Below are 288,358 nucleotides of genomic sequence, written 5' to 3' on the forward strand. Positions count from 1 at the left end.
CGTAAAGCTTGGAATTAGGTGCATTGTGGTCTAGCTGATTACAAATTTGATTCATATATATCCCACAATGCACCTCATTCAACAGTCTGCGCTTGCGCATTGGTATTTGCGATAAGGTCTATACTTGTAACAGCATTATCAAATAACTTATGTCGGGAAAAGTTTAAGCGCGCAATGTTGTGCGACTTGCCTGTTTTTTGTCCACCTTTTTGTGACCCTTGTTTTAGACCTCACAATTACTTCTGTATATACACACACACACTCAAAGAACATTTTGTTTAATGGGAGACTTTTTGAAAGCTCTGCCACTAGAGGGCAGCAGACCTACCAGGTAAGGGTGCACAACTCCTACAGCAAACAATGGTAAATGCTAAAAATTAAAAAATACTCAAAAAATATTTAGAAGTCTCTCAGCCTCTTGAAAATTAAATCAGATACATTGTCAGACAACTAAACTTCAGATTTCTTCTCAAGTTTTGGTAGGTCAGCATTTTGGAGTTTTTGCTAATTACCCTAGAACTAAGTCTAAGATTAAGAAGAAACACTCCCCAAAACTCATGCACACCGCTTGTTATCCTTGGGGAACTCGTGTCCAGTACGTCCTGTTCCAGAACAGTTTGGTTTATGCTGGCAATGTGTTATGAAAAACAAAATACAGTTTGGCTAAATCTAAAATACAAAATCAAAAACACCCAAAACACAAGGTATTTGCTGTCAGTGACCATCACTCATGCTTCTCCTATTCCTAAGTTGTTGACATTACCTGGTGAACAGCGCCCTCTCTTGGTGATTGGCAGATAGTCTAAAGTTTCCCATTGCATGTTCTCCTAAAATACGATAATACAGAATGCCATTAATACAGACTTCAACTAAAAGGACAACAAGATATTTTAGCTGAATTTCATTTTAACCGTTTTAAGTCGTGTGTTCGGCGGATAGGATATTGTACAATGGTCAGAGGGGCTTCCGTATTTTGTTTTAAACAAAAGGCATGTTAGCCTATTATGTAAGCAATTGCCTTCTCTGTATCATGTGGTGGATAATATTCCGCAGGAAAGCGTTTCAAAACCGTTAAAATAAAAGGTTAAACATTTTATCTGTACGACGTCTTCACAGCTGAGAAGCAAGGCACACAACCCATGCCAGTGGGCACATGACGACTTTAAGACCGTCGTCTTATAGACGTAAATTATGTTAATTTGACGTCAATTTACGTCTATAAGTCGTCTTAAAGTCGCCGTGTGCCCACTGGGAATGATAATACACGCTAACCGCGACACTATTTAGAAAGCTTATGTAAACGATGTGACGTCATAGACGCATGGCCAATCAGAACGCAATATGCTAAAGAGCGGACACTTGTTACCAGCGGGCACTTTTTGTCATGACACCAGGTGTTGCTCTATGATATAAATAATGGGCCATTTAATTTTGATAGTTTATACTTTTTGAAGCGCCCCTGACGTTCTGATTTGTATTTCCCACTCTTTGTGCCTCAGTCTAAAATTGGCCATACCTTATAATAATGGGGAGGTTTAGCTGCATGTTACGCGAGCAAACACGTGAACATTAACGTAAAAGAAATGTGTTGTTTCCAATAGGTGACGTCACTACTCGCGTAAAACAGATTTTACTGTAGGTATTCCTTATGCTTATAGACCAATCCGCCGACGAAACAAAATTGATAGCGCCCTAAAATTAACAACTGCGGTGTACTTTTGTGCATAAACTGGGCACTGAAGACACCGCAGCAATGGTGCGCAGTGCACAACACTTGCGTATGGGACCAAAGGTTTTCGACCCATCCGAAGGACGAAGCAATGGTCAAGTGTCTTGCTTATAGTCGTTCTTTGAAGTAACAGATGTAAAATTCAAAGTCATTAGTCTGACACTTCACGCGTATCCATGTCACGTTTTAGTACTCTGGCAGTTGAAGGCGGCCATCTTGGTTCAAACCGAAGCACTTCACTGGTATGCGAGATTCGTAGAGTACTGGCTGTTGAGTTGGCATTTTACAGATCGTTATAGGGCGTGAGTTGGTTGTATTGCACGGTCTGTTCCACCATGTGCTAAGCTTGTAAATTGCCCCACAGTCACCGTAAGGTCGATAGGGGTAACCCTTCATCCAATTTCCATACAGATGACTTCCGCTACGTTCTTTGTGGCACGCCCAAATGTCCCCCAGTGTGCTGGAGTTGCAATCGAGCCAGGCGTAGTTCCTTTTAACCCGAGCTAGCTCCGCCGTGATGAACGCGTTTTCTTCGGGCGACTCGATGGTGAGGAGAGAGCTGTTAAGCCCGTTACAGTAAACCCTCGCTTCGGGGAAAACTACCGGTTCGTTAGGAAAGGTAGCATAGCAAGATGTACCGTTGGCCGACCAAGTCAGTGGGCATTGGGCATTTATTTTTAAATATAGTCCACCCGTACACAAGACGAGGCAAATTAAAGAAGTTAGAGTCAAGCGAGCCTCTACATGCATTACCATTTTGAACAAGTTTGAGATTGGTTTATCGAAACCGAAATTGATAGTTTTCAATCTTAAAGCTTATTGATCATAGGGAATGCATCCGTCCTTTGGAGGAACTAGCGTTTGAAGACCTCCGTCGTCAGTCCGATTTGGACGTCGTGCACAAAGTTCCTTTTGCGAAAAATTTTCTTTTTTCTCTCAACTTCAATACGACTGTTATTCACTGGTGACGAATATCAAACAATTCCTTGGAAGAGCAGCAGTCATACAGTCAAGGCTTGTCAGATGTACGAAGCAACCGTCTGTCAATCTTCAAACGGCAACTCAAAGCACACCTCTTCAAACAAATATCTTAAACTGGACTCTGGACGTTTATTGTGATGCCAATGTGAGAAAATCGGCAATTGACGTAACGTGGTTATACTCCTGTCCGCAAGTCCAAAGTTGAATTCGAACCTGTAATCACATGAACTAGCAGGTAGAGCTCAGCTTCTAGGTAACTGATAGTAGTGACGATTGAAACACTCCTTAAAAAAAGAAGTCATGGAGTCGAGGCTTATATCAGCAACTTCAAGCAACCGTTTGTTCTACTACCTGATGTGGGGCTACCTTGAAGTGACACGGTTATACTCTTGTCCAAAGTTGAGTTCGAATATATGTAACCAATGATGTGAATGACATGTAGAACTCATAGGTAACGGTTAGTGGTGACGAATCAAACACTCCTTGATAAGAAGTCGAGGAGTTGAGGCTTATCAGCAATCTGAAGAAACCGTTTGTTCTGCTACCTGATGTGGGGCTACCTTGAAGTGACACGGTGGTACTCCTGTCCAAAGTTGAGTTCGAATCTGTAACTACTCATGTGAATGACATGTAGAGCTCATATGTAACTGTTAGTGGTGACGAATCAAATAAAGCTCCTTGAATATAAGTCGAGGCTTATCAGCAACCCGAAACAACCACTTGTTCTGATGATGTTGGGGGAAACACGGTTGAACTCTTATCCGCAAGTCCAACGTTGAATTCGAACCGGTAACCACAGACGGCAGGGGGAGCTCAGCTTATGGGTAACTCTGATACGCTCCTCCGTATAGAATATAGAGTTATAATGCTCATTTCAGTTTTACATCTCCTATCGTTTATACAGACGCAAGATAGGCTACCAGATTCGTTTCCTAAAGACGGCTCGAGTAATACCGATCGAATCATCGATGTCAATTTTGTTTCTCTCCGCCAGTTTTGTTTTTCTAAACCACCAAGTTACAAGTCAGTGCAAGGATTTTTACATCAGTGTCTGCCACTGCACACGGTGTCAACAGTACATCGATGCAAGTGGTTGTGCCGCGTCAAAACAGTAATCACGTATCGCTGCTGGTAATGAGGTGTGGCTGTTGTTGTCTAAATACAGTAGGAATTACACAGTTACGTGAAGCCAATCTGCCCCAACTTCAACGGCACCAGAGCTTAATGAAGCTGAAATTGGTAACCATGGAGTTTGATTAGTTTATTGCGTGCATCAGCAAAAAGCCATATATTCACATCAGTCTCCTGATGAGTTTTCTGAGTCAATAATTAATGACGTGGTGGTGTCTGAATCACAAGTGACCCTGGCAAACAGTACAGAGAAGATTGTGTCATTTTTTGTCTTTCTTTTTTCTTCTTTTGATTGGTCAAGTAATCATACCAGAGCGTAATTATACGTTCTTTGCTTTAAGAATCCTTAAAGGCAGTGGACGCTATTGGTAATTACAAAAAAATAAAAAAATGAAAAAATAAAAAAAATAGCATAAAACCTCTCTTGGTAACGAGTAACGGGGAGATGTTGACAGTATAAAACATTGTGAAGTAACGTAGTTTTCGAGAAAGAAGTATTTTCCACGAATTTGATTTCGAGATCTCAGATTGATGATTTGAGCTCTCGGAATCAAGCATTAGGAAGCACACAACTTCGTGTGAAAAGAATGTTTTTTTTTTTCAATATTATTCGCAACTTGGACGACCGAATGAGCTCAAATTTTCACAAGATTGTTATTTTGTGCCAAAATGTTGAGGTACACCGAGCGAGAAGATTAGTCTTTGACAATAACCAATAGTGTCCAGTGTCTTTAAACCTATCTTAACAAAATTTGGAGGCAATTAAAATCGACTGATATTTCCCACCTTGGCATTTCCATTATCACTGTGCACATGTATGGAATCATTCAATAACAGATCAATAACACAAGGTCCTTGCAGAGAAGGGTGTGTGTATTGTGTTGATGGGTTTTCGCCATAGAATTATATATAAGAACTAGAGCGCGCACTGGCCTATAAACGCGCCTCGGTATGCGAGAGCAGGCGGCCATTTTCTAAGTTGACAAAACAGCTATCTAACAGAGTGTGTTTGTGCGGCCATTTTGTAAGTTGAACAAACAGCATCGCGTGAGCGTTCAATAAATAAAACCTCAAACGTGTATTTCATGTTCAACGCGCGTGCAGAATGACGCGCTTGTCATCTTGCGGTCCCGTGGCGTTTGTGCACGAAGCATCACTCGTGCGCCCTCTAGTTCTATAACTCTATGGAGAACTCTTACCGAGAACAATAGACATTATCGCAAATACCAATGCGCAAGCGCAGACTGTTGAATGAGGTGCATTGTGGGATATATATGAATCAAATTTGTAATCAGCTAGACCACAACGCACCTAATTCCAAGCTTTACGCGCGCGCCCCAGTATTTGCGAAAAGGTCTATGGATTTTACCTGGTAAGTCTGCTGCCACCAAGCGTCCCGAAAGTCCCCTATTGATCGTCGAACTAGCGGCGAGAGAATAATGGAAGAAAAAATCACATTTGTCGCACAAGTTGCGTGCTTTCAGATGCTTGATTTCGAGACCTCAGCTTATGAGGTCTCAAATTCACATCAAATATTTCAGTGAGCAATAACTTCTTTCTCAAAAACTTGTTCAGAGGGAGCCATTCCTCACAATGTTTTATACTACCAACAGCTCTCAGCTCCATTGCTTGTTAACGATACATTTTTCATGCTATCAATTATTTTGAGTATTTACCAAAAGAGCCCATTGCCTTTAAAGACACTGGACACTACTGTCACAAGTGATCTAGTATTGTAAATAACCATATGTATTTTTTATGTTTCCCTCATTTATTTTATTGGTCAAGAGTTTAGAGATCCAATGAATATTCATTTAGTTCTGTGATGCAGTCAGTGAACTACAGTTGAGTGAACAAGTCCTTATTTGGGAAGACATGAGTGGGCTGATGTAGGGTGTATGTGTGTGCATTGAGAGGTGACTATTGTTCTGTAGAATGGGTGCCATGGTTGGGTGAGTTTAAGAATTCCTTGCAGCCTTAGTTTAGGGTGTGGTTAGTCATTCCAAGATCTGCTATCAGGGAGGTCAGACATATTGCAGGACCTTCATGCAGAATTTTGTTTGATGAATTGTATCATTGCGACCAACTGAAGATTTTGCTGTTTCAACAGAAATCTATAACAGGCAGACACCGTTTAAGTTTTAAAGGGAACTCCTAACCATGGCACTGGTTCCGGGTTAAACAGTTTGCGACAGACATTAATCTGGATACTCCATTTTCCTACCACCCTACACTGGATGAACCATGATTGAGCTAACCATTTGAACTGTGGAATTTCGTCAAGAATGAAGACTGGGTATAGCTTCAAGCTTTTTATCCTCTGAACGGATTCCGTCGAAAGAACAGCTAGCCCGCTAATTTTGGAACACTGGTTCTGTATATACAAAAAAACTCTATGCTTGTATATATATATTTATCATCGGAAGATGGGAACAATTTATTAAGTAATTTTTGTCTTCCATGAGAGTAAAGACACTTTTTGTAGATAGTCAGTAAAAGCTAGGTTGGATTGCAATTTTGTATTTGCTGACATTATACATTTAACATTTGGGAGAATAATTTTCTTCTTCCATAGCCATCAATTTTGGTGAAGACATTTTTGATTTTGAGATTAAGGGAGTTGTTTTATTCTCCAGTTGTGAAAAAGAAGTTGGAAAGAAATTTTGCTATTTGAGAAAAGGGAGTTGTTTTTTTCTCCAGTTGTGAAAAAGAAGTTGGGAAGAAACTTTGCTATTTGAGATTAAGGGAGTTGTTTTATTCTTCAGTTGTGAAAAGAAGTTGGAAAGAAACTTTGCTATTTGAGATTAAGGGAGTTGTTTTATTCTTCAGTTGTGAAAAGAAGTTGGAAAGAAATAATTGTTATTTGAGATTAAGGGAGTTGTTTTACACTACAGTTGTGAGCAGAAGTTGGGATAAGAAGTTTTTCTAAGACGTAATTTAGATTTGAAGTGAAGTAGAGGGTTTCTACTAGCCCAAGTTATTATATTGACATTTGAAGAAGTTTGTGGAGTTTGAGAACAGAGTATAGTTTTTCTTTATTGATTTTCATTGAAGATAGTAAGTTGAAGTGAAGTTCAGAACGTTTTGAGATTTGAAGTTTCAATTAGGTGAAGTAAGGATAGATACATTATTTTGGTTTAATTTTGGAGGAGATTTTTTTTGAATCAAGGAATTGTAATTAGAGCCAAAGAATATTGGACATACATTTTGATTGATAGAGTTCGATGAGGACTTTCATAATTAAATATTGATGTATATAGTAAATTAGAAGTGTTTCTTTCACTGTTCATTTATTTCATGAGTGCATGGATTGTTCGTCTTTCTTACATTTGTTGTTTGGAGCCACCTCCCGTGGTTATGTGACAACTAATGGTAATTGTCGAAGACCAGTCTTCTCACTTGGTGTTCCTCAATATATGCATGAAATAACAAACCTGTGAAAGTTTGAGCTCAATATTGGTCGTCGAAGTTGCGAGATAACAATGAAAGAAAAAACGCCCTTGTCACACGAAGGTGTGTGCTTTTAGAAGCTTGATTTCTCGACGTTACTTCATAGGGAGCCGTTTCTCACAATGTTTTATACTATCAACCTCTCCCCATTACTCGTTACCAAGTACGGTTTTATGCTAATAATTATTTTAAGCATATCACCAATAGTGTCCACTGCCTTTGAAGGCAAATGTTACCTTTGGTTTTTGGAACCAGTCGGTTGTTTAAATCCCATATACATATCATCTATGTACACAATAAACATTTCATCTGAAACTTTAATTTGAAAACCGGATGGTCACGTTTTGGGTGCGATTCCCAGTGGTCCAGCTTACAAATGACGTCTTTAGTGCAGCAATAACAATATTAGCAGTTGCTTGAGGTCACTTTAAATTACCAAGTGTAGGCATTTATACAAATTTTGTAAAGGCATTGTTAAAGAACACGAATATGAAACTCTTACTTTTTTATTTATGTATTCACATGATACGTTGGTGTTTTATTAAAACAAAAACTTGTTGGTCATTAACACTTTTTCATAGTTTATAAAGCCCATTAAAGGAACACGTTGCCTTGGATCGGTCGAGTTGGTCTTTGAAAAGCGTTCGCAACCATTGTTATTCAATGCATATGGGTGGAAAGATGTTGTAAAAGTAGAATACAATAATCCACACAAACATGCCTCGAAATTGCACGGTTTTCCTTTAACCTCGTCGACTATCACGGTCGGCCATTTATGAGAGTCAAATTTTTTAGTAGCAGTGGATACTACTGGTAATTACTCAAATAATTATTATCATAAAACCTTAATTTCATGATTACCAGAAATGGGGAGAGGTTGATAGTAAAAAAAAAAAAACTTTGTGAGAAACGGCTCCCTCTGAAGTGACGTAGTTTTCGAGAAAGAAGTAATTTTCCTCAAATTTGATTTCGAGACCTCAGATTTAGAACTTGAGGTCTCGAAATCAAGCATCTGAAAGCACACAACTTCGTGTGACCATGGTGCGACAAGGGTGTTTTTTCTTTCATTAATGTCTCGCAACTTCGACGACCGATTGAGATTTTCACAGGTTTGTTACTTTATGCATATGTTGAGATACACCAACTGTGAAGACTAGTCTTTGACAATTACCAATAGTGTCCAGTGTCTTCAAATCATAATAATTTTAATCTGACAAAGACTTCAGGCCCGAAGCCTTTTTGGGGCTATCTGAAAGCACAAAATAATTTGTGCAACAAGTTGTTTTTCTGTCTTTTTAGTATTTTTGTTTTTGCAACTGCGATGACCAGTTGAGCCCAGATTATTCAATGTTTATAATCTAATGCAAATGTTGGGATATTTCAAAAGGGTGGGGAGATTTGAGTTAGAAAGCTTCAAAATAATCATGTTTCCGCCCCAAACGTATGCCCTCGTATCTGAGGCCTCTTCACACTAAAGACAAAATCCATGTAAATTTTATTAAAAGTAAAATTCTATCCAACTATTTTTCAACGGTTACTATAGTCTTCAATATTCCATTAATAAACTTCTTTTATTAAGTTTCCCACGAATTTGATTTTGAGACCTCAGATTTTTAATTTTGAGGTCTCGAAATCAACCATCTAAACGCACCCAACTTTGTGTGACAAGGGTGTTTTTGTTTTGCATTATTATCTCGCAACTTCGACGACCAAGTGAGCTTAAATTTTCACAGGTTTGTTATTGTATGCATAATGTTGAGATATACCAAGTGAGAAGACTGGTCTTTGACAATTACCAACAGTGTCCAGTGTCTTTAATTGAGAATTGGAGGGATATGTGACCGTTGAACTCTGTTGAAACCAGTACATATTACTTTGAAGAAAAAAAAGTTCATCATCGTCACTGCTATACGCTCGACCCTGATTGGTCAAGTTGATGATGACGCGCGCCCTCAGATCACGTGTGTATAACCACCCGTATAATAATCATCACTGACTACAAGATCACGGGTTACACGACACGCATGAACGACCTTAAACAAACTATATACCAGTTAATGTACACTTAACTTTGTAGCCATTTGTCGTTACATAATTTTATTTGCTCTGAAGTAGACTTGTTGACAAGTCGTTAAATCTTTTCGAGTGCATGCTCAATTGCTGTCGCCTTGTTAAAGGCCGGACGTTGCAAACATGTGATGGGTAGCCTAACTGTGGGCGTGAACTGCCTTGACTTGTTTTATTTAATTGTGACTTAGTCTACACTATTAAAGCCATTGGACCCTTTCGGTACAGAAAAAAAAAAAAGTTCACAGATTTACAAATAATTTACAGGGTTTACAGAAGGTAATGGTGAAAGACTTCTCTTGAAATATTAGTCCAAGCATGAAATGCTTTACTTTTTGAGAAAACGGTAAAAAAATATAAATTCTCGTTAACGAGAATTACGGATTTGTAATAAACACATGTCATGACACGGCGAAACGCGCGAAAACAGGAGTGGGTTTTCCCGTTATTTTCTCCCGACTCCGATGTCCGATTGAGCCTAAATTTCCACATGATTGTTATTTTATATATAACTTGTGATACACGAAGTGTGGGACTTGGACAATACTGTTTACCGGAAGTGTATAATGGCTTTAACTGTGGACGTGAACTGCCTTGTCCAGTTTGATTTAATTGTACCAGTTTGATTTAATCATACCAGAGCGTAATTATACGTTCTTTGCTTTAAGAATCCTTAAAGGCAGTGGACGCTATTGGTAATTACAACAAATAAAAAAATGAAAAAAAAATTAAAAATAGCATAAAACCTCTCTTGGTAACGAGTAACGGGGAGATGTTGACAGTATAAAACATTGTGAAGTAACGTAGTTTTCGAGAAAGAAGTATTTTTCCACGAATTTGATTTCGAGATCTCAGATTGATGATTTGAGCTCTCGGAATCAAGCATTAGGAAGCACACAACTTCGTGTGAAAAGAATGTTTTTTTTTTTTTTTTCAATATTATTCGCAACTTGGACGACCAAATGAGCTCAAATTTTCACAAGATTGTTATTTTGTGCCAAAATGTTGAGGTACTACGAGCGAGAAGACTAGTCTTTGACAATTACCAATAGTGTCCAGTGTCTTTAAACCTATCTTAACAAAATTTGGAGGCAATTAAAATCGACTGATATTTCCCACCTTGGCATTTCCATTATCACTGTGCACATGTATGGAATCATTCAATAACAGATCAATAACACAAGGTAGGTCCTTGCAGAGAAGGGTGTGTGTATAGACTGTGCAAGTCTCGCGCGCACCGGAGCGAGAAAACACGACAACTGAAGAACTTAATTTTTTTATGAATCAAATCTTTGCTTTAATCTTTTTTTAATGCCGAATCTGAACAACAAAAATATTCATAAGAGCTTGTTTAAATTAGTTTAGCTTTTTAACCAAGTACACAATTATCGGTTAAAGTCTATGTATAGACAAAAGTAAAACTCTGGGACAAGGATGTTTGTTTGATCTGAAATGTTTTGAAGCCCCTTTTGTAAATCTACGCCCGAAGGTGAAACTACTCAAAGCTGGTTTATACGCGGACACACGATGGTCGCAATGGCGTTAGATAAACGCGTGACGCATTTTAAAGAGGAAGCCGACGCCTATGCGACCAATGAAAAGGCTTTTCACCCGGCGCGGCCAAAACAAGCGTCTGCGTAAGTTTCGTGATCGGAGATGGGCACAAATTCTTAATTTTTACCAAGTAACCTGACCTGAGGTCAAGTTTAAATATCGATTTTTCATCGTTATTATGTTGACTTTATTTTTACTTTTATGTATGATGTTAATTAGTATTACAGTTTTAACAACACATGTCATTTTTATGGTCATAAACTACATTAAACTAAAGTAATGGACGAAACAAAATCTCCCCAACGTAAATCTCCATTAGGTTGGGACCACAATGGTCCCGGAAGTTCAAATCCGCGCGAGACTTGCACAGTCTATTGTGTTGATGGGTTTTCGCCATAGAATTATATATAAGAACTAGAGCGCGCACTGGCCTATAAACGCGCCCCGGTATGCGAGAGCAGGCGGCCATTTTCTAAGTTGACAAAACAGCTATCTCATAGAGTGTGTTTGTGCGGCCATTTTGTAAGTTGAACAAACAGCATCGCGTGAGCGTTCAATAAATAAAACCTCAAACGTGTATTTCATGTTCAACGCGCGTGCAGAATGACGCGCTTGTCATCTTGCGGTCCCGTGGCGTTTGTGCACGAAGCATCACTCGTGCGCCCTCTAGTTCTATAACTCTATGGAGAACTCTTACCGAGAACAATAGACCTTTTCGCAAATACTGGGGCGCGCGCGTAAAGCTTGGAATTAGGTGCATTGTGGTCTAGCTGATTACAAATTTGATTCATATATATCCCACAATGCACCTCATTCAACAGTCTGCGCTTGCGCATTGGTATTTGCGATAAGGTCTATGGATTTTACCTGGTAAGTCTGCTGCCACCAAGCGTCCCGAAAGTCCCCTATTGATCGTCGAACTAGCGGCGAGAGAATAATGGAAGAAAAAATCACATTTGTCGCACAAGTTGCGTGCTTTCAGATGCTTGATTTCGAGACCTCAGCTTATGAGGTCTCAAATTCACATCAAATATTTTAGTGAGCAATAACTTCTTTCTCAAAAACTTGTTCAGAGGGAGCCATTCCTCACAATGTTTTATATTACCAACAGCTCTCAGCTCCATTGCTTGTTAACGATACATTTTTCATGCTATCAATTATTTTGAGTATTTACCAAAAGAGCCCATTGCCTTTAAAGATTGTCACAAGTGATCTAGTATTGTAAATAACCCGTATGTATTTTTTTATATTTCCCTCATTTATTTTATTGGTCAAGAGTTTAGAGATCCAATGAATATTCATTTAGTTCTGTGATGCAGTCAGTGAACTACAGTTGAGTGAACAAGTCCTTATTTGGGAAGACATGAGTGGGCTGATGTAGGGTGTATGTGTGTGCATTGAGAGGTGACTATTGTTCTGTAGAGTGGGTGCCATGGTTGGGTGAGTAAGAATTCCTTGCAGCCTTAGTTTAGGGTGTGGTTAGTCATTCCAAGATCTGCTATCAGGGAGGTCAGACATATTGCAGGACCTTCATGCAGAATTTTGTTTGATGAATTGTATCATTGCGACAAATTGAAGATTTTGCTGTTTCAACAGAAATCTATAACAGGCAGACACCGTTTAAGTTTTAAAGGGAACTCCTAACCATGGCACTGGTTCCGGGTTAAACAGTTTGCGACAGACATTAATCTGGATACTCCATTTTCCTACCACCCTACACTGGATGAACCATGATTGAGCTAACCATTTGAACTGTGGAATTTCGTCAAGAATGAAGACTGGGTATAGCTTCAAGCTTTTTATCCTCTGAACGGATTCCGTCGAAAGAACAGCTAGCCCGCTAATTTTGGAACACTGGTTCTGTATATACAATAAAACTCTATGCTTGTATATATATATATTTATCATCGGAAGATGGGAGCAATTTATTAAGTAATTTTTGTCTTCCATGAGAGTAAAGACACTTTTTGTAGATAGTCAGTAAAAGCTAGGTTGGATTGCAATTTTGTATTTGCTGACGCTATACATTTAACATTTGGGAGAATAATTTTCTTCTTCCATAGCCATAAATTTTGGTGAAGACATTTTTGATTTTGAGATTAAGGGAGTTGTTTTATTCTCCAGTTGTGAAAAAGAAGTTGGGAAGAAACTTTGCTATTTGAGATTAAGGGAGTTGTTTTATTCTCCAGTTGTGAAAAAGAAGTTGGAAAGAAATTTTGCTATTTGAGAAAAGGGAGTTGTTTTATTCTCCAGTTGTGAAAAAGAAGTTGGAAAGAAATTTTGCTATTTGAGAAAAGGGAGTTGTTTTATTCTCCAGTTGTGAAAAAGAAGTTGGGAAGAAACTTTGCTATTTGAGATTAAGGGAGTTGTTTTATTCTTCAGTTGTGAAAAGAAGTTGGAAAGAAATAATTGTTATTTGAAATTAAGGGAGTTGTTTTACACTACAGTTGTGAGCAGAAGTTGGGATAAGAAGTTTTTCTAAGACGTAATTTAGATTTGAAGTGAAGTAGAGGGTTTCTACTAGCCCAAGTTATTATATTGACATTTGAAGAAGTTTGTGGAGTTTGATAACAGAGTATAGTTTTTCTTTATTGATTTTCATTGAAGATAGTAAGTTGAAGTGAAGTTCAGAACGTTTTGAGATTTGAAGTTTCAATTAGGTGAAGTAAGGATAGATACATTATTTTGGTTTAATTTTGGAGGAGATTTTTTTTGAATCAAGGAATTGTAATTAGAGCCAAAGAATATTGGACATACATTTTGATTGATAGAGTTCGATGAGGACTTTCATAATTAAATATTGATGTATATAGTAAATTAGAAGTGTTTCTTTCACTGTTCATTTATTTCATGAGTGCATGGCTTGTTCGTCTTTCTTACTTTTGTTGTTTGGAGCCACCTCCCGTGGTTATGTGACAGCTAATGGTAATTGTCGAAGACCAGTCTTTTCACTTGGTGTTCCTCAATATATGCATGAAATAACAAACCTGTGAAAGTTTGAGCTCAATATTGGTCGTCGAAGTTGCGAGATAACACTGAAAGAAAAAACGCCCTTGTCACACGAAGGTGTGTGCTTTTAGAAGCTTGATTTCTCGACGTTACTTCATAGGGAGCCGTTTCTCACAATGTTTTATACTATCAACCTCTCCCCATTACTCGTTACCAAGTACGGTTTTATGCTAATAATTATTTTTAGCATATCACCAATAGTGTCCACTGCCTTTGAAGGCAAATGTTACCTTTGGTTTTTGGAACCAGTCGGTTGTTTAAATCCCATATACATATCATTTATGTACACAATAAACATTTCATCTGAAACTTTAATTTGAAAACCGGATGGTCACGTTTTGGGTGCGATTCCCAGTCGTCCAGCTTACAAATGACGTCTTTAGTGCAGCAATAACAATTTTAGCAGTTGCTTCAAACTTGAGGTCACTTTAAATTACCAAGTGTAGGCATTTATACAAATTTTGTAAAGGCATTGTTAAAGAACACGAATATGAAAATCTTACTTTTTTATTTATGCATTCACATGATACGTTGGTGTTTTATTAAAACAAAAACTTGTTGGTCATTAACACTTTTTCATAGTTTATAAAGCCCATTAAAGGAACACGTTGCCTTGGATCGGTCGAGTTGGTCTTTGAAAAGCGTTCGCAACCATTGTTATTCAATGCATATGGGTGGAAAGATGTTGTAAAAGTAGAATACAATAATCCACACAAACATGCCTCGAAATTGCACGGTTTTCCTTTAACCTCGTCGACTATCACGGTCGGCCATTTATGAGAGTCAAATTTTTTAGTAGCAGTGGATACTACTGGTAATTACTCAAATAATTATTATCATGAAACCTTAATTTCATGATTACCAGAAATGGGGAGAGGTTGATAGTAAAAAAAAAAAAAACTTTGTGAGAAACGGCTCCCTCTGAAGTGACGTAGTTTTCGAGAAAGAAGTAATTTTCCTCAAATTTGATTTCGAGACCTCAGATTTAGAACTTGAGGTCTCGAAATCAAGCATCTGAAAGCACACAACTTCGTGTGACCATGGTGCGACAAGGGTGTTTTTTCTTTCATTAATGTCTCGCAACTTCGACGACCGATTGAGATTTTCACAGGTTTGTTACTTTATGCATATGTTGAGATACACCAACTGTGAAGACTAGTCTTTGACAATTACCAATAGTGTCCAGTGTCTTCAAATCATAATAATTTTAATCTGACAAAGACTTCAGGCCCGAAGCCTTTTTGGGGCTATCTGAAAGCACAAAATAATTTGTGCAACAAGTTGTTTTTCTGTCTTTTTAGTATTTTTGTTTTTGCAACTGCGATGACCAGTTGAGCCCAGATTATTCAATGTTTATAATCTAATGCAAATGTTGGGATATTTCAAAAGGGTGGGGAGATTTGAGTTAGAAAGCTTCAAAATAATCATGTTTCCGCCCCAAACGTATGCCCTCGTATCTGAGGCCTCTTCACACTAAAGACAAAATCCATGTAAATTTTATTAAAAGTAAAATTCTATCCAACTATTTTTCAACGGTTACTATAGTCTTCAATATTCCATTAATAAACTTCTTTTATTAAGTTTCCCACGAATTTGATTTTGAGACCTCAGATTTATAATTTTGAGGTTTCGAAATCAACCATCTAAACGCACCCAACTTTGTGTGACAAGGGTGTTTTTGTTTTGCATTATTATCTCGCAACTTCGACGACCAAGTGAGCTTAAATTTTCACAGGTTTGTTATTGTATGCATAATGTTGAGATATACCAAGTGAGAAGACTGGTCTTTGACAATACCAATAGTGTCCAGTATCTTTAATTGAGAATTGGAGGGATATGTGACCGCTGAACTCTGTTGAAACCAGTACATATTACTTTGAAGAAAAAAAAGTTCATCATCGTCACTGCTATACGCTCGACCCTGATTGGTCTAGTTGATGATGACGCGCGCCCTCAGATCACGTGTGTATAACCACCCGTATAATAATCATCACTGACTACAAGATCACGGGTTACACGACACGCATGAACGACCTTAAACAAACTATATACCAGTTAATGTACACTTAACTTTGTAGCCAATTGTCGTTAAATAATTTTATTTGCTCTGAAGTAGACTTGTTGACAAGTCGTTAAATCTTTTCGAGTGCATGCTCAATTGCTGTCGCCTTGTTAAAGGCCGGACGTTGCAAACATGTGATGGGTAGCCTAACTGTGGGCGTGAACTGCCTTGACTTGTTTTATTTAATTGTGACTTAGTCTACACTATTAAAGCCATTGGACCCTTTCGGTACAGAAAAAAAAAAAAGTTCACAGATTTACAAATAATTTACAGGGTTTACAGAAGGTAATGGTGAAAGACTTCTCTTGAAATATTAGTCCAAGCATGAAATGCTTTACTTTTTGAGAAAACGGTAAAAAAATATAAATTCTCGTTAACGAGAATTACGGATTTGTAATAAACACATGTCATGACACGGCGAAACGCGCGAAAACAGGAGTGGGTTTTCCCGTTATTTTCTCCCGACTCCGATGTCCGATTGAGCCTAAATTTCCACATGATTGTTATTTTATATATAACTTGTGATACACGAAGTGTGGGACTTGGACAATACTGTTTACCGGAAGTGTATAATGGCTTTAACTGTGGACGTGAACTGCCTTGTCCAGTTTGATTTAATTGTACCAGTTTGATTTAATCATACCAGAGCGTAATTATACGTTCTTTGCTTTAAGAATCCTTAAAGGCAGTGGACGCTATTGGTAATTACAACAAATAAAAAAATGAAAAAAAAATAAAAAATAGCATAAAACCTCTCTTGGTAACGAGTAACGGGGAGATGTTGACAGTATAAAACATTGTGAAGTAACGTAGTTTTCGAGAAAGAAGTATTTTTCCACGAATTTGATTTCGAGATCTCAGATTGATGATTTGAGCTCTCGGAATCAAGCATTAGGAAGCACACAACTTCGTGTGAAAAGAATGTTTTTTTTTTTTTTTTTCAATATTATTCGCAACTTGGACGACCAAATGAGCTCAAATTTTCACAAGATTGTTATTTTGTGCCAAAATGTTGAGGTACTACGAGCGAGAAGACTAGTCTTTGACAATAACCAATAGTGTCCAGTGTCTTTAAACCTATCTTAACCAAATTTGGAGGCAATTAAAATCGACTGATATTTCCAACCTTGGCATTTCCATTATCACTGTGCACATGTATGGAATCATTCAATAACAGATCAATAACACAAGGTAGGTCCTTGCAGAGAAGGGTGTGTGTATAGACTGTGCAAGTCTCGCGCGCACCGGAGCGAGAAAACACGACAACTGAAGAACTTAATTTTTGTATGAATCAAATCTTTGCTTTAATTTTTTTTAATGCCGAATCTGAACAACAAAAATATTCATAAGAGCTTGTTTAAATTAGTTTAGCTTTTTAACCAAGTACACAATTATCGGTTAAAGTCTATGTATAGACAAAAGTAAAACTCTGGGACAAGGATGTTTGTTTGATCTGAAATGTTTTGAAGCCCCTTTTGTAAATCTACGCCCGAATGTGAAACTACTGAAAGCTGGTTCATACACGGACGCACGATGGTCGCAAGGGCGTTAGATAAACGCGTGACGCATTTTAAAGAGGAAGCCGACGCCTAAGCGACCAATGAAAAGGCTTTTCACCCGGCGCGGCCAAAACAAGCGTCTGCGTAAGTTTCGTGATCGGAGATGGGCACAAATTCTTAATTTTTACCAAGTAACCTGACCTGAGGTCAAGTTTAAATATCGGTTTTTCATCGTTATTATGTTGACTTTATTTTTACTTTTATGTATGATGTTAATTAGTATTACATTTTTAACAACATATGTCATTTTTATGGTCATAAACTACATTAAACTAAAGTAATGGACGAAACAAAATCTCCCCAACGTAAACCTCCAATAGGTTGGGACCACAATGGTCCCGGAAGTTCAAATCCGCGCGAGACTTGCACAGTCTATTGTGTTGATGGGTTTTCGCCATAGAATTATATATAAGAACTAGAGCGCGCACTGGCCTATAAACGCGCCCCGGTATGCGAGAGCAGGCGGCCATTTTCTAAGTTGACAAAACAGCTATCTCACAGAGTGTGTTTGTGCGGCCATTTTGTAAGTTGAACAAACAGCATCGCGTGAGCGTTCAATAAATAAAACCTCAAACGTGTATTTCATGTTCAACGCGCGTGCAGAATGACGCGCTTGTCATCTTGCGGTCCCGTGGCGTTTGTGCACGAAGCATCACTCGTGCGCCCTCTAGTTCTATAAGGCCGTGTCCGAAACGGCGACTTCGGCTACAGCTACGGCTAGATCGCGCGCGTCTGCCTATTCTTCAACACTGGTAGACGCGCTGATCTAGACGTAGCTGTAGCCGAAGTCGTCGTTTCGGACACGGCCTAACTCTATGGAGAACTCTTACCGAGAACAATGGATTTTACCTGGTAAGTCTGCTGCCACCAAGCGTCCCGAAAGTCCCCTATTGGTCGTCGAACTAGCGGCGAGAGAATAATGGAAGAAAAAATCACATTTGTCGCACAAGTTGTGTGCTTTCAGATGCTTGATTTCGAGACCTCAGCTTATGAGGTCTCAAATTCACATCAAATATTTTAGTGAGCAATAACTTCTTTCTCAAAAACTTGTTCAGAGGGAGCCATTCCTCACAATGTTTTATACTACAAACAGCTCTCAGCTCCATTGCTTGTTAACGATACATTTTTCATGCTATCAATTATTTTGAGTATTTACCAAAAGAGCCCATTGCCTTTAAAGACACTGGACACTACTGTCACAAGTGATCTAGTATTGTAAATAACCATATGTATTTTTTATATTTCCCTCATTTATTTTATTGGTCAAGAGTTTAGAGATCCAATGAATATTCATTTAGTTCTGTGATGCAGTCAGTGAACTACAGTTGAGTGAACAAGTCCTTATTTGGGAAGACATGAGTGGGCTGATGTAGGGTGTATGTGTGTGCATTGAGAGGTGACTATTGTTCTGTAGAGTGGGTGCCATGGTTGGGTGAGTTTAAGAATTCCTTGCAGCCTTAGTTTAGGGTCTGGTTAGTCATTCCAAGATCTGCTATCAGGGAGGTCAGACATATTGCAGGACCTTCATGCAGAATTTTGTTTGATGAATTGTATCATTGCGACAAACTGAAGACTTTGCTGTTTCAACAGAAATCTATAACAGGCAGACACCGTTTAAGTTTTAAAGGGAACTCCTAACCATGGCACTGGTTCCGGGTTAAACAGTTTGCGACAGACATTAATCTGGATACTCCATTTTCCTACCACCCTACACTGGATGAACCATGATTGAGCTAACCATTTGAACTGTGGAATTTCGTCAAGAATGAAGACTGGGTATAGCTTCAAGCTTTTTATCCTCTGAACGGATTCCGTCGAAAGAACAGCTAGCCCGCTAATTTTGGAACACTGGTTCTGTATATACAAAAAAACTCTATGCTTGTATATATATTTATCATCGGAAGATGGGAACAATTTATTAAGTAATTTTTGTCTTCCATGAGAGTAAAGACACTTTTTGTAGGTAGTCAGTAAAAGCTAGGTTGGATTGCAATTTTGTATTTGCTGACATTACACATTTAACATTTGGGAGAATAATTTTCTTCTTCCATAGCCATCAATTTTGGTGAAGACATTTTTGATTTTGAGATTAAGGGAGTTGTTTTATTCTCCAGTTATGAAAAAGAAGTTGGAAAGAAATTTTGCTATTTGAGAAAAGGGAGTTGTTTTATTCTCCAGTTGTGAAAAAGAAGTTGGAAAGAAATTTTGCTATTTGAGAAAAGGGAGTTGTTTTATTCTCCAGTTATGAAAAAGAAGTTGGAAAGAAATTTTGCTATTTGAGAAAAGGGAGTTGTTTTATTCTCCAGTTGTGAAAAAGAAGTTGGAATGAAATTTTGCTATTTGAGAAAAGGGAGTTGTTTTATTCTCCAGTTGTGAAAAAGAAGTTGGGAAGAAACTTTGCTATTTGAGATTAAGGGAGTTGTTTTATTCTTCAGTTGTGAAAAGAAGTTGGAAAGAAATAATTGTTATTTGAAATTAAGGGAGTTGTTTTACACTACAGTTGTGAGCAGAAGTTGGGATAAGAAGTTTTTCTAAGACGTAATTTAGATTTGAAGTGAAGTGGAGGGTTTCTACTAGCCCAAGTTATTATATTGACATTTGAAGAAGTTTGTGGAGTTTGAGAACAGAGTATAGTTTTTCTTTATTGATTTTCATTGAAGATAGTAAGTTGAAGTGAAGTTCAGAACGTTTTGAGATTTGAAGTTTCAATTAGGTGAAGTAAGGATAGATACATTATTTTGGTTTAATTTTGGAGGAGATTTTTTTTGAATCAAGGAATTGTAATTAGAGCCAAAGAATATTGGACATACATTTTGATTGATAGAGTTCGATGAGGACTTTCATAATTAAATATTGATGTATATAGTAAATTAGAAGTGTTTCTTTCACTGTTCATTTATTTCATGAGTGCATGGCTTGTTCGTCTTTCTTACATTTGTTGTTTGGAGCCACCTCCCGTGGTTATGTGACAACTAATGGTAATTGTCGAAGACCAGTCTTCTCACTTGGTGTTCCTCAATATATGCATGAAATAACAAACCTGTGAAAGTTTGAGCTCAATATTGGTCGTCGAAGTTGCGAGATAACAATGAAAGAAAAAACGCCCTTGTCACACGAAGGTGTGTGCTTTTAGAAGCTTGATTTCTCGACGTTACTTCATAGGGAGCCGTTTCTCACAATGTTTTATACTATCAACCTCTCCCTATTACTCGTTACCAAGTACGGTTTTATGCTAATAATTATTTTAAGCATATCACCAATAGTGTCCACTGCCTTTGAAGGCAAATGTTACCTTTGGTTTTTGGAACCAGTCGGTTGTTTAAATCCCATATACATATCATTTATGTACACAATAAACATTTCATCTGAAACTTTAATTTGAAAACCGGATGGTCACGTTTTGGGTGCGATTCCCAGTGGTCCAGCTTACAAATGACGTCTTTAGTGCAGCAATAACAATTTTAGCAGTTGCTTCAAACTTGAGGTCACTTTAAATTACCAAGTGTAGGCATTTATACAAATTTTGTAAAGGCATTGTTAAAGAACACGAATATGAAACTCTTACTTTTTTATTTATGTATTCACATGATACGTTGGTGTTTTATTAAAACAAAAACTTGTTGGTCATTAACACTTTTTCATAGTTTATAAAGCCCATTAAAGGAACACGTTGCCTTGGATCGGTCGAGTTGGTCTTTGAAAAGCGTTCGCAACCATTGTTATTCAATGCATATGGGTGGAAAGATGTAAAAGTAGAATACAATAATCCACACAAACATGCCTCGAAATTGCACGGTTTTCCTTTAACCTCGTCGACTATCACGGTCGGCCATTTATGAGAGTCAAATTTTTTAGTAGCAGTGGATACTACTGGTAATTACTCAAATAATTATTATCATAAAACCTTAATTTCATGATTACCAGAAATGGGGAGAGGTTGATAGTAAAAAAAAAAAAAAACTTTGTGAGAAACGGCTCCCTCTGAAGTGACGTAGTTTTCGAGAAAGAAGTAATTTTCCTCAAATTTGATTTCGAGACCTCAGATTTAGAACTTGAGGTCTCGAAATCAAGCATCTGAAAGCACACAACTTCGTGTGACCATGGTGCGACAAGGGTGTTTTTTCTTTCATTAATGTCTCGCAACTTCGACGACCGATTGAGATTTTCACAGGTTTGTTACTTTATGCATATGTTGAGATACACCAACTGTGAAGACTAGTCTTTGACAATTACCAATAGTGTCCAGTGTCTTCAAATCATAATAATTTTAATCTGACAAAGACTTCAGGCCCGAAGCCTTTTTGGGGCTATCTGAAAGCACAAAATAATTTGTGCAACAAGTTGTTTTTCTGTCTTTTTAGTATTTTTTTTTTGCAACTGCGATGACCAGTTGAGCCCAGATTATTCAATGTTTATAATCTAATGCAAATGTTGGGATATTTCAAAAGGGTGGGGAGATTTGAGTTAGAAAGCTTCAAAATAATCATGTTTCCGCCCCAAACGTATGCCCTCGTATCTGAGGCCTCTTCACACTAAAGACAAAATCCATGTAAATTTTATTAAAAGTAAAATTCTATCCAACTATTTTTCAACGGTTACTATAGTCTTCAATATTCCATTAATAAACTTCTTTTATTAAGTTTCCCACGAATTTGATTTTGAGACCTCAGATTTTTAATTTTGAGGTCTCGAAATCAACCATCTAAACGCACCCAACTTTGTGTGACAAGGGTGTTTTTGTTTTGCATTATTATCTCGCAACTTCGACGACCAAGTGAGCTTAAATTTTCACAGGTTTGTTATTGTATGCATAATGTTGAGATATACCAAGTGAGAAGACTGGTCTTTGACAATACCAATAGTGTCCAGTATCTTTAATTGAGAATTGGAGGGATATGTGACCGCTGAACTCTGTTGAAACCAGTACATATTACTTTGAAGAAAAAAAAGTTCATCATCGTCACTGCTATACGCTCGACCCTGATTGGTCAAGTTGATGATGACGCGCGCCCTCAGATCACGTGTGTATAACCACCCGTATAATAATCATCACTGACTACAAGATCACGGGTTACACGACACGCATGAACGACCTTAAACAAACTATATACCAGTTAATGTACACTTAACTTTGTAGCCATTTGTCGTTAAATAATTTTATTTGCTCTGAAGTAGACTTGTTGACAAGTCGTTAAATCTTTTCGAGTGCATGCTCAATTGCTGTCGCCTTGTTAAAGGCCGGACGTTGCAAACATGTGATGGGTAGCCTAACTGTGGGCGTGAACTGCCTTGACTTGTTTTATTTAACTGTGACTTAGTCTACACTATTAAAGCCATTGGACCCTTTCGGTACAGAAAAAAAAAAAAAAGTTCACAGATTTACAAATAATTTACAGGGTTTACAGAAGGTAATGGTGAAAGACTTCTCTTGAAATATTAGTCCAAGCATGAAATGCTTTACTTTTTGAGAAAACGGTAAAAAAATATAAATTCTCGTTAACGAGAATTACGGATTTGTAATAAACACATGTCATGACACGGCGAAACGCGCGAAAACAGGAGTGGGTTTTCCCGTTATTTTCTCCCGACTCCGATGTCCGATTGAGCCTAAATTTCCACATGATTGTTATTTTATATATAACTTGTGATACACGAAGTGTGGGACTTGGACAATACTGTTTACCGGAAGTGTATAATGGCTTTAACTGTGGACGTGAACTGCCTTGTCCAGTTTGATTTAATTGTACCAGTTTGATTTAATCATACCAGAGCGTAATTATACGTTCTTTGCTTTAAGAATCCTTAAAGGCAGTGGACGCTATTGGTAATTACAACAAATAAAAAAATGAAAAAAAAATAAAAAATAGCATAAAACCTCTCTTGGTAACGAGTAACGGGGAGATGTTGACAGTATAAAACATTGTGAAGTAACGTAGTTTTCGAGAAAGAAGTATTTTTCCACGAATTTGATTTCGAGATCTCAGATTGATGATTTGAGCTCTCGGAATCAAGCATTAGGAAGCACACAACTTCGTGTGAAAAGAATGTTTTTTTTTTTTTTTTTCAATATTATTCGCAACTTGGACGACCAAATGAGCTCAAATTTTCACAAGATTGTTATTTTGTGCCAAAATGTTGAGGTACTACGAGCGAGAAGACTAGTCTTTGACAATAACCAATAGTGTCCAGTGTCTTTAAACCTATCTTAACCAAATTTGGAGGCAATTAAAATCGACTGATATTTCCAACCTTGGCATTTCCATTATCACTGTGCACATGTATGGAATCATTCAATAACAGATCAATAACACAAGGTAGGTCCTTGCAGAGAAGGGTGTGTGTATAGACTGTGCAAGTCTCGCGCGCACCGGAGCGAGAAAACACGACAACTGAAGAACTTAATTTTTGTATGAATCAAATCTTTGCTTTAATTTTTTTTAATGCCGAATCTGAACAACAAAAATATTCATAAGAGCTTGTTTAAATTAGTTTAGCTTTTTAACCAAGTACACAATTATCGGTTAAAGTCTATGTATAGACAAAAGTAAAACTCTGGGACAAGGATGTTTGTTTGATCTGAAATGTTTTGAAGCCCCTTTTGTAAATCTACGCCCGAATGTGAAACTACTGAAAGCTGGTTCATACACGGACGCACGATGGTCGCAAGGGCGTTAGATAAACGCGTGACGCATTTTAAAGAGGAAGCCGACGCCTAAGCGACCAATGAAAAGGCTTTTCACCCGGCGCGGCCAAAACAAGCGTCTGCGTAAGTTTCGTGATCGGAGATGGGCACAAATTCTTAATTTTTACCAAGTAACCTGACCTGAGGTCAAGTTTAAATATCGGTTTTTCATCGTTATTATGTTGACTTTATTTTTACTTTTATGTATGATGTTAATTAGTATTACATTTTTAACAACATATGTCATTTTTATGGTCATAAACTACATTAAACTAAAGTAATGGACGAAACAAAATCTCCCCAACGTAAACCTCCAATAGGTTGGGACCACAATGGTCCCGGAAGTTCAAATCCGCGCGAGACTTGCACAGTCTATTGTGTTGATGGGTTTTCGCCATAGAATTATATATAAGAACTAGAGCGCGCACTGGCCTATAAACGCGCCCCGGTATGCGAGAGCAGGCGGCCATTTTCTAAGTTGACAAAACAGCTATCTCACAGAGTGTGTTTGTGCGGCCATTTTGTAAGTTGAACAAACAGCATCGCGTGAGCGTTCAATAAATAAAACCTCAAACGTGTATTTCATGTTCAACGCGCGTGCAGAATGACGCGCTTGTCATCTTGCGGTCCCGTGGCGTTTGTGCACGAAGCATCACTCGTGCGCCCTCTAGTTCTATAAGGCCGTGTCCGAAACGGCGACTTCGGCTACAGCTACGGCTAGATCGCGCGCGTCTGCCTATTCTTCAACACTGGTAGACGCGCTGATCTAGACGTAGCTGTAGCCGAAGTCGTCGTTTCGGACACGGCCTAACTCTATGGAGAACTCTTACCGAGAACAATGGATTTTACCTGGTAAGTCTGCTGCCACCAAGCGTCCCGAAAGTCCCCTATTGGTCGTCGAACTAGCGGCGAGAGAATAATGGAAGAAAAAATCACATTTGTCGCACAAGTTGTGTGCTTTCAGATGCTTGATTTCGAGACCTCAGCTTATGAGGTCTCAAATTCACATCAAATATTTTAGTGAGCAATAACTTCTTTCTCAAAAACTTGTTCAGAGGGAGCCATTCCTCACAATGTTTTATACTACAAACAGCTCTCAGCTCCATTGCTTGTTAACGATACATTTTTCATGCTATCAATTATTTTGAGTATTTACCAAAAGAGCCCATTGCCTTTAAAGACACTGGACACTACTGTCACAAGTGATCTAGTATTGTAAATAACCATATGTATTTTTTATATTTCCCTCATTTATTTTATTGGTCAAGAGTTTAGAGATCCAATGAATATTCATTTAGTTCTGTGATGCAGTCAGTGAACTACAGTTGAGTGAACAAGTCCTTATTTGGGAAGACATGAGTGGGCTGATGTAGGGTGTATGTGTGTGCATTGAGAGGTGACTATTGTTCTGTAGAGTGGGTGCCATGGTTGGGTGAGTTTAAGAATTCCTTGCAGCCTTAGTTTAGGGTCTGGTTAGTCATTCCAAGATCTGCTATCAGGGAGGTCAGACATATTGCAGGACCTTCATGCAGAATTTTGTTTGATGAATTGTATCATTGCGACAAACTGAAGACTTTGCTGTTTCAACAGAAATCTATAACAGGCAGACACCGTTTAAGTTTTAAAGGGAACTCCTAACCATGGCACTGGTTCCGGGTTAAACAGTTTGCGACAGACATTAATCTGGATACTCCATTTTCCTACCACCCTACACTGGATGAACCATGATTGAGCTAACCATTTGAACTGTGGAATTTCGTCAAGAATGAAGACTGGGTATAGCTTCAAGCTTTTTATCCTCTGAACGGATTCCGTCGAAAGAACAGCTAGCCCGCTAATTTTGGAACACTGGTTCTGTATATACAAAAAAACTCTATGCTTGTATATATATTTATCATCGGAAGATGGGAACAATTTATTAAGTAATTTTTGTCTTCCATGAGAGTAAAGACACTTTTTGTAGGTAGTCAGTAAAAGCTAGGTTGGATTGCAATTTTGTATTTGCTGACATTACACATTTAACATTTGGGAGAATAATTTTCTTCTTCCATAGCCATCAATTTTGGTGAAGACATTTTTGATTTTGAGATTAAGGGAGTTGTTTTATTCTCCAGTTATGAAAAAGAAGTTGGAAAGAAATTTTGCTATTTGAGAAAAGGGAGTTGTTTTATTCTCCAGTTGTGAAAAAGAAGTTGGAAAGAAATTTTGCTATTTGAGAAAAGGGAGTTGTTTTATTCTCCAGTTATGAAAAAGAAGTTGGAAAGAAATTTTGCTATTTGAGAAAAGGGAGTTGTTTTATTCTCCAGTTGTGAAAAAGAAGTTGGAATGAAATTTTGCTATTTGAGAAAAGGGAGTTGTTTTATTCTCCAGTTGTGAAAAAGAAGTTGGGAAGAAACTTTGCTATTTGAGATTAAGGGAGTTGTTTTATTCTTCAGTTGTGAAAAGAAGTTGGAAAGAAATAATTGTTATTTGAAATTAAGGGAGTTGTTTTACACTACAGTTGTGAGCAGAAGTTGGGATAAGAAGTTTTTCTAAGACGTAATTTAGATTTGAAGTGAAGTGGAGGGTTTCTACTAGCCCAAGTTATTATATTGACATTTGAAGAAGTTTGTGGAGTTTGAGAACAGAGTATAGTTTTTCTTTATTGATTTTCATTGAAGATAGTAAGTTGAAGTGAAGTTCAGAACGTTTTGAGATTTGAAGTTTCAATTAGGTGAAGTAAGGATAGATACATTATTTTGGTTTAATTTTGGAGGAGATTTTTTTTGAATCAAGGAATTGTAATTAGAGCCAAAGAATATTGGACATACATTTTGATTGATAGAGTTCGATGAGGACTTTCATAATTAAATATTGATGTATATAGTAAATTAGAAGTGTTTCTTTCACTGTTCATTTATTTCATGAGTGCATGGCTTGTTCGTCTTTCTTACATTTGTTGTTTGGAGCCACCTCCCGTGGTTATGTGACAACTAATGGTAATTGTCGAAGACCAGTCTTCTCACTTGGTGTTCCTCAATATATGCATGAAATAACAAACCTGTGAAAGTTTGAGCTCAATATTGGTCGTCGAAGTTGCGAGATAACAATGAAAGAAAAAACGCCCTTGTCACACGAAGGTGTGTGCTTTTAGAAGCTTGATTTCTCGACGTTACTTCATAGGGAGCCGTTTCTCACAATGTTTTATACTATCAACCTCTCCCTATTACTCGTTACCAAGTACGGTTTTATGCTAATAATTATTTTAAGCATATCACCAATAGTGTCCACTGCCTTTGAAGGCAAATGTTACCTTTGGTTTTTGGAACCAGTCGGTTGTTTAAATCCCATATACATATCATTTATGTACACAATAAACATTTCATCTGAAACTTTAATTTGAAAACCGGATGGTCACGTTTTGGGTGCGATTCCCAGTGGTCCAGCTTACAAATGACGTCTTTAGTGCAGCAATAACAATTTTAGCAGTTGCTTCAAACTTGAGGTCACTTTAAATTACCAAGTGTAGGCATTTATACAAATTTTGTAAAGGCATTGTTAAAGAACACGAATATGAAACTCTTACTTTTTTATTTATGTATTCACATGATACGTTGGTGTTTTATTAAAACAAAAACTTGTTGGTCATTAACACTTTTTCATAGTTTATAAAGCCCATTAAAGGAACACGTTGCCTTGGATCGGTCGAGTTGGTCTTTGAAAAGCGTTCGCAACCATTGTTATTCAATGCATATGGGTGGAAAGATGTAAAAGTAGAATACAATAATCCACACAAACATGCCTCGAAATTGCACGGTTTTCCTTTAACCTCGTCGACTATCACGGTCGGCCATTTATGAGAGTCAAATTTTTTAGTAGCAGTGGATACTACTGGTAATTACTCAAATAATTATTATCATAAAACCTTAATTTCATGATTACCAGAAATGGGGAGAGGTTGATAGTAAAAAAAAAAAAAAACTTTGTGAGAAACGGCTCCCTCTGAAGTGACGTAGTTTTCGAGAAAGAAGTAATTTTCCTCAAATTTGATTTCGAGACCTCAGATTTAGAACTTGAGGTCTCGAAATCAAGCATCTGAAAGCACACAACTTCGTGTGACCATGGTGCGACAAGGGTGTTTTTTCTTTCATTAATGTCTCGCAACTTCGACGACCGATTGAGATTTTCACAGGTTTGTTACTTTATGCATATGTTGAGATACACCAACTGTGAAGACTAGTCTTTGACAATTACCAATAGTGTCCAGTGTCTTCAAATCATAATAATTTTAATCTGACAAAGACTTCAGGCCCGAAGCCTTTTTGGGGCTATCTGAAAGCACAAAATAATTTGTGCAACAAGTTGTTTTTCTGTCTTTTTAGTATTTTTTTTTTGCAACTGCGATGACCAGTTGAGCCCAGATTATTCAATGTTTATAATCTAATGCAAATGTTGGGATATTTCAAAAGGGTGGGGAGATTTGAGTTAGAAAGCTTCAAAATAATCATGTTTCCGCCCCAAACGTATGCCCTCGTATCTGAGGCCTCTTCACACTAAAGACAAAATCCATGTAAATTTTATTAAAAGTAAAATTCTATCCAACTATTTTTCAACGGTTACTATAGTCTTCAATATTCCATTAATAAACTTCTTTTATTAAGTTTCCCACGAATTTGATTTTGAGACCTCAGATTTTTAATTTTGAGGTCTCGAAATCAACCATCTAAACGCACCCAACTTTGTGTGACAAGGGTGTTTTTGTTTTGCATTATTATCTCGCAACTTCGACGACCAAGTGAGCTTAAATTTTCACAGGTTTGTTATTGTATGCATAATGTTGAGATATACCAAGTGAGAAGACTGGTCTTTGACAATACCAATAGTGTCCAGTATCTTTAATTGAGAATTGGAGGGATATGTGACCGCTGAACTCTGTTGAAACCAGTACATATTACTTTGAAGAAAAAAAAGTTCATCATCGTCACTGCTATACGCTCGACCCTGATTGGTCAAGTTGATGATGACGCGCGCCCTCAGATCACGTGTGTATAACCACCCGTATAATAATCATCACTGACTACAAGATCACGGGTTACACGACACGCATGAACGACCTTAAACAAACTATATACCAGTTAATGTACACTTAACTTTGTAGCCATTTGTCGTTAAATAATTTTATTTGCTCTGAAGTAGACTTGTTGACAAGTCGTTAAATCTTTTCGAGTGCATGCTCAATTGCTGTCGCCTTGTTAAAGGCCGGACGTTGCAAACATGTGATGGGTAGCCTAACTGTGGGCGTGAACTGCCTTGACTTGTTTTATTTAACTGTGACTTAGTCTACACTATTAAAGCCATTGGACCCTTTCGGTACAGAAAAAAAAAAAAAAGTTCACAGATTTACAAATAATTTACAGGGTTTACAGAAGGTAATGGTGAAAGACTTCTCTTGAAATATTAGTCCAAGCATGAAATGCTTTACTTTTTGAGAAAACGGTAAAAAAATATAAATTCTCGTTAACGAGAATTACGGATTTGTAATAAACACATGTCATGACACGGCGAAACGCGCGAAAACAGGAGTGGGTTTTCCCGTTATTTTCTCCCGACTCCGATGTCCGATTGAGCCTAAATTTCCACATGATTGTTATTTTATATATAACTTGTGATACACGAAGTGTGGGACTTGGACAATACTGTTTACCGGAAGTGTATAATGGCTTTAACTGTGGACGTGAACTGCCTAGTCCAGTTTGATTTAATTGTGACTTAACTTGACTTGAGCAAACTTGCGACTTGACTTGAGCAAAGATGACTTGTGACTTGACTTGACTTGAGCAAAGATGACTTGTGACTTGACTTGATTTGAGCAAAGATGACTTTACGACTTGAGCAAAGATGCCTTGTGACTTGGCTCGACTTGAGCAAAGATGCCTTGTGACTTGGCTCGACTTGAGCAAGGATGACTTTGTAGCCATTTGTCGTTAAATAATTTTATTTGCTCTGAAGTAGACTTGTTGACAAGTCGTTAAATCTTTTCGAGTGCATGCTCAATTGCTGTCGCCTTGTTAAAGGCCGGACGTTGCAAACATGTGATGGGTAGCCTAACTGTGGGCGTGAACTGCCTTGACTTGTTTTATTTAATTGTGACTTAGTCTACACTATTAAAGCCATTGGACCCTTTCGGTACAGAAAAAAAAAAAAAGTTCACAGATTTACAAATAATTTACAGGGTTTACAGAAGGTAATGGTGAAAGACTTCTCTTGAAATATTAGTCCAAGCATGAAATGCTTTACTTTTTGAGAAAACGGTAAAAAAATATAAATTCTCGTTAACGAGAATTACGGATTTGTAATAAACACATGTCATGACACGGCGAAACGCGCGAAAACAGGAGTGGGTTTTCCCGTTATTTTCTCCCGACTCCGATGTCCGATTGAGCCTAAATTTCCACATGATTGTTATTTTATATATAACTTGTGATACACGAAGTGTGGGACTTGGACAATACTGTTTACCGGAAGTGTATAATGGCTTTAACTGTGGACGTGAACTGCCTTGTCCAGTTTGATTTAATTGTGACTTAACTTGACTTGAGCAAACTTGCGACTTGACTTGAGCAAAGATGACTTGTGACTTGACTTGACTTGAGCAAAGATGACTTGTGACTTGACTTGATTTGAGCAAAGATGACTTTACGACTTGAGCAAAGATGCCTTGTGACTTGGCTCGACTTGAGCAAAGATGCCTTGTGACTTGGCTCGACTTGAGCAAGGATGACTTGTGACTTGCCTTGACTTGAGCAAAGATGGCTTGCGACTTGGCTCGACTTGAGCAAGGATGACTTGTGACTCGCCCTGACTTGAGCAAAGATGGCTCGCGACTTGACTCGACTTGAGCAAAGATGACTTGTAACTTGGCTCGACTTGAGTAAAGATGACTTGTGACTTGACCTGATGAGCAATGATGAGCTTGACGTGCGCAAAAAATCTGAGACATGACTTTACTTGAGCAAAAGTGACATTCCATGTTAATGTTTTGATTTGTCCTCATTATGTTCGTTAGCTGCGCGCTTTCGGTCGTGATCGTCTGCATGCAACGTGAAGCTGATAGTATTTTATTTGTACGTGCATTGCGGGTACGTTTGTTTTTATACGGTAAAGCCCTTTTCACTCTACAGAGCCATTTCCCGTGCAATAAACTCCACGGGAAACTCCCGGGAGTTTTTAACCCCGACGCCATCCAAGCAACCGTTCTCACTATCCCAATTTGGTAACTCCCGGGAGTACTTTTTCTCAGGAATAATTATGCGCAGTCGTTTCACACTTACTTTTAACCCCCAGGAAATGTGGTAAAACATGCGGGCGTCTCAACACAGTGGACTCAAAAGTTGGGTTAAGTTAAACCCGCTTGTGTTCACACTAGCTTCTTTTTCACAGGAACAACGTGTTACCCCCGGGTTAACTCAGGGATTTAACCCTACCCCTGAGCAACCCCTGTTGATAAGTATAAAACATTGTGAGAAACGGCTCCCTCTAAAGTAACGTAGTTTTTGAGAAAGAAGTAATTTTCCACGAATTTGATTTCGAGACCTCAGATTTTAAATTTTAAGGTTTCGAAATCTAGCATCTGAAACATACAACTTCGTGTGACAAGGGTGTTTTTGCTGTCATATTTTATATCGCAACTTCAATCACCGGTTGAGCTCAAATTTTTCACAGGTTTGTTATTTTAATGCATATGTTGAGATATGTTGAGATACGACAAGTGAGAAGACTGGTCTTTGACAATTACCAAAGGATTCCGGTGTCTTTAAGGTGGAAAAAGGGGGGGGGAGGGAGAAGACAAAAAAGTGGCTATGAACTCAACGTACCAGCAGTTATGGCGTTGAGCACGCATCAGACCTTGGTTGCCCGCATTTTTCCCCCGAAACCATACTGTTACAAGTGGTGGGAAAAAGACAGGGTCCAATTTTATGGCTCTGCTTACCGTAAACAAAGAGTCGGAAGCAGATATATACGTCATGCGTATACTTCATGGGTTAGCGGGGTATTTGGCTTACTTTAAAGCCAATGGACACTTTCGGTAAACAGTATTGTCAAAGGCTCACACTTCGTGTATCACAACTTCTATATAAAATAACAAACCTGTGAAGATTTAGGCTCAATCGGTCATGAGTCAGGAGAAAATAACGGGAAACCACACCCTTGTTTCCGCACGTTTCGCTGTGTCATGACATGTGTTTAAAATAAATCCGTAATTCTCGATATCGAGAATTGATATTTTAATGTTTTCTCAAAAAGTAAAGCTTTTCATGGAATAATATTTCAAGAGAAGTCTTTCACCATTACCTTCTGTATTAACCCTGTAAGTTATTTGTAAATCTGTGAACCTTTTTTTCTGTACCGAAAGTGTCAATGGCTTTAGGTGTGACCCTGTACATTCTTTGAGTATTCTGGCAGGCACAATACTACAGAGGTCCTATGGGAAAGTTGACATTTTGTGTCATAATTTCCACATAAATCCAAGAATTATGAAAGTAAAAAGCTGGACAAGTTTTGAGATGTGCCCTCTTTCATCATATCAAAAGTTGATAAGAATTAGACAGTGCAATCTCCATAAAATATAAGATTTTATGATTTATTTCATTAGGCTGTGTACAAATCGTGCATGCATGAACTCCGGGCTCTTTTGTAAACATGTGACGTCACAGGTCACATCGTCTATACTCCACGTTGTACCCCTTCTATGATTACACATCCGTTTCTGATCAGCAGAGTGTGGGTTCGAGTCCCAGTCGTGAAACTTAACCATTGCTTCGTCTTTCGGATGGGACGTAAAGCCGTTGGCCCCGTGAGTTGTGTAAAGAACGTTAACAAAAAAGTGCACTTTTAGAAAAGAGAATGGGTTCATCACCCCGGTGTATCTTGCTGTGGCTGCTGAATGCGCCGTAGCACCTTGTAACCCTTATAAGGTGCTACATATAAATTGGGTCTCAGAATTCACAACTTGAATAACATATTTCCGTATATATATTGAGTAGGGTAAATGGCCTAGCTAGCTTTCGATCCAAACCGGACCTTCTTCACGGGCAAAAACAAGTACAAACAAATACATATCTATTTAAAGGGTATATGTACTTTTTGTACTAACAAAAAAACACAATGTCCACAGATTTAAATTAAACTTACACAGTTTGAAGATTATGATAGTAGAAAGCTTCCCTTGAAATTTTACTTACTTAGGTGCTGTAGTTTTTGAGAAATGAGTAAAAGTAATAATTTTCGTCTCAGTTTTAGCATGCAAAAACGTATTAACCAGTTATGCTATGGTTTTGGTATAATATCATAACTGGTTAAGGAGATTTTACATGCTAAAATCATTTTGGTCTCATGAGACCAAAATGATTTTGTGGTTTGTTTTACTCATTTTTCAAAAACTACACAACCTTAGTTAGTAATATTCGAAGGGAAGCTTTCCACTATCATCTTCTTCATCTCCAAACCCTGTAAGTTTAATGTAAATCTGTGGACATTTTGAAAAAGTACCCGAATCCTTTAAAGAAGAAGAACAAAAGAGGGAAAATGGATTAATGGAAGGATCAAGAAAAAAACTATTGAATTTGTTTTGTATAGCCAATCAAAGTTTCTGTGTCAGAAACAATTGAAAGGATGAACGGATGGACTACTGGGTTATAAAAATGTTAATTTGTTCGGAAACAATGCAGGGAAATAAGAAAAGATAAGAAAAGAGAGCAAACTGCATCATGATGCAAACTTCCGTATAAATATATACTAAACGCCTTGATTACCTTTATTGGTAGATGCTTAAGCTGTTATAAGACTTCGGTATTAAAGGCAGTTGACATTAATGGTACTCTCTAAGTGCAAAAGAGTGAAAAGGCACTCTTTTAAAAGCCATATGAAGACGACTCTTTTTCGAGTGTTCTTCCGCTCTTTTAGAATGCGGTATGGCATCTTTTGGGGTGATTTTTCACTCTGTCCTGGAGTAGGACCCCTTTAACAGAGTTAAATAATCACCACTGTTTTTAAAAAGCCATATGACGGACAACTCGAAATGTAAAGAGTGTGTTTTGTTGCTCTTAATTTAGTAAGTAAAAAAATACTTAAATGAATTATTAGCATAAACCTTGGTAGCGAGTAATGGGGAGAGATTGTTAGTAAAAAACATTGTGAGAAACGGATCCATATGAAGTGACGTATAGTTTTCGAGAAGGAAGTAATTTTACCACAAAACTTGATTTCGAGACCTCGGAATTAGATTTTGAGGTCTCGAAATCAAAGCACACAACTTCGTGTGACAAGGGTGTTTTTTCTTTGATAGTTATCTCGCAACTTCGGCCATCAATTGAACTCAAATTTTCACAGGTTTGTTATTTTGTGCCTGTGTTGAGATACACAATGTGAGAAGACTGGTCTTTGACAATTACCAGTAGTGTCCAGTGTCTTTAAGACTTCGATATTATCATAGTAATATCAAGAGTCTTGCGTAGAAATTTGTCGCTTGCCGTTCAAGCTGAGAATGGTGACCGTAAGCACAGAATTCGGCAGGGAGCCATGAAATTGGGCCATGACGACTTTCAGCAAAATCAAATAAAAAGCTGTCATTACAATAACAACCCCTGGATCATTTTTTTTTTAATGAGAAACAATGAATAAAATATCAACATGTTCGGGCAATAAAACATGAATAAGATCCGGCTATGAAATCAGATGCGGGTTATGGTTTATGTATTTTATTGTATATTATAAAATGCCCTTAAACAAAACAAAACAAAACAAAACAAAACAATAAATCAAACCACTTTCCACCACTTAGCTGCCTCTAAATTAAAAAAAAAAAAAAAAAAAAAAAAAAAAAAAAAAACACATAAGAACAAACCAAATACCAGGAAGTTACCAAGCAAACCCATACCCTCACCCTCGATACATCAAGCCTTTATAAAGTGCACCGTCCACGCTGACAAATCATACACCAACTTGACCAAAGTGGTTTTTGAAATCAGTTTTCGAGTTCTACCTTCGATTCAGAAGATTCCTATCCCATCATGATGAGTGGGTTCTTGAAGTTTGCCTTCGTGCTGGGCATGTGTGCCGTCGCTGTGACTGCCAAGTCCGTACAGGTTTGTCATTTTGTTTTCATTTTATTTAGGGCCTAATATTGTTTCAGACATGTGCCAAATTATTTGGCCCCTATTCTACTCGGTGTGAATATTCTTCCTTTGGTTTTTGAACTATTTGATTGTTGCATACGAATGTACACACAAACAAACTTACCTGTGACAGAAAATTTGCTAAATGATTAAGCCCTGAGACTCTTTGCTTTACCCCCCCCCCCTCCCCCATTTTGTCCTAAGGGCTGTGGGTTGGATTCACAAAGAGTTAAGACTTTCCTTATCTCGAGTTAGGACGAGTTACTCGTCCTAACCTAAGACTAGCCATACGTTTTAATATCTCTTTCTAACTCTTTGTTAAATCGACCCATGGACACAATTGGTAATTACTCAAAATAATTAACAATTTAAACACTGACTCGGTTAACGAACAATGGAGAGCTGTTGATAGTATAAAACATTATGAGAAACGGTTCCCTCTGAAGAATCATTTCCACTAAACCCAAAATGTTTGAATTTTATTTCGAGACCTCAGAATTAAATTTTGAAGCCCAGAAATCAAGCATCTGAAAGCACGTAACTTCGCGTGACAACGGTATTTTTTCTTCCATTATTATCTTGCATCTTCGACGACCAATAATTGAGTTCAAATGTTCACAGTTTTGTCATTTATGCATCTAATTATGTTGAGACTCACTAAGTGAGAAGACTGTTTACCAAAGGCGTCTTAAAGGAAACAAGTGTCACGTCTGGGGAATTGTTAATGATGAGGATGACTTTGACTGTTTGTAGATCAAAGACATCGGAAGGGTGGAGATGACTGCCGAGGAAAAGGAGTTCTTCTTGAAGATGGTGTCGGTTGCGAAGAAGGCCAGCATGTACGGTTTGAGCTCGGATGCTGCTTTGTGTAAGTGACGTCTTTGGTGTATATTTCTTTCTTTCTGTCTTTAAAGGCAGTGGACACTATTGGTAATTACTCAAAATAATTATTAGCATAAAACCTTACTTGGTGACGAGTAATGGGGAGAGGTTGATGGTATAAAACATTATGAGAAACGGCTCCGTCTGAAGTGCCGTAGTTTTCGAGAAAGAAGTAATTTTCCATGAATTTGATTTCGAGACCTCAGATTTAGAACTTGAGGTCTCGAAATCAACCATCTAAACGCACACAACTTCGCGTGACAAGGGTGTTTTTTCTTTCATTATTATCTCGCAACTTGGATGACCGATTGAGCTCAAATTTTCACAGGTTAGTTTTTGTATGCATATGTTGAGATACACCAACTGTGGAGTTTAGTCTTTGAGAATTACCAATAGTGTCCAATGCCTTTAAAGACCTACTTGAACGAAAAATGGCAAGTCGTGAGCTTTGCTGAATTTCATTTTGTTTCTCCATTGTTTGAAAAGTTGCTCTCTGTACCAGTTCAGTTTGGGTGTTTGATGGTTTTTAGTCCATTCTATGGTTGTTGTTTTTAACTTGCTGTCCCTTTCTCCTATTAATACGGTGTTTCATTGTTCTTCAATAATCTGGATTTGCTTGTGTTTAAAGGAACACGTTGCCTTGGATCGGACGAGTTGGTCAAAACGGAAGCGTTTGTAACCGTTTTTTATAAAATGCATATGGTTGGAAAGATGTTTTAAAAGTAGAATACAATGATCCAAATTGCAAATTGCGTGGTTTTCCTTCTACTGTGCGAACTAACATGGTCGGCCATTTATGGGAGTCAAAATTTTGACCCCCATAAATGGCCGACGTATTAGTCGACGAGGTAAAAGGAAAACCACGCAATTTCGAGGCAAATTTGTGTAGATCATTGTATTCTACTTTTATAACATCTTTCTACCCATATGCATTTTATAAAAAACGGTTACAAACGCTTTTCAAAGACCAACTCGACCGATCCAAGGCAACGTGTTCCTTTAAATGTTTTCTTTTGGGTGATTTTGAAATGTTTCAGTGCAATCTCCTTTTTGAATTGTATAACAATTTTGTATCTTTGGCAACATCGCAAAGTAACTCATTTTTTTTTTTACCGTAAAGCATGTAATGATCTCCGAAGTTTCCAGAAAAACTGGAATCGAAGTATAAAGACAACTGCATAATTCTGTAGTTCATAATCTACTTTAATTAACTACTGTTTTGTATTTTTTTTTACTGTCGTGTTGATGTTTGTTCTCAATTTTAATTGTTGTTTTAAATTGTGATTAGTTTATTATGTTTAGCCAATCAAGTCCCAAATTGAAAATTTGTCCTATACCTAAATTATTTATTTTTGGTTTATTCACTGCATTTGTCTTTTGATGTTTGTACTCAATTCGAACTGTTGTTTTAACTTGTAAAGAGTTAATTTTGTTTAGACAATCAAGTCCCAATTAAACAGTCTCTCTGTTCCTATTTACTTATTTATTTCGTTTAGGAACGTTGCAGAATTGCTAAGAAGCAACAATCTAATAATGATGATAGACCTAATATTTGAAAATATCCTGTGAAATATATATCCGTCTGAAATGTCATAATTATGAGAAATAAATAATCTAATCTCGCGTTTGGATTTTATCTCTCAGTGAGCTTGTGATTTGTTGTTTTTGCGTCAATCGTTTTTTTTTTTACTATATTTTTCTAATGACCCAGATGGCCGATCGATCGCAAACTTCTACAGGTTTGCCAGTTTAAGTACTCGACCGATCCAAGACATTTAAAGGAACATTACAGAATTGGTTTTGCTGACAAAACACTTGCTATTGTAACGCTTTATGTAATCCACCAAATCATATATAAATATTTTGAAATCGATCGGCCATCTGGGTCCCGAGAAAATAGTGAAAAGCCGATTCCTATTTTTGCATGACGACGATGCAAAAAGAAAAATGAATACAACGCTCGCTGAGCGATAGACTCGAAAACACGAAATAAGATTAGTTATTTCTCAACAGATATGACATTTAAGACAATAATATTTCATGGGATGTTTTTCTACTATAATCATCATTAGACCATGTAAGTTTTTATGTTAATCTGTGATCTTCACGATTTGTGTTTCTTACCAATTCTGTAACGTGGAAGTGTCGTGGACGAACGGTTTTAAAAGAGCACCGAATGCAAACTCTTGTGTTTCTGATCAGCAGAGTGTGGGTGCGAATCCCCAGCCGTGACACATTGCTTCGTCCTTCGGATGGGACGTTAAGCCGTTGGTCCCATGTGTTATGTCACGAATGTAAAATTACCCAGTGCACTTATCGAAAAGAGAAGGAGTTCGCCCGGTGTTCCTTGTCCGATCGGCACCAATTGCGCCACAGCACCTTGTAAAAGTATTACATGGCGCTATCAGAGTTAGGTCTCATAATTCAAACGTAGTCCCACATCTTGCAGGAAATACTGATCAGCGCCAGCCGTCGATTTCACAAAGAGTTAGGACTCGTCTTATCTCGAGTTAGGACGAGTAACTCGTCCTAACTTAGGATTAATCTTAAGGTCTGCATGTTACAGTGCAGGGTTGGAACTCGTCTTAAGTCCTAAGATTAGTCTTAAGTTATGAAGAGTTTTGTGAAATCGACGGCAGGAGCGTCACTGAGTGACGTACATGTGCGCTATATAAGAAGCCACAACTATGATTAGTACTAATTAGTATTATTGTTCCTTTAATATTTATTTGTGTCTATTCTGCAAATCCAGATAAGCCAGCAGTCTCTGCCGACGGACAGTGTTCAGTGACGGGAGATGTCGGGACCTGCACAGGATCCATTTCCGTTCCAATAGACCTAGGGTTTTGGTCAAAGACTTTCGATGTCAACGGTAATAGTCTGCTGATTTCTTTTAATTGTATTTATTAGTAATTGTACATGCCCCTTAATATGGTTTGTTATGCAGTGCAGCACTCAGATCGATGCCATTGAGATAGAGTGAATGAAAAAAAAACTTGATTCAAATTATACTGATTGATTATAGGCATGCGGATACTATTGGTAATGACTCACAATACTTTTTAGCAGCAAAACTAACTTGGTAACGAGCAGTGAACAGCTGTTGATAGTACAAAACATTGTGAGAAACGGCTCCCTCTGAAGTAACGTAGTTTTCAGATAGAGGTAATTGCCATTCAAATAATAAAGACTTCAGCTGAAGCATGATCAGGAAGGAAGAACAAGTCTGAAACAATGGTTGCGTTCGTTTAGCTTCCCTGAGTCGACCCCGGTGTGTGGCGAGTTTGTTTCCCAGGACGAGTGTGTGCAGATAATTACCCACGTTCATCCTGGTAACAAAAAAACGCCACGCACCGGGGTCGACCCAGGGGAGCTAAACGAACGCACCCAAAGATGCGTTCTAAAGACACTATAGTTGTATCACGGAACCAAACCCCGTCAATGATTCTCAAGTCTGCAAGTCGCACCTTTTTTCATGATTGCTCTCCAGACCATGGAATGCTCCCAAAAACTTCACCAGAGTCTGACTTGATATGCAAATTCAAGAAGTTTGTCAGCAATTAGTTATACCCAAATCTAATTACTGCGCTCAATGATACATTGGCGCTCCATATCACGCCATGTGTGCTAAGTTGACCATTGGGTATTATCGAAATGCTGGGAGTCAGTGAAGGAGGGGCGCGTTTTTGTGGCTGAGATGCAGAAGAATAACCGCGATCTAAGACTTGAATCAAGTCTATAGAGGGGAGGGTGACAAACACCAACACCGTTTAATTTTTGTATTTTCAGTAAAGTATTATACACAAAATGAATGTTTATGAGTGCAATGGTGCGAATACGTTCATGGGTTGAAAGATGGAATATTTCAATTCAACTAGGCGGAGCCGAGTTGAATGGAATATTCAAGCTTTCAACGAATGAACATATTTGCACCATTGCACGAATGAAAAACATTCGTTATTTGTTTTAAATAACATCAAAGTAGATCTTTGTCATTTTGATTGGAAGATTCTACAAATTTTAATTGTGAAATTACACCCGTTTCTCTTTAGGTCGGCCTGTTGGATTCAACAGTCACAATGCGCGTTCTGTACAGCTATTTTGAGACACGCAGAAGCCGAGTGGTAGTAATTTTTTTTTGCTGCCTTGCAGTAACACTACTGCGTTACCAAAGACACGCGCACGCCACGCACGCAGTGATGTTTTTATTCAGCTTTTTCGGATGGAACGAAAAAGCATGGTGAGTGATTCAGCGTGCAGTGGTACTTTATTTGCTATCACGTGATGGACATTCCTCCAATCAAATGGCAAGGATCTGCTTGGATGTTAAATAAAATTTGCTAATAATATTATCTTTTTTTTTCAGCTGAGCTGATTGTGGACTACCTCCCAGAGAACTACGGCGTTCATATCACCCTGAAAGTCAACGGGGACACCATCGTCGATCAGGAGGTGTCGGGTAAGCCAAGAATCTTGTCTTGTTTGCCCCATTATTGACCCTTAATAAAAAAAAAAATCAAATCTGGCATCTATCCTTCTATCCTACACAAACACGCCTCGAAATTGTACGATTTTCCTTTTACCTCATCAACTAACACGGTCGGCCGGTTGGACTCGCATCAAATGGCCGACTGTGTTAGTTCGCAAAGTAAAAGGAAAACCACGCAATTTCGAGGCGTGTTTGTGGGGATAGTTATCTATTACAACACCTTCCTACCCATAATAACGCATTTTATAACAAACGGTTGCAAACGCTTTTTATAGACCAACTCGTCCGACCCAAGACAACGTGTCCCTTTAATACATCGTGCTCTGTAATGTGCGCATACCCAGACCTACGTAAACAATTGAATTTCACCCTCCAGCTTTCTAAAGTCCCCCATTGAGTTTACACGTTATTTTCCTTTCCAATGAGACTTTTTGGGACACTAGGTGGCAGCAGACTTACCATTATTCTCGGTAATATGCGCATGCTCAAAACTGCGTATGTGACCTTGCGCTCGATTAGCTTACACGTGATACTCGTGTCTCTCCCGATGTCAGTCACCACATGAGTGCGTTTTGACGACCCCAACCAGAAACATTGGTCATCGGCATAGATATGGTCATCGGTTGAGCGTTTTCGCGTCTCGGTTGAGACGCGGTGACGATGCTGTTCAGCAGACCAACCGGTAACCGACTTGTTGACTCGGTTGGGATTTGGTTGGGGTCGAAACTGCACTCCAGACCTAGCCTGACCTATGACGTCACACTTCGAGGCTCGTGAGAGTGGCCTCTAGCCTATAGGTCAATCCTCGTCCATCTTCACCTTTCACCTACATTCATGCAGACGACTGTCAGTGCAGCTGTCAAACGTCACACCTCCGACCAATAAAAACACAGACACAGGGTGCGTTCGTTTAGCTTCCCTGGGTCGACCCAGGTCTGCCCCGGTACGTTCGAATAGCTTTGACGGGGCTCACCCGGGTCAGCCCCCACGCCCTGCTTGTGGAGTGGGTCACTTGGGGGTGACCTGAGATACATACCGTCACCACGAGAGGGCGAGTGTGATCGTTCGATTAGCTTTTGTCAGGGGCTCACCTGAGTGAGCACTGCGGGGTCGACCCAGGGAAGCTTAACGAACGCACCCAGTGAATGCTTACGTGACTGCACGTTCGTCCAATTAATTGTGTCACACAAAATTGCTGGTTTTGAAAAGCAAGTATCAGTCTTGGGACCAGTGTACCACAGACCCAGCTCAGGAGCGTAGTACACTATCCAATATGGAGCACTTACGTATTGGGCCAAGACTACCACATACCCAGCTCACGAGCGGGGTCTCTGTGGCTATCACGAGTGTAAACCCCGGTATACTGGGGGAAGCTAATCGCACGCGTTATAGGGAATTCACCCAGTGTTTTAAATTAATTTTGTTTCCCTTTTTGTTTTACTCTACTAGCTGTGAATCCGCCATATATATGCCTCGGTGTTGCGAGGTTCCTGACCGTATGTCTGAAAATTTCAGACATCAACATAAGTGGTAGCAACTTTCACGCATGCTTCGGTATTGTAGGCAGGGTCGCGTTTATCGACGTTGCGAACTTGAACCTTGGATGCGTCGACATCTAAACATAATAAAAACAATTATTATACTAATAATAACATTAATAAAAATAATAATAATAACCAGTGTTTTTCCCTCACGACGGATGACGTTTTAATTATCACTAGCTATCGAAAGAATACGTACAGGCCTATATTACACTCTGAAAACAGATTGTCAACATATTTGTATAAGCGTAAAAGCAGTGAACACTGTTGGCAATTACTCAAAATAATTGTTAGCATAAAAACTTACTTGGTTACGAGCAATGGAGAGCAGCTGTTGGTCATGGTATAAAACAATTGTGAGAACCGGCTCCCTCTGAAGTCACGTAGTTTTTGAGAAAGAGGTTGAATTGATTCGAATTCGAGATCTCGGCTGAGGTCTCAAATTCAGGCATTTGAAAGCACACAACCTTTGCGACAATATTGTGCTTTTTTCTTTCTTCGTCTTCTCACAACTTGAAGGACCAATTGAGCTTAAATTTTCAAAGGTTTGTTATTAATTTAGAGAATACTGGTCTTCGACAATTACTAACAAGGTGTCCTTTGCTGAAGTTTTGTACCCATTGGTTTATATTCTTGTATGTGTTTGTACAAACCATTTTGGGCAGGTGTCAAAATCATGATAAACACGTTCATTTAAAAAGTTAGTACGACATTATGTGTTTAAACTCTTTAAAATGAGTGTAATGTTATGTGCACCATCTTACAGTTTAAATTGATACAAATATAAAGTACTAAGCATAACACCCCCACACCCGTGAACAATCCACCAAAACCGCGGATCTTGATCTAGTGATAATTAACTCTAAACGTGTATACTTTGGACAAGATATTGCTTACAATTATTATTGTATCTCGATTAAGTAATTAAATTAAGCAATGGTGGTGACCATTATGGGTTCTTTAATTTCTCTTCCACGAATAAATATTACAATTATTTTAAAAATATCTAAACCCTCCTCTGCACACAGTAGTGGAATTGAGCCACAAGCACACAGACTTGACCAGCCTGAAATCCAGGTCCCTTTAAGTCATAAATTCGGGTCAGTTTTACCCGTAGTTTGTATCAAAGTGACCCAGAAATGGGTCAAACTGACCCAGAATCTGAGGAAAAATCCTCTGTCAGTTCTGATCTAGGCCCACTTTCATAAAGCCTTTCATAAAGCCTGCATTTTGCTTGTTGACTGACATTCAGCTGTTTGCTTGTCATGAAAATCACGTGGAAATTTGGTTGGTAATCCTGGGACCTGAAAAAAGAGTATAGTGATTCATCAGACAAGTATCATGTGTTTTAAATCGATTATTCTTCGCATTCGGTTGATTTGATTATAACAATAATCATAACTAAAAGACGCTTACCTAGTTATAATTGTAGAACACTCGAGCTAAGCGGTTTAAAAAGACAAATCCTCCGCATGCTTATAGTAATTTTGTCTTCCACAGCTTCTAAACTGTTTTGTTCAAGATTTAAGTAGTGCCTAACTTTACAAGGTTCAAAAGATTTCACAACTTTGATTTTTTTCTTTAAAAAAAGTGATACTGAAGGATAAACCAAAGTGGACTGAATCTTTTTAAAACTTTGTAGAGTTTTCTTATGTGTACTTTACATCGTCTCAGTAACAAAGTAGCCTAAATAAAAATGAGCAATGAAAAAAAAAACGCTTTAATTTGTTGTTATTACTGTCTTTCTGGTGTGAGGAAGCAAAACTTTCGGTCCCAATTTTTAGGTCAGATTATTTAAGTTTCAAAAAGTCGCATCCCCTTAAAGGCAGTGGACACTATTGTAATTACTCAAAATAGTTATTAGCATAAAACCTTACTTGGTGACGAGTAATGGGGAGAGGTTGATAGTATTAAGTATTGTGAGAAACGGCTCCCTCTAAAGTAACGTAGTTTTTGAGAAAGAAGTAATTTCTCACTAGTTATTTGAATTGAATTCGAGACCTCGTCTGAGGTCTCGAATTCAAGCATCTGAAAGCACTCATCTTGTGCGACAAGGTTTTTTCTTTTTCCATTATTACTCATTTGCAATTCCGACGATCAAAACATGTTCACAGGTTTATGACTTTATGCATACTGTTTGAGATACACTATGTGAGGAGATTGGTCTTTGCCAATAACCTAAGGTGTCCAGTGCCTTTAAAAACATAAACACAGTATGCTTCTGTAAAATTTAAGTCGTTTATTATTACAGACTACCTATAAAGCCTGCCCAAGTGCTTATAAATGTTTTATATGCTGCTAGAGTATCAATTTATCCTTCAACAGTAGATACGTGCCTTCGTATTGCATTAGTAGCCTAGCGACGGCCTTTACTAATCATAACCGCTATATTTTGCTTAAATAACTTATGAAAAGTAAAAGGCAAATTAAGGTATTTTAAGGGGACTAAGTATACAGTGTTCCGGAAATGCCATCCACCTTTTTGAACCACATGTTAGTTGATGGAGAAGACTGCACATTGCAAAAACTGGGGTGTTGAAGTTGACACCATGGACGTTGTCCATATACCCGAAAGAATAATTTAAATTAAGGGTGTTACGTTAACTCCAATCCGTAAAGACCTGAGACAGTTTCTAAATTTTGATTGGATGGGAGGACCTGTGCACCTGTGCTTATAAGACAGCTGCTTCATTCCTATTGGTCGAAAGCAACGGCTGGAACAGTTGTGCCACATCACGGGATACGCGCGACGCCCACAGCAATCTCCTTATAAGGAGTTTTCACCATCAGAAGACCTTACCATTTCATAGCTGGAGGGGTGTTTTGTTGACATAATTCATTGAACAACAATTATTTTTTCATCTTTTTTACTTTGTTCATCTTTTAAAATTTGTTGATTTGTTTGTTTAACGCAAAGGTATTTTTCGGTAATTATCGGGTAATTATCACATCCAGACTGCAACACCGGCCAAGCACATATTAATTCCCTTATTTATTCATTTTTAATAGTTTGTTTTTGTAGAAAGTTAGTGAAGCAATTTAATACCCTGATGTAAGTGGTATCTAGAATGGTATATATGTGAAACTTTTAACAACCAGTTTTTGCAGTGCATCTTAAAGACACTGGACACTATTGGTTATTGTCAAAGACCCTTCTTACATTTAGTGTATCTCAACATATGCATAAATAACACACCTGTGAAAATTTGACCTCAATTGGTCGTCGAAGTTGCAAGATAATGAAAGAAAAAAACACCCTTGTTACATGAAGTGTTGTGCTTTCAGATGCTTGATTTCGAGACCGTAAAACCTAATTCTGACGTCTCAAAATCAAATTCGATGAAAATAACTTCTTTCACGAAAACTACGTTACTGCAGAGGGAGCCGTTTCTCACAATGTTTTATAATATCAATAGCTCACAATTACTCATTACCAAGTACGGTTTTATGCTAAGAGTTACTTTGAGTAGTTACCAATAGTGTCCACTGCCTTTAACATCATGTCACTCAGTCCGTGCCCACCGTTCGGAAAAGTCCTTTCTTTCATTTGCGGCGTATGCAAGACAGTCGCAGTTTTGCATATATAATGAGATTGGAGGGCACATTTTCAAAAAATCATATCGTGAAAACCCAGCCATATAAAAATATAACAACGTGACAGTATGCACGAGGAATGCTTAATGTAATGACAAAAACCATAGGTGAATTTTTAATTGTTCAGAAATAAGAAATTTCGGACTATAAAAATGACCAACGTTGTACAAAAATAACGGTCTCCGAAAAAGTCCCTTTTGTAGCATTTAACGAAATCGTGCAGACAAATCTTAATCATGTGTGTTCAGGTACATTACTCATCTACTCAACCGCTACTGTCGGTGTTTCTGAATCCACTCGAAACAGTCGGGGGCACCCTAAGTATCCGTCGCCGTCAGCGCGAACTTTCTCGGTAAAAAAAGCTGCCATTACTTAATGGTATATTGTGAGCCCGAACGTGATTGGTCAGAATGTGCATTAAGCGTGCCAACCGACTAATCAGCTTCTACGTAACAAAACGCAAGGCACCTTTGGATTGGCACGATTCCTTGCTCATGTCATGCAATCACGGGGGCTTGTTTCGACAACAAAGCGGTGCCCGACTATTATTCGTTATTATGGCGTTTGGCCGGGTTTAGCTTACAGTTATTATCTGATCTGTATCTTCACCTCTACGAAACCAAAACTGGCATAAACGCAACGGATAATTAAATTGCTATTCTGTGCCAAAATATGATGGCCTTCCAATCCAATCCTATGAATCCAAGTATATTTGAGTTTTAAAAAGAAATCCTTCTTTGTATTATATTTATTAAACTAAAATTAAAAAGTCTTTCAAAACTAATTTGTTGTTTTCTTTTAACCAATGAAATGTTCAATTCCTGATCCTGGCCTTCTCCCTATTTATTAACTGTGAAATCTCAACTAAAAACTAGAAAGTTTGGTAAATATTTTCAAAATACAACACATAATAATAAACCAGATGACAAATCTTCTTTTAACTTTGTTAATTTTACAAAACATTTATTTTATAGACCCTTTCAGCTGCTTACATAAAATAACAACGACATTATATTGCGTTTCTGCACACACGACAAGTTGAAAAAAACTTGAGTGACCACTGCAAAATACAAATTAAAAATTACTGGGGAAAGTACCTTGGTATATTAAAATAAAATAAACAGAAATGTCAGTTTTGTTCAGTTTACAAAAATATCTTGTGAGGGAGTCTCCTCGGCGACTAGTCGGGCCTCGGAGTCGCAACTTTTACACTAGTTTGCGATGCCCAAGCTCCGAGACTCGACTAGTCGGGCCTCCGGAGTCGCAACTTTTACTCTTGTTTTCGATGCCCAAGATGCCTTACGGCATATTGTTTGGCACAGCCGCAATATATTAAAGTTAACGCTGAATGGATTGAAAAATTGTGTAACTGGTGAAAAACAATCAGATTGTGTTTCGTAAAGTAAATTGAGACCCTTTTCAAAATCGCGGCTTCGGCATTGGATTTGGCTTCAGTGTCTGACACCCCACGGGCATATGCAAAGCATGCGCAACCACGGGGCCAAGCTAGCCTTAGCCGAATCCAAAGTCGAAGCCGTGGTCTCGCAAAGGGCCTTTCGCTGTTGTGAATGGTCGCAAGCGATACAATAGCACTCAGCACTTATGACATCACTTTTGCTTAAAATACCCCGCTGTCAGACAAACATTCCACTAATTTAGCAATCACGCCAAACGTGCCATATGGCACCTGTATATTGTAGTACTGCGAGTAATCATAATGTGGACAAGTACGTGTGCATATGTTGTTAGTAAAATTTAGTGCGGAGTGCTATTGGTTTACAAGCAGGTACATGTAGTTACGACTATGCGGTGGCACGATAACCTAGTAGTTGAAAAATGTTAGTTGCAACTTGACTAAGCAATCAACAGTCCCGACTTCAACAGTAGTCGCCCTATATAGTCGTCTAAGCTTGAGTCTCCCCGTCACTTTATACCGTGGAAGATTTTCATAGAGCTGGGACTGTAAAAGGAATACAAAGAAAGCAGGTAGAGTTAAAAACATGCCCAAGAAGACCAAAATGTTTCAGAAACACTTTACACAGAGCAGAAAACTGACATAGACTACAGTTATTACCAATAAATTGCAATCCCCATGTGAAATATTTTTGCTGTGTGAAATTAAAGTTAGACATGTTTGACTATTCCCTTTTTGATTAAGAGTTAACCAAGACTGTCTTAAATCAATATGATTTAACCCAGTATGAAATAGCAAAAGGTATTGACTACCTGATCAAATTGAAACTCAATCGTTAATTATTGTATTATTTATTTTCTCAATAAGTGTCAACAAATATTGAATATACTTTCAGGTAATTAAAAAAAATATTATATTTTGAATTATTAGTAATATACATGTAAAATAGAACTTAGATTCGAATCATAGAAATAGAAGACCTACTCTTACTCTACACATTACACAGAGTCTCAACAATACAGTACCACCACGAAGAAAACCCATAACAATTCCATATTCCAATCCTGCATCAAACTACCATGTTTTGATATTATTCATTTTTTTGTTCATGATTCTTTTTTATTTATTCATTATTTAATTTTGTTTTATTTTTTCACAACGATCGTCAAAAAAAGATCGTCGTACGAACAGTACACAACACAAGGCCTTTTTCTTACATGATGACGTCACGTAAGCTAAAACGCAGCGGCACAAACAGTGATTTTTGCACATTTTTGGCACTGAAAAAAATATCAAGGGCCAAACCTGCAGAAGTTTATGTGGTACCAAAAGAAAGAACGATCCTTCGTCTATCAGAATATCGACTCCGTTTGTCTCAATCGTGCTCGAAACAGTCGGGGGCACCCTAAGTGTAAGGCTTATAAACAAAGAGTGTAAAACTTTAACCACATTTCAGACAAAGATTCACATGTATTTGGCCTCGAAAATCCGGTAAAAATGGGTTTGTTTTACGAGGAAAATGTTCAAGAACTTACCACTCCATGCTTGACCCAACACTGCCCTCTTGCTGGGACCTATAGCCAATTTTGCACATCGTCTCCGAGTTCTCGCGCTTTCACGCGAAATCTCGAAGGGTCCGAGTGCGCCGCGCGGCTGCAAATGAAACCTGGAAAATATGCTAATTATCTCGCACTCTGCGCACGGACTGCACTATCTTGCCGTGGGATTTCAACTTATTGTAGACATGTGTCACACGATGATATGTATGTGATTATAATTATTACTTATATATAACAGTTAATTAGATTTAGTCATAATTTTTAGCAACACTTATATGATATATAATATCTAATTATGACTTAGCACAAGCCATAATTATATTGTTTACAAATTGTTAATAAAATACAAGTCGTAAAATGACTTGATACTGCGTCATAATTAGGATGAAGATGGATGGCACTTCAGGTGCTCCGTATATTCAGCTCCCTTTGTGCTCTTTGTTGAGGTAGGTGACCGTGAGACAGGGTGCTAATCGATCGTCTGTGAGGTTGTTGTATCCGTTTTTTCCCATCAATTTCAAGCATTATAGAATTGACTGCATGCAATCAGTTTGAAAGTAAATGAGTGCGTGTGTAGGCGGTGTCTGCCATTTTTATAGACAACACTGATGTTGGGGACACCGAACATTAATTTGGATGTGTTTGACGCAGTAATGACTAAACATTTTCGCAATTCGTCATCATAAAGAAAGGAGGTTTTTACTTGTTTATAGCAAGAGCCTGTAGGTGTCGCAAATTTCTTTGCTGCCATTTTAGTGACACAATTGGTGTTTGAGTTGGCGACACAACGCATGTTATTCGGGTGTGTTAAACCCCGTTATGATTGAACACTGTTTTCAATCCGTCATCATCAAGAAAGGAGGCATAAACTTCTTACTTTTACAAAGTGAATGAACGTGTTGGCGTTTCAGTTTTCTTTGCTGCCATTTTATTTAGTGATAACACTTTGTTTGGGAGACACAACGCATGGTATTTGGATGACGTTTTACGCCGTAATGACTGAAACTTTCGCGAGCCGTCAACACAAAGAACTGAAGTACCTTCTTATTAATTTGGTTTGCGGTAACACCATGTTTGTATTAACAATTGACACGTAGATGTTGTACTGTAGAGAACTTGCTTGCTACATCTTCTACTCTATCGTGGAGTAGATTTTGGATTTCGGGAGACTTCTCAGTTCTGAAAAGAACTATATTGCTTTTTAACTTCTACCCGGACGGAAGTTAGAAGTCGGCTGGGACTACTAACGTCTCTTTTTTTAGTGGATCGTTTTAACTTCATTACCGCGGAGTGAGTTCTTAATCGTTCTCAGCGTTTCGACAAGCTTGCTCTCACCACTTATCAGAGTCAATTAATACATTTTGTTGAGATCTACAAAAACTCTGCGATTTTGTCCAAGATGGCTGTTCAACAAAAACGATTGTGTAATCATCTCCCTCAAACTCTCATTGCCATTGTACTTCACATACATCTATGTATTGCTAACAATAACTGGATTACGTTTGGAACATCCAAGTATCTTTTCACCGCTAACCAGGACGTGTGGGTTAACTCAAGATCACACTGCGCCTCAATGAATGCAGAACTTCTTGTGATTGATTCGCCTGAAGAGAATGAATTCATCGCTGATGAATTGGCATCTAAGGGCAACTTAAAGGCTTGGCTGGGCTACACCTGTGCTGCCACACGCACATGGGATGTATGCGATGGTGAAACAGCATACACTAACTGGGTATGGCAAGAACCCACGAACGACGGCGATTGCGCGGCCGTACACGAATCAGATGGAGTTTGGTACATCTTGGAGTGCGATGAGGACTTTAACATTCCTAACACTGTATGCGAGATTTCAGACACATCTGCTATCGTGGACCCGCCCACATCTGCCATCCCGGACCCGCCGACATCTGCTATCTCGGATCCGCCCACATCTACTACCGCGGACCCGCCCATATCTGCTATCCCGGACCCTCCCACATCTACTACCGCGGACCCGCCCATATCTACCCACGCTACTACAACTACATCTTATACTCCCAAAGAGCAGACAAATCCAAAATCCCAGTTGAAAAAATGCTTCGTCCTCGGAACCGATGGTCGCTTTCCTACCCTCTAAAAAAACGACGATAGTATTTTGAAGCATGTCCACATTGTAACCACCATTAATATTCCACAACTACTACAGTATTCAAGCTTGGTGTGTGATATTTTAAAAGAAAACAGTGCATAACTTGTGGATTGTTGGGAATTTGGGCTGTAGGATCTTACTTAAACTCATGTCAGTGGAGTGTGGAGAGTGAGGCAGTTGGGTTCCTGCATAAACTCATATTGGTTGATTTTGGTGGATTGAGGCAGTAAGGATCCTACATCAACTCATAGCAGTGGTCTGTGGAGGATTGAGGCACTAGGGATCCTATATAAATTGGTATATTGGTTGATTTTGGGGATTAAAGGCAGTAGGGATCCTACATAAACCATGAGCAGTGGAGTGTGGAGAGTTGAGTCAGATAGGGATCCTATATAAACTCATATTGGTTGATTTTGGGGGATTAAAGGCAGTAGGGATCCTACATAAACCATGAGCAGTGGAGTGTGGAGAGTTGAGGCAGTAGGGATCCTATATAAACTCATATCAGTGGATTGTGGAGGATTGAGGCAGAAGGGTTCCTACATAAACTCATAGCAGTGGATTGTGGAGCATTGAGGCAGTAGGGTTCCTACATAAACTCATAGCAGTGGATTGTGGAGGATTGAGGCAGTAGGGATCCTACATAAACTCATAGCAGTGGATTGTGGAGGATTGAGGCAGTAGGGATCCTACATAAACTCATAGCAGTAGAGTGTGGAGTATTGAGGCAGTAGGGATCCCACATAAACTCATAGCAGTGGATTGTGTAGGATTGAGGCAGTAGGGATCCTACATAAACTCATATCAGTGGATTGTGGAGTATTGAGGCAGTAGGGATCCTATATAAACTCATATTGGTTGATTTTGGGGGATTAAAGGCAGTAGGGATCCTACATAAACCATGAGCAGTGTAGTGTGGAGAGTTGAGGCAGTAGGGATCCCACATAATCTCATAGCAGTGGATTGTGGAGGATTGAGGCAGTAGGGATCCTACATAAACTCATAGCAGTGGATAGTGGAGGATTGAGGCAGTAGGGATCCTACATAAACCCATAGCAGTAGAGTGTGGAGGATTGAGGCAGTAGGGATCCTACATAAACCCATAGCAGTAGAGTGTGGAGGATTGAGGCAGTAGGGATCCTACATAAACCCATAGCAGTGGATTGTGGAGGATTGAGGCAGTAGGGATCCTACATAAACTCATAGCAGTGGATTGTGGAGGATTGAGGCAGTAGTGATCCCACATAAACTCATAGCAGTGGATTGTGGAGGATTGAGGCAGTAGGGATCCTACATAAACTCATATCAGTGGATTGTGGAGTATTGAGGCAGTAGGGATCCTATATAAACTCATATTGGTTGATTTTGGGGGATTAAAGGCAGTAGGGATCCTACATAAACCATGAGCAGTGGAGTGTGGAGAGTTGAGGCAGTAGGGATCCTACATAAACTCATAGCAGTGGATTGTGGAGGATTGAGGCAGTAGGGTTCCTACATAAACTCATATCAGTGGATTGTGGAGTATTCAGGCAGTAGGGATCCTACTTAAACTCATAGCAGTGGATTGTGGAGTATTGAGGCAGTAGGGATCCTACATAAACTCGAAGCAGTGGATTGTGGAGGATTGAGGCAGTAGGGATCCTACATAAACTCGAAGCAGTGGATTGTGGAGGATTGAGGCAGTAGGGATCCTACATAAACTCATAGCAGTGGATTGTGGAGGATTGAGACAGTAGGGATCCTACATAAACTCATAGCAGTGGATTTTGGAGGTTTGAGGCAGTAGGGATCCTACATAAACTCATAGCAGTGGATTGTGGAGGATTGAGGCAGTAGGGATCCTACATAAACTCATAGCAGTGGATTGTGGAGTATTGAGGCAGTAGGGATCCTACATAAACTCATAGCAGTGGATTGTGGAGGATTGAGGCAGTAGGGATCCTACATAAACTCATAGCAGTGGATTGTGGAGAATTGAGGCAGTAGGGATCCTACATAAACCCATAGCAGTGGATTGTGGAGTATTGATGCAGAAGGGATCCTACATAAACTCATAGCAGTGGATTGCGGAGGATTGAGGCAGTAGGGATCCAACATAAACTCATAGCAGTGGATTGTGGAGTATTGAGGCAGTAGGGATTCAACAAATAATCATAGCAGTGGATTGTGGAGTATTGAGGCAGTAGGGATCCTACATAAACTCATAGCAGTGGATTGCGGAGGATTAAGGCAGTAGGGATCCCACATAAACTCATAGCAGTGGATTGTGGAGGATTGAGGCAGTAGGGATCCAACATAAACTCATAGCAGTGGAGTGTGGAGGATTGAGGCAGTAGGAATCCTACATAAACTCATAGCAGTAGAGTGTGGAGGATTGAGGCAGTAGGGATCCAACATAAACTCATATCAGTGGATTGTGGAGGATTGAGGCAGTAGGGATCCTATATAAACTCATAGCAGTGGATTGTGGAGCATTGAGGCAGTAGGGATCCTATATAAACTCATAGCAGTGGACATAGCGCGAACACCTCGAGCCGTCCTGCTTCGAATCCGGGATACACCACACATTAGACATGACGAGAAAGGTTATTCTAAAACAAAACGCCATCCAAACAACTTTTCCAGGATGAGAAAAAAAAAAAGGTATACCTGAAAGACGTGACGAACGTAGAAGAGCGTATGCCAAATCGAAAAAGTCGGGTAAGTTTGGGGCGATTCACCGTTCCGGGTAATCCGAATGGACCGTCGGCATGCACAGCAGCCGTAGTGCGTGCAGTCTGCTCCGTGACCGTAGTTCTGTACGTAGGCATCATACCGACCAGGTACCCAGACTAGTGTACGGAGCCAGAGAACACATTATATTATTTCTCTTCAAATATCGCGCCTCGACTGACGTCACGAACAGCGCCCTCTCGGGTCGGGGTCTACTCTTAAATTTGTAAATAAAATGAGAACTAATTTTTTAGAACCTCAGTTAACTGTTTATTCACATTCCACTCATCAAAACTGATCGTGACAAAAGCTTTATTTTGAAAACTTACCACGTCCAGTGACTTTAAAGTCACCTGGAAATAGAATTTTGTTTTTCTTCAAACATTAGAGTATTTTGTTTTTAAACAATAAAATAACTTTTTGAGTAATTGTTTTTAACGGTTTATATGTTTAAAAGAATAAATAAAGTTGTGTGGGGTGACTCCGCCTACCCCTTTGTGACGTCAATTATGGCAGACTTTGCCTCGATCGAACATCGAACACACGTACGTGCAAGTTTATTCCAGTTCAAGTCGTGAGTTTGTGGTTTCGAAAAGAAAACAATATCTTGCATTTTTCCGGCAACGTCAACCAGGTGTATTACTGCTGGATGCAGCAAAACAACTAAAGATGGGGTCAGTTTGCAAGTCTTTTCCAGCGCTTTGCAGCAAACACTTCGAGCCGTCGTGCTTCGAGAATCCGGAATGCACTACACATTTTGACATGAAGAGAAAAGTTCTTTTCTAAAACATGACGCCATCCCAACCATTTTTTTTTCCAGCTAGTGGGGAAGTCGAAGAAGGTACCTAAAAGACGTAACGAACCTTAAGGAGCATTTGCATAACGTGAACAAAATCAGGTATTGTTTCAATTTTGAGGGCATGTTTTTAGCTTGCGCCAAGCATCACTATCTTGTGTTGGCACTGCATGCGATTCATCGCGCCTCGATTGACGTCACGAACAGCGCCCTCTCGGGTCGGGCTTATTTTTCAACTTTGTAAATAACATGGAAACGAATTTCTTTAAAACTTAGTTATTTGTTTATTCATATTCCACTCACGAAAACATATTTTAGTGACAAAAGCATTATTTTGACAAATTACCACTTCCAGGTGACTTTAATAGTTTATTGTAACTTGTAAAATATATTATACCGTGATTAAGGCAGTAGGGATCCTATACATAAAGTCATATCTCCGAAGTGGGTGTTGGCCCAACAAAATACAAGTTGATGTCCTCTCCCTTGTCAATTTTTAGGCTGCATCAATTATTTTTAATTTTTCGATTTTACTATTTGTTGTCATAAAGACAACATATTTTGTTTGTGCATTTCTCATTAATCTTACTGTCTTTTAAGAACGTGTAGCTACATAAAGTAGGTAATGACTTTAAACTGAGCTATCGGTGGGCAGTTTGAATTGAAATACTTGGCGGTCACCTTTAAAAGAAATAACAAAACTAACAAATACAGAGGCCCTCGACCTCCTTTTTTTTTTTTACGCGGACGACCAACCTTGTTTTTTTTTTATCTTGGCCTAACACAACTCCAGGGCCAGGTTATAATAATAGCCTGAACACCTGACGTCACACGCCGATGCTCATCAAAGACGGGGGCCCAGAGGGCCAATAATGCTTGTAAAGAAAATCAACCCAAAAGTATTACACATTACTACGGTGGCTGATCTCCGCCAACAAATAAACACCCTTTAGTAGGGCGTTATAACGCCCTAAATTAGGGCGTTATAACGCCCTAATTTTACGGCGTTATAACGCCCTATTATGCCCTAAATTACGGCGTTATAATGCCCTAATTGAAGGGCGTTATAACGCCCTACTGAAAAGGTGTTTATTTGTTGGCGGAGATCAGCCACCGTACATTACACATACATTAAAAATGAACGATATTGTGTGACTGCAAATGCAATTGCTATACATTACAATACCTTAAAGGAACACGTTGCCTTGGGTCGGTCGAGTTGGTCTGTGAAAAACGTTTGTAACTGTTTGTTATAAAATGCATATGATTAGAAAGATATGTTAAAAGTAGAATAATAATGATCCACACAAGTTTCACTCGAAATTGCGTGGTTTTCCTTTTACCTCGTCGACAAACACGGCCGGCCATTTAGGGGAGTCAAGTTTTTGACTCCCATAAATGGTCGACCGTGTTAGTTCGCAAAGTAAAAGGAAAACCATGATCGAGGCAAATGTGTGTGGATCATTGTATTTTACTTTAAAACACCTTTCTAACCATATTTATGCATTTTATAACACACGGTTACAAACGCTTTTCAAAGACCCACTCGACCGATCAAAGGCAACGTGTTCTTCTAACTGCACCCTCGCTTCGATGCACATTGGTTTGCATAGAGCTATATGTATGATGCCAAATGCTCCCTGCGCGCTATAATACTCCTTTATGCATACTTTACAAAGAGTTAGTCATTCTCTTCCTAATGCATGCCAAAGAGAGTTGATAAATTACAAGGTAGATTAGTTTGGCTCTGGTTGTTCGAGATGGAGGTTTTGGGAATGGATGTGTCGGTGACTTGGGTGTTAGTTATCGGACTGATAACTCTGACTGCTTGGTGAGTGGTACTGCTCATATACGTATTATGTTTAAAGACACTGACCACTCTTCTCATTTGGTGTATCTCAACATATGCATACAATAACAAACCTGTGAAAATTTGAGCTCAATTGGTGGTCGAAGTTTCGAGATATTAATGAAAGAAAAAACACCCTTGTCACACGAAGTTGTGGGCTTTCAGATAGTTGATTTCGAGACCTCAAAATACTAAGCTTGAGGTCTCGAAATCAAATTCGTGGAAACTGCCTCTTTCTCGAAAACTACGTCACATCAGAGGGAGCCGTTTCTCACAATGTTTTATACTATCAACCTGTCCCCATTACTCGTAATACCAAGTAAGGTTGTATGCCAATAATTAATTTGAGTAATTACCAATAGTGTTCACTGCCTTTAAAGGCATCGGTATATTCGAACGTACGGGGGAAGATTAGGGTCTACCCGTGGAGGCTAATCGAATACACCCTATGATGGTGGGGCCTCAATAAGGGTTATGCAGCTCTATTGATAGACACTTTGTTGATATCTGTTTATGGGTTCTTTATTCGCTATACAGTTTTGTTAACTTAATTGGATTGGAATTAAAGTGAATTGTTCCATTAACATGACTGCATTTGCTTGTAATTTGCTTGTAAAAAATACTATCCTTTTTTTATTCACTACCCTATGTGTTCAATAGGCCATTTTGAGATGATAGCAGTGTTCTGTTAACTTGATTTGATAATTAAGTTATTTGAACTGGGTTACCCATGAAACAGGGAGCACACTGTTCCGTGTGTACATGACTAGGGTCATGCAGCTCCAGTATAGCCTTTTTGAGGTATGGCGGACACATTGGGTGCGGTACGTTCGAATAGCTTTGACGTCAATCTAGGGGCTCACCCGGTCCAGCCCCAGGTGCCCTGCGTGTATGGTGACCCGAGGTGCATGATTTCACCACGAGAGGGCGAGTGTGATCCCTCGAGTAGCTCTTGTCATCCAGGGGCTCACCCGAGTGAGCACTGCGAGGTCGACCCAGGGAATCTTATCGAACGCACTCTATATGAGTGCATTGTTTGGTTTGGGTGTCTACACAAATTAACCAAATAAAACCAAAGTGCCGTTAAAATGTGTCCACCTTATCTCAGAAGGCTTATTGGCTTGAATTAGCCTTTTAGAGATGAGTGCACTGTATGGTTTGGGTATATACAGACAAGTTTACTCTAAACCAAGTTTTGTGTTATACTAATGGGTGCGTTCTTTTAGCTTCACTGGGTCATCCTCAGTCTGCCCCGGTGCGTTCAAATAGCCTTTAACGTCATTCCAGGGGCTCACCCAGGTCAGCGCTCAGTGACCTGCTTGTGGAGTGGGTCACTTGGGGGCTGGCCCCACAGGTAAACGACGTCACTACGAGAGCGGTGAGTGGTTGTTCGTTTAGCTCTTTATAGAAAGGTTTGTGGTAACACCATGCAATGACTATCTCTAATGAGTTGGGGTGGTTCTGAAAAGAACCGTTGGTTTCAACTCGACGTTTCCGTCAGTATGCTCTGATCGTCTTCTGGAGATAACCTTTCTATATCGTATTTCCACCATGCAAAGTTTCAAATCCTACTTTTAGCTCTTGTCAGGGGCTCACCCGAGTGAGCACCGCGGGGTAGACCCAGGGAAGCTAAACAAACGCACCCAATGTGTCCACTACCATCTCAAAATGGCCTATTGATTTCCTTACTGAGTTTATGAAAACTGAAGGACTCTTGTAGATTGTACAGTGGACAAATGGTGGCCCAGTCAATATGGCAAGAAAATCGATCATAAATACCTCAGACCGTTTCGCTATTCCTATTGGTGGAGAGCGCGTCACGTGGGTGTGTATAAACCTTTGTTTATGACCGGTAAAAGTGTTAATTCATTGGCGTGACACGCGACCTTGCACCTGTTGATATTAGACAGTTTCTTCATTCCTATTGGTCGAAAGCAACAGCTGAAACACTTGTGCCACGATACGCGCCACGCGCACAGCATTCCCTTATAAGGAGTTGTTTACAAGAGGGCGGCGGAGGGCTTTACCATTTCATAGCTGGAGGGGTGTTGTGTTGAAAGAAATCATTTAACAATTTTAATTTTTGCATTTATTTTACTTTTTGACCAAAAAGTGATGATGTTTTTGACCGAAAAGGTATTTATGAATGGGAATCAAAGTGTGTTGAATCGGTTTCCAACTAGGGGTATAAACCCGCCGAGGCCTGGTTCTTTAAGAACCAGGGGCCAATTTCATAGAGCTGCTTAAGCAAAAGCACGAAAATAGCTCGCTTATTTTACACATGTTACTGGCCCGCATAAAGTATGTGGCTCCATTGAAGAAGGCACTGCCAACACTTGATAACCACAAGATATACAACAGTATCTCAGTTTGCATAACCCCTGTATGAAAACAAGAAGAAACCATACAAGCACTCTTCTTATAGCATGTGCACATTTACGAGTAGGGCCTACTTTGGGTTTTAACCTAAAGGCACAGGATAGGCATTCATATGGTTATTGTCAAACAACATATAATTATTCTGATTTTGGGTAAAATCTGTGAAAAAGAAACTATCGTTTTAATAGTCATCGAAGTTGCAAGAGATGAAAGAAAAAAGTTGTTTGAAATAAGCGTGTGTACTTTCAGATGCCTAAAAAGGCTTCAGGCCTGAAATTTTAAGAGGTTAGTTATTTTATGCATCTATGTTGGGATACACTAGGTGAAAAGAGCTGGTCTTTGACAATTACCAAAGGTGGCCATGACAGTGTCTTTACTTCACACAGATTGTGCATTCAATCAAATGGGAACCCCTCCATTTGGAATCCCAAACGATCCGTATGCATTTTTTTTCTGTACATCAAAATTACCACTTTTCATTGAAGCATTTAACTGTGTTTCCATTATCGATTCCAAAAGGGAATCCTTAAAGCCAGTGGACACTATTGGTATTTACTCAAAATAATTATTAGCATAAAACCTTTATTGGTGATGAGTAATGGGTAGAGGTTGGTGGTATAAAACATTGTGAGAAACAGCTCCCTCTGAAGTGCCATAGTTTTGGAGAAAGAAGTAATTTTCCACGAGTTTGATTTCGAGACCTCAAGTTTAGAACATGAGGTCTCGAAATCAACCATCTAAACGCACACAACTTCATGTGACAAGGGTGTTTTCTTTTTTCTTCTTCATTATTATCTCGCAACTTTGATGACAGATTGAGCTAACATTTTCACAGGTTTGTTATTCTATGCATATGTTGAGATACACTAACTATGAAGGCTAGTCTATGACAATTAACAATAGTGTCCACTGCCTTTAAACAAAAATCATGAACTTTTTTTAGAATGGCAATTCTAGAATACGGGGGGGGGGGGGGGGGGTTGCGTCCCGTATACACATTTCCTTTGCACAGAGCTGCTGAAAGTGCTGAACAAATTTCTGCTATACTAGCAGGACACCAGTCATAGACTGCACATGAGGAGTGGCATTATTTTGGGGGCTGGTTACCATACTGGTAAGCGTAATTTGGTTGTGCTTGCCCATGGTTTGTGCTAAAATAACCAGCTTTATTTGAAATAGGGCCTTGGTGTTGCAAACTCTTTTTATTTTCGATTCTACGTGTGACTAAAACAAACTTTTTCGTTGAGTACTTTTTGAAACAACACAAACCATTTACATAGTATGCAATTATTATTATTTGCATTAAAATTTTTGTTTCTTCTAGGTACGATTGGTGGAGTCATCACTACTTCCAGCGACTGGGTATTCCCGTTGCTGACTATATCCCCATCTTTGGGAATTTACTCCAATGGCGATATGTACGTTTCTTTTTAACCTATACCCCTGCTAAATTATTATCCCTTTCAAATGACGTCACTAGCTTAAAGGCAGTGGACATTGCAGGTAATTACTCAAAATATTTATTAGCATAACATTTTACTTGGTAACGAGTAATGGGGAGAGGTTGATAGTGAGAGAAAACGGCTCCCTCTGAAGTAACGTAGTTTCGAGAAAGAAGTAATTTTCCACGAATTTGATTTCGAGACCTCGGAATTAGATGAGGTCTCGAATCAACTTGCATCTGAAGGCACACAACTTCGTGTGACAAGGTTGTTGTTTTCTTCCGTTATTATCTCGCAACTTCGACGACCAATTGCGCTCAAATTTTCACATATTACCAATAGTGCCCACTGTCTTCAACAAGTAAAGGCACAGTGTCTTTAAACAGTGCCCCCGACTGAGGTCAAATGAAGACCCACCAATAACTGATGAAAGATCTGAGTGGCGTTTTGCACGTTTCCATTGTTTTTACCTCTGCATTTGTTTTCTGCAAGGTATTGGTTTATGTATACACATTTACATCCGATTTAACTGCGAATCTTAAAATGGCAATGTGAGGTCTGGAATATAATGCAAGAAAAAACCACCCTTGTTGCACTTTGTCTGAAGTCTCTTTATCAGATTCAAATATTTTCGTGAGAAATTATCTATTTTTCAAAAACTATTTACACGTTACTCCCGGAGAGTTGTGTCGCACAATGTTGTACAATACTATCATCATTTCTCATTAATACCAAGTACGTTTTTGTGCCAACTTATATTTTGTAGTAATTACCAAATGTGTTCAGTGGCGTTGCTTTGGTGCTTTTTAACTATATCTGTGAATAAGAGTCAACATTACTTGAATAGACCTTTATAATGGTGTCGCCATAATATTGTTTTTACTCCATACAAATCGGTGTGACCAAATTGAGGTTCGAGGGGGGGGGGGGGGGGGGGCAGTCTGAGGGCCCTTTGTACCGAAAATAGATTTTGAACTATGATTGCCGTCTTGTATTCAGGGAACATCACAAAGATTGCAGCAAGGTGATAAAGTTTTATGAATCTTGAACCAATTCCCATGTAAACCATCAAAGACTCTTAACTAAGTATTTTGTGTTTTGGATCAACAGGGGTTTCATCAAACTTTTGCCGATTTTGCGAAGAAGTACGGCAAAGTTTTTGGGTAAGACATCAACGAATCGTAATTTGGTTTGTCTATTAATGTGTGACAATATTAACTAAAGGTTAAACTTACTCATACTCCAAAACATGTTTCTATGAATTCTTATTACATTTTGCTTTTTTAAAACAAATCATAAAAGAATTGAATGACCTTTTTACATTTATCATTATATTTAAAAGTAGGTTTTTATTGAACCTTGGCATAACTTTAAAAAAAAAATATATATATATATATATAAATAATATATAAGATCATGCAACTCCGGCAGGTTTACTGAGAACGAAAACTTCAATGAAAGACTTACTTTCTCTTTTCTTTTCAGAATGTATGAATTTAGGAAACCAGTTTTGATAGTAACCGATCCTGAGATCATCAGGAAAATGTGCATCAAGAATTTCTCCAGTTTCACCAATCGTAAGGTAGGCTTGCTGTTTGTATATGCCTATTGCGTACATATTGTTTCAATCGTCGGTTCTTCAATTGCTATTTTCTGCACATTTTGAAATAATGTTCATGTGAAGGTTGGAATTGTCATGGAGTTTGAGTGAGACTGATTGAAGCAAATGGTCAGTTATCAATCTCGTTCATGTAGCCAGGGTCCCTTGCTACAAAATTTACGAGCGTGGATTGTTTATTAAGTTATCACCATGCGTGACTCTGATTTTGTGAGTTAAAAAACTAACAACCCATGTGCGACATGAGAGTAATATGACGCGTTAATCCTGATCATCTTAGTTGGACAAGACAGCACCCACAATAGGATGCGCTGTGTGGTCGTTCAATAAACAAGGGTTCCTTTCACACTATGTTGTAGCCCACGTCCTTGCTCAAAACTTCCGCTGGTGTAAGATTTTGTCGTAGGTCCGGACCTCCGACAAAATGTAGTAATGTTTTTGGACAAGGTTTGACAAGGGACCCTACAGACTCCAAAAATTATTGTCCTTTCACACGAGGTGCATTTTGTAAAATAAGTAGGATTTGAAACTTTGCATGGTGGAGATAAGATATAGAAGAGTTTGCGGTAACACCATGTAATAACAATATAACGGTAATAACAATATAACCCAACGGTTCTTTTCAGAACCACCCCAACTCATTTAGAGATTGTTATTACATGGTGTTACCGCAAACTCTTCTATATTTTGTAAAATGTTACAACCATGCTACAATTTAGCAAGGGACCCGTACTAAGTTGCTCTCGTGTGAAAGGTGTTTCAAGTTTTAGACCATGTTTTGAATCCCTACATACTGTAAATGGAGATGTTTGTATTTCAATTAACATGTAGAAGTTTCAGCTTCATTACCGGTGTTTTTCAAGTTACTCTCGAAATCGAATTCGTGGAAAAATAATTCTTTCTCGAAAATTACGTTACTTCAGAGGGAGCCGTTTCTCACAATGTTTTCTAATATCAACCGCTCCCCATTACTCATTACCAAGTAAGGTTTTTTGCTAATAATTATTTTGAGTAATTACCAATAGTGTCCAATTCCTTTAAATGACTTGTTATCATTCCCTTGCAGACTTTACCATTGTGTCAGCAACCGAGAGACAAGGGTTTGACTCGACTCAAGGGCCAAGAATGGAAGGAAGTTCGTAACGTCGTCATGCCGTCTTTTAGTGCCTCTAAAATGCGTCTTGTAAGAATACAGCTTATAAGAAACATTACAAGATCAATATCTCATAGATCCATGTTCTGCAGTAGTGCTAGTGACAATTTACAAACAAAACGTAAAGGGTTTGGTCCTTTTTTTTGTAACACTGTGTCCACAGATTTACATTAAACTTAAGAAGATAATGATGGTAGAAAGTTCCCCTACAAATATTTTGCTGAGGTGATGTTGTTTTTGAGAAATTGGTAAAAACTTTCACAATTATTTTTCTTAAATACCCCCACGTGATGCGCTCTCCACCAATAGGAATAGCGAAACTGTCTGAGGTATAATATGAATGAATGTTTAATCTCCCCCAGATGTCTCCACTGATTAATGGTTGCGGCGATAGCTTGGTTGCAAATATCAACAAAGCACAGACTGGGGGGAAATCTGTCGACTGCAGAGAGTAAGTCCGATTGTGTTGTTTGCTGCCGTTTTCTTGTAAATGTATTTGTCTGTTGATTCTAACAGTATGAGGTATAATATTAATAAGAGAGTTTAAATTTGCATCGGTGATAAAAAATATTAATTGTTGTTTTTTACCCATTCACCGATGTGTGTTAGCACTGTATACTCGGTACTTTCCCGAGTTCTTCGAAAAAATAAAAATCACAGGTATGTTACTCGGGTGGGATTCGAATCCACGACCCTTGCAATTCTAGAGCAGTGTCTTACCAACTAGACTAACGAGGTTGCCCGGTAGCTAGAGGCAGTTCGAATTCTTTGTTTTGGCAGCGGGTATAAATTGTTGGCTCACCTACATGTGTTCGTCTGTCTTTGTTGTCCCTTGTCTTTGTCTCTGTGAGTCTTATATCCAGTGTCAATAGGTTGTAGTACAAAAGCCATGGCTTCACCCAATCCGAAGTTTTACCCCTTTGTCTTGTTAATAATGTTGGCTACTGTAACTGTCACTGTTAATTATTATGAAACACCAATATTATGTAACTTTTTTTATTTGAGGACAATACTGAAAAAAAAAATGTTTATTGAATTTAATTGATTTGAATTGTTGTTGCTTTGGTTCTTCTTTTTTTTTGCAAGTCGCCAGACACCTGGATGCCTGAAGGCCACTACAAACCAATTTTTTCCGTTGGGGCCGTTGCCACCCACTTCTGGTGCCGTTGCCACCCACTCTTGTGGCATGGCTGAAACAGGGTTGCCCCTTTTCAGTCCAAATTTTATGGTTGTAGGCTTGGTTGTCATTCCTCATAATACCAAATATGAATCACTCAAACTTTTATTTCGATTATAAATATGTGTGTTTGTACCAATCTATAGGATATTTGGTAGTTTCGCTATGGATGCAAGCGCATTGTGTGGATTCGGATTGGAAGTTGACTCCCAGAAAAACAAAGATGATCCTCTGGTTGAGCATGCAAGGAAGGCCGTCGATTTCTTCTTGTACAATCCAGCCAGGTTGATTTGTGGTAAGTATTGACAATGCGGGACTTTTGGTGTGCTTGGTGTTAATAGACTTGATTAAGTCCCATTCTCGTGTGAGAGGTCCCTAGGCATAATACTCCAACTTACTATAAAGAACACACGTAGCATACACACAGTACAGAGCGTGCTTGCCGTCAAAATGCAGAACAGGTTTTGGAACGCAGAGCATCACAAAACGGTAAAGTTGATGGTTACTTCTTTCTCGAAATCTACGTCACTTCAGAGGGAGCAGTGTCTAACAACATTTTATACATTCTCTTACCTTTTGTTATACTATCAACCTCTCCCCGTTACTCGTTACCAAGTAACAGGTTTTATGGTAATAATTATTTTGAGTAATATTACTAATAGTGTCCACTGCCTTTAATTAGCCTTCGAGAAAGAATCTGCTAAGGGGTCGAAACATTATGCCATTAACTATTTCTTATCTAACTTTTCAATTCACATTATTGTCGTTTCATTTGTACTGCTGATTAGGTATTTTCCCGATTCTTCGACCTATCTTCGACTACTTCGACTTTGGTGTTTTTGACAGCAAAGCTGTCGACTTCTTCACTGCATTAACGAACGACACTTGTAAACTTCGCAGACAAGAAGGAAAGTCCGCCTCCCAAGTAAGAAAGTGTCAAATAAATAACACAATCTTAAAAGGGTTTGGGTACTTTTTGTATGACACAAAACACAATGTCCATAGACTGACTTGGTAACGAGCATTGGAGAGCTGTTGATAGTATAAAACATTGTGGGAAACAACTGAAGTAACGTAGTTTTTGAGAAAGAGGTAATTTCTCACAAAAATAATAAAAGACTTCAAGCTAGAAGTCTATTAATCTATCTGAAAGTACACAAATTCGTCCAACAAGGGTGTTTTTTCTTTCATCATTTTCTCGCAACTTATGCTTATGATGGGATACACCAAGTGAGAACACTGGTCTTTGACAATTACCAAACGTGTACAGTGCCTTTAAACTTACACGTTTTACACGCATGGTCTTGGTCTTTGATGTGGTATTTGTCATGCTGGTCTTGGTCTTGCTATCGGGTGTCTCCGTCTTGACTATAACACTCGATCACCACAGGGCCAATTTCATTGAGCTCAAGCATAAATTATTGCTTTAGCAATTTTCTACTAAATGGACATGATACCAGTCACTGGTCTTGGTATCGGGTGTACCGTCTTGACTAAAACACTGGTCACCACAGGGCCCAATTTCATTGAGCTTAAGCATACATTATTGCTTAGCAATTTTCTACTTTTAGTAGAAATGGACAGGATACCAGTCACAAATTATACATGGGACATGGTAATTTAGCGGCTGGTAACCTTTTTCTGATCAGCAAAAATGTTGTTGTACTAAACTGTTTTGTTGTTAATGCTGAAGCGGCTCTATGAAATTGAGCTCAGAAATAATTATTGTGTTTACTTGTAAAAATTCACAATTATTTATCTTTTGTTCTTGTACAGCGGATTGATATACTTCAGTTGATGCTTAATGCTCATGGTGAAACAGGGGACGAGCGGACAGTTCCTGCCAAAGAGGGCGCTTCGACACGTAGGGCTCTAACAGCTGATGAGATTTTAGCTCAGGTGACTTTTAGCATAGATTTAAATATCTGTCTTTAAAGGAACTGGGACACCATGGGTTATTGTCAAAGATCAATATTCTTAATTACAAAGTTATTGTAACTTTTCAGTAAAATATTTGAATTGATTTCGAGACCTCATGCGTGAGGTCTCGAAATCAAGTATCTGAAAGCACACAACCGGTGAAAGGGTGTTTTTTCTTTCATTATTATCTCGCAACTTTGACGACCAATTGAGTTCAAGTTTTCACAGATTTGTACTCAAAATGTTGAAATACCCTTGTCTTTGACAGGTTAGCAAAGGTGTCCAGTGTCTTTAACAAAAGTGAAATTTGGTACGCTGTACATAAAAAGAACAGAATTATGATATACCTGGCAAAGCAGTGAATGAAAAGAAAACTATTTTACAAAGTAAGAGATATTTACTTTTGAAAGAGCCTTAAAATATATGGTTCAATTATTTGTTTTTTCCCGCCTTTTGTTTTTAAGAGCATCATATTTTTCTTTGCTGGATACGAAACCGTAAGCGCTCTTCTGATCTTCGTTACCTACGCGATGGCTACAAACCCAGACATCCAAGTAAAACTCCATGCAGAAATTGACGAGAGCGCCCCCACGCGGGACAGCCTGAACTATGACATCATCTTCAAGATGGAGTACCTTGATAAGGTGGTCAGTGAAACTCTTCGCATGTATCCTCCAGGAGCTGTGTAAGAACATGTATTTTAAAGACGAATTTACCCTTGAACGTCTTAAACAAATTGTTAAGTATTACTATTATTATAACTATTGTGGTTTTTTTTCAAGCTCTAGCTTTTTTGTAAAGATTCTTTGTGAGCTTTAAAAATTAAATCGACATTAAAATGTAGTTTTTCTTCTCCAGATTTGATCGCTTTTGTAACGAAACCGTTACCTATAAAGGTCTCACAATAGAAAAGGGAGTTACCATCATGGTAAGCGTCTGGACAATTCATCACAACGAGGAGTACTGGCCAAACCCATTCAAGTTCGATCCCGAAAGGTACACAGTAATCCAGTGCTTCCCTTCCTTTCAACCACGTCCGCATTTGAATGCTCACAAGATATTCCAATTATAACAACTGTTACATTTTCGAAACTGCGTCTTGACCTTGTGGTCTTTCCTCCCGATTGAGCCCCGTAGTAAAGCACACTTCTTCATTTATAGAGCCGGAAGCCATAGCCTTATCCGTGGTTTCGGAAAGGGCCAACTTTAAAAAGTTGAATTAACTAGTGAGCGTTCAAATGCGGACGTGTTTGAAAAGATTGAAATCAGGTAGTATATAAACTGATCCACGTTTTGACCATGTTACTGTACATTACACCACGATTTATTCGGTCCACACTTGACAGAACTCGTCAAAAAGCTTGCAGGTAAGCTGGGCCTTTGATTCATGAATGTCATTATAACAAAATCTGTTGCATTATCTGCATATCATTTCGTATATTTCTACGGCCGTGATTGAATAGACTGATGATTGTATATTTTTTTTTTCGTTTTTACTGTCCAACTCAAATCTTATTGTACTGTTTATCAACCAAACAGGTTTAGTCCGGAGAACAAAGAGTCCATACAACCGTGTACTTACATACCGTTTGGTGTTGGACCTCGAAACTGTGCGGGAATGAGGTACGCCTTACTGGTTACCAAAATGGCGTTGCTTCGTGTCATGCAAAACTTCCGGTTTGAGGTCAGTCCGGAAACTCAAGTAAGTGGTTTTGGTTTTGGGTAATTGATACTATCAGCATTCATTATTGTTATGCGATGCGAGGATCATGACCAAGATGGAGGCCGCATAATGATGGTCTATTATAATGTGTGTACAACTTTCCGGGTCATCCTGACCCAGAATGAGTCAGGCCCCTGGAACCTAGACCTGACTCAAGTCCAAATTCCGTGCCATCGGTCTGCATTCCCCAACCTGTTCCACAGTTTGGTGGCGAGCGCGCACTGCTAAACGGATTATTTGGTTACAGTAGTGTGATTGGCGCGATATGCTAATTACAGACCTCTCACACGAGAACAGGACTTGAATCAACTCTATCAGGAATCCGGGTCAATTCTGACCAGCTGGAGTTCAAGGCAGGATAAAGCAGCTGTTCCATTTACCGATAAAATGTTAAACTTATTGCATGTCGGCACATGTCAGCTACTGCCAGTAGAGGTTAATAATAAAAGAATTGTCTTCCAATGTTTCAATCATGTTTTAAAATAAACTGTATACATGAATTGATGTAAATGCCTTTACCCGTTTATTTATAATCTCTATTCTCATAACTATGTTTTTTGTTTTTGTATTTGATGAATGTCGTCTGTTTGTGCTTAATTTATACTTTCTCAAAAATGCGTTTGTGTTTGTGTAGGCCTAGTGAGTTAGCCCGGTTTTTTTTCGGGTTTTTTTTAAATTAAAAACCATTAACAGTAATAAATATATATCCACTCTGTATTCCAGATCCCTCTTCCACTGGGCAGAGTTGGTTTGGCACCAAAGAATCTGTTTGTGCGAATGGTTCCACGAAAGAAGTAACTACACCAATTATAGTCAGCGAGGGAAATGTTTGCGTTTCTTAAGGCCGGTTTATAGTCTGTCGCGCGATGGTCGCGCGACGGAAATCTTGCGCGTAATCCTAAGACTGAGCACCTAAAAACCGTGTCTTTTTATGATCGCGCGTCTAGATTTCCGACGCCCGACCATCGCGCGACCGACTATAACTCGGTCTTAATGCAAGGAGTGGTCTATACGCTAATCGAACGGTCACTCACTCTCTCGTGGTGACGTCATGCACCTCGGCCCAGCCCCAAGTGACCCGTTCAACAAGCAGGCACTTGGGGTTGACCTGGGTGAGCCCCTGGAATGACGTCAAATATAACAATTATTATGGGAGGTATTCAGTACATAGAAATGTATAACATCAAAAGCGCATAATGTATACAACATTAATTTAATGTTAAAGACACTGGACACTATTGGTAAATGTCAAAGACGTGTCTTCACAGTTGATGTATCTCAACATATGCATACAATAACAAACCTGTGAAAATTTGAGCTCAATCGGTCGTCGAAGTTGCGAGGTAATAATGTAAGAATAAACACCCTTGTCACACGAAGGTGGGTGATTTCAGATGCTTGACTTCAAGACCTCAAATTCTAAATCTGAGGTCTCGAAATCAAATCCGTGGAAAATTACCTCTTTCTCGTTACCAAGTAAGGTTTCATGCTAATAATTATTTTGAGTCGTTACCACTGCCTTTAAAGAAATCACATCAACTGTCAAATTAATCTTCACGCCATTATTGACATTTTGAATGTTTTCACACTACCGAATGCTTGTTATTTATTAACTACGTTATCGTATTATGATCCAACAGGGATTATTCTCGATTTTGAGAACAAGTATGGCAAAGTTTACGGGTAAGTCAAACTAAAACATAGTTATGAAAGAATCTAATGCTGACTAATGTGTTGCATATTTCTTGAACCTCCCACTATGTTTTGTAATGAAAATTAAATCCCAAATTTCCAATTCTACTTCTAAAAGATTTAAAGGTTTTTGTTCCGTTTTCTTCGTCAACGTGCATCTAATTTGCCTTCAATAGATCGAATCATAGAGCATCTACAATGCAGTTTTCCCCTTGCCCTTAGGTGAGTCCCAGACCCCATTTCGTAATTCGTATCACATTTGCGTTCGCAGGAAGTATGAAGGCTTCGCGCTCTTTCGGTCGCAGAATTCATCTTGTGCGAATTTTGCCCATCTGGGTCACGAGAGAATAGTGAAAAACCGATTACAAATTTTGCATTTTATCTATGCCAAAATAAAAATGAATAAAACGCTCACTGATAAACTCCAAACGCGAAGTTAGATTACTTTATTTCTCATCATGTATGACATTTCAGACAGAAATATTTCAAGGGATGTTTTCAACTATCATCATCATTTAATGATTTACAAAAAACTACACCGTGTAAGTTTTATGTAAATCTGTGAGCTTCACGATGTTTGTTTCTTACCAATTCTGTAACGTTCCTTTAAAACATTGTAAAGAACTAGCCTGGCGAATATGCACAGAAAGACTATTCTAAAGGATTTGTTGTGACATAAAAAAAAATAACAAGTTGAAAAAGTAGTTGAAAGCAATGACTTTTGAGATGATCGCAAAGTCCGAGTAGGTAATTAAAGTTGAGCAAGTTTAGATAAATTAGCAGGAGATTGACACGTTTGAACTTTGAAAGTAAATTTAATAGACTGTACGAACTTATGTCAGGGTGTGTTTTGTAGTGAGGGCCATCAAATAGTTGTGTGTGCACTTAAAGGCGGTGGTAATTGCTCCAAATAATTATTAGCACAAAACCTTACTTGGTGACGAGTAATGGGGAGAGGTTGATGGTATAAATTATTGTTGGAAACAGCTCCCTTTGAAGTGACATAGTTTTCGAGAATGAAGTGATTTTCTACGAGTTTGATTTCGAGACTCTAGAATTATTTTGAGGTCTCGAAATCAACCATCTAAATGCACACAACTTCGTGTGACAAGGGTGTTTTTTCTTTTATTTATCTCGCAACTTCGACGACCAATTAAGCTCAAATTTTCACAGGTTTGTTATTTTATGCATAATGTTGAGGTACACTAAGTGAGAAGACTGGTCTTTGACAATTAGTGTTCAGCGTCTTTAACATTGTTGATTAACTTACCTTTTGTTTATCAATAAACTTGTTTATCAATAAACACGAGTTGAGACATGTTTAAGAGGGGATTAATTTCAAGTGCCTATGCGATTAAGTACATCATCTCGCCTATACGTCTATATAGAATACAAAAGATAATTTATCTGAGACTCAAAGTCGATATTTGAACACGAAAATATTTATTTAAACTGTTACCTGCGTGAGAAATATTGTGTCACTGCGTGTGTACATAAGTGTGAATTGTTTTGTTGTTGAGCTCACCCATTACAAACTGTACACTATAAACATACAGACAACTAGACTGGATTCAAGTACCGTTCTCGTGAGAGAGGCTACAATCCCAGCCAAAGTGCTTTGGCCACCCATTCCTAACGTCATATGAAATAATTCCCTGTCCATTTCCCCTTCCCATTGAGAATAAAAAGATTGTCACCCGCCCCGCGCATTGTTGACTGTAACGCAGAAGACGATTGGCAATTGGAACCAACATTAAAGGCAGTGGACACTATTGGTAATCACTCAAAATAATTATAAGCATTAAACCTCATTAATTTTAGTAACGAGTAATGGGGAGAGGTTGATAGTATAAAACATTGTGAGAAACGGCTCCCTCTGAAGTAACATAGTTTTCGAGAAAGAAGTAATTTTCCACGAATTTGATTTCGAGACCTCAAGTTTAGAACTTGAGGTCTCGAAAATCAAGCATCTGAAAGCACACAACTTCGTGTGACAAGGGTGTTTTTTTCTTTCATAGTTATCTCGCAACTTTGGCGACCAATCGAGCTGAAATTTTCACAGGTTTGTTATTTTATGCATATGGTGAGATACAAGTGAGAAGACTGGTCTTTGACAATTACCAAGAGTGTCCACTGTCTTCAAAACGGGGCAGGGGGCCCAACGAGATATGGCCGGCAGTTATAGGTCCCTACCCTAGGCATTATCGCGCCAACTATAGCAAACACGCCGACAGTGCGCGCTCACCGTCAAAATGTAGTCCCGTGCGGATCAGGTTTGGGGGGGGGGAGCGGAGAATCACAAAACAATTGTTTTCTGGTGATGGCACGGGATTGGGACTTGAGTCAAGTCTAACAGACACTGCGAGCCAGGTGCAATATTTATGAGGATGTACCACTCGGCAAACTGTACTTATTGGTATACAAGATTAAAGATAACAGCCTGTTTTTAAAAAACTCAACGAACACAAAACCAAGCGAACATTTTACGACCACTCCTTGTTAAACCTACAATATGTCAGCCATTTTTTGGCTGAATAAAGGTGTTTACTTTTGAGGAGAACAAAATATACATTCCAATTTACAGTCCTCACCTGCTAACGAAATAAGTTTATGTTGGCGTTTTAATACCATTTCGTACAAAAAGAATCCATAAACTCGTTTGTGGCAGCCGAAAACAAAATAGTAGTCAATGTGTTCAAAAGTAAACATGTTAGGTGACGCAAATATTCTTAAACTGTACTTCTAACTGAGAGTGTAACTATTGTTACTAATCTAAAAGTATTTCAAATTATTTGAATAGTACAAACAATAGGTAAATGTATAATCTATAAAATTTTGAAACTTAAAAACGTGAATATAACTTGTGGTACATTTTTTTCAGTATGTAAACTAACCTCATTTTTGTAATTGTTCGAAAATTGTAATCCTCAGTGTGTGGATGTATAAAATAAAACTATCATGTGAAAGCCATGTTAAACAGCCAATAAGAATGATCTCAAATAATATAGAAATAACAGTTTTCTAACAGCTGAAGTCCATCCAGGAAACATTAAACAAAATAACGAGTCTCTTACCTCACGTTAAAACATGGTAAAACGAATCAATTTAATTAGAAATGCCGAGCATCCCGTTTTTGTAAGTCTTTTGGATTCTGCGCGGCAAAGCCTTTTGCGTCAAGAAACTAACTTTCGGAATGTACTTTTAGTGCGTGTTTAAAGGCAGTGGACACTATTGGTAATTACTCAAAATAATGATTAGCATAAAACCTTACTTGGTAACAAGTAATGGGGGAGAGGTTGGTAGTATAAAACATTGTGAGAAACGGCTCCCTCTAAAGTGGAGTAGTTTTCGAGAAAGAAGTAATTTGCTACGAATTTGATTTTGAGACCTCAGATTTAGAATTTGAGGTCTCGAAATCAAGCATCTGGAAGCACACAACTCCGTGTGACAAGGGTGTTTTTCCTTCATTATTATCTCGCAACTTCGATAATCGATTGAGCTCAAATTTTCACAGGTTGGTTATGTTGTGCATGTGTTGAGACACAGCAGATGAGAAGACTGGTCTTTGACAATTACCAATAGTGTCCACGGCCTTTAATTATCGAGCGCAAAAAAGACTACGTTTCCATATATCGCCGACACTCCGAAGCAAAGTATGTCCTCGCGCTGGAAGAACATTCACAAACATTCTTAGAAGCAATACTGACAGTATCGCTTCTCAGACTGAACATATTGGGGCACAACCATCTTAATTTGTTTAACCTCCTTCGAAGTGAGGCATGCACAATCTATAAGAAGCATAGCTGACAGTATCGCTTCTCAGACTTAAATGTTGGGGCACAACCATCTTAATTTGTTTAACCTCATTCGAAGTGAGGAATGCACAATCTAAGAAGCATTGATGGCAGTAACGCCTCTCGGATTCAAACGTTGTGATACACAACATTGTATTTTGTAACCTCTAATAAAATAAAGTGAAATGTTTTCCAAACTGCTTTATACTATCGAAAGCAACTGTAGGCTTCTAAAAGTAGTCTGTTTTCTTAAACGTAAACTGTTACTTAAACGTAAACATTCCCTTTAAAGACACTGGACACCTTTGGTAATTACTCAAAATAATTATAAGCATAAAACCTTACTTGCTAATAATTAAAGGGGAGAGGTTGATAGTATCAAACAATGTGAGAAACGGCTCCCTCTGAAGTCACGTAGTTTTCGAGATTTCCATGAAATGATTTCGAGACCTCAGAATTAGATTTTTAGGTCTCGAAATCAAGCATCTGAAAGCACACAACTTCGTGTGACAAGGGCGTTTTTTCACAGGTTTATTATTTTCTGCATAATATGTTGAGATACACCATGTGAGAAGACTGATCTTTGTGACAATTACCAATAGGGTCCACTGCCTTTAAAACATCTAATCTACTTAGAGAAACTCCTAGTAAAATGGTTGTGTGATAGTGCTTTACCGTTTCGTCTCCGTCAGCACTACGGGGAAGCATTAAAGTCACCTGGAAGTTGTATTTTGTCAAAATAAAGCTTTTGTCACTAAAGTATGTGTTTTGATGAGTGGAATATGAATAAACAACTAACTAAGGTTTACATAAATTAGTTTCCATGTTATTTACAAATTGGAAAAAAACCCGACCCGAGAGGGCGCTGTTCGTGACGTCAATCGAGGCGCGATGAATCGCATGCAGTGCCAACACAGCATATAGTGACGCTTGGCGCAAGCTAAAAACATGCCCTCAAAGTTGAAACAATACTTGATTTTTTTCACGTTAGGCAAATGCTCCTTTAGGTTCGTTACGTCTTTCAGGTACCTTCTTCGACTTCCCCACTAGCTGGAAAAATTATTGGGATGGTGTTATGTTTTAGAAAAGAACTTTAGAAAAGAACTTTTCTCTTCATGTCAAAATGTGTAGTGTATTCCGGATTCTCGAAGCACGACGGCTCGAAGTGTTTGCCGCACAGCGCTGGAAAAGACGTCGGACCGGACAACTTGGCAATCTGACACCATCTTTAGTTGTTTTGCTGCATCCAGCAGCAATACATCTGGTTGACATTGCCGGAAAAATGAAGAAAAACAATTTTTCAAACGTACAAACTCACGTCAAGGACTTGAATGTACTTGCACGTACGTGTGTTCGATGTTCGATCGAGGCAAAGTCTTCCTCGGTTGACGTCACAAAAGGGGTAGGCGGAGTCACCCCCACGAAACTTTATTTAATTTGTTAAACATATAACTCGTCAAAAACAATTACTCAAATAATTATTTTATTGTTCAGGAACATATACTCTAATGTTTGAAGGAAAACAAAAATCTATTTCCAGGTGCCTTTAATCATATCTGACTAGATGAAAAGATACACCAACCCAAGAACCACTACAAAGAAACTATGAGAGCTACAATGAACTAAAGTTGCTGAACTTGCTTCCGGAACCTCACACCCTAAACCACCTCCCTCATAAAAAGGACATTCTTCGTCATTCTGCATACAGTCGAGAATCTTAAGCCCTTCCCGCTTACCCGAGTCTAACCCCCCTTCAACATAGCTGTAGTACATCGATGAAGTCGCTTCTCCTCCGAAGAAAACGCGGTCAACTCGACTTTCGAGCGCGTCGGTGCATTGCCTGGAAAGTTCGGTGGGCCAAGCGGAGTATGAACCCATGGTGAGTGGATTACTCGTCCAGCCTGAGATTAAGATATCCTCGATGTCTGGAATGCTATCCCCGTACATGTTGCGAAGAACTTGTTCTATTTCAGCCTTGGTTTGAGATACTGGCTGGGCGTCCACTCGTCTTGACTCGTCACCTTTTTTAGGAGAAACATAAAAACAAGTGTGAAAGCGAAGCCCAGTCTAGTTTAAAGGCAGTGGACACTATTGGTAATTACTCAAAATATTTGTTAACATAAAACCTTACTTGGTAACAAGTAATGGGGAGAGGTTGGTAATATAAAACATTGTGAGAAACGGCTCCCTCTGAAGTAACGAATTTCGTGAAAAAAGGGTAATTTTCCACGAATTTGATTTCGAAACGTCAGATTTAGAGTTTAAGGTCTCGAAATCAAGCATCTGAACGCACACAACTTCGTGTGTCAAGGGTGTTTTTTCTTTGTTATTTTATGCATATGTTGAGACACAGCAAGTGAAAAGACTGGTCTTTCACAACTACGAATAGAGTCCAGTGTCTTTAAAGGAACACGTTGCCTTGAATCGGACGAGTTGGTCTTTGAAAAGCGTTTAAAACCTTTTGTTATGAAATGCATATATGATTAGATAGATAATTCAAAAGTAGAATACAATGATCTACACAAATTTGCCTCGGAATTGCGTGGTTTTCCTTTTACTTTGCGAACTAACACGGTCGGTCACTTATGGGAGTCACAAAGTTGACTCCCATAATGGCCGCTCGTGTTAGTCGACCGTGAGGTAAAAGGAAAACCACGCAATTTCGAGGCATACTTGTGTAGATCATTGTATTCTACTTATAAAACATCTTTCTAGCCATGTACATTTGATATCAAACGGTGACAAGCACTTTTTATAGACCAACCCATCTGATCCAAGGCAACGTGTTCCTTTAAGGGAACGACTGCAACTAGTCCATGTGTTGCCTGAATGGCATTTTTACTGGTAGCTTGGGAGGCATCCAATTGCAAAGCTTGCATTAACATGACCACCTTTGTAGCACAAGATACGTTTTCTAACATTGTTTTCCGATCCATGGGAGATTTCGTGACCATTTAATTATAAATGGCTTTCATCTTTTATGATTGCCTGGAAAGCCTGTAACTAGTAACCCTTTTTATACAAGATAATTAAACTACATATCTGTGTGTTCAAAAGTCAAGTCATCTTTTACGAGAAAGAAGACTCTATTCACAATGATCTAATCGGTTTTTTTTCCCCGTTTTTTGTTGGTTCAATATTGTCCTTTGTCCGTTGTTGGTTTTTTTTAGTGTTTTTTACATTTATTTTGTGATTTTTTGTAAACTGCTAATTTGCCTCTTAATAACGTTGTACTGCGATAAAGTGTAGTTTGGTTATAGGCAACTGTTGGGTGAGTGCTTTTAGTGGTTTGGTGTCTTATTGCTTCAACAACAGTTGAACTGGCTTGTTGCTTACCAGTTAAAGTCGCCAGCAATGTAGGCGTGCCGTCTGGATCATACCCCTCAGCCTGGAAGTTGAAGAAAGCTGGGAAGTAGCCCTGTCTCGGGCTAGCATGCATGATCCACTGCGTGTCGTCCCAGAACTTAGATGGAAAGCTCAGGTAGATGTGCGTGTAGGCAGCTATGAGAGACTTCTTGATGACAACATCTTTCCATTCTGGTAGAGGTGGGATGAACTCAACTAAGTCATTCTGTAAGACACCGAGACTGAAGGTAACCAAAACTTGATCAGCTGTGAACACTGTGCCGTCCTCGCAGGTGACAACCACCGAGGCAGGATCGCTCTGATCGATGGAGACTACTCGCTGATTTAAACGGGTGTGGTTGATGAACTCGGGCTCCTTTAAGAAACCAGCAACGACGTCAAAGATTGATATGAATCCTCTCGGATCCCTTAAGAAGTAGGTCTCACCAAAATCTTCTGCCTCCTGCGTAGACAATACCTCCGTAGACTCAGCGTACTCGAAGTCCATCTCGAACCACTCGATAAGTTTCTCTGTGTCGCTTCTCGGGCTCCAACCTCCGAGACGTAACGCTGACCGCTGCGACATGTCAGGGTTGCTTTTCTTGCTCTGTATTCTCGCCTTCAGAGAAAATAACTTTTCCATGGCCGGGTCAAGTTTGTCGTAGTCGCCAAACGCCTGATCTGTGACGTTGTTGCCGGTATCATTACGGACTGTCATGCTCTCGTAATCACTTGCTTTACGGTCGAGGTTGAGCTCTTCGGCAAGTTGATAAGTCAAAGGCCTCACCGAACCGTAAGTCCATCCTGCTCCGATTTCAATGCTGCGATTAGCAAACGTAGTGGATCGAATACGGCCCCCAATCTGATCTGCTCCTTCTATAATGATAAAATCATCCATGCCTGCGTCATGGAGGATCCGCGAAGCCTGTAGACCCGACGCACCAGCACCCAAGACAAGAACTTTAGCGTGATTATCCGAAGAAGACTCCGCCCGACGATCGCGCCGACTTGCCCCGTGAACAGGCTGGGAAATCACGGTAAGGAAAACAACTGCGAGAATTGCAATCAAAGTTAAATTAATTGTAAATTCCATTTTGCCTGCTTGGTATCACTGCGAAATACTCCCGCACTGTATCACTTCTAGGTCGAGTTGTGATATGGGTACAAGCCCTGCGTGTGGGACTTGGTTGTTTATGCCTGCCCAAGTAAATAAAGCACGACTATACTTTTTGTTTGAGCTTAGATCGTTGGTACAAAGACAGTCCTGAACTTTGAACCACTGGGGAACACTTGTTCCACTTGTTTTACTAGTTGACGAGCACGATCTGACAGTTCGTTGTTTGTTTTGGTCTGGGTTTTCTTCTTTGAAGCCGGTCATCTCGCCTCAAAACAAGCTCATCATCACCCCAACCAAGTCGCCCAATTAAAGTCGCCAAAAACAAGCTCGCCCAGGGTGTTTACAATCTCGCCACAGCAAAGTCGTCCCAAAGTTAAGGCTACCCGAACAAGATCGTCCGGGGTGTTTACAATCTCGCCCCTGACAAAAAGTTGCCCTCAGTCAAGTCGTCCCCGGACAATGTCGCTTCCAAACAGGCTCACCCCAAAAACTCGTCGTTGTAATTTATTATCGTTTGGTTGCCGCGCCCGTCCCTGAATGTGGCAAAAGACGAAGCTAAAGGGTGAATTTGCTTGGGGCGACATTGTTGCAGGGGGACTCTGTGGGGCTACATTGTTTTGGGATGATTGCTGGAGCGACTCTGTCAGGGGTGAGATTGTAAACACTAAGGGATAGCTTGATTTGGGCCGACTTTGCTGGGGACGAGATGACCAACATCCGTCTACATAAAATAAAACAGACAATATGATAGAAAAAGTGACCTCGGCAGCATTCGATTGTAAGGCCACGGTGGCCCCCTTTTCAAGGCCGTCGTGCCTTTGACATCTTCGGTAGAGCCGCTATCCCAATAGTGACTGGTTGGGGAGAACACGCGCACCGCTTGGTCGTGGCTTTGCCACTCGACTCGCAGTTGTGGTCTCCCCTTCAAGTCGCTTTGGGTCGCTGCTAGCCAGGAAGCTGTCCAAGCCACAGGCCTTGTCAAAATGCAACGTCCACGGCGGAGATACTACACTGGTCATTGAGTATCCACTATTAATTTGCCTACAATCCGCGCTCATTCGGTCCCACCATTTGGCAAACTGTGGGTGCGTTCGTTTAGCTTCCCTGGGTCGACCCCGGTCTGCCCCGGTGCGTTCGAATAGCTTTGACGTCATTCTAGGGGTTCACCCGGGTCAGCCCTCAGTGCCCTGCTTGAGGAGAGGGTCACTTGGGGTGACCCGAGGTGCATGACGTTACCACGAGAGGGCGAGTGTGATCGTTCGATTAGTTCTTGTCAGGGGCTCACCCAAGTGAACACCCTGTGTAAAAAACCTCTTCTGATGGCGCCCTTTTTTAGGCGGACAGAATTCCCAGGGACGATCGGGACTTCCCTGGATTTTCCAGGGCATACTTTATGACATAAGAGGAGATGTATGGTCGTGTACATTGGAAAAGCTAAGAACTTCGCCAATTTGAACCATAGGTCGTTGGCTCAACCCCAAATTGAATGAACTGACATTGTTTAGATCCCATGACTTTTAGACATATGCCTAGCTTTATTATGCTCGTACGACACTAACTCAAAATAGTGTCAAACGTGAAGGGCCTTAGCCTTGCTCAAGGCAGTCGAATTATTCACTCCGAAAAAAGACCGCCGCTGTATAAAAACCCACCCGTATTCACTGTGCGTAAAACCCACCCGTATTCACTGTGCGTAACATCGCACGACACGATGCCCCCGTACACTATCCGCATGCGGAGGCCGTCAGGCCGACAGCCTTGTAGGATCTGTGTTGAAGCCACTGACCTCATTACTATAGTAAGCGAAGAGTTCCCACGGTCAGCTCATTACCATAATGCCCGCGAAAGACGAGACATGTTTACCTCACACACCACCACCACGGACGCATGATAGGGTCCAAAGGTCGTGATAAGGGAAGTGCGTGATTGGACGTCAAAATGAATAATTCATTTGCCTCACATCCTGTGTTGTCTGATAGGTCTGACGAACGATATACATATTCATGAGCTGCATACTAGCATATCCTCGAGCCCCCCCAATTTCGTCCACTATTGGAATTTTTTCAATACAACACATTAAAACGGGAAGATACAGATCCGACAAGGCTGTCGGCCTGACGGCCTCCGCATGCGGTTAGTGGTGTACGAGTGCGATGACTTGTGTGAACAGTATTCGTGCGATGTGACAGTGTGTATACGGGTGGGTCATTCGGTGTGATCGCACACACCATGCACAGGGTATACGGCGGGTGGGTTTACAGCTGCGTCTTTTCAGAGCGAATAATGCGACTGCCTTGAGCAAGGCTAGAAGGGCCTAAGCTTTGGAATTCCTTGGATACCCCCCTTTGAAAAAAAAAATACAGATTTTATTCTTATTCAAGCGGAAACTAAAAACTCAATTAATCAGCAAATATTTATAAGCAGACTTTCTCTATTCCAACCTCAAGTTTACTTTATATAATAGCGATGCCAATATTTAAGTTGTAATTAAGTTGTAAAAGTGTTTTCATATTGTTGTTTTGTTCTTTGTTCTGTTATTATATGAGTGGGGTCTCTACTCGACAAGCTGATGCTTCTTGGAGACATCCATCCTTACACAAAATCCTATTGTACTTATGTCTTCCTTAATCATTATAATATAATGTAATGTAAATTATATCACTTTTCCTTGTGTGTGGTAAAAATAAAAGAAATGAATGAATGAATTGTGGCGGGGGCAATTGACTTGGATCTGGATAAGTATTCTCAATGCTCTAATAAGAGCCAAACGAGAGGAAAAGACGATGAAGAAATTTCAGTTTTAAAGGCAGTGGACACTATTGGTAATTACTTAAAATAATTACCAGTATTAAACCTCACTTGGTAACGAGTAATGGATAGAGGTTGATATTATAAAACATTGTGAGAAACAGCTCCCTCTGACGTAGTTTTCGAGAAAGAAGTGATTTTCCACGAATTTGATTTCGAGACCTCAAGTTTAGAACTTGAGGTCGAAATCGAAATCAACTCGAAATCAACCATCTAAACGCACACAACTTCGTGTGACAAGGGTGTTTTTTCTTTCATTCTTATCTCGCAACTTCGACGACCAATTGAGCTCAAATTTTAACAGGTTTGTTATTCATGCATATGTTGAGATACACTAAGTGAGATAACTGGTCTTTGACAATTACCAATAGTGTCCAATGTCTTTAAATGTGAGACGCAAACCCCGAAGAATAATATTATTCCAGGGAAAACCCACACAGTTAAAAAGTAAAGAGACTCAAAACCAAATCCACATACTGCTCCCCCCATGGATGGATTCGAACCAGGGTCACAGCGGTGGACGGTGAGGCAAGACACCACTACTGGCCGCCCGAAAGGGTGGCTCTGGGCCCGGAGGAGATGAAACTCCCCGTGAGGAATATCAACGGCACAGAAACAACTATGTTTGGGTCCTCACCCACATAATTTTATTTTATTTATTTAATTGTGTTTACGTAATCTTTAATGAGGGTAAACTCCGATCAGCGCCCAGCACTGCTTTGCATGTAAGGCCCTCAATAAAACAATTGTTAATTAGAAGAAAACAAAACATACACATACACCATCCAAATTATTCAAAAGGAAAAAACACCATGTCGCCTGGTTAAATAGCAAATCTTTACACAGATTTGTAGATTGAAAGACACATAACGAAAATAGCAATCAAATGGAAGCAGGACATGTTGAAGAAAAGTTGCTACAATCACAAATTACTAATTTGAGCTTGGAATGTGCTCCTTAGTTGGCACACACAAGTAAAACTTAGTCCTAGCCGTTGCAAAGTCGTCCGTGGCCAACCTTTTGATTACCAATAACAACAGTGATGTCAATAACCTGATCAATTCAAAGGAGAAAAGAACTATCTCCCTTAGTAAACGCGTTGTACGATGTGAGGAAGAATTACCACTTTCAGGCACCGGGGTTAAGCTATTATTAAGAAAGAAAGCCACATGGCCCAGCCCCCCCCCCCCCCCCCCCCCACTCGGCTGTCAATTGAATTTGAATAGCAAAGTTCTCCACTGTAGACGCCCATACATCTCTTACGTCATAAGGTATGACCATCCTTTATGTGGCCTTGACAATAGGGCTGTGGGCGTGCACACATCAACCAGTTTGAGGGGTTAAGCAATGCTCCTGGTGGGTGACCAATCAAATTTCAGGTTACATGTCCAAACGTCCAGACACGTCCATTTTAGGTTAACGTCCGTCCCTTATGTTCACTATAATTGGACAGACATTATACAACCTATTCTCACAGGCATTCGACCTTGAAGTGTTACGAAGGTGTGGGGGTATTTCGCAATGATACAAGACGGACAACATGGAATTTACACGACATTCTAAACGTACATGAGTTGTTTAAGTGGGCAACGGTGGTTCAAAGATCAGGGATTGTCTTTATACTCGCGATCGAAGATCAAACAAAAAGTATAGTCGTGTATTACCTGGGCAGGCATATCGATGTACAACCACAGGCAGGGCTTGTACTCATCCTATTTATCACAACTCGACCTAGAAGTACAGTGTGGGAGTACATCGCAGTTGATACCAAGCAGGCAACATGGAATTTACCCTTAAACTTTTAACTTTCTCTGCATATCTTGCAGTTGTTTTCTTTACCGTGATTTGCCAGTCTGTTCATGGGGCAAGTCGGCGCGATCGTCGGGCTGAGTCTTCTTCGGATAATCACGCTAAAGTTCTTATCTTGGGTGCTGGTGCGTCGGGTCTACAGGCTTCGCGGATCCTCCATGACGCAGGCATGGATGATTTTATCATTATAGAAGGAGCAGATCAGATTGGGGGCCGTGTCCGATCCACTACGTTTGCTAATCGCAGCATTGAAATCGGAGCAGGATGGACTTACGGACCGGTAAGGCCTATGGTCTATAAACTTGTCAATGATCTCAACCTCGAACGTAGAGCAAGTAACTACGAAAGCCTTATATTCCGTAATAGTACCGGCGACAACGTCACTGATCGGGCATTTGGCGACTACGACAAACTCGAACCGGCCATGGAAAAATTATTTTCTCTGAAGGCGAGGATACAGAGCAAGAAAAGCAACCCTGACATGTCGCAGCGGTCAGCGTTACGTCTTGGAGGTTGGAACCCGAAAAGCGACACAGAGAAACTGATCGAGTGGTTTGACATTGACTTTGAGTTCGCTGCATCAACGGATGTATTATCCGCACAGGAGGCAGAGGAATTTGGTGATACCTACTTTTTAAGGGATCCGAGAGGATTCACTACAATCTTTGACGTCGTTGCTGGTTTCTTAAAGGAGCCCGAGTTCATCAACCACACCCGTTTAAATCAGAGAGTAGTCTCCATCGATCAGAGCGATCCTGCCTCGGTGGTTGTCACCTGCGAGGACGGCACAGTGTACACAGCTGATCAAGTCCTGGTCACCTTCAGTCTCGGTGTCTTACAGAATGACTTAGTTGAGTTCATCCCACCTCTACCAGAATGGAAGGATGTTGTCATCAAGAAATCTCTCATAGCTGCCTACTCGCACATCTACCTGAGCTTTCCATCTAAGTTCTGGGACGACACGGAGTGGATCCTGCATGCTAGCCCGAGAAAAGGCTACTTCCCAGCTTTCCTCAACTTCCAGGCTGAGGGGTATGATCCAGACGGCACGCCTACATTGCTGGCGACCTTAACTGGTAAGAAAGCAAGTCATTTTTAGTTTGTTGTTGCTTATAACGAAAAACAGTAAGCCACGAAAGCAGGCACAAAGCAGCTGACAAAAAACCTGCTGAAATAATGTTTGTCGAAATTAAAAGCTTCGTCCGCCGTGTAACGGTAATTCCGCTATTAAGCCACCTGAATAATATAACTCCAATGAACTAGTGCTTCGCTTTCAAACTTATTATTTCGTTTCTCTTAAAAGGTGACGAGTCAAGACGAGTGGAGGCCCAGCCAGTATCTCAAACCAAGGCTGAAATAGAACAAGTTCTTCGCAACATGTACGGGGATACCATTCCAGACATCGAGGATATCTTAATCTCAGGCTGGACGAGTAATCCACTCACCATGGGTTCATACTCCGCTTGGCCCACCGAACTCTCAAGGCAATGCACAGACGCGCTCGAAGGTCGAGTTGACCGCGTTTTCTTCGGTGGGGAAGCGACTTCACCAGTACATTACGGCTACGTTGAAGGGGGGTTAGACTCGGGCAAGCGGGAAGGGCTTAAGATTCTCGACTGTATGAATAATTTCGAAGAATGTCCTTCGTATGAGGGAGGTGGTTTAGGGTGTGAGCTTCCCGAAGCAAATTCAGCAACTTTAGTTCACTGTAGCTCTTATAATTTCTTTGTACTTGTTACTGGGTTGGTATACTTGTTGATCTAAAAAGTTGTAGTAATTGAATGCTTCCCCACTTGGCTAATATGCCGAAGGGGAGTGAACGTAAGATCGTAATAATAGTGTACTCGGAGGAACAAAATGACAAGTAACAGTTTCTCTAATAGTATAGTTCAGATGTTTTAAAGTCATTGGACACTTTCGGTACAGATATTTTTTTTTAAGTTCACACATTTACAAATAACTTACAGGGTTTACAGAAGGTAATGGTGAAAGACGAACTTTATGATTAAGTTATTTTTGCCGAAGCCAAGTAACAGTATGTTAATTGCATGATTAAACATTACCGTTTGGTTTTTAGAACATCCTTCATCTTTCTACTTAGAGCAGTGTCTTACAGTCGTAGGTGTATGGGTCAAAATCAAAATTAATTCTCTTATCGTTGCAGTCCACACCGCCAAAACATAGAATTCGAACTGCATCTAGCTACTGGGTTATCTTGGTAGTCTAGTTGGTAAGACACTGCTCTAATTTGCAAAGGTTCGTGGCTCTAGAATTGCAAGGGTCGTGGGTTTGAATCCAACCCGCGAAATATGCCTGTGATATTTTTTTTCACAGGACTCCGGAAAGTACTGAGTATACAGTGTTTACACACATCGGTGTATAGGTAAAAACCAAAATTAATATTGATGCTTTGAGTTGAAGTGGCCATAGTCAACAGCAAAATACAATCAATCAAAAGTTTAAAATGTCAAACATGATAAAAGGAACTTGTTTGATTGGTCCTTTGTAGTTTTGAACTAATTTACATTATATACTTTGAAATGGTGGTAGTAAATCAAACAGAGAGTTTTCAGTTTGTTCCAGTGAGCTTTGAACATAAGACATCTTTATGCAAATCACTTGGAATTGGCCGAGTCTATTCACAGTCGGTGCTTACAGAAGAATGTGCTAGAATTGGATGTCCTGATCGTATAAGAAATATTCAAGGTGATGGAAATTGTTTTTTTCAGGGCTTTTGAGTTATGTAACGATTATACACTGTATTGAACAAGTAGAGGATGATACTGGTATGGATAAACAAGAGATAACACCAAAGAAAAAGAAACGAAAACATGTAAGTGTGGCATTAAAAAGAAAGATGGACAAAGAAAGGAAGAGAAAGAAACGTTTTGTAGAAGATCATCAAAAATCTAAACTTGTTGCAAATACTGGGAAAGATTTACCTAATGAAAACAAGAAAGAAATAAAAGATATAAGTGGACAGCATTATAAACAAATGAAATATAATGTTAATGTAGAGCACAGTCAAGAACAAATTTCTGCTGTGAAGAAAAGGTAAACATGGAATTCAGTTAGTAAATAAAAGAAGAAGAATGCATGCAGAAAGAAGTATGAAAGAAATAAGGAAAAGGTGAAAAATGCCAGAAGGGAAACTTACAATTTTGAAAGCAATTGTGAAATAATTTGTTTCTAAATAGACACATTCACTAACCTTTTATAAAAACTTATCGTACATGTTTAGTCATGTTTAATACCAAATTTTACAATACATTTTGAGTCACTGCTAATTCTTACAAGATTTATAAATACAGAACGACATAGGTAACCAAACTGAAACTTTGCATGTATTCAAGTTGGGATATGTTACATCCACAAAATTTGTTCACACCACGATGTAAGCATTGTTGTGAAAAAAATCGTACACGATTTTTTCTATATTAAAACAACTTAATGGAACCAGCCGATCATATCAAGAAACATACTTCCATCCAATGGCCGTCCAAAAACCAATTAAGTAATCATAACTTGCAATTCAAAAGTCAACTCTAGCGGGCGCAACAGACATTTTGGGATTAGTGAATTAATGTAAACTCGGGACATATAGCAGGTCATTGTGGTGCTTCTTCTGTGCGTGATAGGTATTTCAATATAATAATAATAGTTGTGGCTTCTTATAGACGATGTGACCTATATTTAGATTCATACCGCCCTCTGTTGACAAAACACTATATACGTCACGTTTCGCCGGGTACTGAGTTGCGTAGTCATAGTAAGATTGCGTACACTTTCTAGCTGGCTGCCAAAACACAAAGGTTTTGCCCGGCGGTATGCGCGCGAACCATGTTATGGTTTTCGTGTGACGTCATTACGTCAAAGGTCACATCGTCTATATAGCGCACATGTCCGTCACCCAGAGACGCTCTTGGCGCTGTAACATACAGTAATACATTAAGTCCACGGGAAAAGGGAAACTTTTTCGGGTTCAAACTATGGAAAAAAGTAACTCTTGTGAAAGGAGTTGTGGATAATTTGTTTCTGAATAGACTCATTCACCAACTTTCGATTAAAAAAAAAAAATCAATGACCTTTGAGCCACCGCTGGTTCAAACAAGATCTATAAGTACAAAACGACTTTGGTAACCAAGCTGAAACTTTGCATGTAGGCCTATCCATATTGAGATATGTAACATCAAAAAAAATTGTTCACACGACGATGACGCCATCAATTGTGATAAGACGTCACCTTAAAGTTGCAGGTCATGATCTGTATACTGAGTTATGAAAGTTCAAAAGTTTATTATTTCAAAAAATCATAACTCTTGATCTACATGATGGATTCTTACAATCAATACATCATCAGAATTGTCCTTGAAAACTCCGTAAACGCCTCACAGACATGATCCCATTTTGATCTTGTCTTCCGGCTCAAAAGAGATGTTGAAAATTAAAAAAAATTCATGTCTAAAGAACTACGTAAATCCCCCATTGGTATGGCATACACATTAAACAAGTAAGCCCACACCATGTGTATTGAACTAGCCGGGCAGCAGAGCCACGCTCCAGTGATCACCCATAGAGCCCGAAAAAGCTTCGCGTACAAATGTTCAAGGCGTTTAAAACGTATACGTGTCCCCTGTTTGTTAGTCTCTTCTACGGTCGTCAATATTTCATAAGTTCATATTTCCTCAACCACATAAGCTATTTTGACAATCTATACATTATATGAAAGTGCTTTACAAACTTCACAACAATGGATATGTTGGTGACCTTTTCTTGACCTTTAGATCTGTCTAAACCGGAAGTGACTGTAAAAACGCTTTGAAAAGGCGTTATTTAAAGCCATTAGGTTGAAATGTACACCTTTTGATGGTTTACAATCACTTCATACAAGTTTGGCAAAGGTCTGGTTTAAAAAAAAATAATACCGATGACGTCACCAAAAATTAGTGCGCCCTCTAGCGGCAGATTTAAATAATCTAAAAACACACTTTTACTAGATGTTTGTGTCAGAGTTTATGACAATTGTTTCAAAATTGGTAAACATAATCTCCTTCATATTAGCAACATATCTGTGGAGTCTACCTTAGCTTCATGGCGTCATCATGTGTCACGTGGTTTTGCTTTAAAGGTGCACTTTTCAAAGCTGTGTCTGCCAAACCAAAAGTTCAACCGAGGTGAAACTTGGTGTATTGTTAGTCAAGGACATTAACTTCTTGAATTCGAAATGACGTCATGATGACGTCGCCAATGTTTGCAGTTTTGATCATTTATAACAAATCTTGAGAACAAAGCAAGGTGCAACAATTGTTTTTTTACACCAGGCTTTTACTTCCGGAAATCGAACACCTTGGGTTTGTTCTCAAACTCTCAATGTCTTGTCCATTGATAAGTTTTGACTGGCAAAAGGTCACCTACGGAGCTCCAGGAGTGCCATCCGACATATCGATTTACCGACATACGTTATCTCATCAAGAAGACTTATTTCGTCGAATCAGTTACTTACCGACATATTATTTTGCTAAGTCGACTTATTCAAAACAAGTTGACTTAACAACATAATTTATCTCCCCTAGTCGACTTAGATAAAATGGTTAGTCGACTTACTGACATGATTTATCTCACCAAGTCGACTTACAGTAACTAATTAAGAAGTTTACTTAGCCTAAGCCTGCACACGTTGCAACGTGTGTGTATTGAGATTGCGAGTTCGCTAATTATTGTGGGGGCGTTTTTCGTGCCTGGGATGCAAAAGAATAACCACAATCTAAGACTTGAATCAAGTCTACACCTCGTCCAACTCCGATTGTATTAGTCAATTCAGGCATCCTCTTCAATTTTTTTATGTAACAAGCAAAATTATTAATTTACTGATTTTATTTTAAAAAAGGTTAATGGCTGTTAGCAAACTGCGTCCAACTAACATTACATGGTGTACATGAACTTGCAAAATAGTGTTACTGGCCTCACGTTTTGACCATACCAAAATAGCTACGTGAGAAGAGTGAGACAATAAATCATGAATTCAGTTCAAAAGGATAAAAGTTTGTTTTCGTCATATTATTCATCAAACTATAAGCCTTACACAATTAAAATCTTCACAACAAAATGTATGTATGGAAGGTACCAGACAGCACGTAACGGAGCCGAGTTGAAAAGTGACAATACCAAAGTGCAACCATCAGCCGTTGAAGTTACATTATATATGATGGTTGTCAAAAGGATAAAAAGGTTGTTGTCGCCACAACCAACCCCCTTATATTCAACGAACCATGTGAATCTATTCAAACAAACAAAACCTTCTAAAGAATATCCATGCATAGATTTGTCAGGTGCATAAAATTATGTCCCAGCCAGCACTGTGATTTATGTGTGTTTTACTAGTTTCCTCACTCCCCAACCAAAGTGACTACAATACGTCTCTATTGAATAACAATGGTATATTTCGACATGGTTTTTATTTTCAGCTTTTCCATAGATCCTGTTTTTTATGCCTCCCAAAAATGGCCGACCGTGTTAGTTCGCAAAGTAAAAGGAAAACCACGCAATTTCGAGGCAAATTTGTGTGGATCATTTTGTTCTACTTTTACAACATCTTTCCAACCATTATGTATTTTATAACAAACGGTTACAAACGCTTTTTATAGACCAACTCGTCCGATCCAAGGCAACGTGTTCCTTTAACGCATGTAATGTTATTTACATAAATAAGAAAATACTGGAACCCACGATCGGGCTAAGCATACTAATTATGTATCGTTTGGAACCTCCTTAACATCTCCTGCCCTAGTGGTGCCCGATCCAAGGCGTCAAACATGACTTAAAGCCATTGGACCCTTTCGGTTAACAGTATTGCCCAAGGCCCACACTTCGTGTATCACAACTACTTCTATAACAAACCTGTGAAAATTTAGGCTCAATCGGTTATCGGAGTCGGGAGAAAATAACGGGAAAACCCACCCTCGTATCCGCGCGTTTCGCCGTGTCATGACATGTGTTTAAAATAAATCCGTAATTCTTTTGACCCAGAGGTGCTCGGTCCAAGTTGTCAAACATAATGATAATGAAGTAAATTTAATCACAAACAATGGAACCCCCATGAGCGGGCTAAGCACGGGCTAATCTTACTAATATTCTGGTAGCACCATGTAATGCTTTACAAGGTGCTGTGGCGCAATTTTGCTGCCGATCGGACCGGGAACACCGGGGCGAAATCCTTCTCTTTTCGATAAGTACACTGGTTTTTTTTTATATGCGTTACATAACACATTGGACCAACGGCTTTACGTCCCATCCGAAGGACGAAGCAATGGTTAAGTGACATCATAATTTTGTAAAGTTAAGAAAACTCCTTAACATCTTTTGACCCAGAGGTGCTCGGTCCAAGTTGTCAAACATAATGACAATGAAGTAAACTTAATCACAAACAATGGAACCCCCATGAGCGGGCTAAGCACGGGCTAATCATACTAATATTTTGTAACCGTTGGAACCTACTTTATATCTTTGCCTGGTCAAACATCATTTAAAGGGGCATTACAGTATTACATTTAGTTTTAGCCCGCAAACGTAAAGTTAAAAAGCAATATAAAGACTAGGAAATAGAGTGCTCTCATAGTGGTGCACAAGGTTTGATACACACATCTCAACGCGTGTTCAGGCTGTTAAGTCAACTTCTTAGTTTCTGTAAGTCGACTTGGTGAGATAAATTATGTCAGTTAGTCGACTGATCATTTTATCCAAGTCGACTTGGTGAGATGGGTTATGTCAGTAAGTCGATTTTCCATTTTATATAAGTCGACTTGGTGAGATAAATTATGTTGTTAAGTCAACTGATTGTTTTGAATAAGTCGACTTAGCAAGATAAAATATGTCGGTACGTCAACTTATTCCACGAAATAAGTCGTCTTGATGAGATAAATTATATGGGATGGCACTCCTGGAGATCCGTAGTCACCGTACTTACAACGTAGAGCAATGGCGTACAGTACTAACATAGATCTGAACTTGGCTTATACTCGGCGTGTACTTGTTTCCCTACTAGTCCTCCTCATTGCTGAATGATCAACATGGAATTAAAGGCGAAGTTTCGCTGACATGGCCACCTTCTTCAGTGATTCATATGACTTTTAATTAGGTGAGAAAATAGAAGCAGATAAAGACGAACATTGGTTTTGTTTTGATCAAACACCGAGAAGTATAGGCTATTTGAGGGTGCTCGGACGGCGTCCCGGACGGCACAGTAGGTTTTAACCAACCATGATAAAACGGTAAGCGTTGTGTGAAAATCATTCCTTTTCAAAATAAGTATTTATTTATTGTACAACTATGTTATAAACTTTATACATCATAAGTAGGTTTTAAGTTGATCATTTCAAAAGCAGTAACTTGTGCAATTTCCTTACATTGAATCGTTTCAATGACTACCCCCTCGTCTTTGAACAGGCTGGTCCTGAAGAGGGTGCAATATAAATTCAATACAGTATTAATAATTGATAAACAAAATAATAAGCCTTCACATTTGTTTAATTGATTTTCCTTTAATCAAACTTTGTTAAATTTTCTTGTTCTTTTTGCTTCTTTAGAATACAGCAAATTCTGAAACATTCACCGAATGGTCGTGGATCCAGTAAAAGATTTCCACTCGCTGTGTTGTATTCCTTATTTCCTCGATACAGCCTACAGGTAGAATTAATTTTGTACTAAACTCATTATGTTTTAGTCAACATTTGCGAGGGGCTTGGGTTCGTTTTGCAGTTCCACCGACTTGCCTTTGTTTTATATTAGATTTAAAGCAGTCTAAAAATTAACAGCCCGCTCTGTACGAAAATCATTATCTTAAAATAAAGCAAGCCTTTCATAAAATGCACACACTATTCTTGACGCTTAACAATTATCATAACGTATATACATTTACTTTGATGTTAATAAGCATCAATGTTTCTTGCTCCCCGATAAGTAGGCCTATCCAAAGTATTTCAGGAATATAACTTGATAATGTAAACATAAATCATGGCTAGTATGAAGTTGTGAACTATCAAAGTAACAAATAATCAAATCGCATTGAAAATTTCAAAGTTTATTTATACTGGATATACAATATTCTTGTGAGTAACTCTTAGGGCAGTTTCGAGATCTGCAGCGAAGATGATAGAAAGGAAGTCAACAATAATAGCTAGTGTATGATTTATGACAATATCCTAAACAAGTTAAACAAATCGTTCCTACGCCTCATTTCTTTTTTATAAAGCTTCAATTTTATTCCCTTTTCAAGGCGTTTTCAACAAATCTTGAGAACAAAGCAATGTGCAATATTTGTTTTTTACACCAGGCTTTTACTCCCGGAAACCGAACACCTTGAGTTTGTTTACAAACTCTCAATGTCTAGTTGATACTTCTTCTTCTTCTTCTTCTTCTGAATCTCCCATGTCCGCTAACAAAAATACCTTTCCCAAATGAACTTGAAACTTCGCACATAGTTAGATATTCATTAGGAGAAGAAAAATGTGTATTTACGTCATAATGACGTCATCCATTCTTGAGTTATGAAAATTCAAAGTTTATTATTTCAAAAAATCGTAACTTTTGATCTACATTATGGATTCTTACAATCGATACATCATCGGAAAGGTCGTTAAAAACTCCGTAAACGCCTCGCAGACATGACCCCATTTTGATCTTGTCTTCCGGTTCAAAATCGAGGTTGAAAGTTCAAAAATTCATGTATAAAGAACTACGAAATTCCCCTATTGGTCGTATGTATAAAGATTGTACACACACAACATGTGTAATGTACACGTACGTGTAGTGTATGCATGTGTTCATCCAGCCCCATAAGCGCGTGGTGTAGTTTCTGTACATCATGAAATGGGTATGTTTGTGACCATGTAGGCCAAAGCGATTGTTTGCTTTGATTGGTGCTTTTTTATTGTGACTAGTAAAGTGAACATACTTTCACACATCCGAACACCTAGAGTTTGTTTTACAAATTCTAAATTTCTAGTTTCTATGTTAAATTCGCTGATCGCCTTTGAGATATCGACGAAAATGCAGAGAATTACCGACAGTAACGCTGCTTAGATTTAAAATTTAGGACATAGAAACTTACTCCGAATTGAAAGGTTTTCAAAACTGCCTATTTAATACTGTAGGCATCTTGTTTGCTAAAGTTTGCCATTAAAACAATTGTTACTAAACGTATACGGTCAACATAAAGAAACTGTTATAATGTTCCGGAAGTACAATGTTAATCAGCCTACCATTCAGTCTCCATCTGCATAGACCGTCCGTATGGTGAGGCATTCTCCAAATCGAGGAAACCTTACTAGATCAGTAAATACACCAATCCAAAAACAAATAAGTTACAAAGGAAATTATAAGAACTACAGTGAACTAAAGTTGCTGAACTTGCTTCCGGAACCTCACAACCTAAACCACCTCCTTCATACAAAGGACATTCTTCGAAATTCTCCATACAGTCGAGAATCTTTAGCCCTTCCCGCTTGCCCGAATCTAACCCCCCTTCAACGTAGCCGTATTGTACTGCTGAGGTCGCTTCCCCTCCGAAGAAAACGCGGTCAACTCGACCTTCGAGCGCGTCAGTGCATTGCCTGGAGAGTTCGGTGGGCCAAGTTGAGTATGAACCCATGGTGAGTGGATTGCTCGTCCAGCCTGAGATTAAGATATCCTCGATGTCTGGAATGCTATCCCCGTACATGTTGCGAAGAACTTGTTCTATTTCAGCTTTGGTTTGAGATACTGGCTCGGCCTCAACTCGTCTTGACTCGTCACCTTTTAAGAGAAACGAAAAAAAAAACAAGTGTGACTAGAGATGGATAGTTCTAGAAGCCAATACAAGGTGTCCTGCCTAGTCTCTGCCTTTTATACCTGCAGCTCTTCTACTATTTCTGGCCCGCGAGATGACTGTCTGAAATTTCTGTCTACCACGTTGTGTTTCAGAAAGTGGGTTTACCTACAATTTGGCCGATCGGAGTCACAATAAAACAATTATATCCAAATGTCGAATTCAGGGATTTTGGCGAGTAGAAAAATCAAATGGACTATTGAAAACAAATATTTTTAATACACTTTCTTACCGGTTAAAGTCGCCAGCAATGTAGGCGTGCCGTCTGGATCATACCTGGTAAAAAAAAACGCCACGCACCGGGGTCGACCCAGGGGAGCTAAACGAACGCACCCATTATAATGGTATATAGGGTGCGTTCGTTTAGCTTCCCTGGGTCAACCCCGGTGTGTGGCGGTTTTTTTTCCAGGACGAACGTGGGTAATGTTCTGCACACGTTTGTTCTGGAAAAAAACCCACGCCACACACCGGGGTCGACCCAGGGGAGCTAAACGAACGCACCCATAGTTACCAACGGACTCGCACTCGTGTTCGCTCTTGGTTGTGGCTTTTGCCACTCGACAAGCGCGCGTGGTCTCCCCTTCAAGTCACTTGGGATCGCGGCTCGACAAATCTGTCCAAGCCACAATTGGCCTTGACAAAAGGCTAACCGTTCACAACGGAGATACTACACTGATCATAAGTGAGTTAGTCTTGTGACTGAGGAGACTGGACCCCTGTCTTTATTATTCACGAGCCTCGAAGTGTGATGCAGATGATCAGGCTAGGGATCGAGTTAGTCTTGATTGGGGAAATAGTTGTTGTGTTATTTATCGATAGAGGGCGCAAGGCTATATGAGACTGGATAAGTTTCAACTCCTTTTAAATAGGTTGGGTAAAGGTTACCCAGATTCCGCCTATACAAAAGAAAAACACTTGCCCTCAAAGTTTGAGTTTAGTAAGCCTGTTTTATTATACACAAACCCTTTCTTTAAATCTTTCCAACCGCTAGTTGTTTAACCTATAATTATGTCGGACATTTCGTCTAATAATTATTTTTTATGTAAGAAACCAGACAACACATTCAAACTTAAAATCCTTCCCATAACCTCCCTAATGAAACACTTAATTTTTGTGCTGCAATAACCCTTAGTACATAGAAGGAAAAAAATATGCCTCAAAGCGGCACCCAAAACAAAATGATGGTAAATATTTACAGCAGTAAAAAAAAAAAACATACATTTTTAGGTGACCGTTTTTAAACCACTGAACGCTCGCAAAAATATTAATTACTGTTGTTTGAATTTTTAGTGGGGGTAAACTGCTACAACTGTTTTACTAATGCTTGTACGAGTACAAAAGTAATGTAATGACCCACACGAAGTTGAAAACGTGAGTTTAACTGTAGTATATTCGTATAGGTATTAAACAAACTCTAAAGGCAAACTATCATAAGATGAAAATTATTTTAGCATGTAAAAACGTATTTTCATTACATAGTTTTACTCATTTCTCAAAAATTAGGGCACCTCAGCATCTGATATTTTAAGGTAAGCTTTCTATTATTATTATCTTTAAACGGTGTAAGTTTAATGTAAATCTGTGGACATTGTGTTTTGTGTTACTAAAAGTACCCAAATCCTTTAAAGGCAACATTTTCCTCTTTTTTGGGGGGGGGGGGGGGCTGTTTGGTCATTTTAATCCTTTACAAAAAATGAAGATACGTGTTTTGAAATTCAAAGGTGTGGTTGCGTTCTTAAGTAGTGCCGAAAATCTGGGGCAATCTTTTTGTCTTTTTGATTGCATGGCCCTGTCCCCAGATTCGGCTCAGGCTAGCTTGGTCCGCGAGGTTTAGCTGCACACTACGCGAGCAAATACGTGAACGTGAACGTCGGACAATAATATTGTGTTGTTTTGGGTGACGTCGCAACTTTGGGCCTATCGCATGCTCACGTATGACGTCTGCGCGCACGTACGTACCTGATGTGAAAAATTGTAACTTCAGTATTCTAAAAATGTAAGATTTTACCGATACAATATTTTCTGGCGTTCGCGTTCAACGTTCATGTTCACGCGAAATGTGCAGCTAAACCACCCGTACGCGCTTAGGGCTTAGACGAGATTAGCTGCCGGACGAAGCCGAATAGAAAGCCGAAGCCGTGGTTTCGAAAATGGCAAATGTCCACACGAACTATGTCCACGCACGACGAATGTCATAGGATTGGACAATCTGAGAAGCATTACTACTGTAACGCTTCTCAGATTCAAATGTTTGGACACAACCATGTTAATTTTTAACCTAAAATCCTTCGAAGTGATTTGTTTTCCAAGCTCCTTTTCTACTATCGAAAGCTACTGTAAACTTCTAACCATAAGTTATGCCAATAACGCTTGTAATTATTACTAACTATACACATACCTCCTCTTTAAAATGTCTAATCTATTTGAGAAACTGTTACTTATACAAACTGTTCCTCTACTCAAGATAAAATTGGTTATGTGGAACCGTTTACCGTTTAGATTCCACCGGCTTAAGCCCTACCTCTGTATTGGAACTTTATTAAATCAAAAAGTATACCAACCCAGTAACAAGTACAAAGAAATTATAAGAGCTACAGTGAACTAAAGTTGCTGAACTTGCTTCCGGAAGCTCACAACCTAAACCACCTCCTTCATACAAAGGACATTCTTCGAAATTCTCCATACAGTCGAGAATCTTAAGCCCTTGCCGCTTGCCCGAATCTAACCCCCCTTCAACATAGCTGTAGTAAACCGGTGAAGTCGCTTCCCCTTTCGAAGAAAACGCGGTCAACTCGACCTTCGAGCGCGTCGGTGCATTGCCTTGAGAGTTCGGTGGGCCAAGCGGAGTATGAACCCATGGTGAGTGGATTACTCGTCCAGCCTGAGACTAAGATATCCTCGATGTCTGGAATGTTATCCCCGTACATGTTGCGAAGAACTTGTTCTATTTCAGCTTTGGTTTGAGATACTGGCTGGGCGTCCACTCGTCTTGACTCGTCACCTTTTAAGAGAAACGTAAAAACAAAATGTGAAAGCGAAGCCCTAATTAAAGAAAAAGAAGGGGAAAAAACACGTTAAACAGACGCTTGAAAGGTCAGAGTCAGTGGTTAATCAACGTTGGTAAAACGATAACGTGCTAATATCAGGAAAGTCGTGCAGTGTAAAATGTTGCTTACAACGTTAGTAACGTAGTAAGAATACGGGTAACCTAGCGTCCGCTAAGCCTTGGGAATTGTTGGGCAGTAAAAAAGGCTGATTTCCAACGTTGGCACAACGTAGTATGCCGACGTTGGGACGTCGGCCCGACAAAGTCCGACGTCTTGGTAGAGTTGGGTCAACGTTGGCCCAACATTTTTGACGTTAGATTGATGTAAAAACAAAGTAACCGCAACGTCACTACCAACCGTCAACAAAAAATGTGTACATTTGCCAACGTTGGGCCGACGTCATGTTAGCTGCAAAGATTTGCTTACCGGTTAAAGTCGCCAGCAGTGTGGGCGTGCCATTTGGATCATACCCCTCGGACTGGAAGTTGAAGAAAGCTGGGTAGTAGCCTTTTCTCTGGCTAGCATGCAGGATCCACTCCTTGTTGTCCCAGAACTTCGTTGGAAAGCTCAGGTAGATGTGCGTGTAGGCAGCTAGGAGTGACTTCTTGATGACAACATCCTTCCATTCTGGTAGAGGTGGGATGAACTCAACTAAGTCATTCTGTAAGACACCGAGACTGAAGGTGACCAGGACTTGATCGGCGGTGTACACTGTGCCATCTTCGCAGGTGACAACCACCGAGGCAGGATCGCTCTGATCGATGGAGACTACTCTCTGATTCAAACGGGTGTGGTTGATGAACTCGGGCTCCTTTAAGAAACCAGCAACGACGTCAAAGATTGCAATGAATCCTCTCGGATCCTTTAAGAAGTAGGTCTCACCAAAATCTTCCGCCTCATGCGTGGACAATAGCTCAGAGGGTTCAGCGTACTCAAAGTCAATCTCGAACCACTCGATGAGTTTCTCTGTGTCACTTTTCGGGCTCCAACCTCCGAGACGTAACGCTGACCGTTGCGACATGTCAGGGTTGCTTTTCTTGCTCTGTATCCTCGCCTTCAGAGAAAATAACTTTTCAAAGGCCGGTTCAAGTTTGTCGTAATCGTTATCTGCCTGATCTGTGACGTCGCTGCCGGTAGCATTCCGAACTATATAGCTCTCATAGTCACTTGCTCTACGGTCGAGGTTTAGATCCATGGATAGTTGATAAGTCTCAGGCCTTACCGGCCCGTAGGTCCATCCTGCTCCGAGTTCTATGGTACGATTAGCAAACGTAGTGGATCGGACACGGCCCCCAATCTGATCCGCTCCTTCTATAATGATAAAGTCATCCATGCCTGCGTCATGGAGGATCCGCGAAGCCTGTAGACCCGACGCACCGGCACCTAAGATAAGAACTTTAGCGTGATTATCCGAAGAAGACTCAGCCCGACGATCGCGCCTACTTGCCCCATGCACAGGCTGGGAAATCACGGTAAAGAAAACAACTGCGAGAATGGAAGAAAATAGTACAAGTTTCAGTGTAAACTCCATTTTTCCTGCCTGGTATCACTGCGAAATACTGCCACACCTTTGTAACATTTCTAGGTCGAGTTGGGATTTAGCAAGTCAATACGATATATCACAGTGCTCTGCCTATTGGAAACTTGGTCATAACATGGAGGTCATATATGGACAGAGATGGTTGTTATGCATGCCAGCCCATCACTATTGCAAGGCTATACCACTTTGTGTTTGGACTTAGACCGTGACTATAAAGAATGAAAACGAACCTTGAATCGACCCACTAAATCACTTTTGCACGACCGGATATATAGATGAGCACCCTGTTGGTTTTAGACCGTGGGATGATGCTCCAAATTCTGCTTTTCAGTGGTCTACCCTACACAACTACTTACATTTGGTCTCAAAATTTGAAGAAAATTCAACTTACCACCCAAAAAAAGTAGTCAAGCACAAAACTAACGCAGTATGGATTTATTCGCGAAATGAAGCACAATAATACAGCGAGAATAAATGGCTGAACGTGCAAGAAAAAAATAGATGACTTATAAGCTCGGCCAATCATAGCGCATATGACATGCATGTGGATGTGTGGACCAATGAAAGAACTTGTTTCGAAGTCCTGTGGTTTTGTGACCCTTTTCGAAACGACGGCGTCTGCGTTGGATTCAGCTTCACAAACAATGGAACCCCTATGAGCGGGCTAAGCACAGGCTAATCATACTAATATTCTGGTAGCACCATGTAATGCTTTACAAGGTGCTGTGGCGCAATTTTGCTGCCGATCGGACCGGGAACACCGGGGCGAAATCCTTCTCTTTTCGATAAGTACACTGGGTTTCTTTTATATGCGTTACATAACACATTGGACCAACGGCTTTACGTCCCATCCGAAGGACGAAGCAATGGTTAAGTGACATCATAATTTTGTAAAGTTAAGAAAACTCCTTAACATCTTTTGACCCAGAGGTGCTCGGTCCAAGTTGTCAAACATAATGACAATGAAGTAAACTTAATCACAAACAATGGAACCCTATGAGCGGGCTAAGCACGGGCTAATCATACTAATATTTTGTAACCGTTGGAACCTACTTTATATCTTTGCCTGGTCAAACATAATTTAAAGGGGCATTACAGTATTACATTTAGTTTTAGCCCGCAAACGTTAAGTTAAAAAAGCAAATAAAGACTAGGATAAAAAAGTGCTCTCATAGAGGTGCACAAGGTTTGATACACACGTCTCAACGCGTGTTCAGGCTGTTAAGTCAACTTCTTAGTTTCTGTAAGTCGACTTGGTGAGATAAATTATGTCAGTTAGTCGACTGATCATTTTATCCAAGTCGACTTGGTGAGATGGATTATGTCAGTAAGTCGATTTTCCATTTTATATAAGTCGACTTGGTGAGATAAATTATGTTGTTAAGTCAACTGATTGTTTTGAATAAGTCGACTTAGCAAGATAAAATATGTCGGTAAGTCAACTTATTCCACGAAATAAGTCGTCTTGATGAGATAAATTATATGGGATGGCACTCCTGGAGATCCGTAGTCACCGTACTTACAACGTAGAGCAATGGCGTACAGTACTAACATAGATCTGAATTTGGCTTATACTCGGCGTGTACTTGTTTCCCTACTAGTCCTCCTCATTGCTGAATGATCAACATGGAATTAAAGGCGAAGTTTCGCTGAGATGGCCACCTTCTTCAGTGATTCATATGACTTTTAATTAGTTGAGAAAATAGAAGCAGATAAAGACGAACACTGGTTATGTTTTGATCAAACACCGAGAAGTATAGGCTATTTGAGGGTGCTCGGACGGCGTCCCGGACGGCACAGTAGGTTTTAACCAACCATGATAAAACGGTAAGCGTTGTGTGAAAATCATTCCTTTTCAAAATAAGTATTTATTTATTGTACAACTATGTTATAAACTTTATACATCATAAGTAGGTTTTAAGTTGATCATTTCAAAAGCAGTAACTTGTGCAATTTCCTTACATTGAATCGTTTCAATGACTACCCCCTCGTCTTTGAACAGGCTGGTCCTGAAGAGGGTGCAATATAAATTCAATACAGTATTAATAATTGATAAACAAAATAATAAGCCTTCACATTTGTTTAATTGATTTTCCTTTCATCAAACTTTGTGTAATTTTCTTGTTATGTTTCAAATTCTGAAACATTCACCGAATGGTCGTGGATCCAGTAAAAGATTTCCACTCGCTGTGTTGTATTCCTTATTTCCTCGATACAGCCTACAGGTAGAATTAATTTTGTACTAAACTCTGTACTAGTCAACATTTGCGAGGGGCTTGGGTTCGTTTTGCAGTTCCACCGATTTGCCTTTGTTTTATATTAGATTTAAAGCAGTCTAAAAATTAACGAAAATCATTATCTTAAAATAAAGCAAGCCTTTCATAAAATGCACACACTATTCTTGACGCTTAACAATTATCATAACGTATATACATTTACTTTGATGTTAATAAGCATCAATGTTTCTTGCTCCCCGATAAGTAGGCCTATCCAAAGTCTTTCAGGAATATAACTTGATAATGTAAACATAAATCATGGCTAGTATGAAGTTGTGAATTATCAAAGTAACAAATAATCAAATCGCATTGAAAATTTCAAAGTTTATTTATACTGGATATACAATATTCTTGTGAGTAACTCTTAGGGCAGTTTCGAGATCTGCAGCGAAGATGATAGAAAGGAAGTCAACAATAATAATTAGTGTATGATTTATGACAATATCCTAAACAAGTTAAACAAATCGTTCCTACGCTTCATTTCTTTTTTATAAAGCTTCAATTTTATTCCATTTTCAGGGCGTTTTCAACAAATCTTGAGAACAAAGCAATGTGCAATATTTGTTTTTTACACCAGGCTTTTACTCCCGGAAACCGAACACCTTGAGTTTGTTCACAAACTCTCAATGTCTAGTTGATACTACTTCTTCTTCTTCTTCTTCTGAATCTCCCATGTCCGCTAATAAAAATGCCTTTCCAAAATGAACTTGAAACTTCGCACATAGTTAGATATTCATTAGGAGAAGAAAAATGTGTATTTACGTCATAATGACGTCATCCATTCTTGAGTTATGAAAATTCAAAGTTTATTATTTCAAAAAATCGTAACTTTTGATCTACATTATGGATTCTTACAATCGATACATCATCGGAAAGGTCGTTAAAAACTCCGTAAACGCCTCGCAGACATGACCCCATTTTGATCTTGTCTTCCGGTTCAAAATTGAGGTTGAAAGTTCAAAAATTCATGTATAAAGAACTACGAAATTCCCCTATTGGTCGTATGTATAAAGATTGTACACACACAACATGTGTAATGTACACGTACGTGTAGTGTATGCATGTGTTCATCCAGCCCCATAAGCGCGTGGTGTAGTTTCTGTACATCATGAAATGGGTAGGTTTGTGACCATGTAGGCCAAAGCGATTGTTTGCTTTGATTGGTGCTTTTTTATTGTGACTAGTAAAGTGAACATACTTGTAAAAAAAAAACTTTCACACATCCGAACACCTAGAGTTTGTTTTACAAATTCTAAATTTCTAGTTTCTATGTTAAATTCGCTGATCGCCTTTGAGATATCGACGAAAATGCAGAGAATTACCGACAGTAACGCTGCTTAGATTTAAAATTTAGGACATAGAAACTTACTCCGAATTGAAAGGTTTTCAAAACTGCCTATTTAATAAAGGAATTGGGTATTTTTTGGTACACAAAACACAATGTCCACAGATTTACATTTGACTTACACCGTTTGAAGATAATGATTGTAGAGAATTCACCTTTAGTTTTAGTTTATGAGGTGCTATAGTTTTTGAGAAATGTGTAAAACAATGTCATGCATGGAAATACGTTTTTACATGCTAAAATAATTTCCGTCATATAATCATTGAGACTAAAATTATTTTCATTACATTGTTTTACTCATTTCTCAAAAACCAACAGCACCTCAGCAAGTAATATTTTCAGGGAAGCTTTCTACAATCTTTATCTTCAAAGCTACTGTAGGCATCTTGTTTGCTAAAGTTTGCCATTAAAACAATTGTTACTAAACGTATACGGTCAACATAAAGAAACTGTTATAATGTTCCGGAAGTACAATGTTAATCAGTCTACCATTCAGTCTCCATCTGCATAGACCGTCCGTATGGTGAGGCATTCTCCAAATCGAGGAAACCTTACTAGATCAGTAAATACACCAATCCAAAAACAAATAAGTTACAAAGGAAATTATAAGAACTACAGTGAACTAAAGTTGCTGAACTTGCTTCCGGAACCTCACAACCTAAACCACCTCCTTCATACAAAGGACATTCTTCGAAATTCTCCATACAGTCGAGAATCTTTAGCCCTTCCCGCTTGCCCGAATCTAACCCCCCTTCAACGTAGCCGTATTGTACTGCTGAGGTCGCTTCCCCTCCGAAGAAAACGCGGTCAACTCGACCTTCGAGCGCGTCAGTGCATTGCCTGGAGAGTTCGGTGGGCCAAGTTGAGTATGAACCCATGGTGAGTGGATTGCTCGTCCAGCCTGAGATTAAGATATCCTCGATGTCTGGAATGCTATCCCCGTACATGTTGCGAAGAACTTGTTCTATTTCAGCTTTGGTTTGAGATACTGGCTCGGCCTCAACTCGTCTTGACTCGTCACCTTTTAAGAGAAACGAAAAAAAAACAAGTGTGACTAGAGATGGATAGTTCTAGAAGCCAATACAAGGTGTCCTGCCTAGTCTCTGCCTTTTATACCTGCAGCTCTTCTACTATTTCTGGCCCGCGAGATGACTGTCTGAAATTTCTGTCTACCACGTTGTGTTTCAGAAAGTGGGTTTACCTACAATTTGGCCGATCGGAGTCACAATAAAACAATTATATCCAAATGTCGAATTCAGGGGTAGAAAAATCAAATGGACTATTGAAAACAAATATTTTTAATACACTTTCTTACCGGTTAAAGTCGCCAGCAATGTAGGCGTGCCGTCTGGATCATACCCCTCAGCCTGGAAGTTGAAAAAAGCTGGGAAGTAGCCTTTTCTCGGGCTAGCATGCAGGATCCACTCCGTGTCGTCCCAGAACTTAGATGGAAAGCTCAGGTAGATGTGTGAGTAGGCAGCTATGAGAGACTTCTTGATGAGAACATCCTTCCATTCTGGTAGAGGTGGGATGAACTCAACTAAGTCATTCTGTAAGACACCGAGACTGAAGGTAACCAAAACTTGATCAGCTGTGAACACTGTGCCGTCCTCGCAGGTGACAACCACCGAGGCAGGATCGCTCTGATCGATGGAGACTACTCTCTGATTCAAACGGGTATGGTTGATGAACTCGGGCTCCTTTAAGAAACCAGCAACGACGTCAAAGATTACTTTGAATCCTCTCGGATCCTTTAAGAATTGGGTATCACCAAAATCCCTTGCCTCACTTGCAGACAATACCTCCGTAGCTTCAGCAAACTCAAAGTCTATGTCGAACCACTCGATGAGTTTCTGTGTGTCACTTTTCGGGCTCCAACCTCCGAGACGTAACGCTGACCGCTGCGACATGTCAGGGTTGCTTTTCTTGTTCTGTATCCTCGCCTTCAGAGAAAATAACTTTTCCATGGCCGGTTCGAATTTGTCGTAGTCGCCAAATGCCTGATCGGTGACGTTGTTACCGGTGTCATTACGGATTGTAATGCTGTCGTAGTCATTTGTTCTTCGGTCGAGGTTGACGCTTTGACAAGTTGGTGGACTGTAGGCCTTACCGGCCCGTATGTCTATCCTGCTCCGAGTTCTATGGTACGATTAGCAAACGTAGTGGATCGGACACGGCCCCCAATCTGATCTGCTCCTTCTACAATGATAAAATCATCCATGCCTGCGTCATGGAGGATCCGCGAAGCCTGTAGACCCGACGCACCGGCACCCAAGATAAGAATTTTAGCGTGATTATCAGAAGAAGACTCTGCCCGACGATTGCGCCGACTTGCCCCATACACAGGCTGGGAAATCACGGTAAGGAAAACAACTGCGAGAATAGGAGACAAAGTTGAAAGTTTAAGTTTAAATTCCATTTTGCCTGCCTGGTACACCTAACTTCTTCTTTTTTGTAGGTCAGTTGTGTACAAGCCCTGCCTAGTGGGGGACTTGGTTGAATAATATGCCTGCCCTCGAAAATAATGCTTGGCTTATATTTGTGTTTAACCTTGCACCATGGCTATAAAGTCATTGATAAACTTTAGAACCGTGACAATTTAAACTACTTTTTTTCTACGGGTCGATGAGCACCCTGCTGATTTTGTTTGTTCGTTGTTTTTTGGTTGGTCGTTTTTATTTATTTTTCGTCTACAAAATAGAAAGTAATTCATTGTTCGTTTACAAATGACCTGGTGTGGCATTCGATTCAGCGTCCACTGTAGCCTTTTGTCATGAACAGCTTCATTGAGCCCCGATCTCAAGCGACTGATGGGGTGAGACCATGCATAGATTTCTACTCATCGGGAAGCCAGCAGTTCGCGCGAGAGCAATGATCTCTGGGGAGCACCGCCACAACTCGACTAATTCACCGCGTTGGACCGATTTAACGACTTGTCCACAAGTCTAGACCATGCACCGCTTGGATAAAGTTAGCTTTAAATCAAGGCGCACGCGGCGGCGGCGGCACCCCCATGATTATCACGCACGACCAGCGCGATGGTCTTTTTTCGTGCGTGATTTTGGGGTCGTGCTTGACATCTGGGGGTGCCGCGTGCGCCTTGGGAAAAGGCTAGGAGAAAGTTCAAATGGGCACATTAGTCAATCGGTAATTCACTACACACTGCATGTACTGACCGGTGTGGCGGTTTCAACTTTCCGCCGTGTTCAGTTTTCCGAATGACCAAATACGGTAACATATCGTCATGCGACGCCTGCGCACAGCAAGCAAAATAAGTCAATTGTTATATGCTTTACTGAGTCCCGGAAAACTGAACACGGCGTAAGACTGAAACCGCCACACCGGCAACATGCAGTGACGCACTCACCTGAACGACTCAATTGGAAGTCAAGGCAACCTCCCACCTTTTCGTCATTGTGTCACTGGTTCCTCTCTGCGTTGTACACGATGTTAGAAGGTGCATGCTGGAGTGGGACCAGTGAAGGAACCCTGGGCTAGAGGCTGGTTCCAAAATCGTCGACCACAGTAGTCAACCAATGGTCGACCTGCCCGGGTTCGAGTCCAGGTGCGTTCGTTTAGCTTCCCTGGGTCGACCCCGGTGTATGGCGGGTTTTTTCCCAGGACGAGCGTGTGCAGATAGTTACCCACGTTCGTCCTGGTAAAAAAAAACCGCCACGCACCGGGGTCGATCCAGGGGAGCTAAACGAACGCACCCATTATAATGGTATATAGGGTGCGTTCGTTTAGCTTCCCTGGGTCAACCCCGGTGTGTGGCGGGTTTTTTTCCAGGACGAACGTGGGTAATGTTCTGCACACGTTTGTTCTGGAAAAAAACCCACGCCACACACCGGGGTCGACCCAGGGGAGCTAAACGAACGCACCCATAGTTACCAACGGACTCGCACTCGTGTTCGCTCTTGGTTGTGGCTTTTGCCACTCGACAAGCGCGCGTGGTCTCCCCTTCAAGTCACTTGGGATCGCGGCTCGACAAATCTGTCCAAGCCACAATTGGCCTTGACAAAAGGCTAACCGTTCACAACGGAGATACTACACTGATCATAAGTGAGTTAGTCTTGTGACTGAGGAGACTGGACCCCTGTCTTTATTATTCACGAGCCTCGAAGTGTGATGCAGATGATCAGGCTAGGGATCGAGTTAGTCTTGATTGGGGAAATAGTTGTTGTGTTATTTATCGATAGAGTGCGCAAGGCTATATGAGACTGGATAAGTTTCAACTCCTTTTAAATAGGTTGGGTAAAGGTTACCCAGATTCCGCCTATACAAAAGAAAAACACTTGCCCTCAAAGTTTGAGTTTAGTAAGCCTGTTTTATTATACACAAACCCTTTCTTTAAATCTTTCCAACCGCTAGTTGTTTAACCTATAATTATGTCGGACATTTCGTCTAATAATTATTTTTTATGTAAGAAACCAGACAACACATTCAAACTTAAAATCCTTCCCATAACCTCCCTAATGAAACACTTAATTTTTGTGCTGCAATAACCCTTAGTACAGAGAAGGAAAAAAATATGCCTCAAAGCGGCACCCAAAACAAAATGATGGTAAATATTTACAGCAGTAAAAAAAAAAAACATACATTTTTAGGTGACCGTTTTTAAACCACTGAACGCTCGCAAAAATATTAATTACTGTTGTTTGAATTTTTAGTGGGGTAAACTGCTACAACTGTTTTACTAATGCTTGTACGAGTACAAAAGTAATGTAATGACCCACACGAAGTTGAAAACGTGAGTTTAACTGTAGTATATTCGTATAGGTTTTAAACAAACTCTAAAGGCAAACTACCATAAGATGAAAATCATTTTAGCATGTAAAAACGTATTTTCATGACATAGTTTTACTCATTTCTCAAAAATTTGGGCACCTCAGCATCTGATATTTTAAGGTAAGCTTTCTATTATTATTATCTTTAAACGGTGTAAGTTTAAGGTAAATCTGTGGACATTGTGTTTTGTGTTACTAAAAGTACCCAAATCCTTTAAAGGCAACATTTCCCTCTTTTTTTTGGGGGGGGGGGGGGCTGTTTGGTCATTTTAATCCTTTACAAAAAATGAAGATACGTGTTTTGAAATTCAAAGGTGTGGTTGCGTTCTTAAGTAGCGCCGAAAATCTGGGGCAATTTTTTTGTCTTTTTGATTGCATGGCCCTGTCCCCAGATTCGGCTCAGGCTAGCTTGGTCCGCGAGGTTTAGCTGCACACTACGCGAGCAAATACGTGAACGTGAACGTCGGACAATAATATTGTGTTGTTTTGGGGTGACGTCGCAACTTTGGGCCTATCGCATGCTCACGTATGACCTCTGCGCGCACGTACGTACCTGATGTGAAAAGTTGTAACTTCAGTATTCTAAAAAATGTGAGATTTTACCGATACAATATTTTCTGGCGTTCGCGTTCAACGTTCATGTTCACGCGAAATGTGCAGCTAAACCACCCGTACGCGATTAGGGCTTAGACGAGATTAGCTGCCGGACAAAGCCGAATAGAAAGCCGAAGCCGTGGTTTCGAAAATGGCAAATGTCCACACGAACTATGTCCACGCACGAAGAATGTCATAGGATTGGACAATCTGAGAAGCATTACTACTGTAACGCTTCTCAGATTCAAATGTTTGGACACAACCGTGTTAATTTTGAACCTAAGATCCTTCGTAGTGATTTGTTTTCCAGGCTCCTTTTATACTATCGAAAGCTACTGTAAACTTCTAACCATAAGTTATGCAAATAACGCTTGTAATTATTACTAACTATACACATACCTCCTCTTTAAAATGTCTAATCTATTTGCGAAACTGTTACTTATACAAACTGTTCCTCTACTCAAGATAAAATTGGTTATGTGGAACCGTTTACCGTTTAGATTCCACCGGCTTAAGCCCTACCTCTGTATTGGAACTTTATTAAATCAAAAAGTATACCAACCCAATAACAAGTACAAAGAAATTATAAGAGCTACAGTGAACTAAAGTTGCTGAACTTGCTTCCGGAAGCTCACAACCTAAACCACCTCCTTCATACAAAGGACATTCTTCGAAATTCTCCATACAGTCGAGAATCTTAAGCCCTTGCCGCTTGCCCGAATCTAACCCCCCTTCAACATAGCTGTAGTAAACCGGTGAAGTCGCTTCCCCTCCGAAGAAAACGCGGTCAACTCGACCTTCGAGCGCGTCGGTGCATTGCCTTGAGAGTTCGGTGGGCCAAGCGGAGTATGAACCCATGGTGAGTGGATTACTCGTCCAGCCTGAGACTAAGATATCCTCGATGTCTGGAATGTTATCCCCGTACATGTTGCGAAGAACTTGTTCTATTTCAGCTTTGGTTTGAGATACTGGCTGGGCGTCCACTCGTCTTGACTCGTCACCTTTTAAGAGAAACGTAAAAACAAAATGTGAAAGCGAAGCCCTAATTAAAGAAAAAGAAGGGGAAACAACACGTTAAACAGACGCTTGAAAGGTCAGAGTCAGTGGTTAATCAACGTTGGTAAAACAATGACGTGCTAATATCAGGAAAGTCGTGCAGTGTAAAATGTTGCTTACAACGTTAGTAACGTAGTAAGAATACGGGTAACCTAGCGTCCGCTAAACCTTGGGAATTGTTGGGCAGTAAAAAAGGTTGATTTCCAACGTTGGCACAACGTAGTATGCCGACGTTGGGACGTCGGCCCGACAAAGTCCGACGTCTTGGTAGAGTTGGGTCAACGTTGGCCCAACATTTTTGACGTTAGATTGATGTAAAAACAAAGTAACCGCAACGTCACTACCAACCGTCAACAAAAAATGTGTACATTTGCCAACGTTGGGCCGACGTCTGTTAGCTGAAAAGATTTGCTTACCGGTTAAAGTCGCCAGCAGTGTGGGCGTGCCATTTGGATCATACCCCTCCGACTGGAAGTTGAAGAAAGCTGGGTAGTAGCCTTTTCTCGGGCTAGCATGCAGGATCCACTCCTTGTCGTCCCAGAACTTCGTTGGAAAGCTCAGGTAGATGTGCGTGTAGGCAGCTAGGAGTGACTTCTTGATGACAACATCCTTCCATTCTGGTAGAGGTGGGATGAACTCAACTAAGTCATTCTGTAAGACACCGAGACTGAAGGTGACCAGGACTTGATCGGCGGTGTACACTGTGCCATCTTCGCAGGTGACAACCACCGAGGCAGGATCGCTCTGATCGATGGAGACTACTCTCTGATTCAAACGGGTGTGGTTGATGAACTCGGGCTCCTTTAGGAAACCAGCAACGACGTCAAAGATTGCAATGAATCCTCTCGGATCCTTTAAGAAGTAGGTCTCACCAAAATCTTCCGCCTCATGCGTGGACAATAGCTCAGAGGGTTCAGCGTACTCAAAGTCAATCTCGAACCACTCGATGAGTTTCTCTGTGTCACTTTTCGGGCTCCAACCTCCGAGACGTAACGCTGACCGCTGCGACATGTCAGGGTTGCTTTTCTTGCCCTGTATCCTCGCCTTCAGAGAAAATAACTTTTCAAAGGCCGGTTCAAGTTTGTCGTAATCGTTATCTGCCTGATCTGTGACGTCGCTGCCGGTAGCATTCCGAACTATATAGCTCTCATAGTCACTTGCTCTACGGTCGAGGTTTAGATCCATGGATAGTTGGTAAGTCTCAGGCCTTACCGGCCCGTAGGTCCATCCTGCTCCGAGTTCTATGGTACGATTAGCAAACGTAGTGGATCGGACACGGCCCCCAATCTGATCCGCTCCTTCTATAATGATAAAGTCATCCATGCCTGCGTCATGGAGGATCCGCGAAGCCTGTAGACCCGACGCACCGGCACCTAAGATAAGAACTTTAGCGTGATTATCCGAAGAAGACTCAGCCCGACGATCGCGCCTACTTGCCCCATGCACAGGCTGGGAAATCACGGTAAAGAAAACAACTGCGAGAATGGAAGAAAATAGTACAAGTTTCAGTGTAAACTCCATTTTGCCTGCCTGGTACCACTGCGAAATACTGCCACACCTTTGTAACATTTCTAGGTCGAGTTGGGATTTAGCAAGTCAATACGATATATCACAGTGCTCTGCCTATTGGAAACTTGGTCATAACATGGAGGTCATATATGGACAGAGATGGTTGTTATGCATGCCAGCTCATCACTATTGCAAGGCTATACCACTTTGTGTTTGGACTTAGACCGTGACTATAAAGAATGAAAACGAACCTTGAATCGACCCACTAAATCACTTTTGCACGACCGGATATATAGATCAGCACCCTGTTGGTTTTAAACCGTGGGATGATGCTCCAAATTCTGCTTTTCAGTGGTCTACCCTACACAACTACTTACATTTGGTCTCAAAATTTGAAGAAAATTCAACTTACCACCCAAAAAAAGTCGTCAAGCACAAAACTTACGCAGTATGGATTTATTCGCGAAATGAAGCACAATAATACAGCGAGAATAAATGGCTGAACGTGCAAGAAAAAAATAGATGACTTATAAGCTCGGCCATCATAGCGCATATGACATGCATGTGGATGTGTGGACCAATGAAAGAGCTTGTTTCGAAGTCCTGTGGTTTTGTGACCCTTTTCGAAACGACGGCGTCTGCGTTGGATTCAGCTTCACAAACAATGGAACCCCTATGAGCGGGCTAAGCACAGGCTAATCATACTAATATTCTGGTAGCACCATGTAATGCTTTACAAGGTGCTGTGGCGCAATTTTGCTGCCGATCGGACCGGGAACACCGGGGCGAAATCCTTCTCTTTTCGATAAGTACACTGGGTTTCTTTTATATGCGTTACATAACACATTGGACCAACGGCTTTACGTCCCATCCGAAGGACGAAGCAATGGTTAAGTGACATCATAATTTTGTAAAGTTAAGAAAACTCCTTAACATCTTTTGACCCAGAGGTGCTCGGTCCAAGTTGTCAAACATAATGACAATGAAGTAAACTTAATCACAAACAATGGAACCCCATGAGCGGGCTAAGCACGGGCTAATCATACTAATATTTTGTAACCAATGGAACCTACTTTATATCTTTGCCTGGTCAAACATAATTTAAAGGGGCATTACAGTATTACATTTAGTTTTAGCCCGCAAACGTTAAGTTAAAAAAGCAAATAAAGACTAGGAAATAGAGTGCTCTCATAGTGGTGCACAAGGTTTGATACACACATCTCAACGCGTGTTCAGGCTGTTAAGTCAACTTCTTAGTTTCTGTAGGTCGACTTGGTGAGATAAATTATGTCAGTTAGTCGACTGATCATTTTCTCCAAGTCGACTTGGTGAGATGGATTATGTCAGTAAGTCGATTTTCCATTTTATATAAGTCGACTTGGTGAGATAAATTATGTTGTTAAGTCAACTGATTGTTTTGAATAAGTCGACTTAGCAAGATAAAATATGTCGGTAAGTCAACTTATTCCACGAAATAACTCGTCTTGATGAGATAAATTATATGGGATGGCACTCCTGGAGATCCGTAGTCACCGTACTTACAACGTAGAGCAATGGCGTACAGTACTAACATAGATCTGAATTTAGCTTATACTCGGCGTGTACTTGTTTCCCTACTAGTCCTCCTCATTGCTGAATGATCAACATGGAATTAAAGGCGAAGTTTCGCTGAGATGGCCACCTTCTTCAGTGATTCATATGACTTTTAATTAGGTGAGAAAATAGAAGCAGATAAAGACGAACATTGGTTTTGTTTTGATCAAACACCGAGAAGTATAGGCTATTTGAGGGTGCTCGGACGGCGTCCCGGACGGCACAGTAGGTTTTAACCAACCATGATAAAACGGTAAGCGTTGTGTGAAAATCATTCCTTTTCAAAATAAGTATTTATTTATTGTACAACTATGTTATAAACTTTATACATCATAAGTAGGTTTTAAGTTGATCATTTCAAAAGCAGTAACTTGTGCAATTTCCTTACATTGAATCGTTTCAATGACTACCCCCTCGTCTTTGAACAGGCTGGTCCTGAAGAGGGTGCAATATAAATTCAATACAGTATTAATAATTTATAAACAAAATAATAAGCCTTCACATTTGTTTAATAGATTTTCCTTTAATCAAACTTTGTTAAATTTTCTTGTTCTTTTTGCTTCTTTAGAATACAGCAAATTCTGAAACATTCACCGAATGGTCGTGGATCCAGTAAAAGATTTCCACTCGCTGTGTTGTATTCCTTATTTCCTCGATACAGCCTACAGGTAGAATTAATTTTGTACTAAACTCATTATGTTTTAGTCAACATTTGCGAGGGGCTTGGGTTCGTTTTGCAGTTCCACCGATTTGCCTTTGTTTTATATTAGATTTAAAGCAGTCTAAAAATTAACAGCCCGCTCTGTACGAAAATCATTATCTTAAAATAAAGCAAGCCTTTCATAAAATGCACACACTATTCTTGACGCTTAACAATTATCATAACGTATATACATTTACTTTGATGTTAATAAGCATCAATGTTTCTTGCTCCCCGATAAGTAGGCCTATCCAAAGTCTTTCAGGAATATAACTTGATAATGTAAACATAAATCATGGCTAGTATGAAGTTGTGAATTATCAAAGTAACAAATAATCAAATCGCATTGAAAATTTCAAAGTTTATTTATACTGGATATACAATATTCTTGTGAGTAACTCTTAGGGCAGTTTCGAGATCTGCAGCGAAGATGATAGAAAGGAAGTCAACAATAATAATTAGTGTATGATTTATGACAATATCCTAAACAAGTTAAACAAATCGTTCCTACGCTTCATTTCTTTTTTATAAAGCTTCAATTTTATTCCTTTTCAAGGCGTTTTCAACAAATCTTGAGAACAAAGCAATGTGCAATATTTGTTTTTTACACCAGGCTTTTACTCCCAGAAACCGAACACCTTGAGTTTGTTCACAAACTCTCAATGTCTAGTTGATACTTCTTCTTCTTCTTCTTCTTCTGAATCTCCCATGTCCGCTAATAAAAATACCTTTCCCAAATGAACTTGAAACTTCGCACATAGTTAGATATTCATTAGGAGAAGAAAAATGTATATTTACGTCATAATGACGTCATCCATTCTTGAGTTATGAAAATTTTATTTAAAAGTTTATTATTAAAAAAATCATAACTTTTGATCTACATTATGGATTCTTACAATAGATACATCATCGGAAAGGTCGTTAAAAACTCCGTAAACGCCTCGCAGACATGACCCCATTTTGATCTTGTCTTCCGGTTCAAAATTGAGGTTGAAAGTTAAAAAATTCATGTATAAAGAACTACGAAATTCCCCTATTGGTCGTATGTATAAAGATTGTACACACACAACATGTGTAATGTACACATACGTGTAGTGTATGCATTTGTGTTCATCCAGCCCCATAAGCGCGTGGTGTAGTTTCTGTACATCATGAAATGGGTATGTTTGTGACCATGTAGGCCAAAGTGATTGTTTGCTTTGATTGGTGCTTTTTTTATTGTGACTAGTAAAGTGGACATACTTGTAAAAAAAAAAATTTCACACATCCGAACACCTAGAGTTTGTTTTACAAACTCTAAATTTCTAGTTTCTATGTTAAATTCGCTGATCGCCTTTGAGATATCGACGAAAATGCAGAGAATTACCGACAGTAACGCTGCTTAGATTTAAAATTTAGGACATAGAAACTTACTCCGAATTGAAAGGTTTTCAAAACTGCCTATTTAATAAAGGAATTGGGTATTTTTTGGTACACAAAACACAATGTCCACAGATTTACATTTAACTTACACCGTTTGAAGATAATGATTGTAGAGAATTCACCTTTAGTTTTAGTTTATGAGGTGCTATAGTTTTTGAGAAATGTGTAAAACAATGTCATGCATGGAAATACGTTTTTACATGCTAAAATAATTTCCTTCATATAATCATTGAGACTAAAATTATTTTCATTACATTGTTTTACTCATTTCTCAAAAACCAACAGCACCTCGGCAAGTAATATTTTCAGGGAAGCTTTCTACAATCATTATCTTCAAAGCTACTGTAGGCATCTTGTTTGCTAAAGTTTGCCATTAAAACAATTGTTACTAAACGTATACGGTCAACATAAAGAAACTGTTATAATGTTCCGGAAGTACAATGTTAATCAGTCTACCATTCAGTCTCCATCTGCATAGGCCGTATGGTGAGGCATTCTCCAAATCGAGGAAACCTTACTAGATCAGTAAATACACCAATCCAAAAACAAATAATTTACAAAGGAAATTATAAGAACTGCAGTGAACTAAAGTTGCTGAACTTGCTTCCGGAACCTCACAACCTAAACCACCTCCTTCATACAAAGGACATTCTTCGAAATTCTCCATACAGTCGAGAATCTTTAGCCCTTCCCGCTTGCCCGAGTCTAACCCCCCTTCAACGTAGCCGTAATGTACTGCTGAGGTCGCTTCCCCTCCGAAGAAAACGCGGTCAACTCGACCTTCGAGCGCGTCGGTGCATTGCCTGGAAAGTTCGGTGGGCCAAGTTGAGTATGAACCCATGGTGAGTGGATTACTCGTCCAGCCTGAGATTAAGATATCCTCGATGTCTGGAATGCTATCCCCGTACATGTTGCGAAGAACTTGTTCTATTTCAGCTTTGGTTTGAGATACTGGCTCGGCCTCAACTCGTCTTGACTCGTCACCTTTTAAGAGAAACGAAAAAAAAAAGTGTGACTAGAGATGGATAGTTCTAGAAGCCAATACAAGGTGTCCTGCCTAGTCTCTGCCTTTTATACCTGCAGCTCTTCTACTATTTCTGGCCCGCGAGATTTCTGTCTACCACGTTGTGTTTCAGAAAGTGGGTTTACCTACAATTTGGCCGATCGGAGTCACAATAAAACAATTATATCCAAATGTCGAATTCAGGGATTTTGGCGAGTAGAAAAATCAAATGGACTATTGAAAACAAATATTTTTAATACACTTTCTTACCGGTTAAAGTCGCCAGCAATGAAGGCATGCCGTCTGGATCAAACCCCTCAGCCTGGAAGTTGAGGAAAGCTGGGAAGTAGCCCTGTCTCGGGCTAGCATGCAGGATCCACTCCGTGTCGTCCCAGAACTTAGTTGGAAAGCTCAGGTAGATGTGTGAGTAGGCAGCTATGAGAGACTTCTTGATGACAACATCCTTCCATTCTGGTAGAGGTGGGATGAACTCAACTAAGTCATTCTGTAAGACACCGAGACTGAAGGTAACCAAAACTTGATCAGCTGTGAACACTGTGCCGTCCTCGCAGGTGACAACCACCGAGGCAGGATCGCTCTGATCGATGGAGACTACTCGCTGATTTAAACGGGTATGGTTGATGAACTCGGGCTCCTTTAAGAAACCAGCAACGACGTCAAAGATTGCTTTGAATCCTCTCGGATCCTTTAAGAATTGGGTATCACCAAAATCCCTTGCCTCACTTGCAGACAATACCTCCGTAGCTTCAGCAAACTCAAAGTCTATGTCGAACCACTCGATGAGTTTCTGTGTGTCACTTTTCGGGCTCCAACCTCCGAGACGTAACGCTGACCGCTGCGACATGTCAGGGTTGCTTTTCTTGCTCTGTATCCTCGCCTTCAGAGAAAATAACTTTTCCATGGCCGGTTCGAATTTGTCGTAGTCGCCAAATGCCTGATCGGTGACGTTGTTACCGGTGTCATTACGGATTGTAATGCTGTCGTAGTCATTTGTTCTTCGGTCGAGGTTGATGTCTTTGACAAGTTGGTGGACTGTAGGCCTTACCGGCCCGTATGTCCATCCTGCTCCGAGTTCTATGGTACGATTAGCAAACGTAGTGGATCGGACACGGCCCCCAATCTGATCTGCTCCTTCTATAATGATAAAATCATCCATGCCTGCGTCATGGAGGATCCGCGAAGCCTGTAGACCCGACGCACCGGCACCTAAGATAAGAACTTTAGCGTGATTATCAGAAGAAGACTCTGCCCGACGATTGCACCGACTTGCCCCATGCACAGGCTGGGAAATCACGGTAAGGAAAACAACTGCGAGAATAGGAGACAAAGTTGAAAGTTTAAGTGTAAATTCCATTTTGCCTGCCTGGTACACCTAACTCTTTCATAGGTCAGTTGATTACGAGCCCTACCTAGTGGGGGACTTGGTTGAATAATATGCCAGCCCTCGGAAATAATGCATGGCTTATATTTTTTGTGTGTAACCTTGCACCATGGCTTTAAAGTCATTGATAACCGTGACAATTTAAACTACTTTTTTCTACGGGTCGATGAGCACCCTGCTGATTTTGTTTGTTCGTTGCTTTTTGGTTGGTCGTTTTTATTTACTTTTCGTCTACAAAATAGATAGTAATTCATTGTTCGTTTACAAATGACCTGGCATGGCATTCGATTCAGCGTCCACTGTAGTCTTTTGTCATGAACAGCTTCATTGAGCCCCGATCTCAAGCGACTGATGGGGTGAGACCATGCATAGATTTCTACTCATCGGGAAGCCAGCAATTCGCGCAAGAGCAATGATCACGCGAGAGCACCGCCACAACTCAACTAACTCACCGCGTTGGACCGATTTAACGACTTGTCCACAAGTCTAGACCATGCACCGTTGGATAAAGTTAGCTTTAAATCAAGGCGAACGCGGCGGCGGCGGCACCCCCATGATTATCACGCACGACCAGCGCGATGGTCTTTTTTTCGTGCGTGATTTTGGAGTCGTGCTTGACATCTGGGGGTGCCGCGTGCGCCTTGGGACAAGGCTAGGAGAAAGTTCAAATGGGCACATTAGTCAATCGGTAATTCACTACACACTGCATGTACTGACCGGTGTGGCGGTTTCAACTTTCTGTCGAGTTCAGTTTTCCGAATGACCAAATACGGTAACATTACGTCATGCGACGCCTGCGCACAGCAAGCAAAATAAGTCAATTGTTATATGCTTTATACTGAGTCCCGGAAAACTGAACACGGCGTAAGACTGAAACCGCCACACTGGCAACATGCAGTGACGCACTCACCTGAACGACTCAATTGGAAGTCAAGGCAACCTCCCACCTTTTCGTCATTGTGTCACTGGTTCCTCTCTGCGTTGTACACGATGTTAGAGGGTGCATGCTGGAGTGGGACCAGTGAAGGAACCCTGGGCTAGAGGCTGGTTCCAAAATCGTCGACCACAGTAGTCAACCAATGGTCGACCTGCCCGGGTTCGAGTCCGGGTGCGTTCGTTTAGCTTCCCTGGGTCGACCCCGGTGTGTGGCGGGTTTTTTCCCAGGACGAGCGTGTGCAGATAGTTACCCACGTTCGTCCTGGTAAAAAAAAACCGCCACGCACCGGGGTCGACCCAGGGGAGCTAAACGAACGCACCCATTATAATGGTATATAGGGTGCGTTCGTTTAGCTTCCCTGGGTCAACCCCGGTGTGTGGCGGGTTTTTTTCCAGGACGAACGTGGGTAATGTTCTGCACACGTTTGTCCTGGAAAAAAACCCACGCCACACACCGGGGTCGACCCAGGGGAGCTAAACGAACGCACCCATAGTTACCAACGGACTCGCACTCGTGTTCGCTCTTGGTTGTGGCTTTTGCCACTCGACAAGCGCGCGTGGTCTCCCCTTCAAGTCACTTGGGATCGCGGCTCGACAAATCTGTCCAAGCCACAATTGGCCTTGACAAAAGGCTATCCGTTCACAACGGATATACTACACTGATCATAAGTGAGTTAGTCTTGTGACTGAGTAGACTGGACCCCTGTCTTTATTATTCACGAGCCTCGAAGTGTGATGCAGATGATCAGGCTAGGGATCGAGTTAGTCTTGATTGGGGAAATAGTTGTTGTGTTATTTATCGATAGAGTGCGCAAGGCTATATGAGACTGGATAAGTTTCAACTCCTTTTAAATAGGTTGGGTAAAGGTTACCCAGATTCCGCCTATACAAAAGAAAAACACTTGCCCTCAAAGTTTGAGTTTAGTAAGCCTGTTTTATTATACACAAACCCTTTCTTTAAATCTTTCCAACCGCTAGTTGTTTAACCTATAATTATGTCGGACATTTCGTCTAATAATTATTTTTTATGTAAGAAACCAGACAACACATTCAAACTTAAAATCCTTCCCATAACCTCCCTAATGAAACACTTAATTTTTGTGCTGCAATAACCCTTAGTACAGAGAAGGAAAAAAATATGCCTCAAAGCGGCACCCAAAACAAAATGATGGTAAATATTTACAGCAGTAAAAAAAAAAAACATACATTTTTAGGTGACCGTTTTTAAACCACTGAACGCTCGCAAAAATATTAATTACTGTTGTTTGAATTTTTAGTGGGGGTAAACTGCTACAACTGTTTTACTAATGCTTGTACGAGTACAAAAGTAATGTAATGACCCACACGAAGTTGAAAACGTGAGTTTAACTGTAGTATATTCGTATAGGTTTTAAACAAACTCTAAAGGCAAACTACCATAAGATGAAAATCATTTTAGCATGTAAAAACGTATTTTCATGACATAGTTTTACTCATTTCTCAAAAATTTGGGCACCTCAGCATCTGATATTTTAAGGTAAGCTTTCTATTATTATTATCTTTAAACGGTGTAAGTTTAAGGTAAATCTGTGGACATTGTGTTTTGTGTTACTAAAAGTACCCAAATCCTTTAAAGGCAACATTTCCCTCTTTTTTTTTTGGGGGGGGGGGGCTGTTTGGTCATTTTAATCCTTTACAAAAAATGAAGATACGTGTTTTGAAATTCAAAGGTGTGGTTGCGTTCTTAAGTAGCGCCGAAAATCTGGGGCAATTTTTTTGTCTTTTTGATTGCATGGCCCTGTCCCCAGATTCGGCTCAGGCTAGCTTGGTCCGCGAGGTTTAGCTGCACACTACGCAAGCAAATACGTGAACGTGAACGTCGGACAATAATATTGTGTTGTTTTGGGGTGACGTCGCAACTTTGGGCCTATCGCATGCTCACGTATGACCTCTGCGCGCACGTACGTACCTGATGTGAAAAGTTGTAACTTCAGTATTCTAAAAAGTGTGAGATTTTACCGATACAATATTTTCTGGCGTTCGCGTTCAACGTTCATGTTCACGCGAAATGTGCAGCTAAACCACCCGTACGCGATTAGGGCTTAGACGAGATTAGCTGCCGGACGAAGCCGAATAGAAAGCCGAAGCCGTGGTTTCGAAAATGGCAAATGTCCACACGAACTATGTCCACGCACGAAGAATGTCATAGGATTGGACAATCTGAGAAGCATTACTACTGTAACGCTTCTCAGATTCAAATGTTTGGACACAACCGTGTTAATTTTGAACCTAAGATCCTTCGTAGTGATTTGTTTTCCAGGCTCCTTTTATACTATCGAAAGCTACTGTAAACTTCTAACCATAAGTTATGCCAATAACGCTTGTAATTATTACTAACTATACACATACCTCCTCTTTAAAATGTCTAATCTATTTGCGAAACTGTTACTTATACAAACTGTTCCTCTACTCAAGATAAAATTGGTTATGTGGAACCGTTTACCGTTTAGATTCCACCGGCTTAAGCCCTACCTCTGTATTGGAACTTTATTAAATCAAAAAGTATACCAACCCAATAACAAGTACAAAGAAATTATAAGAGCTACAGTGAACTAAAGTTGCTGAACTTGCTTCCGGAAGCTCACAACCTAAACCACCTCCTTCATACAAAGGACATTCTTCGAAATTCTCCATACAGTCGAGAATCTTAAGCCCTTGCCGCTTGCCCGAATCTAACCCCCCTTCAACATAGCTGTAGTAAACCGGTGAAGTCGCTTCCCCTCCGAAGAAAACGTGGTCAACTCGACCTTCGAGCGCGTCGGTGCATTGCCTTGAGAGTTCGGTGGGCCAAGCGGAGTATGAACCCATGGTGAGTGGATTACTCGTCCAGCCTGAGACTAAGATATCCTCGATGTCTGGAATGTTATCCCCGTACATGTTGCGAAGAACTTGTTCTATTTCAGCTTTGGTTTGAGATACTGGCTGGGCGTCCACTCGTCTTGACTCGTCACCTTTTAAGAGAAACGTAAAAACAAAATGTGAAAGCGAATCCCTAATTAAAGAAAAAGAAGGGGAAAAAACACGTTAAACAGACGCTTGAAAGGTCAGAGTCAGTGGTTAATCAACGTTGGTAAAACAATGACGTGCTAATATCAGGAAAGTCGTGCAGTGTAAAATGTTGCTTACAACGTTAGTAACGTAGTAAGAATACGGGTAACCTAGCGTCCGCTAAACCTTGGGAATTGTTGGGCAGTAAAAAAGGTTGATTTCCAACGTTGGCACAACGTAGTATGCCGACGTTGGGACGTCGGCCCGACAAAGTCCGACGTCTTGGTAGAGTTGGGTCAACGTTGGCCCAACATTTTTGACGTTAGATTGATGTAAAAACAAAGTAACCGCAACGTCACTACCAACCGTCAACAAAAAATGTGTACATTTGCCAACGTTGGGCCGACGTCTGTTAGCTGAAAAGATTTGCTTACCGGTTAAAGTCGCCAGCAGTGTGGGCGTGCCATTTGGATCATACCCCTCCGACTGGAAGTTGAAGAAAGCTGGGTAGTAGCCTTTTCTCGGGCTAGCATGCAGGATCCACTCCTTGTCGTCCCAGAACTTCGTTGGAAAGCTCAGGTAGATGTGCGTGTAGGCAGCTAGGAGTGACTTCTTGATGACAACATCCTTCCATTCTGGTAGAGGTGGGATGAACTCAACTAAGTCATTCTGTAAGACACCGAGACTGAAGGTGACCAGGACTTGATCGGCGGTGTACACTGTGCCATCTTCGCAGGTGACAACCACCGAGGCAGGATCGCTCTGATCGATGGAGACTACTCTCTGATTCAAACGGGTGTGGTTGATGAACTCGGGCTCCTTTAGGAAACCAGCAACGACGTCAAAGATTGCAATGAATCCTCTCGGATCCTTTAAGAAGTAGGTCTCACCAAAATCTTCCGCCTCATGCGTGGACAATAGCTCAGAGGGTTCAGCGTACTCAAAGTCAATCTCGAACCACTCGATGAGTTTCTCTGTGTCACTTTTCGGGCTCCAACCTCCGAGACGTAACGCTGACCGCTGCGACATGTCAGGGTTGCTTTTCTTGCCCTGTATCCTCGCCTTCAGAGAAAATAACTTTTCAAAGGCCGGTTCAAGTTTGTCGTAATCGTTATCTGCCTGATCTGTGACGTCGCTGCCGGTAGCATTCCGAACTATATAGCTCTCATAGTCACTTGCTCTACGGTCGAGGTTTAGATCCATGGATAGTTGGTAAGTCTCAGGCCTTACCGGCCCGTAGGTCCATCCTGCTCCGAGTTCTATGGTACGATTAGCAAACGTAGTGGATCGGACACGGCCCCCAATCTGATCCGCTCCTTCTATAATGATAAAGTCATCCATGCCTGCGTCATGGAGGATCCGCGAAGCCTGTAGACCCGACGCACCGGCACCTAAGATAAGAACTTTAGCGTGATTATCCGAAGAAGACTCAGCCCGACGATCGCGCCTACTTGCCCCATGCACAGGCTGGGAAATCACGGTAAAGAAAACAACTGCGAGAATGGAAGAAAATAGTACAAGTTTCAGTGTAAACTCCATTTTGCCTGCCTGGTATCACTGCGAAATACTGCCACACCTTTGTAACATTTCTAGGTCGAGTTGGGATTTAGCAAGTCAATACGATATATCACAGTGCTCTGCCTATTGGAAACTTGGTCATAACATGGAGGTCATATATGGACAGAGATGGTTGTTATGCATGCCAGCTCATCACTATTGCAAGGCTATACCACTTTGTGTTTGGACTTAGACCGTGACTATAAAGAATGAAAACGAACCTTGAATCGACCCACTAAATCACTTTTGCACGACCGGATATATAGATGAGCACCCTGTTGGTTTTAGACCGTGGGATGATGCTCCAAATTCTGCTTTTCAGTGGTCTACCCTACACAACTACTTACATTTGGTCTCAAAATTTGAAGAAAATTCAACTTACCACCCAAAAAAAGTCGTCAAGCACAAAACTTACGCAGTATGGATTTATTCGCGAAATGAAGCACAATAATACAGCGAGAATAAATGGCTGAACGTGCAAGAAAAAAATAGATGACTTATAAGCTCGGCCATCATAGCGCATATGACATGCATGTGGATGTGTGGACCAATGAAAGAGCTTGTTTCGAAGTCCTGTGGTTTTGTGACCCTTTTCGAAACGACGGCGTCTGCGTTGGATTCAGCTTCACAAACAATGGAACCCCTATGAGCGGGCTAAGCACAGGCTAATCATACTAATATTCTGGTAGCACCATGTAATGCTTTACAAGGTGCTGTGGCGCAATTTTGCTGCCGATCGGACCGGGAACACCGGGGCAAAATCCTTCTCTTTTCGATAAGTACACTGGGTTTCTTTTATATGCGTTACATAACACATTGGACCAACGGCTTTACGTCCCATCCGAAGGACGAAGCAATGGTTAAGTGACATCATAATTTTGTAAAGTTAAGAAAACTCCTTAACATCTTTTGACCCAGAGGTGCTCGGTCCAAGTTGTCAAACATAATGACAATGAAGTAAACTTAATCACAAACAATGGAACCCTATGAGCGGGCTAAGCACGGGCTAATCATACTAATATTTTGTAACCGTTGGAACCTACTTTATATCTTTGCCTGGTCAAACATAATTTAAAGGGGCATTACAGTATTACATTTAGTTTTAGCCCACAAACGTTAAGTTAAAAAAGCAAATAAAGACTAGGAAATAGAGTGCTCTCATAGTGGTGCACAAGGTTTGATACACACATCTCAACGCGTGTTCAGGCTGTTAAGTCAACTTCTTAGTTTCTGTAGGTCGACTTGGTGAGATAAATTATGTCAGTTAGTCGACTGATCATTTTCTCCAAGTCGACTTGGTGAGATGGATTATGTCAGTAAGTCGATTTTCCATTTTATATAAGTCGACTTGGTGAGATAAATTATGTTGTTAAGTCAACTGATTGTTTTGAATAAGTCGACTTAGCAAGATAAAATATGTCGGTAAGTCAACTTATTCCACGAAATAACTCGTCTTGATGAGATAAATTATATGGGATGGCACTCCTGGAGATCCGTAGTCACCGTACTTACAACGTAGAGCAATGGCGTACAGTACTAACATAGATCTGAATTTAGCTTATACTCGGCGTGAACTTGTTTCCCTACTAGTCCTCCTCATTGCTGAATGATCAACATGGAATTAAAGGCGAAGTTTCGCTGAGATGGCCACCTTCTTCAGTGATTCATATGACTTTTAATTAGGTGAGAAAATAGAAGCAGATAAAGACGAACATTGGTTTTGTTTTGATCAAACACCGAGAACTATAGGCTATTTGAGGGTGCTCGGACGGCGTCCCGGACGGCACAGTAGGTTTTAACCAACCATGATAAAACGGTAAGCGTTGTGTGAAAATCATTCCTTTTCAAAATAAGTATTTATTTATTGTACAACTATGTTATAAACTTTATACATCATAAGTAGGTTTTAAGTTGATCATTTCAAAAGCAGTAACTTGTGCAATTTCCTTACATTGAATCGTTTCAATGACTACCCCCTCGTCTTTGAACAGGCTGGTCCTGAAGAGGGTGCAATATAAATTCAATACAGTATTAATAATTGATAAACAAAATAATAAGCCTTCACATTTGTTTAATTGATTTTCCTTTAATCAAACTTTGTTAAATTTTCTTGTTCTTTTTGCTTCTTTAGAATACAGCAAATTCTGAAACATTCACCGAATGGTCGTGGATCCAGTAAAAGATTTCCACTCGCTGTGTTGTATTCCTTATTTCCTCGATACAGCCTACAGGTAGAATTAATTTTGTACTAAACTCATTATGTTTTAGTCAACATTTGCGAGGGGCTTGGGTTCGTTTTGCAGTTCCACCGACTTGCCTTTGTTTTATATTAGATTTAAAGCAGTCTAAAAATTAACAGCCCGCTCTGTACGAAAATCATTATCTTAAAATAAAGCAAGCCTTTCATAAAATGCACACACTATTCTTGACGCTTAACAATTATCATAACGTATATACATTTACTTTGATGTTAATAAGCATCAATGTTTCTTGCTCCCCGATAAGTAGGCCTATCCAAAGTATTTCAGGAATATAACTTGATAATGTAAACATAAATCATGGCTAGTATGAAGTTGTGAACTATCAAAGTAACAAATAATCAAATCGCATTGAAAATTTCAAAGTTTATTTATACTGGATATACAATATTCTTGTGAGTAACTCTTAGGGCAGTTTCGAGATCTGCAGCGAAGATGATAGAAAGGAAGTCAACAATAATAGCTAGTGTATGATTTATGACAATATCCTAAACAAGTTAAACAAATCGTTCCTACGCCTCATTTCTTTTTTATAAAGCTTCAATTTTATTCCCTTTTCAAGGCGTTTTCAACAAATCTTGAGAACAAAGCAATGTGCAATATTTGTTTTTTACACCAGGCTTTTACTCCCGGAAACCGAACACCTTGAGTTTGTTTACAAACTCTCAATGTCTAGTTGATACTTCTTCTTCTTCTTCTTCTTCTGAATCTCCCATGTCCGCTAACAAAAATACCTTTCCCAAATGAACTTGAAACTTCGCACATAGTTAGATATTCATTAGGAGAAGAAAAATGTGTATTTACGTCATAATGACGTCATCCATTCTTGAGTTATGAAAATTCAAAGTTTATTATTTCAAAAAATCGTAACTTTTGATCTACATTATGGATTCTTACAATCGATACATCATCGGAAAGGTCGTTAAAAACTCCGTAAACGCCTCGCAGACATGACCCCATTTTGATCTTGTCTTCCGGTTCAAAATCGAGGTTGAAAGTTCAAAAATTCATGTACAAAGAACTACGAAATTCCCCTATTGGTCGTATGTATAAAGATTGTACACACACAACATGTGTAATGTACACGTACGTGTAGTGTATGCATGTGTTCATCCAGCCCCATAAGCGCGTGGTGTAGTTTCTGTACATCATGAAATGGGTATGTTTGTGACCATGTAGGCCAAAGCGATTGTTTGCTTTGATTGGTGCTTTTTTATTGTGACTAGTAAAGTGAACATACTTTCACACATCCGAAAACCTAGAGTTTGTTTTACAAATTCTAAATTTCTAGTTTCTATGTTAAATTCGCTGATCGCCTTTGAGATATCGACGAAAATGCAGAGAATTACCGACAGTAACGCTGCTTAGATTTAAAATTTAGGACATAGAAACTTACTCCGAATTGAAAGGTTTTCAAAACTGCCTATTTAATACTGTAGGCATCTTGTTTGCTAAAGTTTGCCATTAAAACAATTGTTACTAAACGTATACGGTCAACATAAAGAAACTGTTATAATGTTCCGGAAGTACAATGTTAATCAGCCTACCATTCAGTCTCCATCTGCATAGACCGTCCGTATGGTGAGGCATTCTCCAAATCGAGGAAACCTTACTAGATCAGTAAATACACCAATCCAAAAACAAATAAGTTACAAAGGAAATTATAAGAACTACAGTGAACTAAAGTTGCTGAACTTGCTTCCGGAACCTCACAACCTAAACCACCTCCTTCATACAAAGGACATTCTTCGAAATTCTCCATACAGTCGAGAATCTTTAGCCCTTCCCGCTTGCCCGAATCTAACCCCCCTTCAACGTAGCCGTATTGTACTGCTGAGGTCGCTTCCCCTCCGAAGAAAACGCGGTCAACTCGACCTTCGAGCGCGTCAGTGCATTGCCTGGAGAGTTCGGTGGGCCAAGTTGAGTATGAACCCATGGTGAGTGGATTGCTCGTCCAGCCTGAGATTAAGATATCCTCGATGTCTGGAATGCTATCCCCGTACATGTTGCGAAGAACTTATTCTATTTCAGCTTTGGTTTGAGATACTGGCTCGGCCTCAACTCGTCTTGACTCGTCACCTTTTAAGAGAAACGAAAAAAAAACAAGTGTGACTAGAGATGGATAGTTCTAGAAGCCAATACAAGGTGTCCTGCCTAGTCTCTGCCTTTTATACCTGCAGCTCTTCTACTATTTCTGGCCCGCGAGATGACTGTCTGAAATTTCTGTCTACCACGTTGTGTTTCAGAAAGTGGGTTTACCTACAATTTGGCCGATCGGAGTCACAATAAAACAATTATATCCAAATGTCGAATTCAGGGATTTTGGCGAGTAGAAAAATCAAATGGACTATTGAAAACAAATATTTTTAATACACTTTCTTACCGGTTAAAGTCGCCAGCAATGTAGGCGTGCCGTCTGGATCATACCCCTCAGCCTGGAAGTTGAAAAAAGCTGGGAAGTAGCCTTTTCTCGGGCTAGCATGCAGGATCCACTCCGTGTCGTCCCAGAACTTAGATGGAAAGCTCAGGTAGATGTGTGAGTAGGCAGCTATGAGAGACTTCTTGATGACAACATCCTTCCATTCTGGTAGAGGTGGGATGAACTCAACTAAGTCATTCTGTAAGACACCGAGACTGAAGCTAACCAAAATTTGATCAGCTGTGAACACTGTGCCGTCCTCGCACGTGACAACCACCGAGGCAGGATAGCTCTGATCGATGGAGACTACTCGCTGATTCAAACGGGTATGGTTGATGAACTCGGGCTCCTTTAAGAAACCAGCAACGACGTCAAAGATTGCTTTGAATCCTCTCGGATCCTTTAAGAATTGGGTATCACCAAAATCCCTTGCCTCACTTGCAGACAATACCTCCGTAGCTTCAGCAAACTCAAAGTCTATGTCGAACCACTCGATGAGTTTCTGTGTGTCACTTTTCGGGCTCCAACCTCCGAGACGTAACGCCGACCGCTGCGACATGTCAGGGTTGCTTTTCTTGCTCTGAATCCTCGCCTTCAGAGAAAATAACTTTTCCATGGCCGGTTCGAATTTGTCGTAGTCGCCAAATGCCTGATCGGTGACGTTGTTACCGGTGTCATTACGGATTGTAATGCTGTCGTAGTCATTTGTTCTTCGGTCGAGGTTGATGTCTTTGACAAGTTGGTGGACTGTAGGCCTTACCGGCCCGTATGTCCATCCTGCTCCGAGTTCTATGGTGCGATTAGCAAATGTAGTGGATTGAACACGGCCCCCAATCCGATCTGCTCCTTCTATAATGATAAAATCATCCATGCCTGCGTCATGGAGGATCCGCGAAGCCTGTAGACCCGACGCACCAGCACCCAAGATAAGAACTTTAGCGTGATTATCAGAAGAAGACTCTGCCCGACGATTGCGCCGACTTGCCCCATGCACAGGCTGGGAAATCGCGGTAAGGAAAACAACTGCGAGAATTGCAGACAAAGTTGAAAGTTTAAGTGTAAATTCCATTTTGCCTGCCTGGTACACCTAACTTCTTTTTTGTAGGTCAGTTGTGTACAAGCCCTGCCTAGTGGGGGACTTGGTTGAATAATATGCCTGCCCTCGAAAATAATGCTTGGCTTATATTTGTGTTTAACCTTGCACCATGGCTATAAAGTCATTGATAAACTTTAGAACCGTGACAATTTAAACTACTTTTTTTCTACGGGTCGATGAGCACCCTGCTGATTTTGTTTGTTCGTTGTTTTTTGGTTGGTCGTTTTTATTTATTTTTCGTCTACAAAATAGAAAGTAATTCATTGTTCGTTTACAAATGACCTGGTGTGGCATTCGATTCAGCGTCCACTGTAGCCTTTTGTCATGAACAGCTTCATTGAGCCCTGATCTAAAGCGACTGATGGGGTGAGACCATGCATAGATTTCTACTCATCGGGAAGCCAGCAGTTCGCGCGAGAGCAATGATCTCGGGGGAGCACCGCCACAACTCGACTAATTCACCGCGTTGGACCGATTTAACGACTTGTCCACAAGTCTAGACCATGCACCGCTTGGATAAAGTTAGCTTTAAATCAAGGCGCACGCGGCGGCGGCGGCACCCCCATGATTATCACGCACGACCAGCGCGATGGTCTTTTTTCGTGCGTGATTTTGGGGTCGTGCTTGACATCTGGGGTTGCCGCGTGCGCCTTGGGAAAAGGCTAGGAGAAAGTTCAAATGGGCACATTAGTCAATCGGTAATTCACTACACACTGCATGTACTGACCGGTGTGGCGGTTTTAACTTTTCGCCGTGTTAAGTTTTCCGAATGACCAAATACGGTAACATAACGTCATGCGACGCCTGCGCACAGCAAGCAAAATAAGTCAATTGTTATATACTTTACTGAGTCCCGGAAAACTGAACACGGCGTAAGACTGAAACCGCCACACCGGCAACATGCAGTGACGCACTCACCTGAACGACTCAATTGGAAGTCAAGGCAACCTCCCACCTTTTCGTCATTGTGTCACTGGTTCCTCTCTGCGTTGTACACGATGTTAGAAGGTGCATGCTGGAGTGGGACCAGTGAAGGAACCCTGGGCTAGAGGCTGGTTCCAAAATCGTCGACCACAGTAGTCAACCAATGGTCGACCTGCCCGGGTTCGAGTCCGGGTGCGTTCGTTTAGCTTCCCTGGGTCGACCCCGGTGTGTGGCGGGTTTTTTTCCCAGGACGAGCGTGTGCAGATAGTTACCCACGTTCGTCCTGGTAAAAAAGAAAACGCCACGCACCGGGGTCGACCCAGGGGAGCTAAACGAACGCACCCATTATAATGGTATATAGGGTGCGTTCGTTTAGCTTCCCTGGGTCAACCCCGGTGTGTGGCGGTTTTTTTTCCAGGACGAACGTGGGTAATGTTCTGCACACGTTTGTTCTGGAAAAAACCCACGCCACACACCGGGGTCGACCCAGGGGAGCTAAACGAACGCACCCATAGTTACCAACGGACTCGCACTCGTGTTCGCTCTTGGTTGTGGCTTTTGCCACTCGACAAGCGCGCGTGGTCTCCCCTTCAAGTCACTTGGGATCGCGGCTCGACAAATCTGTCCAAGCCACAATTGGCCTTGACAAAAGGCTAACCGTTCACAACGGAGATACTACACTGATCATAAGTGAGTTAGTCTTGTGACTGAGGAGACTGGACCCCTGTCTTTATTATTCACGAGCCTCGAAGTGTGATGCAGATGATCAGGCTAGGGATCGAGTTAGTCTTGATTGGGGAAATAGTTGTTGTGTTATTTATCGATAGAGGGCGCAAGGCTATATGAGACTGGATAAGTTTCAACTCCTTTTAAATAGGTTGGGTAAAGGTTACCCAGATTCCGCCTATACAAAAGAAAAAACACTTGCCCTCAAAGTTTGAGTTTAGTAAGCCTGTTTTATTATACACAAACCCTTTCTTTAAATCTTTCCAACCGCTAGTTGTTTAACCTATAATTATGTCGGACATTTCGTCTAATAATTATTTTTTATGTAAGAAACCAGACAACACATTCAAACTTAAAATCCTTCCCATAACCTCCCTAATGAAACACTTAATTTTTGTGCTGCAATAACCCTTAGTACCAAGAAGGAAAAAAATATGCCTCAAAGCGGCACCCAAAACAAAATGATGGTAAATATTTACAGCAGTAAAAAAAAAAAACATACATTTTTAGGTGACCGTTTTTAAACCACTGAACGCTCGCAAAAATATTAATTACTGTTGTTTGAATTTTTAGTGGGGGTAAACTGCTACAACTGTTTTACTAATGCTTGTACGAGTACAAAAGTAATGTAATGACCCACACGAAGTTGAAAACGTGAGTTTAACTGTAGTATATTCGTATAGGTATTAAACAAACTCTAAAGGCAAACTATCATAAGATGAAAATTATTTTAGCATGTAAAAACGTATTTTCATTACATAGTTTTACTCATTTCTCAAAAATTAGGGCACCTCAGCATCTGATATTTTAAGGTAAGCTTTCTATTATTATTATCTTCAAACGGTGTGAGTTTAATGTAAATCTGTGGACATTGTGTTTTGTGTTACTAAAAGTACCCAAATCCTTTAAAGGCAACATTTTCCTCTTTTTTTTTTTGGGGGGGGGGGGCTGTTTGGTAATTTTAATCCTTTACAAAAAATGAAGATACGTGCTTTGAAATTCAAAGGTGTGGTTGCGTTCTTAATTAGCGCCGAAAATCTGGGGCAATTTATTGGTCTTTTTGAATGCATTGCCCTGGCCCCAGATTCGGCTCAGGCTAGCTTGGTCCGCGAGGTTTAGCTGCACACTACGCGAGCAAATACGTGAACGTGAACGTCGGACAACAATATTGTGTTGTTTTGGGTGACGTCGCAACTTTGGGCCTATCGCATGCTCACGTATGACGTCTGCGCGCACGTACGTACCTGATGTGAAAAATTGTAACTTCAGTATTCTAAAAATGTAAGATTTTACCGATACAATATTTTCTGGCGTTCGCGTTCAACGTTCATGTTCACGCGAAATGTGCAGCTAAACCACCCGTACGCGCTTAGGGCTTAGACGAGATTAGCTGCCGGACGAAGCCGAATAGAAAGCCGAAGCCGTGGTTTCGAAAATGGCAAATGTCCACACGAACTATGTCCACGCACGAAGAATGTCATAGGATTGGACAATCTGAGAAGCATTACTACTGTAACGCTTCTCAGATTCAAATGTTTGGACACAACCGTGTTAATTTTGAACCTATAAGATCCTTCGTAGTGATTTGTTTTCCAGGCTCCTTTTACACTATCGAAAGCTACTGGTAAACTTCTAACCATAAGTTATGCCAATAACGCTTGTAATTATTACTTACTATACACACACCTCCTCTTTAAAATGTCTAATCTATTTGAAAAACTGTTACTTATACGAATTGTTCCTCTACTCAGGATGAAAATGGTTATGTGGAACCGTTTACCGTTCAGACTCCACCGGCTTAAGCCCTACCTCTGTATTGGAACTTTATTCGATCAAAAAGTATACCAACCCAGTAACAAGTATAAAGAAACTATACGAACTACAGTGAACTAAAGTTGCTGAACTTGCTTCCGGAACCTCACACCCTAAACCACCTCCCTCATACAAAGGACATTCTTCGAAATTCTCCATACAGTCGAGAATCTTAAGCCCTTGACGCTTGCCCGAATCTAAACCCCCTTCAACATAGCTGTAGTGAACCGGTGAAGTCGCTTCCCCTCCGAAGAAAACGCGGTCAACTCGACCTTCGAGCGCGTCGGTGCATTGCCTTGAGAGTTCGGTGGGCCAAGCGGAGTATGAACCCATGGTGAGTGGATTACTCGTCCAGCCTGAGACTAAGATATCCTCGATGTCTGGAATGCTATCCCCGTACATGTTGCGAAGAACTTGCTCTATTTCAGCTTTGGTTTGAGATACTGGCTGGGCGTCCACTCGTCTTGACTCGTCACCTTTTTTTAAGAGAAACATAAAAACAAATGTGAAAGCGAAGCCCTAATTAAAGAAAAAGAAGGGGAAAAAACACGTTACACAGACGCTTGAAAGGTCAGAGTCGGTGGTTAATCAACGTTGGTAAAACGATGACGTGCTAATATCAGGAAAGTCGTACAGTGTAAAATGTTGCTTACAACGTTAGTAACGTAGTAAGAATACGGGTAACCTAGCGTCCGCATGTTATTAACCTTGGGAATTGTTGGGCAGTAAAAAAGGTTGATTTCCAACGTTGGCACAACGTAGTATGCCGACGTTGGGACGTCGGCCCGACAAAGTCCGACGTCTTGGTGGTGTTGGGTCAACGTTGATCCAACATTTTTGACGTTAGATTGATGTAAAAACAAAGTAACCGCAACGTCACTACCAACCGTCAACAAAAAATGTGTACATTTGGCAACGTTGGGCCGACGTCATGTTAGCTGAAAAGATTTGCTTACCGGTTAAAGTCGCCAGCAGTGTGGGTGTGCCATTTGGATCATACCCCTCGGACTGGAAGTTGAAGAAAGCTGGGTAGTAGCCTTTTCTCGGGCTAGCATGCAGGATCCACTCCTTGTCGTCCCAGAACTTCGTTGGAAAGCTCAGGTAGATGTGCGTGTAGGCAGCTAGGAGTAACTTCTTGATGACAACATCCTTCCATTCTGGTAGAGGTGGGATGAACTCAACTAAGTCATTCTGTAAGACACCGAGACTGAAGGTGACCAGGACTTGATCGGCGGTGTACACTGTGCCGTCATCGCAGGTGACAACCACCGAGGCAGGATCGCTCTGATCGATGGAGACTACTCTCTGATTCAAACGGGTGTGGTTGATGAACTCGGGCTCCTTTAAGAAACCAGCAACGACGTCAAAGATTGCAATGAATCCTCTCGGATCCTTTAAGAAGTAGGTCTCACCAAAATCTTCCGCCTCATCCGTGGACAGAAGCTCAGAGGGTTCAGCGTACTCAAAGTCAATCTCGAACCACTCGATAAGTTTCTGTGTGTCACTTTTCGGGCTCCAACCTCCGAGACGTAACGCTGACCGCTGCGACATGTCAGGGTTGCTTTTCTTGCTCTGTATCCTCGCCTTCAGAGAAAATAACTTTTCCATGGCCGGTTCGAGTTTGTCGTAATCGTTATCTGCCTGATATGTGACGTCGCTGCCGGTAGCATTCCGGACTATATAGCTCTCATAGTCACTTGCTCTACGGTCGAGGTTTAGATCCATGGATAGTTGGTAAGTCTCAGGCCTTACCGGCCCGTAGGTCCATCCTGCTCCGAGTTCTATGGTACGATTAGCAAACGTAGTGGATCGGACACGGCCCCCAATCTGATCCGCTCCTTCTATAATGATAAAGTCATCCATGCCTGCGTCATGGAGGATCCGCGAAGCCTGTAGACCCGACGCACCGGCACCTAAGATAAGAACTTTAGCGTGATTATCCGAAGAAGACTCAGCCCGACGATCGCGCCGACTTGCCCCATGCACAGGCTGGGAAATCACGGTAAAGAAAACAACTGCGAGAATGGAAGAAAATAGTACAAGTTTCAGTGAAAACTCCATTTTGCCTGCCTGGTATCACTGCGAAATACTGCCACACCTTTGTAAAATTTCTAGGTCGAGTTGGGATTTAGCAAGTCAATACGATAATATCACAGTGCTCTGCCTAATGGAAACTTAAGGGAGCGTCTCAAAAGTCGGGCACGTTCCTAGCGCAAAAGAACGTTCCTGCGGGCATATGCCCGCAGGATCGCAACATCATGAAAAAGTATACGCGGAGCGTTCCAAAAGACCGGTCCTGTGGAACGGACTAAAGCGGCGGGGATACTCTTGCGATCCAAAAAGAACGTTCCTACCGTTCCGACTTTTGAGACGCTCCCTAATGGTCATAACATGGAGGTCATATATGACAGAGATGGTTGTTATGCATGCCAGCCCGTCACTATTGCAAGGCTTTACCACTTTGTGTTTGAACTTAGACCGTGACCGACTTGGTTGAATCGTAGAGTAGGAACAGATTATGGTGGCATGCCACCCATCACTATATTACAAGGCTAGACCGTGACTATAAATAATGCTTATGAATCTTGAACCGACCCACTTTAAATCACTTCCGCACGAATGAGCACACACTGTTGGTTTGTTTTTATGCTGCATGCATGGTCGGGTTGTTTTTTTGTTGCCTTCGGCTCGGGCATTCATCACACGGCAATAGACTGTGCAAGTCTCGCGAGAAATTGAACTTCCGGGACCATTGTGGTCCCAACCTAATGGAGTTTTACGTTGGGGAGATTTTGTTCTGTCAATAATTTTAGTTTAACATAAGTTATGACTCTAAAAAGTGAATATGTTCTTGGGAATGTAAAAATAAGTGATTAAAAACAGAAAAGTAAAATCAATTCAACAAATTAACGAAGAAAACTAAAGAAAAAAACTTGACCTCCAGTTTCCGGTTTACTCTAAACAATTCAGAATATTACCCAATTGACGTTCCCATTATCGCTGAACGCTGAACCTATGTGATAATCGCACCAATTGGACGTGATTCACAAACGGGGTTTGTTAGAAAAACCATCCAGGTCGATGTCGAACAGCAATCCTCGTCCCGATAAATCTATAATATTTACGTTAATTTAAACAAAACAATTATTATGTACACGAATTAAAATAATAATTATACAAAAAGTACGTTAAAAATAACAATTTGGTTTTTTACAAAAATATACTTTTTTTCGAATTAAGTTCTCGTTTTCGCTACGTGCGAGACTTGCACAGTCTATTCGACCTTGCCTGTTTTAAACGACCGTGAAAGAACTGAAAGCTACCCATTCATAAATGCCTTTTTGATTATAAGGCGTTAAAAATACAATTTCAGACACTTAACAATTGAAAACTCGAGATTTTAAATATTTTTTTCTTCAAACAATCTGTTCGATGCGCGTGGGTTGTGTGTACGCGCGCGCGCTTAGATTACGCGCTGTTACCATTGAATTGCGTTCCGCGTGAAAAGTCTTGCGCGCCCGACACGCGGAAGCCAGCTTGTTATAAACACTGGTCTTTATCAAAGGTTTATACACCCCCACGTGAAGTGCTCTCCACCAACAGGAATAGCGAAACTGTCTGAGGTATATAAATCAAGTGTTATGCCACGATGCCTTAGATCGGGGCGAGTTCGTCCATGAAAAGCTTTTGAAACCGTTTCTCATCAAATGCATGTGAGATGTTGTAAGAGTAGAAATAATCCACACAAAATTATTGTGCCTCGAAGATGCCTGGCTTTCAAGTTATCCTACGTCTTGAACTAGAACGGCACGCCGTAATTGTGGATTCAAGTTGTTGACTCCATGAAAAATGGCCAGACCCGTGTTCGAAAAGGAAAACCACGCAATTTCGAGGCATATTTTGTGTTATATTTTACTTTTAAAATCTTTCTTACTATGAATTTTATAATAAACGGTTTCAAACGCTTTTCATGGACACACTCGACCGATCTAAGGCAACGTGTCCCCTTTAAAGACACTGAACTCAACGGTGACTGCTCTATATTCCGACACCCCTATGTTCCGACACCCCTATATGTTCCGACAACTCAACCTATATTCCGACACCCATGTTCCGACACCTCTATATAGACTGTGCAAGTCTCGCGCGGATTTGAACTTTATGGTCCCAACCTTATGGAGTTTTACGTTGGGGAGATTTTGTTTCGTCCATTACTTTAGTTTAATATATTTTATGACCATAAAAATGACGTATGTTGTTAAAAATTTAATACTAATTAACAACATATATGAAAGTAAAAATAAAGTCAACATAATAACGAAGAAAAACCGATATTTAAACTTGACCTCAGGTCAGGTTATTAGTAAAAAAAATTAAGAATTTGTGCCCATCTCCGATCACGAAACTTACGCAGACGCTTGTTTTGGCCGCGCGGGGTGGAAAGCCTTTTCATTGGTCGCTTAGGCGTCGGCTTCCTCTTTAAAATGTGTCACGCGTTTATCTAACGCCCTTGCGGACCACCGTGCGTCCGTGTATGAACCAGCTTTCAGTAGTTTCACATTCGGGCGTAGATTTACAAAAGGGGTTTCAAAACATTTAAGATCAAACAAACATCCTTGTCCCAGAGTTTTACTTTTGTCTATATATAGACTTTAACCGATAATGTGTATTAGTTTAAAAAGCTAAAACTAATTTAAACAAGCTCGTATGGGTATTTTTGTTGTTCAGATTTGGCATTAAGAAAAAATTAAAGCAAAGATTTGATTCATAAAAAAATTAAGTTCTTCAGTTGTCGTGTTTTCTCGCTCCGGTGCGCGCGAGACTTGCACAGTCTATTCCGACACCCCTATGTTCCGACACCCTTATATTCCAACGACCCAAACACCCCTATGTTCCGACACCCCTATGTTCCGACAACCTGTACCAATAGTTTGTGTTAGCCATTTTTTTAAAGAAAAACGGTGTGACTTGAAAAAAACTACGCATGTTTGCAATTTAGTTCATGAACGTACCGGTAACCTATCTTTATGTAGTCCCACAAAGGAGTTTAATTTGTATAACAAGATTCTGCTATTACAAATATTCGGTTTTTTTAGAAGAGGACTGAGTAATGGATGGGTGGTGAGACTGAATTATTTATTTTTATTCATTGTTAACAAATTATTATGACTATTATTTTTATTATTAAAACCAAAATTGTGGTGGGGGCAAAGGAAAGAAATTACACATCGGCGCAATAAACGCAGGAAAGGGTTGGAATTTTTATTAATTGAAGGCTCATGAAATTTTATCAACACGGACACGCACCTAACAATAGTAAAGTACCGAGTATTTTATTGCCAGCTACCTCGGTGAGCCATACTCATGTGTATAACCACACAAAAAAAAATAAATGCATGCGTGATTCCATCACTTTTTAAAATAGTACAAATTCATTTTATGAATGTTAAAACCTAATCCCGGTCGAAAATTACTGGGAAACCTTGCGTAATACAATTTGTGTTTTTGTTATTGATCAACTGAGTAATAATGTGCGGGAACAACTTGTCGGAATATAGGGGTGTCGGAACATAGGGGTGTCGGAATATAGGGGTGTCGGAACATAGGGGTGTCGGAATATGGTGTCGGAATATAAGGATGTCGGAACATAGGGGTGTCGGAATATAGGCTGAGTTGTCGGGACATAGGAGTGTCGGAACATAGGGGTGTCGGGATATAGGTGTGTAACCGAACTCAACACTATTGGTAATTGCCAAAGACCTTTCTTCGTATGTCAACATTTGCACAAAACAAATTTGTGAAAATTTGAGCTCATTATTATTGGTCGTCGAAGTTGCGAGAAAATAATGAAAGAAAAAACACACAAATCAAATTGAGGTCTCGAATTAAACTCGTAGAAAAATCCGGAGCGGTTAAAAAAAGTTACAGCCTAGCTGTTGAGTGCTCATATAAACAGCGTATGGTGGAAAAAGAGAAATAATATTCCTGATCCCCGATGGAAAGCATCTTTGCCTGGACTTTTTCACTGGTTAGGTGGGGGTAATTGTGATATGTAGGGGGGGGAGGTGCACCTTTTCATTTCGTTTTCCAAATGACATGGGACATTGAAAGTTCGAAGCTTACACTCCCCATCCCCATTGTCCACTCCCCCACCCACCCCCCCTTGAAAAATTCATAATAATTCTTCTCCAGCAGACCCCATCTCTTTCCACACCCCACTTTTCAATGGGGAAAAAAATCTACATAACAAAAGGTTGGGCATTGCCCCATGATGCATGACGATGCCAGCGTGGTCACGTGTTGTCCGGGGGCGCGCAAGCGCAGAACGTGGTTTGTCGCCACACCGTAAAAATTCATTGCGGATACGGAGCGTTGACGGTGAGTATATACTACCACTGGTACTACATTTTTCAATAAATAATCATGAAATAATACTCTTAGGACGTTGAAATCTTCTTTAAAGGACTCTTTACTGCCTGTAGATAATATGTGGCTAACAACTGCGTTATTAAAATTAGCTTTAATGTGTGATATATCGGCCCAAATAGCTCGGTTTTTGATGATTGATTGATGACGACTCTGCGCAATGCTTAGCGTTGTTGCCCGGTTTCCGGACAAGTGTGCCATTTTTTGCAATGTTGATTTTATCTCGCTGCAGAATCCGGGATTCTTTTAAATAATGAATAGCCACAATATCGTATGTTACCTTATGAAACGATAATCTAAATCATTGCAAGCAATGTGATTATACTTTTTTTTTTTTTTTCAGTGTTTTTGGTCGTTCTTTCTTATTTTATTTTTATTCTTTTGTTCGAATTTGTGAACATCATGAATGATGGTGAAGTTGCTTCCTGTGAACTAGCTCCTTTGTTTAATTGTAGACTTATAGGTTAGGATAAAAACAGAAGTACAACTGGAATTTGATCAACGCTGAATCATGGAGGCTAGCCTTTGAACTTGTGATGTAGATCTCTGTGGTTTTTATAGGATGTCGGACACTTTAAAGCCATTGCATTGGACCCTTTTGGTACAGAAAAGAAAAAAAAGTTCACAGATTTACAAATAACTTAACAGGGTTTACAGAAGGTAGTAAGTGGGAAAAGACTTCACATGAAATATTTTTCCATGAAATGCTTTAATTTTTGAGAAAACAGTAAAACAATATCAAATCTCGTTAGCCGAGAGTTACGGATTTATTTTAAACACATGTCATGACACGGCGAAACGCGCAGATACACAGGTGGGTTTTCCCGTTATTTTCTCCAAACTCTGATGACCGATTGAGCCTAAATTTTCACAGGTTTGTTATTTGATATAGAAGTTGTGACACACGATGTGTGGGCCTTGGACAGCAGTGTTTACTGAAAGTGTCAATGGCTTTAAACCTTTGCCACGTGCATCACACTTCATGCCTTCGGGACACTTCGTACCGTAACCAAATTGGTCATTTTGTACTGTGGGCAGGGTATGAAGTGACTATAGTATCAGCCGAGTCACTTGGTACCTTCATTAAAATGTGTATTCCTCAATAATTTAGTTGAGATGAAAATTAATAATACATTATTAATTATAATTTTTTGTTTGAACATGAATGTAATTTTAAATGTGAAATTAATATTTTGTATAAGTTACTTACCACCGCCAAGGACAACATTCTTCCGCCAATATTTTTTTTACAAGTATTTACAAGTCGAACAATCACACAATCTTCAAAATGGCTCCTTGGTCCCAACATATATTAACAGTTGGTTTTATTTTATAATCATCCGATCACAAAGCACAAAATAATCATAAATGAAGCAGAAATCCCGAATTGGTACGAAGGTTGGAAGTGTATTGTGAGAAGGTACGAAGTGACTCGTGAGAAGGTAGGAAGTGTCTTGTAAGAAGGTACAACGTGTCCAAGGTACGAAGTGTCCAAAGTCACTTCGGACCTTGAGGATGTACAAAGTGTCCAGTAGTGCTGGGCGAATAGTGAAATTTTGTTATTCGGATACTGTTGGCCAACTATCCGAATCTAACCGGATATTTGTATAGTTTTTTGCCGCTAGAGGTCGCTATTTAAAAAAATATGATTATTATTACTTTTTTGCAGCTAGACGGCGCTTTTTGTTTGTGAATGAGATCTTATGGGCGGATTGATATTAGCTTTATACAGTGTCACTCGGTTCATTCATAAAAATGACCGGATCTAATTTAAAGATGGCGATTTGCTTTTTCTTTTGATCTTGAATCTTGATCGACTCTCTGTGAAGGAAAACTTTTGTAATCTTTAAACAAATTACATCAGAAATGTCATTGTTTTAACTCTTCACGGAGGTGAGCATAGTTAAATACTTAATATATGTTGTTTTATGCTGTCTTAATAGAAGTTTCATAAGGATTCAGAGAAAACATTCATATCAGTTGTCGCTAGACATTCACCATTAAAGGAACACGTTGCCTTGGATCGGACGAGTTGGTCAAAACAAAAGCGTTTGTAACCGTTTTGTATAATGCATATGGTTGGAAAGATGTTTTAAAAGTAGAATACAATGATCCACACAAGTTTGCCTCGAAAGTGCGTGGTTTTCCTTCTACTGTGCGAACTAACACGGTCGGCCATTTATGGGAGTCAAAATTTTGAACCCCATAAATGGCCGACGTGTTAGTCGACGAGGTAAAAGGAAAACCACACAATTTCGAGGCTTGTTTGTGTGGATCATTGTATTCTACTTTTACAACATCTTTCTAACCATATGCATTTTATAAAAAACGGTTACAAACGCTTTTCAAAGACCAACTCGACCGATCCAAGGCAACGTGTTCCTTTAATGGGATATTTGAATAATTGGCCCAGGCCTAGTGTCCAAGTGGAAGTGGCAAAGGTACGAAGTGTCCTGACTGACACCGTTTTTCTAAAATCTTACTAGGCCTAAATATTAAAATACCTCCTTTTATTTTCTATTTTCAGTTCATGAGACACAAATAAAACTAAATTGAATGAAGGTGTATTACTTTCACCTAGCCCCACTTGTGTGGCCAAGGATAGCTGAATCCTTAGCCACACATGCGTCCACATGTAGCTAAGGAATACAAACATTCCGGTGCCTTATCTACGAGCCAACCGGCAGTATAAACCGGCTGGATGTGTTCACCTAACTCTTAGCTTGCTTTGTGTGTATTGATAAGTGAAACAAATAAAACAAATTAAAGAAATTTTTTAAGATATCTTTGCGACCTTTCGCCGACTCTAATTTCATCGAATCAGCATGACATCATTGGCCTGCCGAGCTTTGGACTGTGAGGGCACGAATACAAATAAACGGCTGTTTAATGTGAATTAAGCTTGTGTACTTTTTGCGCGCACATGCTACGTAGTTCTCTAAAAAAATAATTAATAAAAAAGTAATTTCACGTGCGTAGATTTACAAAAGGGGTTTAAACAAATTTAAGATCAAACAAACATCCTTGTCCCAGAGTTTTACTTTTGTCTATACATAGACTTTAACCAATAACTAATTTAAAAAGCTCTATAGAGTATTTTTGTTGTCCAGATTCGGCAATAAGAATAAATTAAAGCAAAGTTCTTCAGTTGTCGTGTTTTATCTCTCCGTTGTGCACGAAACTTGCACAGTCTATTGCAGCATTTCAAGGTTACCAGATGCACGTAGCCTTTTAGAAGGATCAGGCTATTAATGCTTCATCAATTTGTTATCACTAATTTATAATCTGTTTTTCTTTAGGTTAGAGAAAGAACACGATGTCTCGCTATTCTAACTACTCCCGAGGTGATCTCGCCTGTAAGGTCTACGTCGGTAACCTTGGATCATCGGCAGGTCGTCGGGAGATTGAAGATGAATTCAGCAAATACGGACCTCTGAAGAACGTCTGGGTGGCCAGGAACCCTCCAGGTTTTGCCTTTGTGGAGTATGAGGATTCTCGGGATGCTGAGGATTCGGTCAAGGGTCTCGATGGAGCGTAGGTTACACATTTTCAGTCAATAAGGCCGAGTAAAAAAAGAAACATATTTAGCGCCTGGGTTTCTCAACAAAAAGGAAGGAGTCGCTTTTAATTTTTTATTTCAAGATGGCCGCCATTCTTATAAAAAATGTCAAGTATCCGTTGTTTTTTTCTACTGCTCAAACACACTACAAAAATGAAACATTTTATTTTGGTTAAGACATTCAGACAAGGCAATCGGCTTGTTTTAACTGAGATCATTTAAAATAACCCTTTTTTCATATGAAAATAACATTAAAAAAAGAAGAAAGAGGCGGCCTCTAAAAAGAAAGCCGCCGGGAACGTTAAACAGTTTTATTTTTTTACTCGACCTAAACAATTTTCCTCTTTCTATTTTACCAATAAATTTCATCACCTTTATTTTTTAGTAAGGTGATTAAAGAGAACTGTAGGGTTTATTTATAGGTCCTTCACCACACTGCCCTGCAAAGGTTTAAATTGTCCTTTTATTGAAAGGGTTGAAGTACTTTTTGTATGGCCAGGCAAACCTTTTTGCATGGCCAGAAAAACACGAATATCCACAGATTTTTGTTCAACTGCATGATTTATTGATAAAAGACGGTAGAAAGCTTTCCTTAATTATTTTTACTTGCTGGTGCGATGTAGTCTTTGAGAAAGGAGTACAAAATAATTTCATACAAATTGTTTTCGCAAACACTGCTTTGTGATGCTCACTTTTTTTTTTTTTAATGAAAAACTTGGCCTCTAATGAAGGTGTAACTTTTACAGCATGTAAATTTTAGTACAAACTTTGTGACGCGAGTTCACAGTGAGTAGAGATCAGGTTCATGTCGGGGGGGGGGGGGGGGGGAGGTAAAAACTTGATCTACAAGAGGTGTAAAAACCTGAATTGATAGGCACAAGTATACCTGTTTAGAACGAGCTTTGCACTACATTGGTTTAGTGAGTTATCAATTAATCCCTCACCCCGATTCACTCCACAGATACATTTGCGGACATCGGGCACAGGTAGAAATGTCCTCCGGAGAGAAACGTAGCCGAGGCCGAGGCGGAAGACAACCACGCACAGCCAGCTCCGACGATAAATGCTACAATTGCCATGAGCGAGGGCACTTTGCCCGCGACTGCCGGAGTGGCAAAGGTGGAGGCGGCGGTGGACGTTATGGTGGTTACGGTGGCAGCGGTGGTGGTCAAAGCCGAAGATACAGTCGTAGATCCAGGTACGACCCTAAATATAAAGAATCTAAAATTTCTTGTACTTGACTCTATGATCCAGTTCTTTTAACAATTTTGGCCTGTAACCACATGATCAATTCCTTAAAGTGGCGGATGCAGAAAAAAACATCCAGCACTAAGAAATCCCCAACCACCACTTCTAGGATTTCCTCGGTTTCCGACCACTTTTTAAAGTTGCAATGATATGTAAAAATGGGTATTTACTAGTAAAAACCATGGGTGGGTATTTACTAGTAAAAATGGTATCCGTAGCCATTTATTTTTAGCACTTCTTTGTTCGAGTCTTTTTATATGATCTACCATGTAACTGATCCATCTTGCAATGGTTTCCAGGGAAACCTTTTAAGTAAGTATCAAAAATTATTTTTTTTTTTGTAAAGCTCAGTTAAAAAAAAAAAGAAGACATTTGAAAGGGTGAATAATTTTGGATAATAATGTAACTTTATACAATGGGCAGGCATTGTTTTTTATGAGCAAGTGCATTTTTTTTCTTCTCCTTGGTAAAGCGCACCCTATTAGGAATTTGAAAAATACTCTACTTTTTTAAAGGCACTAAGGCAATAAATGGGTGGCATGGAGGCAATCATTGCCTCTGTGAAGTATCGGGCCTGAAGGGGTAAGCATGCAAGAGTTGAGATTTCAAGATTTTTGTGAACCACTTTGATTATTTTGTATTTACACTCGAACCCCTCTTTACAGGCTGTCCCCAATCGCCATTAACATGGCATTTGATCGTCACGTGTGACCCCATGTCATCGTCATTGTGATCAACACTTGATCATCACGTGTAGCAAATGTGATCTGCCTATACGTCTGTCAGATCGCCTTGCGGCCCTTTGAGTCAGTCAGTCATCTCACACACACACACAGTCAGTCGACCATACTCAGCACTGCACTCTAAAATCGGCTCGTCCGAAAGACGGCTTCCTATATAAATATTCTAGATAAGAAATCGCCTCCTCAAAGATACCGTCTCTCCTCGACACTGCAAAAAGATCTAAAATATGGTCGCTAGCAACTTGAGGTGGCATCAGAGTTCAACTCTTTCATGTCAGCTTTCAAAGGCCAACCCGACCCCCTTGGCGTTCGGCACACCTCCTTCAACGAAGCAAATTTTTATTTTGAAAATTGTGCGATACTACAGTGGCTTGAGAGTTTCGGCATTAGCGCCCATTTGAGCTCTCCGGTCTAAGATCAACTGTTAAGAGGTTGTGGTACCGTTTGTTTTCTTGTATTTTGTTTTTTTATCAAACAGTTGTTGTGGTAATAAGTTGCAGCCATGTTTGATGATATTCTCTCCCAGATTTAGCGTTTGTATTTAATTTTGAAACTAGATGATTTCTTAAAAAAAGACTGCTTAAAAAAAGGGATTGTATACCATTTTGTAATTACTCAAAATGAAATGACTATAACAACTTACTTGGTAAGAGAATCTATTCCCTTCTAAAGAATGTGATTCCAGAGGAGGGGATTCACAAAGAAAAATTTAAGAAATGAGACCTTCTCAGATTGCCCATTTCAATCACAGATTATTTTTCCTGGATTTTTTGCATAATCCCCTAAATGCGAATACCTTTTGCTCTACAAATGTCAGCAATTAGTTTGATTGTATAAATCTACATCATTTTGTTGGTTACAAAAACATAAGGTATGCTTGGCTTTTAACTTTCAAAATGCTACATTTTTAAAATTTAAATTTTTGTTTAAGTCCACCAGTTAAAAAATAAAGAAAGACGTATTCCATGTGTATGTAATGTATTGTAATATATTACAAAGTGTCATTTGCGTTTACAAATGTTTAATCAACGATTGTTTTCTTATTGTTTTGTCAGGTCCCGATCCAGAGATCGCAGCCCATCCAGAGGAAGATATGATCACAGCAGGTCTCGAACCCGATCCAAGAGGTATTTATTTCTAAGCTTCAAATTTTTTGAAAAACATTTAATTCCCTGTTTGAGTTTGAAAAAAAGTTGTGTGTTTTCAGATGCTTGAATTTGAGACCTCAAAATCTAATTTTGAGGTCTCGAAATCAAATTCAAATATTTAAATTTGCTCATTTCCAATTTAGTTTTTATGCTGACACGTATTTGATTAATTTCCGATGGTGCCTTTAAACTCAACGGGAAACTTCTGTGTCTGCGTGTAATTTAAGGCCTGCACAAATCTGGTAGCAGGTCTTTGTGTTCATGTAACATGATGTCCTTGTTTATCAAGATTTTTCAACAAACCTTTTGGCGTAAAATTATCCTCAAAGATATGTTTTGAATCAGTCAGGAAAGTCATTAAAGCGCTAAGCAGAAAATAATATAGTATATACAGCAAAATGATAAACTGCCAGTCATATCAAATTCAACTGGATGGAATTTTAATTGGTAATGAGCCAATTATCAAGGACCTGCTCAACAAAATAAATATCATTGGACAGAATAAGGTTACAAGCTAAAATACAATGCCAAAATGTACAATTTGTGACTGGTATCATGCTATTTGCCTTGCAGGATGTTAAAGCATGATTTACTAAGTAGTACTGAAGCAGCTCTATGAATTTGAGCTGCCAATTTTCCCTGATTTGCAGAAAGTTCCCTGAAAAAAAGACCAATATTTCCATGTTCTGATGAACAAACTTAAAAATCTTCCCGATGGTGAAAACCCTGATTATGCTTAACAAACCATTTGTGCTAATAATTTTTTTTATTTTAGGAATTCAGGTTTTATTTTTATTTTGCTCTGTTACAGTTGATCATTTTTTAGCTCTTTGAAATTGGACCCTGATTCTGCTAAGCAAACCGTTTGCGCTAAGCCAATCTGAGTTTGGCTCAAGGGAGAACAGGAGATGACCCCCCCCCCCCCCTCCAAAAAAAAATAATATTATGAGACTAAATATTTGTTCCTATTTTGTCCTCTATTATAGTCGATCATACTCGCCTCGAGCCCATCATCACCATCGCAGCAGGAGCTCATCTGACCGTGATTAGAGGCTTGGGTCAAAGGTCTTGACCGTGATTAGAGGCTTGGGTCATAGGTCATGACCTTACATTTTTAAATCAGCGCAGTACAAACCCCTTGTATAAAAACGAGTCGACCACCTTTATGCCCTGAAGGAAAAAAGTGGACTTTAATCGATGGTTTTAGTTATGGTGATAAGTGAACCGGAAAAAGCGTAACCACGCTAGAGATCTTGTTATGGCTGCCCTTTCATGCAGTAACATTTCTCCTGATGATACTTTACATGTACAGTCAATACTTTTAAAAGCAACTTTTCTGAAGTATGTCATTCATACGTTAATGAATGAGTATGTTCAAAACTAAACTATTTTAGTAAAATATCCTCCTATCTTTTTTTTTAGTCAATAGCTTGATATTTTTTAAACCATATTCAAGATTATTAGTTTACTTTTCATTATTCTACCAATTTGTGATTGCAATCTCTTACTTCCCCCCCCCCCAGAATATTTCCTTTCAAGAATTGTTGTAAATAAGTGTAAGAAGTTTGTTTTTCTTCTCTTTTTTGAGGGGAGTGATATACATGTAACTTGTTGTGATGTGTGGAAAAATAACTTTACCAAATGTCTGTCACCAATGATGGTCTACTTTTTAACAAAGCAACCTGATTCGGGCCGGCATGGAATAGTGCCCAAAATCATGTTCCCATCGACTATAAGATTTTTCAATGGCGGTACCGTTTGCAGAATCAAATTGGTCTGCCCTCTCAAAAGGTGAATTTCCAGGCCGGTACGTTGCTCTTTCAAGATCATTTTGTTGAGAAGTTTGTCCTGACCAAAATCATTATTAGGTTTTTTGAGATACGGTGGACAGTATAGGAGTACACTTGGTTTTTATGTACATGTATACAGAAAAATGTACCCAAACCTAATGGTATTGTATCCACAAGGGGTCATATATAGTGATGCTTTTCGGGTAGAAACTGTAAGTGCTAACTACATGTACATGAATACTAAAGACCTTTGTTGATGCTAATTTAACAGTTAAGCAAGAAAGTTTGGCGACCAGCGTTTGCGCTCACTTCAGATTTGCATTGTTACGCCATTCACTTAAAATCACAAGATGGTTAGGTGCCTTGTCATGTGTTTACAGTTGGCAATGCTACAAAACAATTAAAACTTGCGCAGTATGCACTAAAATGGTCGTTGAGCAACTCGATGAAATGTCTCGTGGAATATCATTCCTTAACCATTGTAACAGATGCCACACATGTATATATAAAGAATCATCGTTTTTATCATCATTGTTTAGATGTAATAATTACTTTCATTGTCTTGGTATTAGTATTAAAATACTCTTACACTAGTGATAAATCTTGTAAAAAACTTTGAACCAACTGCAATCTTTTGAACCAACTGCATGTACATGTACAACCAACATGTTTCGGATTATTTAGTTGGTGATGTGGCTAGGTTTTTTACTGATAGTTTTCCTCTGCCCAACACAGCACTAACAAGAACAACCTGTGTACCCATTTATCTGTATAATGCATTCAAAGTCATTTTCTTTGAGTTCTCTTGAAGTCCAAGCGTTTTTTGCTCGCTCAGTTGAAATACAAATTATATTTGAAAAATACTGCCATTTCATAAGAGTAAGACATCATGTAAACTGATCAGAAGCAGAAAAAATGGGTACACTGTACATTTTGTTACATTTTCAAAGTCAGATTCCATGTCCCCTTTTGTTTCAACTGATGTTAAAATTGCATTTAGGGATGAACAAATGATTTTTGGCTCGACTGTGTTATCACTATGGACCCTTTTTCCGATTCTTGAAGAAAAACGGTTCATTGTGTTGACTTCTAGAAATATTTTGTGAAAGTTATTTACTTTGAAAACACCAACTATTTACACAGAGCATTAAAACTATAACTTGTTCCTTTACTTTTTGTCATTGTTGATTGTAGTGAGTGATTTTAATTAAAGTGTTATGATTGGAGTAGAGAAATAGTTTTGTTCGTTTGAGATTATTTTGTTTTATTTATAAAGTAACTGCTTTAATTACCCCCTGCCAACCTTACTAAGTCGGTACCTCCTCGCAATTTAAATAAACATAGTACATGTATACACAATTGTTTAGTGTACAACTGGTTTTTTATAGCCTACCCTGTCCTCTCGTCTTGTACCCGAAACGTTCCTGAATTTTTGGGGCGGTTGACCCTCACTTCTGTTTCTATGCCTAAGATGACAACCTGCCAATAGCAAACTCAGAAACGGAGCCCAATTTCACATTAACTTGCTCAGCACAGATAAACAGGAAACTAGCAAATGTTGAGACCGACGCCCCACGATATCTGGTTAGCAAAGACATTTTTGTTTTTGACGTTTCTGAGTCGGGGGGGGGGCATTCGTGGAAGTTGTGGAAAAGGCATCTGGTATTTTTTTGACACGGCGCTTGTCTTCAAATCAAAGGCTGGGAGAACTGGATGGCCCGGGGAAAATAGTTACTTCTGGAAGGTATATATGCTACCACTTTGGGGTTTGGGAGCTTGTGTGAGATCATAATAACAGGAAGTTATTTATGCTTTGGATGTGTTCGTGTGTACACAATTTTCAATAACAATCTGAAAACCGGGCCAACAAAGCATGCCCCAAATTTGCATGTCATTAATGCATGTGACAAGTCCAACGTGCGTGCGAAATCAGGGCGTGGCTCTAAAGTCTGATACCTGGACGAAGCTTTAGCAACAAAGTTCTATCAGAGGAGCACAGACTACTTCAGCTGACCAAAGTCACGTGGGAAGGTTTGGACGCGCACGCCGCTTGTACAACATCTACGCATGTGCAGTACATGTACAAATCACACACGCTATATATAAATTATTTTTATCAGCATCGTGCAACGCGAGATGTGTTTGTGAGGAAGGGTAAGAATTTCAACGTCTAATAATTCCTTTAAAATAACCTAAAAGTGTACAAGTTTCTCCTTTTTAAATCTTCAGTTATAGAAAGATGTTATCATGATGTATGATGGTGTGTAAGAAAATAAACATAAAGTTAGAGTTGGTGACCGTAGGGATGGCAAAATATTTGTCCTGTCGCCCGTTTTTTGTTTTCATTTATTCTCTCGTGTGTATTCTTAACCTGCTGTATTGTTTGTGTGGAGTTGCATTGTATAAAAAAGGATTTGAGTCAACTCGTACGCAGACGAATTCGTTTTCTTTTTCGACCAACTCATTCTCCAACCAACTCGTACATTAGTATTCTATGCATAGAGCAAGGATATATGTTTCAAGAAGTTTTCAATGAAGTAATTTTGATTCACTTCCAGGTTTTCTTTATCGAAATTCCTGTTCCAAAAATGGGGAGAAACAAAAATACAACTGCTCCACACACACACACACGCACGCATGACCGCATTGACGTCACTCCCTGTCTATTGTTTATTCATTGATTGTTGTACTTGTTAGTCACGTGTCTACAGAATTTGAATAAACATGAGAACTGGATGGAACTGAATTCTCATTTCTTTCCAAATTGTGCCATTGTCATTGAGTGTGAAACATTTATTGAATGAAGTAACTAAATGTAAATTGGGCAATAAACAAAGATTGATTGAAAATAAATTCTTAAAAATATTTCTCAAGAATGTTATATAGTTCAAATTAGCAGACTGTGATTATTTTTTTTTACAATTTCAGCCAAGTGCCCCTCTCAAAATGAAAACGGCCTTGCCCACGAGAAAAACAATTTCAGAGCTCTGGCTACCTGTAAACAAAAATCTATTCTCGTTTAGTGCCCCCCCCCTTTCCTTTAACGTTACATAATAAAACAAGTTAAAATTCAATTTATTTCAGCAATACATCTCTAACCTACAACAAATAGTCTGCTACGATGTCTCGCTACCAGAGCTCAGACCGTGGGGGTGGTGGTGGTGGAGGTGGAGGCGGGGGTAGTCGAAGTGGAGACCCAGATTGCAAAGTTTACGTCGGTAACCTTGGCTCGTCAGCAGGAAGGAGGGAGCTTGAGAGTGCATTCAATGGCTACGGGTCGTTGAGGAACGTCTGGGTGGCCAGAAACCCTCCAGGTTTTGCCTTCATCGAGTTTGACGATCCGCGTGATGCTCAGGATGCAGTGAAAGGAATGTACAGAAAGTAAGATTTTACGAGGGGGGTCTTGTCATTTGACACTTTTTTTGTAAAAGCTTAATATTTGTTTGCCTTTCGCAAACGCTAAGGCCTAATGTTAGTAGCAAATCTTGTATTTAGTTTTATTTTCTTTATTGAAGAATTTGTTTATGCATGCTTCAGACGTGAATGGCATCACGTCACATGATGCCAGGTTTCCAAACTTCATGTTGAAAAGCCAGTCAATAAGTTGAATGGCTTTTTGACTGCTTTTTCTTACATTTTATACTCTTTAGGGTTAGCATTAGCTGTTCATGATATTGGGCCATACAATGAATTGAATGGCCTTTTGACTGTGTTCATTCTCTGTGACATTTCTCAGATCAATGCACTGTGGGCAATATTTTTATTTATTCTAGGGGAAATATGTGCCGGGCGACACAGTGTGTTTCTAGCTCAGAGTGCTTGGCATCAATTTTGAGTCCTGGGCCGCCCTGTGTGCTACGTTTTTGAAAGGGCAAGGGCACTAAGGCAGTTTCTTCTTATGGAGTAATTCAAAGGGCACCAAGGCAATGACCAGAAGGCGTGCCTAAGTTGCCTCTGTGAAGTACCAGGCCTGCTGGGTAATCCTGCCTAGCACAGCCCACTGTGGCTTCAACATGGCCCCTGAGTAAAAAGGTAATTGCTGACGCCTCGCTTGTTTGATTGTTTTACAGGAGAATATGCGGAAGAGATGTAACAGTCGAGATGTCCAACGGAGAGAAACGCCAGAGGCGAAGCTTCGGCGGTGGTGGCGGTGGCAGACCGCCCCCACGACGGGCCAGCCGAAATGACAAATGCTACTCTTGCAGCGACTACGGCCACTTTGCCCGCGACTGCCCCAATAGAGGGAGTGGGGGCGGGGATGGCGGGTACGGAGGGCGTCGCTACGGAGGTGGAGGTGGTGGTTGGGGCGGTTCTCGCGACCGCGATAATCGCAGATCAAGGTGAGTGTAGGTCGTAGGATAACGAAGTTTGCGCCTTGAGCATCAGTGTTATTATTATTGTTATCAAATGATAACTGGAATATTGTCTAGTTCGCGGTAACACCATGTCTGTGTCTACTTGCCAGGTAGATTTCGTTAGAGATTGCTATAGCAAGCCAGTCAAACTTTGAGACCAAATGAGAACTCACTCCATGGTAGTGAAGTTTATAATAATCCACTATTTATAAGTTTAAGTAGCAGTTAAAAAGCTGGACAGTTCTTTTCAGAACTTGGAAGTCTCCTGGATTTTGAAAATCTACTTCGCAGTGGTAGAATATCAAGCAAGTAGATACACACATGGTCTAACCACAGCCACCGCTGACTGGCACTTGATTCCTGTTTGTGTTTGTTTGTTTGTTTGTTTGTTTGTTTGTTTGTTTGTTTGTTTGTTTGTTTCAATAAAATTTTGCAAAGAAAGATCAACACAGTCTTGTGATCCTGGTCTAGAATTTCATCTTTGAGAGGGCAAGGGCAATTACATTTTGTTAACAACATTTTCATTGGAAAAGCTTAAAATCAGTGGAAACTTTTGAAGGGGCATGACCAGGGCATCGATTGTTGCCCAGAGACGAAGACCCCCATTAAATTTCAGGCCTGGATCCTTATGCTCTGCTGTTGGGAATGTGTGTTTCTGATTTGAATAGTTACATATCTGTTTTTACCAGGAGTGCTTATTTTCTGTTTTTTTCTACCATGGGTGCTTATTTTTGCACTTGTGTTAAATGTTTTAAAATAGAAAGAAATTTCACATGAACAATTTTTCAATGCTTTCCTTTTGAATTTCATGACAGTATAGAATGTTGAAAAGGTTTGCCAAAATAAATAACGGAACCACATTGCTATAAAGCTGTCTGTTGGAAATACAAATTTAATTGTACGGTGCCTTTTTGAGACCATCCCAATTTCAACAAAATCCATCTTTTAAAGCGCTTAAACCTTTTCCAACTCTTGAATCTTAAGACAGTTTTTTAAGGACCTTGCATTTTGTCGTCGTAAGATTTTTATGAAAATGGGATGGTCACAGCAAAAGGCAAATTAGGGGATACATGTTAGTTAGTAAGAACAGCTTTTACAATTAAACATGTTAAAAGATAATCCCCTTTTATTGATCATAGAAGTTTCTAGTTTACGATAACTGTTTTTGTTTGCACTCAAACTTTTTACAGGGTGTCTTTACTCAGTCGCACTTCTGCCATTCATGTGCTTTGCATGTGATGATCATGTGATCAGTTTCTCAGTTTGGCTCCTCTTCCAACGTCTAGTTTAAAAGACACGGCCGTCCTTCTCTCGCCTGCCCCCCCCTCCTCCCACACCTCATCCGGGGGGGTTGCTCAAATTTTCACGCCCTCCCTCTGCGACCCAACGAAAAAGATTTCACCGTCGTTTTTGACATAGGAGTATTCAAAGAGAGAGATAAATCATATGCCACACTCCAGAGAAAACTTCTCTTCTTTCGGGTTTGGAAGCGTCCGATTCAATTGCGTCAATTTGCCTCAAAGATTGAGAGCGTCTTTTACGAGAGAGATATTTGTTGCTTCTCTATGTCAGAGCTGTTCCTCCAGTCTCTCAGTTGAGATAATCGCCATTTTGTTGCGCACATTTCTTCTCAATGGCTAAGTAAGAGGGGTCTGTTTTATCAATATTTTTTTGTTTTCTTTTTTTCTATTTTTTTTTTTTTTCATATAAACATGGAATTTACTTTTTTTTAGAGTGGAGTGATAATCATCGGAAGCAGTTGACGGAAAGTGGGATTTATTTAAAAAACAATCTAGCTTTGATCAGTATTTACTTCGGAAATTCCACTTACGATTTATTTTAATGTATGACGTAAGTCATATCTGTTTACTGTGCTAATGTGTGCCAAATGAAATGGTAAACAAACAAATTGTATAACATTCACAAGTAAAAAAATATCATGCATTCAGTGGATTTCAGCCAAACTTCATGGCACTGCTTAGCACAGAATTCTGCGCTTACAGCTACTAACTTTAAAATCACTGAATTCTATAGTGCAGAATGATGCATTAAGCCCGGTTTATACTTCCCTGCAAATGCCAAGCACACTTTGTTGAAGCAAAAATCAGTAAGCGCTCCCTTTCCAATTTTGACTAAAGGAAATTCGCTTTGTACGAAGCGTTCCCAGGATGTATGAATCGGGCAAATAAAATAAAGCCATGGATTGAAGATGGACCTAGATCTGTGGTATTTTTTTCTTCTTTTCTATAGTTCAGTGGAAATTTGTTCGCATCTTTTGTAAAAGCAGATGGCAATATTTGAGAAGAAATTATTATAATATGGGGGATTATGCACCTGTAAATATGAATGATCAAAGCTAGATTCAACGTAGAGACACTTTCTAAGTTCATTTAATAGATTTAATATAATATACAGATTGTGGTCAGTCTTTGGTTAAAGAGTTTGGGTACTTTTTGTATGATACAAAACACAACGTCCACAGCTAGACATTAAACTTACATGGTTTAAGGATAATGATGGTAGAAAACTTCTTTTAATTTAAAATGTTACTTGCTGAGGTGAGAGGAGAGGAAAATTATTTTAGCATGTACAGCATTACGAAACTTCCTTGAAAACATTACTCTGTGATTTTCACTTTTTCCTCTTCAAAATTTGATAACTAATGAAGCTGAAAACTAAGGAGGTAACTTGCATTGCATACTTCTTCATTCACAGTGCGTAGGGATTTATGTCATGGCCAAAATCTTGATCTACAAAAGGTACCAAAACCCTTAAACTAGCCTCGTACAAAACCTGACCAGGTAGTTGGATTTTATTAAAGGCAGTGGACACTATTGGTAATTACTCAAAATAATTATAAGCATCAAACCTTACTTGGTACTAATGGGGAGAGGTTGGTTATATAAAACATTGTGAGAAACCGCTTTCTCTGAAGTGGAGTAGTTTTTGAGAAGTCCACGAATTTGATTTCAAGACCTCATATTTAGAATTTGAGGTCTGGAAATCAGGCATCTGAAAGCACACAACTTCGTGTGACAAGGGTGTTTTTTCTTTCATTATTGTCTCGCAACTTGGATGACCAATTGAGCTCAAATTTTCACAGGTTGTTTTATTTTATGCATATGTTGAGATACACCAAGTGAGAAGGCTGGTCTTTGAAATTTACCATTAGTGTCTACTGCCTTTAAAGTTTCTCTAAAGATTTGTTGGATTTCATTGACATTACCGGCATCAGAGAAAAAAAATTCATATTTTCAAGTTTGATAATTTTTTGTTACAGCAACCCGATACTGTAATTGGAATGTTATTCAAAGGTGTTTTCTTTTAAAGGGAAGATACACGTTTGGTAATTACTCAAAACAAATATTAACTTAAAAACTGACTTGCTAACGTAACGGGCATTGGAGAGCTGTTGGTATTACAAAACATTGTGGGAAACGACTCCCTCTGAAATAGCGTAGTTTTTGAGAAAGAGGTAATTTCTCACTAAAATAATAAAAGACTTCTATCTGGAAGTCTTTCATTACTATCTGAAAGACACAAATTCGTCCAACAAGGGTGCTTTTTCTGTCATCATTTTCTCGCAACTTTGATGACCGATTGAGCCCAAATTTCCACATGTCTGTTATTTTATGCTTATGATGGGATACACCAAGTGAGAACACTGGTCTTTGACAATTACCAAACGTGTACAGTGCCCAATGTTGAAACAAATATTGATTACAAAGAATTGGTTTGTTGCTCATGTTATGGTTCTGGTTTTGTTTTCTGATTAAATAGGAGTAACTCCAGGAGTCGCAGCCGTGGGCGTAGTCGCAGCCGTAGCCGCGGACGAAGCCGCAGTCGCAGCCATAGAAGCCGCAGTCGCAGCCATAGCCGTGGACACAGCCGTAGTGTCTCTCCACCACGTAGACACAAGAGCCACAGCAAGTCTCGTAGCCGCAGCCGAAGGTAAAAAATATCTCCAACTAACTCTAACCTAGACAATAGTTTACATGGGATCAGGCATACCACCATAATCAGCGTCCAACAGTTTGGGTGTTGAGTTATCATGTGGTGTTGGGCTGAGGACTTTTGAGTAGTAAACTGACAATAGTTTACATGGGATCAGGCATACCACCATAATCGGTGTCCAACAGTTTGGGTGTTGAGTTATCATGTGGTGTTGGGCTGAGGACTTTTGAGTAGTAAACTGACAATAGTTTACACGGGATCAGGCATACCACCATAATCGGTGTCCAACAGTTTGGGTGTTGAGTTATCGTGTGGTGTTGGGCTGAGGACTGCACTAGTAAACTGATAATGCCTTAAATCAGATTAAAAAGTTAAGCTTTGAGTGTGGAAGGAAATTAAAAGCAATTCCCTTTTAGAAAAAAAGAACATACAGTTTGCAAGAATAAGAAGTACCTTACGGGATACAACAATGTGCTAAAAATTGCTTTTGTGGAAAGGTTGACTCTGAAAAGAGCTGACGTCGAGACCACACCTGCTCTTTTCAGAGCCAACACTCCTACAACATGTACAATAGAGAATTGATACATGGTTGTACTTGCCTTTTATTATTTTTTAGTTCCTAATTTTCACACCAAGCAAAGCTTCAAACACCTTATAAAAAGAGTAGACAAATATTTGAGAAAGAGTCTGCTAGGGTTGAAACGGTAGGTCATTAACTTTTTTTTTTGCATTTATACCAGATGTCCTTTTGTTGGGTAAGATATTTTCTCAGAATATTCTTTTCATAACCTTTCTAAATTCAATGTTTTCCTTTTTTTTTCAATTTCACAGCCATTCTCGTTCTCATCACCGAAGGAGTTCCTCCAACGAGAAGGAATAGTTTCATCATTTTACCCAAAATGCCCTTCAGTCCAGCTGTACAGACTGTCAGAGAAATACATGCTATTTGTGAAGAAAAACAAATTTAAAAAAAAGAAAAAAAATTGAAAAAAAAATGTAAAGCATATCACTTCATGTTAGAAGCGGCAGTCTAACTTAATCTTTAAGAATAAAATGGTCAAGGGACCAATTCTTGTGATCTGCTAAGCATGTTTGACAGACTACCAGGTGAATGTATGCGTTTCATATTCTTTGGCTGGTTACCATTGTAAGTTTGGGATTCGCTAAGCATAACTGACAATCTACCAACTTATTGCATGAATTTTTGTATTGTTAAAAAAAAATTGTCAAAATATCGTCAGAAGAATCCACGATTTAAGCAAGAGTTGTTCAGTGTTCACTTGTGTATTTGTCATAGTTCTTGTTACAACCTAAGCGTTCTTGGCTTACACATCTTACATATAAATTGGGGTAGTTTCATAAAAGCTGTTAAGCAGAAAATGAGTAAATATCTTCGCTAAGCTGAACAGAATTAGGGCGGCACCAGTGGTAACAAATATTAACTTTATAGAATGTTAGCTGGTAGCCTGTTTCTGCTTAGCAGTATTTACTGATGCTTATGAACATTTTGCGCTTAGGCTTTATGAAACTTGGCCCAGGGCTGAGCCTGTAAGCGCTCTGGAGGATGTTACAGAAAAGCAGAGTCATAAAGCTAACGTCTGAAATTATTACACCACCCTGCCCTTTTTCCATTGTAATTAGGCATGATATTTTTCGTATGGTAATCTGAATTGTTTGTTTATACGCGTTGCTATTTTTACCATGTTTCATTATGGTTTGACACTCAAAGTCTCAACATGGTTATTTTTTAGATGTGCACTCTGCAGAAAACATCTCAGCAGCGAAATAAGAGGTTTGAAAAAATAACCCGTTAGTGTTAAAAAAACGGATTATCCAAAAAGAGAGGGGCCTCCTTCCTTTTTGTAGAAAGAGAGGACGCATAGCATTCTGTATCCCATATCCAACATGGCATCCTAAACCAACATAGCGTTCTATATCGAGCTTGGTGTCCCATCCAAAAAGGCGTCACATATCCAACATTGTGACCCATATCCAAAATAATGGTGTCCAATTTCAACATGATGTGTTATATACATACACTGTATATCCACATGGTGCGATAAGGACCATGCAATAGGGTCTCATATCGCACTGCTGCTGTTATGGATCCACCAATCGGGGCTCACTTTTAAAGAGCTGCTTAAGCTGAGTATACTAGTGCTTACAAATTTACTGCTTAGCAACAAAAGAAGCCGGAAACCAGTCGAAGAATAAACATGTGACATGCTATTTTGGCTGGTAACCTTATTCTGATAGCACAATTTACGCATTTACAGTGTAATGTAAGCAACTTGTTTGCACTAAAAGAAGCGCTTGTAATTTTCGGTCCCAAAACTTGGATGAAAGTTTGGTTCAAGTTTGCTTGAATATATCAAAGATGCATGTTGGTTGAACTAAACAGGATACATGAAGGTTTCAACTGTTCCTTAAATTTCAGTATCATGTCTGTGTAATAAAGTAGCTTAGAGTTATCGCATCTTGGGTGTGTTTCGAGTTGTCCACAAGTTCCATTTGACAGTAGCAAAAGAATGTTATAACATGTAAAGGTTTTATAACCAAAAGCCCAGAATTTAATGTCAAAGTTTACCATTGATTTCATTTTTACTAAGAAGCTAAATTTACCACTGGTTTACCTGTGATGCGCTCTTAAAAGTAGCCACTGAAAAGAAATGAAAATAAAATTATTAAATGTATTGAGCATTTTTAAGTGAAAACATGTGTACAGTTCAAAGCACTCCTTTTTATTGGTTCAGATGTAATGCTTTTTCTTTTCTGCGGAGAAATTAATTTTGGGTATTTTTGCTCCACGTTTTTAAAAAGTAACATGGTCAGTGATTTTGGATATAGGAGGGGCCTAATGATTGCTTGTTTCTTCAGTCACATTTCTTGACGAATTGGATGTAAATTAATTTTGGTGTTAGCACTGTATACTCGGTACTTTCCCGGCATGTTACTCGGGTGGATTGGATGTAGTACGTTTTCAGTCGCAGGCATTGCCTGTATAAATTGCAGACTGCCAAATTGTATTGAGCTGAGTAAGCACATGTATTTGCTAAGCATAACAAAAATTAAGGTTACCAGCCAAAGAACTTTCATTTACGCTCTGTATGTGACTGGTATCCTGCTAATAATTGCCTAGCAGCAAAATGTAAACCAAAATTATTTTGAAATTGAGGCTTGATGATCGATCACACTTAATTTACAATCGTCCAAAAAGCAAAAAAAATTATGTCCAACAGCGAGAGGTGAAAAGAAGGTTTCTCATTGGCCCATCACGTTCATTTTCCATTTTTTTCTTCGTCGTTTTTACCTTTAAGATTACAGGGTGATAATGATGTCACTGATTAAAGCCGGTTCATACTTACTGCGGATGCGTAGCGAATTTTGGTGACATAATAATCTGTATGCGCTCCCCTCCAAACTGTGACGCAAGTTAATTCATTTTGCACCAAGCATTTGCAAGCAGCATGAACCAGAGTTAAGTTCTAAATGTGTTTCACTCAACCCAGAGAAAGTTCGAATCAGTACCTACAAGTACATGTACCCCAGATTTTTTTCAAGGTAGGAATACAAAATATAAAAAACAAACACAAATGATTATTTTTTTTTTAAGCAGAGTTCTCACACAATTTTGTTTTAGGAAAATGGTTTAGGTATTTTTGTTTTTTGTTTTAATCGTGTGATATGTTAACTTTTCTTTGCGTACACTGTGCTTTATAACTGTTTCTACCTTATGCTCTATACGTGTTAAGTATGTGCATTATTTTTAAAAATTTTGTGACGTTACATTACTGTTAAAAAAATAAATGATTAGTTTTTGTGACGGGTTACAGATGTGTCTTGTGTTCAACACCGATTTGTAATTGAAGCAATATCTAGGTTGGTTTTTGCATTTAATTTTTTCACAAAAATGGGACAAACTCCCCAGGAAGATGACATTGTAGCATGTCACACACTTACATGTTTGTTCGGATAAGAGATGCAACTCCTCGCGATGAATTACTCATTTAAAGCCATTGGACACTTTCTGGACAGAACAGAAATTAACTTACAGGGTTTACAGAAGGTAATGGTGAAAGACTTCCCTTGAAATATGATTCCATGAAATGCTTTACTTTTTGAGAAAACATTAAAACAATTATCAATTCTCGATATAGAGAATATCGGAACACATGTCATGACACGCCGAAACGTGCAGAAACAAGGGTGGGTTTTCCCGTTATTTTCTCCCGATGACCGATTGAGCCTAAATTTTCACAGGTTTGTTATTTTACATATAATGTGATACACAATGTGTGGGCCTTTGCACAATACTGTTAACCGATGTCAATTGCTTTAATTAGCAATTGGCTTTGAGAGATTTCCCATTCAGAGCTAAAAATCATGTTTGCATTTCAATTTATTTAAAGACACTTGACACCTTTGGTATAATTGTCAAAGACCAGTTTTCAACATATGCACAAAATGACAAACCAGTGAAAATTTGAACTCAATTGTTCGTCAAAAATGCGAGATAATAATGGAATAAAAAACGCCCTTGTCACACGGAGTTGTGTGCTTGATTTTGAGACCCCGCGTGAGGTCTCAAAATCAGTTCAAATATTTTACTGAGAAAAACAGTGTTTATACTATCAACAGCTCCATTCCTTGTTACTGGATAGCTTTTTATGCTAACAATTAATTTCAGTAATTACCAAGCAGGTCTAGGTGAGGCCCTCCCTCTTCCCCCTCCCCTTCCCCCCTCCCCCGGGCCTTGAATATTATGTCTGTGATAGTTGGAAACTCGATTGGAGTAGCCTCCATCCTAGGTCTGCCCCTCTAAGTTTCCTTCCCTGGGTGACCCTTACTTAAAATCCAAACATTTGTAGAACCACCCCCTCCCCCCTCAAACATAAAGTGATACTATTGACTAATCCTACCTCCATGGTGATAAGACTTTGAAACTAAAGTAAGACTAGCTGCAACAGCCAATAAACAAGTCACACAATTTTGTAATTTTCAAGTTACCTTTTAATCACTTAATCTCTCTTTGATATAGAATTTGTTGCTACTGCATGTACACACCTATAATTAAACAACACCAGCTAAAATTTCAAAACAACTGTTCATTAGTAATGAATAAAATAACATTTATGGTGTACTGATTTTAAAAAATAACTCCATACTCTTTCATTTAATATATATAATAAGTAATACTCTTCCAAAATAATCATGTACAATTCAGACAAATCTAAAGGATTTTTTACAAATAATTCCAGCTTTCTAGACCACAGCTAATCCACACCCAAATTTCAATGGGAGACTAAGGAACACTAGGTGGCAGCAGACTTAAGCCCAATTCCTGCAAAGGCGTCACAAATTCGCAACGAATAATTCGCAGCAATTGAGCTGTGTTCAACTCTCTTGCGAATATTGCAGCGTAAACAGAGTTGTGACGTCAAATTTGCTTCGCATGAAGTATGAACCTGGCTTTACCAGGTATGTCTCCATGTTTACTAGTTCTGAGCATGCGCTTTACCTATGGATTTACAATTAACCCACAGCCACCTAGTGTCCTAAACGTCCCCCATTCAAAGCTGAAGATAATGCTTTTAATGTACCTCTCTTCTCTCTGAAAAAAAAACCCATGCAAATGCTTTGCTGAATTTCAAGACATCTCCAGCAATAAGCCATTTGTGAGTTAGATTTGAATAATGTCTGGTACAATGACTTGCTTAGCAAAGTTACCACTACATTTGAATACCTCAGACTATGGAGACAGTTACCATGTCACATGATTGGGGGCGAGCCTTTTTTATGGCTACCTCAAGATTGTGCCGTATACATCAATTAAGAATAAGCCACTTTGGAGTTCCAGCTGCGCATGTCTGTTACTGCTGACAACGCATGTTGTCTATCTCCAATAACCTTTTGACAATACCAGCGCGTATTGTCAAAAGGTTACGGGAGATAGACAAAATCCGTTGTCAGCAGTAACAGACATGCGCCACTGACATTCCGAAGTGGCTTTTTGTGTAGGATGGGTTTCACCATCTCTTACGTATCTACGCAAAAGCTTGCCCGAATCATGTGACATAGCAACTGTACAACTCTATAGTCTGAGGAATTCTAAAGAGGTGACTTTCAAGCACTTCATTGTACCAGACAACATATAAATCTGACACGCAAATGGCTTATTATACATGCTAATATGACACACTTTATGTTCTACATATTCATAGTTTTTAATTTATTCATAATGATTAATACCTTATAAACTGATCCATTACACTCCGACCACCATAGTAACTGTTACCATAGCAACTGCCTCCCAAAAGTACAATTCAGTAAAAGAAGCGCATGGAATTGTCGTGGAGCGCCAAATTCAAACTCTGTGTTTCTGATCAGCAGATAGTGGGTTCGAGTCCCATTCATGACACTTGTGTCCCCAATTGCAAGCAAGACACTTAACCATTGCCTCGCCCTTCAGATGCGACATAAACGATTGGTCCCTAGTGTTGTGTAACGCATTAACCTATCTTTCTGAAAGTTTGTATATACCTTGTTTGGTATGGTAGATACGTGCGCTATAATAAGACTTCGTTATTATTATTTTGATCGAAAAGAGAAGGGGCTCGCCCAGTGTTCCTGGTTTGATTGGCTGCATATTGCGCCACAGCACCTTGTAAACCTTACATGGAGTTGTGTAAAAGGAGTACATGTAGGTCTCATAAATCAAATGTAGGAAATACTGTATGTTGAAGCGCTTTGAGCATCACTGAGTCCCAGATATGCACACTATATAAGAACCCACTATTATTGTTGTATTAACAAATGCCCGGTTTTATACATGGAGGTTTGCACCGCATTGCGTCAAAATCAGCACGCCATCATGATTACCAATGTTGCTTAGACTCGAATGCAACTCGAACCCTTTGCGTGCTGATCATGCTCTTGGGGACAGGCATGGTTGTTGGTTATTCGGGTTCGGAGCTTACTGGATACACTAAGTCTGAAGTGTCGTGGCCGAGCGGTTAAGAGCACCGAATTCAAACTCTGGTGTTTCTGATCAGCAGAGTGTGGGTTCGAATCCCCAGCCGTGACACTTGTGTCCTTAAGCAAGACACTTCACCATTGCTTCATCCTTCGGATGGGACGTTAAGCAGTTGGTCCCATGTGTTATGTAACACATGTAAAAGAACCCAGTGCACTTATCGAAAAGAGAAGGGGTTCGCCCCGGTGTTCCTGGTCCGATCGGCAGCAAATTGCACCACAGCACCTTGTCAAACATTACATGGTGCTATCAGAATTAGGTGTAATAATTCAAAACGCAGTCCCACATCTTGCAGGAAATACTGTATGTTACAGCGCCAGGAGCGTCACTGAGTGACGGGCGTGTGCGCTATATAAGAAGCCACAATTGTTATTATTATTATTATTATTATTATTATTATTATTATTATTTCTAGCACACACCATTCCAAATGTTCTTAAACTTGCATTTTGAAATCTAGAAAGAGTTCAACAGAACTTTGAAAGAGCACTTATACTATTACTTTACAAGTAAAATTTCAACCAGGATTTAATTTCATCCAGTAACACAAAGTTGGACATTTTAGGTTCAAACTGCAAATCAAAGCAGTCACTGAAGAGGTAATGATTTGAGGTAGGTACATTAAGTCCAGGATTCAAACACTTTCTATAATTGATATTTTTCTTACACTGGTGTTTAAACTTAAGTACATGTAGGAAATCAAGTACTGAACAATTCAGCAACTTTGAAGTTGATTTAAAATGATGAAACTAAGGTGAGGCGATAATTTTCTGTTAAGAATCATTTGTACAGTAACCATTTAAAAATTGTTACCTATTATGCATAACTAGGTTAGGCTGTTTCTGAATTGGCGGCTACAGCATGGTTTTTGCTGTTGCTAAGTGTGTGTCTAAGGGCATCCTATACTTCAACACACGATGACATGGAAATCTAGCCGTAGCCGTAGCATGTAGCCGCTGATTCAGACACCGCCTTATTCTTTGAAGTTTACCCACAACCTGTAAAATTTATTTTAGTTTTTAAGTTTAAATCAAAGTAATGCACACTCGAGTTTAATGTACGAAGGAATATGGGAGAAACTATTTCTTTATTATTACTGTATGTTAAGGAAAAACTGCAGCAGTTAAATTAAAAATTAGCTGAAATTTTTTCTTAAATTAGTGTTTAAATTAAAATAATAAGTGCTTTATACTATTATATTTATTACTGTTTAATTTTAAGAAAGCATGTTAAAATAAGGTTGGTTCAGATAAAAGAACAATGTTTAAAAAGGTGGGACTATTAAAATACTTCTTGGCTGGCATCTTTCAACTTTTACTACATAAAAAATTGTAGGATAGCATGGGGTTGGTCCCCTTTACTAATAATGGGTTAACATAACCTAGGAAGAATGACCACAATTTATTGTGATGTGATAAAACAAAATCCTTTGTTGTTCGACCCAGGTAATTTTTACATTTGTTTTTACATTTGAAAAGAGCGTTCATTGCTTAAGTACTGTTAAAACCTCCATGCTGATACGGTTGTTTCAAAACTTGTGAAAGTGGAAACACCAGGGGGTCTATTCACATAGATAGTCCTAACTTAGGACTAGTCCTAGGACTCTTAAGGAGTTATTAAAATCTTCGAAGGCTATTCCTAAGTTAGAGATAAGACGAGTCTTAACTTTTTTTTTAATCCACCCCAGAGACGCAAATAGTAAAACTGAGTTGTTTATTGAAAACACATTGGGTGCGTTCGTTTAGCTTCCCTGGGTCGACCCCGGTCTGCGCCCGGTGCGTTTCCAATAGCTTTGACATCATTACAGGGGCTCACCCAGGTCAGCCCCAAGTGCCCTGCTTGTGGAGTGGGTCACTTTGGGGCTGGCACCAGGTGCATGACGTCACCACAAGAGGGTGAGTGATCGTTCGATTAGCTCTTGTCAGGGGCTCACCCGACGAAGCACAGCGGGGTCGACACAGGGAAGCTAATCGAACACACCCATTGGCACATTCTCTTTAAATGCCATTGTTAACCCTTTTCGGAGATTATTTATCAGGATGGAAAGTGCCAATTATTGTTGCATATTGTTGCGTTTAAATTTACACAACAAATATTTTGAAAGTTTTCACCCCTGTTGACCTGTTTCACCATACTGATATTTTCAACAAAATACTCATTTAGCTTGATCACATCACAGTTATTTCTCAGATGCACTGTAAATTTGTTAAATTTAATATTTCAGCATTTATTCTAAGGCATGAAAACCATTTTTCTGACTTGTAAGCGGACTTACTAAAAAAAATACAAGGTTTCTAAGCTTACAAACCGGCGATATCTTTGGTTTTATTTTATTATTCTCCGCATTATAGGCCTACTGGTCTAACTATCGTTATTAGAGTTTTATTTCATTTATTTATCCTTCGAGAAAGAATCTGCTAGGGTCGAAATGACAGACTATTAAATATTTTTTGCATTCAATTATTTTTGCGAGAGCCAAGGATTCTCAGAAAAGCGAACTTACTCACTATACAAGCCTAGAGAAGATAAGGAAGTTTATAGTTTTTGGAGGAAAATCCCAGGGAATAATTCCAGGGAAAACTCACACCATATGGTGCCCTCGGTGGGATTCAAACCGGAATCCCAGAGGTGAAAGGGGAGGAAGGCACTTTGCATACCTGACTGCCAGTTTGAAATAGAACTTACAAATGGCACTCAGAGGCACTGGGCACATTTTGGTAATTACTAAAGAAATATTTATTACCACAAAACCTTACTTGATGACGAGCGGCGGAGAGTTGTTGATAGTGTACAACATTGTGAGAAACAAATCCCACTGAAGTAACATAGTTTTTGAGAAAGAGAGGTAATTTCTCACTAAAATAATTGAATCTGAGGAAGACTTCAGTTCTAAAGCGTTGCTCATGCATCTGAAAGCACACACATTTAAATTGAGGGGGTCTCTTTTTTCATTTTTTTTTTGCAATTTCGATGAGCCCAAAATTAAAAAAGGTTTGTTATTTTATGCATAAGTTGGGATGCACCAAGTGAGAATACTGATATTTGACAATTACCAATAGTGTCCAGTGTCTTTAAAGGCACTTATGGAAACCTTTGGTAATTGTATAATAACAAAATAAAAGAAAAAAATACCCGTTGCAAAAATTGGTGTGCTTCCAGATGCTTTAAAAAAAAAGGATTCTGACATCTTTTAGTATTTGAGTGAGAAAAACCTCTTTCTCAAAAACTATGTAACTTTATAGAGGGAGCTGTTTCTTGCAATTTTTTATTTTATTCTATCAACAGCTCTCCATTGCTTGTTACCAAGTGAGTTGTACACTGACAACTATTCTGAGTAATTATCAAACGTGTCCAGTGCCTTTAAAGATGATGGATTCATGCAAAGGTCTTGATACTTATTTATTTTTCGTCTTCATCATCGTCTTCTTCTTCTTCTGTAGATGTGACAGGGGTTGATGCTCGGGAGCTGTTGGGAGAGGGCGGGGCTGAGGCTGGTCTTGGGTATCTCATCGTCTGAAAGATAAACAATTACTCAACATTTGACTTTCATATACATATAAACCAAAAAGGAAACTTTTTTTTAATACTGGGTAAATATTAAACGCTCAGTTGGAAGAGCACCGGTACGTTTATCCGGAGGTCAGTGGTTCGATCCCCACTCTTGTAAATTTTATTTGTTCAACCCAAAATCACTTGCAATATACCCAGTCAGTTTCACTTGTGGTTTAACATTATTTGGTATATGAAACAAAAGTTGCATCCCCTTAAGGGTGATCCCCTGGCTGCTGCTTCCCAGGTTGTATCCTAATTTGAGTGTGATCCCTGGCTACACGGCAGTTAACAGTTGTATGGCTTTTGACTGGCACCCCTGAATAAACATTTTCGATTTTTAGGGCTAGATAGCTCAGTTGTTAGAGCCCCGGTACGTTAAACCGAAGGTCTATGGTTCGAGTCCCACTCTAGTCAATGTTTTTTTTCAACCCAAATCAAATTTGACATTGTTAAACTTTTGATGTCTTGGAATTAAACTGCTTATACCGGTGTTGGGTTCCCTACACTTCCAGTAACAACAATTACCCCAAAACTGGATACACCCATAACAGGTGCCCTGCCCTTTTAAACTGATATGACTGCTTACCATTTGATCTCCATTGTTCCCGTATAGGCTTTCAAATACTTCAGGATGGGTTTTGTGGAGAGCCAAGTAGCGAGCTTTCCTGTAATACTGAAAAAGACAAACAGGGAAGAAGAAAATTACTGATTTATCATCAAATTCTCAAGAGTGATTTACTTGAAACATTCCTTTGTTCTAACTTAATTTATTCCTTTAAAGCCATTGGACCCTTTCGGTAAACAGTATTGTCCAAGGCCCACACTTCGTGTATCACAACTTCGTGTCATGACATGTGTTTAAAATAAATCTGTAATTCTCGTTAACGAGAATTGATATTGTTTTACTGTTTTCTCAAAAAGTAAAACAACTTAAAAATATGGAATATGGAATAATATTTCAAGAGAAGTATTTCACCACTACCTTCTGTAAACCCTGTAAGTTGTTTGTAAATCTGTGAACTTTCTTTTGTTCCTGTACCGAAAGGGTCCAATGGCTTTAAACCATCTCAGCTCCCTAAAGAGTAAACAGCATGTGCAACAAATATGCTCTACTCGATCAGCTAAATCAATCACAAGAACCATCTCTGCCCTCACATTAACCCTTGAGTTGGATGAGAGTAGCAATTATAGTTAAAGGCAATAGACACTATTGGTAATTGTCAAAGACTAGCCTTCACAGTTGGTGTATCTCAACATATGCATAAAATAACAAACATGTGAAAATTTGAGCTCAATCGGTCATCGAAGTTGCGAGATAATAATGAAAGAAAATAACCCTTAGTCACACGAAGTTCTGTGCGTTTAGATGGTTGATTTTGAGACCTCAAGTTCTAAACTTGAGGTCTCGAAATCAAATTCAGGGAAAATTATTGGGAAAACTATGGCACTTCAGAGGGAGTCGTTTCTCACAATGTTTTATACCATCAACCTCTCCCCATTACTTGTCACCAAAAAAGGTTTTATGGCAATAATTAATTTGAGTAATTACCAATAGTGTCCACTGCCTTTAAGTGTCTTGCTCAGGGACACAAGTGTCATGACCGGGATTTGAACCCACACTCTGCTGAAAAGAAGCATCACAGCTTCAGTTTGATTAGTATAGTTAAGTGTCTTGCTCGGGGACTCGGACCCACCCTCTGCGGAATAGAAACACAAGAGCTTGAGTTCAGAGCTCTTAACTGCTCCGCCACGCCACTTGTGAAATATAATTGATTTGTAACCTTCAGAACTTAAAGAGTAGTTACTTACAATTCCTAAGCTCTTCCAGTCGAGTAACTCACTAAGACGCTCAGTTCTGTTCCGCTGGAGGATTCTTTGCCGTCTTGAAAGCTGACAGAACTCATACAAGAACTACAAACAAGAAAACAACTTAAAAATATCAGTCTTTGACCAAAAGTGGAAATAAAATAAAACAACAGTTACAAAGTTAGTACAAAATGGAGTCTCACTTGTCACTTTAGGGCCTTTTTCATAGCTCTGCCTACTGCGCCTTGGAACACCCAGCAGGGTGGATACGTGCGCATGACAAGTATTATTACCATTATTATTATTATCATGTAAGAAAAGAATTGGCGTTTATGGAAGCTTGTGCACATGTGCTCTCTGCACTTCTAGGCATTCTTTCCTTACACACAGAAATTTGGCGCTTGCACAGTAAGCGGAGAATGGTGATCCTAAGCGCAGAGTTCGGCGGTGAGCAGAGCCAGGAACTAGGTAGGGCCCTGTTCACACATTTATTCATGGGCCATGTTCTCCCACATCTTCTCATCCCTTCACTGTATCTGTTTCAAAGACCAGTACTGTGAGATATTCTATATTTTCTTTTCTTCCCCCTTCCCCCTCCCCCCCCTTCTATTGGTGCACAGCAAAAAGCAGACTGCCAGCTTAAGTTGCATGTCATATTTAACTGGTTCCCTGCTTTATTTTGATGAACAACTGAACAACTTTTTTCTTCTTTGCACATTTGAACATCCGCAGATGGAGAGTGTGCGCAATAGACACACAAGCTTTTATATTTGACGTACCCTTGCCAATTGGTTGATAGATTCATTGGGCGCTTTGAACTTTCTGTCGACGATGTAGATACCGTATGAAGTAGGATCGGCGACGTGTTGCTCCATGAAACAACCAAAACCAGAGAGGTTCGTTGAGACACTCGGAATACCCATCACAGTGCACTCGGCTGTCACAAATGAGAATAAATTATAAATAATAGTAAACTTGCAGGTACAACCATGTAATAATTCTCTTTTGAGGAAGCTAACAACCCTGGCCTAGAGATTGTTATGAGTGTGAAGTTTTGCTTAAAAGTCAAGAGTTGAACGATTTTGATTTACCTGGTGTATACCCCCATGGTTCATAGTAGGATGGAAACACACCCAGATGACATCCTCGGACGAACTCCTCGTAGTCACAAGCAAAGAGTGGGTTAGTAGCCGTCAAGAACTCTGGATGAAATATGATCTGTTAAAGGAAAGGTAGACTTGGCAATCACTCTCAGAATTAATAGCAATAACACTTAATAGAATATCGCGATACTAATTTGGAAACGATATGGATATCGGATCGATTTGGTTTTAATCGAAATATTGATATATCGCGATATATCGCGATATATCGCGACTAAGTATCGCAATATCGCGATGTATTTCCTAGCTGAGACATCCTGCACCCCATAGGTTTGGAGTAAAACCAGAAGAATAGCTCATTAGAACACCTCTCTTATGCTATGACTGTCTCTTCTACAACTTTCACTGGGAGTTTGAAGACTGATGATGTAAAATTTAATTAATCGCGATTATATCAAATATCGCGATACAGTGTATATTGTCGGCGATATATCGTGAATAAAATAAATCGATATCGCCCAAGCTTAGGTGTGTGTTGACTTCCTCAAAGTACCATACCCTCTAACAGGTCTAGGCTTACATTTGGTGCATGGTTGTCTTCTGTTTGTAATGCTGGTATCACAAGGGTTGCTTTGTTCAAGTTGTGTTTGTTTAGATCAGGAAAAACCTTTGTTACCAAAATGTTGCTTAACATCTCGTTGTTCAAGATGTGTTTGTTTCATCTGGAAGACCTTCGTTACCGAAAGTTGCCTAACATTTCCTTTTTCTTTTGTAGAGATAAATAAATAAAAAAACAACAAAAATAAAATTTGTTTTACTTTTCTTAAATTTCATTCAGATCAAATTAATAAAACAATGAAGATACAACCATATAGATTGCCCTAGATTGCACAGTGGGTTTTTAAAACCAAAGATGAATGCATGTACGCAGGGTTCGTGCTCGCAAGCTTTCAGGCTCTCTCGAGCTTTCATGTTTTTAGCTCACAGTTACGGTTGTTTTTTAAAGGGAAGGTACATGCTTGGTAGTAACTCCAAACATATATTAACTTAAAAACTGACTTGGTAACAAGCGTTGGAGAGCTGTTGGTAATATAAAACATTGTGGGGAACGAATCCCTCTGAAGTAACGTAGTTTTTGAGAAAGAGGTAATTTCTCACTAAAATAATAAAAGACTGCTGGCTAGAAGTCTTTTATTCTTATCTGAAAGCCCACAAATTCGTCCAACAAGGGTGTTTTTTCTTTCATAATTTTCTCGCAACTTCGATGACCAATTGAGCCCAAATTTTCACAGGCTTGTTATTTTATGCATATGTTGAGATACACCAAGTGAGAAGACTTGTCTTTGACAATTACCAAACGTGTACCCTCCCTTTAAGCAGCCTATCACATCCCTGCAATAAGCCTCATGTTGTTTTTATTACAAACCTTGACTCTGTCGTGACTGCTGTTAAACAGACCGATTCTCCGAATATGGTTTAAGATCGGGTCGTTGGCGTCATTGTTGACGTTGTGCGTACAGACAGGAGGTAGACCAGGTCTTTGAGCTGCATAGATACATCGCTTGAGCTGCACCACATCGGACCGTTCCAGTAACTTCTCAGGATCTGGCATATCACCTCTGAATTAAAAAAATTTAAAAATCAGGAAACTCATTATAACCTTTCCAAAGGTGATACAAACAAAACAAACATCATCCTGTAAAAATAAATACAACTAGTTATTGTATTCTTTATCCCCGATGCAAATTTAACATCTATTATATCGTTGAGGGACCCGCTGCCAAAACATAGGATTCGAACTGCCTGTCTAGCTACCGGGCAACCTCGGTAGTCTAGTTGGTAAGACACTGCTCTAGAATTGCAAGGGTCGTGGGTTCAAATCCCACCTGAGTAACATGCCTGTGATATTTGTTCACAGGACTCGGGAAAGTACTGAGTATACAGTGCTAACACACATGTATGTATGGGTAAAAACCAAAATTAATATTCTTTATCCCCGATGCAAATTTAACATATATTATAGTTCTTATATAGCGCATTTCACAATAACCGTACCAATGCGCTATTACAGTAGTGCCCTGGTCATTTGGCCAAATATCTGCCTCATCTGCTCATTAGCTCCCTGGGGAGTATACAGCCCAGGGCTGCCCATTTATACTCCAGGGTGAAGTGCAGCAATTATATTAAAAAGCATCTTGCTCAAGGACACAAGTGCCCTGACCGGGACCCGAACCCACACTCCAATCACTTGTATAACCACCAGAACTTGAATTTAATGCTCTAAACCACTCAGTTTGTATAGAAATGTTAGCTTTCCAGTCTTTGATTTTAGTTTTTGTTTTCAAGGAACAAGACACAACATGGCCAACTCGTGAAAAAAGCATAAGGATTAAACAGGCCTTGAATTTCGTTCTTGAAGAGGGCACAGCAATTGCCTCTGGTAATGGGCACTTCTATGAGAAAAATTTAAATTGGTACTGGAACGTCGACAAGGGCACCACAGCAAAAGCACAGGAAATTGCTGTGGGTGTTGCGGGTTATAAAATCATGGCGTAGATAGCGATAAAGTCCAAAAACTAACCTCAAAATTGATTCAAATATCTTCTTTCCAATCTTGTCTTTTATTTTGGCAACGGTTTCTTTGAAGTGTTGGCTGATGGCTTGGCCTTGAAGCGACTCCACGTTGAAGTTATTGGTCTTAGTTGGGAAGATTAGAAACGCAACCACTGTAACGTCACTCTTACTGACCTAAAAAGAAAAACATAAAAACTTTCAAAATGATCTTTGAGAAAGTGTTATATATATCTTAATTTGAAAAGAATTTGATGCCAGCCAGAAGCAAAGGGAAGTTGGGTTGGCAAAGTGGTGATTTCACTTGCCTTCCACCTCTGGAACCCTGATTCAAATCCCACTAGGGTCACTAATTGGATTGGGTTTTCAGTCCCTACTTGACTGTGTTGGTAGTCCCTGGAATAATGCTCGGACAGTGTTTTCCTCCCACATTTGCTTTCATTGTCTTCTCTTCATGGGATTCCTGGCTCGTATAGTGATTAAGTTTGCTTCGCTGAGAATGCTTGGCTCACAACAAGAAAAAATAGTTTATAACAAAATAAGAATAAAAATTCTCAGACGATTGTTCGACGGGATAGTTGTACCTGTAAGAGGTTGTTGAGTTTGACGAGTGACTCCAAGAACATATCTGCGCCTTTGTTGTGATATTCGTATCTTCCTGCTGTGAAGAAGTACAACGTCTTGTCCAAATCAAAGTCGTAGTGTCTGATTGGAGAAAAGACAATAAAACCAAAGATGAAATATCTCGCATGAGTACAATTTTATAGTTTGAAGCTTTGCATGGTTTTTTAAAGGCAGTGGACACTATTGGTAATTACTCAAAATAATTATCAGCATAAAACCTCAAGTGGTAACGAGTAATGGGGAGAGGTTGATAGTATAAAACATTGTGAGAAACGGCTCCCTCTGAAGTGACGTAGTTTTCGAGAAAGAAGTAATTTTCCACGAGTTTGCTTTCGAGACCTCAAGTTTAGAATTTGAGGTCTTGAAATCAAGCATCAGAAAGCACACAACTTCGTTTGACAAGAGTGTTTTTTCTTTCATTCATATCTCGCAACTTCGACGACCAATTGAGCTCATATTTTCACAGGTTTGTTATTTTATGCATATGTTTAGATACACCAAGTGAGAAGACTGGTCTTTGACAACTACCAATAGTGTCCAGTGTCTTTAAACAAGAAATAACAAATTAAATTGGTGGTACACAAGCATATTTAAATCTCTTTTGAAGTAGTTTTGGTACCGAAAAGAGCCAGTGTGTGGTCTTGACATTTCGAACAGTCCCACTCTGCTATTTTCAGAGCCAAAATGCACATAAACAATCTAAGGGGGTTGGTACATATCTGTTTTTTTATTTATTATTTTTTTCTAACCGAAGGCATCCTCAACTTACCCATGAAAATGGCCCCTCAAGAAGTCGTGAATTTTCTCTTTGGACTTTGCGTGAAGATTTTGAAACTCGTGCATAGCTTGAAACTTAACAACGTTGAGGCCATTGGGGAGAACAAGATCTGCGAACAGAAAGAAAGAAAAAATCATCAATGATATGAAATAAGAAAAGGATGGCATACTCATAGGTAAAGTTGGTCCCTTGTGTTGATAAAATAACCCGGGGCACTTATCAAAAAGAGAAGGGGTTAGCCCCAGAGTTTCTAGTTTGATTGGCAGCATATTGCGCCACAGCACCTTGTTAAAGGAACACGTTGCCTTGGATCGGTCGAGTTGTCTTTGATAATCGTTCTGTAACCGTTTGTTGTAAAATGTATATGGTTAGAAAGATATTGTAAAAGTAGAATACAATGATCTACACAAATATGCCTCGAAATTGCGTGGTTTTCTTTTTACCCTGTCGACTAACACGGTCGGCCATTTATGGGAGTCAACATTTTGACTCCCATAAATGGCTGACCGTGATAGTTCGCGACGTAAAAGGAAAACCGTGCAGTTTCGAGTGATACTTGTGTGGATCACTATATTCTACTTTTAAAACATCTTTCTAACCATACGCATTTCATAACAAACGGTTTCAAAAGCTTTTAGTAGACCAACTCGTCCGATCCAAGGCAACGTGTTCCTTTAACCATTACATGATGCTTTGTGAAGTAATTGGTCCAATTCTTCAGCTCCATAATACCTTAAAGAAAAATACTGAATGCTAAAGCCCCTTGAGCGTCACTGAGTGACGAATATGAGTGCAATATAAGAATACAATACAATACAAAAAATAGTTTTATATACCGCCATTTCATCAAGACCACAGTGGTTTGTGATGAAACAGAGAAACAAATAAACGATGAGACAAAATGCAAGTTAAAATCAAACAGCCAAATAATCATTGTGGGAACAGGTGTGATTTCAGATGCTTCTTGAAAATATGAAGTGAATCAGCAGAGCGCAGAGATGGGGGGGAGACTATTCCAAAGTTTAGGAGCGGCAAAAGAGAAGGATTTTGTCAGCAGCTGAAGCAAGAGATCTGTGGTTTATTTTGTTTTCAACAAGAGGGGTAGTGTTGTTTGATGACCGCAAGCCGACCAAAAACTGTTTCGGTTGTTGGTCGTTGGTTCTGCTGTTCAGACTGAACGATAACCGAGTTGTGAGCTCGGTTACCGGTTTTGGTTATGACGTCAGAAACAGTTTTTGGTTGGGGTCGCCAAAACGCACTCCTGGGGTGTACAAAACCAAGCACAATTTTAAATATGCTGGGCCCAGATCATCGAGGCATTTGTAAACGAAGCACAGGGTTTTAAGAAGCCACTATTACTAAGTCTTCAAGTGCAACCAAGTATCTTTCCTGTTATATAAATTTTATTTCCTTATGATGGACTGAAGTCATCACGCTAAATTACCAGGCTCTCTCTTGAGTAGATGACGACTTTCTTCAGCTGTAATGTTTGAGACAGTTGTAAAGACGTGAGCCATACTTGCCGCGGCTCGCTCCATACAGTAACGATGGTAGATCCCTCGATCACCGGCCTCCTTGTCAAGGTTGAACTATAAACATAGAGATAGTAAAATGTGGCGTTATTAGTGCAACAAAGGTCAAACTTTTAAATGATGGTATTAAAGACACTGGACACTATTGATAATTGTCAAAGACCAGTCTTCTCACTTGGTGTATCAAAAAAACTGTGAAAAATTGACGTCTCAAAATCTGAGGTCTCAAATCAAACTCGTGAAAAATTACTTCTTTCTTTCTCCAAAACTATGTTACTTCAGAGGGAGCTGTTTCTCACAATGTTTTTATACTATCAACATCTCCCCATTACTTGTTACCAAGTAAGGTTTTATGCTCATAATTATTTTGAGTAATTACCAATAGTGTCCACTGCCTTATACATGTTTCTTTCTCGGAAAGGTTGGCTCTAAACATGGCACCAGGGCCCAATTTCATAGAGCTGCTTATAAAGGCGCTGGACACTTTGATAATTGTCAAAGTCCAGTATTCTCACATGGTGTATCCCAAAATTTTGTATAAAATAACAAATCTGTGAAATTTTAATTGGTCATCGAAGTTGCAAGAGAATAATGGCAAAAAACACGCTTGTCACATGAAGTTGTGTGCTTTCAGATGCTTGATTTCGAGACCTCAAAATGTAATTCTGAGGTCTCGAAATCAAGTTTGTAGAAAATTAATTCTTTCTTGAAAACTACATTACTTCAGAGGGAGCCGTTTCACAAAGTGTTTTGTACTATCAACATCTCCGCATTGCTTGTTACCAAGTAAGTTTTTGTGCTCAAAATTATTTGGAGTAATTACCAATAGTGTCCACCCTAGATCTGACAGAAATTCCTTTTAAATCTTACATGGCTGAGGTTGTTGTAGAAATCAGCGTTTCCAGCACACAGATATCTCCCCAGGAGAGTGGCATGTGTTGTGAAGATTGTTGAGCAATCGATGTGTTTGAGACGACACAGCATCAGACCGACGCCCGACAACCACTCATGGAAATGAGTAATGATCAATGGGCTTTCGGTCGGTTCAAACTGCTTCCGGAACTGACATGGAAGAATTATAGAAAATTCAGATGTTAAAGCAGGCCAGATACTTCATGGAGGCAACGAAGGCGATTGCCTCTATGCCCCCTGGCACCCTTGAAATGCTCCAGTAGAAATTTACAATTTCCTCATAGGGTACCCTTCCTTTACCAAGGAGAAAATGCCTTGGTGCCCTTGCCCTTTCAAAAGCAAAACGTACAGGCCTGTTAAGGATATTTGAAGTATGCCTGGGGTCGATTTCACAAAGAACTAAGATTGATAGAAGCAAAGTGTGATGTTACAACAGGCTTGGAATTTCATCTTTGAAAGGGCAAGGCCATTTTCAGTTCGCAGAGGGCACTTTTCTGTTGGTTCAACCTGCCTCGGCAACTGACATCAAAGAATTGTAGACCCACAGTATGTTTTAAAAGGATTTTGGAAGTACGCCTAGGGTCGATTTGACAAAGAAATTAGATTGATCGGTTGTTATACAACAGGCCAGGAATTTTATCTTAGAGAGAGCAAGGCCATTTTTTCATTTTCATTCACAGTATGGGTCTTGGTGCCCCTTAGAAATATTCATAAAATAAATTTTTGAAGTGCCCTTCGAGAGCTGAGCATGTCCCTGGGGAATAAGGCAACCTTTTTCACAATATTATCGCTTTACCCCCAGTCTGCCATCGCAAATGGGCATGCATGTACCCCAGGAAATAGCCACCCCTGTTCCAGAGTAGGGTAAGCGTTAAAACCCTCAGGTATTTTTAAAACAAGCAACCGGAACCCTGTGGAAAAGGGGCACAGTGTCACAGTGCGCCACAGTAATTATGGGGTTAAAAGTTTTGGAACTTACATCAGCGATGAACCAAGAACAGAGGTTTCCAAAGATGACTGCATCATTTGACTCCTTGTCCGTCCAAGGAATCCCAATGCGGCTTAGGTCGAACAGATCCTTCTTCCAGTGGTCCACATACTGCGCCCCCGAGCCGATGTCAAAGAGAACTACGCTTGGGTAGCCATCTATCAACCAGCGGCCATAAAAGACCTGTGAAGGAAGCAGACAAAACAGATACAGTACCTTCGTCTGTCGGTCAAATTTAAGCACAAAATATTGATCACTCAGTGCCAGTTGGGTCATTATAGCGCCCTCTTATAACATCTTCTAAACTTTGCAAAAAATAGTTAATGGCCTGATGTTTCGCCCCTAGCAGAGTCTTTCCTGAAGGCTACAGAAACACTCTGCTAGAGTTGAAACATCAGATTCAGACCATTTACTGTTTATTTTGGCCTTAAAACATTGGTCATTTTGGTTGACGAAGTAAACAAAGTATAAAATACACCACAAGAGGGCAGTTTAACTGGTGCAGAAAAGTTTTCGAGTAAAGCTGTGTCTGAAACCAAACGGCGACTCCGGCTACAGCTATGGCTAGATCGCGCACTTCTGCCTATTCTTCAACACTGGCAGACACACTGAGTTAGCCGTAGCTGTAGCCGAAGTCCCCATTTAACAACAAAACAGATCTCAGCAATTATTCTTACTTTAATTCCCTTCTTCCTCATGCCTTCCATTGCTCCTTTAATCAGCACATTCTCAGGTTCCATCAGCTCAACTTCCATCTTGACAGTGGACTCGTTGTATGGTCCGAGCATGATCAGCTGGTCCCCTAGTTCCTCCATTGTTACTGCAGCCTTTGTGCGGATTACCGTGTAGATGCCACCAACTGCAAGAAAGTAATGGATAGCGTTACTGTGGAGTTAATGTAAATGGCACAAATCGTTACAATAATTAATATTCAGAAAATAGAATTAGCCGATTGCAAACTGCTTACAAACTAAAAAGGACCTAAGTATTGTTCGATATAAATGTACAAAAAATAGTTAATGCCCAGGGCCCAATTTCATAGAGCTGCTTAAGCAAAATTTTTTGCTTAAGCAAAATATTCCTTGCTTAGTAAAGTCAGATTATCGGCCAAGACCCCACTCAATTGTTATGCTAAGTAAACAACAGCTAAATACCAGTCTCAAGCAATGTACATGGCATGAAATTTTGGCCAGTAACATGTGTAAAATAAGCAAGCTATTTTCGTGCTTAAGCAGATTTTTTTGCTTAAGCAGCTCTATGAAATTGGCCCCTGACCTTTCGACCCTAGCACTTGTAGCAGAGTCTTTCTCGAAGGCTAAAAGTCAGGCGATTAACTATTTTTTTGCAACAATAATGTCATGGAACATTCAATCAAAGTTAGGAAAGATCTGAGAAAGACCTTTAGAAAATGATAATTTAGATGCAAGTTTGGAGCTGAAACTTGAAAGTAAGTTACGCTTCATGATTTGTATCTTGGTTATTGGGTTGTTTTATATATTTATATATCACGGTTTTGAATTAATTAAATAGGAGAGAAAGTTATTCAATCAAAATCTAAGGAGTACAAGTGTAAAATCAAATGGATATTTATTTAAACAAGAAGGTCTAATCTTAACAAATAATCATGATAATAACTTTTCGAATATAAAAAAGAAGGTTATTTTCAATACTTATTATTTTTTATGAGGAAAAAAGAACTAGCTGCCTTATCAATATTGACAATCAAACTGCTAACCAACCAAAAAGGGCTTTGCCTTAAATGCGAACAATAGTTAAGATTAAGTAATGGCTGGAGTGACACAACAACTTGAAGAATTGAACAGCAATATGAACAGGTAAAAAACATTTGTGATTATTTTGTTATTAATATTATTTTGACTTGTTGTCAGTATTTTGTAAAGTTTTGTGGGCGGGGATTTCTAATCTAATCTGATTCACTTTCAAAGTTTCATGTAGATTTCTATGAAAGAATCTGACCTTTATTAGCGACTTCCCAAGCGATCTCAAACACCCATCGATTCTCTTGCGCTGCCGTCTGTCCCCGGTCCATTTCCATCCCCATGATTTCATCCAACTGCTGGTCCAAGCCTCCCAGAGTCCGCTGTATCTTCGACGAGGAGACGGGTCGAGGCATCGTCGGCTGGTAGGTCCGAAAAGCAGACTTACTCCCGGGCGGGGAGGCCATGTTTTTTTTGGATGAATGTCGCTTATAAACAGTGAGAGCTTGCTGAGTTAAGTGATGAAGTTTGACAATGCGAAACAAAGTTAACCAACATTTATTGTTGTTTATAAATTTAGTCTACTCATTCTCTCGAATGCCGGCCCGAGACGGATTACGTGTGTTTTTGATGCAGACTGGTTTTTTTTCGATATTAAGGGTTCAAAGGTCAGATACACCCGCTCGCGCGCGCGTGTGCAAGAAAGTTGACTCCTCGGTTTATTCATTTTTTAGGTTAGGCCACTTAGCTTACTCATATTTTAACTTTATTTTTTCATTAAATAAAACGTGAACAGTTTTTAGAATTTGTGACATTTTGCTTAGAATGTTTCTTCTACTATTATTGTTTGTATTAATTTTTATTTTTTATTGCTGCACAAGTGGAGTTTTTATGGGTTTGCGTGAAATTTGATGTTCTGGATCACGTGATACGGCCTTTCCATAAAATCAGCCATCATGGGTCGCATGCACGCACCAGGGTTCGTAGAATTTCCTTGTAATTTCTTACTGTTTCATATACAAAATTTCTAAATATAATCAAATTTACTAATTTATAAGTATTGCAGTGTAACATTGTAAAGATTTGGATGAATTTGAGTTGCGGAAAGGTTATTAATTGTACATTTAACTTTCGGGTTTGAGTCTGTGTGTGTTCATTTTCTGCACACATGCCATGTAAATCTGTGAACTTGACTAAAGAGGGCGCTATTCACACCCATTTCTTTTTAACAAAACCAGAGCAAAATGTAAGATTTTGACCATTTAAGTGGGAATTATCTTTGCTACTACTTGTAAATGATGTTTTGCTGGAAAAGTTTCCGTATGGCGCCACCACTTTTTCATTCGATATGAAATAATATAGTATCTAATTCTAATTTACCTCAATGAGATATCCCTTTTTGTAAAAATTAGTGAAAAAGTGGTGGCGCCATACGGAAAGTTATCCGTTTTGCTTACCAAATTACATGAATTACTATCTTTTATCAATTATTTAAAGGTCCTAATTTGTTTTGGGCCACGAAAATGATTGAAAAAGTTGTTACTGGATTCCGTTTCTGCATTTTTTTGGGAGGAAAAAAATAGGTTTAAAAAAAAATCAGAATTTTCAGGCAAGGATGCTGAAAGTGAACACAATCAGCATTCTCCGAGGGTATGCGAAGCAGATATTGACGTCACAGGGTAGCGAATGACGAATCTTTCGAAGGAGTTGAGCACAAATCAACTGATACAAATTGGTAGTTGCAAATTTGTGATGTAAACATTCGCATTCGCAGTTGAAGTATGAACCAAGCTTCACGGTGGTCGACTGATCAAAACTGCAAAAGGCTAGGTAAAAACTTTTGTTAGGTCTTTCCAAGTGGTCCGGGCTGGCCACTTTTAGTGTTGGAAAGCATCCCCAGACCTGCCAACCTGTACGCATTTTGCGTACCATGTACGCATTTTCACCTCTGAGTACGATGGTACAAGATATTATGCAGAAAATACGCAAACGGATAAATTTATATTGCGGTGTTTTGAAACTGCAGCACAAACGGACAACTGTTATTCGTTTTTGCAATAAAAACCCAGATCAAAGACACCCCACATCTGAGTGATCATTATGCGCTAAGATAAAACATAAAAATATATGTGGATTATGCCGCCGTGCACTGGGCGATCTGGTTATGCCGCTGCGCTAATGTGGTGCTAACAAAAAAATAGCAAGGTTGGCAGGTCTGCATTCCTGTTTATTATTAAATATGGATTATTGGGGTTGATCAAAACAAATCAATGAGAGCAGAATTTGAACCTGCTACATGTACCTCCAGAAATGTGGCTGAGATCCACCAACTGAGCTATCTCGCCCTAAATATCTTTGATCTGGATAAAATAAAGATGTTTAGTTAAAAATCTGGTGGTCTAGCTAGTCTGGCCTTGAACTTCATCCTTGTTAGGGAAAGACTATTTTCATTTTGCAAAGGGCAGTTCCATTTGAAAATCTTAAAGTCGATGAGAAACTTTTGAAGGGGCACCAAGGCCAAGACTAGGGGCATGGAGGCCATGGCCTGCATGTAATTCCAGACCTGTCTAATTAAAGCCATTGGACCCTCTTTCGGTAAACAGTATTGTCCAAGGCCCACTCTTCGTGTATCACAACTTCTATGTAAAATAACAAACCTGTGAAAATTTAGGCACAATCGGTCATTGGAGTCTGGAGAAAATAACAGGAAAACCCACCCGTGTATCCGCACGTTTTGCCGTGTCATGACATGTTTTTAAAATAAATATGTTATTCTCGATATTGAGAGTTGATATTGTTTTACTGTTTTCTCAAAAAGTAAAGCATTTCATGGAATAATATTTCAAGAGAAGTCTTTCACCACTACCTTCTGTAAACCCTGTAAGTTATTTGTAAATCTGTGATTTTTTATTTTATTTTTTTCTGTATCGAAAGGGTCCAATGGCTTTTAATAGCAAGCTAGTTGGTCCCGCCAGCTAGTCACTTTAAAAGGATTAAGGCAAATCTGAAAAATTTCTTGACAAGATTGCTCGTAGTGAAAACTTTGAACCCATTTGTTTATGATTTGTTTATTTTGCTTTCATTGCAGCAAGGGTATCTCCTCTTCGGCCTTACCTTACCGTCGAAGTGTACCAACAGTAAGTAACAGTTAGTTGTCAACTCAAATCTTTGAAAGTACTTTGCCCAATTTCATGAAAGCTGCTTATGCAGACAATGGGTGCGTTCGTTTAGCTCTCCTGGGTCATCCCCGGTCTGCCCCGGTGCGTCATTCCAGGGGCTCACCCGGGTCAGCCCCCAGTGCCCTGCTTGTGGAGTGGGTCACTTGGGGGGCTGGCCCCAGGTAGGTGACGTCACTACGAGAGCGGTGAGTGGTCGTTCGTTTAGCTCTTGTCAGGGACTCGCCCGAGTGAGCACCGCGGGGTAGACCCAGGGAACCAAAACGAATGCACCCATTATTTTTTATACTGCAAAAACTTGTCACCTCCAGCAGAAACATGTCACTGTTTTGTTATGCTCATATAAACACTTGACATGCAGTGAAGTTGTTAAAGTGAATATGAAATGGAAAAAATGATTTCCAATATTTAAAAACTTGTCACCTCCAGCAGTAACATGTCACTGTTTTGTTATGCTCATACCAACACTTGACATGCAGTGAAGTTGTTAAAGTGAAGATGAAATGGAAAAAATGATTTCCAACATATTTAGAAACAAACTTTAAATGAATTTGTGGGTACAACCGTGTGTAAAGCTCTTTTTCGGGAGTGTTGGCTCTGAAAAGAGCCGGTACGATCTTGGACTGAACGTTTCGAACCGTATACTCAGCTCGTGAATACTAGAGTACTCACAAGCAGAGTATACTGTTCGAAACGTCGAGACCACACCAGCTCTTTTCAAGCCAATACTCCATCAAAAGAGATTTACACACAGTTGTACCTGCAAGGTAACTAATTATTTTTATAATACACCTCTTGCTTTTTCTGTATTCTGGTTGGCTGGAACACGGTCCCGTGGGATGAACTTATATAGTCTAGTGATCGCGCGTTTCGCGGAAACTAGTACCGAACGGGCACTAGTCTTTGAAAGTAGTGCCCGGTTACAGCGCCCTCTCTTGACTTGAATCGTGAACTGCAACTACAAAACTTTCTATCTTTTCCAGATTTCTGTCTTATTTGACATTTAAGACCGAGCTGTGTTATAAAACACATATTGACTGGCATAATTCGGTAACTAGTGTGCGTCTATTCCCCCTCGGGCCTGTGAGTGACCAGAAGAGGGGTCTATTTCCTTCGGCCTTGGGAAATAGGTCCCTATTCTGGTCACTCAAAGTCCCTCGGGGGAATAGACGTACAATAGCTACCTCATTGCCAGTCTATAAGTGTGTAATAGTTTCTTCCTATTTATCCTTACCATGCAAAGCTTCTAGCAACACTTCCAACATATTGTTAATGGGTTTTTTTTCGTGTTTTTTTTTTCAGTGGTTGAAGCTATCATCAGATGATGTCAAAGAACAGATTTACAAGCTGTCAAAGAAGGGTCTCTCCCCGTCACAGATCGGTGAGCCATATTGCCTAGAAAGAAAACAATATTTACATCTGGTGGGGCCGAGTGGTCAATAAGCTTGGGCGATATCTGAATATTATCGAAAATCGCGATTCCATTTCTTAAACGATCAATTACCATATCGTCTAGATTTTTTGTTAATCGAATTATCAGCAAATCGTGGTTTTGATGAAGTGTCACGATGTATTCCCTAATTGAGACGTCTTGCAACCACAAAGGGCTGTTTCAAAAAATAAAGTCCCAGAACCAACCGCAAGATTCCCCAATTGATCCCGAAATGACAGGGTTTCTTTGAAAAAAACAATGTCAAAGTCTTAAGCGCCCAGGCGGTCTCACACAGACACTACATGAGTGATACATACATTTGTATCATTTTCCCCCTGTGTGTGTAGCCGCCCAGTGGTCTCACACAGACACTATAGAAGCAATACAATTGTATCATTTTCCCCCTGTGTGTGGAGCCGGCCGTGTGCCGCAAAATAAAAACCACATTGGGATCATAACACCAGGCCTGGAATTACAATTTTTTTAGGGCAAGGCCACTTTGGCCTTGGAGCAGGCCAAATTTTGAAGGGCACCAAGGCCAGTAGAAAGGGCACCAAGGCCAAAACAGTGAAAGTAAAAAAGACATCAAGGCCAAAAAAAAATTGACCAGGGGGACCCCTACGGGTGGTAAACCCAATTAAACAGTTCACATGAATAAGGATATTGATAATCAAATCTCAATAAGGATATTGATAAATCATATCTTATTTATGAGCAAACAGTACCATTTTAATTTTAAAACAATATTTGTATTATTTAAAAATATAAAAATACTAACCCCCCCCCCCCAAAAAAAAAAAAAAAAAACGAACGCTTCAGAACGCTTCAAACGCTCTTTTCGCGGCATTATTCTATTATGAAGTTTTATCGTTGACCTGAAAAGTTTTTGCAAGCGATAGTAACTAAAAAGGTTTTTTCAGATCACGCGGCGGTGTAACAATGCCACCAGCAGAGGGCGGTCGAAAAACAACAGCGCCCGCTGTCGTTCAATGATTCATGAAATAGACGGGTCCCCTGTGAAAATGGGACGTCAGATGTTCGGGCCAATCGCATGTACATGTGTACGTGTTTGCAACGGATGTCACGATGGGCGACTCGTTGTTTGTACGATGATGACTCTTGACCTGATTGCGTTGGATTACATTGTTTACACTTCACAAGCGAAGTTTTGTTGGACGAAGATTAAAAACGTAAATATTTGGGGTTTTTTAATGAAAATAAAGGCACTACGGCCCTTTTTTTAAAGAAGAAAAAAAAGGGTACGACGGCCAAAAGGAAAAAAGGGCACGGCAATTATGGCCGTGAAAAGCGGAAATTTTTGAAGGGCATCACGGCCAGTTGGAAGGGCATCGACGGCCATGGCCGTCGTGGCCGCCGTGTAATTCCAGGCCTGTAACACAAACCACAACCCATCAGAGGTCACCACATGTGCATTATGGATGCTTACTGGTTAGCTAGAATGAAATGGGCGGGAACAGTCATGCGCAGTAGACACTTTAAAAGACACTTTATGTCAGTTTGTGTGTGTAACTGAAAGGCCCAGGTTTTCACACCATGGGAAGACAGTACACCCGACAGATGTATACCTCGATTTATTATCTTTATAGAGTATTAAAATTTGGCAGCGTTAGATATCAGAATTTTAGAGTTCAAATATGAATCACGATATAATTGTATATCGTGATATTTTTTTGACGATACATCATGGGTTATAAAAAGCAATATCGCCCAAGCTTAGTGGTCAAACACACTGGACGTGATCTGTGGTGTTTCTGATCAGTTGAGTGTGGGGTTAATGTGTGTGAGTAATTAACAATAGTGTCCAATGCCTTTAAGTGATAAATTCCTGCTTAAAGGCACTGGACACTATCGGTCATTACTCAAAATAAATGTTTGCATAAAAACTGCTTTTATAACCAGCATTGTGAGAAACAGCTCCCTCTGAAGTATCATAGTTTTTAAGAAAGTGGTAATTTCTCACTCAAATATTTAAAGACTTTAGGCCGGAAGCCTTTTATTTTGTGTCTAATAAAAAGTTGTGCAACACCTGTGTTTTTCTTCTTTCATTATTTCCAGTGCCCTTTTTAGCAGCTCTATGAAATTGGGCTCTGTAAACTTATAGTTCTGATCTTCCTGTTTAACTATATTATTTTTCTATAGGTGTGATCTTGCGTGACTCCCATGGTGTTGCCCAAGTCCGTTTCGTCACCGGCAACAAGATCTTGAGGATCCTGAAGGCTAAAGGTCTGGCACCCAACCTCCCCGAGGATCTCTACTGTCTTATCAAGAAGGCTGTGGCTGTCCGCAAACATCTGGAGAGAAATCGCAAGGTACCTAGCTTAATACGGGATTTGAGGCATCAAAGTATACTTGGGGCCTTTCTCAAAGCTCGGCTTGGGCTCCGGCTCAGGCTCCGCGTGCTGATATCCGTGCAATACGCGCTGCTCCATAATGCAGGTTAAATGCAAGCTGCATACACAGAACGCGGAGCCTAAGCCTGAGCCGGAGCCCAAGCCGTGGTTTGAGAAAGGCCCCTGGTTTGCGGTACTTCAAGGCTCAAAATTAACACTGACAAAATTGACTCGTCAGTGTCAATTGTAGTGAAATTTTAAGCCTTGAAGTAATGCAAACCATTGTACGGACTTGGGCAATATGTATTGACTGGTTAGGACATCCCAGGTGCATTTGGACACGTTTGGACACGTTTGATGCTTAACGGCGTGGCACACTCTTGGGGGGGTTTACAAGTAAAAACATGCAAGCGCGGGGGACTTGTTTTGCACGCTGAAGACGTAAACACACGCCGTCTCCATTGCATCCAAGCAGACTCCTTGATCGATGTAACTTGAAAACAACTTCTGGTCTCCATTTCGGGAATGTTTGCCAGTACAAATACTTTCATTACACAATGAACTGTGATTTCCCCTGGCCAGTGTTTTTAGTGTTGGGCTAGTATAGTTAACTCATGACTGAACAAGTCCGGCTTTCTTTTTTTTTTTTTTTTCTTTTTTCATACTTTGAGTCTCACAAACATCTTTCAATTCTGGAAGTTTCATTTTGAGAGGGCAAGGCAATATTTATTATGCAATGAGCACTTCCATTGGAAAATCTTAAAGTTAACGGGAAGGTACATGATTGGTAATTCTCTAAGGCCAGTGTTCTCACTTGGTGTATCCCAACATAAGCATAAAATAACAAACCTGTGAAAATTTGAGCTAAATTGGTCATCAAAGTTGCGAAAAAATGATGAGAGAAAAAACACCCTTTGTGGATGAGTTTGTGTGCTTTCAGATAGGAATAAAAGACTTCTGGCTAGAAGTCTTTTTTATTTTAGTGAGACATTACCTCTTTCTCAAAATCTATGCTACATCAGAGGGACCCGTTTTATACTGTCAACAGCTCTCCAATGCTCTTTACCAAGTCAGTTTTTAAGTTCAAATTTGTTTTGAGTAATTACCAAACGTGTACCTTCCCTTTAATTTGAAACTTTTGAAAGGGCGCCAAGGCCAGGACCAAAGCCTCCATGGCCTGCTTGTAATTCCAGGCCTTGATACACCCACCTTAAAAACAAATGAGTTATTTTTGTTCACTTTTATAACTAAAAACAGTTTACAGGCAAAACTCAGTGGAATTTTTTGATTTTACATGTTATCTTGTAAAAAGAATTTATTGTTTTGTAAAAACGTTGAGCTATACAATAATTGTATTTATAACGCGCATTTTTCCCAAAGGTTACAAAGCGCCAATTGTTTTTACTGTAAGGTGACAGGGACAAAGATTTTGAAATTATGACACCTAATTCTTAGCCAGGAACACCGGGGTGAACCCCAACTCTTTTTTTGGATTAGTGCATGCACTGGGTTCTTTTACATGCAATACATAACACATGGGACCAACGGCTTTACATCCCATCCGAAGGACGAAGCAATGATTACAAAGCTCTGCGTTCTTGTGATTTTCCCCCTAAATTCAAGCCCTGTTCTCACATAACATCCTTGTTCTTTTGTTGTTGCGTTTTTTCAGGATAGAGACTCCAAGTTCCGCCTGATTCTCATCGAGAGCAGAATCCACAGACTGGCACGATACTACAAGACCAAGAGAGTCCTAGCTCCAACCTGGAAATAGTGAGTTTATGTAATAATAATAATTTGGGGGTTAATCATCCTTACTCGCAGCTAAGAGCTGAATTGCGAAGGACGCGACTCCAGCGTGTTTCGAGAAGCAGGCATGCAAGGGCGCCTCTGGCTGCCAGCCACATCAACCCATTATGACCACGGAGCACAGCCAAGATTGAAAGTGTTTGATTTTTCCCGAGGGAGGAACCCTGATGGTCTGGAAAACCCTCGTGGTACAGCAGAGAACCAATGCACAACTCAACTCACATATTTTTCAAAGTGTACCTGGTAATCAAGAGGCTGTATTTTTCTCCAAGTTTAATGAGTCTGGCTCTTTGATGTTAGAGAGGTTTTGCAAGTCTACAGATACACATACAGATACCGATATGTTAACGCTTTGTGTGTTCACATGATGCGTATCCGCAACTATCGTATTTCGCACACAAGTTTGCAACTATTGTATTTCGCACACAAGTTTGCAACATATACAGGAGCTCATAGGCATCATAGAAAAAATGGATACTGTTTTCCAGACTTTTAGTTGTCTTTTTTTCCCAGATCAAAAACATTTCACTTTTGCTTTCACTGGTATCATGCTCGATATAGATACAAATATTGTTAGTCATTTTGCAAGCAAAACGGTGAGAAAATGCAATGTATAAAACATGGGGTCTCTATCGGTCATGCTTGTCGGTAAAACACTCATGGTGAATGCGAGCGCCCTCAAGTGACACATACCTATATTTTTCGAAACAAAATCCAACACGCGGCTGACGTGAACGGATACGGTTATCATATCCTCAGCAGTATCTGTATCCTCATATGCTTGCGAAACCTCTCTACTGTTCCCACAGTCTCTAGGGGTGATAAAAAGCCGGAATTTCTGTCATTTCAATGTACTTCCAGAGATATGGATCTCGGGTCCAGATTTGTTATCAGTTATGACTCTCATCCAGTGTTGTAGCTAGACAAATTTTAGTGGTGGGCTCTAAATCCACTTTAGTCCACCAAGGGCAAGCGGCTCAACAAAATTAATCATGTTATTCTAGATATGGGGCCATCATTACTGAAGTGCAAACTGGGGAAATCTGTGATCGGCAACATGTTGTATTTTGCTCAAGAGTGCTGGGCGAAATTTGTTAGTTCTGGGCAGGCCCTTCCAGCACCGCCCACTGTGCCTACAACACTGCACATGGTGCATTCTTGATGCCTTTACCAGAATAATAAAATATGACCCCTGACCCCTATTCAAATTCCTTCATATCCATCTTTGTACCCCTACTGTCCACCTTCACACTATAGCTCCCCTTCACACTGAGTTGAACTGTTTGCTTCCCCCTCCCTCTCCAGTATCCTGTTGACCTGGGCATCCTTAGACCGATTACCAGAATTATAAAATATGACCCCTGACCCCTACTAATTTCCTTCATATCCATCTTTGTACCCCTAACTGTCCACCTTCGCACTACAGCTCCCCTTCACACTGAGTTGAACTGTTTGCTTCCCCCTCCCTCTCCAGTATCCTGTTGACCTGGGCATCCTTAGACCGATTACCAGAATTATAAAATATGACCCCTGACCCCTACTAATTTCCTTCATATCCATCTTTGTACCCCTAACTGTCCACCTTCGCACTACAGCTCCCCTTCACACTGAGTTGAACTGTTTGCTTCCCCCTCCCTCTCCAGTATCCTGTTGACCTGGGCATCCTTAGACCGATTACCAGAATTATAAAATATGACCCCTGACCCCTACTAATTTCCTTCATATCCATCTTTGTACCCCTAACTGTCCACCTTCGCACTACAGCTCCCCTTCACACTGAGTTGAACTGTTTGCTTCCCCCTCCCTCTCCAGTATCCTGTTGACCTGGGCATCCTTAGACCGATTACCAGAATTATAAAATATGACCCCTGACCCCTACTAATTTCCTTCATATCCATCTTTGTACCCCTAACTGTCCACCTTCGCACTACAGCTCCCCTTCACACTGAGTTGAACTGTTTGCTTCCCCCTCCCTCTCCAGTATCCTGTTGACCTCAGCATCCTTAGACCGATTACCAGAATTATAAAATATGACCCCTGACCCCTACTAATTTCCTTCATATCCATCTTAGTCTGTTAGTACCCTCTCCTTTCCACCTTCGCACAAGCTCCCCTTCACACTGATTTAAACTGTTTGCTTCCCCTCCCTCTCCAGTATCCTGTTGACCTCCCTGTTCCCCAGTTCAATTTCCTGTCCTCTTGTCTTACCCTCTACCCCCGCTATCTATCTGCTCTTAAAGGGGTCGTACATTACTTATTAGGGTCTGTAATAGAAAAAGCTACATTAGTCTGATAGATAAAAAACAAGGAAGATAGTGGTATCACTTTAAAAAAAACTAATAACAACAAAAAGTATTCCCACTTGGTGTTTCCCAACATATGCATACAATAACACTGTTAAAATTTGGAATCGAAGTTGCAAGAAACTATTGAAAGAAAAGCAAACTTTATCCTTGAGGCAAATTTCACATCTATTAAATTTAACATCTTTTGTAAAAACACCCTTGTTGCACCAATTTGTGTGCTTTCAGATGTTTCTGAAGTCTTTCTCAGATTCAAATATTTTAGTGAGAAATAACCTCTTTTCTGAAAAGCTGCGTCACTTCAGAGGGAGCCTCTACTTACAATGTTTTGTTCTATCAACAGCTCTCTGTGTTGCTCGTTACGTAGGAAGTTTTTATGCTGACATATATTTTGAGTAATTGCCAAAAAAGTGTCCAGCCGCTGATTTCAACAAACTTTTCCTAACTTAGTTGGATGAATTTTAGGATTTAGGACGAGTCAAGTTTCGTATCCATTGACGTTGGGACGCATTAAGCCCGTCCTAGGTTAGGACGGGTTACTCGTCCTAACTCGAGGTAGGATTAATTGTAGGGTTTTGTGAAATTGGCTGCCTTTAATGTCTTCCTGAGTCTGTAACCCCCACGCTAAGAAGTTCTTATTTTTTCTTTATCCCACCCACAGTGAGTCAGCCACCGCCTCTGCCCTGGTAGCGTAGGAGGGGATGACATGTGTTTCCTGGCTAAGAACGATGGAGGTACGAGAGAAATCACAAAGTGCGTCATTTTTATGCAGTACGACCGGTTAAATTCACACAAAGATGGAAACAAAATTTAGGTATTGACATTCGTTTTATTTGAGGAAAAACACAAAATAAAAGGGGGAGACAAACTGTTATCCTTGACTGTGAAAAGCTTTGTTGTCATTGAGAAGTTATTTTGTGTGATGTTTGTTTTATTAAAATGCAGGGCCCAGTTTTATAGAGCTGCTTAACGTCCGATTTTGTGCTTACTGTGTAATTTCCATTTTATAGCGCTGCTAACTTTAAGAGCACATGAAAAGGCATGCTAACAACTTTGCCCAATTTCATGGCTCTCCGCTGAATTCTGCGCTTACGATCACGATTCCCCGCTTATTACCAAGCGCCGAATTTCTGCGCTGGCCTTGTAAGCCTAGAATGCCTAGTAATGGGAAGTACGCACGCACAGAAGCCCAAATTCGCCGCTAACCCGTGAAATGCGCTTGCCGTAAGCACAGAATTCCCTGCTTTCGTAAGCGCCGATTCTGTACTTACGGTATGCAGAGCCATGAAATTGGGCACTGGTGCTTAATATATACAAATGATTGACGTATTTAATGTGAATCGGTGGTGAATGCGCTATATGGCCGCCTTATTTTCTTGCTCACCTGTGAAATACGTTTAAGCTAAGGCGATTTTTCTGCTACAGTTAGCACACAAATCTGCTTTTAAAACCGTTGAGCAGCGCCATGAAATTGGGCCATGGTGATTATAATGTTCGACAGTCTGAGATCCTTTTAAGTGTCCGGGTACTTTTTTAACACAAAACACAATGTCCACAGATTTACATTAAAGTCACCTGGAAATAGATTTTTTTTTTCTTTCAAACATAAGAGTATATGCTTACGAACAATAAAACAATTTTTTTTAGTAATTGTTTGTCACGATTTATATGATTAAAACATTAAGTTGTTTGGGGGGCTGACTCTGCCTACCCCTTTTGTGACGTCAATCGAGGCAGACTTTGCCTGCAATGCGTTTAGTAAACACAGGTGCAAAGTACATGTACGTCCAAGTCGTGAGTTGGTACATTTCAAAAAGTGTTTTTCTGCATTTCCGGAAAAAAACAAAAAAATTTTTTTTGAAACATACAAACTCACGACTTGGTCCGTACATGTACTTTGCAATTGTGTTTACTCTCTGATTACACAGGCAAAGTCTGCCTCGATTGACGTCACGAACAGCGCCCTCTCGGGTCAGGGTCTAATTTGTAAATAACATAAGAACTGATTTTTTAAAACCTTAGTTAACTGATTATTCACATTCCACTCATCAAAACACATATATAAGTGACAAAAGCTTTATTTTGAAAAAATACCACTTCCAGGTGACTTTAAACTTAGTAGTTTGAAGATAATGATAGTAGAAAGCTTCCCTTAAAATTTTGCATGCTGAGGTGCTGAAGTTTTTTTAAATGGTCTCAGCCTGCCTGTGAGACCAAAATTATTTTGCATGAAAAAACGTATTGACCCGATATGGAATGTTATGGTAAAACACCATAACTGGGTAATACATTTTTACATGCTAAAACTGAGACATTGTTTTACTAATTTCTCAAAAACTACAGCACCTCATCAAGTAATATTTTAAGGGAAGCATTCTACCAACATTATTTTCAAACTGTGTAAGTTTAATGTAAATCTGTGGACATTGTGTTTTTTTGTCCTACAAAAAGTACATTCTTTAAAGGCAGTGGACACTATTGGTAATTTCTGAATATAATTATTATCATAAAACCTTTCTTGATTACAAGTAATGGGGAGAGGTTGATAGTATAAAACATTGTGAGAAACGGCTCCCTCTGAAGTGGCATAGTTTTCGAGAAAGATGTAATTTTCCACGAATTTGATTTCCAGACCTTAAATTTAGAACTTGAGGTCTCGAAATCAACCATTTAAACGCACACAACTTCGTGTGAGAAGGGTTATTTTTCTTTCATTATTATCTCGCAACTTCAATGACCGATTGAGCTCAAATTTTCACAGGTTTGTTATTTTATGCATATGTTGAGATACACCAGCTGTGAAGGCTAGTCTTTGACAATAACCACTAGTGTCCACTGCCTTTAAGAAAGGTAAGCTTTCTTCTATCATTATCTTCAAACGATAAGTTTAATGTAAATCTGTGGACATTGTGTAAAAAATACCCAGACCCTTTAAAAGAAGGGATACAAATATTAATCTTGGGCAAGTTAGTCTATGATAAGTATTTGATACTAAAGACGTTTTAAGAGTAGAATATAATAATTCACACAAACATGCATTGAAATTGCATGTTATTTTTTTATACATTCTTTTAGCAAAACTAACTCGTTCTGATAGGTATAAGGAAAACTGCATTTTTTAGGCATATTTGTGTGTATCGTTGTATTCTTCTTTTAAAGGAACACGTTGCCTTAGATCGGTCGAGTTGGTCTTTGAAAAGCGTTTGTAACCGTTTTTTATAAAATGCATATGGGTAGAAAGATGTTGTAAAAGTAGAATACAATGATCCACACAAACATGCCTCGAAATTGCGTGGTTTTCCTTTTACCTTGTCGACTAACACGTCGGCCATTTATGGGGGTCAAAATTTTGACTCCCATAAATGGCCGACGATGTTAGTTCGCACAGTAGAAGGAAAATCACGCAATTTCGAGGCAAACTTGTGTGGATCATTATATTCTACTTTTAAAACATCTTTCCAACCATATGCATTTTATAAAAAACGGTTACAAACGCTTTTGTTTTGACCAACTCGTCCGATCCAAGGCAACGTGTTCCTTTAAAGCATCAGGGGTGAATTTCACAAAGGTAGTCCTAACTTAGGACTAGTCCTAGGCAATGCTAAGAGATAGGACCAGTCCTAAGTTAGGACCACTAACTCATCCTAACTTAGGACTGGTCCTATCTCTTAGCATTGCCTAGGACTAGTCCTAAGTTAGGACTACCTTTGTGAAATCCACCCCTGTAACCATAATGACATTCATAACAAACGGTTACAAACGCTTTTCATAGACCAATCTGCCTTATCCAAGGCACTTTGTCCCTTTAAGAATGATTTAAAGGCAGGCAAGGCAGGCCTGAAACTTCACTTAGCAAAGGGGATTGCACGTCATTGCCTTGGTGCCCCTGAAATACTCCAGAGTAGAAATTAACAATTTCCTCATAGGGTGCTTTTTTACCAAGAAGAAAATGCCTTGGTGCCCTTGCTCTTTCAAAAGAAATCAAGCACACAGGCTTGCTATGGGTTTGGGTTCGTGACCCTTTTCTGTTTTGTTTGCTAGTAACCTGTTAGCGCTTAGCTAATTTGAGAGATGACATCGCTGACGTGAAGATACAGGTCATGGAAGAGTCTTAAAGGAAGTTGCTTATTAGCACAAGCAAGGAAAGCCACAAAGTGGTTAGCGTAGAACCATGAGTTTCAGTATATTACAAAATGCCTTCACAATTTCAGGCTGTGGTTACCTGGTACAGTTGTGAACATGTACCTTGTGCTTGTAAGGGCAAAGTAGTTTTACCTTTATTGATTTTGGTTTAAACCCAATATACACCGTTGTGTGTTAGCACTGCATGTTTGCACGTACAGTGCAACGATAAGTTTGAACTTATTGCGTACGTACAGGATAAGTTATGACTTCTTAGGACTAATCATGTACAAACACAAACGTAACTTTATTGTCCTCAAAAAGTTCTTAATTTGTTTCGGTTGAATGAATGTTATTTTCACAAAAACATTTCAAATCGAAACCAAGTGTTAACTGTACGACTTTGACCTTTGGAAACTTGGCCCCTAAGTTTAAAATAAGTTGCCTTGGAAATAGGGGAAGTGGGCTCGGATGGACGTTCTGCATAGTCAGTGATATCATCGTTTGTCCCGAATACCCTGTTGTGACGACAGGGGCTCAACAACCAGCATAGTGATGACATTTTGTGAATGAGATCTTTCAAAGTTCGTTGTCTTTGATAAAGTCTTGGCTATTTCATGGTCTATGTTTCGGGAATGTTGTGGTGTTGATATTCACATAATTTGGGGAGGGGGGGGGGGGGTTGGTATCTAACTCAAGAGGTATGTAGGCAGGGGACTGGTCCGTCTTAATAGGCCGTATCGGAGAGAACAAAACTTGGTCTGCGTGCTTAAGGCGTGGAATGCGATGCACAGGCCTGTATGCACCAAGGCATATTCTCTTTGGTGAAGGGCACCTCATGAGAAAATTTAATTTATACTGGAGCATTTCAAGGGCACCAAGGCAATGACCTGGGGGCATGGAGGCAATTACCTTTGTTGCCATCGTTTACAGTTTTTATGCCCCGGTTTTTAAAAAATAAATAAATATATAGATAAAATGCAAATAAACAACCACAAGAAACAAACACACAAAAAAATCAAGACTTTAAGATTGTTTTCTAATAAAAGTTCCCTCTGCAAAACCAGAATGGCCTTGCCCTCTCAAAGTTCAAACTCAAGGCCTTCGGTTGACATAAAGTCACATAATAGTTATTCACTGCGCCCTGAGCGCCAGTTATTTCACTCATGAAACAGCCGTTACATCGTCCAGCCGATCCCGTCAGAGCCACATCAGAGGAAGCTATAATGACATTGAGTTTAAGGTCGGGAGCTATCTGGCATTACAGGGTTTTAGTTGATGGATGAGTCAGTATCCGCCCTGTAGTCAAAACCATATACACTTAAAGCTCATCTGTAAATTGGAGTAATGGGTTGTTATTACTCGATGCAGGGACAATATTCGTAGTAGCATTAATTAACAAAATGCGTATTCGTAGCAACAACTCGACTCCCGCATCAGTTGGTACGAAAGGTCATGCATTTTTGAAGTTCTACTTGTAGCTTTCTTGTTTTAGTTTTCAGACTAACACTGCTTGTGTCGCGAAAGAACTATACAAGCTCTGAATACATTACTGTATATAGTCCCAGCCTATTTTCTATACCATCCACCCTGGTAATAGGCAAAAAGTTAAAAAGTTTAAAACAGTTAAAAAGCAGGCAGTTCTTTTCGGAACAGAAGTCTTCCAAACACCCGATAATCTACTCCGCGGTAGTAGAATAAAGAAAGACAGTTATCCAAGAATACCTGGCAAGTTTTACACACATGGTGTTACCGCAAACCAAATAATATGTAGGACAGTAATGTAAATCAATTTGACAACCAATAGGATGGGGCAAATTCAAGTGAAATATTATTGACGACCTTTTCGTCGTCTCGGTTTTGCCCTAATGAAGAGGGTTTCCTCTTTCGATAATCAATTTGCCCTTTATGTTTTATGAAAACTACAAGCGTATTCACTTGTTGTGTTTTCAATAGTGACACAAAAATGAAAACAATTGGTAATATTGCGGAAGCCATCGCTTCAAAAAAGACTCAGATGTAGGGTCGATCGAAACATCAGGCCATTGACTATTTTTTACGAGCTGCTAAGCACGAAAATTTGCTTAGCATGGCATTTCTTCCTTGATAACAACAGGATTACCAACCAAATTTCCATGTGATTTTCAGGATAAGCAAACAACAGCTAATTTAACTAGTAACAAGCAATATGCAACAAATATACATATTTGTTGGTAATCCTGTTTTTATCAAGAAAGAAATTTCATGCTAAGCAAATTTTTGTGCTTAGCAGCTCTATGAAGATGGGCCCTGGGGCCAATTTCATAGAGCTGCTTAAGCCAAAAATTTGCTTAAGCACGAAAATGGCTCGCTTATTTTACGCACGTTACTGGCCAAAATTTCCTGCTATATACATTGCTTATGACTAGTATTAAGCTGTTGTTTACTTAGCATTACAATTGAGTGGAGTCTTGGCCGGTAATCTGATTTTACTAAGCAATGAATTTTTTGCTTAAGCAAAAATTTTTGCTTAAGCAGCTCTATGAAATTGGGCCCTGGTGTGCGTGAGAGTGAGATTGCTGGTGCGTGTCGTACGTGCATTAAAGGCTCTGGGGTGGATTTCACAAAGAGTTAGGACTAGTCTTATCTCGAGTTAGGACCAGGTACTCGTCCTAACTTAGGACACTCCATGCAATCTGTATATCTCCTAGGACTAGTCCTAAGTTAGGACTAGTCCTAACTCTTTGTGAAATCGACCCCTGGATACCTTTGTTTGACCATGGAGGAATAATCTAGTTTATTCCTCCATGGTTTGACAACGGCCAGTATTCACACGTGGTGTTTCCCAACCTACAATTTATTTGTGAATATTTTTGACTCAAATGGTAATCGCAGTTGCAAGAGAATAATGACAGAAAAAACGCTCTTCTTGCTTAAAGGAGTACGTTGCCTTGGATCGGTCGAGTTGGTCTTTGAAAAACGTTTGTAACCGTTTTTTATAAAACGCATATGGGTAGAAAGATGTTGTAAAAGTAGAATACAATGATCCACACAAACATGCCTCGAAATTGCACGGTCTCCTTTTACCTCGTCGACTAACACGTCGGCCATTTATGGGGGTCAAAATTTTGACTCCCATAAATGGCCGACGGTGATAGTTCGCACAGTAAAAGGAAAACCACGCAATTTCGAGGCAAACTTGTGTGGATCATTGTATGCTACTTTTAAAACATCTTTTCAACCATATGCATTATATAAAAAACGGTTAAAAACGCTTTTGTTTTGACCAACTCGTCCGATCCAAGGCAACGTGTTCCTTTAAAGGGTCTATGTAACTTTTGTAGAACAAAAAACACAATGTCCACAGATTTATACTAAACTTGCACAGTTTGAAGATAATGATAGTAGAAAGCTTCCCTGAAATATTACGTACTGAGGTGCTGTAGTTTTTGGGAAATCAGTAAAACAATGTCATGAAAATAAGTTTCGTCTCACGAGACGAAAATTATTTTAATCATTTACAAACGTATTTTCATTACATTTTTTTATTCATTTCTCAAAAACTACAGCAACTCAGTAAGTAATATTTGAAGGGAAGCTTTCCACTATCATTATCTTCAAACCCTGTAAGTTTAATGTAAATCTACGGACATTTTGAAAAAGTACCCAAATTTAAGTGTGCTTTCAGATGCCTTATAAAAGACATCAGGCCTAAAATCCATTTGAGTGACAAATTACCTCTTTCTCAAAAATCGAATTTACTTCTCCAGAGGGATTTGTTTCGCACAATGTTTTATACTATCAACAGCTCTCCAATTATTCGATAGCAATTTTATTTTTTGCTAACAATATTATTTGAATTAATTACCAATGGTGCCAAGTGTATTTAACCACGTGGGGTATCCGCAATTTGTAGCCTTTCTTTGTTAATAGGAAGAAAAAAAAAAATTAGCCTATGAACGAGCAAAACCTATTACATTGCTCCGAGCTTTTCTATAAATAGATATGTTTTGTAGGTCCGGTATGAATCGAAGGCTAAGGCTATCTACCATACTGTACTGAGGTAGAATTACTATAGCATCCACGATCCATGATCCTACTCATTTAAAGGCAGTGGACACTATTGGTAATTACTCAAATCAATTATTAGCATGAAACCTTTCTTGGTGACAAGTAATAGGGAGAGGTTGATGGTAAAAAACATTGTGAGAAACGGCACCCTCTGAAGTGACGTAGTTTTCGAGAAAGAAGTAATTTTCCACGAATTTGATTTCGAGACCTCAGATTTAGAACTTGAGGTCTCGAAATCAACCATCTAAACGCACACAACTTTGTGTGACAGGGGTGTTTTTTTTTCTTTCATTCATATCTCGCAAGTTCGATGACCGATTGAGCTCAAATTTTCACAGGTTCGTTATTTTATGCATATGTTGAGATATACCTTCTGTGAAGGCTAGTCTTTGGCAACTACCAATGGTGTCCACTGCCTTTAATATACCTTCTTAGTTTATGTTTAACTGGAGGAAGGCAAATAATGGGAATGTATTACAAGTCTTTACAAAACAAGGAAGATAGCCCGGAAGTTCCTTTGTCGATATTTCCCGCTGTCAACAATATTTATGCACTTTTTTCCCGCGTCAACACTGGTTTTCAGCTACCTGAATGTAAATTCCCAATACATGTTCATCTACATGTTCTATAACAATAGGCCCCCTCATCGCACAATAGGTAGCCTTTGAAGTATCACCAACAACCAAGCCTTGCGTAGCCCTCAGCACGACGGTATGCGCATGACGTCATAATCTATTCACACAGCGCACGTAGTAGATAGCAAACACTTTTACTACGTAGAGTAGCGTCACTTACCACGCCCTCAAAGCCAAAACACTCACAAGATTTTTAAACCAGTGGCGTGTATTCAATCCGCGGTCACTACTTTGCGTTGGATCAACAAGCTCACAACACCTATTGGACATTTTTTCTATCGAAGAACTACTTTGAGGTAAGTGTTTGTCTTTAAAGCCATTGGACCCTTTCTGTAAACAGTATTGTCCAAGGCCCACCCTTCGTGTATCACAACTTCTATATCAAATAACAAACCTGTGAAAATTTGGGCTTAATCGGTCATCGGAGTCGGGAGAAAATTACGGGAAAACCCACCCTTGTATCCGCGCGTTTCGCCGTGTCATGACATGTGTTTAAAATAAATCCGTAATTCTCGTTAACGAGAATTTATAGTGTTTCAATGTTTTCTCAAAAAGTAAAGCACTTCATAGAATAATATTTCAAGAGAAGTGTTTCACCACTACCTTCTGTAAACCCTGTAAGTTATTTGTAAATCTGTGAACTTTTTTGTTTCTGTACCGAAGGGGTCCAATGGCTTTAAGAATGTCCTAATTGTTCGTGTGAAATCATCAGGGACACAATTTAAGCATAATGATTCGATCATCTGTTCTTACTCTATGATTTGATCAATCTGTAGCATGAATTGGCCTCATTTTTGAAACGCACAGCAATACAAGGATACTAGTTTCTGTGAACACGCTTGAACCATCCATGCTTGAACATCTTGAACAGGTAGCCCTGCTGTTGCGTATAGCATTGTATCGATTTTTGTCTGTAACTCTAAGACTACGGTTTTTGTCAAAAGAATAATGGGTGAAGACTTCTTAAGAGGTCAGCGCACTTTGATTCAAAAGGTGGTATTCAAATTTAGTTTCGGCTTCTATGGAACTGCATGTGCTGATGGATCTTTTTTTTATGGAACTGAAATGCAGATTTTGTTTTTGTGCCGACAGCCGGGCAGTACAAGTATTTGCGCTTTTGACTAATTAAGTACCTTTGACAATTGTCGTCTGTTTGTCTTTCCCATGTCGTAAATATTGTGGTTATTCACCATGTGGATTGTTTTATCCTAACCGTATTTTTGTTTGAAGTAACGTAGGTTTTGAGACAATTGTATTTGCTCACCCAAATATAATAAAAACCTCTGCTGAAGCACTTTATTAGGCAGGTGAAGGCACAATTACTATGTATTATTTTGTGGAACCAGTGTGTTTTTTATTGCATTATTCGCTTGCAACTTTCATGACCATTGAGTGTCCAAAATTACACAGTTTGGTATTTTAAGCATACGTTGGGATACGCCTGACAACAGTGTCTTACTTCCTCCAAAAGTGAACACATTTCTAACAACAGAATTCGGAATTGATGTATTTCCTTGATGGGCGGCACATTAATGAGTTATGATGCCTAGTTCTGTATTAAAAAAAAACCATCATGGTCTCCGGGTTTGCCATTCAAGAAAATCAATCGGCTTCCGTGTATATACAATCCTCCATTATCTTGCTTCGTAGCTAGAAGTCTTTATTTGTAAAAGGATCTTCGATACAAAAGGACATAGTCATGGTGACAGGACGTCATGGGTAATGATCCCTGTGAGTCACTGCCCCGTGGTACCGTCAGATGGGACTATTGCACCGGGGGAGATCAGCGGAAATCCCCCGGTGATCACACACGGGCTGAACGCGCCTGTAGCCAGGGACTTGGTTTGGGCGTTGGCTGGGCTGTGTTTACTCAGTCAATCGTACTCGGAGACTGTCTTACCTTTGTCTTTAGAAAGACAACAAGATAAACGTCGTATACTATAAGTAACATTACTGAAGCTGAGCACCAAATGGGCATAAAGTCTTCCTATGATTATGGTACCCAAGTTTACAGTGAGTTAACATTCTTTAAAAGAGACAATAATCTATGTTTATTTAATACCCTTACTGAAGCTGCAGGTTTTAATGATTTTCTTTTTCAAGAATACCAATAGTTTTTCTATGCTTTTGGTACCTTTTTACATCGAATTTACAACCGTTTGAAATTGTGAACATTCCACCACTTTATTCTTGGACAAAAAGGCAAGCCATCAAAAGCAATTTTTTTCTACTGTTTTTACTGTTGTAGGCCTATATCATAAGCATAAATAATTAAATATATATGCCAAAGGCAGGCTTTAATGTGATTTAAAACAACAAACGATAATATCGAATAGCCAGATAGTAGGAGGGTTGACTGTGAACAGTATTAGTTTGTCTATCATTCAAAACCATGGTGAGTTGACTGCTGCACGTAGGCCTATATACACTCACAGCGTGAGTTTTTGCTCGATGTCATCCAACCATGGAGGAAGAAAATACCAATAATCGATGGTCGGACAGAAAAAGGGTTGGCCATGAACTGTGCATAAGTTTGATCAGGCCAACTAGCAATGAAAAGCCTGAACAAAATTCACAAGGATGTTATTAAGCAAGCTATAGTTCACGTGCTTGCACTTTTTCTGTTCAATAATTGCGCCGTCCTGTTCAATGGTAGATAAGCAAAAGCAACTACACAGATCAATCTAACATCCGGTTTCCCTGACACGAGACGACCTCAAGAAGGCCGTGACATGAGTGAACTTCCGGTTTGGCTGATCTACTGTCAAGGCAACCCCACGGGACAGCAGATATGTTTTTTTCTACCATCGAGCAAGGTTCCTTGTTCTATGGTTCGATTCTGTTCGTGTTCCTGAACAACGACAACATTATGCAGCCGATTTCACGAAACGCTTGGATTAATTAATTCATCTTATCTCGAGTTATGGACGACTAACTCGCCCTAAGTTAGGATGGGTGCAGTGTGTCCTAAGATTGATCCTTAGTTAGGAAGAATTTGGTGAAATCGGCGGCTCAATTCAATAATACGTTTATTCCATACTCTTGTTGAAAAAAAAAAAAAAAAAAAATGTGAGAATTAAACAGTACATAGAAATTTAACAAATCTAAAGTGTATTAAATTATACAGAAAAACAATAAAATCTAAACGCAATTAATAAATTAATAACTAGGAATTAACTATGTACAAGACAGGAGCGAGAGCATGAGGCTGTTAGATAAGCCAAGGACCAGGATAATGCAAGGACCAGTGTTCCCACTTGGTGGTTCTCAACATACTTATGCATACAATACAAATCAATGAACACTCGGACTCAATTGGTCATCGAAGTCAACAGGGAACTGTTGTCTTGTCGCCCACATACATTGAATGCGTATAAACAGAGCTCAAAACTTCACAGAGGGTATCAAGGGAAATTGCCGAATTTTGGCATGAATTTAATTTTGTTTTCTTCTTCTTTTTGTAGATTCTTTAAAGTCTGGTGTAATTATCAATTAACACATAGTTTAACCTTGGAATAAATGTAGAGCAACACAGAAATTACACTTAAGGATCAGGTGGGCCTGGATTTTGACGCGAACACAAAAAACAATTCATTTTGCTATGAATTATGGTTTCAGTTCCCTTTTATATCAATGCCTTTATGGAAAAAGACAATGACAAACAGATCTTTATAAATGTCGATAGTCTATTGTTGTGAGTACAATACGGACCAAAAGCTTTTACCACTTCAAATTTAAGCATCAAAATTGCCTCAGGGGACCCGTGTCCCTCAACCATATAATTATTGCAGTTCTAGATTGATCGGGTGAAAATTCACTGTGACATATTATTATTATGGTAAAGTCTACTGAACATTGCAGGCCTCATACTTCACCGATGCAACGATTGCCTTGTCATAATAATGATAATGGCTTCTAATAAATATGGCGCTCAAACATTATTACCCTGGTCACTGGGCCTTAAATCATTCCTTAAACCATCTCAGCTCCCTGGGGAGTATTATGCCTTGTGCAACAAATGCGCTACTCGGCTAAATCAATCACAAGAACCATCTCTGCCCTCACGTACCCATTTACCACTGGGTGGATATAGAAGCAATTATAGCGAAGTGTCTTGCTCAGGGTCACAAGTGTCACGACCGGGATTCGAACCCACACTCTGCTGAGCTGCTCTTATCAGCTCGGCTACGACACCCCGTCATCGTAGTCATTGTCGCGGTGCCCTTAAATATAATGGTACAGTAGAAATTTGCAATTTCTTCATTGGGTGCCCTTAACCAAGGAAAATGCCTTGGTGCCCTTGCCCTTTCAAAAACGAAGCACATTGCCTGAACATTGTATATCGAACGATCTCATACCATCCCGCGTATTTCATGTTAAGTAGAACAATATTGTTCAACAAATTCTGCTTAGCGAAAAAGAGCAGTTTACCAGTCACGAATTATGTGACATCGTATAATTTGGTTGGCCAGTACTAGCCTAAACCTTGTTCTGGTTAGCAAATTTGTTTGTGTGCTTTAGTTACTGTTAATTGCAGTTGTATGAAAATGGGCCCAAATCTGGTTATTGGTGTGTAATTATGATCCAGAATATTGGGTGGCCAATCAGTGTCAAAACATTAATAAAGCCAGTATGCAAAAACAATTTGCTAAGCACATACAACCATTGTTTAGCAGAAACAGATTACAAGCCAACATAACACTCAGTTTATATTGAGGTGACTGGTGCTCGACTACATTTAAAAATGTCATCCGTATTTTCTGCTTAACAGCTTTTCTGCATTTGAGCCCAGATCACCAGGAATTGATGTGTTAGTGACTTTAATCGAATGGTATTTCAGATAAGCAGTCGACGTAACACACACAAAATAACTTAATAATTGACTGGGTATTTGGGGGGTTTTGAAAAGGAAACGAAGGAAATTGATTTACAACCTTGCGTTTTACTTTGATTGTTTTAACAAAAATAGTTATTATTTTGTTATTCGTTCTTGCGAAATATAAGGAAATGCTAGAATGAGTTAACCCAATGTACTCTCTTAAAGGAACACGTTGCCTTGGATCGGACGAGTTGGTCTATTGAAAGCGCTTAAACCGATGAAATGCATATGGTTAGAAAGATGTTTTAAAAGTAGAATATAATGATCCACACAAGTATCACTCAAAATTGCACGGTTTTCCTTTTACGTCGCGAACTATCACGGTCGGCCATATGGGAGTCAAAATTTTGTTCCAAAGTTCATTCCAGTTTCACTCAAAACGAGTGACACAGAAACTGACACCACTCGGACAAGAGAGTGAAATTATTGCCCTTTTACATTAAGAGAGTAGGCTGTCCCCATTATACGAGTCGCTATATTCCCCTCCCAATTCTCTTGTTTTGTCCTCAGACTGATGATATGGCTAGGCTTGAGGACAAGTCGTTAACTTTGCTTTTTGCTTGTAGACAAGTCTTTAAAAATCTCTCCCGGATTACCCTGCAAAATTCACAGACACAATAATAATACTATACACAGGGCCTTTCTTCATATAGCCTGTGAGCACAATACATGATTACCAGTCAAAGTTACTTTAAAGTTAGCAAAGTTGTGAACGGTAGGTACCCAAGCCACCATAATTTTGTTTAGAAGAAAAAAAATCTCAAGCAATATCGGCTAATTGAGCCTTGATATAGCCTGCTTTTTTTTCGTCGTTTTGTGTGATGTTGGTACATGTATAATACGCAAGGTTGGCAAACCGAGAATGAATGCCCATTGAGTGCTATTGAGGCTCATGTACTTGTATTTTCTACTTTGAATGGTTTGTCCACAGGGAGTGGAATATATTCAAGGTGATTTAAACAGCTATAGCCTTGCCATGAAAGGCACTTCTTCAGTGGCTTTGTTGACACACCTACATTGAACGATTTGCTGTCAGGCAAACCGATTGAAGCGTGACACAAACATTGGATTATTTTGAGTCATTAGTAGAGTGTGGTTGTACATGTAAGCGCAGTACGTGCAGTTTGTGTTCAGCTAGCAAAGAGCTTGCGGTTGTTCGAATTTGAAAGATTTTTATAAGCATGTTTCGGCAGCAGATACCCACTCGAATGTACGTGTTTGTATACTTCCTTATACCGGTAGGCAATTCGCTTACAAGTTTTGTGTCATCAAAATTTGTTTTGTATAAAAATTACAATTAAACATAATAATAATCCTAATGATCGGTTTATATATAGCGCTTTATACACCAGAAGGGCGCCTTAAAGCGCTTCCACAATAAATCCACTTGGCATTTCAGCCTATATCCCAATTAATATGTTGCACACTAAGCTATCAATCACTAGAGCCATCTCTGCACTCGTATGTAGCCATTTACCCCTTGGTGCAGAGAAGCTTGTGGTTCGGGTTGTGGTTCGGGTTGTGGTTCGACCGGGATTCAAACCCACACTCTGCTGAACAGAAACACCACAGCTTTAGTGCGGTGCTCTTATACGCTCAGCCTTGACACCCCATGCTTCTTTTCAATCAGTAATTTTTCTTTCGTTACTTGGTATCGAATCGTTTGGACCAAACAACCACCGGTCCTTCGCCGAAAATGTGGGCGTTATGTTTCAAAGCAAGGCTTTTAATCAAGTTATACTGAAGACAGCCATGGCATACTGATCGAAACGTCAAATTATTACACACTAAGTATTGCTTGCAGCTTTGACTGGTTTGAATTAGGAAGAAACTTTAAACAGTAAACTTGCGCGGGTATCTACATGTGGTTTACCATGTTGGAGTGTTGGCTCTGGAAAGAGCTATTGTGGTCTCGACGTTTCAAACAGTATACTCTAGTCGTCTTCGAAAAAAGGGAACAATTAATATTCATATTAGGGGGCCAACAACTCTGTTGTTTACAGAGCAGCTCTTAATCTTGGAAATGGGTTTTGGTTGCGGAAAGATGGGGGCGTTTACAAACTACCTTTTATGGGCTTAATATCATGAGACCGAATTCCCTAGATCTGGTGACATCAGGGTAAAGCTATAACTCCTGCCAGATACACCATTTCCCGTTGTAAGATGCACAGCTTTCTTTCTTAGAAATGACTCATTTTGTTTTTAGTAGGAGTCGAGGAGCCAAGACAAACTTGTGTTTCACAAAGATTAGGTTTGGCAGTCGAAGACAGATGTGTTAGACGTGTTTCAGGTTTATTTTAAGCTCGGACAAAATGCTGCATCATTGGTGAAGCTTCGGAGCGTCTTGTGTGGCTTTTAGTTGAGGTCTACAATCGAATGCTATAGATATAACTAAAATCCATGCGAAGGATCTGTAGTCAATAGTTTTTAAAAGTAATTTCATAGATTATGGCCCTATTATGGGGCACATACCAAGGAATCGATGCGGTTTGGAAGTTTTGAAAGTGGAACTCGCTGATTCACACAAACATCCTTCTTTTGTGGTTTTCTCTGTAAACTAGCACGGTCCGCCATTTTGAAGGATTCTCAGTTTTTCCTCGACAAAATGGCGGCCCCGTTGGTAAACAAAAAAATAAGAAAGACCACAAAATTTCAAGGGAATGTTTAGATAATTATACGTGTACTTTTAAAACATTATTTTCAATCAGTCATTTCATAACGAAATATTTCCAACGAAGTTTATACCCCCTAGGGCAACTCGTCACTTAATAACGCTGCAAGTTGATATATAGCTTTTTGTATAAGATCCTTTTTTTGTGACAGTTTCCAAATGAGAACGCTGCGCAGTCAACTGTGAACACGCTGTACTTTCTACCTCCATGGTTAATGGTGGTCACGCTAGAGAAAACATCAAATCAATAGTTCATGGTTTTAGCATACAGCAAGGACCTCGCTCTATGGTTTTAGGGACTGTCTACGTTCATAGGGGTACAGTTCATGGGTCGTACTTGCTAGTCTCCGAAAACGATTGCTGTCACAGTAATTGCTGTTATCATGTACGTAGGCATACACAATAACTTAGTGTATTACGTTCACAATACTACATCCAACTTGTCAGGTGTGGCAGTTTCGGTCTTCCGCCGTGTTCAGGGTGCGTACGTGTAGCTCCCCTGGGTCGACCCCGGTGTGTGGCGGTTTGACGTGGATAATTATCTGCACACGTTCGTCCTGTGGGAAAAAAACGCCACACAACGGGGTCGACCCAGGGAAGCTAAACGAACGCACCCTCAGTTTTCCGGGACTCAGTACGGCACCAGAAACTGACTACTTTCGCTTGCTGAGCGCGCGTTTCATGACGTAATGTCACCGTACTTGGTCATTGGAAAACTGAACACGGCGGAAAGTTGAAACCACCGCACCGGCAATACGCTTCCGTATCAACTCGTAAAAATATCGGAAATACTTCTGCCAGGATCGTCATGTAGTTTGACTTTCCAAATTAAAATAAAGGAACCAATGTTGTTTTTTAATATTAAAGAGCCAATAAAGGATGATCTCAATATGTCAACTATTACCTTTTTATGGCCAAATAAACATCGCAGATACTGGTTGATAACCATTTTACTCTCAAAATGTGCATTTAGTAATAAATATCTCGAGTAAAAAATGTACCCGGCCGCGCGGCTTTTTCAGCCGAGAGTCAAAAACGGCTTATCTATTATAATGACCCTGGACGCCAGTGACGAATTTCCCCTATTGGTTTTGAACACAGTTCTCCAGCTTTGGCATTTCCACACCAAATAGCCGCCACTGACGTCACGATTCCTTTGTCGCGCGGGTTTGTTTGACCCCACGTTTTTCAGAAATTTGGCTTGGAGCGTTCTGGAGAAAACCCATTTTTACCATGTAACGTGAGGTAAGAGACTCGTTATATTTTGTGTGTTTCCTGGATGGACTGCAGCTGTTAGAAAACTGTAATATCTATATATTATTTGAAATCATCCTTTATTGGCTGTTTAACATCACTCTTGTATTTTGCTCCCACTACCCCTTTTGTTAGACAATTATTATATGTATTTCCTTCACCATAACATGACTATTCTTTGTATAACAATTGTCAAACCCCTCTTTTTGATTTTCGCCCCACCCACCCTCTGTGACGATGCTGCCCCATTTGTGACATGGCAACGATGGTTTCCATGACAGCACTCGTCGAAACCTTAATTGCTTTTAAATACTCAAACTAATGATGTTGTCTGTCGTAGCCTTGTCGTCAAGAATTGTCTCAATTGAACCCTTATGCATCAACGGGTGTACAATTCCTCATGCAGCGCTTGTAAGTAGGGCCTACCCTCTTGAAACTAGACTACAAAATACCAAGGACATCTGCATTGAGAAGATTAACAAGTAAATGCTATGAAATGGAACGACAATTAAAAGTCATGAGAGCCCATGTCGACGGCTATTTCCGGTGATAGTTCAATTTGGCTGTACTTGCTGTTACCTCTTTATATGGTTTTCAGTCGTGCGTGGGTGATTCCAATTACTATGAGATGAGTTGTTGTTTATGGGTTTTCAAATTTGCAAAAACAAATAGTTGATGGCCTGACGTTTCGACCATATTAAAGGCAGTGGACACTATTGGTAATTACTCAAAATAATTATTAGCATAAAAACTTACTTGGTGATGAGTAATGGGGAGAGGTTGATGGTATAAAACATTGTGAGAAACGGCTCCCTCTGAAGTGGCATAGTTTTCGAGAAAGGAGTAATTTTCCACGAATTTGATTTCGAGACCTCAAGTTTAGAATTTGAGGTCTCGAAATCAAGCATCTATAAACGCACACAACTTCATGTGACAATTTTTTTTTCTTTCATTAATATCTCGCAACTTCGACGACCGATTGAGTTCAAATTTTCACAGGTTTGTTATTTTATGCATATGTTGAGATACACCAAGTGAAAAGACTGGTCTTTGACAATTACCAATAGTGTCCACTGTCTTTAAGCATATAGTCTTCCTCGAAGGGATTAATTTGGTAAAGGTCGTTGTTCTATTTTTGTATCGATAGATTACCAGAAGAACGGGTTTTGTCTGAATACAATTTATTTTCACTACGTCGCTAATTGACTCAATGGGTGTGGTGTCCCCAGCAAATCGAAGAGTTGATGTTTATTACTTGTTATTGTCATGCGTTTAGGCTCAACTGTTGCTACAACACAAAACAACTGATATGGATGACGGTTTAACTTCAGGCCATGGTCGCAGTTCAAACTTGCCCATGCGGGAAGGTCACGCTGTGGTGCTGGAGTACACTCATAGTCAATTATTCCAGGAAATTTACGAATCAATTGAAAGTATACTTATTCCCCCCTTAAATATATTTGTATAAATTTATTGCACTTGATAATTTACAATATAATTATGAAAATTAACTCAGCTGTTGCAAACTGCTTCCCAAGTAAAAATACCTAGAAATTAAAAACACAGTAAAAAAAAATGATCTAACGTTTCGTCGACCATTAGAGTCTATTTTGAAAGGGGAAAATAATTCCCCAAACCTTGTTTTGTTTGCTGTTCCCACGGGAACTATGAAGTGCCGTGTAAACCATGCCCCAATATCAACCATAGCCTCCAGTCGGAAAACACCCAGTAACGACAGGCGTATGTCATTCAGTCATTATTGTCGTTGAACATTGTGACCATTATTCTTGTCGTCGTACATTGTGACCAATGTGACACTTTCCATACTTGTCTTTCGCTTCCAGGGTATTCATTATTTTTGTTTGTATCAACCATAGCCGCCAGTCGGAAAACACTCGGTAAAGACAGGTGTATGTCAATCAGTCATTCTTGTCTTTGAGCATTTTAGCCATTGTGACACTTTCCATTCTTGTCTTCGCATTCAGTGTATTCAATACCTTGGCCATTGGTATGCGTCAATTGCACTGCAATTTCTAAATCTAGGCCTAAAATAAAAACAAAGTATCGCGTCAAATCAAGTTAACTTTTTAAACACAACATGTGAGTGAAGTGGATTTAGCCTGAGCAATTTTTGAAAAAACCGATGATTAAAATGCACATCATTCGCCTGCCGCCTTTGGGCAAAAATCAATGTTATCCAAAAACTCTGTTATTTCGGAGGCATGAGTTATTCCTATAAACTCAACCAATGAAAAAAGAAGAAACAAAAATCACTTTTATTGAAGTTTCCCTCGCAAAAATCTTGTTTGTCAAAACCAAAAAATCGAATTAAATTTTGACCTTCACCGGAAATAGTTGTGGTGGTTCCAGTCAATGATTTTTTGAAGTTGGAATTTGCCCCACTTATTTATGTATTGTTGTTTTCTGTGCATGGTTGTTGTCTTGTGTGCCGTTGTTTCTGTTTTTCTAAAAGCGTGGGCTTACTATCAGCGGAAGTGATGTATTACCTACGTCAAAATTGTTTTTGATTTCAGAATAATTGTAAATAACGACCTTACATACCGCACAGTCAGTCAATAAGAACGCTGAATTTGAACTATTTTACAACCACTCGTGGGTTTTAGGCGGTTGTAAATCGTGCATTATTAGTTTAGAATTTTTTTGTTTAGCAAATATTGATTCAGTTATAGCTCGCAAGAATGCATGAACGAAACGGTTCAATACATCAAATAAAAAACCCGTTGTCTCGCTTGCCACGCCCCCCTCCAACAATTCACAAGTGCTTTGTTCACCTCTGACTTTCAGAAAGACTTAAATATTAGTTGGTAGAGACGATTTATTGTAAACTGAACTCAGCGGTTAGTGGCACAAAACTCATAGTATTTATTTTGTACGTATTTTTGTTTCATACGTAGATAATCCAAATCTAAGATGGCGAAATTAGAAGGTTGCGCTAACTGCGCCAAGATCCTGCTGATTGTCTTCAACATCGTCTTCTTCGTAAGTATAATAATATAATATTAGGCATAGCGCTCTTACACAATGGTACCACAGCGCTTTACAAGAAACTAAACAATAAGCAAATAAATAATGGCACTGATAATGGGAAAACAGTCAAAGCAATCAGTCATTGAACAGGAAAGTTTTAAGATGTTTCTTGAAAACTGCAAGTGACTCCGCGGAACGACTGTGATGAGGGAAACGGTTCCAAAGGCGCGGACCATGTGCGCAAAAAGTACGACCACAAGCAACGGTATGCACTTTGGAACTGTCAAGAGTGTACTGCCTGAACCAGATCAAAGGATGTGCACAGTGTTCTGTTATAGAGCAATTTTTGTATCTCTATTCAAGTTTTTACTTGGATCACACACCTAAAGCAACAGCACAATTAACGGATGGGTATTTTAGAAGCATGAAGAAATGTTCAGTTTTAGATTTGTGAGGAAAACCCTAAGGGGGGGGGGGCAACCCTGGCCCACCTTGTTGGGCTTTTAATGTCTCTCTTTTAACATTTGTCTCATCATCACAGTCGCCATTACACAGTGATGAGACTGATGTTAAAGGCAGTGGACACTATTGGTAATTACTCAAAATAGTTATTACCATTAAACCTTTCTTGGTGACGAGTAATGTGGAGAGGTTGATGATAAAAAACATTGCGAGAAACGGCTACCTCTGAAGTGCCATAGTTTTTGAGAAAGAAGTCATTTTCCACGAATTTGATTTCGAGACCTCAGATTTAGAATTTGAGGTCTCGAAATCAACCATCTAAACGCACACAAGTTCGTATGACAAGGGTGTTTTTTTCTTTCATTATTATCTCGCAAGTTCGATGACCGATTGAGCTCAAATTTTCACAGGTTAGTTATTTTATGCATATGTTGAGATACACTAACTGTGAAGGCTAGTCTTTGACAATTACCAATAGTGTTCACTGCCTTTAAAAGAGAGCCATTAACAGCTCAACAAGGTGGGCTAGTGGGCAACCCACGCAATTATAAAAAGGAGCGAAATCCATGCCACGTGCGATGCTCAAACTGTAAAGGTGAAAGGCATGGACAGAAACACTGAGCCATCCAATTACATCATTGTTTCGAGTATAGTATTACCTTAACTCATTTCCTATTTAGATCATGGCAATCGAAAATACCATCTGTTATCTGTGTCTGCAAAGTACAGTGTCTTTAAAGACACTGGACACTATTGGTAATTGTCAAAGACCAGTCTTCTCGCTTGCTGTATCTCAACATACATACAAATAAAAAACGTGTGAAAATTTGAACTCAATCGGTCATCGAAGTATCGAGATAATAATGAAAGAAAGAAAAACACCCTTGTCATATAAAGTTGTGTGCTTTCAGATGAATGATTTCGTGACCTCAAATTCTAAATCTGAGGTCTCGAAACCCCCCTCCCCCCCAAAAAAAAAAATGTAGAAAAATACTTCATCCTCGAAAACTATACTTCAGAGGGAGCCGTTTCTCACAATGGTTTATACTATAAATCAACAGCTCCCCATTACTCGTTTACCAAGTACGGTTTTATGCTAATAACTATTTTGAGTAATTACCAATAGTGTCCACTGCTTTTAACCTCCGAATTACCGTAGTGCAGACTTTACTATTTATCGGGAGGGCTGTTCAACAACGTGACAATCAAACATTTCAAAAAGAAATATTTTTTCTTTGTTTTTCTTTATCCTTACTATAGCTTGTTGGCATCATCCTTTTGGCTGTTGGAATATGGGTAGTGACAAGCCCGTACAAGCTTGATGTATTGGCCATCTTGGACAACCCCGTCATCTCGGGTGGGGCGTACTTCATCATCGCATTAGGGGCGTTCATCTTTGTAGTGGCGTTCCTCGGATGCTGTGGAGCATGGATGGAGAACAGGCTTATGCTCGTCATCGTGAGTACTGCTCCTGTTGATGTTGTTGTTGTTGTTTGATGTTGTCATTAATGTTATTACTGTCTGTTATGAATGTTGTTAATGTTGTTGTTGTTCTTGTTTATAATGTGGTCTTGTTGTTGTTCATGTTGTTGTTGTTGTTGTTCTTCTTCTCTTGTTGTTCGTGTTTATGTTGTTGTTGTTGTCGTCGTCGTCGTCGTCGTCGTCGCCGCCGTCGCCGTCGTCGTCGTCGTCGTCGTCGTCGTCGTCGTTGTTGTTGTGGTTCTTCTTCTTGTATTGTTGCTGCTGATGCTTGTTGTTGTTCCTCTTCTTGTTGTTGTTCATGTTGTTGTTGTTGTTGTTCTCTTCTTTTTCTCTTGTTTTTCTTGTATATGTTGTTGTTGTTGTGGTGGTTCTTCTTCTTGTTTTGCAATTCTCCGTGGGACCTAAATCTATTGTTTTGTTTTTCTCGAATTTGCAGTATTTCATCATCGTTCTTGGAATCTTCATTGCCCAGTTTATTGGATGCGCTGTTATCATTGCATACAAGGACAAGGTAAGAAAATCAAGGTTTTTGACTTCTTTCAGATCTTAAATGTGACTTCCCAGATAAACTCGACCTATTGATAAAGAATGCAAAAAAAAAAAACACACGATATTTTTGTTTGTTATTAGTCGGCAGTTGAATTCGAACAAGGCATGAAAGTCACCACACTTGCAAGATCAACTTGGGGGCTATTTATGTATATAATGCCCGATATGTGACAGAGGGTGTTCTACCATTATGTTCCCAAACTTAAGCATTTTACTTTTGTACCCAGTTATCCTTCTGTCAAGGCCATCACCACACACGGGCGTGTTCTCCCATTGCAGTCGCTTGGGATCGTGGTTTTCGACGCCGCGAATGCCTTGACAAAAGGCCAACGAAGTCCTGTATAGAGTGTACAGGCCAAATGTAAAATTAAGTTGCTCCCATCCTAACTATATTTTCCCGCTCCTATTTTTCCCTTTAGGTTGATGACTTTGTCACCAATTCGCTTCAAGACACGATGAACAAGTACAACGGTGAAACTGCCAGTGATAAATATAGCCAGGGATGGAACTCACTCCAAGTTCTGGTATGTAACTAACACTTCGTGTCAAAGACGAGCCAACTCGATGCAATGAACTTCACCTGATTATGAAATACCCGTCAGAAAATACAAACTAACTTGTAATCCTTTTAGGGCGAAACAAGCAGAAGATATTTATTCTCATCAAAATGATTACTTAAAAATCGTAGATTTTTGTTTCTGCCGTTGGTGGGGGATTTGATGTGAGAATTACGTTGCGAAGTCTTTCAATTCAATATTTTTATGAAGTTTATTTCATACTCTTATTTTGCAAAAACATAATAATTCTCTGAGTTCACACGTGGCCCGAAATAACTCATTTCAAGTGGTATTTTTATATTTCAGTTGGAGTGCTGTGGTACCAACAACTACACAGACTGGGCCGATACATACTGGGGCGGAAACCAGACGATCATGACGATTGGAGGCCAAAATCTTATCCCAAAGTTCCCTATAACATGCTGCAAGGTCAGTATGCCACCAAGAGGTCAACTCAAGTCTCTCATAATAAACATTAAGATCGTAAAGCTGTCATATTCTTAAATCCATTGTCTTGTTGATATTACTCCCTCTCGATAAGGAAAAAAAACATGTTAGGCGTCCATTTTTTTTTTTTTTTTTTTTTCTAAGCAGGAACAAAATTATACATTATTTTTATCGATCTCAGATGAAAACAAATAATGATTTTGTGGGATAGCGCCACCGGTTGTCCTGAAAAAAGTGTCGGGTGGCCGTTTTGAAAGAAAATGCCTGTTTTTGTTTTAAAAGGCAGGACGCTGAACATGTTTGTTTTCTTCTTAATACACTGTGGCGTTGAAACAATTGAATTTGACACCGTATAATATATTTTCTGTGTGCCCCTCATTCCGTTTGGTCCTGATTGGTTGTGGACACCCTTAGTTATGATAACAATCTTGCCAACTTTAAGTGGTTCCTACTACAAGTAGACTACAAGTTCCACCAGTGACGTAATGCAAAGATACATCTTTTGACTCCCTAGGTTGACAACACTCTAGACATCGTGTCTGGTAAATACCCTACACCATTGAACTATACGCAATGTTACGGCGTGGGTACCACCTACCCCAACGAAATGTACCTGAATACCAATGGCTGCTACGACTCGTTCCAAGATTGGGTTAAGAGCCACGCACTGTACATTGGTGGTGTTGGTCTGGGATTGGCTTTCCTTGAGGTGAGTTCATAACCATTGAATATTTAGACGTGTTTCTGTGCGGCCGTAACTCATGCTGACGCTACGGCCACTCAAGGACACGACACAGAAAGAGAAACAACGACTTGAATTCAGGTCAAATTTAATTGTTGATCCGATATTGTGGGTGCGTTCGATTAGCTTCCCCGTGTCGACCCCGGTCAGCCCCATGTGCCCTGCTTGTTGAACGGGTGACTCGGGGCTGGGCCGAGGTGCATGACGTCACGAGAGGGCGAGTGATCGTTCGATTAGCTCTTGTCATCTCCCCCGAATGAGCACCGCAGGGTCGATCCGGGAAGCTAATCGAACACACCCATATAATTATACTCCTTGCATAGGCAGATTTCGCTGAGATCAAACATGGAAACTTGCAAGATCAAACGAGCAAGCACCACATTTAGCCAGTGCTAGGCCTTCCTTGAACATTAACAAGAGAGGGCGCTGTGTTAATTACTTGTTGGCGCGTCTTTTCAGTTAATATTGACGTATTACAAATTAATTAAAAAGAATGTATTACAACAATTGTGCCATTTATTGAATGTTAACCCAAATATTGCAGATAATGGGCCTGGTTCTCTCCATGTGTATGTACCACATACTAAAGAAACAGTAAAAACATTGGAGTAGGAAATGGTGAGGATTGTGGGGGAATCCACTTCAGCCTGCAGGAGGAATGATTCGTTATTTGTTTGCATTGGTACTAACGTAAAAAAAAATGTACTTCGTGTATAAAAAACTAACACCACCAGTTATTACCAGTTGCCGTGCGTTTCGGCATGTGTCTATAGCTGTGTTTATTTTCTACCTATTAGAGACTGAGGACAAGACGAAGAGGGGCTTAAAAGGTCTCTATGGGCATTGTAAAGATCTTTGTCCAAGATTATTATAAGAAATTGTGTTAAAGTCTGTTGCGAGATGCTTAGTGGGCCTACAGGGACAATAACACAAGAATGACAGAAGTGTCACAATCACAGGATGTGACTTTAGAAGTGGTGCCCGTATTAGGTACGATGTGTGTTTCGACTTGTGCATGACGTCAAACTGTTTCTAATTATTTACGGATTCTCACTTCCGCAATAAAGTAATTTCCGTTTACCAAATCTGAATGACGAATACCATAAAAATGTGCCCAAGCATGCAAACAGAAGTTAGTCATGTCGCCCCTAATTATGTCAACAGTTGGTTGCCTCGCAAGTTAAGAAGAAAACAAATTGAAAAGAGCTGTAATTTTTCCCGCCATGAAATCAAAACAGGTCATGGGATTGATTTTCTCCATCTGCGAGTGTCAGGCTCTAGGATCACGGCGCCGTTAATTAGTTAAAACTGACGGTGAGGGCAGCGTTTGGTTCATACATAATGGGGGATTTTTAAACGCTAGGTGGCAGCAGACTTACTGACTTATGACAAAGTGTGTCAGGTGCCACCTACCCTGTTGAAGTCTCCCACCCCACTGCATGGTTTGAACGAAAGCATGAAAAGTATTCCTTTTTGCGACTTGGCTATAAATAGGGCATTATGTGTTGTTGAAACAATTTGCTTGCACATTTCGTAAAACGAAAAGACATGTTTTCAAATCCTTATTAACAAAATACACAAGCAACAAAAACAAGTTGCTTATTTCTCTATGCTGCAAGCTTGCACGAAATTGAAGAAGAATGAAACATGGCTTATGGCGGAGTTAAGTCCACAGCACCAAAAACGGATTATGACATTTTATGGTTAGATATCAGTATTAAGCAAACAAAGTTCATCAACAAAAATTGCATGTTATATCAATTTCATGTGAAGCATGAGAAATTCAGTCGAAATGAATTTGAAAACTCAAAGCGAGGAAAGTACTGTGAAAACAAAATAATATGCACGACAAATAAATGCATGATTGAGTTGTTATTCGGTGCATGTTGTGTTGAAGTTATGAAAAAAGATGGGAACTGTTTTGAAAGTCACATAATCGCAAAGTTCGGTCGAGGCTTCTTTAAAGACACCAGACACTGTTTTGGTTTTCACTGAAAGGACACGTATGACAAGGGTATTTTTTCTTTCATTTTTATCTCACAACTTCGACGACCAATTGTGTGCTCAAAAATATGTTGAGATACACTTAGTGAGAAGACGGGTCTTTGACAATCTTTTGGATAAAATGCATAAAAAAACAAACCAGTGAAAATTTGAGCTCAATTGGTCGTCGAAGTTGTGAGATAAAAATGAAAGAAAAAAATACCCTTGTCACACGAAGTTATGTGCTTTCAGTTTCGAGACCTCGAATCTAGTTCCGAGGTTTCGAATTCAAATTCGTGGAAAATTACTTCTTTCTCGAAAACTACGTTAAGTTAGAGGGAGTCAAAGGCACCAAGGCAATGCCGGGGGGGGGGGGGGGGCATCATGGAGGCAATCACATTCGGTGCCTCCGTAATCAGGCCTGAAGTGTCGATCCGTTTCATCGAGAGTTAGAGCACTTTAGCGACTAGCCTTTTTTAACAGTCGTGACGTAAACATTGGATCAACTGGAACGGGAGTTGAGTGGCCTATAGACTTTTATTACGCTGTCACCATCTTGGTCATGTTCCCTGTTTCCAATAACAGTAATGAATGTTAACATTCATTGCGCATGGCACCAGACTATTATTTCGTTCAACCTCAGTTTGGTTACAATGAGTTGGAATGGAGTAAAATCAAGATGACTTTACCGTGATACAGTTATAAAGGCTTCGCCAGTCGCTGTTCGTGGCGGCTCGACTCCAAGCCACGAAGGCATTGGCGAAATGCTATTGAGGGACTTGTTATCAACTCCACTAATTGATAATTATATTTCCTGTTTTTTTTTTTTTTTTTTTTTCGACAGGTTTTCGCCATGGTATTTGCTATGTGTGTCTGCAGAGGTATTGGTAAAGCTGAGGAATAAACACATGTTAGTCACGCAATACTATTTTGGAGATGTCGTCTTAATGAGACTATGGTGTTCATTTAAAGTTTATTTTACTGGATAGTGTAGTAATTATAGAACATTAAATGTTTGAATTGTGACGGTAATGGTGTCCGTGAAACACAAATAAAGTATTATTTAATGGTTTCCATGGAAGTTCTGCTCACATGTTTTAATTTAATTTGAGAACGACACATAATTCGTAAAAAAGCAAACATTTATACTCTGTAGGCCTACGGCCGATCAATCACTGTTCAATCAATCACTGTAATAAAACATCATATTTTGAGCTGGCACGAGAACTGTTGGTTAAACTGCTAAGCAGAGCAGCTGTGCTTACCCGCTATTACAAACAACAATAATAATTTTCAAAGTTTGCAAGTCTGTCGTAGATTATTTTTGTATTGATGTAAAATATAACGGTTTAAATAAGCTTATAAGCATGGGGATATAGTGAGCTTTGTAAAATAGCATTTTTTTACGGCACCTCTTTAAAATCCACTCATTTCTGTATGATCGTCACACTGATAATAAGCCAGTATTGATGATTTTTGTACTCAATTTTTCAGTAAAATTATCCCTATTAATTACCCAGTAGTAATTCTGACGCGTTGTTTTTGTTTTACAAATAATGTAAATTGTATGCCCCGCCCGTACGTCAACATGGGATAATTCGGGGGAAAATTCAAATCTACTTGGGTTTTTAGAATTCTTTTACTTGAATAAGGTTAAAATTGGGTATGCTGAAATAAAGCTTGTAGGCCTATAACTCAAAGATAAGTATTGCTTCACAATCAAGAAAGAATGAACATTCTATTGAAAACCTTGCAATTTGTACACCTACAGAATCAATTCAAACAGTAAGAGGAAATAATAATTATTATTATTAAAAGTTCGCTGTAACTTCAAACCTCATAAAACAAAACAAAAAACATCGACAACAACATGCATTCTTTGTACTTTATATTTTAAACCGGAATTGATTTAGGCCCGGTAATATTTGTTGTGCTATTATGCATGCGTGACATTATTATTATGTAATACATAACGTGACATTATTGTAATGTAATACACGACGTAACAATGCGTTACATTAATTTGAACGTGTAAAGTCATGGCGCTGTGGTAATAATAATAATTTCAAACCTTTTTGGTTATTTCTTATAATTATCATAAAATGAACTTGAAAACAGTGATACATTGATTTGAACGAACCTTCGACGTTCTGCTGGGTGATGCTCAAACTGATGAAGAACTTCAATGAATGTTCATCTTTAATTGAGAATAATAATTATGCAGATTTATGCAGATTCATGCAGATTTCCAAGGGGTGATTTGAGGAGTGTCCTGTTTCCTAGTATTCCTTATAAAAGTTAAACATAAGAATTCGTTATACTCGAAATAAACCCGAAGTTATATAACAAAAAAACAACGTTTCTAAAGTTAGTGTTTTATGTGAGAAACATTATTCCTTAATTTGCACAGCGCCCTCCAACAACAACAGCTTGAACAAACAGACCCGTCTTTAATCTTCAATAAGAGAGATTCCAGAAAAGTTTTAACCAAGCGCTTAGCAAGTCTGCTGCCACCTAGCGTCACAAAGAAAACTAGAAATTAACCCCCTTTTCAATCGTCCACTAGAACGCTGAAATAATGAAAGCAAGTTGAACAAAAAGTAAAATTTATGCCATTGTATTACCATTATTAGTTATAATAAAGTGACAAAGAGAGAAACAATGTCCAATTTAGGTTTTCCAAACTCGTTACTTATTTTGCATGAAGATCAAGGTGACGTAATTATTATATGCCGTTGTGGCAGGAGATTCTGTGTCCCCCCCCCCCCCTAGCGGAGATTCGGTGCCCCCCCCCCCCCCCGTATGGCGATCTGTGTGCAAGCAACTTCTCTGAAAGCTCCCTCTTCTGACTCGTCTTCCACAGCCCCCGTTAAATCCCTTCTAGGGTACCGAATCTCCGGCTGACAGAATTCACCGGGACCCGTATCTTATCCCTTTGTGTAAATAATCGTTTGAATGCCTGTTATTATGAAGGACAAGTGGGTTTTCCTTTTCTTTTTTTGGGGGTCGGTTTTCTTAAAAGTGTAATAACGAAGTATTTTTTAATGGACCATGAACAGAGCAATAAATATTAATCACAATACAATCCCTTTTTCCTTTAGTGAATTAATAATTGTTGTCTTCCTTTTGCTTTGGTCTGTTTATTATTTTCTACCGTTGTTTTAAATTGATAAAAAAAAAGTTTTATTATTAATGTTTATTGAGGTGAGTTAACAAAAACGTTTTAGTACCTGATATAGTAGTTTTTGGCATAAACAGCGCCCTCTTATTATAATATCGGCTGTTGTGCTTTGGTGTGCATGTAGGTAGACATATTTCTACTACCTACGGGGTGGGTCTGTGTGTGTGTGTGTTCTTTTTTTTGGGGGGGGATTGGCTGGGATCCCGGTCTCAATACCAATTAAAGGCAGTGGACACTATTGGTAATTGTCAAAGACTAGCCTTCACAGTTGGTGTATCTCAACATACACATAAAATAACAAACCTGTGAAAATTTGAGCTCAATCGGTCATCGAACTTGCGAGATAATAATGGAAGAAAAAACACCCTTGTCTCAAGAAGTTGTGTGCGTTTAGATGGTTGATTTCGAGACCTCAAATTCTAAACTTGAGGTCTCGAAATCAAATTCGTAGAAAATTACTTCTTTCTCGAAAACTATGTCACTTTAGAGGGAGCCGTTTCTAACAATGTTTTATACCATCAGGATCTCCCCATTACTTGTCACCAAGTAAGGTTTTATGCTAATAATTATTTTGAGTAATAACCATTAGTGTCCACTGCCTTCAACATCGGATAACTTTATTGATACTAGCGGGAAACCCGCGCTACGCGCGGGTCCCGCTAGATTTCCGCGTTTTTTTCAATTTCACAAAGCACTAAGATTGATCTTAACTTTGTATCAATCTTAATTGCTAAGCAAAAAGTGACGTCACAATACCAATTACCCTGTCCTTGGTTGTACTCTGTTTATTTTTTCCCGTACAGTTTATTTTTGTTCCTATCTCGTATCATTTATTAGTCCATTTTCTGTTTTCTTTTCCCGTATTATTTCCCCAGCCCCGTAATTTTGTTTTCGTCCTGCGTCCTGATCATTATTTTTATCGTCCTGTTTTTCCCGTTTTGTGTTATTTGTCAGTCGAATTAATTTTGTTAACCAAAGCTTAAAAATAGTTTGTCAAATCCAATGAATGTCCAAAATGCGTAAACTTTTAAGGTTTGTTTTACTAACCAAAAAAGTCGTGTGTTTGTGGAGGGGGAGGGTAACAATAGAGGTATGCAGATGTTTAATTAATGTCCCCATGTGTAAACTTTTAATGTAAGGCGTGTTCTATTCAGTTTGCCTGAGGACGGATGCATGTGTCCTGAAAAAATGGAGCTGCGTGATAGGTGCCGTTCCCCCGTCCCCCTGCCTCTCCCATATCACACGTGCTCTAAAGCCCGCCTCCGATCTCCATGATCCCGTCCCGTAGCAAAAGTTTAATAAAAGGTGACGTTCCCCCGTCCCCTTCCCTCTCCCCGTCCCGCGTGCTCTAGCCTGCCTCCGTTCTCCATGATCCCGTCCCACAGTTAAATAAAAGCAGCCGTGCCTCCGTCCCACTGCCCCTCCCTCTCCCCGTCCCACGTGCTATTTAAAAGGTGCCGTTCCCCCTTCCCCTGGCCTATCCCCGTCCCACGTGCTCTAATGAAAGAAATAGATTCTCCATAATCCCGTCACACAAGTATTTGCAATCAATCAAAACATCAAGAGTGATCTACCGTAATTTCTTACTTATTTTAAACTGACCAATCTTGGTAATTGAACACTTTCTTAGAATTTGTATTTGTTTTATATGTTTGCATAACGTTTTTGTTTATTCTTTTTTTCTTTTTGGTGAAATGAATGATAGAAACACTGACAATATCAATTTAAAAACTGGGACACATGTCAAAGGCAAATTTTTATTGATCTTTGGAAAAATTCAGTAACGAAAGACAGTGCAACTATCATGCTATATTTCCACAGGGAAACCCAAGTATGTATGGAAACATAAATACCTGGAGGTAAATAAATAAGGAGAAAATAAGCAAAATTACTAAACCGGCTCGATAAGTAAAAAGGAAAGACATGAATGGTCCAGTTATTGAACCTACGGTACAGGTGTAGACAGCAAGGGTAACGTACTCGTTATTTAGCTTAACTGTTTTAAAGTGATGATATGGGAGACGATTTTCCAACTTTGGAGCACAAAACATTGTTTTATTTATGAACTGCAGTTTTTTAATATACTCACACCACAGATTGTGTATACTTCTACAATCTGCCAACGGTAGGCATATCTGTTAAGTTGCAAAGAAAAAAAACCTCAAAAGTTTCTGTCGCGATAAGATTACTGACATGAATGTTGGTCACTTCGAACCCAAGTCATTTTGTACCATAGTCAAGTCATGGGATGACGTGACTTGTGCCATGTTTTAGGCAAGTATCCCTCGTTTTTATTTAAAATGCGTTTTAATTACGTACCACTTTTACATACCAAGTATCCCTGCACTTTGGAACGGGTTCATCTTTCATCATTTTCAAGTGCGAAATAAGAAAGTCACGCCTTTTACGTCAAAGTTTAGAAAAGCTAGAATAATATTTGGACACTATACCAAGGTTGGTGAGGAACTTTTTATTCATGTCTTCCTGCATGTCGTCGTTCTTAATTACCGTTAAAAAAGTCAGTGTCGATGTCAACACGAATGACATTAATTTGAACGACAACCCAGGCAGAGAGTGATTGACACAAACATAAATATAATTTCGTTTTCATTGTTTGATGTTTTGTGTTGCGCATAGAGGTAATAAATGTACCGTATTATTATGCAACCTCGGTAGTCTAGTTGGTAAGACACTGCTCTAGAATTGCAAGGGTCGTGGGTTCGAATCCCACCCGAGTAACATGCCTGTGATATTTTTTCACAGGACTCGGGAAAGTACTGAGTATACAGTGCTAACACACATCGGTGTATGGGTAAAAACCAAAATTAATATTCTTTATCCCCGATGCAAATTTAACATCTATTATATCGTTGCGGTACCCGCTGCCAAAACATAGGATTCGAACTGCCTCTAGCTGCCGGGCAACCTCGGTAGTCTAGTTGGTAAGACACTGCTCTAGAATTGCAAGGGTCGTGGGTTCGAATCCCACCCGAGTAACATGCCTGTGATATTTTTTCACAGGACTCGGGAAAGTACTGAGTATACAGTGCTAACACACATCGGTGTATGGGTAAAAACCAAAATTAATATACCGTATTATTATTGTATAATCATGCACGCGGCGGTGGTACCAAGTGACTTGGGTACGAAGTAATAAATGAATAATCATATTTGGGGTTTGAAGATGAACTGCATGCTCCAAAACAAAGTGCAGTGTTGTTTACAAAAATGTGGTACTTTGAAATAAAAAATGGCAATTACATAGAAGCGACACTTGACCCATCTTGGAACAGAAAGGTACAGTACAACGGGGTACGAAGTGACCAGCATCGCAGTGACACCATGGAGGATCAGAATACAATACAAGAACAATAAAACAGTCTGGAGAAAGCATGTGCCCTTATAACATAGGCCTACACGAGTTAAAAACAAACTGCAAAAGGGTGGGGGGATTTTGCTATAATAGTGTCCCCCACCGTTAAGTGAGGGGAAGTGCCCCCCCCCCCCCCCCCCTGATTGACGCCCATGATGTGACACAGGGTTTGGTCTTAGGGCCATGTCACACGAGGCAATTTACGGGCAACCACTTCCAGGCAATCTCCAAGAAGAAAAAGGCATTCACATTTGATTGTTCACCTATTTCTCTTGTGGATCGTAAGACAATGGTTGAAAATTGACCTGTAATCTACCAAAGTGGTCATATAGTAAGCCCTGCAGTTGGTTGCCACCAAGTTGCCTGCAAAAGTTGCCTCGTGTGACAAGGCCCTTACACATCAATACTTGAGCTTCATGATAAAGGGGGTTATTATTGTGTCCCCAACCTTAAATGATTGACGCCCATGGGCAGTATCAGCTTCCATGGCACTCAACATTATACACAGCTAGCTAGTTTCAAATTTATGCAAATGGTTCCGTATAATTGATGTGCATGTACGAATATTATAAACTTTATTTTTCTCACACAGGTAGGAGTGTTTAAGTCCTTCGGAAGTAGAGAATCCGGCGCGTCAGTTACAACAGTTTTGAACAAAAATGTGTCATCTGCGTACTGTATAAGGCTTGAAGAAAGTTGAAGTTGGAGATCGTTAGCGTACATTACAAAGCGCAGGGGGCCAAGGACAGAGCTCTGCGGCACTCCTGGTCCGACCGGTTTGTTCAGCGGCTTTCCTTTCTTGCGTGTTTGCTAAAAGCATACGAAAAATGAATAATCAATTCAATGGCGTTTATAAAGAAACAATGGAATAACATTTCTTGTTTTTGTTGTTGTTGCTGCTGATGCTGCTTCCGCCGTACTTACATCAAGTCAGTTTTGTTTGAAGCTTTGCATGGTAAGGATAAACAGGAAGAAACTGTAAATGGTAAACTTGCAGGTACAATAATTGTTCACGTGTTCTTCTTATGTGGGAGTGTTGGCTCTCAGAAGAGCCGGAGTGGTCTCGACGCTTCAACTCGTCTTCAGCAGAAAAGAAGTTTACTCTTTATTTATAGTTTCTTACTCTTCCATCAAGTTGTTAATTTTATGTATTGTTTTTGTTTGTCTTAACAAGAACATTCCAATTTGCTTGGGTCTTTTTTTACTTGGACTTAATTGTCATAACGGTAGGTGGCAGCAGACTGACAAGGTAAATCTGTTCTCAGAAATGTGCGCACGCTCAGAAGTATGTGATTTTGGAGATTGGCCTGGTATTACTGCTGCCCCCAGCGTTCAAAAGACTCTGCTTGAATATCAGGGTGCACCCCAAACTCACATAACACACAGTGCAACATGCTTATATTACAAAATACACGAGCAAATACTTAAAAGTCTCGAAGCATTTGTACAGTAAAGGAGAAATTATTCATTGATGCTTGAACTTTAATTCGCTGCTAAATTTAAAATGGGGAGTCCCAGTGCCCGTCGGTAAAGAGATACACGTTAAGATCTTTGTTTAAATCCACTACGAGTTTCAGACGAATCCAAGCAATGTGAAATAGTTCCACATTGCATTGACACCTGTGTCCTTAAGCAAGACACTTAAAGTCACCTGGAAGTGTTTTTTTCTCAAAATAAAGCTTTTGTCACTAATATGTGTTTTGATGAGCGGAATGTGAATAAAAAGTTAACTAAGGTTTTAAATAGTTATTATTAATAATAAATAGTTATTACGTTATTTACAAATTTAAGAGTAGGCCCCGACCCGAGGGGGCGCTGCGTGACGTAAATCGAGGCAGACTTTGCCTGCAATGCGTAGAGTAAACAGACTTGCAAAGTACATATTCCAAGTCGTGAGTTTGTACGTTTCAAAAAAAACAAATAAATTTTTTTCCGGCAATGCCGATCAGGTGTATTGCTGCTGAATTCAGAAAAAACACTTTTTTTTAACATACAAACTCACGACTTGGACCGTCGTGTACTTTGCACGTGTGTTTACTCTACGCATTGCAGGCAAAGTCTGCCTCGATTGACGTCACAAAAGGGGTAGGCGGATCCAGCCCCCCAAACAACTTTATATATTTTTTAAACATAAAAATCGTGACAAACAATTACTAAAAAAAATTGTTTTATTGTTCATAAGCACAACTCTTATGTTTGAAAGAAAGATAATTCTATTTCCAGGTGACTTTAACCATTGCTTCGTCCCATATGTTGTGTAACGCATGTAAAAGAACCCAGTGCACTTATCGAAAAGAGAAGGGGTTCGCCCCGGTGTTCCTGGCTGTGGCTGCTGTATGCGCCGTAGCACCTTGTAAACCCTTATAAGGTGCTAAAATAATAATTGGGTCTCAGAATTCATCACTGCAATAACATATCTTTCTGAAAGTTTGCATATACTCAGCGCCTTGAGTACCTTGTTTGGTAGATACGTGCGCTATATAAGACTTTGATATTATTATTATTATTATTATTATTATTATTATTATTATTATTATTATTATTATTATTATTAATATTATTATTATTATTATTATTATTATTATTATTATTATTATTATTATTATTATTATTATTATTATTATTATTATTATTATTATTATTATTATTATTATTATTATTATTATTATTATTATTATTATTATTATTATTATTATTATTATTATTATTATTATTATTATTATTATTATTATTATTATTATTATTATTATTATTATTATTATTATTATTATTATTATTATTATTATTATTATTATTATTATTATTATTATTATTATTATTATTATTATTATTATTATTATTATTATTATTATTATTATTATTATTATTATTATTATTATTATTATTATTATTATTATTATTATTATTATTATTATTATTATTATTATTATTATTATTATTATTATTATTATTATTATTATTATTATTATTATTATTATTATTATTATTATTATTATTATTATTAGTGTGAATGCTAGAGGAATTTGTCTTTGTTTCGTGTTGTTGAGTTACATTGGTTTTTCAGAGTACTCACTGCGTTTATTCAACAGACTCTCAACATTACGGAGAAGCTCCCGAAGTGTCGGTTCATCTGAAGGTAGAAAAGAACAATGCAGACGTAGTTATTAGTGACCTGAGACGATGAACTGTAAAATGGAAACTGAATCAACACATTCATCATGCAGTGCTTTACCGTACTCAGACGGCCTGGGTACAAAACGATTACAGTCAAGTCTACTGCTCACCTAGAAACTAATTAATTGCATCGTATTAGGAATCAAACGGCAACATTACATCTCAACCAATGTTTTACTCTGGAGAAAACTTAAACTTATTCAATTAAATTATAATGTGTTTTTATACCGTGTGACAGAAATTATCAAAGTGTACTGCTGATAGGACTGTACAAGAAAATAAAGAATGTGAAAAGGTTCAAACTTACTCTTTTCTTCAAGTTGTCTTTCTTCGGAGGCTTCCTCAAAATGAACTAAAAATAACAAAAGATAAATCCAGAACAGATGTCGGTTAAATATTGGTTGAATTCGTTAATCTCTTTTACCCGGAATCTGAGTCAGAATAACCCAGAAATGGGTCAAACTTACTGAGACTTCAAAAGAAAACTGCAACAATTTGAATTACTTTATCGGGCATCTCAAGGAGTTTATTGTTAAATTAACGACATGAATGCAATTTCTGAAGCACCTTGCAAGTATTTACAAAGCAAACCTCTTCTCTTATTAGGGATAATTATAAGTGTATTGGGTTATTTTACGCACATTACACAATTCACATGACATACGGTTTTACGTCCCATCCGAAGGACGAATAGTTGCCAGTTTCTTGCTCAATGATATAAGTATCATGACTGCAACCCAATCTTTCAACTCATAAATAAAACACAATGACACCCATATTAATAATTATTTATGCGTATTTACCTTCTTTGTATGCTGACACACAGCTGAACACAACAATCAACGCTAGCAGGGTGTAGCCCTTCATTGTCTCTGTTTTGGGTAAAGGAAAACGGAGGTTATTATAAAAAAGCTATAATATTTCATAAAACCTTTTATATCACTACAACGTATCATCCTTGGCTTTACTTAAGACACAAATTTTTTTCTATAAATAGGGTATGTTTTTAGAACTTGCAAAATCAACATTTTTACCATATTTATTGCCCTCAATTTTTTTGAAGGGGTCTCAGAATCTTTTCTTTTCGGTTTTGATAAGGGCCAACATTGGTCTTTTTATTTCTTTTAAAAAAACTTCGGGAATTGTATCCTGTTGTAAACAGTACTGCCTCAAAAAAGATTTTCTTTTCCCAAAACAGGGAAAACTGCATTTTGAAATGTTTGCTTCATTTTGAATTTATAACATTAAAAAGTAATAATTCCATCAATCTGGCAGTTTTTCCTAAGCACTCTGTAGGCTTAGTGCATTACCCAACATTGATCAGGACTTGTTGATGAACTAAATCTTAGAATTTGCCCCGCCCCGGCCCCGCCCCAATCATATTTCCTGACATTGCATAAAACAAAGTTTTGTGAACAGCGCCTCTTTTTTGAAAGTCACATTTGTTAATTCCCCTTGCACATCATTAATAGTAAGAAAGTTTGTGCTGTCTTTAGTTTGATTGGTTCTCAGAATAATTCCCTTTCGGTTGTGATTGGGGCGATTATTGGTGTTTTCAAAAAATCTGGCACTGTTTCTAATCATTTAGAGACTGTCGGTTTCCACATTTTCATTAAGACGACTTCCTACCTTGTTAACTTCTTCGCTTGAGTACTAAAGATGACCGATTGAAACAGTATCGTCAGAGCTCTGTAGTTTAAGTTCTTGCCGTGGAGAGCCACACCTTCAACTGAGCTTCAGCTACTGACAGGGTCTACTTTTAAGCCCCCGATGCGCATGACAAGTAGAATAGCTCCCGGGCTGCCTGGGTGCTATTCTACTTGTCATGCGCATTTCCCATGTTCGTGATTACTCGCGTACGCGCTTGTTAAATATCAAAATTAGCACTTGGCACGTGATGACAAATGGACCAGTAAGTACTCGACTCTCGATCATGAATATGTATGAGGTATATTAATAACATTTAAAGACTACCGCTCAAAGTCTGGCTTCAAGCTGCACTCAGTTTCTTGAAACACGTAACAACAAATATCGTTGACAATGTTGGCTGAGTTTCTGAAAAAACACAATTTTTGACCCGAGTAAAATGCCTGTGAATTTTTTTCATAGGACTCGGGAAAGTATTGAGTATACAGTGCTACACACATCGGTGTATATGGGTAAAAAACAAAAATTAATATTCTTTATCCCCGATGCAAATTTAACATCTATTCAATTTTTGACTATGTTTTTAATAAAATAATGTATAGGTTTTCTTTGAAGACACTGGACACTATTGGTTATTACTCAAAATAATTGTCAGCATAAAAACGTACTTGGTATAAACAAGCAATGGAGAACTAAACATTGTGAGAAACGGCTCCCTCTGAAGTAACGTAGTTTTGGAGAAAGAAGTAATTTTCCACTAAATTATTTGAATTTGATTTCGAGACCTCAGAATTAGATTATGAGGTCCCGAAATCAAGCATCTGAAAGCACTAAACTTTGTGCGACAAGGGTGTTTTTTCTTCCATTATTATCTCGCTACTTCGACGACCGATTGAGCTCAAATTTTCATAATTATGTTATTTTATGCATATGTTGAGATACACCAAGTGAGAAGACTGGTCTATGACAATTACCACTAGTGTCCAGTGTCTTTAAGCCTAATATCCTAAGGTAAAATCATATATAAAATGATTGAAAAAGCTTGAAAAATAAGCTTTACTCTAAACGTAACTTTGTTTTAAATTCTTAATTAATTAATCATGTGATCTTCATTTGCATATTTAATTAGTAAATCTTAGCAGCCCCATATCTCACAGCCGATTGTTCTTGGGCATTGCATGGAGATTAGCCTCAGGTAACCGTGACCCCAAGTTGACCTATACTTCCGGGTCAACCGGAAGTTGGACCAGTTTTTGTTTCAGTTATACTACACAATCAATTTTCATTTTTTGTTTCAGTTATAGACTCCTTTTAAATTTTAACTTTGAAAAACCGTGACCTCATGTTGACCTCTACCTCCGGGTCAACCTAAATTGGGACCAGATCTCAAAACCTATACAACCTATTTCAAACTTTTTCCAGTTTCCGCGACCCCAAGTGGGACCATATTATCTCAAGAACTATACAACCGATTTTCAAACTTTTTTCAGTTACAGACTCCTTAGGCATTTAATATTAACTTTGAAAAATTGTGACCCCTTGTTAAACTCCACTTAAGGGTCAACCGGAAGTGGGACCATACCTCAAGAAATACACCTCTAATTTTCAAACCCTTTTTCATTTAGAGACTCTTTGAGCATTAAAGATTAACCTTAAAAAATGTTGGCCCCATATTGACCTCTACTTCCAGGTCAACCGGAAGTGGGGCCATATCCCAAGAACTTCACAACCGATTTTCAAACTTTTTTTTCAGTTATAGCCTAACAAACAATACAGTATCGGGCCAATGGTGGCATGTGCCGGCGTCGATCCAGCAGTATCGATACGGTATATATACCGTTAAGCATGATGATGATAATGAGCCAGAATTGGGTCAGTGCTGGCCTTTTTCCGGTCAAGCGTCATGTCCTTGCTAGTAAAATGCCTGCACTGGGCCAATTTCGGTTTTATAGAGGCAAACTATTTTAGTTAGGACGGAGGTTTGCCTGTACTTGGCCAATACTGGTTTTGTTGCGTTTCGGGCAAATGGTAGAGAACTTCTTGTGGGCCAATACTGGATTTGTGAAGGCACACCATTTCGGCAAAATGATGAACCTTTAATGGGCCAAAGCTGGTTTTGTAGCGGTGCACCATTTTGGGAAAATGGTAGAAAACCTCTATTTGGTCAATACTGGTTTTGTAGCTGCACACTATTTTTGTCAAAATGGTATCATACAGAAAACTTTTTCTTGGCCAATCATGCCAATACTGGTTTTGGCAAAACGGTAAAGAAAATATGTTCTAATTACTAAACCGACTTGATATTTAAAAAGGAATGAGGCCATGCAAGTTATTGAACCTGATGGTACCGGCATGTTGAGAAACCTTTATTACGTTTAAATATTTAATTTAATATTTAATTTATACTCCTTTATTAATTTATTGGTTTTTACATTTTTAAATTAATTTATTCATTGCTGCTGTTTTGTTTTTTGTTTTTTTGATATCATGGACAACTACACTTTATTGTAAAGGATTTTTTATTGCAAAGTAATTTGATTTAAATTTAAAATATTGAATATACTTTTTGCATTTATATTTAATTATTTAATTTAATTTATACCCCTTTATTACTTTTAATTGTTTAATTTTATATTTAATTTATACTCCTTTATTATTTTATTGGTTTTTACATTTTTAAATTAATTTATTCATTGCTGCTGTTGTGTTTTTTGTTTTATTGATATCATGGACAACTACACTTTATTGTAAAGGATTTTTTATTGCAAAGTAATTTAATTTAAATTTAAAATATTGAATATACTTTTTGCATTTATATTTAATTAATCAAAACTGAAGAGTTAAAATGCTGGTTGAATTTTCTGCCTACTGGTGTTTTTTTTGGCGGCACACCATTTTGGCAAAATGGTATAGAAAACTTTTTCTGGGCCAATACTAATTTTGTAACTGCGCACCATTGGGCCGGCATTGAACCGACATTGGTCATTATATGCTACTTTCAAGGCAGGGTGTCAAAGCTGTGCCACAAGATGGCTTAAGATTGTGAAAACAATTAAAAACTGACAAAGTAATGTAATTTGTTGGGATTTTTTTGCTTTAAAATACCCCAAAAATTGTAGATATTAGTTGACAAGCCTTTTGTTTTTAATCTTGATTGCAATAATGTAATAATTTGGAATAACTGATAATCAATATCACAACCATGGGAACAAATTCAACGGAGGTTTACTTATATATTATATCACTTAGGCTGCAGGCTGCTTGTATTGTGTGTTAGAAGAATATTTAATTAATTAACGTATTAATTACACACTGAACAATCTGGCCAGTAACGGGCCAACTATCGGCAAATAGTGGCATACTGTGTTGGCCCAATAAAGAAGTGCCAGCATCATCATGAACGTTATTGGGCCTGCCTGTAGGCCCACTGGGTGAGTTATGGCAACTGTTACTGTGCAAAAAGTATTTTGGCCAACCTTCTGCCATTATCTGGCCAGTAGCTGGCCAATTCTGGGCCAAATAGTGCCATGCTAATGGCCCCAAAACAGAAGTGCCAGCATCGGCGCGAGCATTATTGGGCCTGTGCAAAGAGTACTGGGCCAACCTTCTGCCAGCAGTGGGCCATATCTGGCCAGATAACGGGCCGATTCTGGGACATGACTGTAATGTCCCAATAAAGAAGTGCCAGCATCGGCATGAACGTTATTGGGCCTGTACAAGATGAGTTATGGCAACTGTACTGGGCCGATTAATGTTTCAAATGTAAATGCCAGTATCGAGCCAATACAGATGTTTGCTGGGAGACTCCTTGGGCATTGGAGATTAGCCTTGGGTAATCTTGACCCCATGTTGACCTGAACTCAACTGGAAGTAAAGCCATAACTTAAAGAACTACACAACCGATTTTCAAACTTTTTCCAGTTAATAATATAGACTCTTTGGGCAAAGACCAAAACTGTTATTTCTTAAATTCAGACCAACTATAATCTTTGAAGCACTTAATCGAAGCAAAAGAGCACGGAACAGCTTTGTGTTTGTGCACAAACACCTAAATGTCTAGTTAATAATTATTGTAATGATGCGGTATGCTGCGATGACATTTTAAAATAAATAAACTATAATCTATAATCTACAGATGACGTCACCAAATGTAAGAGTGCCCTCTAGCGGCAGATTAAAAACATCTCAAAAATTCAAAATTGGTTTACATAATGTCCTCCATGGTAGCAACATATCCTTGGAGTCTTAGCTTGATGACGTCATCATGTGTCTCGTGGTATTGCTTTAAAGGTGGACTTTTCAAAGCTGTGTGTCTGCCAAACCAAAAGTTCGACTGAGGTGAAACTTGGTGTATTGTTAGTCAAAGACATTAACTTCTTGAACTCTTTGACAATTCTTGCATTTTTGATAATGTATTACAAATCTTGGGAACAAAGCAAGGTAAAATATTTGCTTTTTTACACCAGACTTTACTCCAGGGGTGGATTTCACATAGAGTTAGGACTAGTCTTATCTCGAGCTAGGACTAGTTACTCGTCCTAATTAGGACTATCCATGCAATTTGTATATCTCCTAGGACTAGTCCTAAGTTAGGACTAGTCCTATATCTTTGTGAAATCGACCCCTGGAAACCGAACACCTAGAGTTTGTTTTAAAACTTTAAAATTTCTAGTGTAATTTTATGTTTGTTCGCTAAACAAATCTTCTTCTCAGCGTCCCTTGTCCCCTAACAAAAGTGTGGATAGTCCTAAGTTAGGCGCTCTGTTTCTCTGATTTCCGGATCTCACCATGTCCGGAAATCAGAGAAACAGAGCGCCCGCTAGCGTTCGTTCATTACAAGCGTGGACAGTTTTTGCCGTGCATAATCGGAACGTTGGTTGTGTGTGACCGCGCAACACCAATGGTCTTGGAACCAAGACTAGTCATTACCACGCAGTGAAGACCGGGTACTCGCACTGTTATTCCCTAACCAATAAACAGAAACAAAATCTACCAAGGACTGTCCCCGGTGTCACTTTTTCCCGGATCCCTTTTGTTAATGTCCTCGGTTATCAATAGTAGACATGCCCCCCCCCCCCACACACACACACCCCCCACACACAAACACAAATCGGCTATTTATAAAGAGATAATGGCTTGTATGAATTTTTAATAAATACAAATAGTAACATCATAGGCTATTGCTGTTTTGCAAACGAAACAATAGAACTTACATCGGAATTTGAGGTTGAGTTGAGCCCCTCGTAAAAATCTTCAACACTATCAACAGCTCTCCAGTGCTTGTTACCTTCACGTCTGGACACTATTGGTAATTTTCAAAGACCAGTCTTCCGATCCTTGGTGTATCTCAACATCATGCGCAAAAAACGAACCTGTGAAAATTAATTTTGAGCTCAATTCTAGCCTTGCTCAAGGCAGTCGCATTATTCGCTCCGAAAAGACGCCGCTGTAGCACCCGTATACCCTGTGCGTGGTTCGTGCGGCATACGTACACACTGTCATATCGTACGACTACTGTGCACACAAGTCATCCGCACTCGTACCATAACCGCATGCGGATAGTGTACGGGGGCATCGTGTCGTGCGATGTTACGCACAGTGAATAAACGGGTGGGTTTTTATACAGCGGCGGTCTTCAAGGCTAGCTCAATTCTTGTCGAAGTTGCGAGATAATAATGAAAAAAAAAACCAAACCACCCTTGTCACCACACGAAGTTGTGTGCTTTCAGATGCTTGATTTCAAGACCTCAAATTTTAAATCCGAGGTCTCGAAATCAAATTCGTGGAAAATTACTTCTTTGTCGAAATATTATACTTCAGAGAGAGCCGTTCAATGTTTTATACTATCAATTCCTCTCCCCATACTCGTACCACGGACAGGTTTTATGCTAACATTTTTTTAAATTTCTAGTAATTACCGTGTCTACTGCCTTTAAATCAAGAACTACGTGTATTGCATCTCGTGTATAACCTCCATTAATTAATTAATTTTAATCGAAGGTTGCGTTTTCACAATCCTAGACAAACAGTATGTAAATAAACTGAAAGTTTTAACCCAGGACCCAACTCACCCACTTCAGTCATTCATTCACATTCTCCCCCATCAGGAAGGTACCGTTCTCTCTCTACTCGTACAAACCGGTTCAGACTATCTTTTTTACCCAGTGCTATTCATCTTTTTAACTCACTTTTTATAAGGTAACTTAGTAGTAGTTGTTGTTTTCCATTTTAATCAGTGATGGTGAGATTTTGATAACGTTTCTCTCTTTGTAAAACTTGAACTAGCCTATTTGTTGCTTATATTAATTTTTGTAATTAATTCTGTGTTTTTAAAATGTCATGTTTTTTGTTTTTCTGTAAGTATCAAATTTTAATCTTTTTAGTGCACACAGGGAAAACAATTTTCACTTTTTACTTGTAATCTGTGATGAAATAAATAAATTGAATTGAATGAATTTGAATTGTTTTTACTTGAAATGTGCCGAAGTTTCCCTAGAAATAGAAGGCCGGATTTTTAGTTATTTATTGATATAGTTTTATTTTTGTTTATTTATTAATTAATAATTGTTGTCCGTTATTATTATTGTTTGTTTGTTTGTTTGTTTGTTTGTTTTTTTGTTTTTGAGGTGTGGGTGTTTTTTTTTAGGGGGGGGGGGTAAACTCGTGCTCACTTGCCGCCGTTTTTCTTCTCCACCAAACAAAACAAAATTTCACTGGTAACCACCCGTAAAAATAGGTACTTGAAGTTTGGATGGAACACCAGCAGGGTACCAGTTAATAGTGTTCACTTAGCAAGTAAAAGATGGCGGACGCCGTAGACATTGATTTGTACGCCGATGATGTTGATCAAGAATTCAACCAGGTTTGTTACATTCTTCATAATTTTGTTTAAAGTGAGCTCCTTTTAGTGAGAGACAAATACACATAGCATGTCACCGAGTACATTTTAAGGCCATGTGTGGGTGCAATTGTGCAGAATTCGGAAAGGCATACAGCAAGATTTTTAACTTTTATAAACGTGCGTGCAAACGAATAACACAAGTCACAATAGGCTCCACATGCATTGTTTTGTTGCCCAATTTCCGGACAACTGGTGCAATTTACACAATTTCATTTGTTGGTATTTTGAGTCCCATTGTTTTAGGCCTACAGGTAAAAAAGGTAATCTTTCCGTATCCTGTCATCAATTTGTTTAATTTGACACCTCATTTGTTGGGGTCGGGTCATGCACACCGTACCCAAGTTATACGCCAGGTCAAAGTTAAAAAATGTTGTCACAGTTTTCATTAACAAAAAGTGTGATTTTTTGTACTGTGATTATGTAGCATACAAATGCATTTGAATTTATTAAAAAAAAATATAAAAAATTAATTAAATTTGTTTGATTGATTTTTTAATAAATTTTTGTAATATTTGTTTTTATTTGTTATAATCTTGAATAAGTTGTACAAAACTAAGTCAAATATTGTGTTTTGTTTGGTGTTTTGTTCAAGAATAACTTTTTGGCCAATCACTAATATCAACTGTACACATAACTTGACCCCAGCCTGTAAAAGTTTGGAAAATCACCGCCGTAACACTGTCTTGAAGAGGCGATCGCGACAAACCGCGATGACCAATCGTTTTGAAAAAAAAAAATCATTTGATAGCTTAAATTCCACATTTTTGAGTTTTCATTCAGGTAATTTAATGATAGTGCAGAATGGTTTGCGCAATTGATGATCGTCGCAAGATTAAAATATTCTTTGGCCGCAGTGCCCTTGAAAATGTGCACCTATCGAAGGCCAAAGTGCCCTTGCCCCCAAAATGACAAAATTCCAGGCCTGAAGAAATAATTGATCTCTTCTGTTTTATGGGCGATACTCAGCCGGATTGAAAGATATTAGACTAAAGTTCAATACTTGAACATGATTGTTTTGTGACAAAAAACGTTTTAAAAGATATTGAATTAAAAGAACAAACAAGAGTCCTGTTACAAGACCATCGGATTTGTCCAGTCTTTTGCTTACTGGCACGACACTCAAATCACTGGCCCAGCACCATGGTCCAGGGTAAAATTTGAGCCTTGGCAGAGTGCATAATGATGCTTAAGGCCCGGTCACACAGGCCCCGATAACGAAAACGAGAACGATAAAAATGCACGCTCGCAATTGGTTGAATTGATCCACGCAGAATACGCCCATGCTCATTCAACCAATGGAGGGCGTGCATTTGTATCGTTATCGTTTTCGTTCTCGTTATCGGGGCCTGTGTGACCGGGCCTTTAGAAAGAAGCTGAATTTATATTGGCTTTTGCAAGTACTTGCAGAGAGGAGAACTGGACAATAAACATTTGTTTTCCAACATGTTTTTCACTTTAGGAAGCTGAACAGTACAACAGCAATTCAGGACAAGTTGATCTCTATGATGATGTGATTACAGCACCAGCGGATGAAAGCATAACAGAGAGGGTAATTGTTTATTATTTCAGAAACCAATTCTAGAAATAGTTCCCAATTAAAGGCAGTTGACACTATTGGTGTTTATTTAAAATAACTAATGAGCATGTAACGTTACTTGGTAACAAGTAATGGGAAGCTGTCTTAAGAAGACTGGTCTTTGACAATTACCAATAGTGTCCAGTGTCTTTAAAGGAACACGTTGCCTTGGATCGGTCGAGTTGGTATTTGAAAATCTTTCTGTAACAGTTTGTTGTAAAATGTGTATGGTTAGAAAGATATTGTAAAAGTAGAATACAATGATCTAATATGCCTCGAAATTGCGTGGTTTTCTTTTTACCCTGTCGACTAACACGGTCGGCCATTTATGTTGACTCCCATAAATGGCCGACCGTGATAGTTCGCGACGTAAAAGGAAAACCGTGCAGTTTCGAGTGATACTTGTGTGGATCATTATATTCTACTTTTAAAACATCTTTCTAACCATATGCATTTCATAACAAACGGTTTCAAACGCTTTTAATAGACCAACTCGTCCGATCCAAGGCAACGTGTTCCTTTAACTCTGAACTCAAAACATGTGTTTTATATTGCCAGGCCTCACAATAGCCCAAGGCGCCCACCGCAATTGTGTCCTGTGATTTTCAATACAAATTCCCAATACAAATTTGTGGTCTCAGGGTTTGTTGAATTTCAGACATGTGGAACTTCTGGACGAAAGTCACAAGACAATAGGGTGTGTTGTTCAAAATGTTTAAATCAGATTCCTGACCAAGTTTGACTTGTATTTAACTTGTTTTATTGGAACAATCACTCGGGGATGTAAAAGAAGAATTGCCTACATTTCTTAGTAGATTTGAAAAGTATTTTGTCAGACTTGAAGTCATCTTTTGAACAGAATAACAAATATTACAAAGAGACTTGAGGTATTGTTCAGTTACAAAAATACATTACAAGCATAATTAAAACTACCTTTTATCTTTTAGTACAATAAGTGTAAAATCCAAGACCCAATATTTGAGGTTTTGCAGAGTGTGCTTGGATTTAATGTCTTGAACTCAAACAAGTTCCAACAATTCATAAATTGTGTGCTTGGATTTAATGAATGTCTTGAACTCAAACAAGTTCCAACAATTTAGAAATTGTGTGCTCGGATTTAATGTCTTGTACTCAAACAAGTTCCAACAATTTAGAAATTGTGTGCTCGGATTTAATGACTTGAACTCCAACAATTTAGAAATTGTGTGCTCGGATTTAATGTCTGGAACTCAAACAAGTTCCAACAATTTAGAAACTGTGTTCTTGGGTTTAATGTCTTGAAATCAAACAAGTTCCAGCAATTTATAAATTGTGTTTTTTTTCCTCAGAGATTTTCCTCTGGTGATGCTCACCCAAAGTCATCAGCTCCAGCAGTTCAAAGGTCACCGTCGTTGACAACGTCTTCTTACACCGGCAAGAGGGTTTCCATGTATGTTGGAAACCTGACTTGGGTGAGTTACTTACGTGTAGCTCTGAATAAGGGAATAAAAGGGTAGCAAATTGTTCTTTCAGGGGCGTTTAAAAACTGGCAAGGCCGAATTGCCATGTGATAAAGGCCGAGCCGAAGGATTCATGGATTCATGGATAACCAGTGTAGTGAAATTGAAATGGTTGTAATTTATTTCTGTTTATCTGCAGTGGACGACTGACCAAGACCTCTCGGATGCCATTCAAGATCTTTCCGTATTGGACCTCCTTGAGATTAAGTTCTACGAGAATCGAGCGAACGGGCAATCCAAGGGTTACTCCGTAGTGCATGTTGGATCTGACGCTTCGTATAGGATCATCATGAATGGACTACCAAAGAAGTAAGTTCAGGAGGTTTCAGGATTGTTAAAAATTTCTCAAAAAAAGAGAAATAAAAAGTCCAGTTTGTTTCCAAACTTGTAGTTTTGTAGTCTAAGAAGTAAGTTCAGGCATCAAATTTTCTGGAAAGAGTTGAAGCCCGGTCCCACTGAAGCGATAATGAGAACGATAACGATAACCTAAAGAGAAAGCCCATGCTTATTCAACCAATCGAGGGCGTGTATTGATAACGATTTCGTTCTCGTTCTTGTTATCGAGGCCTGTCTGACCGGGCCTTTAAAGCAGTCAAAAACTGTAGTTTTGTAGTCTTTGGACTGCCTGAGAAGTAAGCGTGTGATTTCTCGGGATGTTACAAGATTTTCTCAAACCTCCCATAGACGCTTCCAATTTTCTTGAAAGAGGGAAAGCAGTCACTGAAAAGAAAGAGATGATCAACTCGTGTCAAAACTGCAGTTTTGAAGAAGCACTGAATAAAACCCCCCTTACTTGTTACCAAGTGAGGTTTTATGCTGATAATTATTTTGAGTAATTACCAATAGTGTCCACTGCCATTAAGCAAATGTACTACAAATTTCTTGAGCTCTGTCACTAATTTAAACATTTGCTTCTTTTGTTTATTTACAGAGAGCTACATGGCCAGAATCCTGTTGTTACCCCTTGCAACAGACAGAACTTGTCCCAGTTTGAGAATGCCTCTAGAAAGGGTAAGGAATATACATTTAAAGCAATCGCACAATATCGGTAAACAGTATTGTTCAAAGGCCCACACTTCGTGTATCACAACTGATATATAAAATAACAAACCTGTGAAAATTTAGGCTCAGATGGTCATCGGAGTCGAGAGAAAATAACGGGAAAACCCACCCTCGTTTCCGCATGTTTTGCCGTGTCATGACATGTGTTTAAAATAAATCTGTTACTCTCTACATGTATATATAGAATTGATAATTGTTTTAATGTTTTCTCAAAAAGTAAAGCAGTTCATGGTATAATGTTTAAAGAGAAGTCTTTCACCTTTACCTTCTGTAAACCCTGCAAGTTATTTGTAAATCTGTGAACTTTTAACTTTTGTTCTGTCCAGAAAGTATCCAATAGCTTTAAAGGGCTTTTAAACCTTTTGTAGATCAAGTTCTTTGGCCATGACTAGAATTCTTGCTCACTGTGAATGAAGATGTATAAAAATATATGTGACCTATAGAAGTTTCGCTTCATTAGTTGTCAAAGAGGGAACACAAAGTGAAAATCACGGAGCAATGTTTTCTTGCAACCTTGATGACCAATGGAGCCCAAATTTTCACGTGTTTGTTATTTTAAGTATATTTTGGGGTACACCAATTGAGAATACTTGTCTGTGACAATAACCAAGCGTATCCAGTGCCTTTTAAGATGAATGAATAATGCTTTGTGAAATCCAGCCCTGATATGGGGCAACAGAGCCACCAGTCCGAAAAGAGTTTTCCTATACTTAAAAAAATAAATTCCCCATTTTTGATTTGTATAATTTATGTTTTGTTTTCCGTTTCAAGTGTTTTAAAGAGAGTGTTCTAATCGATAAGATAAAACTTAATTCCCTCAAAAGTAAATTCCCTATTTTTAATTTGAATTTTTTGTTTTTGTTGTCTGTTTCAAAGGATTAACCCAAAGTGTTCTAATCCTTTCCAAAACAAAAAATCAATTCCCAATTTGTAATTTTTTATTTGTATGTTTTTGTTTGTTTTTTTGTTTCAAGTGATTAACCCCGAGTTACCTAACCCAACTTTCTCTCCAGCCCAAGGGGGACAGATGGCCGGGGACGGAAGAGCAGGGCCCCCGGGAGACCGTCGAGGGCCGTTTAACAACCGGGACGCCCCCCAGGGACCCAACCACCAAGGACCCCCGGCTCAGGGACCCCAGGGACCACCACCCTTCCACCACGGGCCGAACGGACCTGGTCAGGGTCCGCCTCCACCCTATGGCCCGGGCGGGGATAGGTTCCCGGGACCAGGTGGACCCCCTCCCGGACAGCAGTTCCCTCCACAGGGTGAGTTGTTTAAGTTCAACATCATCCAAAATTAATCCCTCTACCTACTTTAGTCTGATATCCGATTTATTGGCCCTTGGCGAAAATCTTAAAAACTGTGATAAAAAAATAATAATAGTACAAAAGCAATAATGGAGTCTTATATTATAGCACCGGCATCCACCATAAAAAGGCGCTCATCGTGCTCGCCCAAAAGGCCTGAACTGTCCATTCATAAATACCCCAGACAGTTTCTCTACTCCTATTGGTGGAGAGCGCGTCACGTGGGGGTGTTTAAAGGAACATGTTGCCTTGGATCGGACGAGTTGGTCTTTGAAAAGCGTTCTGTAACCTTTTGTTTGTAAAATGTATATAGTTAGAAAGATATTGTAAAAGTAGAATTCAATGATCTACACAAATATGCCTCGAAATTGCGTGGTTTTCTTTTTACCCTGTCGACTAACACAGTCAGCCATTTATGGGAGTCAAAATTATTTATGGGAGTCAAAATTTTGACTCCCATAAATGGCCGATCGTGATAGTTCGCGACGTAAAAGGAAAACCGTGCAATTTCGAGTGATACTTGTGTGGATCATTATATTCTTCTTTTAAAACATCTTTCTAACCATATGCATTTCATAACAAACGGTTTCAAACGCTTTTAATAGACCAACCCGTCCGATCCAAGGCAACGTGTTCCTTTAAACGGTTGATAATGACCAGTGTTTATAACCGGCTGGCTTCCGCGTGTCAGGCGCGCAAGATTATCACGCGGAACGCAATTCATAGCTATTAGTAACAGCGCATAATCTACTTCTTAGCGCGCGCGTAATCTATTTCTAAGTGCGTGTGCGTACACAAAACCCACGCGCAGCAGACTCTTCACAAAGTGTTTGAACAAATATTTCAAACCTCGAATTTTCAACTGTCAAAGTGTCTGTAATTGTATTTTTTTAACAAAAGGGCATTTATGAATGGGAATAAAAGAGTAGTGACGCGTTCTTAAACATCCGTTTAAAACCTTGCATGGTTGTTGCTGTGCGCTAAATGCCCTCGCCTTCGACTCGGGCCTTTATCACACGGCAATTCGACCCTGCTGGTTTTAAACGGCCGTGTAAGAACTCGTCGCTACCCTTTTATTCCCTTATTAAAACCTTCATCATGTGTTCATGTGTATGTACATGGCATTCCTCGCCCAGTAATCCATAAAATACATGCATTCCTACTTTCTTCATAAAGACCAAATATCATGCCAGAATTAATTCTACTTTTAGTTCAGTTCATCATGATGACACCAGTGCCCAATTTCATGGCTCTGCTTCCCGTTGCATTCTGTGCTTAAATGATGATCACCATTCTCCATTAACTGTGCAAGCACTGAATTTCTTTGCCTTCTGTGTATTAAGCAAAGAATGCCTAGAAACGCAGGCTATGCAGTTTTGTATTCTGTCCAGAATTGTAACATCTTGGGTTCACCAGACCCACAAGCCATCTATAAATGGTTTATTTAAAAATGTCATCGCAGCATACCGCTGAATTGCGACATAATTTACAATCGTTAAAAATATTTCTGCTAAAAGCTTTACAATAGAAAAACCATAAGGAAAACATGATAATAAAACAGAACAGAGACTAGAAGAAATGTACACACAGTTTGATTTATATGCAATTAAAACCAGAAAAATTGAGCGATACGAAATTAAAGGAACACCGTGCCTTGGACCGGTCGAGTTGGGCCTTGAAAAGCTTTTGTAACCCTTTGTTATGAAATGCATATATGGTTGGAAAGGTGTTTTAAAAGTAGAATACAATGATCCACACAAGTATGCCTCGAAAATGCGTTTTTTTTTTTTTACCTCTTCGACTAACATGGTCGGCCATTTATGGGAGTCAAATTTTTTACTCCTCTAAATGGCCGACCCTGTTAGTTCGCAAAGCAAAAGGAAAACCACGCCATTTCTAGGCAAATTTGTGTGGATTATTGTATTCTTCTTTTAAAACATCTTGCCAACCACATTCATTTCATAACAAACGGTTGCAAACGCTTTTTATAGACCAACTCGGCCGATCCAAGGCAACGTGTTCCTTTAAAATGGTTTTATGTGTTCAGGAGCTTGGTGAGGTGCTATTTGGAATCTGTTTGTTTTACAGTTAAATAGACCAAACTTGGCTCTTTGAAGCAGTTGCAATTCATTTTTCAGGAATGTTCACAATCCTCCAATCTCACCCCTGCAGTAGAGGAGTAAATATTACCCTCCTGCTATTGCTTTTAAAAATATATATTATAATTTATTTTGACAGGTCGTGGTGGACCACCACCAAGAGGCCCCCCTCACCAGGGACCCCCTGGACCTGGTTTTCAGGGACCGCCTCCAAGAGGTCCCCCTGGACCCCCTGGGCCAGGCATGCAGCGCCCCCCTATGGGTGAGAGGGGACCCCCGCCACCCCAAGGGGTAAGTCTGAAGTTTTTTACTACATACTCTAAATTAAGTTAACCTGGTTGGAGAAGAGTTGGAATCTACACTAAAACCCCTTTCTCACCCCTGTCAGGTGAAATTTCCATGGTAAATTTCCATGGTAAATGTTCCACTAGTCTATCCAACCTTGTTCCTGCTGTCAGGGTGTTTGAGTGTGAGACCAGGCTTTCTCATCCTTATACGGAGCTGTGCCGAGATGTAGAACAAAGAGCGACTCCAGTAGCTTTTTCCCTCGTACTGCATCTCTTTGGAACTCCTTGCCTGGTGCATGTTTCCCTTCATCCTATAATCTGCCATCTTTTAAGAGGAATATCAATTCCTACCTTCAGCTCCACTGAGTTACTACATTTCTATGTTTTCTTCCTTGTAGCCCTTTATCTAGAGTGGCTTTTTAGCCTTGGTTTGGGTGAACTTGCATAAAAAAATTAAATAAAAAAAAAGTTGAAAGATAACTACTTTTGTGTCGTGATGACTAAGTGCTAAACCACTTATTTTGTTACAGGGACCAGGTATGTTCAGAGGTCCTCCTCCGCCAGGGCCAAACATGCAGGGGCCACCCCCAATGGGTCCCCCAGGGCCATCTGGGCCAAGAGGTCCCCCCATGCAGGATCAGAGGGGTCCACCTCCCCCCAACCAAGGATGGGACCGCCCACCACGTAAGTAATCCTCATTTGGCATATTCATTCTTTTTTTTTGGTTTAAAGGTAGTGGACACTATTGGTAATTACTCAAATTAATTATCAGCATAAAACCTCACTTGGTAACGATTAATGGGGAGAGTATAAAATATTGTGAGAAACGGCTCCCTCTGAAGTGACATAGTTTTTCGAAAAACAAGTTATTTTCCACAAATTTTATTTTGAGACCTCAAGTTTAGAATTTGATGGCTCTAAATCAAGCATCTGAAAGCACACAACTACGTGTAACAAGGGTGTTTTTTTCATTCGTAGTTACTTCAGAGGGAGCCGTTTCTCACAATGTTTTATATTATCAGCAGCTCCCCATTACTCGTTACCAAGTAAGGTTTTATGCTAATAATTATTTTGAGTAATTACCAATAGTGTCCACTGCATGCCTTTATCTGACCGCAGCATGATAACCCAGAGGTCTAAGGTTCCAGTTCTGATCTAGTTAATTTGTCTTTGTTCAACCCAGAAGTTATTGAAAAATACATAAATACCCAGTAAGTTCCCTAGTGCTTTCTGACTTGACCTTGAATTGTATCATAACATTCATTTTGATTGATAACATCAATAGGGATACTGACAACATACAATAGGACTAGATAGCTCAGTTGATAGAGTGTCAGCAGGTTAAATCGGAGGTCACTGGTTCAAATCCCGCACTCATGAATTTTTCTATTTTTAACAGGGATGAGATTTGTCAGCCTTTAGCTGAATTCAGATTTTTTAAGTCAGCCTGTCGAAGAAAGTCAGTCGGAAAAGCACTAGTTTCAACATACATCAGCAGAATTTGTATCCTACATGTGTAGTTTCAGACCTTTTTGTGAGCAATTGACTCTCATCCCTGTTTAACCCCAATATATTATTTTTCATCAGATCAAGGCGGCCCGATGGGACCTCCCCCAAACCAGGGCCCACCACAGGGTCCTCCTCCACACATGGGCGGACCGAGACCTCCCCATGGTGGTCCACCAGGCCCCCCTGGGCCACCACAACAAGGACCTCCTCATTTCAGCGGGCCTCCTAACCAGGGACCCCCTCATCAAGGGCCACCACAGGGGCCCCACCCACCCCAGGGACCTCCAAACCAGGTATGTACAGGGTTGTAGCCACGGTGGGCGGTGCCAGGGCCCAATTTCGTAGCGCTGCTTAGCCTATTGTTTGCTTACTTATTTCTAATGCTTATGCTAACCTTCTGGTGCTTACCACACAAAAATAAATGACGTCACAATGCAAATCCACGGTAAACACCATTATGGCCGCCCAATTTTTCTGCTAACCTGTGAAATACGCTAAGGCTTCAGCAAATTCTTCTGCCACAGTAAGCATGCAAATTTGCTTACTGTTAAGCAGCGCTATGAAATTGGGCCCAGGCGGGCCTGCCTAAAACTAACCAATTTCGCCCAGTACTCTTTCACCCAGTACGCCCCCCAGATTGCATTTCAGCAAAGATGGCCCTATATTAATTAATTATAAACTTTTACAGCGCTTATAACTGTCTTAATAGAGACACACTTAACATAAATCATGTTGTTAAACTAGTCCCCCTTAGTGGACTAAATTGGATTTAGAGCCCACCACTAAAATTGGTCTAGGTACAACATTGATGAACAAACAAGACTTACATGTAGTAGCAGGGCCCATATTTCATAAACACTGTATGCATACAAACTTGCTAAGCACGGACAAATTTTGCTTAACTGAAATTGGTTACCAGCAAAATTGCATAAGTAGCAGAACACAATTTTGTAAACCCTGTAAGCATAAAAACTTGCTAAGCACAGAACATTTTTGCTTAACAGAAACTGGTTACCAGCAAAATTGCATACGTAGCAGAACCTAATTACATAAACCCTGTGAGCATACTGCAACTTGTTATAAAGTTGGGCCCAGGTGTAGCAAACCTCACCTGTTCAAGACTTACACAATCCACAGTCCAATTTGTTTTCCTCCTGAAGCGCCATGAGTGCCTTTTTTAAGCGGATATCAGCGCTATACTAAGTTTTCTGTGCTATTATTATTGTTGTTATTATTAATATTATTGGTTTATTAAAAATGCAAACGTGGCGGCCAAAAAGCCGAATTGCGGATGCCCATATACAAAGAATAAAAATACAATAATTATTACTAAAAATATATATACATTTGAGAAAAAAATATTAAAGTTAAATATACACATTTTATTATTATTATTAATTTTTTTGTACTCCTGTTTTCTCTAAAGGGTCCACCCATGCATGGACCTCCTCATCAAGGTGGACCACCACCTCCACAGTTTGGAGGACCGCCTATTCACCAGGGTGGACCACCTCCTAGGGGGCCACCAGGACCTCAGGGACCACCACACCCTCCAATGCAGCAGGGACCTCCTCAAGGTACGTTAGCTCAAGATCAAGGGCGGATTCAGGGGTCTGCTAAGAGGTTCCGTTTCCATCATCTATTATGCCTAAAATTGGCCTTAGATTGCACCACATAGCATCTAGAATGCAAACATGTTTTGGGACACGCTTAAGGACCCAACGCTGTGGCGCGCGCTTGCTTCATATTGGACAGATCCAAGTTGTCTGACACAATTGACCTGTGTGACATTACCTATTTAGTAAATGAAAGCTTATCTCCAATAATAAAGGATTTGAATGTCAAAAAGTCATCATCAAGTAATTTATTGTTTTGACATCGTAAAAATTATGCAAAACCAACATGAAATCTCACAAAAGTTTTGGACTGAAAGCATTTCTGTATTTAATTTTTTTATTTTTTGTTTGTTAATCCAGGTCCACCTCCTCCTCGTCCTGGACCCCCCATGCAAGGTGGACCCCCCATGCAGGGAGGCCCTCACATGCAAAGCGGACCCCCCATGCAAGGCGGACCCCCTATGCAGGGTGGCCCACCAATGCAGGGCGGACCCCCCATGCAAGGAGGTCCACCCAACCAAGGTGGCCCCCCTATGCAGGGAGGACCCCCCATGCAGGGAGGACCCCCTATGCAGGGTGGACCCCCAATGCAGGGTGGACCCCCCATGCACGGAGCCCCACCTGGCCCGCCCCCACAGCAGCAACAACAACAACCGCCGAATGTACCGCAGCTGCATCACGGTGCACCTCCGGTGCCTCATGGAGCCCCCGGGGCCCCTATGCAGCAAGGACCCCCTGTGGTTCCCCCACAGAGCGTACCGACTATGAGCCAAGGTCAACCACAACCCCAGGGACCTACTCCTCATGTGAACCCTGCTTTCTTCCCGGGTCAAGGCCAGCCAACCCAGCCTGAGCGACAGGTAAAGTTTGTTATTGACTGGAAACTGCCTCGCAGCTATAAACCATTTCTCTTGTATAGCAGAGCAAAATGCTACACAAAATGTACTGTAAAAAATGTCCTGTAAAAAATGTCAATCATATGCTATTCAATATTGTTATTTTTATTCGACTGTAAACTGCCTAGATATATTTAGTTCAGTGATGTAGCCACAATGGGCCTTGCCAGGCGGGCCTGCCAAGAACTAGAATTTCCCCTAGCACTCTGAGCAAAATACACTGTGCTTCCAAAAACAGATTTCTCCCAGATTGCACTTCAGCAATGATGGCCTGATATCTAAACATAAATAGTTTTGTTGAATTGCTCGCCCATGGTGGACTAAATTGAATTTAGAAAGCACCCCTAAAATTGGTCTAGCTTACAACACTGATTTAGTTCTAATACATTTATCACATTAAACAAAAGTTAAAAAATTTCACAGTGAAATTTTGGATTCACTTATTTACGAGTTTAATCCAATGTGTTAGCTAGCGAGCCGTGCACGCCGTGTTAGCACGGCCAGTTGGGCTGAAAACACGAGCAAAAATTTGATGCACGGCATGGGTGAAGCCGTGCTGTCTATTAATTTCAGTGAAAATTACTGAACTTCTTTTATAATTGTTTTTTTTGAACAGTTTAAAAACAGCAGTGAGTAAAATTAGATTTGTTTTACCAGGTTTCCTTCTTTTTGAATCAAAATTTCAACAACGCAACCATAAAACAATCACTCGAAGTTGCCTCGAAAACGCTGACCACATTATGACCACACAAAACACAATGCACAAACCACACATTAGACAACGCACGTGCAAATTACACAACGCAAGCGAGACACGCAGACTTCGTTTCAACAGTCAGTCGTCGTTACTGACAGTCATCAGCAGGCAGCATGAACTCCATGCACGCGTGGTATGATTGAGGCGAATTTACACACGTTTTCGTTCAGATAATTTTAGGTACCAATCTCATCTCCACGATCCTACAAACCATCGCGCTCTGGATTTTTCTACTATGACGTCAGTATCGGTAACTGAGTGACACGCGGCGCAGTGCACCTTTTACCGCATACATTCTGTAGTTGCTTTGTAGATTGGTTCCGCAGTTTTTCCCAATTCGACGGCGGCAAACATGACGATTTTTTTTCCTTCTAGAAATTCAAGAGCACATTGTTTGTTCGTTGTAGAGTTTGTTTGAAACATCGAGACTTTTTTGGATTTCAATGTTTGCATCGCTTTGGTGTTAATGCAGTCATACCTCCATGATGCAGTTGACAAAACGATGGTTATTTTCCGCTCGAAAGGTTCAAAAACTGGTTCATGTTTCTTTACAAATCTCAAGTCGGTTTTGCTGTAGACCTCCCAAATTTATTTTTCAATCATATGGTACGTTTTTTTTGCCCAGTGCAACTACTTAAATGGCACTGTCTTTCGTAACTGTTTGTTCTTTATTCTCCGCAGACTTTACAAATTGCCTTTGACCCAGTTTCAACAATTAAACAACCTATAAAACCTACGTTATGAAACCTAAACAAATACTAAGGAAAATATTAATTACCATGATCAGTCAGTTTAAATTAAGCAAACAATTATGGTACATGTAAATCAGTCTTGACATTTTGATTGGTTGCAAATACTTGTGTGAATCATTATTTTACATTGATTAACTGATTTGTTTAAAAAAAATACAAAAACTATTATCAGCTTCTTGACCTTAGGCATATAGTTCTGAAATTGAATGGACAAGAATGTATAGAAAATTAACATTAGTAAATGATAACTCTTAATTTCTTCAATACCTCTTCATTTTTTTAAAGTCTTTAAGCAAAAATTTGTATCAAGAGTAACACATGCCCAAAATATTTTGTTGACAGCAAACTTGTACTGCATTATTTGTATTGCTTTTGAATGACTTCAGGCTAAATGGGTCCAAGCTCCATGGTCCAATGGTCCAAGTAACTGCTTTGAACTGGCCTAATATTGACCCAGAAACATTTTATAGAGTTAAATAATGTATAGTGGACGTCGATAACCTTTACAATATCTGTGCTTTAAAGCCTCTCATTTTCGAGTTGAAAAAAAAAAAAAAAAATTAAATCAAAGTAATGTACTTGTTACAGAGAAATAGGTACCAGAAATGCATCAGAAACCATCAGAGAGCACCTACAGTAGCCAGAGCTTCCAGGGCCCTTAAGGGGGGGGGGAGACAGACTTGGCGCTGCGCGCTCGCTACGCACACAATGTTTCTATTTTTTTGTAGTGATTTTAGGTTGTACTCCCACTTTTTCAGTTTGCACTCCCACTTTCCAAATTCCTGGCTAAGACACTGGTTTAATCATTTGTTTTACTTTACTTATACTTTCAGCCATCATTTGGTTTAATCATTTGTTTTACTTTACCTATACTTTCAGCCATCATTTGAGCAAGGGCCACCTCAGCAGCGCTTTGAAGGGGAGCAGTTCAGAGCGTCAGCCGAGCGGTAAGTGACAATAATTTGATCCATCAACATTTTTCAAATTTGTATGAAAACAAATTTGAGTTTGGTCAAAACATTGGAAAGAGATGGATGGTCTTGCGAAATGTCTCAAAAATCATCATTTTTAAGTACCAAAAAAGACTGTGAGTACAATTTCAATGCTGGTGTGGCACCTTTAACAATGGAGAGGCCATTTGGGAGTTTTTAATGTAATTTGTTGGGTAAATGTTAACATTGTGAGTTGCAAAGACGTTCGGTCTGGGGTGCTAGATGACAGATAATGTCAAAATTTCGAAAAAAGGAATCTAGCGCCCCAGTCACTGGGTCTAATGTAAATTGTAATGTAGGCTAGCCACGACACAAACAGATCCATTATTCCTAATTCTTCTTCTTCTCTACCGCAAACATTACACTTAAGGAGGAGTGGTCAAACTGTCTGGGGCAGTCAGCAGCCCAACTGGTTTGTGCATGATCTCAATAAAGTCCACTGTTTGGTAAAGGAATTTACATGAAGATAACAGGTGTGAGTTGCCAGAAGAAAATGATGTTTTATTCTGGCCCGGGGTGGTATACTCCCCAGAGAGCTAAGAAACATTAAAGGAATGTTATTGGCCCATGACCAGGTGTCGATTTCACGAAACTTTACGCAACTGCGTAGGTACACTTGCACAACGTTTATGGCACATGTTGCTCCATTAACGTTGCGCAAGTGGACTTACGTAGTTGCGTAAAGTTTCGTGAAATCGGCTGCAGGGCACTAATGTAAAGCGCAAGGTAAAGATCATTGATACTATTGTTATGCACTATGTAAAAACTTGTTATTATAATTATTATTAACATTCTGATTGACCATCTCCTCCTGCAGCCAAGGGCCGCCTCCTCCAGCCGAGAACGGTAACTTCATAAGGAGGCAGGAAGGCCCTCCCCCTCCGACCCCTCAAGTCAGCGAGACGGAGTTTGAGGAGATCATGAGCAGAAATCGCACAGTGTCCAGCAGTGCTATCTCTAGAGCCGTCATGGATGCCAGTGCTGGTAAGCAGGACCCAATTTCATAGAGCTGCTAAGCACAAAAATTTGCTTAGCATGAAATTTCTTCCTTGATAAAACCAGGTTTACCAACCAAATTTCCATGTGATTTTCAGGATAAGCAAAGAAAAGCTGAATACCAGTAACAAGCACTATGTAACTAATGGAAATTTGGCTGGTAATCCTGTTTTTATCAGGGAAGAAATTTCATGCTTAGCAAAATTTTTGTGCTTAGCAGCTCTATGAAATTGGGCCCAGGTTTTAGCTGGGATTTAATCATTATAAATACAAACAAAAATAGTTCTTATATAGTATATTTCCATAGCTGTCAACCAATCTGAATTTGGAGGAAACATGACCAAAATATAAGCGGTATTCTGAATTTATTATTATGAATTTCGTTTGTATCGGCTGCTTCCAAGGGCCTTGAGTGCCACCAGCACTAAATTGAAAGCCACACCAGCAGGCAAATAGGTAGTCACTTAGGGAATGTATTGCTGACATAACACCCTGAAGGATACATGAGGTGTTTATGTACTTTCGCAGTAATTGCATGTCTGGTATGCATGAACATGTCAGTTCTAATTTGGCATCAGGTGCAATTTTTACAACAAGTGCACCATGGTGCCTTAGGGTATACAACTCTTTTTGATTCCCCAAAGTTGGCAGGTATGCATTTTACAATAAATGTATCAATGCGCTTGACATTTTCTTATTTCTTTTTAAACCTTTCACCAGGTGACTATCCTAGTGCCATTGAGACGTTGGTGACTGCAATCTCACTCATCAAGCAGTCTAAAGTGTCCACGGATGACCGATGCAAAGTGCTGGTCAGCTCGCTGCAGGATTGTCTGCATGGAATAGAGTCCAAGTCTTATGGATCATCTTCAAGGTAAGAAGCAAGACAGAAACTAGTTTTTAAACCCTTAAGGCCGAGTTATAGTCGGTCGCGCGATTGGTCAGGCGATGGAAATCTTGATGGGCGATCATATCAGACACATCTCAGCGATGACTATAAACTGCGTTTTTTAGGATCAAGCGTCAAGATTTTCAAAGGGTTTAGGTACTTTTTGTAACACAGAACACAATGTCCACAGATTCGCATTAAACTTACACAGTTTGAAGATAATGATAGTGGAAAGCTTCCCTTAAAATATTACTTACTGAGGTGCTGTAGTTTTTGAGAAATGAGTAAAACAATGTCACAAAAATAATTTCATTCTCAGTAAGATGAATATTATTTTAGCATGTACAGCGGATTTATGCGACTCTTCAGAAAACATTTCTCTGCAGTTTTCACTTTTTTTCTCAAAAAACTTGAAGATTAATGAAGCTGAAACTTCTTCAGGTAAATTATTTTATTTACATCTTCATTCACAGTGAGTAGGGATTCATGTCATGGCCTAAAAAATGGTTCTACAAAAGGTATCAAAACCCTTTAACAATTTCTTTTTTTGTTTCAGGCGGAAGGATCGCTCGTCCAGGGAACGAGACGAGAGTCGTCACAGATCCCGCGAGTCAAAGAGTAGCCGTCACAAGGAGCGTCGGGAAAGATCACGGAGTCGTGACCGGGAGTATCGTGAGCGTAGCCGTGAGCGGACAGGCACTGAGTATTCGTCGAGTCGCGAGAGGGGCGACAGGGATCGAGAGAGGGACAGGGAGAGGGATCGGGAATATCGCCGTCGCTAACAACATTGTTCGTCGTCATCAAGAGGTAAGTGTTTTAGGACGGATTGCTAACCGTTTCCAGTCTTTGTTACTATTATCAAACAGCAGTGTATCAGAGTTGATAACCTTTTTACTTGTCACTATGATTTATTGGTAATAACATGCCTTTTCTTCCACCTTAGTTTAAGAGACAATGAGGTAAGCTGTTATTATGTCGATTAAAAATCTACTTTGAGGGTTTTACTGATTGTTACTTGATGTTTACGTTTATGAACGCATCTATATTTTTTTTATTGCTCAAAATTCATACTACTATTACTAGTTCAAACTGACAATTTTCTTGTGAATTTCATCGCTTTTTGAAGTCAGCCCCAGACTTTCAGACGATGGAGTCTAGAAGCCTCAAAATGTAACTTTCTATAAAGGGTACCTTCATTTTCACACCAAGGGGCTAGGCAACTCTTTTTAAATGTTCAGGATTTTTCAGTTTCATACGGCATGCCTTGAACCTCTCTCTTGAAGGGGCAACTTTCCCTGGTAAGAGGGACTTCAAGGGGGGGGGGGAAATGTTTGTATTGGAACCTTGCAGAGGGCGCCACATCAAAAGCACAGCAATTGCTTTGGTCCCCGTGGGTTATTTCGAGGTCTGATCTCAAATTTGTATAAAATTTGGGATAACTCGCTGATTTCAATGTTTGTTTTCTCTCCCCTGGTTAGATTAGAATTAAGTTTTGGTTTGCTGATGGTTTATTTTGATGATTAATCCTTAATTTCACCCCAAAGCCTGAGACTTGGGTAAGTTTTCTTTCAGGGTGGAGATGTTCTAAGGTGTGTATTTCACCCCAGATTTTACAATAATTTCTTTCTTCATTTTTGAAGCTTCACACAGGTAGACTTGCTCACAGGAGTAGTAACCGAATTTACCGGATGGCATGTAAATGAAATAAAACTAGTTTGTGCAATGTTGGAACCAGAATTGCAAAGGTCGTGGGTTTGATTTCCAACCGGGTAATATGCCTGTGGACAGGGTGGATTTTGTTTTTCAAAGGATTCTGGAGTGTATCGAGTATACAGTGCTCAATAAGCTTTGGCAAAATTGCAAATTGTGGGCTGTATGTGATGTCGGTGTCAAAACCGCTTGCTGTGGTTAAGGGTCATTTAAGTTGGCATAAAAAGTATTGACGATAACTAATAGTAAAGTATATAAAAATATTTAAGGAAAGTTAGTATTGATTTCAATAGCAGAGTCGAGAAAAATTGGAAACGTATCTGGCCCTTTTGACTTGTTTTCAGTTCCGAAGCCAGGACGTGTTTATACATGTAGAGCAATTGTAGGCTGTGGAACACTAGGTGACAGCAGACATACCTGGTGACCTGCCAAAATGTCTGAGAATAGTGGACTAACCTTGTAAGCCTGATACCATGTGGGCCCAATTTCATGGCTCTGCTAACTGTAAGCAATTAATCGGCGCTTGTGAGCAGGGAACTTCATGCTTGCGTCAATCATAATTCAAGGAATTTTGGCTTGTGCGCGTGCGTAATCCAAGTTACTACTAGGCATTCTGCTGTTACACAGCTAGCGTAGACATTTGGCGCTTGCACAGAAAGCAGAGAATGGTGATCCTAAGCGCAGAATTCGGCGGTGAGCAGAGCCAGGAAATAGGGCCCAGGTGTCTCTGTGTTGTCTCCCATTGTATAGCAATCTTCGTGTGTCGCAAACATTCATTGAGAGTTGTACATTTAAACACTTTTTGTAGTAATTCTCTGTTGTGTAAACTAAGCATATCTTTCTGGAACCTATTTGCAGAGAGGCTTTGGATTTCTTTGTAGGAAGTAAAACACAAACTGTCCACTGATAATTAATTATGAGTGAGGTGTGGGTAAATAGACCTCGTCACCCCAATGCGCATGCTCAGCGTGCAAAGGATTCTAAGTGAAATCCGAGTCCATGTGACAATGGCAACCATAACGGCGCGGCGATTTTGATGTACACAGTTATAAAACCTGGAATAGTTACATGCAAACGAAAGCATGGCGCCCATCTTGGCAGCATAATGTATTTTTTTAAATGAACTTGGTTTCTCAAGATGCATTGTAGTATATTTTAAAGAAGTTTATTTTTTTTAAAGGTATTGTAAATATAGATCAATGGTGTACAGTTATAATTTGGTAACTTGTGATTTCCAAAAGACTTAGGCCTATTTCCTATAAATGTAATGTGTGTTTGAAGAACACAAAAAAATTAACCTATAAGTTAACTATTTCGGTTTTAGGTTTAATGTCTTATTTGTTTGCATTCCTTCACAAATCTTTCAAGAACGCTTATCACCATGCAATATGCTCTTGATTTTTACCCACGCTACATTTAAATGGTTTTCATTCAGCTGTTCTCTGGCGTATATGTTTATTGCCACTGTTATTTGTCCTCATGTTTTTTTTCACAGGATTATTTAATCATGTATGCCATATTAATTGAATTTATCATATATGTAGATTTGTCTTTTTCTGCCATGCGTAGTCTGGGGGTGTCCCTGTCGCAAAAAAATTCCTTGATTAGTTGTACAAGAGAATAAATAAGTTTTTGTTGTGGATTTATTTTTATTACATATTTTGAAATCCAAAATCGCCTTTGTTTTTGATACTTGTTCATAAAAAAACGTAATGTTGAAAATATGAGTTAGTGGCCTGATGTTTCCACGCAAGAAAAGTCTTTCTCAAAGGCTATTTAAAATTCCTTTATTATTTGTACTAGGAAATACATGAGTTTGTGGAGATTTTTTTATATTTTGATATTCGTTTTTGTTTTGATGCTTAAGTACTAAAATTTGAGTAAGTGGCCTGCAGCCGATTTCACGAAACGCTAGGATGAGTCCTAACTCGAGTTAGGATGAGTAACCCATCCTAACGTAGGATGGGTTCAATGCGTTCTACGTATTTGAATACGGAACTTTACTCGTCCTAATTCCTAAGATTAATCCTAAGTTAGGAAGAGTTTGGTGAAATCGACGGCTGATGTTTAGACCTTGTAAAGTCTCTCTCGGAAGCTTTTAAAAAACAATTTTTATTTATTTACGAATTAAATATTAAAAAAATTTTTAAAATGTTTAAAATGTTATTGTTATTAGTTAGTTTGTGTTCAACGCCCAACTGAAGTAAGTGATTTTAGGGGGACCGTGAACAGTTAGCTAGACCAACTTTAAGGGTGAGCGGTTCAACAAAATTATTCATGTTTAATGATATGGGGCAATCAATGCAATCTGGGGAAAGTCTGTGCTGTGCAGCACAGTGTATTCTTTTGCTCAGAGTGTCTGGTGAAATTTGTTGGTTCTGGGCAGGCCTGCCTGGCAACGCCCACAGTGGCTACAACACTGATCATTGGTTTGTTGTTTCTTGACTTAAAGAAAAGTACAAACCAATTCATTAGCATTCTTTGAATTGTTTGCTTTAGGGCATCTTTAAATCTGGAAGTGCATTATTTTCTGATTGAGCTATGATGAACAACCAAACAAACGTCACATGGTAATACGGTACTCAAAATAATTATTAGCATACAAACGTATTTAGTGAGCATTTAGCAATGGAGAGCTGTTGAATGTTTAAAACATTGTGAGAGACGGCTCCCTCTGAAGTAACATAGTTTTTGAGAAAGAGGTAATTTCTCATCCAAATATTAAAAGACTTCAGGCCTTAAGCCTTTTATTAGGAATCTGAAAGCACACAAAGTTGTGCGACAAGGCAATTTGTCTTTCATTAATCTTTTGAAACTTTGATGACCAAATGTGCCCAAATTTTCACGGTTTATTATTTTATGCATATGTTGAGATACACCAAGTGAGAAGACTGGTCTTTGCCAATTACCAATAGTGTTCAGTGCCTTCAAGGTTGAAAGCTGTGAAACAGATACTGAAAGACTTAGACAGATGGTACAGGAGGTATGTGGGCTGTTTGCAAACCACATGGAGCCAAGTACATGTACAGCTCCCTGCCTGCATGCTCCAATCATGGTAATTGCCTCCGTGGACCATGGAAATCTTAATTTCCCTTAAAGGCAGTGGACACTATAGGAAATAACTCAAAATCATTTTCACAAAACCTTACTGGGTGACGAGTAATTGGGAGAGGTTGATAGTATAAAACATTGTGAGAAACGGCTCCCTCTGAAGTGCCATAGTTTTTGAGAAAGAAGTAATTTTCTACAAAGTTTGATTTTGAGACCTCAGATTTAGAACTTGAGGTCTCGAAATAAACCATCTAAACGCACCAGCTTCGTGTGACATGAGTGTTTTTTTCTTTCATTATTATCTCGCAAGTTCGATGACCGATTGAGCTCAAATTTTCACAGGTTTGTTATTTTATGCTTATGTTGAGATACAACTGTGAAAGGCAATATTACCAATAGTGTCCACTGCCTTTAAAGGGAATGTACACTCTTGGTAATTGTCAAAGACCAGTGCTCTCACTTGGTGTATCTCAACATATGCATAAAATAACAAACCTGTAAAAGTTTGAGCTCAATCGGTCATCAGAGTTGGGAGAAAATGATGAAAGAAAAAACACCCTTGTTGGATGAATTTGTGTGCTTTCGTATATTAAAAGACGAGAAACATTTCACTGTGAAGTAGTGTGGCTGTAATAAAAAAGGATCAGGTTTTTATGCTCTAAAATTTTATAATGTTTCTCGTCTTTTAAAATTTTAATCGGAGAAGCTTTACTTCAGTATTGCTTCTCGGATTGTGTATTATTAGGCATTTATTCTTCGTACGAAGGCATACTCGCTCCAGATTTTCTGGGATAGCTCAAAAATGTGATGACATGTTATGTTTTTTTTTGGTGTAAATACTCTACCTTTATATAGGACTAAAACATAAAATGGTTCCATAGGTATACTTTGCCTTTAAGGTGAAAAGTACCATTCCTCTGAAGAACTAGCAGGCCTAGGTTAGAGGGCTTATACTCACACAAAGTATGATAAACTCACGGGGACACGTTCCCTTGGATCTGGCAAGTTGAACGTGGTCTACAAACATTTGTTGTTAAATGCATACATCTGCTAGAATTTCTTTTTAAATTAGAATTTAATGATCCACACAAATATGCCTTGAAATTGCATGGTTTTTCTTTTACCTTGCAAACTAACACGGTCGGCCATTTTGTGGAGTCAAAATGGCGTGCGTTGTTAGTTAGCTTACACTAACTGTCATGTCTGAATTGTTCATGTTTTCCTACGATTCCTTCTACAAACACAGTTCACTGTAGTGAAATTAATAAATACATTTGTGATATTGTGTGTTCAGAATGCATGTTCGTAGTATGATATGTATGACACATGTACAGAAATTGTTATGTATGTTTTTTTTTTTTACACCAGACCTCAAAACTCATTTTCAAATATAGCAGTCCAGCTGAAGTAACTTTACAAGTAAAATTGTAGACAAGCCCCAACATGCACAGCTTCAAACATCTGTTACATAACTTGATTCATTCCATTTTCACAACACCTTTTTTAGGGGTTAGGTCTCAAGTTTCCACAAGAGAAATGTGACATGAAAAGTCAAGATCTATAAGTTAGATTTGTAATATATTGTATATTCAATTATGTTTTAAAAATGGAATTCTTTTATGGATTTGGTCATTTTGCAACAGGGTTGGCTGTATTTTGATGACTTGGAGGGAATTTTGGGGGATGTTATTGTAATGAGCCTGTATTAGTTACACGTAGTCCATAAATTAATAAATTAAAGTAAAATTTATTCATTTATTTTCACAGCTGATGAAAGGAAACAACTGTAAGCTAACATTTATTTTAGCAGTTTAGCAGTTATTCATCAGTGTCAACCAACTTCTGTTGTATTTGGGGGGAATTTGTTGTTAACATTATGGCCTTCTTTTTTTTTGCTTGTTATGCGAAAGAAAGTTGTTACAACTAATGCATGAAATGTTTTATTAGGATTAGTTATTGCCACTTTGAAGTATTTAATATTCAATGTATAGTACATACTGATATGCATTGTTTGCCTTGTAACTTGTTTTCTTCAATTTGTTTGATTTTACCTCAAAATGTTTTAGAGAACAGCTTTTACTTACTTCAGTTTTCAGCTGTTTCAATTTCTGAGATAATTTGTAAGACGCTAATCCCAAAGCTTCCTTGTTACATCGTTGCTGTTGTGTTGTATTTTTACTATGTTGCCATGAGTTTTTCCCAGAACTTCAATGTGTTTTTTTTTTCTCAAAATAGTAGACAGTGACAGTTGAAATCACTTACATGTTAAAACTAACAGAAGTTTCCTCTCACAAACAGGAAGTTTGAAATCTTTGTGATTTTTTAAGTTGGTCTTTTAAACTCCTTTTTATGTTTGTGTTTTGATATACATGAGGGTAGCAGCACGCACTGCTCGTATTCGTGTAGAAATCTATGATTTTTCAGGAGTAAACCTGTAAGTTTAGAAGGATAAAATTTGTAATGTAAAAAAATTATAATAATTGTTACTATATCATTTTGTTGGAGTTGGAGTGTGGTGGCTGAAAGGGTGTGGTCGGGGTCTCGGAAGAAATTGATGATTGGTCGCAATTTTCACATTTTTACTTCTTGCCTTATATTATAATATGGTTTTATGCCATAATGAATTACTGCTTTAATCAAAGTTCTGCTTAGTTTCTTCATTACATAATAAGTTAGTGGGCATTAATCTTTATAGTGGTTCTGTTCACATATACATGTGTACAGGCATGCATCTTGTTATATTTCCTCTCTTTTTTTCTCAGTATCTTTTATCTAGAGCCAGGGGAAACTGGGGGGAATACTGTACCATGAACTGTTCCCTTTGTTAAAGGCAGTGGACACTACTGGTAATTGTCAAAGACTAGCCTTCACAGTTGGTGTATCTCAACATATGCATAAAATAACAAACCTGTGAAAATTTGAAAAAATTTGAAAACCTGCTCAATCAGTCATCGAACTTACGAGATAACAATGAAAGAAAAAAACACCCTTGTCACATGAAGCTGTGTGCGTTTAGATAGTTGATTTCGAGACCTCAAGTTCTAAATGTGAGGTCTCGAAATCAAATTCATGGAAAATTATTTCTTTCCCGAAAACTACGTCACTTCAGAGGGAGCCGGATCTCACGATGTTTTATACCATCAACCTCTCTTCATTACTCGTCACCAAGAAAGGTTTTATGCTAATAATTATTTTGAGTAATTACCAATAGTGTCCACTGCCTTTAATTGATAACCATAAGTACACGCATATCAACAGTTTATTGCTTCTGTTTTAAACTTTGAATGTATGCAAAATGCAAAGTCTTTAACCAAGAATGTTTCAATTGCAGGTGCAGTCCCGTGAAGTATATTTATAAATTTATAAGATGTATGTTGCTTGTGACATTTATATTTAAGTTTGGTCAAAGTGGAATTGGAGTTTACTCTTGAAAGCTCCTAGGTCAGCTCTTAGGTCAGAATTGACCCAGATGCTGGGCCCCAATATACCTGACCAATTTCTTGGTCAGTATGACCTAGGATCTGTGTCAATTTCACACCAAAATAAATGAACTTCCCCATTTCCGGGTCGGCCTGACCCATAAATGCATAAGGCCCAGTGTGGGACTTGGATCTGGGTGGACTGTAACCCGAGTTGTTTAAAGGGTATATGTACTTTTTCCTAACAAAAACCACAATGTCCACAGATTTACATTAAACTTACACAGTTTGAAGGTTATGATAGTAGAAAGTTTTTCGTGAAATTTTACTTACTGAGGTGCTGTAGTTTTTGAGAAATGAGTAAAAGTAATAATTTTCGTCTCAGTTTTAGCATGTAAAAACATATTAACCAGTTATGCTGTGGTTTTGGTATAACATCATAACTGGTTAAGGGGATTTTACATGGTAAAATCATTTTGGTCTCATGAGACGAAAATGATTTTGTGACTTGTTTTACTCATTTCTCAAAAACTACACAACCTTAGTTAGTAGTATTTGAAGGGAAGCTTTCCACTATCATTCTCGGCAAACCCTGTAAGTTTAATGTAAATCTGTGGACATTTTGAAAAAGTACCCGAATCCTTTAAGTGTAGGAAGAAAAGGAACAACGTTACTATGTCTCATAATTTCCGATATTGATCTTTACAATCAGTACTTGTTATTGTCTTGATTTGTGATGGTTTTTTCTTATGCTGGATAATATTTGTTGATGACGTTAATGTTTATTAATTATGTGATCAGCATTTAGAAATTTTGTCTTCAATGTTAAGATGCAAACACTAAATTTTGCAAATATACATTTTGATTGCATGAGTTGTATAAGTATATAGCATCCATTGCATACACGCATAGTCATGGAGTGGTGTAGGTTTTGAGAAATAGGCCTAAGTAAAACAATGTAACCAAAATAATTTCAGTCTCAGTTTTAGAAAATTGTTTTTGTGACTTGTTTTACTCACTTCTCAAAAACACCTCAGCAAGTAATATTTCAAGGGAAAGCTTTCTACCATCATTATAATCTGTTGACATTTTGTTTTGTGTCCTACATCCTTTTAAAGATAATTATTTTACCCCCCAAAATACCATAATGCATTATATAATACATGAAAATTAAAAAAAAAAAAAAAAAAATGGGGGGAAGAGTTATTTCCAATGACTTGTGTACATGTATCCAAATTCCGACAAGTTATATATTTGTATTCTTTTGTAAGCTTGCATTTTTGTTATGCAGCTTTGTGAGGAAATGTTTAACAAATACTAACTTGAATATAAAAACACAAGGGAAACTGACTGGGTAAATTTTAAATGATTTGAGTTTGAACAAAGAAAATTCAATTGAATGGGACTCGAACCATCGATCTTGGGGTTAATGTGCCGGCGCTCTACCAACTGAGCCAGTCAGAAGTTATACAACCCTGGTAATCTGGCTGGCGCCCCTGAGCAAAGATATGAGTAAAATAGGGAGATCGCCAGCATGTGGCTAGATAGCTCAGTTGGTAGAGTGCAGGCACGTTAGTCCGGAGGTTAGGGTTAGAGTCCAACTCTAGTAAAAAGATTTTTTCAAACCGAAATCAAATATGGGTAGACTTCTAATACATACCTTTTTTCTTTTAAATGTTTTTGTACTATAAGTTTTTTTATAAGGATTGGAAGTGAAAAAAGGGATGACACGAGTAGGCTTAGCGATTTTGCAAAACCTTTGCACTTTATATGTGACAATTTTGTGAATCACTAACACGATGGAAAGTTCATTTGTTTCTGAAGGGATGGGGTGTTTCCAAAGTGAAGAATATTGCTTTTTAAAATTTATTCCTGCAATTTTCATGAGAGCTTGTTTGAAGTTTCTGATACTAGAGCAGTTTGTTGGAACATTTAATCAGTTTTGTAATTGAAATTTGTTGGGAAAAATGTCAAGTTATTAAGGTAATTTCTTGAAGAAGTTGCTTTCTGATGATGGCAAAAGATTTGCAAGAAGTTATGTACAAAATATTTGGGTACAGCATTGATGTGAGGGAAATGTTAAATCAAAAGCCACAATCTTATTTAGTGTTTAAGTAAACAAATGATGGAAAAGATTCTCTTCTTTCATGGTATTGAATCAATTAGTTTAAATTTTCTTATGGCAAGCTGTAATGTCTATGCCAGAGTCAGGAACACATTGCCTGAGATCGGTCGAGTTGGTCTTTGAAAAGCGTTTGTAACCGCTTGTTATAAAGTGCATGGTTAGAAAGATGTTTTAAAAGTAGAATACAATGTTCCATACACATTTGCCTCGAAATTGCGTGGTTTTCCTTTTACTTTGTGGACTAACACGGTTCGGCCATTAAATGGGAGTCAAAAATTTGACTGCCATAAATGGCCGACCGTGTTTGTCGGCGCGGTAAAAGGAAAACTGTGCAATTTCGAGTGATACTTGTTTGGATCATTATATTCTACTTTTAAAATATCTTTCTAATCATGCATTTTATAACAAACGGTTAAAAACTCTTTTCACAGACCAACTCGACCGATCCAAGGCAATGTGTTCCTTTTACATTTTCAACTTAAGCAAAGAACAAACAAATTTATTTTCATACTGGTGGATCTTCTGTAAAAAGAGTAAAACCAGTCTTAGTTTGACAACATTTGTCTGCTTTATTTAATTTCTGGGTTTGCTTTGATTTTTTTTGGGGAAAAGTATATTTCCCAAAACATTTTTTTTTTTTTTTAACATTAATTCGAGAAAGTATTGCATTAGTACAACCCCTTGAAGCATTGTTTGCATAACATGTTCTTTATTTCAGCACAAATTGTAGGCTTACAAATTATTTTCCAATCTTTAATTGCAAAACTATTGTAATCAGTTAAATGTTAGCATATTATGACCAGTAACCCCAAACTATATGTAGTAAAGTTTTGTTTCCAATCAAACATATACTTTATGCAAATTCACTGATGTAAGCTTTTTCAAATCAAAAGGAAGAAGTGTTGTTGGTCTCATAAAAGTATTTATGACTGATTCAGTTGAAGGAACACGTTGCCTTGGATCGGACGAGTTGGTCTAGTAAAAGCGTTTGAAACCGTTTATGAAATGCATATGACTAGAAAGATGTTTTAAAAGTAGAATATAATGATGCACACAAGTATCACTCGAAACTGCAAGGTTTTTCTTTTACGTCGCGAACTATCACGGTCGGCCATTTATGGGAGTCAAAATTTTGACTCCCATAAATGGCCGATCGTGTTAGTCGACAGGGTAAAAAGAAAACCACTCAATTTCGAGGCACATTTGTGTAGATCATTGTATTCATTGTACTTTTACAATTTCTTTCTAACCATACATTTTACAACATACGGTTGCAGAACGATTCTCAAAGACCAACTCCACCGATCCAAGGCAACGTGTTCCTTTAAAGTTTTGAGCTACAAGACATTGGTATAGTGGAGATTTTCTTCAGTATGTACATGTATGAAGTTAAAATAATATTGTTTCTTTTTCCATTGTACATTCTATGTCTTCAAAACTTCATTGCTTTATTTGTGATTTCTACATTTGAGTTTAGTATAACTTTGATTTGATGCTGATTTGTTTTTCTTGTTCTTTCGATCAACCTTCTTATTTCTCAGGACTTTCAGGAACTTCATGACCAAGATATCCATCGTTACAGCTAGTTACATTATTGTCAAGAACTATTGTATGAACTTTAATTTAGAAACTGTAAACTAAATTGGTAAGATTCCACATTGAAAAACACCACTCGTTTGGTTGTTTAATATTTTGTAAAAATCTCCATCTCTACTGACCAAAATTTCAGAGGTAGGATTTGTGATGTTTAAAAAAAGGAGATCGATGCATGTATCATCATTCTTTTGGGGAATTTGAGATGATAAAGTGTATACTTCAATTTCATTACTGGATGGACATTTCAAAATGGTTGAAATCTCGACCGGGTCATTTCGTTGGGTTACTTTTCCCAATGGAAAAAAAGTCACTGGGGAATATTTTTGAAAAATGGAGCATCAGTGAATTTGAAAGAGGAACAGAGCAGACTTGGAGATGGTCCATCGGAGTATTTACCAAGGTCATGTGACTCAAGCAACATTGTCAATTGGAGGAGCAGTGAGTAAAACAACAGGCATCTCCCTTCGGTTGTGTAAATAGAGCATAAAGCAGCTATGAAAGGCCAAGAACAGACCCCTGGGGAACTCCATGTACTTCACTGCTCAAGTCGTCATCCATGGTTCGGACAGTTATGTTGAGACTTCATTGAGTTGGGAGCTTTCAAGGGCATCTTCGTGGACAAGATGGGAACCTTCTAGCAAGATCTCGCCATTTCAAGTCATTGCTCGTAAGAATTTTTGTTTGTGATGTGTGTTTGTTATAATTGTCTGTCATAATTATTACCAGTATTTCTATTAAGTCATTCAAAGTAAGGATATTGTGATGTTTTACAGCATGTGCTTGGAATGTTATATAAATCTGCCACTCGCATTTTGAAAAGAAATTTTTCTGCAACATCTAGAAATGGAAATATTGAACCGCGAGTCCTGAAAAATCTTTTGCTTGGTTTGTAGATAAAAAAACTCAAGAGATGTTTTCTTGGGTATCTGAGACATCAGTGTAAATACTTTCATCTTATGAATTAGATATTCAGAATAATTGATGACTTTTGTAGGTTGCAGATTTTATAAACGGAAACTGCTCACTTAAATTTCTTTTCATTGTTAAAAAAAATGTAGTTTTTAGGTCAAATGTTACTGCTTTTAAAATAATTATTCTGTATTCGTTGATATTTCTTGTAACACATAACTTTGCTCTAACATTCTACATCAGCGAATAATTGTTCACATCTGCATCTGGTCAGTGTGAATAGCATTTTGTTGTGCGCAAAATTGAACATGCAAAACTTCTCAATTATTCCTGTAAACTTTGCGGAAACACTTTTCTAGAAATTTTAGGCTCATTGCTTGGACATTTGCTGAGGACTTTGCAAATACAGTCAACCCTCGTTATAAAGAGCAGTGAGATCTTAAATGTGAATGTGGTGCAAGCCTGTCCAAAAAGTTCTGATAGTTGGTTTGATTACAATGCAGTCATGGCAGTGAGGGGCAGATCAGTTGCTGCAGTTCATGGGCAAATCTTAAAGGAACACGTTGCCTTGGATCGGACGTGTTGGTCTATAAAAAAACATTTGTTATAAAATGCACATGGTTGGAAAGATGTTTTAAAAGTAGAATACAATGACCAACACAAATTAGCCTCAAAATTGCAAGGTTTTCCATTTAATTTAAGAACTAACACGGTCGGCCTATTATGGGAGGCAAAAATTTGACTCCCATCAATGGCTGACCGTGTTAGTCGACGAGGTAAAAGGAAAACCTTGCAATTTCGAGGTAGAAAGATGTTGTAAAGGTAGAATACAATGATCCACACAAACAAGCCTCGAAATTGCAAGGTTTTCCTTTTACCTCGTCGACTAACACGTCGGCCATTTATGGGGGTCAAAATTTTGACTCCCATAAATGGCCGACCATGTTAGTTCGCACAGTAGAAGAAAAACCACGCAATTTCGAGGCAAACTTGTGTGGATCATTGTATTCTACTTTTAAAACATCTTTCCAACCATATGCATTTTATAAAAAACGGTTACAAACGCTTTTGTTTTGACCAACTCGTCCGATCCAAGGCAACGTGTTCCTTTAAGCAAATGCGACTTTCCAACCTATTCACTATACATATAGTTGCGATAGTTCCACTGATGTTGCCATGGAACTCTGTATTCGAATTTCCAAAATAGACAGTTTCTGTGCCAATATACATGTATGGTCAGAAATTCAACTTGAAAATAGATTTTGGATTTGATAAGCATGATGTATTATGGTTATTTGTATTTTTTATTATTCGGCAGCTGAAAACCATGATGAAAACAAAACTGTTTGGATTGACTGCATTGAAAGGACTGTCTCTTAATTAAAATGTTAGAGCAATATTTTGTAAGGTCCTTTTTTATGGAAACTTGTTCTTTGTTTAATTGTATTTTTAGAAGTGGATTAGAATAAATAGCCAAATCGTTACACCACTATTGTTTTTTTTTGCAAAGTCGTACTTGCGACAACCTTTTTGTTTTGCTGTATTCCCTCCATTGTCCATCCAGCTAGTAGGCCTTAGACTTCACGGAGGCAACGAAGCAATTGCCTTGATGCCCCCTGGTCATTGCCTTGGTGCCCTTGAAATGCTCCAGTAGAAGTTTGCAGTTTCCTCATAGCCTGCCCTTCACGGGGAGAAAATGCCTTGGTGCCCTTGCCTTTTCAAAATGAAGCATGCAAGCTTGAATCAGAGTTATTTCTGATGTTATGAGATAATTTGAAGTAATTTTTTTTTTAAAACACTGATAATGTCCATGAAATGACCGTTTTCACCATTTACAAAGTTTAGCTATGCATTTGTACTTGTGAATACCACTGAAACTACTGATGTACAATTTATGTAAGCCGACACTCACCCTTCAAACTTGATATCATTTTTGTTTCTGTTACCACCAGTCTTAGAGTGCGGTACCTTTGATATTTCTTGAGGAAGAAAAAGGTTTCAAAACTTGTGTTCATAGCTCAAAAGGACGGACCATCTTGGGAAGTTAAACTGTTCATCTACCATTGTATATTCCTCAAACTATTCTGACCTTTGCAAGCTGTTCAACTCATCTGATACAAATTGTATAGATTCTGACCTGGTTTTGTTTTACACCTTTCCGGTGTAAACAAATCCTATTGGAATATTGTTGTTCAGGAATATGCCAAGTGTTTTTGAGATTTCTCAACAGATCTGCAGAAAACAATGCTTAGACGACGGAAAGGCAACTAGTAGGACATTTTGAAGGCAAGTCTAAAGTAACTAATTTGCTAACAACTTTGGTTGAGTGTTGAGTTGTATAGGAGTGTGGAACCCGATATTGAAGTGTGCAGAAAAACACTAGATGATGCGACTTCTGTTTACATTCAAACTGCCCTCTGTTGACGAGACACTGTCCAAGTCATGTTTCTCCGGGCAAAAAGATGCGTAGTCGTATAAGATTGGGTGTACTTTCTAGCTGGCTGGCTTCTAAATACAAAGGATTTGCCAGGCGATATCCGTGCGAATCATGTTATGGTTTTCGAGTGACGTCAGAGGTCACATCCATTGATCTCCATTATACTGACTGGATAGGACATTGCGCTATGCTGCGTGCATAAACACGCGGCCCAACAATGGCGGCGCAATTCCTTCAAACGGGTAAATTAATGTGCACTTGGTCGGGTTTGAGTCTGTCAGTTGAAGTTGTAAATTGAGAATAGAAATGTGGGGAAAACATGACGATCGATAGTTTGAAGTATGAAAAAGTTTCTGAGTGAAATGCAATAAAGCAAACTAACTTTACATTTGTTTCTATCAAATGCCCTATTAGTATTATGATAGTGATATTTAAATTTCTAAACAAACACTCGGCCGAGAAACTGTATTGGGATTCAGGTACATGTTTTTTTTATTCTTTCAGTTCATTGAGAAAATGGCAATAAACCATATAAAGACAAAACAAGAGTCGCTCCTAGAATAAACAATTCGAGTAGGCACTAGAGTGAGAACTACATACTCGCTAAAATCGAGGGAAAAGAACAAGAAAGATGAAAACAAAATACAATGTGATAAGTGAGAGTTGACTCCATTAACAAATTTAAACTTTTTATTGTGAAGCTTCTATTCATCATGTTAATTGAAAAACAATCCCAACAGCAAAACTTCCATAACCGTTTTACTGTTCCGCCAGAAATAAATATTTTTATTTTGGTCACAAATAACGAAGTCGGCTATTTCCGAGATGACTGATCCTCTCAACGAACTTGTATCGTCTGTACATAATTCGCATATACTTGTCGCTTTCCCGGACCTTTTAATTATTGATGCTATGACAAACATCTGTTGAAATCCGGGCTTCCCGTCCTCGTCGATTCCAGACAACCATCTGTAACGGAGCGAAAACAAAAATAGTATTGCTCGGTAAAAATAACAAGCACTTGGCCTATAATAACTATTTTATGAAAGATAGTTTAAATTTCCGGCTTATATTTGTAACGTTAGATATAATAATAATAGTATGAATCGCTAAAAAAATGCAAAGGCCTACCTACTTATGGAAAGACAATCCCTTTGCCGACTCAGTTTTCCCTCCAGTGATTGACAGCCGCGCACGACTTCACCATCAGCATTTTTAGTTTGTTTGATCCGACTCCAATTGTATTTATCCCCAAATGACAATTAAAAGGACGAAAACTTCTCTCTGCTTGCAGCAACTCCGTTTAAAAGTGTACAGCGCATTTCGTGTGACGAACGGTCTTCACCCGTTTTAAAAAATATTCGCGCGGCCTGCGTTTAGACGCGATGTCCTATCCAGTCAGTATAATGGAGATCAATGGTCACATCGTTAATCGTGTTGCTCACATTGTAACTTACAGTTCAGGGTGTTTTCAAACTAGAGGCTATGGCTGCATGGAAGCTCCATGCTAACCTTACACCATGTTGCAACAGCCACAGCCATTGAAGATTATTGCTGCCCCTAGCAACAGCCATAAACATTGAAGATTTATGCTACACTAAGCAACACTTGAAGTCATTTAAGATTATTACATGCTGCATCCCTACTAGTTGGAGCTTTCTTTTTTTGCCCTTGGCAACAGCTGCAGTTCTTGAAGATTTATGCTGCCCTACTTAGCAACAGCCGTAGCTGTTGGAGCATGATGCTGCCCTTGGTAACAGCCGCATGGTAACAGCCGCAGCCATTGAAGCATGATACTGTCCATAGCAACAGCCACAGCCGTTCAATCATGATACTGCCCTTGGCAATAGTCACAGCTGCCAGTTTAGACATGTCATATTCAGACAAGGACAGGCGTTCAAATTTCATAAATAGATCCAGCCAGCCTTAAGATCCAGACAGCCTTGGGACGAGGCTACTCAGAACATGCATTTGATGTACGCCTTGTGATTGAAGACTTGGCACTAATTAAGAGGCAAAGGAACCAGGGAGAAAATTTTGTTCACCATTTAAGTATTATATTCTCATTTGGGTGGGGGAGCAATGGTTGTGAGAAAGGGGGATGGGGACAACCAAATCCTGCTGTTATATCAACATATTATTAAAGGCTCTAGGTATTTTTTGTAGGAAATAAAAAAACATTGTCCACAGATATATACTATACATTAAACTTAACACAGTTTGAAGATAATGATGGTAGAAAGCTTTCCTGAAAATATTAGTTGCTGAGGTGCTGTAATGTAGTTTTTGAGAAATGAGTAAAACATTGACATGATAATATTTTTTGTCTCTGTGATCATGAGACGAAAATTATTGCAGCATGAAAAAAAGTATTTTCATGACATTGTTTTTCTCATTTCTCAAAAACTACTATCATTTTCTAGAAACGAAGTAAGTTTGATGCAAATCTGTGAACATTGTGTTTTGTGTCTCAAAAAGTACCCAAACCCTTTACGCAGTACTATTATACTTATTTCTCCTTCATGAATCGTTTGCAATCCACAGACATTTCCTGTCAGATTGATGCTGCACTCCACATTTCAAGTTTCAGTCAACACCAACTACGTGGTGAACCTTACCAGGTAATACACATGTGCTGAAGTGTTTTATTTGCATGGACATGTATTCAGATGTTTGTTTTCTCTCATTCATATTTTAAAGGCAGTGGACACTATTGGTAATTGTCAAAGACTAGCCTTCACAGTTGGTGTATCTCAACATATGCATAAAATAACAAACCTGTGAAAATTTGAGCTCAATTGGTCATTCAAGTTGGGAGATAATAATGAAAGAAAAATAACCATTGTCACACGAAGTTGTGTGCATTTAGATGGTTGATTTTGAGACCTCAAGTTCTAAACTTGAGGTCTCGAAATCAAATTCGTAGAAAATTACTTCTTTCTTGAAAACTACGTCACTTCAGAGGGAGCCGTTTCTCACAATGTTTTATACTATCAACCTCTCCCCATTACTCATCACCAAGAAAGGTTCTATGCCAATAATTATTTTGAGTAGTTACCAATAGTGTCCACTGCCTTTAAACAATTCAACCCTCCTACTCTCTGTCTCTTTTTTAAAATAATGCAACAGTTTACTATGGTGGTCTTGAATGGTGAGGCAGCAGTACAATTTCGTTTTAAATTGTGTCGGCTGAATCGTATGGAAGTGTATTGCTGCCACTACAAGTCGCAACTTATCCTGTACATACATGATAAATTCGAACTGATTGTTTATATGCTAATGATAAATCACAAATACTCCTGTACGTTCTCGATAAGAGTTCATGTGTGCACGGTAAGTTTGGATTTTTCATGTACAGTTTATTACACAATTAGTTGTGAACTTGTTGTGTTGGTATGCAATCACAGTTATCAAGTACGTATATGATTTGTTTGGATATTTTATAATGTACGTGTACAATACAGTACACTACAAAAATGTTTCATACATGTATATTATTGGACACATGATAAAGTAGAGCTTTTTTTTCTCATGTGGCGGCACGGCATTATGATTCCCCATCAAACAGTCCCTAAAACCATTTCGCTATAATCTCTGGTATACATTTCATTGATTGTACATGTCCATGTAATTGGCATCACTGGAGGGTGTTGTGCATCCACCCTTTAACAACAATTGGGGTTTCATGTAGTTATGAATTGTAGTCCAGTTTGCCACAACACTACAAATGTTAATACCATATGCAATGACAACAAAGAAATGTGCAAGTAAGAATTATGAATGGTCTAATAGTAGGAGGGTTAAACTCAGTTCACCATAATTCGAACACATTGATATTGAGTTTGATATGTGCCATTGACAAAAACAATCTATTTTCATAATTTGCGGATGTTTTTTTTTTTTTTTATGGGGAAAACAATGTTGAACTAATAAAAACAGATGGGCAAACATTTTTCAAGAATTGATGTTTTTCAATTTATCTTACAGGGCAAGGATAGGGCTTAAATTTAATATCATTTTACCTCAGAGCCATTATTTATACAGTCAACTACCGCTTTAAAAGTATATTTATTTTTCCAGCAACAATTCACTTTAAAAGACAGCCTTTAAAGGTTTCTTACTTATTCAAAATGTCCACAGATTTACATTAAACTTACAGGGTTTGAAGATAATGATGATAGAAAGCTTCTCTTAAAATATTACCTGCTGAAGCACTGTATTTTTTGAGAAATTAGTAAAACAAGCCACAAAATAATTTTCGTCTCTGTGAGATGAACATTATTTTAGCATGTAAAACCCCATTTACCAATTGTGATATTATACATTAAACATAGCATAACTGGTTAATACGATTTTACATGCTAAAACTGAGACGAAAATAATTTAAGTCATTTCTTAAAAACTACAGCACCTCAGTAAGTAAAATTATAGAAGCTTTCTACTATCATTATCTTCAAACTGAGTAAGTTTAATGTTAATATGTGGACATTGTGTTTTGTGTTAGGAAAAAGTACATAGACCCTTTAAAGTGAATTATTTGCGGGAAAGCTATCAATTTAACATCTTTATGGAAAATACTTCTCTAGCAATCATATTGAGAAATATGTGATTTTAAACATGACTGTACAGTTTTATTGAAAGATGATGTTCTTTACTGAAAGAATTTAAACAAAATAATAATAAAACCATTGACATGGAATAGAACTTTGATTTGTCGTGAGCTTTGTTGTATTGTTCAAATTGAAGAAACGTTTGAAAAGAAGTTTAAGGAATAATAAATAAATAAATGAATAATCCTGTTAATGGAGACATTGATCCCGAAAAGTGAATTCAGTTTTCGAATTGTATTCGACTGAAGAAAAATATAATTATATAAATGTACCATTATCAATTTTTTTTTCAATTCTGTATCAATTATGTATGTACAATAGCTGCACCATTGGTTTTCTTTTAAAGAAAAAGCTGATGAAGTGCATAAATTTTATATTTGCTTATGTACAGAAAAAAAACCTTTACATATCTTATATAATTCTATGACAATGTTTTGTCACGTAAAAACCATCACTCATTGCGGTCCACATCGTAACCTTCGTTCACTGCCCCAGCTTGCGTTGAATGTTGCGCTTTATCATTGAGAGAATCTTGGCCTTCTTTGTCTACACTCCGTCTGTAACAGCAGTTCAAGGATCTTACATTCCTTCTGATTGAGACCATAACTGCGCATGCGGCTGAAAGAATAAATGATCCAATCAAGACGAGCAGGCTCAGGGTATAGTCTCCTGTCAAATCAAACAGTCCACCTGCGTAGTATAAATCATGGATGTGGATTAAATTGTGCCCTGAAATTCTTTGCTCACTCGGGGCCTTAACCCTAACCCTACCCCCTTACAACTGTACTTTCTTTGTGTGATGGGATTCTAAAGAAATCTTGAGAAGAGAGGTGGGGTGTATAGCTTGCAAGGCTAGCGACGAGTTCTTTAACAGCCGTTTAAAACCGGCAGGGTCGTTGCCGTGTGATAAAGACCCAAGCCGAAATGGATTACGCGCTGTTACTAATAGCTATGAATTGCGCATTCCGCGTGATAATATTGACGTACCCGCCCGACACGGTGAAGCCAGCCGATTACTAACAGCTCCAGCTGGTCATTATCAACCATTTAAACACCCCACGTGATGCGCTCTCCAGCAATAGGAGTAGCAAAACTGTCCGCGGTATTTATGAATGTCCAGATACCCCACTGGGATAGCACCCTTCTATCAACTTTACCAACAAGGGGATAAGGTGTCGACATTCACTAAAAGGGGCTCCCTCACCTGAGAGTGGTGCTGCAATCAGAAAACCAACACCCCATGGCATGACCAGAACGTTGGTTGCGGTGTCTGGTTCGTAGGACTTGCCAATTAATTCAAATCCAGCTGGGAATCCAATGCCGAAGAAAATACCACGCAGTACACCTATTACTGGTGACCAAACAAAAATTCAATGCAATGAGTGTTAAGGATTTGAAAATGTGCATAGTGGAAGTACGATATACTATGGAGGTTTGGGTTGAGGTGGTTCTGAAAAGAACAAACCGTATAGGACCTTATATTAATTATGTATCATTGAAGTGCATAAACTTCGGTCACGAGGTGGCAACAAACATGTGTCTTTTTGAAACGTTAACATTTTGCATTTTAACATTTTAAGCATCTGCCGTAGGTTTCTCATTTCCCTTGTTAAGTCCGGGCTTAAAGGGAACCCAAGCGGTGAGTTTTGCGTCATTAAGTTCGCAAGAACTGTTTTGTTTTCGTTCATATGAGTACCAAAACGTCTCCATGATAGCTGCAGCGCTTGCAGGTACTCTACATCAAGTTATTTTGGGTGTATGCTATAATGAACGATCAGAAGACTAAGTGAATTATGTTTATTTTATTTTAACTCTTGCATGGTCCTTCGAGTTTTTAGTCTGTATCGAAAGTCTTCGGTACCTTAAAGGCAGTGGACACTATTGGTAATTACTCAAAATAATTAACGTCATTAAACTTTTCTTGATTACGAGTAATGGGGAGAGGTTGATGGTACAAAACATTGTGAGAAACAGCTCCCTCTGAAGTGACATAGTTTTCGAGAAAGAAGTAATTTTCCACGAATTTGATTTCGAGACCTCAAGTTTAGAACTTGAGGTCTCAAAATCAACCATCTAAACGCACACAACTTCGTGTGACAAGGGTGTTTTTTTCTTTCATTCATATCTCACAACTTCTACGACCTATCGAGCTCAAATTTTCACAGGTTTGTTATTTCACGCATATGTTGAGATACACCAAGTGAGACGACTGGTGTATGACATGTACCAATAGTGTCCACTGTCTTTAATATATGACAAAGAAAAAATAATCTTCTTACCGACCGAAAGTATGATCATATCTGTTATACTGTTGGCGAATATCATGAAGCCGGCCGCCACAGCGCCGAGTAAAGACGAGGCGGCAAACGCGAGTATCTGCAGGAACGGCAGATGGTCCCCACAAAGAGCTGTCACAACTTTCCCTGCGATCTCACATACACCTATGATGACGAGTACCAGCGAAGTCTGATCCGTAGAAAAACCAAGATTTTTCATGAAGCTAGCCTTAAAAGGTTTGCGTAAAAATGAAACAAAATTCAAACTCAATTATTTAAAACCAGAAGTCAAGTTTTCCCAGTTCGAATAACGAATTTACCAGACCTTGCAGGCCAACTTTAGTTGAGGTTAGCGTACCAAGTTTGTCACTATAGTTGCTTGCCAAACACAGTTTAAATCGGCTTCCTATAAACACGCTATCCTACTTCTGCTACTATTTAAAACCAGGCCAATGAACTGTTCTTTATACATGTATATAAACATACCCGTAACAAGAACAAAACTGATAACGCCTCGCTGGTTTTACAGTCGGTGGTCTAACCATAGGGCCAAAGTCAAACTATGCTCATTGCAGATTGTCACATAATAAGATGAGATGAGATAAGAATAGTAATCTACTTCGTATTACAAACAAAATGTGTATCCCACCTCTGCCACCATTTTACTTTTTTTCTGTTCTTTGTTTATGAATTCAAACAATGATATAGGTAAAGCTATTTTGTTGGTAATGTTTTTAAGTTCCATATAAAGCGAATTTTGCTTACCATATTTATGATGACAAAAGCCCAAGCGATCATGGCAAAGATCACAGACAATGAATACAGCCAAGCGTTGGCGGATCGAAGTGCTTGTTTTACTCCCTTCGTCCTATAGTCCATCTCTTCAATAATGTCCTCTTTCTTCTCAACCCGTTCCCTAATACTATCATCCCCTTGGGTGGCAATTTCCTGTTCATTTCCGTCTACCTCTGTCTCTAAACAAGACTCTTCGCTGAATACATATGTGCCTTTATCTACAAGGTTTACTTCTCTTTCGTCGGCCTGAAGTGGCGTGATGGTTGCCAGCGCATCGGGAGTAGGAGTGGCTGTAGGAGAAACCGAGAGAGATGATCTGACGGACTGGCGTCGTCTTACCGGAGGGGGTGACAGGAACAGTCCACTGAGGAGTCCGATGAGAAGCGAGGCTCCGCTGAGTAACTTGAGGGTTGTTCGCCAGCCGTAGTGTGTAATGAGAACGTTCATGAACGGAGCGAATGACAACATTCCTTGAGGAAGAAGACATACAATTTGTTTGAAACTGCAAAATGAAGACGAGCAGAGTATACTGTTTGTTGGATCGTGGAGATCCTTTACACCCCCCCCCCCCCACCCCCGGAAAAAAGAGGGGAAAAATCAAACCAAACAACAGCTAAAACGGACACAGACAAATCAAAACAGCAACAACACCCGAATTATAACCCGAGTAAAGGAAATCTCAACGAAAAGGAAATAAACTTTGACCTTCTAGCTACCTACAGAAGTTCCAAGGAATCCAAGACTAACAGCACGCACATTATGCTTCTTCGGATACCACTCGAATAGAAGACGAGGTGCGATGTGCATCAAGAGTCCAGCTCCAAAGGCTGGCAGGACTCCAAACGTCAGGAAGGCAAGCCCTATGTTGGGCACGAAAGATGTGGTGAGTAGTCCCAGGCTGTAGACCACTACTCCTGACATGACCACGGTACGGGGACTGAACCGTCGCAGAAGGAGTCCGGCTACCGGACTGAAGAAGTAAACCAATCCATTGGCTAAAGAACCAACTGATCCTAAAAGGAAATATTAGAACTAAGTTAGATGCTACACGCATCATTCCGACAAGGTACTTGGGTAATCACGCTTAAAACTAATGGCAATGCAAACTATTGGTTAGAAGCCTAACTTTCGATAGTAAATGGTTTTGTAAGCCCAAGTAAAAGTATAAAACAAAAATAGTGTCCCTGCCCGCTTCCTGTGTAGAGGTTGTCCCTCCCCCCTCTTTTTCTCTATTAACGATCTTAGCAATACAAACTCTAGTAAAAGGCCCAGTTGTGTTTGTTTGAAAGATGTGTCGGGCGGCCATTTTGAAAAAATGCCATCCTCCATTCTCTTTTTGGAGAACCCTATAATTAATTTTGCTGTGTGTTTTATCCATACCATTCCTATAAATATACCTTAAGAAAGGAACTTGAGCTTGAAGCATCTCAAGTTTCACGGAGATTATTTCTACCTCCATGAAGGTATCAATCACTATAGGCCATCGAACCCGAGAGAGGTAGAACTCGTATGTGTGGATTGACTGATGACGGGGTCAGGGGTTATATTATACAATCATATCACACTGAGTGTACGACTATGAAGTCACGCATCAACAAGACTCACAAGACGAACTTCGTCATCTCACAAATGTCATTGGTTTCGTTATACGAATGACAGCAGGTCAAAAGTCAAGGAATGAAACCCCGATGTGATGTGCCCAACTTGCGTTATCGGGTGTAGGCTTGTGGATGGACAAGTCGTCAAAATGTCTGTCGCGGTGATAGCGTTCCGACTCTCTCCGCGATTCCGACTGTCTCCGCGACACTGGCGGTATCTCGCGGGACTACAGCTCACGGGACTACAGCTCCCACAACTACGGTCCCATTTGATCGCGGGGGGGGGGGGGGGGGAGGGGGTAGTGGTCGGCAGCCAGCTGCTTCACACGAGAGCAGTGATCTCGCGAGAGTATAATTCTATCATGGAAATCTGAATCACTGCGACTCGACTATCTCACCGCGACAGACCATTATAAATAATAATAATAATAATTAACCATTCTTATATAGCGCATAACACATAGAAATCAAACATGTCCCTAAGCGCTCTTGAGAAAAACACAACAGAATACAAATACAAGATGTACTGGGTGACAAACAAAATGGATGAATTAAATGATAAATAAGTGCGTCTTTAAAGCAATCTTAAACCTAATAATGGAATCAATGTTTTTTATGTGTTCCGGGAGATTGTTCCACAAGGTTGAGGCAGTGTGAACGAAGCTGCGTTCACCATATGATTTAGTCATCACTGGTGGAATAACAAACAACTTTTTCTTATTAGAACGAAGATTTCTAGAAGGTGTGTACAATGTTAACAGCTCGGTCAAATAAGGAGGCGCAAAATCATTAAAACATTCATATGCTAACAACAATATTTTGAATGAAATGCGAGAGTGAATAGGTAGCCAGTGTAAGTCTCTTAGAATAACAGACACAGATTCATGTTTCCTAATACGATAAATAAGACGAGCTGCAGAGTTCTGCACAACTTGCATCTTTTGCACTTGACGAGCCGAGATCCCAGAAAGGAGGCTATTGCAAAAATCAAGATGACACACCACATAAGCATGAATCAAGCGTTCAGTAGTGTGTTTATCTATCAGGTTGCGAATTTTCCCAATTTTGTGAAATGCAAAAGATGCTGATCTGCATTTCTGTGAAACAAATTTGTCCATAGTGAAATCGACTTGTCCACTTGTCCACAAGTCTAGATCGGGTCAGATGTACTGAGAGAAATTTTAACATAGCTCTGTCCTTGGATTTGTAAAAAAAGAAAATGTGATCGTGTCAAGTTTTTGAAAATGAAAATGGCCCTAATCTTTCCCAGCAGCCAGGATTTGCTCACAGAATGTTGTGAAACGGAAGTTTCAATTTAGTTGCTGTTCCCTTTATTAATTTTTAATGTGTGTAAATGCGCGTCTGCAGCAGGGAATATTTTAGTAGACCAGCCAAACTTTAAAAAGTGCTCTAGAAAAAAAAACCACGGCATAGTTTGTTAATGGCTGGCATCCATGCTAGATGTATGGATCATGGGCTCGGGAAGACGATTAGGGCGGATGCCCAGCTTGATTTTGAATTTTAAGGTCATTTTGGGGTAAAAAGGTCAAAAAAGGTCAAAAATCAATATTTTCAAAATTTGCGTCAAATGTATTCGTATTTGATAGATCTATCAATAAAATGTATTTTTAGCTTTATGTTGATACAACAAATCTATGTAATTAACGTATAAACTTTGACCTTGTGTACAAATGTATAGCAAAACGAAGTGTAAAAGTGTGATTATCTTGAAAAGGGTACATTTTGAGTACATCAATTGTTTTTGCACTCCCCATGCTCATTGGTGCATATATTGGTTTCAAACAACTTTTTTTGAAAGGTAAATATACCCAGGCAGTTTTTGAGAAAAAAAAATAATTCAAATACCACCTTCATGTGGGGTCTTAACGACTCATTTTAAGGTCAAAATTTCAAATAAGGCATTTTTGAAATTTTCACAAAATTTGACCCCAAGTAATAGATCTATCCATAAAATGTATTTGTAAGTTAATGTTGGTATTCCAAACGTATGTAATTGACGAATAAACTTTGACCTTGTACACAAACGTATAGCAAAGCAAAACGTAAAAGTGTGATTATCGTGAAAAGTGTACATTTTTAGTATACCAGCTTTTTTTGCACCCAATGGTGCATTTATGTGTTTCAAACAAATTTTTTTTTAAAGGTTAATGTACCCAGGCAGTCTTTCGAGAAAAGAAATTCTCAAATACCACCCTCGTGTAAGGTCATATTGAGGTCAAAAAGTGCCAACAATGTCAAAATTTAATGCATTTTTATTTTTTCGCCAAATTTTACTCCAGGTGGCAGATCTATCCATAAAAATAGTTTCATCATCAAAATGACATGCCAAGTCTGTGAAATTATGAGTTAATCCTTTGTCTTGTACACAAACTCATAGGAAAATTAAATCTTAAATTGCAATTTTCTCAAAAAGTGCGTATCTTGAGCATATTACAGTGTTTTTACACTTTCTATCCCAGCAATGCATATAAATGTTTGAAAACAACTTTTTGGTGAAAGGTCAATATACCAAGGCAGTTTTTAGTTTAAACTAAATTCATATTACACCTTCCTCATTGGTAAATTGAAACAAGAAATGCGTATGCTGATTCATGCAATTAGTTTGATATATTGTATAGTTTGACGTGCTCAAAAAATGCGTGTTTGTATCAAAGTTATTTTAACACTCCCAATCTTTCCAAGTACGTGTACGCAGTTAAATACTCAACTTTTATTAGTGAATTAACAAAGTTGAACATTCTTTTTGCAGTTAATTGTTGTTTTTTCCTAGGTAGGCCTATACATTGTAGCTACGATGGGGGTAGGGGGTATCGTGCAGCGATACATTGTATACTTTCTTATATGGAGTGCCATTATTCAAAGCAAACTCCAGAGCTACAGGTAACCAGGCACACCGAAACCACTACAGCTTGACATACTTTTATGCCAAGTTTCTTTGAAGAAAGATTCTCACTACTCTTCAGGCACTAGCAGACAGCACTGACAATCTCATCACTTTGATCAATCAGTTTGTGGACATAACAAAGGTCAGAAATATTCCATCGTCACAGTTGCCCGGCCACTACATGTATACACCTCAGGAAGAATAAACTTAAACGGGCATGTCCAAAGTTTGAGATTTAAATCTTTTTCAAGGGAGGACTAAGTCTGCTTAAACAAATTCAACCAACACTCCAGAAATTCAAACTCCCAACTGTGGTCTCATTACATTGTGATGGTGGAGATTGAGATCCATGACTCGGAAAGACAGATACTTGATCACCAATCTGGGAGCTTTTTTCCGCAATGCTGCCGTCCCCATCATCTATGACCACAGTAACTTTGATCGATAGGGATGTGTTCATCTGGCAGATATGAAACTCCTCAAGAAGACAGAGATGTTGATGATATTTAGAAGCTTTCATAACAAACCGTAAGATTTGATGTGTTCCGACTAAACCAAACCTTTGCGAAGACGATGACACAGACCCTGATATTGTGAGAGAGATACCACTGGTATCTTTGACAACCAAAGACATTGCACCAGTTGATGTGGTAAAGTGATCTTCTAAGATCATGGAACGCAGTATATAATAACCATCTGGAAGCACCGTCTGCTTCAAGAAACTGATGGTTTTAGTGACGCCCTGAAGAAAACATTACGCAAAAACTTTCTCTGATCTGTACAATGCAAATGTTTCAACCAAACGAATTATGTACGGTACAAAAGCCTATCAAAACGGACAGAAAGTTACTGCAACAATTGCTCAATGCTGCCACTGGAACCTACAACCTGGTCTTGATCGCTAGATTGGAGAGGGCTCCACCAAGGCAGTGACACTGTCAAAGAGACTGGGAAAGAAAAAGCCAATTCGAAAGTTCATCGAAAGACCGGGGTTCCACTCCTACACGTCATGTATGGGCTATTGAACAAACTTAATCTCAAGTTCTTGTCAGACGTTTTTGTAGACAGGGCAAGGGTCTACTGGAAAGATGAGGAATAGTACAGGCGGGGGTTCCTTTATGTTACGGAAGCCATGGTCCTTTAGGAGAGATGACGTTTTTCAGGTGGAGAAATGTCACTTTTGTGTGTTCAAAAGCGTCAGAAACTTGGAAAGAAATGCACATTAATTACCCAATACTTGCAGTAACTGAGAGACTTGCCAACCTGAAAGGCAGCTTACATGCTCTCACATGCCTCTCCCACATGAAAATTGGGAAAAGAAAGTCTCCGAAAAGCAAAGTTAATATGTGTTAAGGGATCGGCCGTAATGGAGAACTTGCTCTCATTGAGCAGTTTGGTAACACTTGTGCACCTTGGTATAAAATCATCAACCTTGTCAGGCTCCAACTCTTTGGTAAATAAGGCGAAGAAGTGTCTGGAGATGTTACCGCCAACAAGAGATGCACTGAAACTTCACACAGCATAAACAAGGAATACATGGACGTCTCATCTCTCACACTGACACAGACACACATGAGCTTAAAAGAAAGAGTGGGGTTACCTGCAAGACTACCCCTATCTCAGATGCTTGATTTGAGCTAATTTTATAAGGGCGCAAATCTTGGAAAGATAATGGGAGTGTTAAAATAACTTTGATACAAACATGCATTTTTTGAGCACGTCAAACTATACAACTACTATACCAAACTAATTGCATGAATCAGCATACGTATTTCTTGTTTCGATTGGCCAATGAGGAAGGTGTAATATGAATTTAGTTTAAACTAAAAACTGCCTTGGTATATTGACCTTTCACCAAAAAGTTGTTTTCAAACGTTTATATGCATTGCTGGGATAGAAAGTGCAAAAACACTGTAATAATGTTCAAGATACGCACTTTTTGAGAAAATGCAATTTAAGATTAAATTTTTCTATGAGTTTGTGTACAAGACAAAGGATGAACTCATAATTTCACAGACTTGGCATGTCATTTTGATGATGAAACTATTTTTTATGGATAGATCTGCCGCCTGGGGTAAAATTTGGCGAAAAAATAAAAATACATTAAATTTTGACATTTTTGGCACTTTTTTACCTCAATATGACCTTACACGAAGGTGGTATTTGAGATTTTTTTTCTCGAAAGACTGCCTGGGTACATTAACCTTTAAAAAAATTGTTTGAAACATATAAATGCACCATTGGGTGCAAAAAAAGCTGGTATACTAAAAATATACCCTATTAAGATAATCACACTTTTACGTTTTGCTTTGCTTTACGTTTGTGTACAAGGTCAAAGTTTATTCGTCAATTACATACGTTTGGCATGTCAACATTAACTTAAAAATACATTTTATGGATAGATCGCTCACTTGGGGTCAAATTTTGTGAAAATTTCAAAAATGCGAATTTTTTGCCTTATTTGAAATTTTGACATTAAAATGAGTCGTTAAGACCCCACATGAAGGTGGTATTTGAATTATTTTTTTTTCTCAAAAACTGCCTGGGTATATTTACCTTTCAAAAAAAGTTGTTTGAAACCAATATATGCACCAATGAGCATGGGGAGTGCAAAAACAATTAGTGTACTCAAAATGTACCCTTTTCAAGATAACCACACTTTTACACTTCGTTTTGCTATACATTTGTACACAAGGTCAAAGTTTATACGTTAATTACATAGACTTGTAGTATCAACATAAAGCTAAAAATACATTTTATGGATAGATCTATCAAATACGAATACATTTGACGCAAATTTTGAAAATATTGATTTTTGACCTTTTTTGACCTTTTTACCCCAAAATGACCTTGAAATTCAAAATCAAGCTGGGCATCCACCCTAATCGTCTTCCCGAGCCCATGATCCATACATCTAGCATGGATGCCGGTCATTAACAAACTATGCCGTCCAAAGTGTAATTTTACACTTTGGCTGGCCTACTATTTGTTTTATAGTGTATTGTCTTGTATTTTTAATAATATTTAATTGTTCAGCTCATTTTCAACAAAATTACAGAATTTGCGCTATAACTAGGTTGCAGACAGACGCGATCCGGCTAATTAATATAAGATAAATCACGGTTCACAAAATATAACTGACAACCTGCAGTTGATGTATTTTTTTTAAGATTTCATCTGTATGATTGTGTCTCTTTTTATTATCCCGAAACTTGCACAAGCGTATCAGCTGAGCGGAGTGGCCCGTCGGGTTTGTGTCTTAAGTGGCGTCTTGCCTCGCCTCTCCCCTCTAGGACCCGGTCCGAATCCATACCGGGGGTACTACTACTAGGTAGATTGTGTCAGTCCGAACTTGACTGCGGGGGTCTCCCCTGGAGTATAATTCTCTGGGGTTTTCTTCCTTTATCTAAAACTGAAATTTCTTCATCGTCTGCTCTTCTCGTTTAGCTCTATTTAGAGCGGTGGGAATATTGAAGCCATATTCAGAGAGAGTTTATAGATTTTAGGATGTTGGGGCGGGTTAGCTCACTGATTGCCGTGTTTCGTTATATCAGCTTTGTTGTTGTACCTGTAACCAAACGGGGCACCAAGTCAGCCTTCCACATTTCCCGGAGTCCGGGCCCCAAAAAGGTCTCTCGAATCGGTCACCACACCCTCGAAAGGGAGGGGGTTTGGGCATTGTAATGTCATTGCATATCAACGCCCCGTGTCCGTCACGTCCGTGAACCTTTGGAGCATGGCCCATCCGGTTGAGTACTTTCGTTTCCGACCTGCCTGAAATCTTCATGGTCAAAGGACATGGATGGGGTTTGCTCTTGAAGAAAGGAAAGTTATTGGGATTGTTGTAAAGGTCTAAGGTCAAGATATCATTGTCGATCGGCGCGCCGTTTCCGTTACGTCCGTGCACCATTGGAGCGAGGTCCACCCGGCCGGGCAGACCACTTTCGTTTCCGACTTTTAACTTGAGTCATTGAAGTGTCTAGGTGGGAGTTGACCTCTAAGAAAAGGAAAGTTTGGATAATTGTTTTGAAGGTACAATGTCATAACAGTGCTGTTTTGTCTAGGAATGGTTTCCGAACCGGTAAATGACCTAGTTTCCATTTGGACTTGCATTGTTTTGCATTAAAGGCAGGGGACACTATTGGTAATAGTCAAAGACTAGCCTTCACAGTTGGTGTATCTTAACATATTATGCATAAAATAACAAACCTGTGAAAACTTGAGCTCAATCGGTCATCGAACTTGCGAGAAAAAAAAACGAAAAAAAAAACACCCTTGTCACACGAAGGTGTGTGCGTTTAGATGGTTGATTTCGAGATTTCTTGAAATCAAATTCGTGGAAAACGACTTCTTTCTCGAAAATTATGGCACTTCAGAGGGAGCCGTTTCTCAAAATGTTTTATACCATCAACTTCTCCCCATTACTCGTCACCAAGTAAGGTTTTATGCTATTAATTATTTTGAGTAATTACCAATAGTGTCCACTGCCTTTAAGTTCATCCCACGGTTTTGTTGCGCGGCTTGGATCGAGAGTTAAACCTTGAGATTGGGAACTGAGATTGTTTTCAATTCAACAGGTCAAAATGTCACATTGCTCAGTAATCATTTGCATGGAGGTAGAAATATTGGAAGTAGAAATAACCTCCATGATAACTGGTAAAAATTGATTTGTTTCAATCTCAGTTCCTCCTTAAGACTATAGTCCTAACTCTGGTGGATTTCACAAAGAGTTAAGACTATAGTCTTATCTCGAGTTAGGACCAGTTACTCGTCCCAAACAAAAATGACTATCCATGCAGTTTGTATATCTCCTAAGGCTAGTCCAAAGTTAGGACTAGTCTTAACTCTTTGTGAAATCGACCCCTGGACACTTATGGTTAATTCTCAAAATAGTTGTGACCATAACAACTTAAACCATGAGATTGGGAACTGAGATTGTTTTAAATTCAACAGGTCAAAATATCACATTGCTCTGTAATCACTTGATACTCGATTGATCTCCCTCGCACCCCCTGGAACTCTTTTCGACTATCTCTGATTGCTATAACTTATATGGGTGGAGGTTTTTTTTAAAGACACTGAACACTATTGGTATATTACTCTAAATAATTGTAATGATTGTATACCATACAAACTTACTTGGTAACAAGCAACGGAGAGCTGTTGAAAGTATAACACGTGAGAAACGGCTCCCTCTGTTTAAAAATTCTTATTTATTAGGCCTACTGGATAAAAAGAGTTCAGCCGTCGATTTCACAAAAACTCTTCTTAACTTAAGACTAATCTAAGGACTTACGACCAGTCCCAACCCTGCATGCACTGTAGCATGCAAACCTTAAGATTAATCCTAAGTTATAGCGAGATAATAAGACGAGTCCCAACTCTTTGTGAAATCGACCCCTGAGCTTTTTATTAGTGTTTAGCATTTGAAAGCACACACATTTTTCTTTTTGGCCACATTATTCTCTTGCAACTTCGACCAATGCGATATTGAGTAAAAACTGCTATGTTGTGCATTAGTTTGAAAACACCAAGTGAGAATAATAATTATGAGCTTTGACAATTTCCAAAGGTGTCTAAAAATAGTGCCTTAACAGTATATATCACTTGTGTTTTGATAAGTTGCCCTCGATATCATGGTTGGAATTTGAACATGACATTTGAGATGTAACGGCGCAGGGTGCCGGTGGGCTGTCGGGTAAACAGGAACTTTTGGTTCTTTTTGGAGGTCACTACCAAAAGTACCCCACCAGGAATTGAAAGCAACGAGATTGTGATTTTTACTCTTCCTAATACGCGATGTAAAAAATAATTTACTCCACGGTCCCTAAAGGCACTTGACACTTATGACAACTGTCAAAGACCAGTATTCTCACTCGGTGCATATTACTTCAGACCCTTGCTCTAATGATAAGAGGGAGCCGTTTCTCACAATGCGTTATAACATCAACAGCTCTCCATTGCTCATTTACCAATTATGCGTTATGCTGAAATTATTTTGAGTTATTACCAATAGTTAAGCCATCGAAGGGAAGAGACCGAGATAATTAATCTCCGTTAAGGACGCAATACTTATAATAGCCTTTACATTCTTTCCAGGGGCCAATTTCATAGAGCTGCTTAAGCGAAAAATTTGCTTAAGCACGAAAATAGCTCGCTTATTTTACATATGTTACTGGCCAAAATTTCATGCAATATACATTGCTTATGACTAGTATTTAGCTGTTGTTTACTTAGCATAACAATTGAGTGGAGTCTTGGCCTGTAATCTGATTTTACTAAGCAAGGATGTTTTTGCTTAAGCAAAATTTTGTGCTTAAGCAGCTCTATGAAATTGGGCCCAGGTCATGTCATGGACAACTTGTTACTTTCCACGCTCCCCGCAGAAAAAAAGTTTAAGCATACTGATCTGTGGCGGTTGTGGTGTGGTAAAATTACCCATACCATCTCTCTTGGTGTATCTCAACATATGAATAAAACTAACAAACCCGTGAAAATTTGAACTCCGCGTAGTTCATCGAAGTTGCGAGATATATATGGACGAAAAAAAAAACTTGTTACGCTAATGTTGCGTGCTTTCATTCTTATATATGAAAAATACCTCTCTCAAAAACTACGCTACTTTAGAGGGAGTCGGTTCTCACAATGTGATCAATAGCTCTCCGTTGCTCTTCACCACTTAATTATTTTGAGTAATTACCAATAGTGCCAGTGCCTATAAAATTTAGCACGAATAAAAATGCGCCTTCACTTCCAACCCTAACCTTGGTGTAAAAACAACGTACTCAATCAGATGTTGTGGTATGATATCTGGTGGAAATTGGTCTCGCCGTGAGGACGTTAACATTCTTAATGGTCTATTACTGCTGTATCAGCTGCGACTACACAGCGTCTCGCACTGTCGAAGGTCCTGAAATGGGCAGTATGGAGTCTGGAAGCACGTCACGAACATTCAATTAGACAAGTTGTGTTGCTGTATAACAAGGGGAATTATGCTGGGACGGTTTTGTCGTCGGTTACATATCATGTTATTGCTCGGAGCTTGAAGGCACTTGGTGTGATGACTCAAATAAGTGTTGGGGCATAACAACTTATTTGGCAACGAGCAATTGAGAGCTGTTTATGGTATAATGCATTGTGAGAAACGGCTCACTGAAGTAACGTAGTTTTTAACAAAAAAAATAATTTAATACTAAAACACTACACTTGAATAAGAGACCCCCATCAGCTGAGGTCTCTAATTCAAGGCATCTAAAAACACACAACTTATGCGACAAAGGTGTGTGTGTTTTTTGTTTTTTGTTCAATGTTCTCTCGTAACTTAACATCGGGGGTTATATGCCTTGACTTTTGACCTGCATTGCATTCGTGTAATGAAATCACATCCGTGAGATGACGTGAGTTCGTCATGTGACTCGAATCTTGTTGTTTGACTAATAAGTCGTTCACTCAGTGCCATACACAACCTCTGACCCTGTCATCACACACTCTATACATTATCCGAAATCATGCTCTGGTTTAATGGTCTAACCTACATGAACGGAGGTAGAAATAATGGAAATAGAAATATCCCTATAATAACTGGTAAAAATTGATTTGTTTCAGTGTCTCAGTTCCCTCTTCAAGGCACTGGACACTTTACTTTAGGTTATTTCTCAAACTAACTGTTACCATAAAAACTTACTTGGTAACGTGCAGTGGAATTGGCATCATCAAATTAGCTGCCGCATTGCCAATTCTTGAGCCATTGTATAGAAAAACTTCTGTTACATGGCAAGTAAAAATGACAACCGATGCAAACTTTACCTAGGTCACATAAAATGAGTAAACAGGCTCTGCAGAAGTAATTAGTGATAACGATACTCAATATGCATACTAGTGGCCGCTATTACAGACAATCCATTGACTTTGACGCCAACCATTCCTCGAAAAAGGCTGATAAACATTTTGAAGGTTTTGTCGCAACGGAAATTTTGTCCGGATGCTTCGCATGTACACTCATATTATACACCAAAAACCCTTGCATGCACGTACGATTTGACAATGATATCATTAACCTATGTTGGTGAAAGAGGAGAAAAACGTAAACTTTTAATTTCCCCATACTTTTTGGTTTCTTTTTTGTTACGCTGTTTTGGATGGTTGAAAGATTTGCAATTTTGTCAAGGTCAATCCATGTGTTTGGATCGATATCGCACATCGCAAAACTACTAATGGCGAACACAAGACATTCCTATCTAAGTTACAGATTGATAGATACAAGGAATGTTAAATTGTTTTACAAGCTTGCTCTTGCGTTGCAAAAACAGACGAGCATGTTGTTTGTCTCGAACTTCTTCATCAGTTTTATGTCAACACAAACTAAGTTGGTTAGTCTACGGTAGCTTCCGATGGTATAAAGCAATTTGAGAACATTTTAATTTGAAAAACGTCAGTAAATTTTTCAGGTTGTGTGTTCCTGTTACGGATTATTCTTCCAGCGTAGATCTAACTGCTCAAAATAATTTGCATTATCTCAAAAACGCTACCATCTTTTTAAGCGAAACTTTCACAGGTTTAACAGTTTGTTTTTTAGTTTATTTTTTATTTTTTTTAAATTTATTTTATAGGATTAAAACATTCGAACTCTTCGACTTTATAGGCCTATACGTTCCCTTCTGATTGTGTCTAATACAAAAAATAAATAAACAAATAAAACAAATAGTTAAAACAGACGTGTATAAAATGCTAAACAGTAAACAAAAAGATGAATATATGATTAGATGATTTAATTTATTGACAATACAAAATCAATGTTGTCACAAAAACATGTATGGTATCATAAGACACTCAATGCACCTATAATTGATTTAAGACGCCCAAAGGACCAGACTAAAAAGCGACTCTAACCTCCGTTTCATGCATTGCAAAAGGACAGAATAACTTTACCAAATCCAACTTACCAGTCAAGGCAGCACTTGATTTGAATTCCTTCCTCAAACTCACAAATAAAATACTGAAGTTATACAACGGTCCGAAGATGACGAAAAGCTCGACCAAGACGAAGAAAGTCACCACCCAGCCCCACCACCTCCATCCCGAACACCGAGCTAAGATGTCCTTCATAGCTGGAAACGCTTGCGGGAACAAACTCGCTTTAGCACGGCGATGATGTGTTGCGGAGCTCCGCTGGTACTGATGTTATTGGACTCGCATCGTTATCACACCTGGTGGAGGGTGTAGTAATAACTGCAAGGCCTTTCCCTGGGCTGCATGGTGCCACGATAGTGGCATATTAAATTGTAACACAAACTTCTGGTGAGAGTTATGGTTTTGTTGACCAAGGACCCTTTACCATTAGTTTCCTTCCGGCACGCTTTGACCCTAAAACGAGGTGATCTTACAATTTCCGGCCGTCATTGCGTAAGTTTTGCAGTGCAGATCTAAGGCTGCAACCATTTGATGTAGAGAAGACAACAAATAGCAATGACCGGCCAGCGTCAAAATTACCGTTGGCCATGGACGGACGATCGAGCTAGTAGTGCTTGGACTTGTTGCAAGTAGACGCACACGTTTTTTTCTTTAAACCTAATCTCCTAGACCATAACTTCAAAAGAGTGAAATCATATACCAAATTGAAGCTTAGAACATAAGCTTTACTCTAAATGTAAACACAATGAAAAATCTTAATTAATTAGCCACGTAATCTTCATTTGAATATAACTGGATGCAGTCGCTTCCATGTTATTGTTAAATATTCTCTTTGGTAAATGCCATACAGTATGTACCTATCATAAGTTGTGACTTCTTGAGATGAGTCTACGCATTTGAATATAACTGGATGCAGTCGCTTCCATGTTATTGTTAAACATTCTCTATGGTAAATGCAATTCAGTATGTACCTATCATGAGTTGTGACTTCTTGAGAGGAGTCTATTCAAGTCTCCTTTTCTTGTTTTTCTACCTACGTTCTGGACCACAGCGCAGTCTCTTTTTATTCGTTTCCTAACCGAGTTCTGGACCAATGTACTTTGCACACGAAGGTTTAGGGTTTTCGTTTAACGAACGTGCGTATATAAATAGGGGTTTTTGACGACGACGACATACCATGGTGTCCACAGAATTAAACTAAACTTAAAGAGTTTGAAGATAATGACAGTTGAAAGCTTCCCTTAAAATATTACTTGCTGTGGTGTTGTCCGTCCGGGACGAACGGGGCGTAATTTAAATATGTGACCGGCTCTGCAAAAATGGGTATTAAGGGACAAAATAAGTAAATTGGGTGTAACACAGCTAAATTGGTGTTATTATAAGCTTTATTTTGGTGAAGGTTTGAACCCTTTGGCATTTTGCATTCTGGAAATATACTGATATTTGCATATTCATATTTTACAATTTAATGAAAGTGCCTTCAGAGATACAGCTCCTTAAACCTAGCAAAATTTAAGGGAAGTTACCTTTTTCAGTTTTAGACCCCTAAGGCGTTAAAAATAAACTTTGACAAACCGTGACCTCAAGTTGACCTCTACTTCCGGGTCAACAGGAAGTGGGACCATATCTCAAGAAGTACACGGCCGATTTTTAGACTGTTGGTAGTTAAAGACTCCTTGGGGATTGGAGATAAATTGCAAAAACGTGACCTCAACTTGACCTCTACTTCCGGGTCAACCCAAAGGGGGACAATATCTATTTTCAAACTTTGTTCAGTTAGACACTCCTTTGGCATTGGAGATAAGCCTTAGGTTACCGTTACCCCATGTCGACCTCTACTCAACCGGGTCAACCGGAAGTGGCACCATAACTCAAGACACTATTCAACATGTTCAAACTTGTTTTCAGTTATAGACTCCTTGGTCATTTTAGCACATAATCCAAGCAAAAGAACACGGAACAGCTTTGTTATTCCTTGATAGTAACAAGATTACCAAGAACCAAGTTTTAACTTGTTGCATATTGCTTGTTACCATGACATTCAGCTGTTCGCTCGGCCCCACCAGCGGCCAGTCTATCCAGGACCGCTGGGATGGGCTAATCGCTTGCACAGATTCTTGTTCAGGAAGTACGTCATGGTATGCAGTGCATAAAAATATGGTGCAGTGTGAGCGTGATGCATGATGGGACTGCGCATTATTAAAACGATGAGCGTGCATGATGCGTTTGCCCATCCCAGCGCCTTTGGTTAACGCAAGGCGCTGGGGACGAGCGAAATTCAGCTGTTGTTTGCTTATCCTGAAAATCACGTGGGATTTTGGTTGGTAATCCTGTTTTTGTTAAGGAAAAAATGTCATGCTAAGCACATCGTTGTGCTTACAGGCTTTATGAAATTGGGCCCTAATCACTATCGTCACACCACACTCCGATTTTTTGTTCTGCCAGAACTGTCATTCACAAAAATGTGCCTGACTTTTTGTTTGTACGTAAGGATTTCCTTGTTTTAATCGGTTTAGAAAAGTCCCGATGTGTGTAGAGTTGAGTGTATCTAGGGCATTGGTATTACCTTGTTTTACCAACTCAGCAAGAGCATCTTGAACAAAGACTAGCTGGTGCGCTGTGTCTGGACGCGGTGTAATAATGGCATTGGGAAATGAACTTCTCGATGTGGTCGTAGACTGCATCCCATCAGTTTGAAGGATAGGTCTCATGAAGGTCAAAGGCTATTATAAGTTAATCTAATAATAATAAAGGTTACATTTTACTTTCTGCTGGTTAATTGGATGTGTAAAATATTGTGAGAAACGGCTCCCTCTTAAAGGCAGTGGACACTATTGGTAATCACTCAAACTATTTTGTTAGCATAAAAACTTACTTCAACAAGCAATGGAGAGCTGTTGATAGTAAAAACAAATAAATAAAACAATGTGAGAAACGGCTTTTTCTGAAGTAACGTAGTTTCGAGAAAGAAGTAATTTTCCATGAATTTTATTTTGAGATCTCGAAATCAACCATCTGAAAGCACACAACTTTATGTGATGGTGTTTTTTCTTTCATTATTATCTCCAAACTTCGACGACCAATTGAACTCAAATTTTCACAGGTTTGTTATTTTATGCATAAAATTATGTTGAGATACACCAAGTGATGAAACTGGTCTTTGACAACTACCAATAGTGTCCACTGCCTTAAAAGTAACGAATAGTTTTTGGAAAAGGGGTAATTTCTCACCCAATTAATAAGACTTCAGGCCGCGCCTGAAGCTTATAGGTCGTCTAAGTAATCTTGTTAGAGCAAGATCTATTGTATCTTCGATGATCAATTACCCGCCCCCCCCCCCCCCTCCTGAGAAGTTGTGTCAACCTACGTCGAAAAAGTGGTAGAAATTTTTCGTGTGAGAGCGCATCTGAATCCCCTCCCATTATTATATTATCAAGTTGGGATAGGGAACGCTTCAACATGGCTTGTTCCTGCCTCCACTGGGTTTGTACACGGATTCCTATTCGGCTGGAAAACTCCAAACAAGTGGTTTCTCTTGAGAGATGGATGCGACCACGCCCAACC

At 39.2% G+C, this 288,358-nt stretch overlaps 17 protein-coding genes and 2 pseudogenes across 24 annotated transcripts; 8 read left to right on the forward strand and 11 right to left on the reverse strand.

Moving 5' to 3' along the window:
• The first annotated feature begins 35,186 nt into the window (after positions 1-35,186).
• Positions 35,187-43,989, forward strand: LOC139953909 (uncharacterized). The gene is made up of 5 exons (XM_071953513.1): positions 35,187-35,347; positions 36,131-36,245; positions 39,012-39,131; positions 40,626-40,718; positions 42,198-43,989. Exons 1-5 carry the CDS (start codon positions 35,273-35,275, stop codon positions 42,365-42,367), a joined length of 573 nt encoding a protein of 190 aa, XP_071809614.1. The 5' UTR covers positions 35,187-35,272; the 3' UTR covers positions 42,368-43,989.
• A 12,201-nt stretch (positions 43,990-56,190) lies between these two features.
• LOC139953708 (cytochrome P450 3A24-like) lies at positions 56,191-70,576 on the forward strand. The gene is made up of 13 exons (XM_071953231.1): positions 56,191-56,323; positions 60,045-60,138; positions 61,273-61,325; positions 61,648-61,744; positions 62,847-62,963; positions 63,296-63,384; positions 64,257-64,405; positions 64,899-65,035; positions 65,887-66,009; positions 66,495-66,715; positions 66,889-67,026; positions 67,570-67,732; positions 68,477-70,576. The coding sequence occupies exons 1-13, from the start codon at positions 56,196-56,198 to the stop codon at positions 68,549-68,551; spliced, it is 1,584 nt and encodes a 527-aa protein (XP_071809332.1). The 5' UTR covers positions 56,191-56,195; the 3' UTR covers positions 68,552-70,576.
• Positions 70,577-72,833: 2,257 nt separating this feature from the next.
• On the reverse strand, positions 72,834-77,706 carry LOC139953709 (uncharacterized). Its single transcript, XM_071953232.1, has 2 exons — positions 76,576-77,706; positions 72,834-75,260 (listed from the first exon to the last, which is right to left on the reverse strand). Exons 1-2 carry the CDS (start codon positions 77,675-77,677, stop codon positions 74,800-74,802), a joined length of 1,563 nt encoding a protein of 520 aa, XP_071809333.1. The 5' UTR covers positions 77,678-77,706; the 3' UTR covers positions 72,834-74,799.
• Positions 77,707-81,989: 4,283 nt separating this feature from the next.
• On the forward strand, positions 81,990-85,978 carry LOC139953710 (uncharacterized). Its single transcript, XM_071953233.1, has 2 exons — positions 81,990-83,394; positions 83,622-85,978. The coding sequence occupies exons 1-2, from the start codon at positions 82,290-82,292 to the stop codon at positions 84,080-84,082; spliced, it is 1,566 nt and encodes a 521-aa protein (XP_071809334.1). The 5' UTR covers positions 81,990-82,289; the 3' UTR covers positions 84,083-85,978.
• A 6,599-nt stretch (positions 85,979-92,577) lies between these two features.
• On the reverse strand, positions 92,578-93,684 carry LOC139954055 (uncharacterized). The gene is made up of 3 exons (XM_071953718.1): positions 93,681-93,684; positions 92,741-93,106; positions 92,578-92,639 (listed from the first exon to the last, which is right to left on the reverse strand). The coding sequence occupies exons 1-3, from the start codon at positions 93,682-93,684 to the stop codon at positions 92,578-92,580; spliced, it is 432 nt and encodes a 143-aa protein (XP_071809819.1).
• A 1,402-nt stretch (positions 93,685-95,086) lies between these two features.
• On the reverse strand, positions 95,087-97,831 carry LOC139953817 (uncharacterized). Its single transcript, XM_071953387.1, is given in 3 exon segments — positions 95,087-95,952; positions 95,954-96,180; positions 96,653-97,831. Coding segments are annotated over 3 exon segments (1,566 nt in total). The 5' UTR covers positions 97,758-97,831; the 3' UTR covers positions 95,087-95,718.
• Positions 97,832-101,941: 4,110 nt separating this feature from the next.
• On the reverse strand, positions 101,942-103,806 carry LOC139954028 (uncharacterized; annotated as a pseudogene).
• A 3,357-nt stretch (positions 103,807-107,163) lies between these two features.
• Positions 107,164-109,345, reverse strand: LOC139953857 (uncharacterized). The gene is made up of 2 exons (XM_071953441.1): positions 108,241-109,345; positions 107,164-107,769 (listed from the first exon to the last, which is right to left on the reverse strand). The coding sequence occupies exons 1-2, from the start codon at positions 109,343-109,345 to the stop codon at positions 107,309-107,311; spliced, it is 1,566 nt and encodes a 521-aa protein (XP_071809542.1). The 3' UTR covers positions 107,164-107,308.
• A 4,220-nt stretch (positions 109,346-113,565) lies between these two features.
• On the reverse strand, positions 113,566-115,426 carry LOC139954033 (uncharacterized). The gene is made up of 2 exons (XM_071953680.1): positions 114,322-115,426; positions 113,566-114,032 (listed from the first exon to the last, which is right to left on the reverse strand). The coding sequence occupies exons 1-2, from the start codon at positions 115,424-115,426 to the stop codon at positions 113,566-113,568; spliced, it is 1,572 nt and encodes a 523-aa protein (XP_071809781.1).
• A 2,986-nt stretch (positions 115,427-118,412) lies between these two features.
• On the reverse strand, positions 118,413-120,955 carry LOC139953865 (uncharacterized). Its single transcript, XM_071953452.1, has 2 exons — positions 119,851-120,955; positions 118,413-119,379 (listed from the first exon to the last, which is right to left on the reverse strand). The coding sequence occupies exons 1-2, from the start codon at positions 120,953-120,955 to the stop codon at positions 118,919-118,921; spliced, it is 1,566 nt and encodes a 521-aa protein (XP_071809553.1). The 3' UTR covers positions 118,413-118,918.
• Positions 120,956-124,843: 3,888 nt separating this feature from the next.
• LOC139954012 (uncharacterized) lies at positions 124,844-126,719 on the reverse strand (annotated as a pseudogene).
• A 1,911-nt stretch (positions 126,720-128,630) lies between these two features.
• On the reverse strand, positions 128,631-132,885 carry LOC139954004 (uncharacterized). Of its 3 annotated transcripts, none has more exons than XM_071953631.1 (3): positions 132,804-132,885; positions 131,165-132,223; positions 128,631-130,684 (listed from the first exon to the last, which is right to left on the reverse strand). In XM_071953631.1, exons 2-3 carry the CDS (start codon positions 132,069-132,071, stop codon positions 130,221-130,223), a joined length of 1,371 nt encoding a protein of 456 aa, XP_071809732.1. In that variant the 5' UTR covers positions 132,072-132,223; positions 132,804-132,885; the 3' UTR covers positions 128,631-130,220. The 3 variants fall into 3 exon arrangements, with proteins under 3 accessions (XP_071809732.1, XP_071809733.1, XP_071809731.1); XM_071953632.1 differs by lacking the exon at positions 132,804-132,885 and adding an exon at positions 132,666-132,735; XM_071953630.1 differs by lacking the exon at positions 132,804-132,885 and having other exon boundaries at positions 131,165-132,565.
• Positions 132,886-136,500: 3,615 nt separating this feature from the next.
• LOC139953686 (serine/arginine-rich splicing factor 7-like) lies at positions 136,501-146,357 on the forward strand. 2 transcript variants are annotated; one of them, XR_011788001.1, is made up of 6 exons: positions 136,501-136,586; positions 139,934-140,168; positions 141,155-141,391; positions 142,107-142,615; positions 143,240-143,311; positions 144,319-144,374. XR_011788001.1 is itself a non-coding variant. In XM_071953196.1 (5 exons), exons 2-5 carry the CDS (start codon positions 139,951-139,953, stop codon positions 144,380-144,382), a joined length of 591 nt encoding a protein of 196 aa, XP_071809297.1. In that variant the 5' UTR covers positions 136,501-136,586; positions 139,934-139,950; the 3' UTR covers positions 144,383-146,357. The 2 variants fall into 2 exon arrangements, 1 of the variants encoding a protein (XP_071809297.1); XM_071953196.1 differs by lacking the exon at positions 142,107-142,615 and having other exon boundaries at positions 144,319-146,357.
• An 817-nt stretch (positions 146,358-147,174) lies between these two features.
• On the forward strand, positions 147,175-154,642 carry LOC139953685 (uncharacterized). The gene is made up of 5 exons (XM_071953195.1): positions 147,175-147,276; positions 148,207-148,503; positions 149,193-149,462; positions 153,258-153,428; positions 154,263-154,642. Exons 2-5 carry the CDS (start codon positions 148,244-148,246, stop codon positions 154,309-154,311), a joined length of 750 nt encoding a protein of 249 aa, XP_071809296.1. The 5' UTR covers positions 147,175-147,276; positions 148,207-148,243; the 3' UTR covers positions 154,312-154,642.
• Positions 154,643-161,621: 6,979 nt separating this feature from the next.
• LOC139953513 (glycogen [starch] synthase, muscle-like) lies at positions 161,622-176,699 on the reverse strand. The gene is made up of 14 exons (XM_071952949.1): positions 176,308-176,699; positions 175,008-175,189; positions 174,322-174,513; positions 173,301-173,492; positions 172,343-172,487; positions 170,890-171,007; positions 170,081-170,201; positions 169,507-169,673; positions 168,352-168,544; positions 166,914-167,040; positions 166,602-166,759; positions 165,826-165,927; positions 164,603-164,689; positions 161,622-163,977 (listed from the first exon to the last, which is right to left on the reverse strand). The coding sequence occupies exons 1-14, from the start codon at positions 176,513-176,515 to the stop codon at positions 163,864-163,866; spliced, it is 2,106 nt and encodes a 701-aa protein (XP_071809050.1). The 5' UTR covers positions 176,516-176,699; the 3' UTR covers positions 161,622-163,863.
• Positions 176,700-176,925: 226 nt separating this feature from the next.
• On the forward strand, positions 176,926-188,009 carry LOC139953514 (small ribosomal subunit protein uS15). The gene is made up of 6 exons (XM_071952950.1): positions 176,926-177,027; positions 179,137-179,185; positions 180,527-180,605; positions 182,817-182,986; positions 184,680-184,780; positions 187,781-188,009. The coding sequence occupies exons 1-6, from the start codon at positions 177,005-177,007 to the stop codon at positions 187,812-187,814; spliced, it is 456 nt and encodes a 151-aa protein (XP_071809051.1). The 5' UTR covers positions 176,926-177,004; the 3' UTR covers positions 187,815-188,009.
• An 8,053-nt stretch (positions 188,010-196,062) lies between these two features.
• Positions 196,063-216,013, forward strand: LOC139953840 (tetraspanin-18-like). 2 transcript variants are annotated; one of them, XM_071953415.1, is made up of 9 exons: positions 196,063-196,222; positions 207,646-207,730; positions 209,441-209,638; positions 210,099-210,173; positions 210,631-210,735; positions 211,075-211,197; positions 211,730-211,924; positions 212,502-212,575; positions 214,785-216,013. In XM_071953415.1, the coding sequence occupies exons 2-8, from the start codon at positions 207,662-207,664 to the stop codon at positions 212,553-212,555; spliced, it is 819 nt and encodes a 272-aa protein (XP_071809516.1). In that variant the 5' UTR covers positions 196,063-196,222; positions 207,646-207,661; the 3' UTR covers positions 212,556-212,575; positions 214,785-216,013. The 2 variants fall into 2 exon arrangements, with proteins under 2 accessions (XP_071809516.1, XP_071809515.1); XM_071953414.1 differs by lacking the exon at positions 212,502-212,575.
• A 16,065-nt stretch (positions 216,014-232,078) lies between these two features.
• On the forward strand, positions 232,079-262,752 carry LOC139953493 (cleavage and polyadenylation specificity factor subunit 6-like). Of its 2 annotated transcripts, none has more exons than XM_071952912.1 (16): positions 232,079-232,177; positions 233,676-233,765; positions 235,121-235,243; positions 235,431-235,600; positions 236,223-236,302; positions 237,328-237,618; positions 239,899-240,050; positions 240,577-240,730; positions 241,634-241,848; positions 242,982-243,132; positions 243,532-244,031; positions 246,456-246,523; positions 247,386-247,552; positions 248,285-248,438; positions 249,010-249,260; positions 260,300-262,752. In XM_071952912.1, exons 1-15 carry the CDS (start codon positions 232,118-232,120, stop codon positions 249,233-249,235), a joined length of 2,601 nt encoding a protein of 866 aa, XP_071809013.1. In that variant the 5' UTR covers positions 232,079-232,117; the 3' UTR covers positions 249,236-249,260; positions 260,300-262,752. The 2 variants fall into 2 exon arrangements, with proteins under 2 accessions (XP_071809013.1, XP_071809015.1); XM_071952914.1 differs by having other exon boundaries at positions 237,367-237,618.
• Positions 262,753-262,904: 152 nt separating this feature from the next.
• On the reverse strand, positions 262,905-285,361 carry LOC139953494 (monocarboxylate transporter 13-like). 3 transcript variants are annotated; one of them, XR_011787979.1, is made up of 7 exons: positions 284,827-285,361; positions 272,098-272,394; positions 271,352-271,851; positions 270,590-270,815; positions 269,515-269,661; positions 264,836-269,000; positions 262,905-264,669 (listed from the first exon to the last, which is right to left on the reverse strand). XR_011787979.1 is itself a non-coding variant. In XM_071952915.1 (6 exons), the coding sequence occupies exons 1-6, from the start codon at positions 284,987-284,989 to the stop codon at positions 268,762-268,764; spliced, it is 1,572 nt and encodes a 523-aa protein (XP_071809016.1). In that variant the 5' UTR covers positions 284,990-285,361; the 3' UTR covers positions 262,905-268,761. The 3 variants fall into 3 exon arrangements, 1 of the variants encoding a protein (XP_071809016.1); XR_011787980.1 differs by having other exon boundaries at positions 264,832-269,000; XM_071952915.1 differs by having other exon boundaries at positions 262,905-269,000.
• Between the last annotated feature and the right edge of the window lie 2,997 nt (positions 285,362-288,358).

The sequence above is a fragment of the Asterias amurensis genome, chromosome 22, assembly GCF_032118995.1.
Source record: "Asterias amurensis chromosome 22, ASM3211899v1".
NCBI lineage: Eukaryota > Metazoa > Echinodermata > Asteroidea > Forcipulatida > Asteriidae > Asterias > Asterias amurensis.

Excerpts from the sequence above, each read along its gene's own strand:
- LOC139953685 (XM_071953195.1), top strand. The coding sequence starts at position 148,244 with ATGTCTCGCTACCAGAGCTCAGACCGTGGGGGTGGTGGTGGTGGAGGT. Across the intron at positions 148,504-149,192 it reads GTGAAAGGAATGTACAGAAA|GAGAATATGCGGAAGAGATG; the intron begins GTAAGATTTTAC and ends ATTGTTTTACAG. Across the intron at positions 153,429-154,262 it reads TCTCGTAGCCGCAGCCGAAG|CCATTCTCGTTCTCATCACC; the intron begins GTAAAAAATATC and ends TCAATTTCACAG.
- LOC139954055 (XM_071953718.1), bottom strand. Across the intron at positions 92,640-92,740 it reads TGAAGGAGGTGGTTTAGGTT|TAAGGTTTCCTCGATTTGGA; the intron begins GTGAGGTTCCGG and ends TTACTGATCTAG.
- LOC139953708 (XM_071953231.1), top strand. The coding sequence starts at position 56,196 with ATGCCAAAGAGAGTTGATAAATTACAAGGTAGATTAGTTTGGCTCTGG. Across the intron at positions 61,745-62,846 it reads CCAGTTTCACCAATCGTAAG|ACTTTACCATTGTGTCAGCA; the intron begins GTAGGCTTGCTG and ends ATTCCCTTGCAG. Across the intron at positions 64,406-64,898 it reads TCCAGCCAGGTTGATTTGTG|GTATTTTCCCGATTCTTCGA; the intron begins GTAAGTATTGAC and ends ACTGCTGATTAG.
- LOC139953865 (XM_071953452.1), bottom strand. The coding sequence starts at position 120,955 with ATGGAGTTTACACTGAAACTTGTACTATTTTCTTCCATTCTCGCAGTT. Across the intron at positions 119,380-119,850 it reads ACTGCTGGCGACTTTAACCG|GTGACGAGTCAAGACGAGTG; the intron begins GTAAGCAAATCT and ends TTCTCTTAAAAG.
- LOC139953493 (XM_071952912.1), top strand. The coding sequence starts at position 232,118 with ATGGCGGACGCCGTAGACATTGATTTGTACGCCGATGATGTTGATCAA. Across the intron at positions 235,601-236,222 it reads ATGAATGGACTACCAAAGAA|AGAGCTACATGGCCAGAATC; the intron begins GTAAGTTCAGGA and ends GTTTATTTACAG. Across the intron at positions 241,849-242,981 it reads CCCAGGGACCTCCAAACCAG|GGTCCACCCATGCATGGACC; the intron begins GTATGTACAGGG and ends TTTTCTCTAAAG.
- LOC139953709 (XM_071953232.1), bottom strand. The coding sequence starts at position 77,677 with ATGGAATTTACAATTAATTTAACTTTGATTGCAATTCTCGCAGTTGTT. Across the intron at positions 75,261-76,575 it reads ATTGCTGGCGACTTTAACTG|GTGACGAGTCAAGACGAGTG; the intron begins GTAAGCAACAAG and ends CTCCTAAAAAAG.
- LOC139953857 (XM_071953441.1), bottom strand. The coding sequence starts at position 109,345 with ATGGAGTTTACACTGAAACTTGTACTATTTTCTTCCATTCTCGCAGTT. Across the intron at positions 107,770-108,240 it reads ACTGCTGGCGACTTTAACCG|GTGACGAGTCAAGACGAGTG; the intron begins GTAAGCAAATCT and ends TTCTCTTAAAAG.
- LOC139953909 (XM_071953513.1), top strand. The coding sequence starts at position 35,273 with ATGATGAGTGGGTTCTTGAAGTTTGCCTTCGTGCTGGGCATGTGTGCC. Across the intron at positions 35,348-36,130 it reads TGACTGCCAAGTCCGTACAG|ATCAAAGACATCGGAAGGGT; the intron begins GTTTGTCATTTT and ends GACTGTTTGTAG. Across the intron at positions 36,246-39,011 it reads GAGCTCGGATGCTGCTTTGT|ATAAGCCAGCAGTCTCTGCC; the intron begins GTAAGTGACGTC and ends CTGCAAATCCAG.
- LOC139953494 (XM_071952915.1), bottom strand. The coding sequence starts at position 284,989 with ATGAAGGACATCTTAGCTCGGTGTTCGGGATGGAGGTGGTGGGGCTGG. Across the intron at positions 272,395-284,826 it reads ATCAAGTGCTGCCTTGACTG|GATCAGTTGGTTCTTTAGCC; the intron begins GTAAGTTGGATT and ends ATTTCCTTTTAG. Across the intron at positions 269,001-269,514 it reads GATTGCAGCACCACTCTCAG|GTGGACTGTTTGATTTGACA; the intron begins GTGAGGGAGCCC and ends TATACTACGCAG.
- LOC139953686 (XM_071953196.1), top strand. The coding sequence starts at position 139,951 with ATGTCTCGCTATTCTAACTACTCCCGAGGTGATCTCGCCTGTAAGGTC. Across the intron at positions 140,169-141,154 it reads GTCAAGGGTCTCGATGGAGC|ATACATTTGCGGACATCGGG; the intron begins GTAGGTTACACA and ends TTCACTCCACAG. Across the intron at positions 141,392-143,239 it reads AGATACAGTCGTAGATCCAG|GTCCCGATCCAGAGATCGCA; the intron begins GTACGACCCTAA and ends TTGTTTTGTCAG.
- LOC139953513 (XM_071952949.1), bottom strand. The coding sequence starts at position 176,515 with ATGGCCTCCCCGCCCGGGAGTAAGTCTGCTTTTCGGACCTACCAGCCG. Across the intron at positions 171,008-172,342 it reads TCTACTCAAGAGAGAGCCTG|ATCTTGTTCTCCCCAATGGC; the intron begins GTAATTTAGCGT and ends TTCTGTTCGCAG. Across the intron at positions 165,928-166,601 it reads CTATCAACCAATTGGCAAGG|TTCTTGTATGAGTTCTGTCA; the intron begins GTACGTCAAATA and ends TCTTGTTTGTAG.
- LOC139953514 (XM_071952950.1), top strand. The coding sequence starts at position 177,005 with ATGGGTCGCATGCACGCACCAGG. Across the intron at positions 179,186-180,526 it reads ACCGTCGAAGTGTACCAACA|TGGTTGAAGCTATCATCAGA; the intron begins GTAAGTAACAGT and ends TTTTTTTTTCAG. Across the intron at positions 180,606-182,816 it reads TCTCTCCCCGTCACAGATCG|GTGTGATCTTGCGTGACTCC; the intron begins GTGAGCCATATT and ends ATTTTTCTATAG.
- LOC139954033 (XM_071953680.1), bottom strand. The coding sequence starts at position 115,426 with ATGGAATTTACACTTAAACTTTCAACTTTGTCTCCTATTCTCGCAGTT. Across the intron at positions 114,033-114,321 it reads ATTGCTGGCGACTTTAACCG|GTGACGAGTCAAGACGAGTT; the intron begins GTAAGAAAGTGT and ends TTCTCTTAAAAG.
- LOC139953840 (XM_071953414.1), top strand. The coding sequence starts at position 207,662 with ATGGCGAAATTAGAAGGTTGCGCTAACTGCGCCAAGATCCTGCTGATT. Across the intron at positions 207,731-209,440 it reads TCTTCAACATCGTCTTCTTC|CTTGTTGGCATCATCCTTTT; the intron begins GTAAGTATAATA and ends TCCTTACTATAG. Across the intron at positions 211,925-214,784 it reads TGGGATTGGCTTTCCTTGAG|GTTTTCGCCATGGTATTTGC; the intron begins GTGAGTTCATAA and ends TTTTTTCGACAG.
- LOC139954004 (XM_071953630.1), bottom strand. The coding sequence starts at position 132,269 with ATGGAGTTTTCACTGAAACTTGTACTATTTTCTTCCATTCTCGCAGTT. Across the intron at positions 130,685-131,164 it reads ACTGCTGGCGACTTTAACCG|GTGACGAGTCAAGACGAGTG; the intron begins GTAAGCAAATCT and ends TCTTAAAAAAAG.
- LOC139953710 (XM_071953233.1), top strand. The coding sequence starts at position 82,290 with ATGGAATTTACCCTTAAACTTTTAACTTTCTCTGCATATCTTGCAGTT. Across the intron at positions 83,395-83,621 it reads ATTGCTGGCGACCTTAACTG|GTGACGAGTCAAGACGAGTG; the intron begins GTAAGAAAGCAA and ends TTCTCTTAAAAG.